The 245,109-nt window shown below is 44.8% G+C and overlaps 4 protein-coding genes across 19 annotated transcripts; 2 read left to right on the top strand and 2 right to left on the bottom strand.

Annotated features, from left to right (window-relative positions):
- Positions 1–3,919: 3,919 nt before the first annotated feature.
- On the bottom strand, positions 3,920–121,563 carry WWP2 (WW domain containing E3 ubiquitin protein ligase 2). Of its 7 annotated transcripts, none has more exons than XM_040982436.1 (25): positions 114,118–114,135; positions 112,233–112,389; positions 108,954–109,038; positions 101,847–101,994; positions 101,411–101,532; positions 69,092–69,229; positions 63,308–63,404; positions 45,318–45,445; positions 39,383–39,587; positions 26,564–26,653; positions 22,106–22,280; positions 16,248–16,302; positions 13,314–13,395; positions 12,641–12,769; positions 12,254–12,329; positions 11,946–12,017; positions 11,705–11,793; positions 9,821–9,980; positions 8,405–8,538; positions 7,994–8,134; positions 7,312–7,432; positions 6,988–7,092; positions 6,099–6,195; positions 5,844–5,916; positions 3,920–5,412 (listed from the first exon to the last, which is right to left on the bottom strand). In XM_040982436.1, exons 3-25 carry the CDS (start codon positions 109,021–109,023, stop codon positions 5,313–5,315), a joined length of 2,607 nt encoding a protein of 868 aa, XP_040838370.1. In that variant the 5' UTR covers positions 109,024–109,038; positions 112,233–112,389; positions 114,118–114,135; the 3' UTR covers positions 3,920–5,312. The 7 variants fall into 7 exon arrangements, with proteins under 7 accessions (XP_040838370.1, XP_040838369.1, XP_040838368.1 ...); XM_040982435.1 differs by lacking the exon at positions 114,118–114,135 and adding an exon at positions 113,433–113,905 and having other exon boundaries at positions 112,217–112,389; XM_040982434.1 differs by lacking the exons at positions 112,233–112,389; positions 114,118–114,135 and adding an exon at positions 121,476–121,563.
- Positions 121,564–125,493: 3,930 nt separating this feature from the next.
- On the top strand, positions 125,494–132,393 carry NOB1 (NIN1 (RPN12) binding protein 1 homolog). 3 transcript variants are annotated; one of them, XM_040982440.1, is made up of 9 exons: positions 125,494–125,562; positions 125,710–125,842; positions 126,701–126,831; positions 127,868–127,939; positions 128,096–128,224; positions 128,316–128,519; positions 129,018–129,115; positions 131,478–131,622; positions 131,803–132,393. In XM_040982440.1, the coding sequence occupies exons 1-9, from the start codon at positions 125,500–125,502 to the stop codon at positions 132,070–132,072; spliced, it is 1,245 nt and encodes a 414-aa protein (XP_040838374.1). In that variant the 5' UTR covers positions 125,494–125,499; the 3' UTR covers positions 132,073–132,393. The 3 variants fall into 3 exon arrangements, with proteins under 3 accessions (XP_040838374.1, XP_040838375.1, XP_040838376.1); XM_040982441.1 differs by having other exon boundaries at positions 128,331–128,519; XM_040982442.1 differs by lacking the exons at positions 131,478–131,622; positions 131,803–132,393 and adding an exon at positions 129,207–130,359.
- Positions 132,394–140,829: 8,436 nt separating this feature from the next.
- Positions 140,830–149,493, top strand: NQO1 (NAD(P)H quinone dehydrogenase 1). Its single transcript, XM_040982443.1, has 6 exons — positions 140,830–140,962; positions 144,761–144,925; positions 145,028–145,158; positions 146,757–146,870; positions 147,438–147,539; positions 148,424–149,493. The coding sequence occupies exons 1-6, from the start codon at positions 140,956–140,958 to the stop codon at positions 148,727–148,729; spliced, it is 825 nt and encodes a 274-aa protein (XP_040838377.1). The 5' UTR covers positions 140,830–140,955; the 3' UTR covers positions 148,730–149,493.
- A 4,070-nt stretch (positions 149,494–153,563) lies between these two features.
- On the bottom strand, positions 153,564–236,141 carry NFAT5 (nuclear factor of activated T cells 5). Of its 8 annotated transcripts, none has more exons than XM_040982447.1 (15): positions 235,695–236,141; positions 233,980–234,033; positions 204,959–205,084; positions 192,395–192,953; positions 185,763–185,955; positions 184,178–184,368; positions 182,919–183,091; positions 178,894–179,028; positions 178,719–178,771; positions 173,061–173,193; positions 169,562–169,642; positions 165,755–165,903; positions 162,353–164,855; positions 161,495–161,738; positions 153,564–161,030 (listed from the first exon to the last, which is right to left on the bottom strand). In XM_040982447.1, exons 1-14 carry the CDS (start codon positions 235,765–235,767, stop codon positions 161,503–161,505), a joined length of 4,659 nt encoding a protein of 1,552 aa, XP_040838381.1. In that variant the 5' UTR covers positions 235,768–236,141; the 3' UTR covers positions 153,564–161,030; positions 161,495–161,502. The 8 variants fall into 8 exon arrangements, with proteins under 8 accessions (XP_040838381.1, XP_040838378.1, XP_040838379.1 ...); XM_040982444.1 differs by having other exon boundaries at positions 169,562–169,645; XM_040982445.1 differs by having other exon boundaries at positions 153,564–156,513; positions 169,562–169,645; positions 235,695–236,064.
- Between the last annotated feature and the right edge of the window lie 8,968 nt (positions 236,142–245,109).

Consider the following 245,109-nt stretch of genomic DNA (forward strand, 5'->3'; position numbering starts at 1 on the left):
TGTCACTGCCTGCTGCTCTGCTCCACTTGCTTTCCAATGGCCACCCTGGTTGGCCATCAGACCCCCAGCCACGCTCTCTGTTGCAACCCCTTTATGAAACTCTCTTCATCTTAGGTATGGCAAAAGACAGGGACTGGCCTGCTCTTTCCCTATGCACTGTTTCCAACCCAGTGGTGAAGTCAAACTCCCCACTCTTCCCCCAAGGGCGCACAATCAGCCCATTTACTGTCCGCATCCATGTCAGTGCCTAACCCAGCACCAGGTCCCCTCCTCAGTGACTGCTCCCTGTCTCCCACCAGCTCCCAGTGATCCTCACTCAACAAGGCCCGCGGGCCTGACTCAAGGACCTGCCTTAATCTGCTGCACCTGCCCAGTCACACCAGCCTCTGCCCACAAGGAGACCATGTCGGCCCACTGACTGCTCAGAACACTGCACCTGATATGCCAGTCCTGAATACCTCTGGCTTCTTACTGGACTAGCCCTTTCCTGCCTTCCAAGTCTTTACGTTAAATTCCCTCTTTAAAGATGCTTTCCCTAAACCCTGTATTCCACGAACCCTGTATTCCCCTTCTCCCCAACCTGACTCCCCTACCTTCCTCTTTATCATAAAAGCTGTTCCAGAGGTCTCCTGCAACTACCCCTTCTGGAGGGCAGGACAGGCTGTCTTGCATCCCTCTGTGGGTGCCTGGACGCTCCAGCAGTGTTGAACACTGAATGTACTGTGTGTTTCTGTCCAAGTAGTCCTATGAGAAAGTTGAACTTAAGTGGGTACAGCAAGAGATGAGTAAGAACTACAAATAAAAACAATAATACAGTATAACAAGAGTTACGTGTATGTGACACCTGCAGCACACAATCTTCTTTCCTCTCATTATTAGAAAAACTCTTATCTTTTCACCCAAAGGAAGCATTTTACTGCTTCTCTACCTTAGGCATATCTGCACTCCCACCATCACTGCTCCTGTTCTTTGGGGTCCTTGTTAAGTAAAAGAAGGGCTACTTGAACATATGTACCACAGGGCTGCTGCAGTCTGATGGGGAGGCAGCAGACACAGTGTGGACACACCGGACCAAGGGATGACTGACAGTAGCACAGAGCAGGACAGCGTGCTACTCAGAACAGCGTGCAACTTTGCGTGTATGACCTGCTTATTTCTGGGATTTTCCATGGATTCTTTTCAGATTGACCATGGGCAACTCAAATAGGGGAAAGTGAAAACACAGATAAGTGAGACCACTATACTCCCCATTTTAACCAATTACAGCAAGGTGGTGAACAACCATGGCTTCTAAGATCAAACAGGTCAGGGGAAACATGAATTTCCTCTAAAAACGAAACAATGCCCTTATACCCACAGCCCACCAGGGCACAGTGCAATGCTGTAAAGGCCATTCCTCAGCTAAATCGCTGCTGTCACATCACCTCCCCAGCTACTCCCAATGTAATTACCCGGGAAATGGATCCAGAGTTGTCCTTGAGAGACTGGACAAGACTCTTGCCAACTGGCTTTTGGCAGGAGGCCCAGACATGCACTAATGACGCTCCAGGGCAGAGGGCCATAGTCCCAGGTGGGACCAGATCATGACAAGTCACATCAGGCGAGGACTGCAATGACTCCCACCTCCCAGGATTCTCTCCCCCAACAAAGGAAGACGGTGCAGCTTCCTGCCTGCATTCCTGTGAGCCAGAGTATTTTGTCTAACATAACCCCTAAGCAAGGCCTCTTTCATTTGTTTAAGAACCACACTCACACTCAACAGCCAAGAGACAGACAAGACGCTGATCTGAGAGCACGTCCCATGACCAGTGACGGCACATTACTTCTATGCTGTTGTGTAACATGCTTCCACAGCATTTACAGGCCCAGAACAGCACACACTTGTTATTTCACACCTTCTGGGGGCCAGCAGGCACCACTAACCTGGGTCCTTGGGTCAGAGCTGCTCCTGGCTGAGGTCCAGGATGGGCTGCCATCATCTCAAAGCTCACTAAGGAAGGGATCTCAGCCCAAGCTCCAGTACCTTGGGCAGGAGCTAACCTTGGGCCGCTGGCCTAAGGACCTCAGCTCCCTGCTGGCTGCTCACACAAACTGGGCCCCTCCGATAGGGCACTGGTTTCATTTCCCAGCACACACAGCTGAGAAGGTGACAGGAGCTGGCCAGAAGTCAGACACAGAAAAGCATGAACTGTCTAGAAGGATAATAGGAGCCCCAATATTGAGAAGGGCAGAGCTCCCCAGCCTGGTGAAGCCCTTCCTTACATAAAGTGTTACTGGCCTGTGCATGCAAAAGGCTGTCCTACAGCTTCCCAAACAATTCCCTATCCTTGGCTAATTTTATCTGTGTGTAGGGGTTGGTGGGGAAGGGGGTGGTTCTCTCTGCCAACTTAGTTTTACTTGAAACACTTCAGAATAGGGAAAAAAAAAATTCAGACTATAATAAAAACAAGGAGAGGTCATTAGAAACCTAGAGGGAAGAGCCATGTAAGAAATGATTACATTATGTTGTTCCCTAAAGTCAGTTTATGTCATTGTAGTACAAGTGTTTGTGTCACTTGCAGCTTTTGACACAATCCTCTAGACAATGTGCAGAAGATTTCACTGTGGTTATACGTAAGATGCAAATGCTCAAAAACTTTGATCATGGAAAAGTGAATGGGCAAAAGCCCAGGCTTATAAGACAGCAAGGACCAGGAGAGCAGGGTATCTCCCTGGCTGTTCCTGCTTAGAGTAAAAGGTGCTATGCAGGGGTGAGGCTAGCCAAACAAATCCAGCTGCAAAGGGAGATCTGGAAGGAGCTGTTGGGGTTTTTAAGTGTTTCTGGAAGGATCTGAAGGAAGCTGGACACAAGAGTTGCCCCAGGAGGCAATCTGAGCCCCAGAGTGGGGGGTCTTCACTGAAGAACCTTCCTGCCCCTAAATATGGACCCCTCATCATTTTCAAATAAAGGTGCATAATCAACAGTCCAACTCCTCATACTGGGTCCTGCTGAGAAGTGGGGCCCCCTGAACACCAAGATCAAAGCTTGGCAGCCAGCAGCAAGCCACCAAACACAGCCACAACAGCCCTGGGAAGGAGCTGAGGACATCACAAAGCCACAAGAGATAGGATAGCACATAGGGCCAGCAACAGAAACCGTGTTGACGAACGTGAGCCGGTATCCCTGAGGCCTCAATCCAAGATGTGTGACATACATGATATCCTGTCCTAGCATAAAGAAGACTCCATGTCTAGGACATACACAGAACAGGTTGGCAGGACCATGACCAGCAAGGAACAGTGGCAACTCTGGGACACAAGGGCGGAGGACAGTTTCCACTTGAATGCTTGTGTCTTATTTGAATTTATCATGAGATAACATGTCACGGCACAAGCTCCGGTGCTGGGGAGTGAAGCCTGCTTGGTGGGAGTGGAGGTCACTCCCTGAGCAGACGCACAGCCAGTCCACAGTGTGGGCTGTGAGAAAGCAGTGTCCAAGTCAGATGTGTCAAATCCATCAGCAGGGTGACCTGTGCCATCTCAGAACCCTTAACTGCCTAAAAACGGTGGGAGACAAATGCTTGCAAGACCATGAGCTCCAGAGGGGGAGGATGGAGGGCCCCTGCTACCTCGGCATTTGTTAGGTGGGTGACTCTTCAGAATTCTCTCCTGAGCTGCTCTCTGAAGCCCACTTGACCCAAAACCCCCAGTGGGGGTTGAAGCAGAGGGATATTGAGAAGGGGAAGCAAGGCAGCTGACCAAAGGCTGAAGCCAATGACCCCTGGACAAGGCCTTATCTGGCCATCCCTAGCTTGGGGCTGCCTCAGTTGATGACACACACACTTCTCCAAGCCAGCAGGATTGGAAGGTCTGTAGGGCCCAGGGGCCTCTTGCTTCTTTCAAGAGTGATTCTGCAGACATCCAGGCCAACACCACCCACAGCTGCTGACTGTTTATTGCACAAGACACTGGCAATACCAAGGCAGGGCAGGAGTAACAAAACAATCTGTCCACCAAGCCGGGGCTATCACGGGGCATTCCGCACAGACACTTCAATTACACACACACATGTACGCACACACATGAACACACAGGAATACCCGTGAGCCTGACATTTCCCAATTGCCCAGGTAGCTCACACTCCTGCCTGTACCAAGAGTGCCTGCATGGTGACATGCGTGGGGAAGTACAGCAAGTGACCGAGGGGACAGAAGGGTTTGAGCTGCAGTAAGCTGTGCCCCCCACATCAGCACGCACATACACAGTGGCAGCCTCAGCCTGGGGAGAGCTGAGGAGATGACACTGCCCTTGCATCACCCCAAAGCTGGCCTGAGAGCCTGAGATGGGGCTCAGCACTGAAGTGCTGGGGATCTGCAGCAGGCAGTCTGCCATGGTTGCTACTCCAGCACCCCAGAGGACCTGTGCACCTTGAAGACATCAGCCAAGAGCAGAATCCCCCTTGTTATTGGAGGCTGGTTGGAGCTCAAGAAATTAAGTAGGCCTTGCAGCAGCTTAGGGCCCTTCTGCTGTTTCCCATGGGGCAGCACAGACACCCCCTCAGCAGCCAGAGTGGGCTTTGCTCTGAACAACACTGACAGCCAGCCTGGACCAGTACCTGACAATGGAGCTCTCTTCCAGGTTAGGAAGGCCAAGGCCAGGAGTGGTGCTCACAATGCCCACCCCACACTGTGGGGGCCCTAGGAAGAGGCTCTGACAAGTGGCACTGGGACCTACACGGCCCCACAGGCCAGGGCCCAGCTCCTTGATCCAGAGTGACAGCAGCATACCGAAAACAAAACATAAAGTCACCCCACACGAATGCTTCAAGTTTATATAAAAGGACAGAAGAAGACGTAGGGAGTCTGCTGCACCCTCCCTCAGACACCCTGCTAGGTGAAGACGCAAGGGGCTGGCTGGGGCTGGGTCTGAGCCCTGGCTGGAGTCCAGCAGCCTCGGCCTCCCACCCAGGGAGGGCCAACTCACACCGTGCTCAACCTCCAGCTCACTCAGCTGGCCCAGGGCAGACACCGACCCTCGGACACTCAAACACCACACCCGGGGTTGGTCTGAGGGGTAGGGAGGGTGTTCTAGAGAGAGGCAGCCCTCCAGACTTTGCAATGGGTGAGGTGGCCAAACGTGATGGGGTTTTATTCCAGACTGCCAGAGGGCCTCCTGGGGTCAGACATTTTGGCCACCAGAAAGCTGGCAGGGTGACTCCATGTGGGGCCACCACCCATACAGGCCTCCCGAGGGGCTGTGTGGCCAGCAGCCTCTTAGGCAGGGAGGACTCGGAACTACACGAGAGCTGGGGGTGTGGGAAGGGGCAGGCTGGATTACTCCTGTCCGAAGCCCTCGGTCTCCTCAACGGCGTATAGTAGCTTCTCCTTCAGCTGTTCATAGCTCTTGTAAGGGGGCAGATCCAGCCGGTTGAAACTGTTGAGAGAGGAGACAGTGGCAATTGCACCCTGCCGCAGCCTGGCCAGAGGGAATGGAAGAGTTCAAGCCACCAGCAAGGATCCTGCAACAGATGCCAGGACCCAGGGATCTGCTGGGTCAGGTCTTAACAAGTGGGGTCCTGAACCACAGTGAATGCAGCCTGGGGAAGGGACATGACAGCCAGGAATGCAGTGGGAGGTGGGACAGTGGTGGCAGCAGCTTTTAGTCAACTAGGCCATAAGTGACTCAAAATGTAACACCTGGCAGGTGAGGAGCCTGAGGCAAGAGGTGGCCCAGGCACATCATGGTGCCACCCTCAAACCTGCACCCCCAGGGCCCTGAAGCTGGTACATCCACTCCCCAGGCTTTACTAGCAGCTCATCCGGCCTGTGAAGCTCGGCTCTTCCTACCCAAACTGGCACACTTACCAGGTATGGCTTCTGGGCAGCCAGGTTTCCTTGCCAACCTTGTCAATGCAGAACTTCTGGGGTCCATTGCTCCCTGTGGTTGAGGAGAAAAGGCACCTGTCAGCAGAGATGTCTGGCTCCCCACGCACAGTGGGACAGGGACTCCACAGCTGGAGGTTCCAGCTCTTCCTCCTCCCCCTCTACTGACTTGCTTCAAGAAGACAGCAGGAGCTACCCTCATGCCAGTTGGGATGCAACAGGCAAAGGACCACGCACCAATGAGTTCGGCGAATCCCCCAACAGGCAAGCGGCAGGTTCCGGTCACAAACTGCAGCAGGCGGATCCTCTTCTCATTGTCCATCTCCTTCACCACCTGGAGCTCCGCACAGTCAAGGCACAGTCAGCGACACAGTCGGCTCAGGACCTCAGTCCCATGAGGAACCCCTACGTCAGCTGGGCCCGACGAGGCAGGGTGTGACAGCCACCAGCCTAGGAAAGCCCTGGCCGTTTCCTCCAAGTGGCTGTGTTGGCAGACGGGATACTTTTTTGTTTTAGAACACCTTGGCCCAGGTATTTACTCTCTCCCATCTAGGTTCTGCCTTTTTTAAAAAAAAAAATGCTAAGGATGAGAGTGACTGTTTCATGGGTACAGACTCTTTGTGGAGGGACAAAACACTTTGGTGTGGTAAATCACAAAATCATGAATGTGCTAGCAGCCACTGGACTGTGTGTCTTAAAAGACTTACAATACAGAACTGCATAAACATCACCCCCACAAAAAAATGTACATGCATGTACACATCTGTGATTTTTTTTTTTTTTGCTGTGTTTGACAATAACAACAATGAAACCTACACACACAAGGGGAGCCAACACGTTCACCCCAGGATCATGAGCTCAGTTCTCCGCTACTGTGAACCCGCCTCCCCATCTCATACAGCTGGAGGAAGCCACAGTGCCAGTGGCCACACTGCTGCCAGCCTGCAGGCTCAACCGTAGCCCTCCCCCACTAACATGCTAGCTGCCCAGAGCCCACCCATGGCTGGGAAAGACAAGGAGAAGGCTGAAGGGGAAGAATCCTTGGGTCTGAGGTTCAGTCAGGTCCTTTTCCTTTGAGTGAACCCTACACTTTCCTGCCAAGATGCCTGTCCCAGGCAGGACCCACCTGCCAGAACCACTGGATCTGTTTGCTGCTCTTGGTGTAGTGCCGGTAGATGGTGTTCTTCTGCCAGTCGCTCAGGTCTATCTCCTGCATGCCGCACAGCATCAGCTGCAGGAGGCAAAGCATCAGCATCTGCGCTTACCCAAGGATTACTCAAGCCCTTGCTTTCTCAAAACAAGCGTCAGGGTAGGGACTGAGGAGCCAGTTCAAAACCACCTGCCTGCTGCTCCCATTCCACACAGGTGTGTGGCTTCACCAGGAGTGTCTGGGTGCATATGGTGGGCACATCAGAGAACAGGGCACAGGGCAGTGACCACCAGCACTCACCTCCAACTCTTTCTCATCAAAGTAGCGCAGCCACTCGAGTGGGGCCACCTCATTGAAGCCGTCCAGGAAGGCTTTGGTCTGCTCTTCCACGCCACGGGTGAAACGCCAGTCAGTCAGCAGCCTGGAGGCAAAGACCCGAGATTTCTGTTCAGGTGGGCCATGACAGTGGCAAATCCAGTGTGCTCAAATCCTGGCACCCCAGCCCCCAAGGGCAGCCTGAGCACCTCCCAGAGAGACGCAGACAACCGAGTGCTTGAACCCTTAGCACCTCCCCTCTGCTTCTGCCACCCCGTTGCTGCCTGAGCCTGAGATGTGGGGCAGTGGAACATCCAAAGACACTCATGAGGACTGCAGTACATACTTAGGAAGGTACCACAGAGTCCACCTTACAGGGGATGCCCACTGGTGGGCACAGAAATCTTGTGGCTTGAAAAAGACTAGCACCTCCTTGCAGCTCCCTTCCTCCTTCAAGCAAAAAGAGGGCAGCCTGTGGCACCCACTCCAACTCCAGACACCACACTGGACCTCAGCCACCCTTAACGCAGATATAAATGGGGGTTCTTCCCTTTCACGTGTAGCGTGGCTGATATAACAGTGGGAAAAACTGTTTGCCACTGGGCCTCACTGCCCTTGCTGCAGCCCCCTCTGGGGACCAGAGCTGACCACCCTACACAGGACTCACATGATATATTCCTCCTTGTTCTCCTCAGTAACACGGATGCTCTCGCCGCCGGCTTTTAGCTCATGTGTTGTCACCTTGCCCAGTATCTCCATGTCCTGGATAAAGTATAGCTCCAGGCCACACTCTTCCAGGTTGTTCTCTCTAGGGGCAGAGGGAAGGGAGAGAGACAGGCAGACAGAAAGAAAAGGTGTGTCTCAGGAAGGTCTTTCCCTTGACCCTGCTCTGTCACTAGTACCATGGGACACCAAGCACTCACGATCAGCCCCAGAACTGCCCTCCTGGGGACCCACAGGCTGCTCATCTCCACAAGCACTGGTAAGGTCAGAAGAGCCTGGGTGGTTGTGGCAGATGGCAGTGAGGCCGTGGGCACGTCCTGCATCCTCTCAGGGCAGGGACAGGAAGGGGACTCACTTGATCCACACAATGGAGTTGTAGAACTCGGGGTCGATGGACTCCAGGTCTTTCAGGGTGGGTCTCTTGTTGAGCATCCGCTTGTAGAAAGGCAGGGTGAAGCCTGTGTCGATGAACTTGCCATGGTATAGAGCCTGGCAGGGAGGAAGCAAAGGGGTTTAGCCCATTCCAGCCAGTGCCCAAGGCAGGCTCTCAAATGCTCCACATCAAAGCCCCCTCCCGGCTTTCACCCCTTCTGCAGACCACAGGGTTGAGCGGGCAGGCCATTGGCAAACCTTCCTCTGGCCCCGAGCTGCCCAGCCTACCTGCCTGGCTACCCATCTAACAGGAGTTTGCCTCTGAGCACAGAGAAGATTTGTTCAGAAGAGCTCCAGGGGGCAGCCCTGACTCATGGGCACTCAGAGTCGGGTGGCAGAGGTAGCCAAAAATAATGCAGACACTGTGGACGGCGAGAGCTGGCAGCCAGCGGTGAGTAATAGTCTAGGGTTTTGCCAGTCTGTCCAGCCAGCTGCCGGGCCAGGCCGTCTTTATAGCCGGGAAATTCGTGCCCACTTCCGCAGCCCAGCACCTTGGCCAACAACTTGCAGACGAAGGGAAGGGCTCTAGCTAGTCACAGACGCCGGGGGCCCTCAAGTCCTTCTGAGGGCAGAGTGGGACGAGACACTCAGGAAGGGAGGAGATAAAGCAGAGAAATACAAAGACACCTCAAATGACCCACAAGGCAGCTGGCACTGATATTCCCCAACAACCCACAAGGCGGCAGGCTTGAGGCTTCTGCGGGCTCTCCTGCTTCCCTTCTGGGTTTCCATATAACATGGGGACAGACATAAGCCCACTCCATGTTCACACGGTGCCCGTTTCTACAAACAGAGTCGGGGTCCCGCCCACACTTCCGCCCACCCTCTCAGGGATCCTTCTGCTTCTTGCACCAGCTGGTCTGCTAAGTTGTGTTCCTAGCTGGTGCTCACTGCAAATCCCCGACCAGAAGGCATGAGCATCTTGGCTGGACTTTCCCCAGTGCTGCTCCCACGGCTCATGAGGGGGGCAGCAAGCGTGGTGCTGAATGTCTCTCCTCAGCCCCAGGGCTTGCAGCAGAGTGAACCTTCACATTCACCGAAATTCAGTTCCTCCGTGAGTCACCATAGGAAGCCCTCCACTATCCGTGGGGGTGTCTCCAGCACTCCCCCAGCTGTCTGTACCTTTATAAGGGGAGGCTTCTGACGCAGGTGTCTGTGCCCTGAGAAGAGGTAGCAGCACACAGGGCGGCTGTGTGTGCCTCACTTTTACCTGGGGCACAGAGCCCGACCTCCTTGGGGGCTGACCTTTTTGGATTCCCAGTGCCCCCTGAGAAGCTTCAACAGGATCAGAAAGGAGAAGCAGAGGAGGAAGCTCTTGGGGCCAGGGCACCCTGCTTACCATAGCAATGAACCTGCCGATGAAGCGGAAGTAGGTGAGGTGGTCAGGGTTGATGGAGGAGGCGGGGTTGATCTGTAGGCAGTAGTTGTTCTTCCCGGCATATTCAAACAGACAGTACATTGGGTTGAGCACCTCGTGTGACAGGAGGAAAAACCACTCTCTGAGAGGGAAGAAAGGAAACAAGAATAACACATCCTTCCTTCATACCTGTACAGGAGCTGCGACTGCTGTCATCTCTCGGGCAGGGTGGAGACACGTGACCATTGCCAGGCTAACAAACATGAACAACCAGACAAAAGGTGCATGGCATGGACCCAGGTGAGCCGGGACGATGTGCATTTGAGGATGACAACTCAGGAAAACCTGCCAGTGGGCTTGGTGGCTTCTAGGCAGTGCATTCCATCCCAATACTGAGAGCTTTCAATGGCCAGGGGCTCCTTACACCCTGGGCTGCCAGGCACGGATGTGTGGGCTATGCGCTGCACAAGGGTGCTGGGCTGAAGTCTCACAGACTGCCACATTCGTTACAACAACCTTTCTGCAAAAGTACCACATGCACAGCACCACCCTGTTGCTCTCCCTCCCAGGCAGGCAGCAGGACATGACTGCACAGGAACAAGCCCTGACCCACACAGACCCTAAAAACCCTGCTGCCCCCAGACTGTAGACCCCAGCAGCCGCACCATGGATATCTCATCGCCCTTGCACGCTGTCCCCCGTTCACCCCACATCTCCCCCCTTCCCATAGGCTGCAGGTATTCATGTGATCAGACACCCAACACCCACACCTTAGCAACTAATTTGCATCCTAGGTACAGAATTTCAAGTCCTTTGTGGCTTGGCCTAAGCCAGCAGATGTCTCAAGGGGGCCAGTCCCTGGCTGCTGGGCTGATGTGGCTGGGAAGACGAGGAGTTCTTCGGCGCAGAGGGTGCCCCAGTATCCTGTCCGTGGTTCTACCCTGTGGTAGAACAGCATGACGTAACCTACCATAGGGTAAAACCACTGGCAGGACACAGAGAGAGACACACACAGGCAGGAGCCACACCAGAAGCTCACCAAGCAGAGCCTGGAAAGAGGTCACCATAGGAAAGAGAGCCATCCGTCTACGGGGCGGGGACCCCACGCCCAGGGCAACGCCAGCAGCAAGCAGGGGGCCAGGCCAAGGAACCCAACACCAAGCGAGAATACACCCCCACACCGCCAGAGGCCAGCGAGCTGAGGTCACTGCCACCAAGACGCTCCTTCTGTCTGCCTCGCTGTCCGAGGTGGCCTGCTCCCAGCAAGCCTGTTCACTCTGCAGTGCGCAGGCTGAGGACAAGCCACACTTGGGGCCTTGAGTGGGGTCGCATTGGTCGTTTTTATTGATACTGTTTCTACCTGCAGGACATGCCACTGAGGAACAGCCAAGGTCCTGAGAGTGTGACACAGCTCTCACACCAGGTCTGCTGCAAGGTAATGGATACCACCTGTCCCAGCTGCCCCAAGAGGAAGACAAGCTCACAGGGCAGCAGATAGTTACGCAGCCCTGATATTCGGCCACTGCCCACTGACCCTGCCAGGCTGGCAGGTGGAGGACAGAAGTAAGGATGTGTTGGCTCCTAAAAAGAGCTGCTGCCCTAAGCCATCCCCTGGGAGGCCCCAGCCTGCCCAGGACCCAATGACCAAAGTGCTAAAGCCTGTCCTACTGGGGACGCCAGGACTCTGAAGCACCCAGTGCCCATGTGGACTGCCCTCAGGGAAGGACCAGGAACTCAGTCATCCCCACACCCACTCTGGATGATGCACGAGAAACTCTGGGAATGAATCCAAGTCAGGGGGAGGCCAGGGATCCTGGAGCCTGGGGGTGGGAGCAATGGCACAGCCTCTGGGGACACCGAGCTCACCTGGCGATGCCTCCATAGTCCAGCCCCTCCTCGCCACGCATGATGATGTAGAGCCGGCGGCGCAGGTCGTAAGGTTTCATGTTCATGATCTGGGGAGAAAGAGCATTGTGGCCAGCCTGTCACTTGCCCTTCCATAGTAACAGGGGGTTGGAGGGACCTAAGACCCCCCTCCCCACTCCCCCAGCAGACTCAGTCACCAAGGCTCACAGTTATAACCTGGGTACAGTGGACACTGTCTAACCTGTTGGAAAGAATCCTCAAAAAGAGTCTGCCTGGAAACGTTGATCTTCACATGGCTGGGTAGGGCATTTGACTAGGAAGAAAAGAGAACACTGCAAACAGGCCTTCCAGGGGGACCACGATGTGTCTGGTGTGTGTATCCCAGGCTGCAGTGAGAGCGCGGGGGCCCAGAGAGGAAGCTGGGCCCTGGGGTCAGGCAGCTGGGGCTGAGAGACGTGTGTTGGTCCCAGCCAGGCCACATGCATGCCTGTGTCCACACCGGGCTGGGAATGCCCCAGCTGCCCTGGGAGTCCCAGGAGCAGAACTCACATGGCAGAGGAAACGGAACTGGTGATACTTCCACCGAAAACTGCGGTCGTAGGCACCGGGGGAGCCTTGCTTCGTCCTGGGAAAGGAAAGATGTTCCAGAAGCCAGGTGAGCTCTCAAGAACAGGGTGACCTGTCTTCATCCGCCCTAAGGAAAGCTGACACTATGTTGACTTGAAGGCAGGAGGAGCAGGGCATACGAGAGAAGTGACTGTCACTAACAATGACCGGGCAGGAGGCTTTTTCAGAAACATGTGACTTCAATAGCTGACAGAATCCTTCCTGCACATGGCCACTAGAGGGCAGGAGGCAGCAGGGTGTCCAAGGGTCCCCCTCCCAATCGGCCTCCCAGGACAAACCAGCGCAGCCAGAGCCTCCTGATATCCTTACCCGGATTCAAACCCAGGGCGAGGATCCTTGAAGGTGGTGGTGCGGGTGTTGTGGTCCACGAAGTACCGCACGCCCTCGCTGGTGTACTTCATCTCCCACCCTGGGGGCAATGCTGGCTCCTGGATCATGCTGGAAACAGGTGGGAAAGGGTGACAGACTGACCCCTCCTCTGGGGCCCAACACACAGGAGGCTGGGGTTCTCCACGTGTTGCTTTGTCTCTGCTTTCACCCAGTGCTGCGCAGCCTTTGGTGGAAGGGGAAGGAAAAGCCTGAGGATATGCACCTGGCAACACCCGAGTCACAGGGAGCCAACTGACGGGCATGAAGAGGTCATTCGATATCACAAGGCTAAAAATCCAGCCCAGGGTGGACGACAGTGACCTGAGCAGCCATGGTGATCCTCATGAGTGCCCAAGCCCTGTATCTCGGGGGTGTCGGAAAGGCATTCCCTCATGTTCTCGGCAGCACACAGATCAACACCTGCCAGCAGGAAGGTATCCTTAATGGATGACTTGTGAGTGCATGTTAGACTGACACTATTTGGTGAGAATATCAGGGCACATGTATAGCCAAAGGTCCCCACCCCTACAGGACAAATGTAGACAAGGCCACTTGGCCAGTGGTGGAAATGCACACAGGCCTGGCCTGGCCCCCCTTACTTCCAGGTCCTTACCCCTGGGTCCGAGGGTCCTCCCACTGGGTCGTGCGTGTGTTATGGTTCACGTAATACACCCGACCATTGTCCTGTCTCTTCTCTGCCATGCGGAAGAAAGAAAAAAAGAGAGAACAGTCAGATTCAAGTAACTTAAACCAATGTCATTCCCTCAGCTCCCACTTCCTGGGTGCTGCATCTGTATTCCTGCCCCGGTCACCAGCCAGCTAGAGAAATGGACCTGGCCACAGGACAGCCCTTCCCTGTTGGAGTTGGGGAAGGGACACACAGTGCAGGGTGGGCGATTATGTGCTTGCTGCGTTGCTTTTCTTGTCAGCGGGAGGGGGGTGATACGGCAATACAGAACAGGGCAGCGGCTGAATGTAGCCATAACTGCATCCAGCTGTGGTAGCAGGGACACCCTCAGACCTAGGCCCTGCCTCACTCCAAGGCTAGCACAAGGGGGTAACGTATCCCCACCAGGCAATTTGAAGGAAAAATGAGGGGTCAAGGCCCCAAACCCAAAGGCCATCACTTTTCCCACAGAGCCCTGAGCTTCAAAGCTGTTTCTGTCCTGCAAAAAAGTGATGCAGACAGCTCTTCCCTCCTGTACAATCAAATGCAAGCCAGGAAATCAGACTCCCAGCTCCAGAAGCTAAGGAACCCTAAAACTGAAAGGGGCGGGAGGGGGATACCAGCTGTGCTGATTGAAGATTTAGGCCAAGAAGCTCACAGCATCAAGCCACAGTCGGTCCCTCATTGCTGCCTTATCTGTTGTCTCTCACTGGATGAGAATTTTCCAAAGACAAACATTATTTGTCAATTAGACCCTAATAAAACTGGAAAAATAAGTAAGTGAAATAAAAACAATGAAAGCAAAGGCAAAGAAGAGCAGGGAGTGACTAGAGCGCAGATGAAGACAGACCTGCAGAGGGAAGCTCCCCAAGAGGGTCCGTACCGCCCGGGAGCCACTGCTCTGAGCAGCACACCCCAGGCTGCTGTCTGTGTAGGCTGCTCTCTGTAGCCTGGGCTGTATTTCCGGCACTGAGCCTACCAGGAGGCTTCTCATAGCCCACTGAGCTGCTTCCAGGAGCTGACAGGATGCCAGGAGAGCACTGAGCTCAACCTCTCTCCCAGAAGTAGGTAGAGAGGGCTGCAGAGGAGGAGTCACGCATGGGACTCAACCTGAGGCAGCCCAGCTTCCACAGTAGCACTCGGGACAGCCGTGGGTGCCCCCAGAGCCGTGGAGCGGGACCCAGGATCTGAGTGCGGGAGGAACGCACTCATTGTCAGTGCTGTTCATTTGGCTCCACTGCCCTTCCAGCTCATTCTTACCATCCCTGGGGAGGCGGCCTCTGCCACAGTCCTGGGAAAGCAACACAGAGGAAGGCTCCCTGGCGTTGCCAAGAAAGTTCTGTTTCTCAACTGTTGTGCACTATTACAGGCTTGTGTGTCTTTTCTGACTGCTTGCAAACAGCAGACTCAGACCATAGCTCTCCCATTCCTACTTCAAATATCTTCCCCCTGAGCACCTGGAAACTGTTTTCCAGGCTCTACCACAGCTTTTACTTGGTGGCCATCGTTCAGCAGAACTGGACTGGAATAAACTCACTTAACCAGGCTACAATGCCTGCTTCTATAAAACCAGAAACAAACTCCAGGCCTCCCAGGTCTAGATCACTGGTTGCCAAGTGGGACCGTGGATTCTTGTTTACCCTGATGTACCCACCTCCAGCACAGGTAAAGGATCTCAAGGTACCTGCTCTCAGATTTGACTGTTCTCTGAGGTACCTGTGGACTCCCATGGGTCCGGGGAGCCAGGAAGGCCAAAAACCCATATGCATGTGGAAGCCTCACTTTTAGGTATCTTGCACCAGAACACCCAGAAGGTTCCTGAGTGCAGGAGTGGCAGTTTGCCACCTGATGCTTTGCAGGTCTGTGGGAGCCCAACAGCCTCTCCCCTTCCTACCAGGGAGCAGGGGGTTCTTTCCGAGACTGCCTGCTTACCAAGGCAGGTGCCCGCCAAGCCGCAGGCAGCTTCCCAGCACACACCTCTCCTCCTCTGCTGCTGAGAGGTTCGCCCACCAGGTCAACACCATCGGTGAACACTGCCAAGCCAACAACATTTACTGTCTTCTGCTAGCCCAATCAACCCATTAAACCCAGCATGTGCCATGTCCTGCGAAAACTGCCCTCAGTGGTCCCCAGGGACTCTTGCAGGATTGAACGATAGCAAAGACATCTTGCCCTGCTTGGACAGCTGTAGGATGTGCTGCCTCTCACCATCCCTGGTGACCCCTGAGTGCAGGACAGCCGTAAAGACCAAGTCACGGGTATCCTTTCCTTAACACGTGCGGGCAGATGGCCCCAGGACTGGGGATAAACAAGAGGCAACCAGCAACAGCAAAGGGGGCCTGGCCTGCCATCTCTGCTCCCAGTGATGCCCTTCGAGGGCACTGTCACCCATGCTTTGCTCACTCCTCTGCCTCCCCACAGCCTCTTCACTGCTGGGCCGCAAGTACAAAGGTAGCTGCCACCACACAAAATGAGCTGCCATCTTCCAACAGCTCAGCTGCCAACAAAGGTGACTAGGTCGGCTTCTGACAACTGCACAGTTCCAGACCAACAAACCCATTCTGGAATCATAGTCAAAATTGCTAATGACAGACTGGACCCTGAGTAGACACACTGGGACTCAAGGCCCAAACATGCAGTCCCACAGCAGCTCAGGGATGCCCACCCTCCTTCAGCTGTGGCAGGGGAACACCACCGTGGCCTTGGAGGAGCTTGATTTTGTTCCTAACCTCCAGTGGTCCATCTTGGGCTATTGTCCCGGCTAGGCATCCCAGAGAGTGGGCTGCAGAGAGCCAAACAGGAAAATGAGGGGTGCGGGGGGGGAAAGGAAGCCGTGTGGGCAAAGAGGACAGAGCAGCGACCACTGCGTTCAGTACTTACCCCAGCCGGGAGGGAGGGGGCCCAGGGGATCATGGTCAATCGAAGTGCCTGAAGACTAGACACAAGAAACAGCAGAACACACAGGTTAAAAAAAGCCACTGCTTACAAATAAAAACACGAAGGACGCGTTGTAAAGAGCGCAGAGGGACCATAGGTGGCATCTGCTCCTCTCCAAAGTCTTGTTTAAAAAAAATTAAAAAGGTAGAAAAACCAAAAAGGAACTCTGTGCACAAAGGGCCAAAACGTGTCTGGAGAAGAGTGTGGCAAGGGGGAGGAAGAGGGCTGCGCAGGAAGGCAGGCCAGGGCAGCTGAGGCAGGACCAGCCCGGCACAGGAGCGGGTTCGAGGACACGGCCGCCCGGCCAGCAGCTGAGGGCCTCTGCTCAGCTCCACTCGTGGCGGCCAAGGAGACTGAAATCACCACCACCTCCAACTTTCTCCAAGAACCACACACGGGAGGGGGAAATATCACAGGCCTTTCCAATGAAATCATTCCCACAAGCCCTGCCCACGCCCAGAGCTTCCTGGCGGGGGCCTCCTCCTCCCTCCCTCCCTCCTGCGCAGCACCCACCCAGACTGAGGGCACATTCATACCCCAAGCCCCTCACCTCCCCCAGGCCTGCTTTCCTTCCCCAACACAAAGCACCTTTATTCTGCCCCCCCGACACCCGCCCGCAGCCTAAACCTGAAGCCGTTCAGTGTTCTGTGTTTGCCTGTCTGGGGAGGTGGGGCTGGGGGCCGGGTGGCAAGGAGCAAAAAGGAGTAGGGGGGAAAGGCTCCAAGACTCCAGGGTCAGTGTTTACATTAGATTCTCCCCACAGCTTAGCTGTGCCGCAGGTCCCTGGGGATAGGCTGCAGTGGGCCAGCAGCTCTCATATCCTGCAGAGAAGGGGTGCTGTCAGAAACTGCTCCCGATTCAGTCAAACAAGCATTGTTCCCACTCCTTCATTCCTTCAGAGTGGGTTTTTTTTTCCTCCCTCCCCAAAGCATTTTTATTTCACTTACTAAAATTTAATCATTATATTAGGGGATCAGGTTCTACATGCAGACTTGGAGCTGCCAGGCCGGCCCCGGCTGGGGGTGCCGAAGCCACACACAGGCAGGAGCATGAATGGAGCTCAGTCTGGGCTTGAGCAAACATTGGTGGAGCCCAACTGCAAAGGAACCCCCTTGCGCGGCCTCCCACCACCCCCAGCTGAAAGGACAGAGAAACTTTCTTTCCAAGGTGGCAACACAAGCTCCTCTTCCACTCCAGGTCTAACAAAGACAGTTAAGTCTTGAACTCCAGGTTCCTTCGAGGGACAGAGTCCCCTTTCAGCTCAGTGCCTCCTGCCCACACAGAACGAAGCGGCACCAAGCTGGGCAGAAGTGGGCCACGATTTAGGGTATGCTACCACTCATCTCAAGGATGTGCTTAACATCTCCACTCCCACGCAGGCTTGTCTGATCATTCCTGGCAAAGGTCCCCAGTCCCCCAGCAGTCAGTCTGCCTGTCTGTGTGTGTGTGCGTAGAAAGGTTCCTCCAATTTTGATAATCTACATCAACAGTAGCTACAAAAACATTGGCCTCAGAAACAAATGAAGGGACATGGAAACATGTATTTCAGATAATGAAGCCAAAGAGAATGCAGTTGGTAAGGGCTGAGCTATGGCAATGACCTTGCAAAAGAGAACTGTGGGCAAGATTTTTTTCTTAAAGATCTAGTTAATTTATCTGTTTGAAAGGCAGAGCAATAGACAAACAGAGAGCAAAGGAAACAGAAAGAAACAACAGATTTTTCATCTGGTGGTTTATTCGCCAAATGGCTACAGACAGGCTGAAGCCAAGGGCCTGGAACCCCATCAGGATTTGTGGTAGACAAGTCACTGGGTTATCATCTATGGCGTTCCTAGACCCATCAGCAGGGAGCTGGATGGGAAGCGAAGCAGCCAGGACTGAACAGGTGCTCTGATATGGGACATGGGTGCTACAAATACAAGTTTAACCTGCAGTATAACAATGCCAGCTCTGGCAAGACTACTTTACGAAATTGAGAAAAACATTTCGTTCAGAATAATCTGCTGCTTCAGATACTTGTTACTGTTTACTGTTTTTCTTTTCCTTCTGGAACAGATAACCTGTAAAGCACCCAGGGGCCGCGACGGGCGTCAGTGGGTTTAAAAAGCCATCTCTGTTAAACTCCACAAATGGACTGAGAGGGCTTCCTTGTTGGCCTCCACAACCAGCTCTGAACTAGGATCAAAAAATAATATTGATAAGTCCTTTTTTTAAAAAAAATTATTGACTTTTTTTTAACATCTCCTACTACACACAAAGTTGGTTATCTTTTTTTTTAAAAAAAATAGTTGTTTTATTTATCTCAAAAGCTGAGCTACACAAGAGACAAGAAGAAATAGATCTTCTGTTCTCCCCAGTTGGCCATAATAGCCAGGGCTGGATCAGACCAACCTGAAGCCAGGAGCCCAGAGCTCCATCCAGGTCTCTTGTGTATTTGGTAAGAACCCAAGGACTTCAGCCATCTTCTGCTGGTTTCCCACGCACATTAGAGGGAATTAGATCAGAACTGAAGCAGCCTCGATTCGAACTGACATGGTAGACACTAGTTTATCCCACTGTGCCACAACACCAGTCCTGGCTCTCTTTCATGAAAGCAAATTTTAAAAGTTTTCCTTGGAATTCTCCAATTCTCATTCTATCAGAACTCTGCCCACCCCCACCCCTTGCCCTCCACAAACTGTAAGAGAAGAAAAAAAGGAGGCATAAAGGAAAAGGAAAGAAATCAAAGACTGATGATCAGAAAGATATGTGAAGCACACAAATAGAAACAATGGATGCTGACGCTTGCAATGATCTACTTCCTATAAAGGTCAAAGTGAAGCATTTGGCTATTTTTATCCTTATGTTGAAAAATAAGACCAACCAAAAACTATATTTCACAGCTAGGAAACCAATCGCTCCAAACCCTGCGTCTCCAATAAGCACACCAACTTCTCTCTTGTTCACTCTTGCCCTAAATGAAACACCCTAGGGCCTGCACAGAGCTCAATCACAAAGGCTCCAGATGGCAGAGGGGGAGAGACCCCCGGAAAAGCAGGTAACAAGGAGACAAGGTGCATCCTCGATCACCAGGAGCAGAAAGGAGTGCAGCTCAGTCACTTCCCTGGTAAAGGTCACTGGGCAGGGAGACCCAGGGTGGGTGGGTAGGGGCGCAGGCCAGAAGCCAGCACATGCTCACATGAGTTCAAATCCCTTGGGGACTAAGCACAATATTACAGCAGTATTTTAAGGCACAACCTCAGAAATAAAGAATGTCTGGCAATTACAGACGAGGGCACCAAAGGTTCTGGGAAGGGCATAGAGGCTGCAGTGTGGAAGGCAGGCACCATTTGGCCCAGGACGCACCCAAGCATTCAACAAAACCCAGGTACTTGAGGATTCAGACCCAGGGGCCCTCAGCAGAACAGCAAGTGAGTGTCTGACCCAGGGTCAGGCAGTGTGGCGCTCAGCAGGTTTCAGTAACTCAGGCCCTGGCTACCTCCCTGGTTAGGGGAGGAACAAAGCAGAGGAGGCATCACAGGATGTGCATGTTGTGAGATAGGCCCTGTGTTGGCAGTGCAGCGCCCTCAGAGTACCGCAGGAGGAACACAAAACTGGGCAAAGGCAAAATGTAAGGGTGAAACTAGGAGCTCAAAGGCTGCACTGTGATCCCAAGTAACTGAGGTACGTGAGGGAGCTGGGAGACGAACACACATCAGGGACAAACGGAACAACTTAGAGAAATTGGAAAAGGTGTGTGGTGGCCACCAGCAGGGTGGGGTGCAGGAGGCTGCCATCTGGGATTCCCTCACTTTCCTTCCCGCACTGGATTTCATGTTCTCTGCAGCGCAGAGAAGAACAAGGCCTCAGTTGAGTCCAGCAGGAGGAGGAGGGAACTGCTAGTAGGCTATGGGCTCTTAAGTCTTCCGAATCAAACTCTGGGCCAAAGCCAAACCCCAGAATAGCTCCATGAAAGCAACCCTTCTTGCCTGTAACCAGGACATGGCACCACAGCAAACAGAGGGAAACCAAACCCAAAGGGGGAGAAAATCAACAGAGCGCCATTGAAGAAAAAGAGTCGTCCTGTAGCTCAATGCGAGTCTTGTTTGGCAGAGGTAAGGTATCCGTCACCTCCATGCAGAAAACCCTGAGGGAACTCCCAAGGAAAACGCTGTCAGGGCTCAGTTTCCACCCGTAAGCCTAGAACAAGGGTGCGAACGGGAGAGAGGTCAGTAAGCGGGGAGTGCTTCAAAAAGACAAAGCACAGGTGGGAGGCAGAAATCTGTCAACCTTCCCTTTTGTCACAACAAGCACCTTGGGTGACCTACAGAATCTACTTGTTGTATAGCAGAAAAAACAAAAACATACCTCAAGTAGATTAAAACAATTTTTTGTTTTTACTATTTACCTGAAAGGGTGCAGCAACAAAGAGGAGACAAAGAGGACAGATCTTATATATGTCGGTCCACTTACCAAATGCCCACAATGGTAAGGGCTGAGCCAGGTAGACCAGGAGATGGTTTCTCATGTGGGTGGCAGGGACCAAGGCCATCATCTGCCACCTCTCAGAGGCATTAGCAGGGAGCTGGGCCAGACGCAGAGCAAGTAGGACTTGAACTGGCACTTGATATGGGACATGGGAACACCCCTGAACTTATCCTTTTATTTTTTAAAGGTAGAGAAGTTGGATAATCAGGGAGACAACCTTATGGGAAATCCTAAAGTGTATCCTTGTCTCTAAGCCCAAGAACAGACAGATCAAAGAAGCAAGACGCCTCCGACGCCATGCCAGGCACATGGGAGAGGGCTGTGGGCTCTGAGGCCTGCCGTGAGAACACATGCAATGCTACATCAGGCAAGGTCATATGACAAACACCGCATTTCCTGCTCATCTTTTCTGAGGAATTTGGAGTTCTCCTTCATCCCTCACTATATGCTGAGCAGTCGGTCCCCAGAGACAGAAGAAGAGCTAGCTAAGCAAGACACTACAGTGACCACAGCTGACAACAGATGCTGCTATGCACAAGGGAAGAGCCCACAGTGAGAATGAACAGTATTCAATCAGAGTTCAAGGTTTTCTGAGCTTGTGCAGGCTGCTAACATCTGTCAACTCCTGATCTAGATACAGCTTTAGAGGTCTTTCAACTTTGAAAACATGTCAGATTAAAAAAATGGAGCTAAAGAAAAACAGTAGCAGCAGTGGCAAGAGAAGGATGTGGGCAACTGTACTCAAATGGAAACGTGAGATAGAGGAGAAACATCAACGCAACCTTCAGGCTTCAAGTCAGGAAAGATGGACGCAAGTGGACAGGGGCCAGCTGTGGCATTGCAACCTGTGATGCTGGCACCCAACATGTCCCAGCTGCTCTGTTTCCAATCCAGCTCCCTGGTAATGACTTGAGAAAAGCAGTTAAAGATGGCCCATGTGCGCAAGTGGGAGTCCCAGATGAAGCTCGTGGCTTTGAAACTGTGACCCTCTGAGCAGTGAGCTAGCCGACCGGGATGGGGCGGGTAGTGGTGGTGGTGGTGGTGGTGATGGTGATGGTGTGTGTGTGTGTCACCTTCTCTCTGTAACTTTTCAAACAAATAAATAAATCCCTTAATAATGATAATAAAGTAATAATAAAAAACAAAGCACCAGTGTTGGAAGACAGAAGGTGTGATCAGTCACGGACTCACTGATTTCGCACACAGAGAGGCTGCACATGGAGTCACTGGGCTCGGGACCTTGGAGGAATCTCACTGGGATGAGTGAAATCTCGGGTCAGGGCACTGATGCCTGTTCTGCATGTGGCCTCCTTCCCGGCAGGCCCTGCCCTCACCTGGTAGAGAAATCTTTGGCTGAAGTGCTGCATGGCCCCTTGGAGCTGACTCCGCTGCGACTGCCACTGCTCATAGCTGCGCACATACTCAGCGGTGGGTCGCTGCCACGTGGTGGTCCGTGTGTTGTGATCCACATAGTAAAACCTGCCTCGGGGATCTGTGCGTTTTTCCCAGCTGGAAACACAAAGCTCAGAATTAGTACAGCAACCACTCCTGCCCCTGCCCCAATTCTAGAAAAATTTCAGGATAGCTAGCAGTGAGGGACCAGGAGAGGTGAAAGAGTAGTGTTTGGCCAGAGGCTCGGCTGTGCCAGGAGGCGCAGCCCCATAGGCTTCGATCATAGAAGCTTCTGGGGTTTCCATGAATACGGCAGATGTGTGGTTGTCTCTGTAATAACCAAGTCTTCCTTGATATCAGCTCCTGATTTTCATTTGTGGGATTCAGCTGGTTCAAGGGAGGCTGATTCTGGTCCCAATCCTGGGTAGCGAAGCCTCACTAACCCAGGAACAGCTTTGGGACCTACACTGGGTCAATTAGAATGAGTCTCAGAACTTCAGCAAGGAGTTCTGGGAAATGCACACCCTGAGGAAGACACAGTCCTGGAGGCAGCGGCCACCACCTTGGACCCAGTAGACAGCAGAGCAGAAGAGTAAAAGCAAAACCAGGGCCTGGCGCAATAGCGTAGCGGTTAAAGTCCTCGCCTTGCACACACCAGGATCCCATATAGGCGCCAGTTCTAATCCCAGCGGCCCTGCTTCCCATCCAGCTCCCTGCTTGTGGCCTGGGAAAGCAGTGGGAGACCGGGAAGAGCTCCTGGCTCCTGGCTTCAGATTGGCTCAGCTCCAGCCATTGCGGCCACTTGGGGAGTGAACCATCGGACGAAAGATCTTCCTCTCTGTATATCCACCTTTACAATTAAAAAAAAAAAAAAAAAAAGGAAAACCAGTCCCTTGGGAAGTAGTACTGTTAAGTCACTAGATCCAGCTTTACTTGGAATCAGGATTCGTATCTAGAACTTTCACTTACATGAGCCAATAATTCCCTTCACTATTTAACTTGGGTAACAATTTTTGCTCCTTGCAACTTGAACTATCCAGATATGAAGGGCCAAGAAAAACACACTGTATGGCCTTAAGAATAGGACTTGGTTCAGACAATGGAAGGACTCTCCAAAATGCCAACTTTCCAAAGCTGGTCCTAAAACATTCATGGGCAAGGCAACAGAACATTCATGGGCAACAGAAGAAAAGAATCCACATCTCTGACTGGTCGACACCACAGAGAAGACATGGTCAGAAGAACATAGAGCCTTCTAGGGTGACGGAAATTTTCTAATCTTGATACGTATTGTCAAAACTCGGCAGACAAGGGCTATAGTTGTGGTATAGCACATTCAGCTGCCACTTCCAACACCAGTGTCCCACACCGAAGTGCCAGGCCAAGTCCCAGCTGACCTGCTTCTGATCCAGCTCCGTGCTAACATGCCTAGGAAAGTGGTGGAAGATGGCCCAAGTACTTGGGTCCTGTCATCCATGTGGGAAAGCAGGACAGAGTTTCAGCACACTGGCCTTGCCCTGGCCTGGCCTCAGCTATTCCGGCAGTTTGAACAGAGAGCTAGCAGGTGAAAGATCTCCTCTCCTACCCCCTGATTTTCTCTTTGCTCCTCTTCCCTCCCTCCACTTCAAATAAATAAAATAAATCTTAAAAAAACAAAAAACAGCAAATTACACCTGAGATGTGTGCACCTCTGTGTGCATAAACTACATTTCAACATTTGAAAATTCAATTTGCCAAGGCCAGCATTATGGGTCAACAGGCTAATCCGACACATGCAAAAGCTGGCAGCCTATGTGGGTGCCAGTTCTAGTCCCAGCTGCTTCACTTGCCGTTCAGCTCCCTGCCTGGGAAGCAGCAGAGGATGGCTCAGGTCCTTGGGATCCTGGACCCATGGTGGGAAACACAGATGAAGCTCCTGGCTTCAAATCAATTAAGCTGCGGCCACTGTGGCGATTTGGGGAATGAACCAACAGATGGAAGTTCTCTCCCCAACCTTTCTTCTCTTTGTAAAATCTGCGTATCAGATAAAATAAATAAATCTCTCTAAAAAAAAAAAAAAGAACTTGATTTACCAGTTTACAGAAAAGAAAACGGTTAGAGGACCACGTGATATCACACCACAAGGTCACAATCAGCAGCAACCAGAATACGAGAAACTCTACAAGACAAAGTCCAGGTATTTCAACAAACAAATGGCTCCCCCCAAAAAATATATAAGAAAATAAATGTAAGAGAAATTTAATAGATATACACAGGTACTTCAAAAAGGTCATGGAATTAAAATACAAATTTTGATATAAAATAATCTTGAAATCTATGTATAGCTTTTTCATAAAAAAATTTCCCATGAACTTTTCAGAGTCCCTACATATCAACTAAAAGTAATATGTTAAGCTTGAGTTTAAATCTAACTGAAGCAAATCATGCGTAAAACTATATTTGTTTAAGACAAGTGAGGACCCTGGCTGAGTGCAGTATGACTCAGGAAATGTTACACTGGGTGGGACAACAGTATTGCTACTTTTAAGTTTTTGATGTATTTGAATGACAGAGAGAGACAGAGAAGAGTAAGGGAAAGAACCATTTCCCATCCACTGAATATTCCTATCGCATCCTACCTAGATGCTCACCAGGTCAAGTACCTCCCAGACCAGGCAGGCTCAGGGTCAGGGGCAGCCACGCATCGAGAGGCCAACACCATGTTCAAATGCGCACATCACACATTCACTAAGCACAAGGAAATAGGCGGCATTTACTGGCAAGGCCTAGCTTTAATTTGTGACACATTTTGAGGAATTTGAATGTCAACTGGGTGGTTTCATGATATGTAAGAAATACTGTGAATGACACTGTAGTTTTATTTTCAAAAAGATTTTTCTTTTTCAGAAACACATACTAAAATGCTGATAAAAATAAGATTGTTAAAATTCACTGCAAAACAATTGAGATCAGGGTTGGAGTAAGGAGGGAGAGTTAAAGAACAGGAACCGGTGAATAATTTTTTTTTTGTAACGGGCCATGAAATAAAGGTATTTTCGGTCTGTTGCAATTATTAGCTTTGCTACTGAAGCACAAAAGCAGTTGCAGACTATAAACAAGGGAGGGTGGCTCTGACCCAGTGAGATTTTATTTGGAAACACAGGTGGAGGGTCAGATTTTGTCCACAGGCCTGTACAGTGACCCTTGATTCAGACAGAACAAAACTAGTCAGGACACAGTCATTTCTGAAGCTAAGTGTGGAGTATGTAGGGCTTTCCTCAACTATCCTGTATACTTAGTGCACATTCAAAATTTTCCATAAAGATACGAAAATTTCTGTAATAAAATGTCTAACTTTCTAAAATTTTATTAAACCGCAGTTGGTGTGTAACTCTGAGAACTTTGTTTTGATTTCAAGAGAAAACAGAAAACAGAGAGTGCACTGATGGTGACAGACTGTGAGTCTCCTTCCCAGAAGGGTGAGGAGAGAGAGGAAAAGGCTGGCATTCTACTGGAAAACTCAAGCTCACAGCAGCCCATCTGTGGAAACTTGCCGGGCCAGGAGGTGAGATGGGGTTTGCCTGGCACATGCCTGACAGCTAAACCAAGCCAAGCCTGGGGCCTCCCCACTCCCTGCCTCTGATACACTTTCCCTCTGCAAACTTAGGAGGGGGAAGGGCTCGCATTTTATCCAAGAGCCCACTGTGGAAGCCTTTCTTGGGGCAGGATTCTTTGCCATGCCTGGAATACATTCCCATTCGAAACCTCTCACTATTAGACACCGTGGCAATATCCTTCTGTCTCTGGCAGACTGGAACTTAAACCCTTCTCCGTGGACTTAGATGGTCTCCCCTCCCTGGGAAGTCTCTGCCAGCCTCCTGTCTTGGAGTCCTCAGCTGAGTTCTCACTAAGCACATCTGACTGAGCTGCACTCTGCCTAGGGGAGCAACCTGGGCACAGGATACTGTGAAATCCATCAACACTCTTCCTATCCCGGCCTTCTCATACCCTTGTATTCCCCAGAAATCCTCTAAAAACACTAGTATTTCTCCAGACAGGAGTGTGGCATTAAGGGAATGGATGGGACAAGCAACCAAGTGAGCCAGGATAAGTATGACTGCTCTCTGCCACTCCTGAAGGAAGGAGTCGGTCACTCAGCCCCATCAGGGGATGCCTGCACACATGACTCAGGGTATCTGGTCTCCTCCCTCCACAATCAACAACTATGCTACTATTAGCAACCCTAAACAAAGCCCATGGTCATTGGTCATGGCAAATACAATGCATGTAGGGAGAGGGGAGAAAGAAAAGGGAAGACGATGGGGAGAAATGGGGGATGGGGTGGAACCAGAAAGGATGAATGGGAAAATGAAGACCGGCACAGCAGCCTCTGAGCCAGGGTTGCTCAGTTCATGCCTTACCCTGGAGGAAGAGGCCGCTCCCACGTGGTCGTCTTGGTATTGTGGTCAACATAATAGACACGCCCATTGGGCAGCTCTCGTTGCTCCCATCTGAAAAGCAAAGTCAAAGGAAGCGTGAGATGCACAGTTGAAAGGTGTCAGCTCCTATGAGGGAGCAAGTGCTTCCCGGTGAGGGCAGCTGATGTGCAAGAAACAGCAAAGATGACCTGCAAGAGCCGCCCCGTGGCCGGGAAACCCAGTGGCTCCACACAATCAATGCACAAGGGTAACATACCACAGAGTACTCCGCACTCCCATACATGACTGATTCAAACATGTGGTATACAGATTTTTCTATCTCATCACTTCTCAACTGTTTCAGAAGCAAAGATCCAGTCAGGAATGGGACAGAAGCTAAGGCCCTTTTCCTCCCCAAATTCACTTATGACAAAATTGTATGCAATTTCTGAGTTGCAAGAACTCTTCCGAAACTTTATCTCTGGGCCCTCCCACATTTGTAGCCTGTGCAACCTGTTAAGCATCACAATGTATGTGACTGTGATTATTCTGGCATCACATACATTCGTGATTACATTCACTTGTTTGGTTTTTTTTTTAAGATTTATTTATTTTTATTGGAAAGGTAGATATACAGAGAGGAGGAAAGAGAGGAAGATCTGTCGTCCGATGGTTCACTCCGCAAGTGGCTGCAACAGCTGGAGCTGAGCTGATCAGAAGCCAGGAGCCTCTTCTGGGTCTCCCACATGGGTGCAGGGTCCCAAGGGTTTGGCCATCCTCGACTGCTTTCCCAGGCCGGAAGTGGAACTGCTGGGATTAGAACTGGCGCCTATATGGGATCCCGGAAGGTTCAAGGCGAGGACTTTAACCATTACACTATCACATCAGTCCCTACATTCACTTCTAAAAATAAGATTAATGTTTACAGGTGGTCCTTAATGAGAGGATTGGGTGAATCAAGAAACACAGTAACTGCCTGTGAGGCTGTGCATAGGTGCCCGCAGGGTCAGGGGGGTCTGGGTGACTCACCTGTGCTGATGGAGGGAAGGTGACTCAGACAGAACCCAGGAGCCAAGGCTTCCCCACCCCTACACCCATCATTCACACAGCATCGGTGACAGCTCTGCTATCCAGAACACAGTAATCTAGCCATCCGGGATGCACAATGGGATTTCTGAGACATACCACTTCAGAAAAGACAGAAATGCTCTTATTTCTACTTTGGGCACGGTCAGCAAGGCAGCCTTCTCCAGGCAGCCAGTAGAGTGGGTCCTGCCATAACACTTGTTGGGAAGACATACACTGGTCCCAACAGGATTGACACAACATGAACATAAGGAGAGGTTCGTGTCTGCATATCCAGGACTTATTGTGAGAAACACAAGGTGAACCCAGCAAACCTCCCCCAGCTAAGCCTGGACATAGACCTGTACAGGTATGAGCTGGCACAGTGTGCCATGTATTTCATTCATCCTGGGCACGCCTGGTACAACAGCTCCTGGTAGATTTCAGATAGCCCCTTGTCCCCTGCCACCTCACAGCACTGCTCAGGTGCTGCAGCCCTTCCACGTCTGTGCCCACAGCAAACCCCAGCTCTTCTCAAGGAAAAATTTCATTATTTGCTGTAGTGTCATGATTTTCTTTCTTTTTTAAAGATTTATTTGTTTTTATTGCAAACTCGAATACACACAGAGGAGGAGAGACAGAGAGGAAGATCTTCCATCCATTGATTCACTTTCCAAGCGGCCACAATGGGTGGAGCTGAGTTGAGCTAAAGACAGGAGCCAGGAGTCTCTTCCGGGTCTCCCACATGGGTGCAGGATCCCAAAGCATTGGGCTGACCTCGACTGCTTTCCCAGGCCACAAACAGGGAACTGGATGGGAAGTGGGGCCGCCAGGAATAGAACCAGCACCCATATGGGATCCCTGCACGTGCAAGGTGAGGACTTTAGCTGCTAGGCCACAGCGCTGGGCCCTGCTCCTATTATAAAGATAAAATACCTGTTGTTGTTGCAACTAGAGATTATAAAAAGAAAACACTAAACACATTTTTTCTCATTCCAAAAATTCTTTGTTGTAACCTTCATTTTGTCATCCGTCTCCACTTTGGATCTTTCATCTGAGATGAGGGAAACACTTTGGCTTTATGTCACTTCAGCCAATAGTCTCATTTGAAGACTTTGAGGACAGGATATTTCCAACTGTGTGGGCGAAACACTGGTTGCCAGCTCAGCAGTATTCCCACACAGAGCCTGAGACAAAAGTAGAGCCGGGTCCTCAATCCTTACATTCCAGTTCCATGGCTCCTCCGAGTGCAGAAGCCCAGACACGCTGTGTCCCTCCATCTTTGATCACAGCTGACCCTGGCAACTAAAGTCTCTCTTTTGGGGCTGGGGAGGGGGCACGCTGTTATTGTGCGGCTCACCTCAACGTCCTTCTCTCAACTGGCTTAGTTAAACAAAGAGTTGTGGAGGATCAAGATCTTTCTTCCATTATCTTTTTTTTACATCACTTTTTCCTTTAAAAGCCAAATTCCTGCTCAGACTACATGCGCACACGTGTCCTCCCTGAGCCTCGGCCTGGCCTCCCTCCCCACAGTTCACACAAACCTCTCCCCTTCATTCACGCTGCACAGCTGGCCAATTCCGCTGTCACTTCTCCCCAGTAACTGCTGAGCCACAAGGATTGAGCCTCTGACTGTCTTGGTTTGGTCTCCCCATGCCAAGAAGCTCATGCTGGCCTTGCTGCTCATCAGCACGTCCCTGTCAGGGATTAGGTTCAGACCCTCACGAGCAGCTTCTTCACACTAAGATTAGAAGGCATGACAATCAAACCACTCATGGGTCTCAGCCCCACATCTTGGTCATGTGGGTCGTACCGGCTCCTACTGAAGAACTTCCTTTGATGCTCTTAGACACAGTGACCAAAGCATCAAGTTTGCATTGGCTCCCTACCCAACGGATTGCTCTTGGGCCTTCAATGACTAACATTCAGCAGTGCCAGGGACTACATGGGGTCTTAGTTTTCTAAGGTGCTTAAAAAAAGCCATCTCCAATTTTAGTCCAACCTAGGCACTTTGCTTGTTCTTATTATTACCACTGCTCCAAAGGTTAAAAAAAATGTATTGATTGACTGACTTGAAGAGCAGAGTAAGGAGAAAAAGACACAGCGAAGAGAGGCTGGAGTCCAAAGCCAGGAATTCCATCTGGGTCTCCTACATAGGTGGTAGGACCATCACCCACTACCTTCCCAGGCTCATTAATAGGAAGCTGGAACAGAGGCAAAGCAGCCAAGACGGATACAGGATGCTGATGTCACAAGCAGCTCCTTCACGCACTGTACCTACCACACTAGCTCCTCTAGTGGGCTTGGGTGCCTTTGTGTAGCTGTCTTCCTTCCTCGCCATGTGCTGCCCTTCCTGGCTACTGCAGACATTTGAAGAGCGAAACAACCAGTAGATGTAGAACCAGCCCTCCTCTCCCTCTCTCTGTCACTCTTTTATACAAATAAAAAAAAATAACATTTCTGAATGCTCAAAAACTCAATTTTGTATTATTTATTACTCTGTTCACTATTGAATAACATAGGCAATGGGCACTGGTAAAAACTCTCATTTGAAATTCACTCTCTCCAACAGAAAATGAAATTATAGAATCTAAAGAAGTTTGCTGCTTGCTTAGACAAAATCTAAATTTCACAAGAACACACTGGAGGTAGTCAAGTATCCTTAAAGTTTCCCATGCAAAAGTTCAATCCCCCATAGACAAAAACTACATGAAAATCATCTATGCTGAACTTTTATGTTCCTACAATAAAAGCCTCTGAGTCAAACCTCCCAGCTGAGCTCTGGTCCCTTCCGGGGTGAACCTTAAGATTTACCTCTTCGGGGAGGTTTTCAGACTGGTTTATGAGCCAGGAATTGGAGTGCAATGGCACATATCTCCTGCTCACTGTTTGTATTGCTTCAGTAGGTTCTTTGTAAACTTGGAAGGAAATGTGTTAAATTCAGAACCGTAGCTGAAATACTGAATCAGGCTTTAAATCTAAGAACACCAAACTCCTTTCAGTAACCACCAGCAACCCGCGTTTTATGCCCTCTTGGCACCGTAGCAGCTACTGAGGCCCCCACTGTAGGCTGGTGTTCTTCTCCGTCCTTCTTTAGCCTTTCCATTTTCTCTGGCCAGGAAAAGTCCCCAGAGCTCTTCACAGAGGCTGGAAATGCTAAAACACATGTTTTCACAGGGAGGCAAGATCACGCCTGCAGATTGCATCTTTAAACAAGCAATCCAACCAACACTGGTTTAAAACATTTTTGCAAATAAAAGGTTGGCAATGCAGGAAAGTGGCCACTCTCAGAAATGGTCAGTGGGGCACCATGTCTCCGAAGTACAATCTGGTAACTTGGTCAAACCCTTACTACAGGAGCACCCTTCACTCAGTGCTTCTACTTCTCTGTTACAACAGTTACAGAAAAACTGGGAACAATCTAAATGCACCTAATTGGAGGATTAATAAACTTAAGCATGGTATTTCTTTTTTAAAAAAGATTTATTTATTTTTATTACAAAGTCAGATATACAGAGAGGAGGAGAGACAGAGAGGAAGATCTTCCGCCCAATGATTCACTCCCCAAGTGAGCGCAACGGCCGATGCTATGCTGATCCAAAGCCAGGAGCCAGGAACTTCTTCCAGGTCTCCCACACAGGTGCAGGGCCCCAAGGCCTTGGGCCGTCCTCAACTGCTTTCCCAGGCCACAAGCAGGGAGCTGGATGGGAAGTGGAGCTGCCGGGATTAGAACCAGCGCCCATATGGGATCCCGGCACTTTCAAGGCGAGGACTTTAGCCAGTAGGCCACACCGCCGGGCCCGGAGCACGTACTATAAGATGACTAAATTTTGATAGAAATGTGTGTGTATCCTTTTTGGGAAGCCAGGCAAGCTGCCTCAGGTTGCCACACATGCAAGATGAGGATAAAGTGGCTCTTCACCGAGAGTTGTGGAAACTACATTAAGGAATCCACGTATGAAAGCCAGGAGCTTTGTAAATGCTTTGTAAATGACCACTGTGAACAGTCAGAACACACACAGCTGTGACTAACAGTCAGGAAGATACACACACTGAGCACACCAAACGCTACTGGGTCAACCTGGGTGGGCGCTGTCACTACTCACTGCACTTCCTCGGTCCTCTTATTTGTCTCTTAATAGTCCATCAGTGGGCTTTTATATGAAGATATAAAGAGAGTATCTCAAATATTAACTGCTGATGATGTGAAATCACAATGCATTCATTAAATAGAATCTCCCGGGCCCGGCGCGGTGGCGCAAGTGGTTAAAGGTCCTCGCCTTGCACGCCCGGGATCCCATATGGGCGCCGGTTCTAATCCCAGCAGCCCCGCTTCCCTTCCAGCTCCCTGCCTGTGGCCTGGGAAAGCAGTCGAGGACGACCCAAAGCTTTGGGACCCTGCACCCACGTGGGAGACCCGGAAGAGGCTCCTGGCTTCGGATCGGCATAGTATCGGCCCGTTGCGCTCACTTGGGGAGTGAATCATCGGACGGAAGACCTTCCTCTCTGTCTCTCCTCTCTGTATATCCGCCTTTCCAATGAAAAAATAATAAAAATAAATCTTTAAAAAAAAAAAAAAAAAAAATAGAATCTCCCACATCATGTCCCTGGAAGCCAAGTACCAAGCTAGACGCTGTGGATACAAAAGTGGACATAATAATCTCTGCTCTTGAGTTCTCAATAAAGTATATAAAGATGAAAATGATTACACACACCTGGAGACAGTGAGACCATCTCATGCCCATCCTCTGACAGCTCAAAAATCTCTGGGAAGAAGGTACACGGTCTGAGACAAGGAGGTGGAAGCTAGACACGCATCCTGCTCAGCATGACCTAAGCTCCCAGTAATCCTTGTAAAGCCAAGAACTAAACCCCACTCAGCAAACTAGGGGGAGGGAAGGCTCCTGTTGCCTGGTATAACCAGGCACTGCTCAAGGTGGTCCACAGCGCACACTGCCTGCAACAGCCCTGGGCCTGGAACAGTGTAGAGGCTTAGAAGCATTTAGAAAACGTGTTACCTCTGACATTGCCACAACACCCAGATAACTGTGACCTGTGGACTGATCTCTGAACAGAGCACAGAACAAAAGTAAGGAATCAAATTGCATGAAAAGTACAAAAGTAAAACAGCCATAATTGAGGGTTGGTTCTTCACAAACCATTTGAGAAGCACAGTTTGAAAACCCCTTGGCCTAGGTACTTTGGCTAGTGCTGAGAGTGACTTCAGAATGAAATCTGGTGGCAGCAGCTGGTTTGTAACTTAGCAGAGATGCTCCCCGTGCCAAGCTCCCTCTGCAAGGTCTCCAGAGACAGAACAACACCGCACTCCTGCATAGCTGCCATCCTTGATAGTGTCTCGGGGACCATCTGGACAAAGTTCTTCTGGGGTGCCACAACTGGTATAAAAAAGAGGGGAGATAGTAAACCCAACACACGCAGAAAACAGTCTCCTCTGCAATGAATCCTTCTCTGAGGCAGGAAATGACAAGGAGCCAGTCACTGTGGGTGCAGGCACCGCTGCAGAGCAGCCAGGCTGAGCTAAGCCGCCCGTCCAAATACAACGCCCTCCCTTATGTAAGAAACCGCAGTGGCGTGCGCCGCCAGGGCGAAATAATGCGCCTCTGTGTAAGAGAGAGAGAGCAGGCTGCAGAGGCCTGGGTGCACTTGCAGTTGATGGAAGCCACACATGCACACAGTCTGGTAATGAGTATGTGGTCCCCCAAGCAGGCTTGGTGCTGATAAAAAACAGACACCAGGCCAGCTGACCAAAGCAGACTCTTCCAGTAGCCCACTGCCTGGGCTACTATCTCAGGGGCCTCCAGAATCTTCCCCGGTTATAAAGCAGACATGTAACCTGAAAACTACATACCTTCCAGAGGTTTCCTTCATGCTAATTAAATTGAAAGTTACAGAAAGTAAGAAAGTTTAGAGGCAAGGAGGACACAAGATGAGAAGTGCTGCATTGGTATCTTTTATTTAGTCCTTAAAACACGCAGATGTGTCTGAGCATTCTCACCCGGGACAAACATGAGGAAGGCAGCACAACCACCCGAGAAGCATGCCTGTGGGGTCCCCAAGCAAGTTTGTTGCCATGGCTCCCCACAGGGGACAGTGCAGTTGAGCAGATGAAGCTGGGAAGTCAGCTGGAGGCCTGGCAAAGCAACCCAGACCAGCTCACCACCATCCACCAGTGCAAGGTCCCTCCTGGACACAGGTGAGCATTCGGACTCACAAGAAACACATATCTGAGCTTTGGTTTTATTTTTAAATTTAGTTTTCCTTGTTTTGACTCTCTCTTCCCTCAACCCCCGTAAACCCAATTTGAAAGACAGAGAGAGATCTTCCATCCACTAGCCATTCCCCAAATATCCACTACAGTCAAAGCTGGGCCAGGTTAAGCAAGGAGCCAGGAATTCCACTTGAACCACTACCTGGCTGCCTCCCAGGGTGCACAGAAGCAGGAAGCTGGAATGAGAATTACAGCCAGGACTGAACCCAGGAACTCAGACATGGGAGGCACCCAACCCCAGGCAGTGTTTTAGTGCTGTTGCAAGAGACACACAAATGAACCTGAAGCCAATCGACTCAATGAAAGAGCACAGAAATCTACTTTCTTATCTTTGAGAACAAAATGCAACATTCTCATAATAGCTCCTTTTTTACAGACACACCAAAGAAGCACAAAACATTTATCCATACAGATGGAAAAATGCTGCCATTACAATTCATTCACTTATTCATTACAAACATGCCTTAGGGGCCTGATTTGTGCCAGAAACCCTGCCAACTTGGCATGTATGGCCTAATAGGGCAGACACATGAAACAAGCATTTAACAGTGTAAGAGTTACTGAGGGGGCCCGGCGGCGTGGCCTAGCAGCTAAAGTCCTCGCCTTGAACACCATGGGATCCCATATGAGCGCCGGTTCTAATCCTGGAAGCTCCACTTCCCATCCAGCTCCCTGCTTGTGGCCTGGGAAAGCAGTTGAGGACAGCCCAAAGCCTTGGAACCCTGCACCCGAGTGGGAGACCTGGAAGAAGTTCCAGGCTCCTGGCTTCGGACCAGCATAGCATCGGCTCGTTGCGCTCACTTGGGGAGTGAATCATTGGACAGAAGATCTTCCTCTCTGTCTCTCCTCCTCTCTGTATATCTGACTTTCCAATAAATAAATAAATCTTTAAAAGAAAAAAAAAAGAGTTACTGAGGCTCACACAGATTTAACCTTGTCTACCCAGTGATCAAGCAAGGCTTCTTAAAGGAGTTACTGATTAAGCTGAGTCTTAAAGACATATAGGAATTAATTTACAAAACACTGAGGAGAGGTTCGGAAAGAGTTAACTAGCTTAAGCAAGGATCTGAAGTTCAGAGAGAGGATTGAGTACTTGTCAAACTAATGTTTCAGGGTTTCTCATTTTTTAATTGATTTTTAAAAAGATTTATTTATTTTTGTTGGAAAGCCACATATAGAGAGAGAAAGCAATACAGAGGGAAAGACCTTCCACGCGCGGATCCACTCTCTAAGTAGCTACAACTACTTGGAGCTGGAGCTGAGCCAAACCAGCTGGATCCGAAACCAGGATGCAGGAGCCAGGAACTTCTTCCAAGTCTCCCACATGAGCACAAGGTCCCAAGGCTTTGGGCCGTTCTCAACTGCTTCCCCAAGTCACAAGCAGGGAGCTGCAAGGGAAGTAGAGCAGCCAGGATATAAACCAGCACCCATACGAGATCCCAGTGGATGCAAGGTGAAAACTTTAGCCACTAGGTTATTGCACTGGGTCCTTGTTTTTTGTGGGTTCTTTGTTATTGTTGTTTGTTTTGTTTTGTTTTTAAGATTTATTTATTTGAAAGGCAGAGTAACACAGAGAGAAGGACAGAGAGAGCTCTTTCACTTATTGACTCATTCCCAAAAAACGCTTGCAACAATCAGGGCTGCACCAGGTCGAAGCCTGAAGCCATGAGCTTCCTCCAGGTCTCCTGTACAGGTGCAGGGGCCCAAGCATTTGAATAGTCCTCCTCTGCTTTCCCAGGCACATAAGTAGGGAGCTGGACAAAAAGTGGAGTAGTCAGGACTCAAACCAGTGTGAATATAGGATGCGAGCACCACAGGCCATCATTGCAACCACTGTGCCATAGCACCAGCACTAAACTGTCATTATTAAGGCTAGAGCTGAGAGAGTAGAGCAGACAGTGGCTTCTACAGTGGACCTGAGTGGAGCCTAGGGTCATACCATGCAGGGCTTTTATTAAGGATTTGCAAAATCATCCCTAAGGACAAAACGAAGCCACAGCAGTGTTCTAAGTGGTGAAAAGTCATGCTTGGAATTTTACTTTAAAAGGTTAAAACAGACTGGGAAAGAGCAAGTACAATCACTGAGGGATAATGATAATTTGGTTTGATACATGCAAAAGCAGACAGCCAAGTGGGAAGATCTGAGAGTTACTTAAAAGAAGCACTTTCTCATTTAACTGTGATCAACAATGACGAGAAGCAACACGAAGAGTGGAGACGCAGGGTCTGGAGGACCAGAGACCAGACTTGCCAGGTAGCAGGCTTCAGAAGAAGTAAAAGATGAATGGCAGGATGGTCACCCAGGGGGCAGGTGGCACCTCATCAGGAGGGAGTTCAGACTTCAGCATGGAAGCAGCTAGGGGGGGCATGAAGAATTCTGCTTTATTCAAGGTGGGTTAAGAGACCCAGGCAGAGCAGTCCTCTCAGACAGTGGATCACAAGAGGACTGGTTTCAAGATACAGAAGAGGAGGTTGGCATCAAGTCCCGAAGGAAACATGGAAACAAACAAGCTGACTAACAACATGTGACTGAGGACTTGATAGGTCTTAAATAGTAGTGAAGATTGTGTGTAATGACAGATGCATCATGTGGTAGATGAACACTAGCAGATCATTGCTGTGGATGTTGCACTGATACATTCCCCAAGAGATAAAGGCATTTTGTAAAATCAGAAAGATGATTCTTTTGCTTTTGCTTTTTTTAAGATTTTTTTTTTAATTGGAAAGGCAGTTACACAGAAAGAAGGAGAGACACAGAGAAATATCTTGTCCACTGGCTCACTCTCCAAGTGGCTGCAATGGCAGGAGCTAAGCCGATCCAAAGCCAGGAGCCATGATCCTTTTCTAGGTCTCCCACACATATGCAGGGTCCCAAGGCTTTGGGCCGTCCTCGATTGCTTTCCCAGGCAACAGGCAGGGAGCTGGATGGGAAGCGAGGTTGCTGGAACACAAGCCAGTGCCCATGTGGGATCCTGGCACATGCAAATGAGGATTTAGCCACAAAGCTACCATGCCAGACTCTTTTGTTTTAAGATTTGTTTTAAGAGGGAAAGTGAAGAAAGAAAGAGATAAAGAGATCTTCCATCAAGTGATTCACTCCCCAAATGGCAGCAAAGGCCAGGGCTGGGTAAGGCTGAAATCAGGAGTTCATCTATGTTTCTGACGTGGGTAGCAGGGACGCAAGTACTGGGGTCACCTTTGTCTGTCTTCCCAGTTACTTGAGTAGACAGCTGGATTGGAAGCAGAGCAGCTAGAACTTGAACAAGTTCCCTGATACAAGATGCCAGGATCTCAGGAGGTGGCTTAACCTGATATTCCACAATGCTGGCCCCAGTAAGTATTTCTACAATGGTACATAAATCTCCCTGCTACAATACAGCCCCTGTTAGCTTCCAAAACAGAGTGACAGTTTAATTCTCTCATTGGTCCCCTGACTTCTGAAAGAAGACACCAGGAATAATTTAATAATTTGCTTGTCTGATTCTGCTAAGTGTATAAGCAGGGCTGGGAGGGAACGGCAGGTCTCTGAGATGGAAGTGGGTCACTGCATAAGGTCCTTTCGGCTTTTCTCACAGAAGAGCCAATCGGAAGCTGCTGTCCTCATGACCACGGCCAGTGACAACCTCCAGCCAGGAAGCAGATGACCTTCAGGCCCAAGTGGGCCCACAATACATTAAGGCCTCCTGCTAACCTTTGAGGTAGGTGCTGGAAGGCCATGTGTGCTGGGAAACTGGGTCTATAACACTCTTCCCTGGAAAATCGCCCATGTTCACAAAGGGGGAACCTCGCCAGACCTGTACGTGCGCCTCATCACATTTGAAGAGCTCCAATGAGAAGGCGCCACTTGAGCTCTACCTGGCTGAGGGTTTCAGTCTGTGGCAGGATGCAGGAGGGAATCGGCTTCCCTGGGCACCTCGCTCCACCAGGCTTAGCATAAAGAGGGTTTTCAGAGCCTGGAGTTTTCCAACTGCCTGGAAACGGGAAGTGCTCAATCCCAGAGAACAGTAACCCTCACACACGCCCTACATAAAGACATGTTGAACCATTAGCCCTAATTGCCTGTGACTGACATGGGAGCGAAGCTGGCCTTCCAGGCATTTGCTCAGCGGAAAGAAAACAAACAGCTCACAAGGGAACAGGGCCGCCATTTTTTCTCCTTTCTGCCAAAAGGATTTTGCCCTGTTTCCCCCAAATTACAGCATGCAGATCTGAAGCTATAAATCAAATGAAGCTCTTTCAAGTATTCCTTACCACCCACAAAAGAGAAAAGGCCTATGTGGACAGAATATGTTGGACAGAAGAAACTGGTGGATCATCTTGTTACAGAATCAGGAGCTTCCCATGAAGCCTGAGCAGAGCTGCCTCTTGATGCCACCATCCTCTTCAGGTCGGAGGGACCAAGAATCATCTGCAGCAGGTCTCACATGTTCAACTTTGGGAGACAAGGGGGATGAGGTGTGCCAAGGGCTGGGGACATAATGTGTGTGTGGTGAAGCCACCTCTGCCTCCAGATGCATCCCAGCATCAAGCAAGAGTCCTCACCCTTTCTTTCCCTTCACCAACTATGAGGACTCAGAGGACATGCAGCATCCCCAAGCCAACAGCCGCAGGGCCGCTGGCAGGCCAACAGAGCAATGCAGACACTGGCTTCCTCCATACAAACTAACAACCCGGCAAGCACACGGGCCTGGCTCTGAGAGTGATCAGAAGCCACTGAGAGGCTTTGGTGTCTCAATTTAGAGTCATTCATTTCTTTACGGTTCCTTCACAGCTATTTCAGAAACATCACTCACCAGGCACAGAGCCTGCTACTCAACAAGAGCTCCCCGTAGGTCGTCTGAGTTGAGTCCCTTTAATTTCCCAGTGAGGTACAGACGATGTTATCTTTACCTTACTTAGATGGACAGCCACGGGGCCAAGAACCCAGAGAGTGGAGGGGGACGCAAAACCAGTCTACCAGATATCCAGGACCTAGCTCTTCATCTCCACTTACCATTTTCTTCTGGCCCCAGGTTTTTAACAACAGATTTCATTCTGAACTAAAACACGACAAGGAAACACCTTGTGAAATCAGCCCAGCTTAGCAATAACATAAGTACCTACCAACACACTCAGAATATATGGCCATACCCTTCATGGACCAAGGGGAAATTCAAGAGTGAAAAGCTATTTCTTAGGCAGAACTCAGGAGGGTAAAAGGAGCTCCTTGTTCTGTAAAAGGCCACACTCTGAGTCAAGCAGTTCAATCCCAGGAATGGCACAAGGTGGCATTGATGCTGCCCAGACAATTCAGATTCTTTTCAAAATCTCTGTAGAACAAGCAGTTCTTCCACACCTTCCTTACTTCTTGCACAGCATCCTCCCCAGAGACTCCTAGCAACAAGCAGCAAGCTGCACCTCACTCCAGCCTTGGGGTGGGAACCTCCATGTGGGGAGCAATGCTCCCTTGTGGGACAGAGACCACTCACCCGGCAGGCAGAGCATCGGGGGCTGGGGTGGCCGCCGGCAGCTGTGTGCCTGAGGTGCTGGGCTCCTCTCCTTCAGCCGGTGTGGCTGGAGCAGGGAGGGATGTGGTGTTGGGGCTCGGGGTCACACTCAGGGCTGCAGCAGGCGGGGACGTCACACCAACAACAGGTTCTTCGGGATCAGTGGCTGCAGCGGGCTCGTCATTCACTGAAAACATACAGATCATACTTTAGAGATCATGTAAGAATGAGCTTCTTGTTTAAGACTTAATGGTCTTTCATTGAACATATTAACACAGTATCTGAAACGTTGCCTATGGGTCTCCAGCAACAGCACAAAGTGTTACGAAACAGAATTTTAAAATGATAGCAAGAGGCAGGCGTTGTGGCATAGGGGTCCTGCTGCTGCCTATGACGTTGGTACCACATGTGGGCACCAGTTCATATCCCAGCTGTTTCACTTCTAATCCAGCTCCCTGCTAATGACCTGGGAAAGCAGTAAAGGCATCCTCAAGTACCTGAAGCACAGAAGTTCCTGACTCCTAGCTTCAGCCTGGCCCAGCTCTGTTTCAGCCATGTGGAGAATAAACCAGTGGAAGGAACATCTGTCTCTCTGTATCATGGTCTCTCTCTAACTTTGCATTTCAAATAAAATTAATACATCTTAACAAAGAAAGAAAAACTAGAGGCCCAAAAGAAACTGCTATATATAGGGGTTGCAGAGCGCCTATATCTGAAGCAAACATACGAAATATTATCTCTTTATTATAATTTTGTTGTGTCTGTCTTTTTGAAATTTTCAAAAGATTTATCTATTATTTATTTGGAAGATAGAAAGAGGAAGAGATCTTTCACCCACTGGTTCACTCCTCAAACAGTCAGATTAGTATGTGCTGGAGTAGGCTGAAGGCAGGAGCCTGACACTCCATCCAGGTTTCCCAAAGGAGAGGCAGGAAGCATCTTCCACACGCTACATTTACACTTAGTGCAGGAAACACGTCATGGGGAGGCAGAGCTTAGACCGTGGGGTGTCAGTAACAAACGCAGTAGAGCCCAAGCCAGTAGCCCAGGGTCCGTTCTCATCTTTCACCTGCTATTTGTTGGTGGCACACAAAGCGCACCTCTGTCCAAGAGCCCTACACACACCAAGAAAATGCCCACTCCTATGCTCAAAGAAGGGAGCAAGGATGAACACAGATGACAAAGAAGGGGCTCCAAAGCTCAGCTCGTTTCCAGGGTGACATCACACAAAACAGAGGCACAACAAAGCAGTTCTCGGGCAACCTTTCGTCCTTTCTTTACTTCTTTGAAGATCACTCAGGTTTGCAAGGTCCCTGGCATTTCAATGTCCTCTCACTCAAAAAGGGATAAGCCACACACAGAATAGTTTCTACACAGGTGATTGGCACGTGCACTTTTACACTGGAATTTCACAGGAAACTGTTGTCATCATCTTGCGCCTCAGCTTCCTTATGCTTTGTGTATGCTCTTTGTGTAGCTTCCCTAGATGTGAAAAAACCTGCACGTGAAGGGTAAATGGGGTAAACAAGTAAAATGGCCGCTGCATAGCCCCCTGGCTTCTTAAATTGTGGATATTTCACAAGGCACCCTCTGTGCTGTGGGTTCAACACTTAAAGTTCATGAATCACATCCTCATTCAGGATCAAGACACACTCTTGTCACAGTTAGCCAAAACAAAGAGTAGGCATTGGAAATTTTATTTCTGTACCCTGGACATGTAGCCAGCTCACGATGTGTTCCAAGACAGTTAGGTGTGCGTGATAGGGCACAGGTGGGAAAGAACACGAGTGCCGAATTCACTGATGCGTTCTCCTCTGAGGAGCCACTCAGCACACAGGACCCACAGAAAAGCCCTCCGGGTCTCTGCCCCAGGAGACTAGAGCACCTGCGGGCCCAATGTAGTCGCTGGGTCAGCTCTTCACAGCGCAACCAAAGCACAGCAGAAGCTTGTATAAGGAAATTCAGTTATATTACACAGAGAAAGAGAAAAACTTTCAAATGAACAAAGCCATAGCATGATTGCTAACTGGTTAATGAGAGGTTAAATCCTTCCAAGATGATATATAGATAACAGAATTCCAACTTGTAATCCAAAAATTCAAAATCTGAATTTTGAAAATTTAAAAACTATTAGAAAGGAGGAAGGAATAGAGCATTATGATCTCAAAATTATGTATATGAAATTTTTAAAAGCAGCAAGGCAAAGCTAGTCTCTCTAGGCATTAAAAACAAACTAACTAAACAAAAAACTCACAGGTCCCAACGCAGTAGCTTCGTGGCTAAATCCTCACCTTGCATGCGCCAGATCCCACATGGGCACTGGCTTGTATTCCAGCAACCTCACTTCCCATCCAGCTCCCTGCCTGTGGCCTGGGAAAGCAATCGAGGACGGCCCAAAGCCTTGGGACCCTGCACCCGCATGGGAGACCCAGAAAAACATTTTTAGACACTTGATAGATCCTCCTGGATGACAATCTAGTGACATGTGTTAGATCTCATGTGGAAAACAAATAAACAAACAAACAAATAAAACCCACCTAATTTCCTTTCACTCAAGAATTCCACAGAAGAAGAAACAGAGTCAGTTTATGTTTTTGCAAGCATGTTTTTTGTGGGACTTCCACGGTAGGAGAAGACACAAGGATTAAGAAGTCATTAAGTGAAGCAGGAGTCACTTACAAAGGGCCTATTCAAACACTGCACGGGACCTCCAACTGAAATGACTCAGTCATAAAACTGTGTGCCAGGCACTGTGCCAATCTTTCCACATGTTTTACATAACATATATTCTATTTGTCATGTCTTACATCAACTTATGGGGCATGTGCAAAAATTTTAAAAAGTCTGTGAAAGAGGGAATTAAAAGCTAATTTAATTTGAGGCCAAAAACTGATTTTTTTTCTTAGCAAACATTTTCCACAAACTTTTGGAAGACACCCCTGTATACTCTTGCCCTGATTCTGTAAACCAACAAAGTCGGGCACTGGGCAGGGGATGGTGGCAGCCAACCTAACCACCGGCCCTGGTGCATGGCAATCACATTTACAGGAGGGAGAGAGGTGATGGCAGGGCATGGAGCAACACTGTCAATAAAAACTGAGAAGGCAAATCAATCCACACAATTCCCAGGGAATTGCTATGCCATCTGTCTATTTCTCCATTGTATCACTTTTAAAATTTAGGAATACTAGATTTATAGAGACAGGCTGCCACTCACTCTCATTTTAGAAAAATGGGTATCTTATGATTGGACAAAACGGAGAAACTTTCTGGTTGTTGGCTCTGGTTTTCCCTAAGTGTCTTTTTCATACTTGACCCTAGCACTCAGCCAAAGGCCTGCTCTGTAAGCCGTGGCTGTGTAGCCTCCCAGGGTTCAGCTTACTACCTCTTCCTGGATCCCAGCCTGCCTTCACAGCTGATGGCCAGGAACAAGCTGGGCATTTGTGTAGACCACCCTAAACAGCTCCAAAGTAGCTGGGGTTAGAGACACAGGCTGGTGCCCTGCGTACCCAGAGATGAGGACAAAGAGCCAGGACACCTAAATACAGTGGAATGTGGCCAGCCCAGTGGTATAGTATGTTAACCCTCCATCTGTAAACACTGGCATTCCCATATGGGTGCTGATTCGTGTCCCAGTTGTTTCACTTCAAATCCAGCTCCCTGGCTTGTTGTCTGGGAAGGCAGCAGAGGGACTCTTTTTTTTTTTTTTTAAAGATTTATTTATTTATTGGAAAGTCAGATATACAGAGAGGAGGAGAGACAGAGAGGAAGATCTTCCGTCCAATGATTTACTCCCCAAGTGAGCACAACGGTTGATGCTATGCTGGTCCGAAGCCAGGAGCCAGGAACTTCTTCAGGGTCTCCCACACGGGTGCAGGGTCCCAAAGCTTTGGGCCATCCTCGACTGCCTTCCCAGGCCACAAGCAGGAAGCTGGATGGGAAGTGGGGCCGCTTGGATTAGACCCGGCACCCATATAGGATCCCGGGACATTCAAGGCGAGGACTTTAGCTGCTAGGCCACGCCGCCAGGCCCAGCAGAGGGACTCTTTCACCCATGTGGGAGACCCAGAAAGAAGCTCCTGGCTCCTGATTTCAGATCAGCTCGAATACAGCTCCTGCAGCCACCTGGGAAGTGAACTAGTGGATGGAAGACCCCTCTCTGTGTGTCTCTCCCTTCACTCCGTAAAAACTGTCTTTCCAATAAAAATGAATCTTTTTAAAAAATCAGTAGAGGAAAAAGAGAGATGATTTAAATATGCTAGAAGACTGACTCAAAGACCATCACCAAAGTCTATTTACCAAAGGTTTTAGAAGAAAGGCAGGGTGCTGGCATTGTGATATAGCATCCCACATGGATACTGGTTGGAGTTCTCATTGCTCCACTTCCAATCCAACTCTCTTGTATGAGCTGGGAAAGCAGCAGAAGATGCCCCAAGCGGGTAGGGTCCTGCACTCATGTTGGAGACCTGGCAGAGGCTCCTGGCTTCATTGTGGCCATTTCAGCAGTAAATCAGCAGATGGATAATATGTCACTCTCTTCCTTCCTTTGCTCTCTGTAAGTCTGACTTTCAAATAAATAAATACTTAATGTAAAAAGGCAGGGACAGCTGAAGGGAACCACTATGCCAATAAGGTAGCACCCTAGAAGAACAAAGCAGTCAGTAGCTTGGCTACTGCACGTGAGAATGGAAGACCCCAGACACTGCTGTCAGAGAACTGAGGGTTATTACAAAATGACTCAGACAGATCTCCTCTGCTCTGCAAGTCTGTCACATCCAGAAGAGTGACGAGGCCATGGAAAAGCTCATGAGGAAACTGTGCTCTGCAGCCTGTGTCATTCTCAACACTGCTTTGTGACTATGAGGCTCTGTGGACTTGCATCAGTGTTACCGACGCTCTGGGACACTACAGCCCCTACCTGCAGTCTATCCCAAAGAAAGGCCATGTTCCTTCCTGACTGTTCCAAGATTGCACAAATCAACAAATGCCCTGCAGTCCCTCAAGCTAAACAACCTTAAAATTGTTTAGAAAAATGAATGCCTTATGAAACACAGAAAGAGATAGAAAGCTCTCAATTGTTGGTTTACTACCCAAATGCCCAAGGGACTGAAACTTGGATCTGGGAACTCAAAGCAGGTCTCCCTTGTGGGCAGCAGGACCAATCCCTTGAAACACTGTGCCATTTCATCAAGTCTATACTGGCAGGAAGGTGAGCGTGAAAGCTGGAGCCAGGTAGAAAGCCCAGGCCCTCCCATACGTAACACAGGCAACTTAACCAGTGTGCCAACTGCCAGGCTAGCCACCACCTCCTCCTTCCTAACTCTCTCAATGAGACAGAAAGTGAGACAGAGCAGGATTTGTTTGGAAATAGGCCTTCCCTTCTCACCCACATGGGAACAGCCACGTGCAGAGGAGTTCAACGTGAGCACACACAGAATGGCCTCCAGGCCAACAGACTCCCCAAAACGGCACAGCCTGCTCCCTGTGATAATCATTATTCAGGGCGGCTGCCATCAGCCCCAATCCAGCTCTAATCAACAGGACTAAATGCTCTCCTTCCCTAGTCTGGTATTTCCTTCAATTTAAGAAATAAAAAATGTCATACACAAATGTGACATAAATGAAATCCAGTGCTAATAAGAAATTAGCAGAACAAAAATGCTATTAATTCTGGAAAAGATAATATCTTAGCAAAGCACAGTTACATGGGGAATGACCTAGGCAATGCAGAACAAGGCAGAGATAAAAGATGTTGGCTCAAAGCAAAGGCTAATGGATTCCAATCCATTTCAGGACAGGAGTCCTCTCCTGCTCACCCCTCACCCAGACACAGCGGGAAGGGCAAGGTTCCAAATCCACATGAGGACAGGTGGAGCCCACCATTTCCAGGCAGGCTGCTTTCTGCGATATCACTCACCTGTGCCGTTGGTTAGGCCACTGTGGCTTGGATTCTTGCTAGGCTGGCGGTGTCGGTTCCTGGTACCAGGGCTTTGATCGCCGGGTGCTGTGGTTGTCCTGGCTGAGCCACTTGAATGTCTGTGTGCCCTGGGGGTTCAAAGCACAAAGCAGACAGACAGATGTCAGTTACCGTGAAAAAGGAAGGAACAGAGTCTACCTCAGTCATCGGGCACTCTCTCTTGCTACTTGTTGAAGCTGAGACCTTTAACAGCCCCTCCAGTTTTTGACTCAGCAGAAGCTGGCTCCAGGCTTAGAGACCCAGGGACATTTCCTTCTTGGTAAAAGCCCAGAAGGCAACTTTGGGTAAACTTTTCCACTTGAGGTAAACAAATCCAGAGTGAATTTCCCCCACATCTGAAATAACTGGCAGAGTATCCTGTGGCCATCACATTATTTTTACTGGGACCAAATATTAGAAATAAACATGAACCGATGCACAGGCTACCGATGAAATATTTCTATTAAGAAAGGGAGGCTAAACTTATCCTAATGAATCCTCTATAGCTACAAAGAGGATTGTCCTAGAAACAGAAGTCAGGGGGCATTAAACAATGCTGGTCAACAGACACTGCTGTGCTTTACCTGAAAAGGATGACTCCAAGGCCACTCAAGTAAATGGGAAATCAGGTAAAATGGATTCTGATCACCAAGAGAGTGGTGGGATCCAGTCACAAAAAACCATATGACACCTTCAGAGAACAGAAGGTAAGGGGCAGTGAGTGCAGGTTCGTAAGTCGCTGTTGTAGCTTGTCTTCCCTCACTCAGTGCCAGAGACTCCAGTCCTTGGTTCAGCTGCTTCACCAATGGACGTTATTCTGCCACTTGGCACCACATGCTCTTTTGCCTCTGAGTCGGCTTACATGCCACTCAGTGAAGTACAGACCACACCCCTTCGGACCTAAGAATTCAAGTCCAGGGAACAATGTGACATGCAGCAGTAAGACTGCCACGCACAGCACAAGTAAGAACAGGAACAGACACATGTTTGGCCCAAGAGTTGAGATGTCAGAATCTCACATGAGAGTACCTGTGTCACCTGCCTCCAGGTCCCAACTCCAGCTTCCTGCTGAGGCCGATCCTGGGAGGCAACAGTAATGGCTCAAACAGTTAGAGGGGCTTGTCACCTGTTCCTTCTTGCTGTTGCAAGCATTTGGGGAGAGAACGAGGAAAGGGGAATACTCTCTGTCCTTCAAAAACTTTTTTTTTCATTTGAAAGGCAGTGTTATAGATAGAGAGTGTGATCTTCCATTTACTGGTTCATGTGCCCTAACAGCCACAACAGCCGGGGCTGGGCCAAGCTAAAGCCAGGAGCCTGGAACTCCATCTGTGTCTTCCACATACGCGGCATGGGCCCAGGCACTTGGGCCATCTTCTGTTGTCTTCCCAGGTGCATTAGCAGTGAGGTGGAGATCCATAAGGGATGCTGATATCCAGATAGCAGATTAACCTGCTGTGTGATGATATAACATTCACTGAGCTATAACATTGTGTTCCAGCTACTATATATATATATCATCTCATTTAACATGGCAACCCCAAGGTTCCTTGCTGCCATTACCCTCTTTTTACACACAAAACAGACACCAACAAGTCCTACAGAAAGAAAGTAACAGAATAAGGATTTCAATGCTGGCACTTGAACTTTAAGAGCCCAGGCACTCAGGCTAAAGGATGGGGATATAAGGCTGGACTTCAGCTGAGTTCTCTTAGACTGTTTTCTGAGCAGCCATTTGGCCAATGCTAAGTGGGAAATAAGCCCTATAACAGTTTTCCCCACTGGAGGGAGTCACACATACACCCTCGCCCTCACAAAAATCCCAGCTGGGAAAAGGCCCAATAGACTTCTGGGTAAGGAAGAAAAGAAAAGGACAAAAAAAAAAATATCAAAAACTATCCTCAAGATTGGCTGACTGATTTGGAAGGAAGAGTTACAAAGAAAGAGAGAAAGAGAACTCTTGTATCAGCGGACTTACTCCCCAAGGGTTGTAATGGCTGAGCTGAGGCAGCCTAAAGCCAGAAGCCTCAAATTCCATCCAGGTATACCTTGTGGATGGCGGGGATCCAAGTGCTATGGATCATCTCCTGCTGTTTGTCCAGGTGCACCGCAGGGGGCTGGATAGGAAGCGGAGCAACCAGGACCCACTAGCATCCATAAGGAACACCATGGTCACAGGCAGGCTGTGACCACAATGACCCACTGTGCCACAATGCCAGCTGTAACACACCATTTTTCTTTTTTCTTTTTAGATGTATTTTTGTTTCTATTGGAAAGACATATCTACAGAGAGAAGGACAAAGAACGAGATAGAGAGAAAGGAGGTATCTTCCTTCCATTGGTTTACCTCCCTAATGGCAGCAACAGCTGGGGATAAGATGATTCAAAGCCAGGAGCCAAGAGCCAGGAGCTTCCTCCAGATCTCCCACATGGCTGCAGGTGGCCAAAGACTTGAGCCACACTCTGCTGTTTTGCCAGGCAATAATCAGGGAGCTGAATCAGAAGTGGAGCAACCAGGACTAGAACCAGAACCCATATAGGATGCTGGGGCTGCAAGGGGGAGGACTAGCCTGCTGAGCTACCATGTTACCTCTGTCCCTTTTTTCCAACACACAAATTAAAAAAAAATTTTTTTTTTTAAATACTTCTTAAGACAGCACCTCCCCCTCAAAAAAAGAGAGGAGAAATCTGTAAATTTTCAGAGTCCTTCATACCTGTAGACTCCATGGCAATTAAAAATAGGAAGAGAATACAACCATCCCTCACTAACTAACTACTTCCAGCTAATGCACGAAATAGATTTTCCTGCCAGGGTAGACATAAGTCAAAATATTACCAGTGATTATCTTTGGACATTGGGAATATGGATGCTTTAGTTTTGTCTTTTGTACTCATCAAGATTTTTGTAGTTTCCTTCATGGAGTTTATATACTTTCTGCTTAAAAAAAAAAAAGTTAATTTGAGGGGAGAGAGACAGACTCTCAAATGCCACAACAGCTGGGACTGGGCCAAACTAAAGTTATGGCCGGAAAGGAACTCAATCCAGGCATCCTAGAGGAGTAGGGGAGATTCTATCTGAAGCATCCTTGATGCCTTTCAAGGTCTGCAACTGCGGGGAGCTGGAGTCAGCGCCCAGGGCCAGAGCAGACAGCAGGTAGTGCAAGGCAGACAGCTCAATCGTTTTCTTAACTGCTAGCTAAGCCAAACTCCCACCTGTACATTTCTAAGTGGAAAGGAAAAAAAAGAAAAAAACATTTCTTAAAGATTATTTTCAAGTTTTTCTTAGGTGAGGGCTGGTGGATAGACCTTGGACACTTCAGTTGTTTCTATGTCCAGGCTGCATGTGTGGCAGTTAAAAACGTTGAGAAGGTACAACTGAACTCTGGAAATAAAGACTCAATTTGAAGTCTCTTTTTTCCATGTTATTTTTCCCTAAGCTAATTTCATAAATCAAAAGCTGTCAACCACACCTAGGTCAAAGTCCCTACTTGGTGGGAAGAAGCTGTAGTGTTAAGCACTTTACCACACTGCCTCACCAAAAGCACAAGGGGCACAAACTAGTTGCACAAGCCAAGGCGGTTTGCAGGGACTGGTGGACGTGTGCTTGCAAGAGATTAGACTGGTTCATAGGTGGTTTATTTCAGCCAGGGATCCCTTCACACGCACAACAGAACCCCTCCGTTTGGGGACTCACAGCCCCCAGAGAGGACTGCACTCTGCGTTACAAGTGCAGCATCAGTGCTGTTGGCGACATTTTGAGCAGCCCTGTGCAGAGGCCTCGCTGCCCCAGGAGCTCCTGGTACCTCTGCAGAGCAGCCAGCTGGGCTGACAGCTGGGTGGGTCCCCTTAATCCCCTGGCTCCTCCCTCCCGCCCTTCCCTGAAAGGGCATGTGGTCAGAATAGAGAGGGAACACTTTCAGCCATGTTTAACCACTAATGACAGCAGCTCAGCCTGAATGACAGGCTGGAGCAGGGCCGGGATTAGCCAGTAAACCAGGGGCAGCTGGGACCACTTTGCATGAATTGCCGCCTGGCTGCCTGTGGTCAATGATGCCTGCCACCCACCTCCCCCTCACACCCACCCACACACATCCCTATGCTCTACTCAAATTCTACCCATCACCCTAAATCTGAAGCTTCCAGTTCTTCGCTCTTGTATTATCCTTAAAGTCAGTCACTTAGAAGAGAAGGCCTCAAAAGTCAAAGAAAATCTCATCAGTTTCCTCTCTTGGAGAACTCACTCAGCCTTAAGACATGGGGCTGTGATTAATGTTGGCCCACATGCTGAAACCACATGCCACGGGCCAAAATAGCGCCAGGACAAATGAGGCGCGGTGGGTAGGGATGAGCTGGCCTCCGCCACAGATGGCCTGGCTTGGGCTCTGCCAGTGACTTCAACCTTGGCCTAATCCCTCACCATTCAGGGGCGGGGGGTTACGCAGCCTGGGGGTGGTCAGAAGCTATCTGCCTAGCCTTGCCACTCAGGCCAAATGCCACACATGGCTTCACGTCACCTTGCTGGACAAACTCAGCTCCCCTTAGAGTATGTCCTTCCCAGAATGCTGGTGTGGTCTCAAGATCTACGGCCTCCTGAGCAAGACCAGTGGTGGCCAGAATCCAGGATTCTCTCTCAGCACCCTGTTCTGATGCAGCTACTGAGCCCAGAGGCTCTCAGCTGTGCCTGAGCCCTAATCTTTGACCTCCACAGCCCTGGCCTCTGTCCTCAGTTGTCCCCTGCCTTGGGAATATCCAGCTGCACCCTTCAATAGAAGCAGGCTGTTGTTTTCTCATTGCTAGGCCCTGAGCTAGAGCTGAAACCCAACAGAAAGTCTGCCGTAATGCAAATGCAGTGACTAGTCATTCTGCTCAGACAGGAATGTACATCACAGCAGATTGCTGATATGGGACTGGACTAGTGGGTGGGCCTAGCAGATTCTTTGCCATTTTTCTCCTCCGTGGACCTATGATAAACAGTACATGTAGAACCATTACACAAAACAAAACCTTGTTTCTTTTGATAAAGAAAAGGAAGTCTTTTTTTTTTTTTTACAACATTTCAAATTACACTTTATACAACTGAACTATACACTTAATGATAAGGGCCAGCACTGTGACACAATTGGTTAAGCTGCTGCTTACAATCCCAACATCCCATACTGGAGTTCCAGCTGCCGATCCAACTCTGCTAACACGCTTGGGAAAGCAGCAGAAGACAGCCCAAATCCTTGGGCCCCTCCCACCCACAGGGGAAAAGACTGATGGAGTTTCTGGCTGCTGGCTTCAGTCTGGCCCAGATGACTGCTGTGCTCATCTAGGAAGGGAACCAGTGGATGAGAAGACACTCTCCTTCGCTTTGTCTCTCCCTCTCTGTCACTCCACTTTCAAATAAATATTTTTTTTTTTACATAAACTATGTTTTCAGCCTTTTAAAAGACAAAGTTACAGAGGAGGAAGGAAGAGACCAACAGTCTTCCATATAGTGGAATACTACTCATCAAACAAAACTGCTGACATATGCAACAACACAAATAACCCACAAATGCCTTATGCTAAGCCAAAGAGACTCAACAGGCTACACAGTACATCACTGCACTCTCGTGGCATTCAGGTAGGGGGAAAACTATAAGGGAAGAAAAGAGGTCAGTGTTTGCTGGAGGCTGGGGAAGAAGAAAGGATTAACAACAAAGGGATACAAAGCATTTGTTTGGGATGATGAAAATTTCTTCTCATTTACTTTCATTTGTTAGGAAGACAGAGAGGAGTTGGGGGAGAACTCCTATGTGCTGGTTTATTCCTGAAATTCCCACAGTCCAGGCCATAACAGGAGCTCAGAACACCAAACCAGTCTCCCCTGGGGATGACAGGGACTCAGAACTTGAGCTACCCTCTGCTGTCCCCCAGGGTACGCATTAGCAGGAAGTTGGAATCAAAAGTGGAGCCAAGACTTAATCCCAGGCATGCTGATTGGAACGCAGGCATACCAAATGGCTTCTTAACCACTGTGCCAAACACCTTCCCTCCAGTAATAAAACTTTCCATATCTTGATGGGGAGAGTCATTACCCTGACTGGATGCTTCTGTTGAAATATGTATGACACAGAGTGAATTTTCCTGTTTGTAATTTATAACTCAAAAAAAAAAAACACTCAATGACGTAAAGGGGCAATTTTTATGTTTCAGTTGCTACAAATGCACTTCACCAAATTTAAAAAATAGTGAGCAAAAATAAAGTTTCAGGAGGCAGGTAATTTATGGTGTCAGAGAATGCTAGGAAACAAACAAAAGAGAACTTTGATGAGCTTCTGATTAAGGCTAAATCAGGATCCTGCAGACGTTCTTGTTTTAACAAATGCAGTTTTCCTGAAAGCCTAGGAACACATTGTACCCAAATGCCAAAACGTCATGGCTGCTGAATGTCAGGCACTGCGCACACCATTCTGCCTTAGTGAGAGAGGCCCTGGCTATGAATGGGAGGGTCCTACCTCTGACTCCCAGGTAAGCAGACTCAGCTACAGACAACAAATGACAGTTGGTTTTTCTTTATTCAAACAAAAAGAACACAGAAATCACACCTGCACAAAAAAACTTAAAAGCTGTCTCACTTCGATGCTGGGGAAGAGCCACTTGCCTGGGATTACGAGAACCAAGTCGGCTCCCGTCTGCAACGCTGTCCCTCCTCTGAGTACTCACTGTCTTTTAATAGCAGCATGGAAAAAAGAAACTGAGTGGGTTCGGCCAGCTTCCAGCAGGACAGAACCAGCAAGGAGCAGGCACCTAAATTAGAAGCATGGAAAAATAAAAATGGGGACCAGTGATGGGAAAAGAAATGATCTCCAAAGTTCTACCACTCGGACAGGCAAAGCTACACCCCTACATCCTTCCCAAGTCTTGCTTTCACTCAAACATCGGTTTGAGTGGGGGAAAAAAAAGAGGAGAGAGAGAAAAGAAAAGTGAATGAAAAAGAAACACAGGGAAGGGAATAAAAAGGAGGCGTAAGTGGGGAAAGGCACAATTCGAGTTAAAACGGACCCATTCTAGTCAGATTCTAGTCACTCCCAGGGTAATTTACGAGTGCACTCCACACCCGACCTCGAGGCTGCCAGCCTCACAAATGACAGGGAAGATAAAAATAAAACTGCTGCCAAGTTCATTCCAAATTACAGGAAGATGATGATTTACTTTTGTTCACCCTGCAGTACCGAGCAAGCCTCTCAGCAGTGAAAGTTTATTGAATGAGATAATCCATCCAGAGAGTGTGTGCAATAAATTGCAATCCATCTAATCAAATTCGGTTATATGTTCATCTTAGCTGAAACGCTCATGCTCTTCAATTTCAACCAGAGGGGAAGCGTTCACCTGCCTATTCCCTGGAACAGGGATGTACCCTGTGACCTGAGATCGTCTAAACCCAAGTTCCAAGCCCACCAACCTCCACTGACTCCCAGCAGAACTCTCCATGGGAGCACCCACTTGCTCAGGCGCATCCCACAGGTGTTTCCACCTTCCTTCCCTGCATGCTCACACCTTGCCAGTCCCTGGCCCAGCCACGGCCTCACTACGCCACTACACCAGAGCCCAGCTCTCCCTCATGAGGTCTGCCTTCACACGTGCCTGAGTGTACACCATCTTTCACCTTTCAGTGAATCCTGCTGGTCTGTTCTCCTGTCTACACCCCACTAGTTGTATTTTTACGTGTGGGAAGACAAGGACTTGGTATCTCGCGCAGCCTGGTCAGGATTCTCGATCCTTACAACACTCTGACATGACAAATCACACAGCAGAAACAAAAGCAGGGAGGTAAGTTCTGAACAGAACACGTTCAATGAACGCTCCTGAAGATATCCCTCTGCATGACAGAACAATTCGACCTTTTGCTGGACAACTTGCCCAGTGCACTCCTCCCTCACTCTTCACCCAAAGGACTCCTGAACCAGTTATGGCCCTATGACTCCCTTGTCTCCCACACTTCTGCTTTACGTGTTTGTCATGTATCTATTTGTTTTCAAATCTTTACTTTACTTGAAAGGTGAAGTTACAGAGAAAGCAGGCATGTCAGAGAAAGATCTTTCATTTGCTGGCTCACTCTCCAAATAGCCAGAACTGGGCCAGTGCAGAGCCAAGAGCTTCCTCCAGGTCTCCCATGTGGTTCCAGGGGCCCAGGGGATATTTGACATCCTCTTCTGCTTTCCCAGGCCATAAGCACGGAACTGGATCAGAAGTGGAGCAGCTGGACACAAACTAGCACCTGTAGGAAACTGTCATTGCCACAATCTAGTCATTTACCATCTTCGTCACTCCATCAAAAAATACCAAGGAATGCAACCCACAGTCTACCAAGAATACGGGTAGAACTCCTACCGAACAGGCTAGCCTTAAAAAGCAAGTACACCAGCCCAGTCCATCACAGTCTAGAAATCATGCCATCTGGCTCTTGACTGCACCCGCACACTAAAGGTGCAAGATCACCTCCAAGTTTAAATCTTACTTGGTGTGTTTTTCTTTGTTTGTTCTAGCTGTAGTCACACTCTAACAGATAAGACTAGGCAAGTAACTAATAAACAGAACTGAGAGGACACTTTTTGTGAATAGAATTTTAAAATTAATCCTCACCCAAATATCTAAAGCATGTAAATATGAGAGTTTCCCTCTTGGCTGTGTTAGGTGACATGGCATGGCTGACCTTAGAAAGGAACATCACTGTGGGCTTCCCTGAATTACACCCCGAATAGAGCACTTACTCCCGCTGGTAGCAAGAGAGAAAATGAGAAAGCAAAGCACAAGGTTGGTTTTGAGTCCCCCTTCCTGGCTTGAATATGAAGTACTTACTAAGGAAGTACTGGGTTGGAGAGCTTAAGAGAGGCACCACTAATAGCAAGGAGATGGGTCCTAAGTCCAACAGTGGTAAGTAACTCAATTCAGGTCAAGACCTGAGTGAGCCTCGAAGCAGTTCTTCTCTAGTGCTTTCCAAAGAAGGAGGCAGCTCAGCTGATACCTTGAATTTGGCTTTGGGAGACCCCAAAGGAAGAACCAAGCCACCCTGTGGATTTCTGACCCATAGAACTGTGAGCCATTAGGCACAGTTATCTGCAGCCCTAAGTTTGTGGAGATCTGTTACACAGCTATGGAAAACAAACACATGCTCTCGATCCACCTCTGTGTCAAGGTGCACAGAAGATAGTAACTGGGGCCTGGCGCTGTGTCCTAGCGGCTAAAGTCCTCCCCTTGAACGCACAGGGATCCCATATGGGCACCAGTTCTAATCCCGGCAGCTCCACTTCCCATCAAGCTCCCTGCTTGTGGCCTGGGAAAGCAGTCGAGGTCGGCCCAAGGCCTTGGGACCCTGCACTTGTGCGGGAGACCTACAGGAGGTTCCTGGCTCCTGGCTTTAGATCTGTGCAGCACCGGCCATTGTGGTCACTTGCGGAGTGAATCACTGGATGGAAGATCTTCCCATCTGTCTCTCCTCCTCACTGTATATCTGATTTTGTAACAAAAATAAATAAATCTTTAAAAGAAGAAGAAAACAGTAACTGGCAGACACATGGTCAGGCAACGGCCTCAGCCCAGTTCTTGTGATTGCTGTCCCTGTCTCACTCCAGATTCAGTTACAACATTACTCTGCAGGTCCAGTGCCCATCTGAGAGGGACAGCACTGTGGTGGTTCCAGGGTCCTTTAGGCAACCCTCACTTCAGAGACTGCAACAACCACTTGGGACGTGGAATAGCAATAATCTATGTAAGTGAGATATTACTGTTCTCAGAGGGCAAGTAACATTTTTTAATGGGGAAATTTCCAGTGGTTTTTTTTTTTTCCTCAAACAAGACTTACTTATATGTCAATTCACTCTGATTCCATGGTTAACCTTACAAGTTGCAAAGATTTGTGAAGAAAGCATTCACTATGGAGATATCAATCATGAAGAGAAAACAAGAGGGAATGACAGATTGAGCAGGCACTGGGAGCCTGCCACACACTGGCGGTTTGGCAAAGCCTTGAGAAGCACAAGGCAGTTCTGATTTAAAAAAAAAAGTCTCCCCTATGCCCCTGAAACCAGCCCATCTCAGGAGTTGAGGCGCCAAGAACCACTCCACAGCTCTGGCAAGCGAGTAGCACGAACATAAGACTCTTTCAGCTTAACAAATATTGACTGAGAAGCTGTGACGTGCGGCCCAGCACGGCACTGCACTAGGTCCTGCTGGGGACACAAAGACACACACTGCCCTTGTCACGGTGTTGGGCCGAGAGCTTCAGCAACACTCTCCCTGTTGCTCCAAATGCCTCTGGGACTTTCAATTCAACATTCTTTCCTAAATGTACCACCCCTTTCAAATAAAACTTGTAATCAATTTTAAGGATAAAATATTTGTGGTGAAAATTTAAGAACAAAACCAATCTGTTCCTAACCTCCTGTCTTCCTCCACAAAACAGCAAAACAGTAAGCATTTATACAATCGCATACTGTGGATTTTTACTACTTCCATTACCAAAAATGTATCATTTTGTCATTTAAAAAGTTGCACCTCAAAGGTCATTTGTAAACACACAAAGGTGCATAGACCACCTATAGACCCCAGGGAAAAGCAAACAGAAAATCCTCATCCAGGCAGCCCTGCAAGATACAGAATTTCACTCTCCACTGTCAAATAATCAGAGAACCAAAGGTACCTCCAACTCAGCCAGATGTCTCCGAAAGGCAGGCTAAACACAGGCTTCCAATGTAAAGGCAGTCCAAGACGAGCAACAGCAGCCACTGAAATCTTTTAAAAAGGCAGGAAAGTCAGAAATTAAAGCAAGAGGATGATAACTCCAGGAATATCTGGAATTATAAGAAGTATAAATGGACTGTAAGAAGTTTAAAGACAGAAGTTACCATATAATTTTTTAATTCAGTGAAATACTGTTATAAGAAATGTCACCTCAAATATAAGGAGATAAACAGTTCAAGCCAAATGGATTGGGGTCAGGGGAAGGAGAGATAGAAAACTTTTTTTAAGATCTTTGCTTAAAGGACCCCTTCTCCCTTCACAGCATTATTTAGCATTGCAGCCTGCTCTTAAAGAATGAATTTACACTTAATTTTACATGAATCAGACTTATTTTTCAAATAGAGAGATCAATTAAGTCTATGCAAGAGGAACACCCCAGGAATTGCTCTGATTATAAAACCAAGACACAGAGTGTTTCTGAGGAGATGAGTTCACAATGTTAATAAACTTGCACAAAATAGGGAGGGCTTCAGTGACTGTAACTTGAACTGAATGACAAAGGCAAATGCCAGATTAAAGTGAGCTGTTAAGCAAATGAACCAAAAAACAGAACACATCATCATAAAGACAGATGCTAAACCCATCCCACATCACACTTCCCCAGACCCGAACACACTCAGAAGCAGCCACCCAGCTGCAACATAAACCTAAAGGAAAAAACCCTAACCCTGTCACACCAAATCACAGCCACTAATGCCACGGCTTAAACACTTCTCTTCCCCCGGCACCCACCTCTGTCCACAACATTTGCAAGAATGAATGTTCTATATGTCACTAGGGAGAAACAAATGGTGAGAACACTTAACAATACTGAACCCTGGCAAGGATACGGAACAATAGGAATTCTCACTCGCTACTGGTAAGAATGCAAAACAGTATGGCCATTTCGGAACACAATTTGGCAGAGTCTTACAAAACTAAGCACAGGCTTACCACGCAATCCTGTAATCACTTTTATTTCTATTTATCCAAATGTCCACACAAGAACCTACACACAGATGTTACAGGAGATTTATTTATAGTTTGTGAATTTTGGAAGCAACCACAACATCCTTTAGGACGTGAGCGGATCAACTGTAGAAAGTTACTTAGCACTAAAAAGGAACATGCTATCAAGCCACCAAAGAGCATGAGAGCAGCATAAATGCATACTACTAGATGAAATAAGTTAACCCCAAAAAGGCTAAACACTGAACAACCCCAACCACAGGATGTCCAGAAAAGGCAAATCTGTGGAGTCAGTAAGGTAAGTGGTTGCTTGGGCAGAGGGGGTAAGAGATGACTAGGAAGAGCACAGAGCACTGCCGAGGCAGTGAAAACCCTCCAGAAGCTGTAAGGTTCCAGAAGCTGATGTGGATCCACATCAGTAGGCACTTGTCCAAAACTAAGGATACAGAATACCAGCACAGACTATGTGACTCTGAGTGATAATGAGGCACCAACCAAGGCAGCTTCCTCAGTTACTACGAGAGCAGCACATGGTGTAAAGACAGTGATGGAGAAGCTGTGTGAACATCCAGGGAGGCTGTAGCAGAAACCTCTGCTCTTCTTTTCACTTCTGTTACAAACTGAAAATTGCCCTTTTTAGGAAAGAGGATGAGAAGGGAGTAAGGAAGAGAATAACAAAGGGAGGACGAAGGTAGGGAGAGAGAGACAGAACAAGCAAGCACATGAAGGCTGGATCTGGCCAGTTTGCCCTAATACTTGGGTATCCACACCGATAAATGAGCTCTCCTCGAAGACATCAAGTGCTCTCATCCTCCCTTCTCTTTGCAATGATGGAGTCTCCGGCCCTTATTTCATTGGTTTTACAAATTCCTCCAAAATACAGCTCATTCATTTGAAGTAACTCCCCAACCCCAGGTAGATGTAATTTCCCATAACATTCTTCCACGTACACAGCACTATGACGGGATCCACCATGCTAGACTATACTTGTCCGCTATGTGCCCGTCTCCTACTAGATACCGTCTCTGACATTAGAGACCATGGCTTTTCATCTTCTCATCGCCTAGACCAAGCTCGGAGCCTTCCACTCAACGTGCATGGACTGAGCACTGCCTCCAGGTATGTGTATCCCTCCCAGTCCTAGTCAGCTTTCCAGTACATGCCAGGGGAGATGCCTGGGTCATAAACATATCTGAACAAACAAATGCACCAAGACATGCACATCACGTGTCATTTTAGTTAATGCATAATTAATACATGAACATGTGATCAACTTTTCCCTGTCTGGTTTTGAGAATGCCTCGGGGCCTTCATCTGTGGTCTCCATCCTATGACAGTCAGTACGAGAGCCCTAGAAGTCCCACGGGCTCGAGGGACTTACCACTGAAAGAGTCCATGAATGACCCTTAATTCATTCTCTTCCCCAGCAATGACAATGAGGTTAGAGCCAGGTTTTAAGGAAAAGCTATTGGATGGGAAGCCTGAGTGGCAAGAGGAAAGGTGCTAAACCCAGCCTCATGCTCACAGGGTGACACCTCCTAACCAGGTAGTCTCCATGGAAGGAGGGGCGGCAAGGCCAGCACTGACAGAGGATGGCCCAGTGCCCCAGGGCTCAGCGCCTGTCCGTCCCTCATCCCTGACAGCCTTGCCTCCCAGTTCTCCCCTGGCCTCCCAGCGCTTCCTCAAGTGTTCCCAGCAGGCTCACACCCGGCTCAGTTTATTTTTCTTTCCTTTCTGGGCCAGGCTGTCTGCAAGCAGAGCTGATGAGCTATTTAGAGCTCACCAGAGACCTTGGGGCTTTATGAGTCTCAGAGAATATAGCTCTTTTAAATCTTCAGAGGTCATTAATGCCAAAGGCAAGAAAGCCAATGAATCTGATATGTTTTCATCAAAGCAACACAAAAAAGAAGGGCAAGAAGAAGACAGAAACTACCACAAGAGATTCTGAAACTCGGATATGTAAAAGAATCACTGGAGGGACTGGACGAGGCTAGCGTTAAAATGCGGATTTGGACCAACACTGGCCCATCCTGTAGCTGACAGGGGCACATCCCTGCCTCTCCCCATACACACTCTCTCCTGTGCACTCACAAGAGCTCCTACACATAACAACTTCAACACACACACAGAGCAAGGAAGAAAATGGTTTCAGTTGCTGTACTCAAACTCTGAAACAAGATTCTTTAAGGTTTCTGAACCTACTAGCAAAAAGTTAACAAATGAAAAGCATATTAAATGCATTTTTCCATTTGTGTGTACCAGTCTGGTAAATGTGCAGGGATACCAGACTGAGGGGCCAGCAGGCAAAGTCACGGGGAGCCCCAAGGCTGTGCTCTAGGAGCAATGTGGTTTTACCATTTATGCTTATAGCTGAGGTGAGGGAAAAAAAAATCACAGGTTGAGTTAAGAATCAGCAAAACACAAAGGGACTTGAGCACCTGGCTTCCCATTCCTCACAACCACTTCCGGGCACAGCAACTCCAAAGAAAACTGCACCAGAACCAGCGGGACCCAATCCACTGGGTTTTTTTCTCGCCCAACACAAACCCTACTGGGCCTGCTTAACTCTTGGAACCAGGCAGCCCCCAGGACACAATCCAAAGCCAGGAGCCAGGTATTTGTTCCGGGTCTCCCACGTGGGTGCAAGGTCCCAAGGCTTTGGGCCATGCTCGACTGCTTTCCCAGGCCACAAGCAGGGAGCTGGATGGGAAATGGAGCTGCGGGGATTAGAACCAGCACCCATATGGGATCCCAGCACATTCAAGTGAGGACTTCAGCCACTAGGCCACCACACCAGGCCCATCCTCTGTCTTTCAAATAAATGCATAAGTAAATTTAATTGAACAAATAAGAACAATCAAATGAACACTCAGAACCTACCACCAAGGCCAACAAACAACATGACCAGAACTTCAGGAGCCTTTTGTGCACTCTTTCCTCATTACACTTGTCTCTTTCCCTCCAAAGGAACACACTCTGGGGCTGCATTGTAGCATAGCAGATAGAGCCGCCACCTGCAATGCCAGCATCCCATACAGACACTGGTTAGAGTACTGCCTACTCCACTTCTGATCCAGCTCCTTGCTAATGTTCTGGGAAAAGCACTAGACGATGACACAATCGCTTGTGCCCCTACTTCCTGGCGAGAAACAGTGGCTATATGGAATGAGTCTTAAGACAAAACTCTTACCCAGCCCCTGTTCTTACGCTTCGCAAAGCAGGAGACAGAGGGAAGAGATAAGGCTGCTTTGTCACTGCCATCTTCACCTTCCCAGGCAGGCATGTCAGGGAAGGTGTTTGGCCAGGGTGAACAATATCCAAATTCAAGAAAAAACTACGCTCCAGATGCCAAAAGCTAAATATTTAGTCTGGGAGGCGAGAGTCTATGATTCTACTCTGAAAAGCTATGACGCCCTTGAATCCTGAGGGTTCAATTCACCACCTGCAGTGCCAAATGTATAACACTGTCCTTCCCAGATCTGGAATAGGACAGGGCTGCAACAGAACACTACTATAGCACCCCACTGAGCAATCCCAGGACACAGAGTGCTCGGGCTGGTGTCCCACTTCAGTTAATTCCTGAAATGACCTGTGAGGCCAGTCATAGTGCCATTTTATACATGGAAAAACTAAGGCTCTGACCCATTCAGCAACCTGTCCAAGACCACACAGCAAGTAAAGCACAGGTCAGGAGTCCATGTACAGCTTCCGATGTCAGAGCTGCACACTCCTCTCCAAGAGACTGGCCTGCCTCCACCCACGGTACCAGGTCAGGGGCACAGTGATGGCCAGGCATGCTTCAACAAAGGAGCAGGGGGCTGTTAAGGATGCATGAGACTGCTACAGGGAATACTTTCATGGATGCTTCCTGCTGAATGGCAACAGGTTCCACGTGGATGCAGAACTCACAGCAAGATGGCAGAAGGCTGACAAGACTCAGGTACATGTGGACAAAGGCCGCAGTGGCCAGGCTGATGGAGGACACCCATGTGGGTTATGACACCTGGAAAGCACTTTGCGTAGAAGCACTTGAATGTCTACCACATGGATGGGCAGAAGGCATCAATGTCTTCTTAAAGTCTGGCCTCTGCTTTATGAGCCAACGATCCATAACACAAATGACAATCAAGAGGATTTCAGCTTTGATCAACTACAGCAATGCCCAGGATGACACACAGGTGAACAAGTGAGGTCCCCCGGACCACTGACCCTAGAAAGAGCATCAGAGGAAGACAGTGACCCTCAGGCACAGAGCCGTCCCTGCCCTCACTTCCCCACATTGAGAATACCTCTTCACTGCTTCCATCCCAAAACACTGGAAAAGGGAAGGTCGGAGAGAGCAGCAGTTTGTTCTGTCACCATCAATAACACAGCCAAACCTGCTAGCTTTGGCTAGACTCTGCCCTCCAGCCCCACACTCAGTAGCATCAGCATGGTTGACACCAACTTTCCAGGTCAGCTGAAGACCAAGAGGGAGGTTACCAGTGGTGAAGCTAGGGAGGTGTTGTGCTGCAAAAGCGTAATGTTGAAGTGCTCCCACCACCCAAGCTCCTCACCCCCAAACACATTCTGTTTCCCCTTATTCTGGATGCCCATTCCATCTTTGCTGATATAAAATCTGTCACTTTTATTGCCAGCCATGTCCTACGAGACCTTACTAATTATCCCTCCTTATACCACACAGTGTCACAGAAAACATGACTGGTGAGCAGGGGGTGACGTGACACTTCTGCAAAGACTCAGAGGAACAACAGGGAAAATGGCACCCGTGCAAACAATGACGCTATGGACAAAAGAGCCAAACGTCCACCCTTTCTTGCTCCTGAGGCGCTCCAGTCACCACGATCACTTCAACCCGCAAAACCACCAATCCCAAGGAGTTGTCAGCTATCCTCAGAGGGCCTTTTCAAGATGCTATGGGTATGAGCCAAAATCCCTGTCCCCTTCCAAAGCCATGATTCCCCCACAGCCTGGGTAACGTTTGGAAGATTTTTACCAGCTATTCATCTAGTGCATCTTTTTTGTTTTTTTTTTAAGATTACTTTATTTTGAAATGTAAAGCAACAGAGACCACAGAGGGAGTGACAGACAGATGGAAAGAAAAGATCTTCCATTCCCTGGTTCACTGCCTTAATGGTCACAAGGCCAGGGCTGGGCAGGCTGAAATCAGGAACCCGGAACTCCACCTGAACCTCTCAAATGGATGGCAGGATGCCAAGCACTTGGGCAATTTTCTGCCACCTTCTCAGGCGCCATTAGCAAGAAGCTGGACAGGAAGCAGAGCAATTGAGACTCAAAATCACCACTCCAGTGTGGAATGCTGGCACAAGTAGCAATTTAATAACAATAGCTCTATAGCTGGTAAAGACCTACACACCACACTCACGGTTCCAAACTTTAAAATCATGAGGATTTTGTACACTGCAATGAAAAACAAAATAAATCCCCTCTGGGGCTGGTGTAGTCTAATTCTCCACCTGCAGTGTCAGCATCCCAGACGGGCAGTTCTCTGCTTATTTCCTGGGAAGGCATTAAAGGAGGGCTCAAGTCCTTGAGTCCCTGTCCCATTTGGGAGACCTTGAGGAAGCTCCTTCCTCCTGGCCCTGGAGAGGCTCAGCTCTGGCCATTAGGAGGATGAACTAGCTCTCTCTCCCTTGGTCCTTTCTGCAAAATTGCATTCCAAATAAAAATAAATAAATCTATATTAGAAAAAATAAATTCCCTCACCCCAACATTTCTGATATAACTATAAAACTTCTTTTCCTGCTCAGGAGTTTGGTTGTCATGGAAATGTGTTTACACCATTAACACAGGTGTAAGAAAGGAATGTAAGTAAATACAACAGCATCATCTGTGATGTGTATACATGTGTCATATAAGTCAGATTCTAGGTGAAGGTCTTAACCAACACTCCACACATGTCACACACCAAGAACCACCGCTTTGAGCACTTCTGTGTAAGAGTGACTGTGACTGCACTGCAACCCCTCCTGATAAAACAGCAGTCAGGCTCCTTGTTCAATAGTTCCTCTTCTCTAAATAATAACCTACTCAGCAGCCCTGGTCCCTGTCAAGAAATTACTAACTGAATTCTGAATTCCATTCTCCCCGCTGGAACTCCTTAACATAAAGAGTCACTTATAAGGTCTCTGGAACATAAACTGTCCTTTAGCACAACTCAACACAATTTCAAAAGTTCTAAGCACCTTCCCACCTCCTTTTCATTAAAAGCATCTTACCGGGACCTGCCGCCAAAGCAGTTTGTGCTGGGGGGCTGGTGCCGGTTCTCCGGTGCTGCAGTGGTCCCACTGGATTCCCTGGAAGGCAGCTGCGATCCTAGAAAGGGGATCAATCACAAGAGAGGTCAGAGATGCTGAGAAGTTCACTGCTGCGTGAGACTTGGCTAGCAGGGAAAGAACCCACTCGGTCAGAGTGCTTTCCAGTAGGGTAGCCAGCTGCAGCCACTGCACAAAAAGGAAGAGGAAGGAGTCACACAAGAATTGATAATAGGGGAGCTCCAACCTCGCTTTCATTCAAGAATACCCAAGGAACTCTGAACTGCGCTGTCTTTACGCACCTGGCGAAGGTCAGCTGTGGAACTGTGAGAAGGAGAATGAACAATAACTACACAGGCTGGGGGAAAGGAATGAAGGGTGTTTCTCTATCATACCAAAGAAATTTCTTTAAAAGTTATTTTTTAATTTACTTAGCTTATGTGAAAGAGAAACAGAAGACAGATGGAAAGCTCTTTTATTTATGGGTTCAGTCCCCACATGTTTCCGACAGTCACACTAGGTCAGGCAGAAGCCTAGAGTCAGGAAATCATTCTGGGTCTCCCACAGGCATGGTAGGGACCCAAGCAGCTGAGCCATGCTCTGTTGTTTCCCAGCGTGTACATGAACAGGAAGCTGCTTGATCCTGGGAGAGGTGGGGGTGAGAGGTAGGGTCCCAGGCCAGCATGTGAACCAAGAGCTAGGGTTCCTAGTGGGTGGGCAGAGTTTCAAGTCAGCAGACTACATCACTGGTACATGTGAGATCTGGGTCCAGGAGTGGGCCTGGTGGGAAACTTGGGAAATTCCCCTAGAGGACCATAGCTCCTACTGGTGAGCCTGTGCTCCAGCTCTTGCTGGTAGGTGCTTGGACAGGCTAGGCAAGGCAGCTCCACTCAATGGCAAATGTATGGGTTGATTCTGGTGTTGGGGCAAATTTGGCAGGGCTGAGCCAAACCTTAGCACACTGGCATGTGTGAGAGCCAGGATAGGATGTGGGCCATGCCAAGTTAGGTTAGGCTATCACACCTACCAGTTTGCATAACAGCCAGGAATAGGAATATACTGGGCAGGGCTAGGTTACAGCACATACCAGTGCACCATCCCCAACAGCAAAGACCAAGTCAAGGGATGGGCTAGGCCAGGCTGAGTCAGAGCAACCACTGGCATACGCAAGATCCATGGCTTGGAAAGCCAGCCTGGTCATGGAGCTAAGAGGACACCCCAGTTGGGTAGTAGTTCCCACTGGTGAGTGTGAGAGCCAGAATGGAGGTGGATCTGGGCATGGCTGCAGTATCCCTTGGCATGGGTGTGCACTCAGGGCCTAGGGAGTACCCTGGGATCGACTCCAGCACTAGCTGGTGCTCATGAGAGCCGGGGTAGGGCTAGGTCTCAGCAACTATTGAACCGCACAAGAGCTGGGTCTGGGGTGGATCAGATGTGGCTGAGCTGTAGCAATAAATGTAAGAGCTGGAATGGGTGTGAGCTAGTTGGGGAAGGTCACTTTTCCTGCCAGGACAGGAGGTGGGCCAAGTCAGGCTGGGTCAAGCACCCACTGGTGTGTGTCAGATCTGTAACTGTGAGGTGATCTGATAGAGGAGCTTGTGGAACTCCTCTATCAAGATGCAGTCCCTTCAGGTAAGCACAAGAATCAAGGCTGGGAGCAACCCAGATCATGACAGGTTACAGTACCCACCAGCATATGTGTGAGTCAGGTCTGGGGGCAGGCCAGGTTAGGCCAATTCATAACACCCACTGAAAGATCTGAGAACCAGGATAGGGTACAGAACAGGCTGGACTGCAACACTAGGCAGTTCCCATTAAGGCCGTGAATTGGAGCCGGATGGGCTGAGCTAAGCTTAAGCACCCACCAGCAAAAGCTGGAACCGGGGGCAGGCCAGGCTACAGCACTTGCTGGCGAATGCTAAGGTAAGTTAAACCATGCCAAAGCCAGACTGAGCTGCAGCACCCACCACGTTAAGACCCAGGGTGAGGGTAGGGGGCTACACGGGTGCTCCCCTGATGGGCCGCTGCTCTATCTGATGAGTAGGAGAATTGGGACAGAGGGCAGACCAGGCTAGGCAGGGCTACAATACTATTGGCCTGCATATGAGCTGGTTTAAGGGGACAATCAGGCTGAGCTAAGCGACTGTATCCACTGGTGCATGTAGGAGCCAGAATAAGTGCAGGCTGCTCAGGCCTTGGCACAGCATCAGCTGGCAAGTGTGGGGAATGAGGGCAAATCCTACAGGACTACCTGGTAAGTATAAGATTCAAGGCTGGGAGTGGGTCTACTAGGGAAACTATGAGCATCTTTCTGATGGGCTGCACCTCCTACTGGTGAGCATGAGAAGAACCAGGGCTTGGGGAGGACATAACTGGACAGGCGCTAGCACCTGCCAGCGTAAGTGTGTGCTGGATATTGGGGTTGGTTGGGCTGAGCTAGGCTGCAGCATCCACTGGTGTGAACAAAAGAAGAATGGAATATGGCACAGACTGGAACAGACTGTTGCACATACCAACATGTGCAGGAACCAGGGCTGGTGGCAGGCCTGCTGGGGATTACTAGGGGTCACTCTGACTGGCTGTAGTTCCCGCTGGTGTATGTGAATCCAGAGTGTGTGGTAGCCAGGGTTGGATTGGGCCACAGCATCCAGTGGTTTGTGTAAGAGATGGGGCTAAACAGGCCCAGCACAGTAGCCTAGTGGCTAAAGTTCTCACCTTACACATGCCAGAATCTCATATGGGCACCAGTTCTAATCCCAGCCACCCCACTTCCCATCAAGCTCCCTGCTTGTGGCCTGAGAAGGCAGTCAAGGAAGGCCCAAAGCTTTGGGACCCTGCACCCATGTGGAAGACCAAGACGCTGCCCCTAGCTTTGGATCAGCTCAGCTCAGCTCAGCTCCAGACGTTGTGGTCACTTGAGGAGTGATTCAACAAACAGAATATCTTTCTCTCATTTTTCTCTCCTCCTCTCTGAATATCTGACTTTCCAATAACAAAAAAGAAAGAAAGAAAGAAAGGAAGGAAGGAAGGAAGGAAGGAAGGAAGGAAGGAAGGAAGGAAGGAAGGAAGGAAGGAAGAAAGAAAGAAAGAAAGAAAGAAAGAAAGAAAGAAAGAAAGAAAGAAAGAAAGAAAGAAAGAAAGAAAGAAAGAAAGAAAGAAAGAAAGAAAGATAGATATATATATATAGATATATATATATATATATATATATAGAGAGAGAGAGAGAGAGAGAGAGAGAGAGAGAGAGAGAGATGGGGCTGGAAACAGTACTGACCCAGCAACTGCAACCACCAGTACAGAACAGATGTAGGCTGATGTGGGTGATAGACGGAGCCACACTCCACAATAGTAGCACACATAAGAGTCAAGCCTGGGGTCATCTCAGATGAGGTTTCTTTGGGGACTCTCCTCCCCTCACAATGGAACTGCTGGATTCAGAATTCCAAACACAGGAGGAATCACAGGATCTGTGGTCTGACCATGGAGTGCATGTGTCTCCTCGGTTGCTAAGATGGAGCAGTGGAAATGGACAGCCAGATGCACATGGGGACCATGGCAATTCACTGAGGGCTGCATTGGGCATCTAGTGCCACAGTAGAGGACGGAAGGCAGAACAAACAGGACAACTCTCCCAGCCAAATTTTGATAACATGTGTCTGGGCAAATACAGACTCTGAGATGGACTGTGTCAGCCAGTGGACATTGGAAGGATTTCCTCATCCCTGGAGCAACAAGATCAACAGCATTTCAGAACTATCAACCCCTCCTGGGCAGAGCCCTCAGCGCATGCTTTACATTGAGGACCTTGGGATGACATCAGGAAGCCATTCCCCATCCCTGGGTATTGAGGCGGTGGGATGGTGGGTGGGGCTCTTTCCCCTCTCCCCTCCTTTCCCTCAGATACTGAAAGAAAAAGAAAATAGGAAACAAGGGTCTCATCCACTTTCCTCTAATCCTGAACTCTTTCCACCCTAATCAGTGGTCCACATGGGTGTGCATCCTTCTCAATTATACGACATCATCAAAAATAGAATTTAAAAATAAAATAAAATTTTTTTTCTTAAAGCAAAAATTAATTCATGTGACATTTTCTACTAAAATCACTTCAAAAGACCTCTGCTTCTCAGGATGAGGTCCAAATCCTTACGACATCTCTCAGGCATGTGATGCCAAATTACAGCTTCTAAGGCCTCACCTCCAGCACCCGCCTCCTTGCTCCCCAGTACTGAGAACTGTGGACACCTCTGCTCCCACCACAGGTCCTTGCCCATCCTTTTCTCTAAACCCCCCCACCATGGTCTGTCTAAACTCTTTTATATTCCAGGTCTGTTTTCTCACAGAAACTTTCTCTGATCTCCCAATGTAGAAGAATCCTCCAAAGTACAGGAATCTCACCCCAGGCCTCTCACATTCAGGTCTCTGCTCCATAACCTTCACTCATAAAACAATGTCACCTAAATGCTCACTCATTTGATGGCTGACTTCCCTTCTCCAACCAAGTAGAGCATAAACTTCAAGGTCAGGGACCCTATAGATTTTGCCCACTGACATTTGGCCAGCACCTGGGCTAAGGTCTCGTAAATACCAGGTCATCAGTTATGCATATCTGTATGGATGAGTGAATGATGTGTATTTTTCTCCATTCCCTGAGTCCAGCAGAGGGATTCTTCTTACTCTTTCTTTTTAAGATTCATGTATTTATTTGAAAGGCAGATTTGCAGAGCGAGAAAGATCTTCCTATTGCTGGTTCACTCCAAAAATGGCTGCCATGGCTGGGACTGCACCATGCAGAAGGCAGAGGTCAAGAGCTTTCTCCAGGTCTCCAGAGTGGTTGGCATGGGTCCAAACACTCGGGCCATCTCCCACTGCCCACCCAGGTGCCACAACAGGGAACTAGACAGGAAGTGGAAAAGCTGGCACACAAGCCAGCATCCTACAGGATGTTAGCATCACGGGTTGCAGCTTAAACCACCACATTCCCATAGCAGCCAGGGATTCCTGTTAGCAGACAAGGCCCATCAACCACTGGGATTCTACGCAGTTGTCCTGGACTTGGCACTCACGTTCTACCCCATGCATTATAGAAGGCCTGTTTGGGGCCTGGAAAGTATCACTGCTACCTCACATCTACCAAAACATTTAATGAGAAAAATTATAGAGAAACCCAACCTAGTTCAGACCTCAGACTTCATGAAATCATTTCCTGCTGGACCTCAAGGTGATTAACTGCTGACTAGATCAAAAGAAATAAATTGACACATCCAGGTCAGAGTGGTCCCTCCAGTCACCCAGCTTCTGCCCATGTTTTGCTGAGGTACAACACTGGGAGACCATACCGTCCCCTCCCTGACCAATGTCACCTCCCAACAACATGTTCAACCACCCAAGAAATCTAACTGTCCTGGGAAGCAGAGGAGTGGGACAAAGGATAAAGATACTTTATTTTCCAAAGTCCAGGTGAGATGAAAAGATACCTTTCTCTGTTACCAGGGCAAACAATGGCACACTTATGAGGACATGACATTTATTTTGGTTTTTGATGAAAAAGCAGCCCTTCAAAACTCATGTTGTGATTCTGACCTGGGAGGCTGAGAAGAATTATGGCAAGATGTAGGCCAGGACTGGCTAAGCAGTCCCAAAACAAGATGTCTAGTCAAGAACCAGGCTTTTGGCTCCCCCAGCCTTGCCCTCCCCACCAGTCCAGCCCAGCCCAGCCCTGCCCACCTTACCCAGAGGATCAGCACTCACCATCCGTCAGGGCACTGCCATTAGGCACACTTCCCAGATCAACAGTTGGCCCGTCCAGGAAAATTGTCAGCTCTCCGCCTGACACAACGCTGCCTTTGTTCTCTGTTTGCAGATTCAACGTCAGTTGCGTGTTTTCCACTGTTGGGCACAAAAGGCAACATAACATGCATGGACTAAAGTGAATGTACCCCCAAATCCAACTCTGTCCTAAAGAAGCTCCCATTTTACCCCCTCTTGCTTCCCCTAGCAACACTTCATTCCAGTTGCAAATCTATCTCAAGGCATGAAGGACAAGCGGGGAAGGACTCCTTCTAATGGAACTACAGTGGTATTAGACTGTGGGAAGGGCTGTTCTTTTTTTCAACATCATGAGGTCAGCTATAGCGTTTCCACCTTTCTGGTTTATCTGTTAGCTTTTGCTTGCGGGTTCACAAGGCAGACTGGGACAAACTGGGAGAAGAAATGAGTTCCAGATAGCGCTGCCCCCGCCCACAGAACACGACAAAAAAGAAGAGAAGCAGCCCAGGAGACTGGGGAGCAGGGGAATGTCTTGGGAGCAATCTCTATGTGAGAAACGTGGGAAGCATTCCTTTCCAATTCAGGTGGGACATTTTCATGGTTGAAAACGTCATCATCATGAAATACAGGGAGGGAATTTTAAACAAGCTAAGTTCAACATGGGCAAGTCTTTCATTAGTCCTTCAGGGAGAGGCCAGAGGAGCCACAGCCCAGAGAGAGCCTGGACCCTAGGCAGACTCGGCCCTGTGGACACAAGAGGCGGCAAACCATGACAGAAAACCTAACTGACAGGAGACAGAAGCCCCAAGCCCCAGGCAAGTTGGCAAGACCTCTGCACTGATCCATTCCACATTTAATCCAATACCACAGCACTGCTTGATTCAGCCCAGCGAAGAGCTGCAGGGCCTGATTATGGGCACTCAATGACTACAGGAGAACCAGCAGTGACAAGGACATACACGAATACACAGCTCCTCCTCACCACCCAATGCCTCCCAAAGGCAGCTACAAAAGTGTCGAAATGGGCCCAGCGTGATGGCCTAGCAGCTAAAGTCCTCGCCTTGAAAGAGCCAGGATCCCATATGGATGCTGGTTCTAATCCCGGAAGCTCCACTTCCCATCCAGTTCCCTGCTTGTAGCCTGGGAAAGCAGTCGAGGACGGCCCAAAGCTTTGGGACCCTGCTCCCAGGTGGGAGATCTGGAGAAGTTCCTGGCTCTTAGTTTCCAATCTGCTCAGCTCCAGCCACTGAGGTCACTTGGGGAGTGAATCATCAGATGGAAGATCTTCCTCTCTGTCTCTCCTCCTCTCTGTATATCCGCCTTTGCAATGAAAATAAATAAATCTTTTTTAAAAAAAGTGTCGAAATGGAGAACTGGGACCTCCCTCTCTACCCGATCTGCCGCTTCATTTGGTTTCTTGGTTGTGGCTGTAATATCATAAGCCATCTTGCCTGTTTTCTAGAACATACCAAGGTGCATACAAGGGCTCTTCAGAAAAGTACATTATCTTTTACTCCATTTTCCCACAATTTTTTAATAAATTTTATTTTTTATTGACGATTACATGGTTGATCAAGGTGGAAAGGATTGAGGCTTAGGGAAAACTGGGTGAACTCAACTGCTTCCAGATTTGCTGTTTCTTCTTGTTCTTTCGTCCCCATGAAATGTTTGAAGTATTCCTGTATAAGTGAGCATCTCCATCGGCACAGTGACAAATCTGAGCACATTCTAGAGCTGGTCCACCCTATCCCAAAAGAGAACCAAATCTCTCTGGGCCACAGATGCACCCTTTGCAAGCTTTGTAGCAGCAGTTCACCCTGCATCAACACACGGCTCTGCTACCACAGGTGGGAGCCAGTCACCCCCCACGTCTCCAAGCTCTCCCAGGCAGCTCTGCCCTCCCTCCATCTCTCTTCCATCTAACAGATCTCTCCACCTCCCTTTGGATGTGCTATTTATGGCCAGTCTCACTAAGGAGCCTGGTAACCTCCAAATGTTTCTAAAAAATACCATTTGTATGAGCAGGCATTTGGTCTACTGGCTCAGACTGCCATGTTCCCATATCTGAAAGCCTGAGCTAGCATCTTGGCTTTGGCTCTCAACTCCAACTTCTTGCGAATGTGCACCCTGGGAGGCAGCAGCGATGGTCCAAGTACTTGGGTTCCTGCCACCCACATGGGAGAGCCAGAATGAGTTCTGGGCTCCTGGTTTCTGACTGGCCCACTAGTTTTGGCCATGGTGGGCCTCTGGGGAGTCAATCAGTGGATGTGATTTTGTCAGTCTATGTTTCTGTTTTTCTTTATACATCTGTCTGTCTGGCTCTCAAAATACAAAATAGTCTTTTTAATCAAAAAGAACATTTGTAACTTGAAGACTAGTTCCTTCGAAAGCCAAGGAGCATGGGAAAGAACTTACATACATACACTCCTATACCATTTGCGAGCCAAAGCAGGGAGCCACCTGGGCATCCCTCAGCCCCAGGCAGGCCTTCATGTGACTGCCTGGGGAAAGCTTCAATGTGGCCAGGACGCCCAGCTACCATGCTCCCAAGACTCCGAACCACCGAAACTATGAGATGATAAAAGGTGATGATCATTTTTTCAGGCTTTTGTGAAACAGTAAAGAGCTCTCTCTCCCAAATAAACTTTAAATAAGTAAATAATTTTTAAATAGCATAAGACTACCTACCACCAAGTCTTCCTGAAGGGTGGGGTGCAGTGTAAGTCAAACAACCTGATCGTAAAAGCCTTCTTGCTAAAAGTGCTGCACCCAAGTCCAACGCTGAATTTACCTCCCAATTCACATGAAGTGAGGGGCCAGAGAAGCAGATGAGATGTGAGGGAAATCACCTGCCAATGTGTGTCCATTCACATGACAACTTGAGTCCTGAAGAAGTCACTATCTCTAAACACTTGCAGTTTTAAAGAAGGAGGGAGGGGGAGACTTCTAAATTTAAAGACCCATATCCACCAAATGCCATGCATGAATTCTAATGAAACCTTGGCTTGGAAAAAAAAAAAATTCTTCAGAACACCGGAGAAATGTGGATATGGACTAGGTATTGGAAGATAACTGAAGTTACTGTTAGTGTTCTTGGGCTCAGTAACAATTCTATGGTTTTATAGGAGAATGTTCTTATTCTTGGCAGAAGCAAGAGTTACATTCTGATGGCCTCTATATTTATTTTCAAGTAGTTTTACAAGAGAAGAGGCTGGGTGCCTAGGAGTCAAGTGTCATGAGAGCGACGATTTACTCGCACATGGCTCCAGAAAGGGGAAAGAAGCAGTCAGCCACACGCAGACACATGGCGAGCGGAGCAAAGCCAGAGGGCAGCGTCTACATGCACGGGACGTACAGGAGGCTTTGAGTGTTCAGTGTGCTGCTCCTGCAACTCTTCCTTATGTCTGCAAATTTCCTAATAAAATATAGAGGAAAGTTTTTTTTTTCTTAATTGGCAAAGCTTTTAAAAAAAAAATTATACCTCTGAGAACAGAACACCCCATTATACTCTAATAATAATAATAAGCCTGAGCAGGGGACTGTACAATGCATAATAGGACTCAAGGAACCATTAGCTAATTGAGTGACAGAGTATACAGGGAGGCTGAAAGGCCCAAGTGTGGCTGGAAAACACATACTGGAATCTTGGCTATAAATAGCAGCCTTAGCCACCTCACCCCTGGGGCCCTCTGGTTTCACCACAGCCTCACTGAGGACTCCACAAAGGCCCTTTCTTCCTGCATGTCTCAGTACTGCTAAAAAACCAAGAAACGTGCAATAAATTGGGTGTGATAGAGCCATTTCCATAACTAGCATCAGACTGAACATGGGAGGCTCACCCCTTTGTCAACCTTGGCAGGGCCTGCAGAGTCTGGATTCAAGCTGCCGGGCGTGTGCACCGAGCAGCTACTATTCTAGTCACGGCAGTTTGACAGGAGCAAGACAGACAAAAACCTAAGTCCCCAGGGTGTTTATATTCCAGTTTCAGGAAACAGACCATGTGCAATTACCTCTAAAAGAAGCCAACTGCATCATCTGCTAGAGTGGCAAGTACATGGGAACAAGCAAACAAAGGCGGGAAGTGCAGCAAGTGCTCAGCTGGAGTGGCTTGGGTGGTGTCAACAGTGTCTGGGAAAGGTGACAATTTGGCAGAGAATCGGTACAGGAGGACAGGGCAGGCAGCACAGGCACCTGCAAGGAGAATATCCTAGACAGAGAGAAAAGCACATGCCAAGGATGAGGTGACAGCGTGCAAGCCTGTGTGAGGAATGGCAGGAAGCAGAGGAGGCAACCAGAGTGAACCCTGGAGCCCCTGCAGAGTGTTTAGCACAGACTGTGCCCAAAGGGGACCACACCTGCCTTCTGAGCAAGGAAGTTAACAGGACCCTCCCTGCAGCATCCTGATGCAGCTATAGGAAGAACGAAAGCTGGAACAGATTAAGACCAGCAAGAAGGCCAGCATGCTAACCCAGGCCAGCGCAGATGATGACTTGGGTCAAGACAACAGCAGTAAATTCCAGGAACACAGAGTCTAAGGAAATAGCTCTGGTCTCCTCCTTGGGCACAGGCTAGGTAGGAAAGACCCACTATTCCCTACCAAGTATGGCCCCCACACATCCCCAGTCTGCAAATGATAGGCAGGGGCTGCACAAAGTGCCAACTGAGAGCAAGGCTAGAGGAAGTCAGATCCAATTAGGACCAAAAGGAACATACATAATGAAAATATTCCGCTGATGAGAGACTGCAGTTCCACCAAGGAAGCCCCAGGCCTGAGCTCAGGCCAATGCAGCCATCAGCAAACATGCCTCTTCAGGTATCCCCTTCTGCTCTGCTTCAAGAAGCAATTGGCTAGGGCTGCTGCTTGTGGAGATCTATGTCCAGCAGGGTGGATAATAAAGGTGTGGGAGAAAAGAATCAGAGAAGTCTCAAGGATAGGGCCAGGAAAACTTTAAAAAGCCAGCTTACCAGGAAGGACAGAGACAGGCAAACATCCGGTGACCCCAAAAGGAGCAAACAAACCCAGTTCAGATCAACACTACCCAGGAGTTTACAGGAAACACAGAAGGCCACAGGCACCCAGTGAATCACACTCGAGGGACACAAACAGCAAAATCCTCAGTGTGAGAACACCTGCCCAGCCTCTTCAACAAGAAACTACAGGGAGTCAAAAGAGGGAGGGGAACTTCTGGGTTAAAAAAGTTCATACTGATCTTGTTTGGATCCCAATTCAAACTAACTGATGGTAGAGGGAAAAAGAAAACATTTTTTCTGGGGCGGGGCGTGCAGGGGAAGCTGGCACGATGCATTGGGGCTCGCGCCACGCCATAGTAGGTAAAACCTCAGCCTGAGGTGCTGGCATTCATAAGTGACTGAGAATACAAGTCCACTGACAAAAATGACAAGAATTCAACATTACATATGCAAGGGCACTTCAAAAAGCTCACAGAAAATAAATCACTAAGCTAATTTTGCAAAGAAAAAAATTTTTAATTTATTCAGTTTTTTCATAATATACATTTTCCATAATACTTTTTTTTTTTTTTTGAGAGTTGGAGACAGAAGAAAGAGCTCCAATCCATTGTTTTTTCCCCAAGCGTTCACAATGGGCAGGACTGAGGCTGGGAGATGGGAACTCAGTCCAGGTGACTGCCACAGATGGCAAGAACCCAAGATCACTGCTGCCTCCCAGGTCCACATGAGCAGGAAGTTAGTCAGGAATTGAAACCAAGGATAAACCAGGTACTCCAACATGGGATGTAGGTCTCTTAACTGCTAAACTAAGTAACCCTGTCTGCAGGAAACTGTAAAGACCCCTGCAAGCACAGATTTCAAAACTTCCGTAACAAAACAAATTCCCCTTTAAATAATGAATTTTATGAGCTTGTATAGTTTGAAATTCAAAAAGACAGAAAACACAGCCTCACTTAAAAGCCTCCTGTTTGCAAGTGGCTTCAGGTTAACAATTTCCAACTGAGAAGACCTGGGACAGACAACCCGGGATGAATAACATTTTTCTAAGTGTGATTTTTTTTTTCTTTCTTGGACTTTTTAATATACCATTTGCATATGGTGCTAATAAATATAGACAAATAGGGCATAGAAGTTGCCTATGTTATTCTAACAAAAGAAAACACCACATACGTCGTGACTATCAAACAACACTACTATAATGCAATCCAGCTAAGAACTCCAACACTCCTGCCTGGACAGTTATGTGAAGAACCTTCTGATTTAGGACCTGTTACTATCACTGTCTCTCTTCACTCTCACACCACAAAATGCATGTCTACATACACATTTGCAGCTTTTCAAAGGAAAAAAAAAAGTGTTCTGTTTCATCTTAATTCAGAACACAAATTTCAGAACAAACCTGGAAATCAAAGGTAAAGGGAAGAGACTCAAAAGCAGGACACATTCTGGGAGCGAGCGGAAGGTGTGACTGACTCGGCCCTAACAGGAACTTATTCAGAGGAACAAGTAGCCTCCTTCCTGGCTCCCTCCACCATCAATCCCCCAGGTCCATCAAAAGGAAGCGAAAATAAGCAAGGCATTCATTAACAGGTCAGTGTTCATTCTACACATAACTGTAAAACACTGCAGCCCAGAGGAACAGAACCAGAGGAAATTCCAGAACAGCAGAGGGTGTAAATGGTCTCCTTTGGCCTGGAGTCCACCCAGCTCTAAAAGAGAGTATCCTTTCACATCCCCTTTGAGGTCAAAGGAGCCAGAGGATTCCAGGATTTACTGCTGTGACGTCACACAGCTTCCAACCTTAGCCAGAGCCTTACAAGAGACAGCTTCTTCTCCCAGGTAGGACTCGGGTTGAAAATACTGGAATTCTTGTGGAAGGACCAAGGTGGGCTCAGCTTCAGCACAAGCCCTCCCACCTCCCCTCAGCCCCCAATTCTCCCTTCTTAGGGGGTCTTGTCAGAACACAGCATGCAAGCAAAAGTCACCCTTGGCCCTGAGGCCTCTGCTGCTGCTGCTGCTGCTGCTGCTGCTGCTGCTGCCGCTGGCAGCCCACTCTCCACCACCTAAGCTACAGTCCTGATCTGCTGGGGCTGCACAAACAGTCCCAGAGAAATCTGCTCCATTCTACAAAGTCAACTGATGAACTTTCATATCTCTTTTGTGTTCAATTAGCGAAAACATTTCCAGGGCACCCGCTGTCTGGCTGCTCAAGGCTGGTTGACAATGGAGAAGGGAAATGGATGCAGGTCCTGCTTTGGGAACCTCTGACTCAGTGGGAGAAGCAAAAGGAAGGAATCAAATAATCTATGAGAAAAGGACTCTGCTCAAGAGATAGATGATCCGGGCCCGGCGCGGTGGCGCAAGTGGTTAAGGTCCTCGCCTTGCACGCCCGGCATCCCATATGGGCGCCGGTTCTAATCCCGGCGGCCCCCGCTTCCCTTCCAGCTCCCTGCCTGTGGCCCGGGAAAGCAGTCGAGGACGGCCCAAAGCTTTGGGACCCTGCACCCGCGTGGGAGACCTGGAAGAGTCTCCTGGCTTCGGATCGGCATAGCATCGGCCGTTGCGCTCACTTGGGGAGTGAATCATCGGACGGAAGATCTTCCTCTCTGTCTCTCCTCTCTGTATATCCGCCTTTCCAATGAAAAAACAATAAAAATAAATCTTTAAAAAAAAAAAAAAGAGATAGATGATCCATGAGCAACTGCATATTTGCCTGATAAGGTTGTCAAGAAGTTTACCAGGCACCTGACAGCCACACTGTGCTCTGAAGTTTCAAGCAGACAGCCAGGTGAAATGGAGCAGGAAGACCAGTCCAGGCAGAGGAAGAGCCACGTGCAAAGGTCCAGTGGCATGATGAGCTACATGAACTCAAGAGCACAAATGGAGGTGAAAGGGACTGGATGGCAAATGACCAAATGCTGAAATGTTGGCTGCACATCGTGGTGCCTTGTGGTTCAGTGGGTTAAAGAGGTCATTCCATCCTGAGGGCAAAAGCCAAGTTCGTAAAGGTTTGAATCAAAGTGTGACAAGATCGGCCTGTTTTCTCTAAAATCATTCCATCTTCGTTGTGGAAAATAAAGGAAATAAAGGAAAGCCCAAAGCTTTGGGGCCCTGCACCCGCATGGGAGACTGGGAAGAGTTCCTGGCTCCTGGCTTTGGATCGGCGCGGCACCAGTCATTGCCAGTGAATCATCAGACGAAAGATCTTCCTCTCTGTCTCTCGTCCTCTCTGTATATCCGCCTTTCCAATAAAAATAAATAAATCTTAAAAAAAAAAATAACGGTGTGCAGTACATACTATCATTAAGATCATGTAAAAATGAAGAAATACAAGAACCATGGAAAAAATGATTTTAAAAATGATACCTTTTGATTACAGAGTAAGGCTATGCAATAAATCATAATCTTACTCCTTAAAAATGACTTATTTTTGTCCATTTGCATCGATCACACAGTGAATACACTTTTTTTCTAATTTCCATACTACTGAGACGTATATTTGAAAGTGTTGACAAGTAAATATCATGATGTCTAAGATTTTGTCTCAAATGTTTCCTCCAAAAGATGGAAACATTTGAAAGATGAAAGATACTTGCCCCTACCTGGTCATAAGAGGGACAGGTCATTACACCGATTTTCCCTACTTTTATTCCTGCTTGAATTTTTCTAAAATAAAAGGCTTAAAAAATGTGTTAATAATTAAAGATACAACTTGGGACTCTGACATTGCATGTCAGAGTGTCCGTGTTTGAGTTTCACCTCCAGCTGCAACTCTGTCTCCCTGTTCATGCACACCCAGACGGACACTGGGTGCACAATGATAATGGCTCAAGTGGCTCAGACCCTGCCACTCAGCTGGGAAGTCAGGATTAGGTTGGGATTTTGCCTGGGAGTAAACCAGCACATGGACAATTGCTCTCTATCCATCTGTCTCAGCCTATCAAATACACACACACACACACACACACACACACACACACACACACACACACACTTTTTTTTAAGTCGGGGAAAGCATCTGGTATAGTAGTAAGATGCCAATGTGGGACACTCAGGCCCCATACTGGAGTATCTACCTAAGTCTGAGCCCTGGCTCCATTCAACTGCAACTTCCTGTGGATATGTGCCCGGTGAGGTTGCAGGTGACAACTCAAGTAGTTAGATCCCTGCCACTCACTTAGGAAACCTGGTTTAAGTTCCTAGTTCCTGGTTATGGCCTATCCTAGTCCCAGCTGTTGGAGACATTTGGGACCAAAACAAGGAGATGGGATCTCTCTTTATGTCTGCCTGTTTATCTTTCAAATAAAATACACAAAAGCTTTCATGCCAGTATAAAATTGTCTTTAATAAACTAGAACGGAAATATCACATATAGTATATAATATAAATATATAGCATAACGTATATGCTATATATTTTGTGCCACATAATACTATCACGGCAAACAATACTAACTTAAAAACTTCACGTTTTTATTACTAAAAAAATAAAATACAAAGAGATAATATATGACACCCACTCCACACACACGTGTTCTAAATCCCTTCCCCATGGTGTCACCCACTTTTGATACTGTCATATGATGTCACCACAGCTGCAAATATGAACAGATACACAAACTATAGAGGCAACGTCAGGGATGTTGTGGCCCCCCCCAACATTAACACCTTTGATTTTTCACTTCCACAAATCCTTCCCCATTTCTTTGCCGTTATAATATTTAATGCTATGAGAAATTATACACATGGGATAAGCAATATTGGACCAGAGCTGGTGTCAGAGCACAGAAAGCAAGGCCACTTCCAGTGACATCATCATCCCATATGAGCACTAATTCTTGTCCTTGCTGCTCCATTTCCCATTCAGCTTCTTGTTAATGGCCTGGGAAAAGCAACAGAGAATGGTTCAAGGCCTGGGCCCACGAATCCACGTGGGAGATCCGGAAACAGTGCCTGGCTCCTGGCTTTGGCTTGAACCAGTTCTGGCAGTTGGGGCAACAGGGCAGTAAACCAGCGATAGAAGGTATATCTCTATATTTATAATTCTGACTTTCAAATAAACAAATGATTTTTTTAACATAGTCATAACAGGCCTTTGTAACTAGAGATGAAGAAACAGTGTTTCTTATTAGTCTCTGTCTAGACATTATATGAAGAAAAAGTAAAAATAAAGAAAAATAAGACACACAGACGCAACCTTTCTACAAAGGAAGGTTTGGGGTATGGGAGGGGAATGCCTAAAATGATTTTGGTTTTGACCACAGCATCCCTGTTCCATGTCATAAAAATGTAAATAAATATTGATTAACTCAGGGAGACCCCACATTCTGAGAACTGTGGACCTCACCATCCTCTAGGTAATAAAACAGCACCCACAAACCCTGAGGGGCACAAAGGTGAAACACCCACTCTAGTCCTGAAGGTGGCGCTAACTGTGCCACTTGGGTGACTGGCTTTTTTTTTCCTTCTTTTTTCTAAGATTTTTAAATTTTTATCGGAAAGTCAGATTTACAGAAGGAAGGAGAGACAAAGATCTTCTGTCCACTGTTCACTCACCAAATGTCTGCAATGGCTAGAGTTGAGCCAATCTGAATCCAGGAGCCAGGAGCTGCCTCCAGGCTTCCCGTGTGGTCAAAGGGTTCTAAGGCTTTGGGCCATCCTCCAGTACTTTCCTAGGCCACACATGCGATTCCAGCACATACAAGGCGACAACTCTAGTCACTAGGCTACCACACTGAGCCCTGCAGTGTTGTTCTTGGAGAAGGGATCCTGTAAGCGAGTGTCTGTCAGAAGGGAAGTGGTCCTGGTACACAACACGAGAGTCACAGTTGGGGCTGGCATAATCACTCAATTGGCTAATCCCACACGTGCAAGCGCCAACATCCCATATAGGTGCTAGTTCGTGCCCCAGCTGCTCTATTTCCCATCCAGCTCCTTGCTGTGCCCTTGGAAAGCAGTAGAGGATGGCCCAAAACCTTGGGACCCTGCACCTGATTGGGAAACCTAGAAAAAGCTCCTGGCTCCTGGCTCCTGGCTCCTGGCTCCTGGCTCCTGGCTTTGGATCAGCTCAGCTGCGGTCATTGCAGCCACTTAGGAAGTGAACCAGCATATGGAGAATGTTTCTCTCTCCTTCCCTCTGTAAATCTGACTTTCCAATAAAAATGAAACTTTTGTTACCTTTAAAAATTAAGGAAAAAAAAAACCAATATTACAAGAACCCACAGAACAAAGAGCAGAGCACTCGGAGCAGACAAATGCGGTCTGATCTTGGAATTGTTCCAGCCGCCACAGCCCCGACTGCCCCTGGAGAACGTGGGGAGCCTGGGCTGGACAGTCAGGCAGGAGCCACTCGCAAATGAGTGGGGCAGGGCTGAAGCCCGCACATCAGATGCACTGTCTCAGCTTTCTTCTTGGCAAGGACAAAGAAATGGCCTGTATCTAGGCAACAGGCTCACTTTCTGTCGCCAATTTGAGGCTACCATTTCATGCCTCCAACAGTTGTGGGTTTGGGGCCCGAATGCCATGTGGCTGATGAGAAACACAGGGAGCCTCCAAGACATGGCCCAGTGCCTCCAGGAGCAGGCTCCAAAACAAGAAAAGAAAAAAGAGGTTTCTAGAACTGTACAATCGGTAGCATGGTTTAGTAGTCTGCCAGGTCTTCCACAAGTGGGTCTGCGTAAACACCCACACACAGTCCACTGCACGGACTACCTGGGACTGTGGAGCTGAGTGGCTGCTTTCAGCCTCATGGACTGTAAGTGTTTCAGACACACACAAGCACGGGGTCCCAAGGCTTTGGGCCATCCTCCTCGGCCTTCCCAGGCCAAAAGCATGGAGCCAAGTGGGAAGTGGAACAGCCAGGACACGAATCAGTGCCCAAATGGGATCCCATTGCTTGCAAGGGGAGGATCAGCCAATTGAGCCATTCATACCAGCTCCTATAAAAATTAACTTTTAAAAAAGAGGAACTGCCCTAGGCCAGTGAAATCACCCTTCATTCAAATACATGTTCCCAGCAGGCAGATCCATTTCCAAAGCCACACCCCCCCAGAACATTCTGGAGGCAGACTTACCTGGAAAAAGGTTGGGGACAGAGAGCTTTTCTTTCCCCGCTCCCTCATGCCTGACCCATGAGGCTCACAAGCACAACAAGGCACAGGCTTGTTTGAACACTGTGGCAGGACCTGCATGTTTACTCATGGCAACTGCTGGTTCAAAGGGGCTCTTCTTTCAAGCAGCTCTGGGCTAACAGCAAAGCCAGGAAACGGGCCGCCTGTAACTGGGAGAAGCTGGGGCTGAGGGGCCGGGCAGGGGTTGACTTTGGCTTGCTGGGGAATTCCTTGAGGTTCTGGCTTGAGCACATCTGCCCAAGGCCCAGGCCCAGGGAGAGCTGTACACAGGGCGCTTTCAGAGGCGGCTCCAGACAGCCTCAGGTCCCAAAGACTGGCACCCGGTGCCAACCAAATGAGCAGTCATCACTGGCATCACTGCGTCCCAAACAAAGGCACACACCTGGGGGCCTGGCTGGCTACACCCCGTGGCCTGCCCAGAAGGGACAGCGGTCCTGCTGTCTGCCTCAGAGGTAAGCCACACAGAAATCACAAGAAAAGCCATCCATCCCCCTCAGCCGCCGAGAAGGCACAGGCCTCCGCATGGGCTTCTGTGCTGTGGTCAGGGTGCTGCCCAGAACGAGCAAGACTCAAAGTGTCTTTCCCTGAGGAGCTAACCAGCTGTGAGCGCTAACAGATGAAGACAAGGCAGTGAAAGGACAGGAGCAAGGGAATACTGGGGAAGGGCGACCACAGTTATGACAGTTGTGTTGAGACCATGACACACACACATGGTGTGAGGCGCATGATTTTATTTATGCCAGATGGCTAGAAAAGACAAACCCAGAGAGACAGCAAGCAGAGCGGGGGCTGCCGGGGGCTGAGTGAGGACGAGAAGTGACTGACAGTACAAGAGCTCACGGCGACGATGGCACAGCTGGTACTGCTTCAGAAAGTCACTCGTTTGTACACCTTTCTAAAAGCAGCATGGTGGAGGAAGGCCTCACTGCAGTGCCACCTCAACAGGAGGCAAGCCACGTTCCTGACCCGCTCCCGCAGCTGCTTCCCGTCTTCATCCCAGGAAGATGAAGGCAGGGCCGAGGCTCCGGAGCCAGACGGCGTGTTGACGCTGATGCAGTCACCGGTGACCGTGAGGGGCTGGGACAGAAAGGGGCGTCCAGGACACTAAGCACGTCAGCTTGTGCGACACAGAGCTGCCCCTGCTGGAGATGGGACAGGGAAGCAGGGATCCCGGATCCCACAGGCCAACGACAGGGTTCTCACCACACATAAACAGGATCTTTCTTGGGTGGCCAGGGGAGAGGCCCAGGCTGCAAGGCAGAGCTATACCAACCAAATTCCAAGCCATGAGGCTGCATAACAGGAGGAAGATTCACATCTCGGCTCAGGACAAGACCAGCTAAGAGACTGGGGGATGGGAGGGAGGGAGGGAGAGAGGGAAAAGGGAGGAAAACCAGCAGAGAAAAGAAGAGCAGCCAGGAAGGCGGAAAACGAAGAGTTCTTGCCTCAAAACCTAGACTAAGTGTGCCAAGGATAAAGCGCAGATGAGCCGAATGCAGTCTGCGAGAGCTGAGCAGCAAAACAGACCTGCAGGCTGAGCGACGTGGAGATCACCTCAGTTCCAGCACCTGAGCACAGCAAGAGCAAAAACTCACTTGGAGGTTTCTCAAGAAAAAAAGGAAAGGGCCTAGCACGGTAGCCTAGCGGCTAAAGTCCTTGCCTTGAACATGCGAAGATCCCATATGAGCATCGGTTTTAATCCCGGCAGCCCCGCTTCCCATCCAGCTCTCTACTTGTGGCCTAGGAAAGCAGTCAAGGACGGCCCAAAGCCTTGGGACCCTGCACCCACATGGGAAACGTGGAAGAAGAAGCTCCTAGCTCCTGGCTTCAGATTGGCACAGCTCTGGCTGTTACAGTCACCTGGGGAGTGAATCATCAGATGGAAGATCTTCCTCTCTATATATATCTGACTTTGCAAAAAAAAAAAAAAAAAATAGATCTTTTTTAAAAAAAGAAGAAGGGAAAAGGGACCAGTGTGATGGTTAAACTAGCTAATCCTCCACGCTCCCGTTCCTGTCCCAGCTGCTCTACTTTGATCCAGCTCCTTTCTTCTGGCCTGGGAAAGCAGTCAAGGATGGCCCAAAGCCTTGGGACCCTGTCTCGCATGGGAGACCTGGAAGAAGCTCCTAGCTCCTGGTTTTGGATCAACTCAGCCCTGGCCGTTGTGGCCATGTGGGGAGTGAACCCACAGATGCAAGATCTTTCGGTGTTTTTCCTTCTCTATAAATCTGCCTTTCCAGTAAAAAAACAAATCTTTAAACAAAGAAAAGGAGGTGCTCTGGAGGGCCAGGGTAGATGTAGAATGAACTAGGCTAGGTTTCTGCCCTACTGAGCCATGTGTGAGCTGTGTCAGGGTATGGATGAGCCTTGGCTGGGCTAAAACATCCAACAGTAAGAACCAGAATGTGTTGAAGGCCAGTCAGGAAAGGCCACTGTTCCTGCTAGGATAGGAGGTGGACTGAGTAGGGCTGGCCCATGGACCCACCGGTATGCACAAGATCTGGCACTTAGAGTGGTTCTGATGGAGGAGCCTGGGCAACTCCTCTGGCAGGACACAGTTCTTGCAGGTGAGTGCAAAAACCATGATAGGGAGCAGCCCAGACCAGGTCAGGGAAAGGTACCCCCTGGCATACATTTGGCATAGGCAGGGGCAAACCAGGCTGAACCAGTTCACACCACGCACTGGCGAATCTGAGCACCAGAACAGTCTGGGTCAGGCCACGTTTGGTTGCAACAGATACCAGTACACATTATGGATGGGATTGGGTGCCTGCTGGGCTGGGCTAGATTATAACCCTCAACAGTGTCAGCTGGAATTGGGGATGGGCCAGGCTAGGCCAGGCTACACCACCCACTGGCAAATGCCGAGACAAGGAAGGCCATGCCAGACTGGACTGCAGTGCCCAGCCAGCACATGTAGGAGCCAGGGAGGGAGGGAGTAAAGCTGATAGGGGGAATGTGCAGGGCACCCGTGCTGGAACACCACTCCTACTGGCGAATGTGACTCAGGATGCTGGCAGACCAAACTAGATAGGACTACAACACCTGTGAGCCTCATGTGAGCAACATCAGGGGAACGCCAAGCTTTGACTGTCCCTACTGGTGCAAGCATAAATCAGAACAGGTGAGGGTTGGTTGGGAAATGCCACAGCATCACCTGGCAGATGCTGGCACTGGTGGCTAATTCTGTCAAGTTAAACTACAGAACCACCTGGAGAGTGCATGATCTGGCAGGAGGTCCAGTAGGGAAATAGTGGGCACCTCCCTCTTTCTTGGGTTATCACTCCCACTGGAGAGCATGAAAACCAGGACTGGAGCAGACCTGGCTGGACAGAAATGCACCCACCAGCATGTACATGGGTTGGATAGTGGACCTTGTTGGGTTCAATTAGGCTTCAATTCTCATTGACATGTATGAGAGCTGAATGGGATGTGGGACAGACAGGACCAGTCTGCTGTACACACTGGAGGCACAGGAACTGGAGGCAGGCCTGGTGGGGGGTTATTGTGGGTTGCTCTGACTAGGCTAAAACTCCCACTGGTTTGTGTGCACTGAGTGTGCAATGGGCAGTATCGAGCTGGACTGCAACACCCATTAATTTGCATAGAAGACAGAGCTGGAGACAACTGACCCAGCAATTGCAACTAACAATGTGCATGTAGGCCAATTTGGACGACTGACTATGCCAGACCTTGTATTGGCATGCTCACACAAGAATCGCCTGGGATCACCTCAGATGAAGTTTCTTTGGGAATCTCCCCCAACAAAACTCCATCCATGAAGCCCGGTGCGGTAGCCTAGCGGCTAAAGTCCTTGACTTGAACACACTGGGATCCCATATGAGCACTAGATCTAATTCCGGCAGCCCTGCTTCCCATCCAGCTCCCTGCTTGTGGCCTGGGAAAGCAATCAAGGATGGCCTAAAACCTTGGGACCCTATACCTGCGTGAGAGACCTGAAAGAAGTTCCTGGCTGCTGGCTTCAGATCGGCTCAGCACCGGGAGTTGTGGTCACCTGGGGAGTGAATCATCAGATGGAAGATCTTCCTGTCTTTCTTCCTCTATATAAATGCATCTGGCTTTGCAATAAAAATAAATACATCTCTTAAAAATTAAAAAAAAAAAAAAAAACCCTCCAGCCATGGAGGAAATTGCAAGTTCTATTGTCTGACCGTAAAATGCATGTGTCAGAGCTGTGCCTCCTAAGTGGCTTAGACTGAGTGGAGGCCAGCATATTCACATGCCAATTGAGGATTTGGCAGTATAATTGAGCCTGCAGAGGACACCTGCTACCACAACAGAGGACAGAGGACAGAACAAATCAATCAATTACCCCAGCAAAGAGCTGGCAGTGAATAGCTGGGCAAACAGAGATTCCAAAGTGGACTATGTCAGCTGGAGGATTCTGGAAAGATTTCATTGTGATTGAAGTAGCAAGACTGGCAGCAATACAGAACTGTTGAACTATCAAAACCACTTGAGCAGGCCCCTCAGAGCGTGCCCCACATTGGGGACCCTGGGATGGTTGGGAGGCTGAGTGTGGCTTCTCCCCTTATCTCTCCCTCCCCCGCAGATACAGTAAGGAAAAAAAGAGAATCTCAAAACAACGGTCTCATCCACTTTCCTCTAGTCCATGACTCTTTGCACTCTAATCAAATACGTAAAAAGTATCAAAAATAAAATTTCTACAATAAAAAATGAAGGGCAGGCAATACCCTGAGGAGATAAATTGAGTCAGAGGGTTCAGTGTGAACTAAGGTACTGCATAGATAGGTTTAGAAAGAGGTATTAATAAGCCTGTGTGTAGGGTGACTGGGATCTTCCAAAAGCTGGTGGAAAACTGGAATTCAGCAATGAGCTTATTTTGATGCAAAACAATTTTGAAATCTCTGTATGGCTTTTCCATGAACTTTTTTTGAGGATCCTTGGTTATGATATGTGTGTGATAGGGTGTGTGTGTGTGTGTGTGTGTGTGTGTGTGTGTGTGTGTGAGCATGCACGCGTGCTCATTTAAACACAAATACATATAAAGTCAGTTCAGGAAAAAAAATGGAGGTCGAAGAACCAAGAATATTTCAAACACAAAGGACAGTGAGAAGAAGTACATGGAAGCTAGTATTGAAGGGGCTCCAAAAACACCAAGAAAACCTCAAACCCAGTAGGAAACACATAACCAAAGTAAACTCCAGACTGATTCAAGGGCTAAATGTTAAAAAGTGAACAATGAAAACCATGCAACATGCCGGTTTAAAGCAGTCACACAGCCTAGCATTGTCCCGCGTGGGGAGCTTTTGTTAACACAGAGGTTACAGGGATCCTACACTGAGGGCTTGGGATTCTGTAGAGATGGAGGAGGCCTTCACACCACAGTCTGGAAGCCAAGGAACTGCCTGACAGTCCCAAAACAATGGACATGCCTTTCTTCTTTGATTTTAAATTCCACCTTCATCATTTAGAAAATCCTATCTAAGTTGGATTATACTGGACAAAAATATCTGCTGGGGACATGCTAAAGGGACGTAGGAGTAACCTTGAGGAGGTACCACCTGGCGACGCTAGGGATGATTTCAGCACCAAAATAACCATAGGGATAAATTATAACTCACACAAAAGCCTAGGAATCCACCAGCTAAGAATGCTAATCCAAACCTGCATGCAAGCGTAAGAGAGGACAGAGCGCTCTTCCTGGTGATACTATGCTTATTAACAAATACAGAAGGAATAACAAAAATGAAAGAGGAAATTTGCAACCACAATAATAAAATCATTACAGAACAAAACAAGTAGGTGACTGTGTGATAAACAACATATTTTACCCTGTCTCAAAGTATCTCCTATAGTTACTTTTTAATTATAAGGGGAAGTAATAATTGTGCAGTTGAGAAACCTGGCCGTGGGAACCTTAACCAAATGATCAAAGTTGACATTGTGAATACAGACACAAGCTTCCCGATCCCATACACTGAGGACACAGCAGCGCTTGAGTGGTATTCCTGCCAGGAATGCACACCCTGAATCCAATCATGAAGAAAAGCAGACAAGGCCAAAACAAGAGTCTACAGGACGACTGGCCTTGCTCTTCCACAATAACATCAGAAAGGGCAAACGACATGAGAAACAGTTCCAGGTTTGACACAAGACAAGGAATTGCTAGGAGTGATCGTGAGACCCTGGACCAAAAGGGAAAATCTATTTGAAGGGCATTATGGTGTGTCCCTGACACACCCATGAGAGACCTAGACTGAGACCCTGGCTCCTGGCTTCAGCCCAGTCTGGCCCTGCAGCTCTGGGCCTTTTGGGGAGTCAATCAACAGATAGGATACTGCAATCTGAATCAATGTCTCTCTCCTTCTCACTCTTCCCTCATTCTGCCAGTTCGTATCCCAGCTGCTCCACTTCCCTTCCAGCTCCCTATATGTGGCCTGGGAAAGCAGTAAAGGACGACCCAAAGCGTTGGAACCCTGCATCCACGTGGGAGACCCAGAAAAAGCTCTTGTCTCCTGGCTTCAGATCAGCTCAACTCTAGCTGTTGCAGCTACTTGGGGAGTGAACAAGCAAATGGGAGACCTTTCTCACTGTCTCTCCTTCACTTTGTAAATATGACTTTTCAATAAAAATAAATCTTAAAAAAAAATTTTTTTTAATAAAAAGGCTGGAGTTTTGCCATTACAGTTTTAGGCACTATTAGGACACCCACTCCGCATATTGGAGTACCTGTTCTAGTCCCGCCTGATCTATTTTCCTCTTTAAAAAATTTTTTTCTGTTTTGTTTTCATTTGGAAGGCAGATTTACAGAGAGAAGGAGATACAGAAAGATCTGTCTGCCGGTTCACTCCCCAAGTGGCCACAACAGCTGAAGCTGGGCCTATCCAAAGCCAGGAGCCAAGAGCTTTCTCCAGGTCTCCCATATGGGTGCAGAGTCCTAAGGCTCTGGGCCATCCTCGACTGCTTTCCCGGGCCACAGCAGGGAGCTGGGTAGGAAGTAGAGGATAGCCAGGACATGAACCTGCACCCAAACAAGATCTTGACACATGCAAGATGAGAATTTAGCCACTGAGCCATCGCACTGGGCCCCGACCCACTCTACTTTAAATACAGCTTTGTTAATGCATCTAGAAAAAGCAGATGATGCTTCAGGTACTCAGGTACTCTGGCCCATCACCAGCTGTTTTGGCAATTTGGGGAGTGACCCAGTGGACAGACCTTTCTATGTTTTTCCCTCTCTCTCTGTCACTCTGCCCTTTAAACAAAGAAAATTTTTAAACTTTTTAAATAAATAATGTTACTTACGTAAGTTATACCACCATCATTCTAGAAGAAATGTTTTTCTCAGGGGGAAAAATAGCCCATTGCCCTTCTATATTTCACATTTTCCAACAGACAGTGTATAATGTGCCCACTGCCCAGCCCAGTCACAAGTAACGTGCTTCAGCTGGTGCCAGCAATGGCAGCAGTAGCTGAAAGACAACAAAACCACAGGAAAAGAAAGAAAATACCCTCTGCACTGACTGAGCTACGAGAGAGCACAGCAGTACGGCACAAAACACGTGCAAGATGGCAAACTGGTGCAATGCTAGTGCTGTGTTACAGCTGCACACACCCTGTAAACCAAGGCTTCCAGGTGAGCATGTGACCAACAGAAACGCACACACGTTCTTGAAACCAGATGTACAAGACTGTGTAGAAGCGCTGATACTGTGAAGCAGTGAGTAAACCCACCAGCTGTGATGCCAGCATCCCAGACGGGCATCAGTTCCTGTCCCGGCTGCTCCACTTCTAATCCAGCTCCCTGCTGATAGCCAGGGAAAACAGTGGAGAAGGGAACAAATCCTTGGTCCCGGCCATTTAAGGAGGAGAACCAGATGAAGCTGCTTGCTTCAGTCTAGCCCAGCCATGGCTCCTGCAGCCATCTGGGAAAGGAAACGACAGAAGATTCCTCTCTTCTCTTCTGTAACTCTTTACTCTCAAATAAACAAATCTTAAAATTCAAACAAACATTGTACAGAGCAGCTTTGCTCATGATACCCAATCCAAACATCCACCAAATGGAAAAAGGACACATAAATCGGGGTGCATTCATATAACAGAATATTAATTACAAACTATTTACACATGCAGAAACATGGATGAATCCAACAGATATAAAACAATAAATCAGGCACAAAAAGAGCTGAGTGGTAACTCCATGGGTGTGAATGTGTGTACATATTCATCAGGTGTAATATAACACGCAAAATCACTCACTTTCAAAAGAACAAAATCTGAATCCCCAGGGGGCCAGTATCAAAGACAAAAATCCACTAGCCAATGAAAGACCCCCCCCCACCTTTCCAGTGAAGCTTTTTCTTTCAAGTAGAAGAAAACAATTTTTTTTCTAAATCAAAGCAATAATTTTTCATTATCAAGCAAAAAAGGACAATAATAAATGCATCATGCTTTTAACTTAAAAAGCTAGGACTAAATAAACAAACAGACCTGATACTACAAATACTCAGAAAAGTTAACTAACTTAAAAACAAAAATCCACATTTGCAAATATAGTAGAATATACAAGTAAATACAAGTTGTTCTATGAAAGGAAAAGGAAAAGCCAAAACTTCTAAAAATTGAAAACAAAAAATCACACATGATAAACACCCAAAATGGTGAGGAAAAAGTTATGAATAGTTTAAGAAATAATGTTATTTAAAGTTTCTATGCTACTAAATTTCAAATTCTCATAAAATTACTGGGGAAAAAAGGAATTGACAAAATTGACTCAAGAAGAATCAGGAGAGTTGAACAAACCAACAACTATGGGGGGAAAAGCTGAAGAAGTCATCAAAGAATGATTTTAAATGAAAGTGCCAGACCAAGTTGGTTTCATGCTTGAATTCCTTCCGGCATTCAGGGAACACATAATTCCCATGTTATAGAGTCTGTCCCAAAGCTGGAAAGTGCTTTGAGTTATGTGCAAAATTAGCTGAGCCCTGAATCCAGAGCTGACAAAAATAGAGCACAACTACATAAACCCTTACCAACGAGTACCGAGGAAAAACTCCCAAGAAAGTACGCAAAAAGACTGTGAAGATTTTCAAAGAACACCCTATCTGAAGCAACCAGAAAAATAATGTTTGTTACTACTATGAAATCAATATAATGATTAAAAATAATAACAACATGCCAGGCCTGGCGCAATAGCCTAGTGGCCATGTGTTGCCTTGCCTGCACCAGGAACCCACATGGGCACCGGTTTGTGTCCCAGCAGCCCCACCTCCCATCCAGCTCCCTACTTGTGGTCATGAAAAACAGTAGAGGATGGTCCAAAGCCTTGGGATGCTGCACGAACATGAGAGACTAGGAAGAAATTCCTGGCTCCTGGCTTCAGATTGGCTCAGCTGCAGCTTTTGCAGCCAAGTCACTTGGGGAGTAAATCAGTGGTTGGAAACTCTTTGTCTCTCCTTCTCTCTGTGAATCTGCCTTTCCAATGAAAATAAATAAATCTTTCCCAAAAAGTAATTATGCTAATTATTTTTGAAAGATATTTGACAAAACAAAAATCACTACTATTTGGCAAGTGCTGTGGCACAGAGGGTGAAGTACTGGTTTGATGCCAGTAGACTATAACGGATTGACTGCTGGGGTCTCAGTTGCTCCACTTCCCATCCAGCTGCCTACTAAAGCACCTGTGCATGCAGTGGAGGATGCTCGGAGTACTTGGGTCCCTGCCACCCACATGGGAGACGTGGATGGAGCCTCTAGCTCCTGCCTTTGGTATGGCCCTCCCCTCACTGTTGTGGAGAGTGAATCAGCACACTGAAGATCACACAGAAGTTCTCTCTCTCTCATCTTAGTCCCTCCCTCCAACACTGCCTTTCAAAAAAAGAAAAAGAAAAAAAAAACCTTTTTTGTAAAAATTCAATGCCCTCTTTGACTTACAAAAACAGCAATAATTAATGCAACAAAAAGGATGGATTACTTCTACTCAAACCACAATTGGATATGAGCTAGAAGGGGCATTGCTCTACCACCACTAAAATATCAAATTTTACATGAAACTAAGAAGCAATAAAGAAGTGCAATTATCTCATAGGATGGGCAAAATTATTAGTCTTAGAATCCACATAAATGTCTAAAAAGAAAACGCAAACTATTGAAAACCTATAATAAAGAATTCAGTAAGCTGACAGATTATAAAAAAGGCAGAGACTGGGCCCACCGCAGTAGCTTAGTGGCTCAAGTCGTTGCCTTGCACGCACCAGAATCTCATAAGGGCGCCAGGATCTAATCTTGGCGGCCCTGCTTCCCATCCAGCTCCCTGTCTGAGGCCTGGGAAAGCAGTCGAGGATGGCTCAAGGCCTTGGGACCCTGCACCCGCATGGGAAACCTGGAAAAAGCTCCTAGCTCCTGGCTTCAGATCAGCTCACTTCCAGCCATTGCGGCCACTTCAGAGTGAATCAATGGATGGAAGATTTTCTTCTCTGACTCTCCTCCTCTTTGAATATCTGGCTTTCCAATAAAAATAAATAAATCTTAAAAAAAAAAAAATAAAAGCAAAGACTGACATAGCGCAGTAGCTTAAGACATTCCATATCCAAATACCAGCTTGAGTCCTGCTGCTCACTTCCAACCCAACTCCCTGCTGATGCTCCTGGGAAAGCAACAGGAGATGGCCCCAGTGCCTGGGTCCCTGCCAGCCACAGGGGAGACCTGGATGAAGCTCAGGTTCCTGGCTTCGGCCTGGCCTAGCTCTAGCCAATCCAACCACTTGGGGAACTTTAAAAGTGGAGAGAAGATGTCCTCCTCTCAATTTGTCTCTGTCACTCTATCTTTCAAATAAATAAAAACCAATTAACAGAGAGAAAAATGTAGAAAACAGGAACCATCATGTGACACAGAATGAGAAGACATAATAAGATCTCATGAAAACAACATCAAAGCTTTTACAAATTAAAACTGAGTCTACCTAAAGAGAGCTTTAAAATTGTCTGAATAAATGGAGAGACTTTCTACATCCTGGGGTGGGGAAGCACACAACATGGGGACTCTGCATGAAATTACCTCCACATAGGACATGATTCCAGGAAAATCTCAAGGGATTCTTTTCCAAAGAAAAGCAAGAGAGGAGAACCTGACAAAACAGCATGATGACGCCATGGATAAAGACAAGAGGTAAGTAGATTATTAAAAAAAAAAATCACTAAGCCTGAGCTGCCAGATTTTAAAATAGAATGTTCCCAGCGGCACAGCTAACACACAGGGACTTGGACAGGCTCAGCAATGGAAAGTCCCTAAGCAGCCCCAAGCACTCACTGGCTTTTGGTGTGTGTTGAAGGTAGCAACTCAAACCACCAGGGAAACAGATGAATTTTTTTCCCAATGAGTTGTGTTCCAGCAACTGGCCAGTTATAGGTAAGAAATAAATTATATCCCTACACATACCAGCATCAGAATAATCTGACGTGGATGAAGAATTAAAAGCAAAAAGATAAAATAACAAAGATCTGGGGGGAAAACAGAGATGGCTACCTGCTCTCAGAATGGGGAATGCTGGGCCCGGCGCGGTGGCGCAAGTGGTTAAGGTCCTCGCCTTCCACGCCCGGGATCCCAAATGGATGCCGATTCTAATCCCGGTGGCCCCACTTCCCTTCCAGCTCCCTGCTTGTGGCCCGGGAAAGCAGTTGAGGACAGCCTAAGGCTTTGGGACCCTGCACCCACGTGGGAGACCCAGAAGAGGTTCCTAGCTTCGGATCGGCATAGCATCGGCCGTTGCGCTCACTTGGGGAGTGAATCATTGGACGGAAGATCTTGCTCTCTGTCTCTCCTCTCTGTATATCCGCCTTTCCAATAAAAATTAAAAAAAAAAAAAAAAAAAAAAGCTGAAAAGGTAATGCTCTCCAGCTGTAGGCAATGACCTAGGATGCATTGTACCTAGGCAAATGCTACACTGCTGGGAGAAAAGCAGCTAACAGCCAGCGGGGACCCGGGCCTGGTTAATGCCAAACTGTTTTAACCATACCACTGTGCCAACAGTCACCTATTTTTTTTTAAAGATGCCAGCACACCACCAAATCGGGTCTCTGGATTCACACACGAGTGTGCAAGGGCCCTGAGTAGACCTGCAGGGCCCCAGGCTGGCACAGCACACCACCAGAAGACCAGGCGTGGGGATCTGCGAGCCTGAGGGACTGTGGATTTCTCAGGGAATGGTCTGGAGATGTGTGGGAGGGAGGACTGCTGAGGAGGAAGGAGACAAGTGAGGAGTGATTTCTGGAGGACTTCCACCAACCAGGTTACAGCTCTTTCAGATAAATGAGAGGACTGAGACTGGGTGGTTTGGAAGAGGAAAACCGGAGGACCTTTTGGGGACAAACCAATATTCTCACTCACGTGGGGAACCTGAGCTGGGATTGATGTTATCACCACCGCCTACCAATGCACACAACAGCCACAGCTGGGGGCCTGCCTGGCAGGGCTCACCACAGTACCCACAAAGTGTTGGGGCAGGAGGCAGACCCTGTTAGGCTGGGCCATGGCACTACCCAGCTCAAGAAACAACTCTTTTCTGGGAGCAGATCCTATGAGGGAATTGTGGGCTCACCCCTATGGGACTGCCATACCAGCTGAGTTGCTCAGGACCAGAAGTAGCAATGGGCTGAGTTAGGCATGACCATGGAACAAACCAACACTCATGGGTACATGGGCTGGGAAAGGACTGGGCTGGTCCAGGTTGTAGCACCCACAGGCACATCCAAGAATTGGGTATGGAGCGGGCCAGGCTGCAACATCCACCAGCACGCACAAAGGCCCAGAGAGAGGAGCAGACTACGCTGGGTAAAGGCCTAGAACCCACTAGCGCACATGAGATCTGGATGTGAGAGTGGGCCACGTGGGGGAATTTGGGGAACTCCTCTGGTGAGCTGTCGCTCCCACTGGTGAACATGTGAGTCAGGGCTGGGTGTTGGTCAGGCCTGGCAGGGCTGCTTCACTTGCTGGCAGGCATGTGGGTTGGGTCTGTAGAGCTGAGCCCAACCACAGCACACTGACATGCGTGACAGCCAGGATGGGGGGGTGGGTCGTGCCAAGTTAAGCTAGGCTATCACATCTACCAGTTTGCATGAAAGTCAGGGATGGGAGCAGGCTGAGTAGGTCTAGGTTTTGCAGCCCAGCCGTGAGAAGTGGGACTGGGGGGTGGGCCAGGCCAGGCCAGGCCAGGCCAGGTCAGGCTGCAACATCTGATGGCAAATGCCAAGCTGGGTGATAGGTTATGCCAGGCAGAGCTAGAGCAACCACTGGTACGTGTAAGATCTGTGGCTGGAAGCGAGCCTGATCGGGAAGGTAAAGAGATCCCACTGACGCAGTTCCCACCGGTGAGTGTGAAGGCCAAAATAGGGGCAGCAAACCGGGCTGGACATGGCTGAAGCATCCTTCGGCATGGGTGTGGACTGGGTCTGGGGTGTGCCAGACTGGGATAGGCTCCAGCACCCACTGGTGCTTACAACAGCCAGAGTCAGTGTAGGACAGGCTGGGCTAGGTCTCAGCGCCCACTGAACCATCCAAGAGCTGGTTTAGGGGTGGGCCAGGCAGGGCTGAGCTGGAGCACCTAAAAGTAACAGCCAGAATGGTGTAGGCTAGTTGGGGAAGGCCACTGTTCCTGCCAGGACAGGAGACAGACCAAGTCAGACTGAGCAAAGAATCCACCGGTGTGTGTGAGATCTGCAACCGTGAGGTGATCTGATAGAGGAGCTTGGAGAACTCTGTCAGCATGCAGTCCCTGCAGGTGAGCACAAGAACCAAGGCTGGGCACAACCCAGACCAGGCCAGGTTACAGTACCCGCCAGTATTATGTGTGGGTCAGGTCTGTAGGGTGGGCCAGACTGAGCCAGTTCATAGTACGCACTGGCAAATCTGAGAACTACGACAGGGTGCGGGACAGGCCAGGTTGGGCCACAATACCAGCCAATTCACCTTACGGCAGGGCCTGGGGACCGGCTGGTCTGCGCTAGGCTGTACACCCACTAGCATAAGCTGAAACTGGAGGCAGGCCAGGCCAAGCAGCATCTGCTAGTGAATGCCAAGATGAGGCAAGCCATGCCAGTCTGTACTGTAGCTAACACCAATGCACATTAAGACCTGGGTTGGGGGCAAGCCCAGCAGGAAAGTTGTGGGGGATCCCCTGCTGGGCCACTACTCTAGTTGGTGAGCATGAGAGCTGGGATTGGTTTGCTAATAAGATGGGGCTGGGGACAGAACTGACCAGGTGACTGCAACCACCAGTGTGTGTGTATAGGCTGATGTGTGTGACAGGCTGAGTTGGACCCCACACTGACTGGCATGTACAGGAGCCAGGTTGGGGTCCCCTCAGGACAGGTCTCTTTGACAAATCCACCAACCACATGCATTTCCAGGGTTGTCCTTCTCCTCCTCCCTCCTTCCTTCCTTCCCTACTTCTGTCTGCCTTTCAAACAAAATAAATAAATCTTTTTTAGAAAATGGCTCCAACATACAAAAAGCTCTTTTAAAAAAATCAGAACGTTAATAGGGCACCAAACACACTTTCAAAACATTAACTATCCTTCAACAAATCACAACATTTTAAAAGTGGGTGGAAAGCAGCTTCAAGAACACTAGAGACAATGAGAACAGACTCAAAACAGGTTCAAGCAGGCCTATGAAACAGCCTACTAAGTCCTGGCCTTGCATCCGCCAGGATTCCATATGGGGACTGGTTCGTGTCCTGTCTGCTCCACTTCCCATCCAGCTCCCTGCTTGTAGTCTGGCAAAACAGCTGAGGATGGCCCAAAGCCTTGGGACCCTGCATCTATGTGGGAGACAGTGAAGAAGCTACTGTCTCCTAGTTTTGAATCAGCTCAGCTCCAGTCACTGAGGCCATTTAGGGAGTGAACCACAAGACAGAAGATCTTTCTCTCCATCTCCTTCTCTTTATAAAACTGTCTTTCCAATACAAATCATTCTTTTTTTTTATTTATTGGAAAGTCAGATATACAGAGAGGAGGAGAGACAGAGAGGAAGATCTTCCTTCCGATGATTCACTCCCTAAGTGAGCACAATGGCCGATGCTATGCTGAATCCAGGAGCCAGGATCCAGGAAATTCTTCCAGGTCTCCCACATGGATGCAGGGTCCCAAAGCTTTGGGCCATCCTCAACTGCTTTCCCAGGCTACAAGCAGGGAGCTGGATGGGAAGTGAAGCTGCTGGAATTAGAACCAGCGCCCATATGGGATCCCAGCACTTTCAAGGTGAGGACTTTAGCCACTAGGCCACGCCACTGGGCCCTATAAATTTTTTTTTAAATCTTTAAAACGAAAGGTTGGGGGCTAGTGCGGTAGTCTAGCAGCTAAAGTTCTCGTCCAAAGCCTTGGGACCCTGCACCCACATGGGAGACCCAAAGAGGCTCTGAGTTCCTGGATTCGGATCGGTGCAGCTCTGGCCATTGTGGCTGCTTGGGGAACGAATCAACAGATGCAAGATCTTCTTCTCTCTCTCCCTCTCTGTATATCTGACTTCGCAATAAAAATAAATCTTAAAAAAAAAAAAAAAAGGTTCACACAAACCAACAGCACAATGACAACCAGCTGAACTTGTCTATGAACTGGGACCCGGACACCACAAAGAACTCACATCAACACTGGTAGGTATGATATGGCTGCAATTTTGCAAGAAAAAATGTCCTTTACAAAATACATGCCCAGGAATCTAAGATAGGCATCTGGGTCTCTCAAATTTATTTTAAAATACTTCCACCAGAAAGAAATATAAGTAGATAAAGCAAAATCTGGCATTATGATAACAATGATCAAAAAGATTGTGGATTTTTTTGGTTTACTTGATTCACTGTTTGTTTGCTTTTACAACTGATTTTCAACATGTGCCAAAACACAACAGAATCAGCAATCAGCCACTGCTGTTAGGGAGCTAGGAAGGTACAATGCTCTGAAGGACAATCTGGCAACATTTATTCAAAACCTTCAAAAGTGTCTCAACCTGGTGAATCCCTGGTGCTGAAATTTTTCCCAAATGAATTTTCAGCAATGAGCACAAAGATTTAAACCCTGCAAGCTTATCATGCTATTTCTTATTAACGATGAAATTCTAAATTGCATCCAAATGTTCAGCTTTAATTTTTCAAATTTGGACTACTGTAATTTTTAAATAATTAGATTATTATTATAATCATGATTATTTGTATGTGCTCACTAGCTAAAGAAAACAGGAAGGTGGTTCATAAAAATGATCCATAGGATTACCACACGATCCGGCGAGTCCACCTGTGGTATACATGGGAAAGGACTGGAAACAGCCCGGCACAGCAGCCTAGTGGCTAAAATCCTCATCTTGCAAGCGCCAGGATCCCACATGGGCGCTGGTTTGTATCCTGGCAGCTCCATTCCCATCTAGCCCCCTGCGTGTGGACTGGGAAAGCAGTCAAGGATGGCTCAAGGCCTTGGGACCCTGCAACCGTGTGGGAGACCCAGAAAAAGCTCCTGGCTCCCGGCTTCAGATTAGTGCAGCTATGGTCGTTGCGGCCACTTAGGGAGTAAACCAGCACCTGGAAAACCTTTCTGTTTCCTTCTTCCTGTAAATCTGACTTTCTAATAATAATAAATAAATCTGGGCCCGGTGCGGTGGCGCAAGTGGTTGAGGTCCTCGCCTTGCCCACCCAGAATCCCATATGGACGCCGGTTCTATCCCAGCAGCCCTGCTTCCCTTCCAGCTCCCTGCCTGTGGCCCGGGAAAGCGGTCGAGGACGGCCCAAGGCTTTGGGACCCTGCACCAGCGTGGGAGACCCGGAAGAGGCTCCTGGCTTCAGATCAGCATAGCATCGGCCATTGCGCTCACCTGGGGAGTGAATCATCGGACAGAGGATCTTCTTCTCTGTCTCTCCTCTCTGTATATCCACCTTTCCAATAAAAAAAATAATAAAAATAAATCTTTAAAAAATAAATAAATATTTAAAAAAAGAAAAAACAACAATAATAAGATGCAAGGGAAGGCAATGCTGTAGTGGATCAAGATAAGCCTCCACCTTTAGTGCTGGCATCACATGTGGGCACGCTTAAGAGTCCCAGCTGCTCTGTCTGCAATCCAGCTCCCCACTAATGGGCCTGGGAAAGCAGCAAAATATAGCTAAAGTCCTTGGGCTCCTGCACCCATACAGGAGACCTAGAAGGTGCTCCTGACTCCCAGCTTTGGATCAGCTCAGGTCATGTGGACATTTGGGGAGTGAGTCAGCAGATGGAAGAAAGAGGGAGGGAGGCAGGAGACAGGGAGGGAGAGAGAGAAAGAGGGAGGGAGATGGAGATGGAGATGGAGAGGGAGAGAGAGAGAAGAAAAGAAAAGAAAAGGAAAGGAAAGGAAAGGAAAGGAAAGGAAAGGAAAGGAAAGGAAAGAAAAGGAAAGGAAAGGAAAGGAAAGGAAAGGAAAGGAAAGGAAAGGAAAGGAAAGGAAAGGAAAGGAAAGAAAAGAAAAGAAAAGAAAAGGAAAGAAAAAGGGGGGAGGGAGGGAGGAAGAAGGAAGATGGGAAATTTTATCCTGTATGTATTTTACCACACTAAAAACACACACACAATGGCTGGCAGAGCAAGCTAATCCTATGCCTGCAGCACCGCCATTTCATGTGGGTGCTGGTTCATGTCCCGACTGCTGCACTTCCCTCCAGCTCCCTGCTTGTGGCCTGAGGAAGCAGTGGAGGATGGCTAAGTCCTTGGGCCCCTGTCTCCATGTGGGAGACCTAGAAGAGGCTTCTGGCTCCCAGTTTGGATGAACTCAGCTCTGGCCGTTGCAGCCACTGCGGTACTGAATCAGTGCATAAAAGAGACCCCTCTGGTTCTACTTTTCCATCTATAAATCTGCCTTTCTAATAAATACAAATGTTTACAAAAATTGCACATAAAGAAGGGGTTTTAATTTTTTTCTGAGATTTATAAATCTTTACTAGAAAGTTAGATTCACAGAGAGAAGGAGATGGAGAAAAAGATCTTATCTACTGATTCACTCCCCAAGTGGCCACAATGACTGGAGCTGCACTGATCCGGAGCCAGGAGCTCTTCCGGGTCTCCCACACGGGTGCAGGGTCCCAAGGCTTTGGGCCGTCCTCCCATCCAGCAGGGAGCTGGATGGGAAGTGCAGCAACCAGGATATGAAGCAGCGCTCACACAAGATCTTGGCGCGTGCAAGAGGAGGATTAGTCAATTAAGCCATCATACAAGGCACTACTGTTTTATTCATCTGTCTTGAGGGGCAGACAGAATCAGAACAAGCTCCTATCTGCTGGTTTAGTCACCAAATGTCCACCACAGCCAGAGCTAGGTCAAGGCCAAACCTGAGAACAAGGAACTTAGTTCCAGTTCCAACGTGTGTAGCAGGAACCCAATTACCGAAGCCATCATTGCTGTCCTCTAGGGTATACATTAGCAAGAAGCCAAAGTCAGGAGTAACAGGTATCAAACTCACACACTCCATTGTGGGACATAAACATTCTTTTTTTTTTTTTTTGGACACAGACATTCTAACCAACATGTTTTGCTGTTAATAATAACATCACTGTTGTTGTCATTGTAAAAGCAGATTTATGGAGATAAGAGGAGACAGAGACAGAGATCTTCCGTCCACTGGTTCACTTCCCAAGTTGCTACAATAGTCAGAGCTGAGCCAATATGAAGCCAGGAGCTTCTTCTGGGCCTCCCAAACCTGATGCAGGGTCCCCCAAGGCTTTGAGAAATGAACTGGTGTCCACACGGGGTCCTGGCACATGCAAAGTGAGGACTTGACTGACTAGACTACTGTACCCAGCCCTCTAACAACTTAACCACCAGGCCAAACACCCTACCTGATGGCTATATTTTAAAAATAAAAAGGCATGTTGCCAAGCAACGTGTTCATAGGTAACCTTAATTTTGTTTCACTCACATCTCAAATATTAATATGCACCTGCACAAAGTGAATAAAAAAGAAGCTCAAGAAGAAAGAAGTCCATGTCGAACTATTAATAGTTGTTTTACCAGCAATTTTTATTTCCTTGGGTTTGTGTGCTTTTTCAGCAACTTCCAATTTTTCCACAATGACTTATATGTTGACAGCAGGGCACATGAAGACAGAAAAGGCTGCCTACGCTGGCCACTGCAGCCAAACAGGAGAATGTCTACAGATATATTTCCACATAATGTTATAGCAACAGGCAGAATCTTCCTGAAAAATCAAATTATACAGCCAGGCTAGGGCTTGGGAAAAATCAAGACCAACTTAGAAGACAAAGCATCACAGAGCTCCATGCAAAGTCCAGACAGACGGGTGCTTGTCCCTGGCTGTAAACAGCCCCTCTTGCTGCCGAGGGCCCCCACCCCTGCAGGACCAACAGAAAGGACAAGCTCAGAGGGGTGCACACACTTTCCAGGGGCCGCTCAGGAAAAACAACAACAAAAAAAGAATCACAAATCAATGCAACGCTGTCCCAGAACTCAACACCCCGGCCCCACATGTCCCCCTAACTAAACCCCGTCTCAGAAAATATTTTCTCGACAGCAGACATCAAGAGAAGAAGGGGCCTTTCTTTCTGTGGCCTCAGTTCGCCACATATGGTGCTGCTCTGAATAGAGGCTTTATGGGGAAAACGCAAACCCCAGCCTGGTCACGCCACTGACCACAAACAGCAACAAACAGACCTTCATGAAGACTGGTATGTCCATGCAGCACAGGGGCACCCAGACAGTTCAGATGGAGCTTCCAGAACATTCCAACACCCCATAAATGTTTACTGAGTGCCTCCTCAGCACAGGGCACTATTTGTAACACCACCCTCCTACACAGACACATATACACACACACACGGGCGCCCGTACACACAGCTCCTTTGTTTCAGCCCAGAGCTTAGACCAGAGAAGCAATGATTTAAGTGGAGGCAATGACGGCTGAATGCACACATCATACATGCCATGGATCAGGACAGACAGCAGAGGCACAGAGAACATTTCTACCCCTGAGGAAGAACCAGAAGGGAGAGCACTGCACCCGACCCATGCCATGGGCCTTGGACTCTGCCATGCGGGCAGAGTGGCACTCAGATCCCTAAACCTCTGGGACAGCACCCAGGGGCAGTGCCTTGCAGCCCCTGGGCTGGAGGAAACCGCGTTGCCGACTGTTCCACCAATCCCCCCTCCCCACCTCCTCAGCCCAGAGGTCACCAGCCTCCCCATTCTACGTACTCTTGCCCCCATTGTTCTTCAGGACGCTGGAGAGGTTGACAGAGGCGGTGCCTAGCAGCTCATTTCTCAAAGTGTGGCAGCTCCAGACCTTCAGGTCTAAATGACTCTGGGCCGTGACATTCCTGGAAAACAAAGACTTGGTTCATCACAGGCAAGCAGGTCAGTCCCTTGGAAGACAACAGTTACACTATGATGCTGACATCTTGGGGGAATAGGGGGCCCAACAGGAGGATGCATACACAGACACTGCTACCACAGGCTGACCCTGCAGCCCCCTAGCTAATAATGCACATCTGTGAGCTAATGAGGAGCAAACACCTCAGGAGAGGTACCCTGGGGAGCCGCAGCAGCGCAGGTGCAGGCCTCACCAGAACTGGGTCTCCCGTCAGCCCCTACCCAGAGCCTTCTCTCTGTGTCCCTTCTGACTTTCTCTTACAGGATGATGATCTCATTCCAGAGCAGCTCTGAACTCCCAATGCGCTTCCCGGTCTTCTTGGTCTCACCGGGGAGTCCGTCCACCGCTACTTCCACGTAGGAGTTAATTCGAGGCTGCCGATGATGCACCTTTGGCTTGGCGGACACCACTGGCCAGCGGAGACAGAAAAGGTCACAGGTCAATCTCGGGGCACCTGGCGCCCCCGCATGGCAGACACTTGGGTTCTCTTAGGTCGCTGCTTTGAAAAGATCTATTTTGTTTCATTCTGTTTCTTAAAAAACTCAAAGAAAAGGGGGGGAAAACAGACATAAGGAAAAAACCCTAACTTGAAATCACCAGAGTATCATTATGGTTGTCAACCGATGGTTGGTAAACTCTATTCCAGACTCTCATTACCCCAATTCTCTAAAAATGTCTTTCCCCCTAAACTCTTCTAAATGGCTCCAAAAAAAAAAAAGCCCATGATATGGAGATCCTAGCTTCTCCTTCGATGTTGAAAAGCTGGCTTGAAATGCTTTGCTCTGGGAAAATTACCACAAAAATATCTATTTACATGCTCTTCTGAGCACTCCTTCAAAGGACTTGGATGATTTAAAGTTCTTAAAACTGCTCAGTTCTCTTCCAAGGGGTGAGCCCATGTAGACTCAAACAGGGCCCAGGACAGTCGTTTCAACAAACACACACCACACACACACACTCGGGATGGAAATCTGCTTTCTCAGTCTTTGCAAACCACACAACCTTAAAAAAAAAAGCATACAGCAGATTTGATGAGCTTGTTACAGATCCTACACTCTGTACACATTATCTAACCAAACTCTCACAATAAATACACGAAATAAGGAATACTTCATCGCCCAGGAGGACACAGGCTTACGAGCACCCCACAAGGGAGAGGGGCATCCCGCCGGCATTGCGTGTGGTAGGACCTGGCTTCCTTGCACAGCCGCTGTTCTCCGATGAGTGCAGCTCAGTGTTCCTCCCTCAGACCTTCCAGACAGCTGCACTGCCTCTCCTGGGGCATCACTTCTGAGGCTCACCTGCACCAGCAAGCAACTCTAGCAGGGAACAGGGCAAAGCCCGTCCTACCCAGCAGGTGGGCAGGAGTCCCGTGCATGGCAGGGACCCCAGGCCACCATGACGAAGCATCCTGGACACATGCCATGCCGTGCCCCAAAGCACAGGATGTGACTGGAGCAGAGTAGCCCAGCTTGGGCTCCCCTCTGCACGGAGCCGACCTTTTCCACAGGGCAGTAAGGGCAGGGACAGTTCAGGAATCCACAACTGGGCAGGTTATTTTTTGCCAAACCCTCCCCCCTACCAATCCCAAAGAAATAATAGGGAGGAAGTAAAGAAATAAGAAATCAGTCATAGCTAGGATTCAGAAGTAGCCAGAGGGGGCACTAACAATAAAGGCTTATGGGGCTGGGGACGGCCCAAAACAAAAAATACAAAGTACTCTAGCATAGACCAAGGTTTACTGAGGCCACCTAGTGGCCGCAGGCAGTTCTGCAGGCCTTTGCTGGGGATAGGGAAGACTAGCACTAGGAGGCCTATAGTTTTACACTAAATAATCTTCTTTTAAAAATCAACAAATTTAAATTCGTTATTTCAGAACTGAGCCAACTAATACACATGGAGGTGAAATAATATATCCAAAAATCAGCCTCAAGCAGGCATTTTCTAAGGTGGTTAAACATGTCATTTGGGATGACCACAGTCCAGGTCACAGTGCCTGGTCTGAATCCTGGTGCCTTGGCTTTCAATACATCTTGCAGCTAGTGTACACATCAGGCAGCAGGTGAAAGCTCACAGACTTGAATTCCTCAGCTATGTGAGAGACCTGGACAAGGTTCTAAGAGTCTAGCTTCGGCCAGGCTATCGCAGCACTTTAAGGAATGAACCAACACAAGGAAGACTGTCTCAAACAAAGATGAATAAACAAAAATTTAAATTTATTTTTTAAAACCCCATGAAGTGCCTGCAAGAACATGTCCTACTTATTGAAAAAGGTGGAGTAGTGGACATAGGCGCTGTGGTAAAAGAATATGGCAGCTCATTTGGTGCTGTAACAGAAGCACAGAACTAACTGGACAACCATGCCAAAGAAACGATGACAGCAGAAAATCTCAGTGAATGGAGCCAAAGGACACTGGGAGGGTGACATCATCCTTGGATCGGTGACATCAGCAGCATTTCAGAATTATCCAAACCACTTGGACAGAACCCTCGGAATATGTCCACATTGAGACCCTGGGTTGATATGAGGTGGCGGTTCCTCATCCCTGGGCACTGGGATGTGTGGAAAGTCAAGAGTGGTTTCTCCCTTTGTGTCTCCCCTTCCCCCAGGAACAAGAAGAAATAGCAAATTTGCAATCAATGAGTACACCCAGTTTTCCTTAAACCTCAATCCTTCCCACCCTGATCAACCAAGTAATCATTAAAAAAATAAAATTTATTTTAAAAAGGGCCTGGTGGCATGGCCTAGTGGCTGAAGTTCTCGCCTTTAACACCATGGGATCCCATATAGGTCCCAGTTCTAATCCTGGAAGCTCCACTTCCCATCCAGCTCCTTGCTTGTGGCCTGGGAAAGCAGCTGAGGACGGCCCAAAGCCTTCACTTCCTGCACCCTTGTGGGAGACCTGGAGGAGGTTCCTGGCTCCTGGCTCTGGATCGGCACAGCACCAGCCATTGTGGTCACTTGGGGAGTGAATCATTGGACAGAAGATCTTTCTCTCTTTCTCTCCTCCTCTCTGTATATCTGACTTTGTAATAGAAATAAATAAACCTTTAAAAAAATTATTTTTAAAAAAGTGGAGCTGATCAGAAGCAGAGCTAAACGAGAACCAAGTCTCCAGGCCATCGGCCAGCACTGCCACCTCTGCCACTCGTCTCCTTTTCAGCCCACAGCTTTTCTCTCCAGGCATTCCTTTCTACTTTTTAAACTTCGTGACATTATTTCAGACTCAGAAAATTTCCAACAAGAATACAAGTGATTCTTACAAACTTCACTCAGAATCATGCAGCATTAACTTGATTTATTTGCTTTACTGTCTCATTCTCTCTGGTTCTCCCTCATATACAAGCACAGCTGTTCCTAAACCCTGAGAGCCGGCTGTAGACACCTGTGGCCCTCTACTCCTGAAGACTTCAGTATAACAAACACTTTTCAATATTTACTTATTTATTTCTTGGAAAGTCCACATTACAAAGAGAAAAGGAGAGATAGATAGAGATCTTCTATCTGCTGGCTCGCCCCCATAAAAGGCCACAATGGCTGTGGCTGGGACAGAGCCGGACAGAAGCCACAGGCCAGCAGCTCCGTCCTGTTGTCCCTCACAGGTTTCGGGGCCCAAAGAGCCCAACAGGGAGCTGGATCAGAAACGGAGCAGCCGGAAATTTAGCCGGCACCCATTCAGAGGGCTGGCCTTTCAGGCAGCATTTAAGCATGCCGCACTACAACGCTGGCCCTGACAAAGACATTTGCTAACATAACTGATGGTACAACGATCAACATAAGAATGTTAGCATCTTTACACTGTAATTTATTCTACAGGCCTTACTCAAACCTTGCCAATTGTCCTATCAATATTCATGACAGAAAAAAAAAAAATCAGGTCTGGGACCTGATTAAGATTCCCATACTCCAGGTAGCCTAGTGACTGAAGTCCTTGCTTTACATGCACCAGGATCTTATATGGACGCCAGTTCATGTCCCGGCGGCTCCACCTTCCTTCCAGCTCCCTGCTCATGCTCTGGGAAAGCAGTGCAAGATGGCCCAAAGCCTTGGGACCCTTGACCCGTGTGGGAGACCCAGAAGAAGCTTCTGGCTCCTGGCTTCAGATCGGCTCAACTCTGGCTACTGCTGCTACTTCCAGCCACTTGGGGAGTGAACCAGAAGATGGAGGATTTTTCTCTCTGTCCCTCTTTACAGAAATCTCTGCCAATATTACTTTCCAAATAAATTAATCTTTAAAAAAATTTCCATATTCCAAAATTGGGAGAATGCAATATCTATAGGCACTCTTCACCAAATGCTCACTGCAGGCTTTGGCTTTTAGGGTCACTAAGATGACATAAAAGTTGCATCTTACACAATCATGCCTTTGAACACTCTTAGGATAGGCACACACAGAGCCTGGCACATGGTATTTCAACAGGTTCCGGACAGCCACTGTTGCCTTTGCTATGCTCTGCTTCCCATCGTTCCATCTTTGAATGTTTCTTATATTCCACATCAAGTGTAGCAGTGGACGTATGCTCATGGGTACTGATATAATCATAGTCAACCCCAGGATTACACTGTGGCCAGGCACGGAAGGAACCATATGGTCACACCCCCAATTTGCACTGCAGGCGCTGTCTACGAACACATGGAAGGGAAAAACACCCACTGTGCAAACTGTTCTTTCTCCTCCCCCCACTGCCTTCCTAGAGAGCATCATCAAATCCCTGGAAGTTAAATGTGTATATAATGAGATGCAGTTACATCATCAAGTTAGCTCTCCCACATTAGTAAGAAAGTTTACCTTGCAGAAAGGTAGTAGAGCAATCCTTAGAAACTGGTGTGTGTCCCTGTACGCCACGGCCACATCAGGGGCCACAGCATGTCCCCAGTCCTATGGGAAGACTTTGCTGTGACCTGGAATTGTTAGGCGAGGAAGCAAATTGCCGTATTCTCAACTCAAAAGGGCCAGAACAGATACAATATCCAAGGAAATACAATTATGATGTTTAAACAAACCCACCACACCCCCAAATAAGCAATTACTTAGTAAGAAACAGACAGTAAAAAAAGAACAGGCCGGGCCCAGCACCATGGCTTAGCAGCTAAAGTCCTCGCCTCGCATGCTCAGGGATCCCATGTGGGTGCCAGTTTGTATCCCAACTGCTCCACTTTCTGTCCAGCTTCCTCCTGCTTGTGGCCTCAGAAAGCAGTTGAGGACGGCCCAAAGCCTTGGGACCCTGCACCCGCATGGGAGACCCAGAAGAAGCTCCTGGTTCCTGGCTTCAGATGGCACAGTTCCGGCCATTACAGACACTTGGGGAGTGAACCAGCAGATGGAAGATCTTTCTCCCTGTCTCTTGTCCTCTCTATCAATCTAACTTTCCAATAAAAAATGTTAAAAAAAAAAAAAAAAAAAACAAGTGGAGGGCCCGGTGGTGTGGCCTAGCAGCTAAAGTCCTTGCCTTGAACACGCCAGGATCCCATATGGGTACCAGTTCTAATTCCGGCAGCTCCACTTCCCATCCAGCTCCCTGATTGTGGTCTGGGAAAGCAGTCAAGGACGGCCCAAAGCTTTGGGACCCTGCACCCGTGTGGGAGACCTGGAAGAGCTCCTGGCTCCTGGCTTCGGATCAGCATAGCACCGGCCACTGCGCTCACTTGGGGAGTGAATCATTGGATGGAAGATCTTCCTATCCCTCCTCCTCTCTGTATATCTGACTTTGTAATGAAAATAAAAATAAATCTTAAAAAAAAATAAATAAAAAGCCACAAGTTGAAAACAGCCACACCAGGGAAACAGCACTTTTAACAGAATGATGAAAGTCTGGTAACACCTTGTACAGGTCAAGACGAGGGACACAGGCACTCAGCGACACTGCTCAGAGCCAGTCCTCCCAAGAAGGCCATCTGGCCTGCAGAACTGCAGGAACACACCCCCTTCGATGCATCCTGGAAAGGACAGGCAAGAGGTTGCCACTCCTGTTTTCTTCTGAGCAAGGTCAGGAAGTGCCAGAGAACAGTAAAGGACTGTAACCCATATGAGTGTGTCAAAATTTGTGCTGAGAAACACAGCCAGAACACAAGTGCATGGTCAGGACACAAACGCAGAAGCAGGTGGCAGAGGTGCAGCTCTGACACGGCAGCCGGCTCCCACCACAGCACCAGCTCAGCGCCGGGCCACCTCCAGGCTATCGGAGCGGCAGTTGGCCACATGGTCAGCTCCCCGAGAGCCCGGGGGGTGTCAGGCATGGTTTCCATAGCTGGGCTATCAGCCATGAGCAAAGGAGACACCAGTTCACTTTCTCATGAAACTTACATTCTATTGGCAAGTTTAAGAAAATAAATAAAAATACATAGCATGTGTGTAGCAGCAAAGGCTGAGAAGAAAAATATAAAATAAGGAGGGAGGTGGACAGACAGGAGGAGCCCAGGGAAGAGGGTAGCTTTGGATCTAAGGTTACCGAATAAAGCCCCAGTAGAGGAGGAAACAAGATGAAATCAGCTCCCTCAGTGGGTACAGTATGTGCAGCGGCCCAGCAGCATGAGCCTGTGTGCGCAGTGTGTGCGGTGAAGAGCATGGAGGTCTATGTGGTTTGGACAGGAAAAAGCAGGGCAGTAACAGAGGAGGAACGGAGTCGTGGCATACGGGCCATGGGATTCAGTCCCAGTGAGACGCAGAGCCGTGGGGGTATGACCAGAGGAGCACAAGATCCAGCTTTGTGTTTAATAAGATGGCTGGCTGCTGCATGAGCAGCCGACCAGAGCAGGGCCAAGGGCGGAGGCAGAGACAGGCGGGGAGGTGTGGCCCTCAGGCAGGGTGGAGATCAAGGTCATTTGAACCAGGCCGGGGTGGAAAGGGTGCTGAGAAAAGCAGCTGAGTGCTTGGTACATTCTGAAAAACAAGCCAGCCGCACGGGCTCACCAGTTAGACACAAAACCGAGGTCAGTGCTGCGCATGGTGAGGCGGTTCAGATGTTCCTTCCACGTGCCAGAGAAGATGATGAAGGGGCTACTAGGTATCTGGGGGTCAGAGGAAAGACCCGTTCTAGAGAGGGAAATCTGGGAGCGACCTTGCATTGGCAGCATTAAAAGCCACAAGGCTTCACGGGGACCACGTGGGAAAACGGACAGGAAGAGCAGAGATCCCTGGAGTAGGAAGGAACTGCCAACAGTACGGAATTGCAGCCAGTTTTTCCCACTCCCCTTCTCCAAGAACCCCAGCTACACTGGACAATCCTCTGAGAAGGACAGCTGCATTCACACACTATTTCACAAAATTCAACTCTCTGGTCCAGAGGCAGGATCATCCCACCTCTTCCTCACAGACTGAGCTGGAAGACAGAAGGAAACCCCTTTGCATCAGGCTAATGCTGCCTTACCTTTCAGAGTAAGCTGAGACTTCTCAAAGGGCAGGGCCACTCCTGGTCTGCTGGAACTGGCAGATGCCATGTCATCACCATGAAACTGCAAGACAGACAGAGCCGTGCATTTAGAGGGTCCCTGACAAGAAGGCTGGAGAACCCAAGCACTCAGTCCTTTTTTTTTTTTTTCCAAGATTTATGTATTCTTATGGGAAAGGCAAATTTACAGAGAAGGAGATACAAGTATTTTCCATCCACTGGTTCACTCCCCAAGTGGCCACACCGGCCGGAGCCAAGCCTATCTGACCAGGACAGAAGCCTCTCCTGGATCTCCCATGCAAGCACAGGGTTCCAAGGCTCGGAGTCATTCTCTTCTGCTTTCCTAGACTGTAAGTAAGGAGCTGGACAGGAAGCAGAGCAGCCAAGACACAAACCAGTGCCATTATGGGATGCCAGCACTTGAAGGTATAGGACTAGCCAGCTGAGCCACGGCACTGGCTCTAAGCACTTGGTTTTCATATTAAAACTTAAAGGGGACAGAGGCAAGAATACTGACACCTGCCCAACAGTGGCCCCTGCCCTGCCCGTCTGGCACTGACTACTGAATCTGGTTGGGCCTGGGAGTGTACAGAAAGGACAGGGGAACTAAGTGACAGCCATGTCTGGAGGAAGAAGTCTAAAAAGATCTCTCCAAAAGGAAAGTCACAGCTTTAACAACAAAATGACAACGAATCCAGGTATGCTTGTCTGGCCAAAGTCTGGCCAAAGTCTGGAACCGGCTTCTCCAAAGATATGCCAAGGTTGTGGCTGACAAATCCTTGAGAAGAGGCCTCATAACTCCGCTGGCCAGGAGTCCCCGGGGCCGGCTCTGGCTGGACACACAAATCCACCTCACCCTCTCAATGGGCCTTTCACTCATCCAGGACTTTGGAGCATTGGTGTTTGTCATTTGACAAATACTGGTTCACCGTATTAGGTGGATATTCCAATGGTTTAAAGTATTTTGTTGTACAATACCAAAAGAGCACATTTGTGAATATCCCTACTGTTCCCATCAGGAGAGTGAGCACGGCAAAGCTGTTGAGCTGTTGGTGGTACATACGGGTGTTCCAAAACTCTAGTTTTCACTTAAGGAATCATGGCTTGTCACTGGCAACGAACACAGCCAGTTGCTTTCCTTGAAATGTCAGGCTCACTTCATTCATTTTGAAAAACAAAACAAAAAAAAATGTCTGTCAAATGCCCAAGCCTAGTAATTTCAGTTTGTCTGATAGCTTTTTTTTTTTAAAGTAAAAATGGTACTTCATGAAAAAAAAACAGCTCAGCTCCTGATTCAAACACTACACAGCTTTCATTTTTTTAATGCATGAAGTGTGTGAGGTGTAGCTCTAATTTTAACGTAGAGAATATTGGAAAGATATGCTCAAGTCAAGACTTAATAAAAACTGACATATTTTACTGCTTCATCAAGGCTATCCTTTAAAAAGAAAAAAAAAAAACACTTTTTTTGGAAGGATCTACAGAGACAGGGAGGGAGAGACAGAAAAAGATCTTCCACTCGAAGATTTACTCTCCAAATGTCTCCAACAGCTAGGGACGGGTCAGGCCAAAGTCAGAAGCTTCTTCCAGGTCTTCCATGGGGGTGGGAAGAGAGGTCTAAACACCTTGGCCATATTTTGCTGCTTTTCCCAGGCCATCAGCAGGCAGCTGGATTGGAAGTAGAACAGACAGGTCTCAAACCGGCACCCTTAAGGGATGCCAGCATCGCAGGCAGTGGCTTTATCCGTTGCCTCAATGCTGGCCCACATCAAGGCCATTTCCAGTGAGACCGGCTGCTGCCTCTCTGATCATTCAGTGTACTGTGGCCAAGCACATGATGGCAGCAGCACAGCTGGATCCCTGCCGGGCACGGGACAGCTTTACTCACATGCTTCTGCACCAAGGGTGCAAAACAAAATCACAGTGAAAAGGCAAAGAAAGACTCTGTTATTATGAAAACATTACTGGCCTTGCAAGCCCCAAAGAGTCTTGGAGGCCTCCAGAGTCTGAGAAACACACTCAGGAAGCGCTGCGTAAAATACTCTAAAAGCCCTGCTCAATTTCACGGCACCAACAGCTTCTTCCGTGCCATCTGCATGTGGCCTCTCCTCCTAACTCTACTTTTCACAACTGTTCAGCCTTAAGACATGACTATTGGGCCTGGCGCTGTAGCCGAGCAGCTAAAATCCTCACCTTGAACACGCCAGAATCCCATATGGGCACAGGTTCTAATCCTGATGGCCCCAATTCCCATCCGGCTCCCTGCTTGTGGCCTGGGAAAGCAGTTGAGGACAGTCCACAGCCTTGGGACCCTGCACCTGTGTGGTAGACCCAGAGGAAACTCCTGGCTCCTGGCTCTGGATTGGCTCAGCTCCAGCTTTTGAGGACACTTGGGGAGTGAAACAGCAGGCAGAAGAACTTTCTTTCCTTCTCTATAAACCTGACTTTCCAAGAAAAATAAATACATCTTTTTAAAAAAAAAAAAGAAAAGATGCTTTAGTTCTTTTAGTCAGCAAAGCAGTAAAAAGATCAGCTTTCTTTGCTACCCCTCCAGTTGGAAAGACATCAGCATTCTGACAACAAGCAGCAAGTACGGGCGAGAAGTCTCATCGGCTTGGCAGGCAGCACAGGTCTGCTGCCACCCGGCCACTGTCCCCTAGGATTCTGCTCCAGGGGGAACACTCCAACACAGGCAGAAGGAGCCATGTGCAAGCAAAGCAACACTCCCAACAGCAAAGGTCTGTGAGACCCAAAGGCCCACAAATGCGGCAATGATGACATCCTGGGACGCCATCCACCTCATGACCGACCCAAAACTACTGTACACACTGCTGCAGACGCAGTGCGAGAGCACCGAGGGCAGGGAGCCGCGCTAAGCCTGGAACAGAAGTTTGTGCTGAGGCAGCAAAGGAGAGGGCAGAACAGTTGGAGCAAGCAGGCAGAGCTATCGCAGCAACATCTCATCTTTAAAAAAGAATTCTGAGGCAAATACGACAAAATGTTCAAACTCATTAAGTCCAGATGGCGGTTCTTATGACTGTTTGTTATCTTAGTATCTGAACCATTTTATGCGTTTGATCTTTTTCAACTGAATAACAATCTTAAAGGGAAAAAGAGATCATATCTTGAGGAATGAAGGAAAGACTAATGATTATAAATTAAGCTTTAGGGTTTTTAGTGTAACAGGTTAAAGTTCTAAAAGCTGGAGATTCATTATTTATAGACTTTAAAAATAAAAGAACCTTTTAAAAATCTCACATCTCCTGGAAGCTTTCCTTCCCAAGGCCACTCAAGAAAGGCAGTTATTCAATGTGCTTGTTCGTGGCTTCTTAGCCTCTTGCTAAGACCGAGTGGTGCATGCCTGTTCTCTGGGGCGTCGGCTGGTTTTAACCTTTGGTCTTAACTCCCCCGTGGCCTATTAAATGGGAGAAAGAGCAAACCTTGTGATCTATACTTCATGGTCCCACAACAAAATCATCTGGATAAACCCTAAAGAAGAAACAGAGCCAACTGGGGAGCAGGAGACTCAGGGTAAACAAGGCCGCCACGGCTTCCGCCTCCTCAGATGTCTTTCTCAATCACAGCCTGTCATTTGTCAACTGTAATCCATGTTGTTGCATGAGGCCTGGTCTTCAGTCCCACACTGAAAAGGCTGGTAGCACCCCGATGTTATCAGGAAGGTATCTGAGATTGTAAAGGCTTTCCAGTCTCCAATAAAGAAAAACAACCATGAGCATGGAAGGGAAGGTGGATCCCAACTGTGAAAGTACAACGACCTGGTGGCCTCTGTCTCAAGCTCTCACCTTACACACAGTTCCCAAGGCACGCAGCACTGGAGCTAACCCCAGCAGGCTCTCTAGGCGGCATGGAACTTGAGTGCGGCCTTTACACCTGTCTCAGCTACACAGAAAGGACTGCACGCTCACTCAGGTGTTTTTTTGCCTAACGTGGGTAGGAAGTATCTGCAACCAAGTAATAAAAAAAAAAAGCAGAGATAGTATAAGTCTCACACAGGCTGCGGAAGAGGGAGAATGTTTAAAATACAAGGAAAGGCTACAGACATGTAGTGAACCACATAAGTCAAGTTAGCAACAGATTTGTTGAAAGAGGAAGGGAGAAGTCAAAACTTGTGCCCTAAGCCTGCTAGATCTACTCAAATCTCAGAAACATAAATATCACACAGTCTTCCGGACATATCTGACATGTAAGCATGATACCCGTTTCTAAACTAGGGCCTCTGTGAGGGACTGTATACAGTCGCCGCTCTGTATCAGAACCATCAGCCCCCAGAAGGCTGCACCGAACGTGCGGCCTCCAGGCACAGCTGACGGTGCGGAACATGGCCAAACTCTAGAACACGCCCAGTCCCGCCTGCAAAGCACAGGAATCGCAATAGCATCGGACAGAGGACAAAGCAGTGCTTCCACGTTCGGGGCTGTCATGCGCACCTAGACTCACAGAACCAACAAGACGGCATCAGTGACAACAGCAACGGTATTTCCAGCTTTGCAAAGTCTCAAGGAGAGTAATTTCCAAAACGGGCTTTCTGAGAAAGCCACTGAAAGATGTACTTCATGAGGAGGAAAGAAATCAAGCTGGAGGATCCTGGTATTCACACGGAAGGGACAAGAGGAATTCCCGGATTCGCGACACAGACATCCCAGGCTTTGCTGTGCAGCAGACCTGGATGGCAGCCAGTCAGACGCGGGCGGTACAGGACGTGTCATTTCTAAGAAATTAAACGGAAGAAACAGGTGACAAGACTCACGCCACTGCATTGAACGAAGCACAGCAGCTTTATTAGAATGCTGGAGGGAAAAACTAACTACTGAAAAAACAAAAGTTGTTTGACAAAGGAAAGCTAATCCTGGAATATCATGAGGCTCAACTGGGAATGTGATTTGTGATCATAAGCTCAAACACAGAATTGTTTAACTTCTCTGAGCTCACCTCACATTTTTTAAAGATTGCTTTGCTTGACAATACCCTCGGAACATTCTTCTCCATATTAGGGTTTCTAAGATGATATCGGGGTGGGGGGGACATCTTCATCCCTGGTACTGATATAGGTTGGCAGCTGGGAACAGCACCCCCATACAGGAGAAAAGGGAAGAACAAGAAAAATTGGAAGCATTTGTCCTACCTCCTCTCCCTGACACCTCGACCCTCCGCACCCTAGTCAGCAGTCTTTATGGGTTACATCAACTATGTGAACATTTAAAATAAAATAAAATGGGGCCCGGCGCGGTGGCACAAGTGGTTAAAGGTCCTCGCCTTGCACGCCCGGGATCCCATATGGGCGACGTTCTAATCCCGGCAGCCCCGCTTCCCTTCCAGCTCCCTGCCTGTGGCCCGGGAAAGCAGTCGAGGACGGCCCAAAGCTTTGGGAACCTGCACCCGCGTGGGAGACCCGGAAGAGGCTCCTGGCTTCGGATCGGCATAGCATCGGCCGTTGCGCTCACTTGGGGAGTGAATCATCGGACAGAAGATCTTCCTCTCTGTCTCTCCTCTCTGTATATCCGCCTTTCCAATGAAAAAATAATAAAATAAATCTTTAAAATAAAATAAAATGGAAAAAATATTTGGGCCCAGTAAAGTAGCCTAGTGGCTAAAGTCCTCGCCTTGCATGCACTGGGATCCTATATGGGTGCTGGTTCATTTCCCAGCAACTCTACTTCCCATCCAGCTCCCTGCTTGTGTCCTGGGAAAGCAATCGAGGATGGCCTAAAGCCTTGGGACCCTGCACCCACGTGGGAGACCTGGAAGAGCTCCTGGCTCCTGGCTTTGGATCGACACAGCACCAGCCACTGTGGTCTCCTGGCAAGTGAATCATCAAACGGAGGATATTTCTCTGTCTCTCTTCCTGTCTGTATATATCTGACTTTGTAATAAAAATAAATAAATTTTTTAAAAAAAGATGCTGCCGCTACCACTGTGGAACAAAAATCAAGAACAGGGCCTAACGCCATAGCATAATGGTTAAAGTCCTCACCTTGAACACCAGGGATCCCATACGGTCGCCAGTTCTAATCCCAGCAGCTCCACTTCCCATCCAGCTCCCTGTTTGTGGCCTGGGAAAGCAGTTAAGAATGGCCCAAAGCCTTGGGACCCTGCGCCCGTGTGCGAGCCCCAAAGAGCTCCTGGGTCCGGACTGGCTCAACTCCAGCACTTGCGGCCGTTTGGCAAGTGAACCATCGGACAGAAGATCTTCCTCCCCGTCTCTCCTCCTCTCTGTGTATCTGCCTTTCCAATAAAACTAAATTTAAAAAAAAATCAAGAACAAAAAAGGGAAAAGCAAAAACTGCTATCATCTCAAAATGTTATGTTTTTTTTTTTCCTATGTACACACGTTACTTGATGAATATACAAAATTCGCCTTCATAGAAGGACAAGCAGGCAACTGGCAGAGCAATCAGCTGCTGCCTGGAATTTCTCCGTCTCCTCCCACGAGGCTTATGTCTGAGCACCCCTCCACCCCTGCTCCCAGCTACGCACCCTGAAAAATGGCAGATGATGGTGCAAGTTTTGCGGTCACTGTCAGCAACATGTGAGACCCAGACTGAGTCCTGGGCTCCCAGCTTCTGCCTGGCCCCAACCTGGCTGCTGTGGACACTCGGGAATGAATCAACGCAAGGAGGGTTTCCACTTGGCTCTGATTCACTGTACTTTCCGAATAAATACATGAATAAGTATTGACAACAGACTAAGTGACTGATCCCTGGCGGGAAGATCCTAGGCTTTGGCATTAGCAGGCACCTCAGTCTCCATCATTCTTAACCCAGCTCTGAACCAAGAAACCCCACTGAGCACTGAACCTAACAGGAAAAGACCTGGGTAGAAAAGTGAGCCAGGGAAGAACAAAAAGGACCCCCAGCACCAAGATTTTATCTCTAACTCAGCAGCGGGAGACGCAGGCAGAGCCTTGCGTCCACGGACACGCTTTTCTTCTTTCCAACGCTGGAGCTTCTCTCTTGGCCTCTTTCCTCTGTCCAGCATTAAGTAGCTCTCCACCTCCAAAGGCCCATACTGAAAAACGATCACACAGAATCAACCCTGACCAAATGACATCCGTATAAAAGTCAAGCACTTTAAAAAAAAAGGGGGGGGGAGGGAGAGAGAGAGAAGTAGAATCCTGGAAGCACGGTGGAATCATAGGTTAATAAAACAGCAGATCTCATGACTAAACAAGAAGCAAAAGCCATGGAAAAGTTCAGAGGACTGGGCAAGGGCCCGGTGCAGTAGCCTAGGGAGTAAAGTCCTCGCCTTGCCTGTGCTGGGATCCCACACGGACACTGGTTCATATCCTGGCTACTCCGCTTCCCTTCCAACTCCATTTGTGGCCTAAAAAAGCAGTCAAGTACAGCCCAAAGCCTTGGGATCTTGCACCCGCATGGGAGATCAAAAGGAAGCTCCTGGCTCCTGGCTTCGGATCAGCTCATCTCTGGCCATTGTGGCCACTTGAGGAGAGAACCAGTGGACAGGAGATCTTTCTGTCTCTCCTTCTCTTTGTATCTACTTTTCCAATAAAAAAATAAATCTTAAAAAAAAAATAAAAAGACAGGCTGGAATCAAAAGCAAACAGCACCTTCCCTTTGGTTCCCTCCTCTCAGAAGTTCCAGAGTCCACAATGGCTGTGACTCAAGATCGCCCAGCAGCAGCTCCCACTGGGGTTGACCTCAGTGGGGTTTTGTGTTCCTAGCTCCAAACTCCCATCTAAGGATGGAAGCCTCAGACGTGAGTTTGAAAACCAGAACTCGGCTCCCCCCTTCCTCACGATGTTACCTTGCGTAGGTGGCTCTGCCCATCTGAGGGAGGGTGCTTATTTCAAATCTGTAACACCGTGCAACACTCAGCAAGGACATGCTAGACACGTTTGATTAGACATTTAAAATCCATTATCGGTTGGACCAGTCTCTTTCCCATCCTTCCTGGAGGTCTCTGAGTTGATTGCCAAGCCAGAATGCCAGACCAATTCCAGAAACTGGCACTACAAAGAGGCAGAGTTGGAAGAACAGCCTCCTTCAGAAAAACCAGCCCATTAGCCTGCGGTTTGCAAAAGCGTTTGTAAGTGAAAAGGAGAGAAAACCAGCTCCTCCGAGACAGACCACACTGCTGTACTGTAGTTAAAACAGCTACTTTAGAACACTACGAGATTTCAAGAGTTAATGTCCAGCAAGAATCACTCGTCTTCATTACCTGTCCATGCTACTCCCCACGTGACCTCAGCCATCTCCTCACTGTAAATATAACAGCTCCAACGCGCTTCTTTCCAGACCAAACCTGTTTCTGCACCTGCCCACGGTACCCTCACTTGGAGGTCTGTGATAAATTCTACAATGTGGATGTAAATAAAACTGCGTTCCCTCTCTGCTCTTAGTCTTTCCCAGCCTAGTTGACAACAACTCCTCTCTTAGGGGTCCTCAGACTGGAGACCCTGGAGTCACTCTGCCGTTCATCCTCCCGTCCGACGCAGCTCACACACGAACCCTACCAGTTGTACCTGAAACAACACCAAGGATGCATCCCTCAACTGGCTGTGTCCCTCATCTCTCAGTTCCACACCAGCTCCCCTCCACTCCTCCTCCACATAGCAGCCAGAGCCTAGTAAAAGGAAAGAGAAAGCCAGTACCATGGCTTAACAGGCTAATACTTCAGCCGCGGAGGATGGTCCAAGTTCTGGGGACCCTGCACCTACATGGGAGACCCAGAGGAGGCTCCTGGCTTCAGATTGGCTCAGCTCTGGCTGTGGGGACATTTGAAGAGTGAACCAGCATATGGAAGCTCTTTCCCTCTCCGCCTCTCCTTCTCTTAATAAACCTACCATTGAAATAAAAAGAAAACAAATCTCAAAAAAAAAAAAAAAAAGGAAAGGAAAAAAGCAGGTGTATTATGTCCACACTACTGCTCAGAACCCTCAAACAGCTCACCTCCTGTTGGAAGCCAACATCTCTACAACGGCCTACTAAGCCCTCCAACACCCACAGCTCTCCCCACGCCCAGCACCACCCTGATACCATCCTCCCTACTCTGGCAACCAGGCCAGCCTCCTTGTTGCTTCCCTAGTGCTCTAGTGCCCCTTCTCCAGGGCTTTTATGCTCACTCCTGCCTGTCTGCACTACCGCTCCCTCATTCAGCCACAGGGCTCCTTCTCCCCAGCTTCCTGAGACCTGCATTCAGCCACGACCTCCTTAGGGAGGCTTTTCTAAAGACCTTAGATTTAAAACTGCCTCCCAGGGAAGTGTGTTGGTGTAAGAGTCAGGTCGCCAACAACCAATACAGGAGTGCCTGGTGGGCGTCCTGGTTCCCCAGCTTCTGAACTATCTTCTTGGTACTGCCCTAGCAGGTGATGGATGGGCTCAATTAGTCACCATGGAGACCTGAATTGAGCTCCAGGTTCCCAGATTTGGCTTGGCCCAACCCTGGCTGTTGCCGGCATTTGGGAAATGAACAACCAGATGGGAGAGCTCTGTCTTTCAAGTAGATTTTTTTTTAAAGATTTATCCACTGATTCATGTCCCAGCTGCTCCACTTCCCTTCCAGCTCCCTGTTTGTGGCCTGGGAAGATGGCCCAAAGCCTACACCAGCATGGGAGACCCAGAGGAAGCTCCTGACTCCTGGCTCCTGGCTCCTGGCTCCTAGCTTCGCAATGGCTCAGCTCCAGCCATTGCAGCCTCTTGGGGAGTGAACCAGCAGATGGAGGCTCTTTATCTAAGTGGTTAAATCTTAAGGGGGAAAAAATGTTAACTGTAGGGGCCAGCACAATGGCTCCACAGGCTAATCATCTGCCTGCAGGCAGCAGCATCCTATTTAGGTACCAGCTCATGTCCCGACCATTCTGTTTCAGATCAAAGTGTCTGCTTATGGCCTGGGAAATCAGTAGAAGACAGCCCAAAGTCTTGGGAAATTGCACCCACGTGGGAGGACCAGAGAGACACCTGACTCCTGGGCTTTGGATCAACTCAGCTCCAGCAACTGTGGTCATTTGGGGAGTGAAGAAGTGGATGCAAGATGGTTCTCTCTCCCTTTTTCTATAAATCTGCCTTTCCAATGAGAAACAAGCAAATCTTAAAAAAAAAAAAATGTAATTGCAACTCTACCCAACACACCACATTCTTCTCCACTGCCTCACTGGTTGATTCTGTATTGCAGCTTTTCCCTGCAGGATTCCAGGCCCACAAAGGTGAGGGGCTGGGACCTCCCTGTGTGCTTCTATGTTCCTGCTACATACACTAGCTCTGTCCGAAAGAAATAAAATGGGAGCCCTGTGTTAATTTTCTAGAAAGCACATTTTAAAAAGTAAAACTAGCAATATGAGATCAATTATATTTAGCCCATTATTTCAAAAACAGCATTATCAATAACTTACACTTACTATGCTAAAAAAAACACCCACAAGACACTGGATTTTTTCCTATGCTGTCTCCCAGTCTTGCATGGCCTTAATGCTTCCCGCCCCTCTCCAGGGCTCACCAGTACCACGCAGCTACCGGCAGTGCCACAGCATGACCTGGCGTCACAAGGGTCCTCGTAACACTGGTGGGCCAAGCACAGCAGTGCTCTGGTTTGAATGTTTTCCCAAAATCTAATGTTGTAAGATGCTTAACCAGCAAAGCAAGTGTTGGAGGGAGCAGGGGGAGGGGCCTTCACTATCACAAAAACGGGTTTTCAGGGAAAGGAGTTCAGCCGCTCTTTTCTCACTCCATGTGACGCCCTGCACGGTGCTACAACACAGCAAGAAGGCCCTCACCAACTGCAGCCCCTCCACCACAGACCTCCCGTCTGACAGACCAGGATTCACACACAGTTCTCTCATGCAGAAGCGACCCAGACTGTGCTGTGTTAGTGCAGCACAACACAGACTAGGGCAGACGCTGACCAGGTGCCCACCACATGCCAGGCACTGGGTCAGCAGTCAAGGAAAGCCAGTAAAATCTGAACCCTAGAGTCCAGCAAGATAGCCTAGCGGCTAAAATCCTCGCCTTCAATGCACCAGGATCCAAATGGGTGCCAGTTCTAATCCCAGGGCCCCCGCTTCTCATCCAGCTCCCTGCTTGTGGCCTAGGAAAACAGTAGAGAACGGCTCAAGGCCTTGAGACCCTGCAACCGCGTGGGAGACCCGGAAGAGGCTCCTGGCTTCGGATCGGCATAGTATCGGCCGTTGCACTCACTTGGGGAGTGAATCATCGGACAGAAGATCTTCCTCTCTGTCTCTCCTCTCTGTATATCCACCTTTCCAATAAAAATAAAATAAATCTTTTAAAAATAAATAAATAATCTTTTTTAAAAAATCTGAGCCCTGTCCCTGAGGGATCTGCAGTCTAGCAGGAAGTAAGAGATCAGTGTCCAGAAAGAATAAAAAGTCTTAAAACAACTCCCTCAAGTTGATCTGTCCCTTGTCAAATAGGCCAAACACCATCCTCCCCTAACTCACCTCAGCTACGACAAAAAATTAGCCTCTAAATGTTCCTATGCACTCCAGACACAGTAACACATTAATGGGTACATAGCCATTTTGCTTTCTTACTGGTCACCCACAATGACTCAGGGCTCCCAAGTTTGCATTTGTGAGCCTGGCTTCTGCACATTTCAGCAAACGTTTGTAGAAGGAAGAAGATGAACGGCTCCCACACCGGTATTTCATCTCAACATCACGCAGCAGGTCGGGAGAAGGAACACACACACGACTCAGACCTCTAGGTGACCCCACCTAGTTACAGCTTGTCCAGATAAGCAGTCACATGGTCAGGGAAGTTGAATAATTTAAACCAGAGAGAAAGTTGTCCGCAGACAGGCCAAGGCGGTTCTGTCCAGCGTCTGGGCTAGGTCAGGGTCAAGAGGGTAAGCTGAAACCTCCCTACAGCCAGAGCAACGAGCCCCCTGCTTTCTTTTTCAAGCCCTGAGCGCGACTTGATGAGGCAAATATATATAAATTTATATTTATATTCTCAAAGAAAAGATGATCTGGAATGGTTAGATTCCCAAGCCAAGAAGCAGAAACCCTACACCTGCAGGACTAAGTGGGTGTGCCGAGGGCAAGAGTCTGTGATCCACCCCCCAGAAGTTTACAGACTGGCAAGGACCGAAATCAAAGTCTCCAAGCACGAGCCTGCCCCAAGATGCCGCAGGGAAGACGGCCTGAGGTCGGGCAGCAGCTCCCCGACTTGCAACCCTTCCCCTCTCAGAGACTCCCCCTTGCAGAGCCTCACAGACGCCTCCCCGGTCCGCCCACTCGGCTCCCGGAGGATCGCGGCTCCCCGGCCGCTCAGCCCGCGGCCGCCCCGGCGCGCCCACCCCGCTCGGGCGGGAGCCGGGACACCCCTCCTCGGAGGCCGGAACCGCCGCGCCAGGCCCCTCCCACAGGAAGCCGCCGCCCCCCGGCGCCCGGGCCGCGCCGCTGCCCCCCGCAGCAGGCCGGGTCCCCCCCGCGCGCCGCCCGCCGCCCCCGGCCCGCTCGGCGCCGCCCGCCGCGCCCGCCGCGCCCCCCGCGCCGGCGCTCGCTACCTGCCCGGGCCCGAGAAGCGGCGCTCAACTCCTCTCCCACTTCCGCCTTCCACCGCCCGCACTCGGGCCGGGTCACGTGGCCGCGCGCGGTCACCTGACCCGGAAGAGGCTGGCCGGGCGCTCAGGTGCTAGCCACCTAGGCCTGGGCGGCGAGGTTCTTCCCCGGTCCTCTGTGTCCGCGTGTTTAATCGGGAGCGTTGGCCGCCCGCCGGATGCTTCCCCGAGCGGTCGTATAAATTGAGCGCTCCCCGAGTGTCAGACGCTGCCTTCAATCTGCTCGGCAACCGGGAGAGGTGCGTGCTATGATACAGACCCATTTTACAGGTGCAAAGAACACCTATTTCGATGGAGTCAACAAATTACGAATATTTGAGCTCCATAACTTAAAATAAAATCTCAGATCTGCGTCTGCTCCATCATACGGCATGGGACGTGCTTCTACTTCTAAAAGAAAATAAATAAATAAGCTTTGATCGTCAAAAATCAAATTCCATTGGGCCGCTTGAATTTGTGTTGACTTGACTGCAAGACACAAACAATAACATCTCAGTAAATGACAAAAACAAGCTTCTTCTAAATATGGCGAGAAAAAAAGAAAAGTTTCAATTTATCCTTGGGTGAAAATCTAACCTCAAACATAGGGACTGATGCACAGGCGAGGTTGCACTTGGTTGCCACAGACAGAGGATTAGTGTGAAATATCACCACACCAGGCCCCATAAAGTTAAAATCCAGCCTGGGACCCAGGTCCAGCACCGTGGCTCAGTGGCCAAATGCACCCCTTGCATGTGCCAGGATCCCATATGAGCACCGGTTCTAGTCCTGGCAGCTCCACTTCCTATCCAGCTCCCTGCTTGTGGCCTGGGAAAGCAGTTGAGGATGGCCCAAAGCCTTGGGACCCTGCACCTGCATGGGAGACCTGGAAGAAGACCCTGGTTTCTGGCTTAGGATCAGCTCAGCTCCAACTGCTGTGTCCATTCAGGGAGTGAACCAGCAGATAGAAGAACTTTCTGCTTCTCCTTCTCTCTGTAAAACTGCCCTTCCAATTAAAATAAATAAATATTTACAAACCAACCTGGCACAGTCGGTCCAGTGAGTGAAAGATCTGCCTCTCCCTCTGTCACTGTGCTTGTCAAGAAAATAAACCAAAGGAGGGGGGCACTTATGAAAACTGAGTACTCAAAACCCTCCCTGGGGGCCCGGCGTGGTGGCGCAGTGGTTAAAGGTCCTCGCCTTGCACGCCCGGGATCCCATATGGGCACCGGTTCTAATCCCGGCAGCCCCGCTTCCCTTCCAGCTCCCTGCCTGTGGCCTGGGAAAGCAGTCGAGGACGGCCCAAAGCTTTGGGAACCTGCACCCGTGTGGGAGACCCGGAAGAGGCTCCTGGCTTCGGATCGGCATAGCATCGGCCGTTGCGCTCACTTGGGGAGTGAATCATTGGACGGAAGATCTTCCTCTCTGTCTCTCCTCCTCTCTGTATATCTGGTTTTCCAATAAATAAATAAATCTTTAAAAAAAAAAAAAACCCCTCCCTGGATTTCCACACCTCAAAACCTTTGCCCTGGTGAGCTTTCACGATCAACTCTGACACTGAAGGCACTCCCCAGCAGTACACATCCCCCACTCTGCTCAGAGCTTTTGTAACAGTCAACAACCTGTGACAGAATAAAATAGCCGAATGTGTGTTTGCAGGCTATATGGGGACCCTGCTAAGGCTTTGGAGGTGGTGGAGCTTTGGGACTGTTATAGGCATAAAAAGGAGTGAAAAATGCCCTCCGGGTACAAAATGTCAAGAACCTTTTTCTATTAATAATTATCCTTGGTGTTTCCTGGCATGTAAATCCCAGGAATCCTAATCTTTTCTTTCTTCTGGCTATTCCCCTAGATCAGTGGTCACAATCGTACAGCCCTCAGGTCAGCAGCACCAGCACGATGCACCACCCAGCCCTTCCAGTCAGACAAGGGCCCAAGGCCCGGTGACCTGGTTACAACAGTCCTGCAGACAATTCCAATGCCAGCATCATTCCAGCCTCAGCATCAGTGAGATCTAATCAGAGGAATGAGTCCTTGCTCGAATACTTTTGTTGGTAATGCCTTCCATAAAAAAGGGGTCGGGGGAGGAAGAACTTTAACAATTGTAGAGAAAGCTTGAGGCACACAGGAGAACCTTAACCTTCTTCCTAAATGAAAATGCCCGAAGTTTTCAGATGGAGGTTCCCAGAAAAGGTAGGTTAGGGAATAAGGCTGCAATTGGACATAAGCCTTTGGGACATTGTTCCTTTGTCAAAGTTATTTGAGAGGTATACCTAAAGGGAGAAAGAGAGAATTTCATCTGCTGGTTTGCTCCCCACTTCTGCTTGAGTCAGGGAGAAGCCAGGAGTCTGGAATTCAATCCTGATCTTCCATGTGATGCCCTTCTCTGCTCTGCTGCCTCACAGGGTGGACATGCGCAGGCAGCGAGAACTGTGGGTCAGACCAAGACTTCAGTGCAGAAACGTGGTGTGAGATGTGGCCATCCCAACCACTGCCCAAAGCCCCAGCCCTGGGAAGTGTTCTTCTAATGCAGTCACCGAGGCCTTGAGGGTAGGCAGTATTCCCCAAGGAGAGAACTGAAACAGCTCTGACCACTGTAGCCATTTGGGAAGTCCATCAGCTGATGGAATCTCTTCCCCCCCGCCCTGCCCCATTTGTACCACTGCCTTATCAATAAATCATCTTAAAGAAGAAGCTAAGCCCCTGGCCCCAGTGCCTCTGATGTAGACTTTATCAGGCCCTACTTTCTCTCCTTCAGTTTGTAGTTCCTCCTTCTGCACGTAATGATGGCAAGTCAATTCCTTGTTAAAGAGTAGCTCACTCATTAAAGAGAGTGACACAAAGATCAGGCCAGCTCTGCTAGACCCCACATCATCAAGGCTGAAAATTCAGGTATTACCTCCATGGTTGGTACCCCATCACTGCTCTAACCGGGTAATGAGCAGTACACCTGCAGACCCTGGAGAAGTTCACCTCTCCTTGTCATCCTCCTCTCACAGACCTAGACCAGGTCACACACACCATGGACCAGTCAGAGACCTGCACATGGGATGGCCACACACTGCCTGAGCCCTGCTTTCATCCATACATTCACCACTTTGGACCCCTCAGGGAGTTCAGCAACAGCTGCCCTTCACTTTGCTCTGCCCTTTATGAAATAAATGCCTGCTTCCTTCTCCCAGCAGGTGTCAGGGACTGGCACAGGTGCCCATGGTGCAGGCAGAAGCAGGTGGTTTGTGTTCTACACAAAGTACAGCACAGGGGCTGGCATATGTAAAATTTGTACATGTCCTCATGCAAAAAAAAAAAATCAATACAGATGATCAGATTTGTCACAACTGTATCTGATAACTTTTTATTTATAAACAAGACCTTTAACTGCTAGACCCAACTGACAAGGCCAGTCAGGAACGAGAGCAAGGCAAGAAGCCACCTGACGACTCCTCAGGTCTCTCACGTGGGTGGCATCTGCCCCAAGTAAGCAGGCCATTTCTACTGCCTTCCCAGGCACATTATCAGGGAGCTGGGTCAGAAGTGGAGCACTGTGGAACCGGGCATTGCAGGGCGGCACCCAGACATCACACTTAAAAGCCAGGAAGGGACAGTGTTGCGGCACAGGGGATTAAGGTCCCTGTTTTGGAGTCATCCCATACTCATCTCTTCTGCCTCTGATCCAGCTCCCTGCGAAAATGAGGACCCTCCTGTTTGGGCTCCTGTCACCAATATGGGGAGACCCAGATGCAGTTCCTGCGCTATTTGAGGAATAAACCAGGAAATGGAAGATCTGTCTCTTCGCCTCTCACCTGAATTTTTTTTTTTAAATCCCTCACCTTCACCCATTTCTCGGTGTCTTCCCACGGGCAGCCCCGAACCGGGAGAGCCGCGCGCAGCCGCCAGGTGGCGCCCCTCCATCTCCGCCCACGCCCGGGCCGGGACGCAGGATTCGGGCGTCAGCTCCGCGCGCACGCGTGCTGGCGGCTCGCCCTCCAAGATGGCGCCGGTGGAGCACGTTGTGGCGGACGCTGGGGCTTTCCTGCGGGACGCGGCTCTGCAGGTACTGAGACCTCGGGGCCGGGTGTGCGGCAGGAGGAATGGAACCCGGGCCTGGAGGGAGGGACCCGGGCTTCTGCGATCGGTGCGGCGGTCTCCCCGAGGCAGCGCCCGTGATAAAATCGGGTGCAACGCGCCCATCTCCACGCAGGACATCGGGAAGAACATCTACACCATCCGCGACGTGGTCAACGAGATTCGCGACAAGGCCACGCGCAGGCGGCTGGCGGTCCTGCCCTACGAGCTGCGGTTCAAGGAGCCCTACCCGGAGTACGTGCGCCTGGGTGAGTGCCGCGGGCCGCACGCTGGAGTGACAGAGAGCTGTCCCCGTCAAACACCCAGGCCTGTGCCAGGCCAAAGCCGGGAAGGACTTGTTCCCCACGTCCCCTGTGGCTGGATGGCATCCTTCCCCGGGCACATTGGCATGCAGCTGGGTCACAAGCATCCGGTACTGGCACCAGACAGTTTGTTCTGGAGGCGGGCATCCCAACTTGTTAACTCTTTTTGTTTTTTAAAGATCTACTTTTTTTATTGGAAAGTCAGATATACATAGAGGAGGAGAGACAGAGAGGAACATTTCATCCGATAATTCACTCCCCAAGTGACCGCAACGGCCGGTGCTGCACCAATCAGGAGCCAGGGCCTCATCCAGGTCTCCCACACGGGTGCAGGGTCCCGAGCTGTCCTCGACTGCTTTCCCAGGCCACAAGCAGGGAGCTGGAAGGGAAGTGGAGCTGCCGGGATAGGAACCAGCATCCATATGGGATCACAGTGCATGCAAGGCGAGGACTTTAGCCACTAGGCTATTGCAACAGGTCCCTGAACTTACCTTTTAATCCTATCTTTTCACACGTTTTTGAAGTTTATGATCCCAACATTCCAATAAAGAACTTGCATCATGGGCAGCTATTACACCAGCTCTGTGTCGAGTCTGTGAGCTCTGTTCCTGGGGAGGGGAGGACAGTACAGCAAACGTCGCTTATTTCTCAGCTTGGAAACAGAAAAGGGCCAAGGGATGGGTGGGAGGGTTGAAGTTTCTTCAGCTTTCGTGACCGTTCCATATTTTCCCAATACTTCCATCAAGGCTACTTGGGGCATTGGGCTTTGGCGTGTAACTGCCACTGTCCTTGTCTGTTCCACAGTGACCGAGTTCTCCAAGAAAACCGGAGACTACCCCAGCCTCTCTGCCACTGACATCCAGGTGCTGGCGCTCACCTACCAGCTGGAAGCAGAGTTCGTTGGGGTGTCACACCTGAAACAAGAACCTGAAAAGGTACCTTGGGAGGCTGGCTCTGTCAGCACTGCAAATGCGGGGAGAGTCGTGTAGCATTCCCATCAACCAGTGGTCCCCACAGTTAGCATCTCAGCCATCTGGGCCAGTCTGCTGACCCCCGGCCAGTCCTAAAGGCATTCTGAAAAAAAAAAATCATGAATTATTTTCTCAATTGCTGTTTTGGGGTGTGGGTGTAAAACATACATTTCTCCAACACAGTGTAGGAGATAATTTCTCCTACGTCATCTAGTAGCCAGTCAGTGTTTGCCTTCCCAACATATTTTATAAATGTGAATTATTTTGGATCTGGAGCCAGACAAGGTTTATTTGTTATAGGTAGCAAATGTGTCTGAGGGTCTGGATTTGCAGTTTTGGAGGAAACGTTTAAATTTGGAAAATGCAGAAAGAATAAAACTGGGGTTTTTTATATCTACTTGAAAGGCAGAGTGAAAGGAAAAAATAATGTGCAACTGCCAGTCTGGGTCAGGCCAAAGCCAGGAATCCCATGTGAGTCTCCCACGAGGGTGTCAGGGGCCCACACGCTTGAGCCGTGATCTGCCGCCTCCGGGGAGCATTGTTAGAAATGGAATAGTAGGACGCACTACACCACAACTCTAGCCCCAGTTCTTGGTCTCTGCTGCCTGAAGTCTTCAGGACCTCATGGGCTCCCACTGCTGAGCTGGTCGGGACTGCCCTCCCTTTTTCTTACCACATTTCCAGTCCTCCAGATCGGAGCCCAGACCTTGTCCGAATGAATAGTCATGGGCAGGAGGTGGTGAAGGAAATCGCTTTAACAAACTTACGTGTTGATCCTCGGGGACCCGAGATTCTTCTGGGTGTCACAGATAATGATGCTCCTCCAGGCATCTCTACAACGGCACAGAGTGGTTGTACTGCATATCTTTGATTTCAATAGCCAAGGGAAAAATACTTTTTTTTTTATTCCTAATTACTCTTTCATACTGAATTTCCAGTGTGGGTTTCCTTATTCAGATCTGGTCTTTAAAATGTGTGTGTGTGTTTTGTTTTTTTAAAGGCTAAAGTAAGCTCATCCATTCAGCACCCCGAAACTCCTCTTCACATTTTGGGTTTCCATCTGCCTTCCAAGGTAAGTGTACTTGTCCTAGGTGCCATTCCTGCTGCCGACTGCTCACGGCAGACCCAGCAGTCATTCACCCAGCTCTGTCCAATCAGACTAGCTCGTTGCGTGAGTTCATCTGTCACTCCTCATTTCGGATTTTAAGCTGATTTTTTTTCACCTCAGTCCAAGCACCCACAAGACACAGTGGACCAAGGACAGCAAGCCCAGGAACCCGAGGACCCGGCATTCAGCTCCTTCATGTTCTGGAGAAACCCACTGCCCAATATTGACCAGGAGCTCCAGGAGCTGATGGTAAGGCCCTGGGCATCTACTGTGGGCAGTGCTGCGGTCTCTCCCTGCTGCTGCTATGGGCTCGGAGTTGTGGCTTCTCTTGGCATTTCAGATGGGCCAAGGTGAGGATGATCCCAGGGAGGAGCAAGAAGAGAAAGAAGAGGAAAATGGATTTGAAGAAAGCAAAGAGGACAGTGATGACGATGGTGGCTGGATCACCCCCAGCAACATCAAGCAGGTCCAGCAGGAGCTGGAGCAGTGCGACGTCCCCAAGGATGTGCGAGTTGGCTGTGTGACCACAGACTTTGCCATGCAGGTGGGGGGCTGGGCTGGGTCCTGCAAGTCCCCTGCTACAGCCCTGTGGAAGCTGAAGGGGTGGGGGTCTTCTCCTGTGCTCCTCAGGCAGTTGTGGTTTTGTTTGGAGGCGAGACAGTCATGGCACACTGGCAGAACTCGTTTGGGTTAATGTCTAATACTCCTCGCTTGCTACTTTCATGGGGGCTTGGGGGTGTCATCTTCCAAGCTTGGTTAGGCACCTGGAAAAGCTGAGAGGGTCTCCAGCTAGCAAGGAGTGTGTTTGCCCAGCTATAGCAGGTGTCTGCATGTGGAGACTGCTGCTGGGGAGTACACACCCCAGCATGGGTCATCAGAAGGAAATCTGGGTCCTCATGTCCATACTTTGAGAGATATCCCAGCCTGACTCATCCTTGGCCAGGGGTCAGGAGACAAACCAGGGTATGCATAGCCCCTCAGCTGCAATAGCAGATTCACATTAAAAGACAGTGTGGCTCAGTTCTTTAACTGTTGGTTGTAGAACGTTCTGCTGCAAATGGGGCTGCATGTGCTGGCGGTGAACGGCATGCTGATCCGTGAGGCCCGGAGCTACATATTGCGCTGCCATGGCTGCTTCAAGTAAGTCACCAAAATCCGGGTCTGGGTCCCCTCTGTTGAACGCTCCTGTCCCTTCTTCAGAGTTCTTGAACAAGGAACCTGCTATCCACAGGTTTCATCCATCCCGTCATTTCCATGTGGCCTCAGCTCTCCTCATTCTTTATCATTTGTTAAGAAGAGCTCCCTACTCGCCTCCAACAGCTGAGACTACACCAGGCCCCAGCCAGGAACCCTGGACAGGTTTTGCTTGCTGGCAGCAGACAGCCAATTGCTCAGGGCATCTCCTGTCCCCCTTAGCAGGAAGCTAGACAGAGCCTGTCACCAGAACTTGAGCCCAGGCACGCTACTGGGGACATCAACATCTTAACCACAATGCCCAGCATCTGCCCCACTGAAATGCATACAGTTGGAATGTGTCTGTGACTTGCTTTAAAATACACTCATGGAAGGAGGGAGCAGGGGTAAGAAGAGACAAGATTGGCCATAAGTTGACAGTTGTTGAAGCTGGTAATGAGAACATGACATTAGCCATACTCTTCTGTATAAGTCCTGAAAAGGAAAACAAAAACAAAAAGCAGTGAACCCTGAGTCCAGAGTCCATGGGTTCAGATCCAGTTCTGGTTGTGGCAAGAGTGAGTCAACTTGGTCTGTGCTTTGGATGCCTCAGTGGGCCTGGGAGGTGGACCCCTCAAGGGCTTAGTGCGTCGTCTAGCAGGTGGACAGTGCCATTGGGCTGACTCAGTTCTCTGCATTTATTCTGACTCTTGAATTGGCACTCCTTGTGGTGGATCCAGAGAGCCCCTGTAGTAGTGGAGAAGTGGCTTTGCTGTTGACATGTGTGGCTCCAGGGCAGCTTCCAGCACACTACAGGCTCAGTCTGGCCTCGTTGGCCATTGTGTAGGTCAGCTGGGAGGCTTCTGGCTGTCTTGTTCGGCGTCCAGAGCTTTTTGCACTGTTGGGAGGAGATGCTCGGGAGAGGGCGGTCATGCTCCCAGAGTCTCAGCATTAACCAGGGAATCAGTCACTCGTGCACCATCCTCTGGTTCTGCCAGGACTTCAGGAGCCTCTCCCAAAGCGGCCGCTGTGTTCTGAACGTACCCACGGCTGATGCTCACCCCATGCTTCAGGGTCCCGGGTTCCTGACCACTGAGCGCTTTGCTCCATCCAAGCATCTCCCCTTGCCTGCAAATTGTATGAAAATATTAGATTCCCCAAATTAACACTGTTTCTTTTTTTATATTTATTGGAAAGGCAGATTTACAGAGATAGAGAAAAAGAGAAAGAAAGATTTTGCATTCACTGCTTTGCTCCCCAAATGGCGACAGTGGCTGGAGCTGAGCCAATCCAAGTAGGAAGCTGGATGGGGAGTGGAGCAGCCAGGACATGAAACACTGCCCAAGTGGGATGCTGATGCTAGCAGGCGACAGATTGGCCTGGTCTTGCCATCATGTGAACTATTCCCTGTTCTTGTGAGACCAGCCCTCCTGGTGGGATTATTAGCTCTTAGCCCCTGTGTGTAGGCAAGGAGTTCATGATGGGGTGGCTAGCAGATAAGGAATTGGGCTTCTCCAGCCATGTGACACAGCTCTCCCTCTGCCTGCTGGTAGCTTTAGGGGACAGGAGGCAACCAGGCCTCAGAGGCTGCCCTCAAGAGCCACACATAGGTCCACAGAGCCAGGATTGGGCTTTGTTTTTAAAATGTTTATTTGAAAGGCAAAGAGAAAAATTTCATGTCCAGGCTCGCTCCCCAGATTCCCACAGTGGTGAGGCTCTGAAGCCAGAAGCCTGGAACCCCACCCATGTCTCTTTCCTGGCTGCAGAGGCCCAAGTCCTTAGGTATAGTAGCAGGAAGCTGGATCAGAAGCAGAGTAGCCAGGACTGGAACCAGGCAGCCCGACATGGCATGGGGGCGTCCCGAGCAGCAGCTGGGGCTGCTTCAACACAGAGCTCACCTTTGGCAGGCTTACAGTGTTCACTGGGTCATGCATTAGAAGTTCTTGCTCTCCCTCGAGCTCACGCCTAGGCTCACACTGGGGACAAAATGGTTAGAGCTGAGGTGAAGATCTGGAAAATTCATTGCTATTCTGGAGCCACATTGCCTGGGTTTATGTGTCACCTTGGACCTGATACAGTTTCCCATCTGTACAGTGGAGGCAGTGCCCACCTCCTAGAATTGTCTGAGCATGAGTTTGGAAAGATGCCTGACACTGTCCAGCGTGGTTGTGCAACATCCACCCTTCCACTGCAGAAGGTGGCCTTTCCAGGCAGGAGGAAAGCCTTGGTGTCCATGCAGGGGGATGGGGGAGGCACACAGCCTGTCCCCCGTGTGTTCTGCAGATGGGCTTTGCATGCATGGCCCCGCATCTCCCTTTGTGCCTCCCAGGACGACATCTGACATGAGCCGAGTGTTCTGTGCCCACTGTGGGAACAAGACCCTAAAGAAGGTGTCAGTGACTGTCAGTGACGATGGCACCCTGCACATGCACTTTTCCCGCAACCCCAAGGTGCTGAATCCACGAGGATTGCGGGTGAGTGGCTGCCTCCATCCTAACTAATAAACCGTTAAACCCCAGGTTTTTCAGCCCTGTGCTGAATCCCCTGCGCAGTCGTATGTCCCCAGGCAGTCAGGTCTGGCCGTGGCTGCCTGCCCCCGATCAGTGAGGTGAGCCTGCTACTGGTGGCATCTGACCCTGATGTTCTGTTTTCAGTATTCACTCCCCATGCCCAAGGGGGGCAAGTATGCCACCAACCCTCACCTGACTGAAGACCAGCGCTTCCCACAGCTGCGACTCTCCCGCAAGGCCCGGCAGAAAACCAATGTGTTTGCCCCTGATTATGTGGCCGGCCTGTCCCCCTTCGCTGAGAACGACATCTCCAGCCGCTCAGCTGCTCTGCAGCTCCGGGACAGTGCCCTGGGAGGAGGGCGGAGACGCTTAAATCCCAACGCTTCCAGGAAGAAGTTTGTGAAGAAGAGGTGAAATGCAGGCTGTCCTGGTGTCCTGCTGTCTGCTCTCCCTGGCACTGGGCTGGATCGGGCCTGGCTGGGCAGCTGCCACAGCGTGGCATGCCAGAGGGTGTCCCAGAGCCTGGCCTCAGGGCACAGCGGCCCAAGATCACCCACCCTGGAAGGTGGTGATGGCCAGAGGCAGTATTTTTCAAACTTTAGGTGAGGGCTTCTGTGCATCTCGTTAAATAGACTGTATTTTTGCTTCTTTGTAATTTGAAGACTGCTACACAAGGATCAAATGTTTATATTTATCTTTTTGTCAGAAAATATTAAAAATAAAACTAAGAACCACCATCTGTCAACATCTTTTTTACAAAAAGTTAAACTCATTCAGGAAAGTTCACTACCACAAATACCTGTGCAGCTTTTTCCTGGGGTCAGGCCTGGTTAGCCGGCCGCATCTGCTTTTCTCTTGCATGCCTGAGCACACTTGTAACCAAGTCTAATGTCTGCTTACGCTGCTGCCAACACCAGGTAGGTTGGACACGCATATGCATGGTCGCCCCTCCCATGCCCTCAGGTGCTAGCTGGTGGGAGGATGGATGCCTACCTAGAGCCCAAGGTGCTTGGCAGGTAACCCAGAGGTCATGGCCTCTCCACTTTCCCATTCTGTCATCCAGCAGGCAAGCGGGCAGGGTGATAAGGAAACACCCTGCTTTCTGGAGCTACTCTTTTACTATGGTTTTTTCTTTTTCTTAAGATTTATTTATTTATATTGGAAGTAGATTTACAGAGAGGAGGAGAGACAGAGAGGAAGATCACTGTGTGATGATTCACTCCCCAAGTGACCACAACGTCTGGAGCTGAGCCGATCTGAAGCCATGAGTCTGGAGCCTCTTCTGGGTCTCCCATGTGGGCGCAGGGTCCCAAAGCTTTGGGCCATCCTCAACTGCTTTCCCAGGCCACAAGCAGGGAGCTGGATGGGAAGCAGGACTGCTTCCATCAACCAGGCATCAACCAGTGCCCTTATGGGATCCTGGTGAGTTCAAGGCAAGGACTTTGACCACTATGCTATCACGCCGGGTCCTTTACTATGTTTATCTCAAGGAAAGATGGAGACGCTGCACAAAGCATGTAGGTAAATGAATCAAAAGACAGTGCACATTTCCCCTTTTTTTTTTCAAAGTCCCCGTCTTAAATTCAGATGCCAAAAATGTCTGGTTACAAGGAAAAATGTAAACCCTTGGAAGAGCAAGGCCTTGGTGCTTCAGAGTCCCAGCTGCTCCACTTCCACTGCAGCTCCCTGTGAATCACCTAGCAGAGGCAGCAGAGCATGCCCCAGGTCGCTGGGCCCCTGCCCCCACAGGGAGATCTGGAGCACAATCCTGACTCCTGACTTTTGCCTATCTCAGCTCTGACACTTCTGGCCAGTTGGGGAGTGAGCCAGTGGATGGGAAATCTCTCTCTGTAATTGTCTTTAAATATTCTAAAAAGAAGGAGGAAAGACTCCCATGTCCCATATCAGAATACCTGGATTCAGGTCCTGGAGGCCACAAGTGATGACTCCAGGATCTGGGTTCCTACCACCCATGCTAAGGATCTGAACTGAGTTCCTGGCTCCCAGATTGGCGTTGGCCAGCCCTGGCTATTGCAGACACTTGGAGAATGAACCAATAGATGGATGGAAGATATTTGTTTCTCTGCCTTTCAAACAACAACAAAAGGCTGTGTTCCTTTTTCACACATGGACCTGCTACTGTAACCACCTCAACCTGAAGAATGCCAACACAGGGCTGCTTGACCCCAGGTCACAGAGGGTGGCAGGGCTCTGCCTGGATCCCTGGCAGCTGTGCTGTGTGGAAGCATCCCACACTGGAACACAGTTCATCCCAGCTGCTCTCCTGATCCAGCTCCCTGCGACTGTACCTGGAAAAGCTCCCACTCATGTGGGAGACATGGAGGGAGTCCCAGGTTCCTGCACAGGCCTGGCACATCTGGTGAGTGAGTCACTGGATGAAAGATCTCTGTCCCTCTTTATGTCTGTCTGCCTTTCAAATTAGTAAATTTGAATGAATTGATGATAGAATTGAAAAAGTGATTCAGACCAGTCTATCAAGAGGCAAAAAATGCCTTGCTTGAACTGTGCCTTCAGTTTACTGTTGAATGTGGCCTGTGAGTGCTCCATTGCATTAGATGCCCGCAGGAAAACAACAGCTGGTGGGATGGAGAGGATAGGCATCAACCATAGCACCCCTTTCACAGTCTGTTATTTGAAAGGCAGAGAGACAGATCTTTCATGTGCTGGTTCAACCTGTGTTATGACTACAACAACCAGCGCTGGACAGGATCAAAACCCAGGAGTCGGGAACTATAGGCTGACCTCGCACACATGGGAAATCTGCTGAGTGTTCAGGAAGCTGGAGTCAGAAGTGGAGGTAGGACTCAAAGCCAGGCCCTCTGAGAGGGGAGTGCCGGTGTCTCAAACGGCATTTGATATATCAAACACAACCCCCACCACTCCTATACTTTAGCTTTTATGATCTGCCAAAATTGGATTTGTTGTAACAGGAAAATTTCTTCACAACAAGTGAATGGAATTTCAGTGGGTAGGCATCTGGCACAGTAGATTGAGCTGAACACAATCCGTGTCAGAGTGCTGAGCTGAGTCCCAGCTACTCAGTTTCCCATCAGCCTCCCTCTAACGTGCCTAGGAAGGCAGCAGATGATAGATCAAATACTTGAATACCTGTTATCCATCTGGGAGACCTGGATGGAATTCCAAGCTCCTGACTAGATCAACCCCAACTACTGCAGGTATTTGGGCCCTGAACCAGTAGAGGGCAGATTTCTCCGTCACTTCAGCTTTCTAATAGATAAGTAAACATATGAAAAATACCAACAGCAAATGACTGTCATTTCAAGAGATTTCTGTTTAAATTTCTATTCTATGCCTCACTCAGGTAGCCTGTGACAAAACAAATCCCAGTCAAACATGGATTATTCAAGATGATGATGTATACATTGGTGTGTACAAAGCCAAGGTTTATGAAAAGAATCTTTGGGCACAGCGTGATGGCTCAGTGGCCAAATTCTTACCTTATACATGCCGGGATCCTATATGGGCACTGGTTCATGCCTCACTCGCTCCACTTCCCATCCAACTCCCTGCTTGTGGCCTTGGAAATCAATCACGGACGGCCCAAAGCCTTGGGACCCTACACTCGCATGGGAGACCCAGAAGAGCTCCAGCTGTTGCACTCACTTGGGGAGTGAATAAGTGGACAGAAAATCTTTCTTCTCTGTAATTCTGCCTTTCCAATAAAAATACATAAATCTTAACTAAATCTTTTTTAAAAAAAGAAAGAAAAGAGTCTTTTATCCCCAACCTGGGTCACATTTCCTCCAGGGACACCTGACTGGTAGCCACAGGAACCAATAAGGACAACAGACACACAGTTCCCCAGACATGGCCAAGAATGGCTCGGAACTCCCCTGTCAAGTCCACTGGCAGCACAGAGAAAAGCCAAGGGGCTTTGGGGACTCTCCTGTGCAGAAAAGCACCCAACCCCCAACACACATATGGACGCCACAAGTGGCCCAGGACTAACGAGGCTGTTTGTCTTCCTTCATTAGGACAGGGGTGACCCAAGAGAATTCGGACCATTTTAAAATTTTTCAGATAACAAAGGTAATCAACAAAGCCTACTCTGCTCTCCAGGTCCTGGCCAGGGCCTTGGGGCCCAAGGAAAGGCCCCAGGGACACTGTGACACATTATGCTCCAGGGACAGAGGCAGGCTTCAGACAGAACCACAGGGATTGTTCTACCAGCCAACTAGCACTGGAAGAGACCTAAATGACAAAGCAGACCAAACCCACACTTGTATGGAGGAGGCAACAGGGCTCAGAGACAAGCGCACCGGCAGCCAACCCTGGCAAGATTCCAGAACCCTGACCCCCAGCACTGGCAGAAAATGGGGTGTGGGGGCTGCCCATGGAACCCAGTGGTCTGGGGTCAATTTGTGGACAGCACCAGTGACCAATTGTGTCAGCATCAAACAAGGCACAATACATTTGGTGCCAGGGCTTCTTTGTCTGTAAAGCAGGGATTGTTTGTTCCCTACCTCACAATATATGTACAAATCAGCATTAAATAGATGACAGACCTAAATACAGAGCTGAAACCATAAAATGCTTAAGCAGGGACTGGCATAGTACTGTAGTTTGGTTAAACCACAACCTGTGATGCAAACATCGTATTTGGGCACTGGTTCATGTCCCAGCTGCTCTGTTTCTGATCCAGCTTCCTGCTGATGTGACTGTGAAGGTGGCACAGGATGGCTCAGATGCTTTGGCCACTGTGTCCATGTGGGACACCAGCCATTTCAGCCATCTGAGGAATGAACCAGTAGATACAAGACCTCTCTCTCTTTATACTTTCAAAATAAAATAAATCTTAAAATGTTTTTTTAAAAATAGAGGGATTTTAAAAAGGTCATGGAAAGCTTGTATTATCTTTTTTTTAATATTCTTTTTTTTTTTTTTGGAAAGTCAGATTTATAGAGAGAAGGAGAGACAGAAAGAAAGACCTTCCAGCCTGTAAAACTGTGTCTCATGATGCAATGTAATAAAAAAAAAAAAAAAAAAAGAAAGACCTTCCATCTACTGGTTCACTCCTCAAGTGGCCGCAAGAGTTGTAGCTGAGGTAATCCAAACCCAGGAGCCAGAAGCTTCTTCCGGGTCTCCCACGTGGGTGCAGGGTCCCAAGGCTTTGAACAATCCTGCACTGCTCTGCTAGTGTACAAGCAGGAAGCTGGAAGGGAAATGGAGCAACCAGGACACAAACCAGCACCCATATGGGATCCCAGTGCATGCAAGGTGAGGATTTCAGCCACTAGTCTACCAGGCTGGGCCCAGGTATTATCTTTTTAAACATTTTAAATTTATTACTTGGACAGAAAACACGTTCCTGTGTCTGTTGGTTCACTCTCCAAATAACTACAACATCGGGGGTGAGGCTGGGGACAAAGCCTAGAGCCTGGGACACAATCCAGGTCTCCCTTGTTGCTGGCAGCGACCCAACTTACCAGAGCCATCACTGCTGCCTCCCAGGATGAGCAATGGCAGGAAGCTGGCATCAGGAGCCTCTGCTGGGAATTGAACCCAGGTTCTCCAATGCAGGATCCAGCTGTTGGAACTGCTAGACTAAAATACCCACTCCACACATTCCAGGAACTTACTGACATCATTCCCTTGTATATATAAATTTTCATGATACTGGCCTGGGAAATGATTTCTTACATATTAACACCAAAAGCACAATAAATAGGAAAAGAAGGGCCTGGCGCAGTAGCCTAGCGGTTAAAGTCCTCACCTTTCACTTGATGGGATCTCACATGAGCGCCAGCTCCCTGCTTGTGGTCTGGGAAAGCAGTCGAGGACAGCCCAAAGCCTTGGGACCCTCACCTGTGTGGGGGCCCAGAGGAGGCTCCTGGCTTCAGACTGGAGCAGCTCATGGCCATTGCAGCCACTTGGGGAGTGAATCAATGGACGGAAGATGTTCCTCTCTGTCTCTCCTCCTCTCTGTAAATCGGTCCTTCCAATAAAAATAAATAAACCTAAAAAAAGAACCCCACAAAAGTCTCTTGTGCAGCTGGCTGCTTCTGGTGTTTTGGTTTTTGGTGGCACACTTAAAAGAGCTTATACTTAAAAGAGCTAATACTGAAAAGACCTAACAATTTAACCAATAAATTGAATCATTAATGGAGTGGCTATTTAAAGTGGCAATTGGGTCACTTGGAATGCTCACATGAGAGTGCCTAGTTGGAATCTTGGCTCCTCTGTTTCCCATCCAGCTTCTTGCCAATGTGCCCCGTGGGAAGCAGCAGGTGGATGGTGCAGGTACCAGGTACATGGTTCCCTGCCATGCATGTGGGAGATATGGATTGAGTTGGGGCTTTTGGCCTTTCTCTGGCTCAGTCTTGGCTGTTGTGGGCATGTAGGGGAATAAATCAGTGGATGGAAGATTTCTATGTCTGTCTCTCTTTTTTTTAAGATTTTATTTATTTTTCTTGGAAAGGCAGATATACAGAGAGGAGGAGAGATAGAGAGGAAGATCTTCCATCCGATGATTCACACCCAAGTGAGCGCAACAGCTGGAGCTGAACCAATCCAAAACCAGGAGACAGGAACTTCTTCTGGGTCTCCCACACGGGTGCAGGGTCCCAAGGCTTTGGACCGTTCTTAACTGCTTTCCCAGGCCACAAGCAGGGAACTGGATGGGAAGTAGAGCTGCCGAGATTAGAACTGGCGCCCATATGGGATCCCAGGGTGTTCAAGGTGAGGACTTTAACCGCTACACTATTGCTCCAGGCCCCTATTATGTTTCAAATAAACCAAGTTAATGATTAAAAATTAAACAGATGAAGTCCAGATTTTTTCTCTACATATGAGCAAACCAAGACTGAATGAGCATTCACTTTGTAATTTCTTCCTTAGATTTAATAAAGGCTTATGTATCGCTTCTCGTCCTTTTGGCTAAGATCAAGTGTAGATTTAATATGTAACTTTTTATGTAAACTTTTCTATAAATCTTGAACTATTTGAAACTAAAAGTTTATTTAAACATTTTTCATTTTTTGTAAAAATTTTCAATAACAGACAATTTCAAATTCACACAAAGTTTAGAATTGCAGAGGACACCCAGGTCCCCTGCAGGCAGTTTCAGTCCTCAACAGCACTTTGCTGACCTCGTTTCATCTCACATTGCCCCAATTTTTGTCTTGAAGATTTACTTACTTGTAAAGTGGGGAAAGAATAAAGGGGGGAAAGAGAGAGAATCTTCTAACTGGTTCTCTCTCTTAATGCTCTTAACAGTTAGGACTGTGCCAGATCAGAACCATAAACTCCTTTCAGGTCTGGTAGACACTCAAGTCTTTGAACATCTGCTGCTCCTGAGGTACATTAGCAGGGAGCTGGATCAGAAGCAGAATCGTTGGGATCCAAAACAGCAGGCTCATGGGGGATACTGGCAAGGCAAGCAGCAATTTGCTTAACTTAACACACTAACCTACCAGGCCTGCCCTGACCTCTGTGCCCATAACCTCTGCCACTGGCCAAATTCATTGCAACCACTCATCTCGACTCTGGGTGTCAATTACCCTACCTTCCCTGGCACTCAATGATCTGACCTTCAACTAAACAAGCAAGAAACAAAAAGTCATCAGATGAAGAACTGTCTCTAACATTCTCCCACCAAGTCCTCCAAGCCTCCGTGGCCAGCTGCATCCTGGCCAAATCTTTCCTCCAGCAAGAAGAAGGTCCCTCCTGTTGTCTGAGCCCAGCCCTTCCTCTGCCATCCCTTTGCCTCCGTGTCTTCACTCCTCCAGCCATGCTGCCACCTGCGTATAGGCGTTTCACATGTCCCAGCCCCAAGGCTAAGCACAAATCCCCATAAACCCTCCTCTGGCACCTGCCCTTCCAGCTGCTGCTTTTCTTTACACTTAAACCTTGTCTAAGATCTGTCTGCTTTCGTCTGTGTCACCACCTGCAGCCTCCTTAAAACTATAGCTGCTCCCTGCCTCTGTCTGGCATTTAAAAAAAATGTTGGTTTAATTTCAAAGAGATAGCCAGGAGCCTGGAACTCTATCCAGCTCTCCCACGAGAGTGGAGGGGCCGGATATGTAAGCCACCATTTACTAACTCCCAGAGTGTTCAATAGCCAGAGACTGGAATTGGATGCACAGCTGGCACTGCCAGCACCGTGAGTTCCACGCCAGGCTCCAGCTTCAACTTTCTGCCAATGCAGCTGTAAGACACAGCTTGTGGCAGCTTAGGTATTAGGGTTCTTTGCCCCCAAGTAAAAGACCTGGGCTGAGTTTCCAGCTTGTGGCTCCAGCCCTGGAGCATCCAGCCCCAGGCATTGTGGGCATAAAGGGTGGGGAGCCAGCATGTGGGAACCCCTTTATCTCCTTTTCTGCAGTTCTTTTCCCTTCCTCCATTTGGAATTCTTCTATTGGCTGTCACTTTAAAGATCCACTTCCTTTTCTAGCTCCCGTAAGTAATAAGGCTCCCCTATGTCCTGAGTCCTGAAGGATTTCACTGGAACTGTCACTGCAGAGATCCAAAACTTTGGGGGCTGCTCTGTGTCACACCCCTACGTGGGACTTCTGTACAAAGCAAATCTGCTTTCATTGGTCGTGGTCTTGGCTGTTCCTTCAAGCTTCCCCATGACCACTGGCTCCCAGCCCAGTCTTGCCTTAGAGTGTCTGGGAAGTGAAACTAATTAGGTGGCCTGGAGGGGTAGGTACGACCCTCAAGGCATGCCACTGGGAAGAGTGTGCCATGGGCCCTTCAAGTACACAATGCAAACCATACATGGGGAAATATAAGCTCATTTCAACAAAGAATGAAAACAAAATAAAACAAATAAACAATATTCCTGCTTCTCTCCAACAGCCTCCCTAATCTACAGTCACGGTGACTCAGCAGAATCTGGGCTCCGAGTCAGGAGTCAACATCCTCGCCTTGTGGGGCAGAGGAAGTTCGCTGGGACAGGTCCAGCGGGCGTGATCCTAGACCCTCAGACACTATCCAGAACCTTGCTTGTGTCCCCGGGGGTTTCAGAATCAGAGGCTTCCACCCCTTGCCTCCCCACCCCTGCTGGACACTCTAACTTTCCTGTTCAAGGGTCCCCTCAACTCTGTCCTCCCCTTCCCTAATCCCAGCCGACAGACCTTGGCACCGCCCTCGCTGGCTCCTGGGTATAAACACGTAGGTGCTGGGCCAGTTGTGCTGAGCAGCTTCCGGTGGCGGTCAGCGCGCCTGCTCCGCCAGTTACCTTGCTGAGGCCAGGGTCGCCCTGGCAACCAGCTGCCCAGTCAGTCAGCTCCATCTCTGCAGGGTGCCGTGGGAGCCATGGCGGGTGAGTACCGTGGTCTGGAGTTTACCTCCTCAGCTGAAAACCCAAGTGGAGAGATTAGGGTCCCTAAGAAGCCTTGACCAGAGTTGGGGGAGGGGTAGTTTTAATTCTGTCTTAGGGTGACAAGATCCTTGCTCTCCTGACCTTCAGGAACTCAGGAGAGGGTTTCAGAGAGACTTGGAACTTGGGAGGCCAAAATCTGCCTTCCAGACAGACGGCGAGCTGATCCCCACAGGACAAATCTGGTGCACTGGGCACACCTTGCTCAGCCTCGGACTATTGAAAGTATTTCGGAGGGAGTGGCTGACAGGGGAAATAGGTGGGCACACTTCACAGTGTGGGTTCCTGGCTGCCACCCTGCTGGAGGCAAGCGGGAGGTGGGGAGCCAGGTGGCACTTGGCAACATGATCCTTGGAGAGGCTCCACCATCCCCACTCTGTCTGATGCCCAAATGGCCAGCTTCTAAGGTGTTCTGAAGCTTCTGCAACACCTGCACTTCCCCGGGGAGAGGAGGCGGGAGGGCTGTTACAGAGAGACACCCTGAGAGGGACAGCACTGAGACTGGGAAAGCACCCCCTTGCCTGGAGCAAAGCTCCACAGATTTTTCAATTTCCTGCTTGGGAATCCTAGGTCAGCCTTGGAAAACACAAAGTAGCACACACAGAACCTCCTTTTGCTAAGATTGCACTTGTCAGAATCTGAGCCAAGGACTTGCTTGGAGCACAGGGGTTGCAGGCAGAGCTGCAGGGAGGGACTCTCAGAACTCACTGGACAGGCCTGGTTGCTGCTCCTCTCCCTTCCCCGTTCCCCATTCTCCCCATCCCGATACAATCCAAGCCTCAGCTTGTAGATGGTACTACATTTTACACGTACCAGCTTTTCCTATACCTACATCCCTTCAATAAATAATTGATAAAGCAGACACAGTATAAAATGAACAACAGATACAATAATTCTCACAACACACTGTTTGAAAAGTTATCTAAAGGATTTAAGTTTGTTTGTTACTGGAATTTTCTGTGTGATACTTTCAAACTGAGGTAGACCAAGAAATGTGAGAGGAGGGACCCCCTGCAGCTGCCTTGGTGGGGCACCAGCAGCCACCCCGCCAACATTAGGGTAAGAACCATGCCACACTGTTCTTTGGAGAGAATCTCTTCTATCTGCTGCTTGGCTCTGCAGATGCCCATGATAGCAGGGCCTGTGCAAAGCCAGAGACTGAGCACTTCATCCAGTCTCTTGCAGGACTGGCAGCAGCCCAAGTACCTGGGTCATCCTCTGCTGCCTCACAGACACATCAACAGAAAGCTGGACTTGACAGAACAACCAAACACCCTGGAACGGGATATGTGTGTCCCAAGCAGTGGCTTAACCTACACCACCACAAGGCTCCACACCCATCTTGTTATTCCATGAGCTTTTGGAGGGGGGCTAGTGCGGTAGCCTAGCAGCTAAAGTCTTTGCCATGCACTCGCTAGGATCCCATAAGGGTGCTGGTTCTAATCCCAGCTGCCCCGCTTCCCATCCACCTCTCTGCTCATGGGCTGGAAAAGCAACTGTGAACAGCCCCAAAGCCTTGGGACCCTGCACTTATGTGGGAGACCTGAAAGAAGCTTTGGGCTCCTGGCTTCACGAAGATCAGCTCAGCCAGTGGCAGCCATTGCAGTCACTTGGGGAGTTAATCAACAGAAGATGATCTTTCTGTCTCTCCTCTCTGTATATCTACCTTTTCAATAAAATAATAAATCTTATTTTAAAGAGTTATTTTATTTCTTATTAAAGATTTATGTTATCTTTTATTCCAATAAAATAATACATCTTTTAAAAATACTTATTTTTTTATTGGAAAGGCAAATATATAGAGAGGAGGAGATACAGAAAGAAACATCTTCCATCAGTTAATTCACTCCCCAAGTGGCCGCAGCGGCTTGAAGCCAGGAGCCAGGAGCTTCCTCTGGGTCTCCCACGTGGGTGCAGGGTCCCAAGGCCTTGGGCCATCCTCTCTACTGCATTCCCAGGTCCATGAGCTTTGAGAAGCTCTTTGTGTTTGTGTAAATTAAATACAAAAAGGGGGTGGTCATGAGGGAAGAGGGATGATCAGGTTCTTGTAGAATGAGCTTTTGCTCTACTAGCCAAACAAATCCTGAGGTTACCCGGATGTGGGGCACTTGTTTGTGCATATTGGCACATAGGGATTCAATTCCTAGGTCTGGTTCCCCAATACAACGTCCTGGCAAAGCAGATAGACTGGAAGGCAGCAGGTGAAGGCTACCCATACGGAATACCGGGATTGAGGTCCCGCCCACTGGGTTCCAAGCTGGCCTGAACCCTAGCAGACATCTAGGGAGTGAACCAGCAGAAAGCAACTCTGTCTCTCTGTCTTTCAACAAAGCACAACAACCCCCAAAACCAACAGATTTGAAGTCCTGACCACAATCCCACTGATGGCTAGAGGGCCACCCTGCCGCTTAGGCCTGGTCTCCTTGGTACCTGGTCCCGCTGTCTCCATCTCACTCTTGTCACCTCATCCCGAAATAGTTACCCATGCTTCTCTGGGGGCACATTCTGAGAAGATCTGTGCTGTCCTAGGCAAGGCTGCTGTTTAGGAGGCAGGAAGTGAGGACATTAACCCTCCAGGTCCAGAAAAGTAATTTGTGTCCATGAAGAATGACGGGAAAATGAAGGCTGCAGTTAGGACTTTAGGTCACGAGTCTTCCCAGGTCCTCCTTACCTCCAGCAAACGAACACCACGCCATTGTGTCCACTGCACAGCAGTGTGTTGTTTGCTGCCATTTGTCTCTTGAGTTGTGCTGGGCTTTCCTGGGCTACACTTCATGGCAGATGTCCTATTCCTGCCTGTGTCTCACATTCCCCCCACCCTTCCCCGCCCCAGTCAAGGTCATAAGCATACTTACAGGGCTGTGGTGAGCTCCTTAAGAGCAAGCTGTGGCCTGGAACCTGTGTCTGCTTGTTGTTAGGAGGTACTTATGATGCTGGTAGAAAAAAAAAGTCAACAGCAAAGGTCAAACACAACGGAACACACCTGAGACTTCACAGGCTCCATTCCTCCCTGCCGCATTTCTTCACACAGTCAAGAAAACAGGGAGTATGTTTATGGAAGCAACCGCAGGCAAGGGTCCCTTTCCTTTCCCCCAGGCCAGCCCATGCAAAACAAGTAAATCACTTCTGGGGTACTTCCATCATCAACAAGCACCAACTCCCCTGACCCTGAGACAGACTGAGACGCAGGACCCAGCCTGTGAAAGCCCACACACTTGGCTTCTGGGCCCTGGAGTTCATCCTGAACTTCACCCAGGAGGAGCCTCCTGGGCAAGTCATAAAAGCAGGGAGGGGCCCAGGAAGCTCCCACGTGCTCAGGTGATCACAGTGATCTTGGCTTTCTGGAGCTTTTTAAGCAGGATGGAAAAGTCACAGGTGATCCTTCTCTGAGCACATCCTGCGGTGTTAACCAAGGGAAATAATATGACTCAAGTCATCTCTGCTAATGCACTTGGAAAAGCAGTGGAGGACAGCCCAAGTTCTTGGGCCCCTGCACCCATGTGGGAGACCCAGTCAGAGGTCTAGGCTTCTGGGCTCACCTGAGCGCTGACACCATGCTCTACAACTTCTGGATTTGGGAACATGTTGGTTTTCAGCATTTTGGATTGGGCATCATCAGGTGGTACTAAAGATTCCAAAGTCCTTTTCTCCATTCAAAAATATCTCTAATCTGAAAGGCTTCTGGTTCCAAGCATTTTGGCTGGGTAAAAGTCTCGGTGCATGTGCCTTGTGTGTCCACAGTCAGGAAAGCCCTGATCATCTTGGCCCACTCGGAGAGGACATCCTTCAACTATGCCATGAAGGAGGCAGCCGTGGAGGTCTTGAAGCGGAAGGGATGGGAGGTGGCTGAGTCGGACCTTTACGCCATGAACTTCAATCCTATCATTTCCAGGAAGGACATTACAGGTGCGACCGTCTCTTGCGTGACTTCTGTATGGCTCTCCTTGCCTGTGGGTTCATGGCCCACTCTTGTTCCTCTGTGCTCCAGCCTCTGTCTCCCCTCTGCAGGAAAGCTGAAGGACCCTGAGAACTTTCAGTACACTACCGAGTCTGTTCTGGCCTATAAGGAAGGACGGCTGAGCCCGGACATAGTGGCTGAGCAGAAGAAGGTGGAAGCTGCAGACCTGGTGATATTTCAGGTATGGATGTCAGGGATGACTGAGTTTTTGTTGTCCTCCGCCTGTCACCTGATTAGCTGTGGGATCCTAGAAAAGTCACTGCCCCATCCCACCCCATCATGTTCTCCACAAGTAAGGACAATTCCATTAGAGGTGTAGGGAGCCCCAGACTTATAGGCACTGTAGACATGGCTGTGTGACTCTTTGCAGGTCTCAGTGTACCTGCCAAATTGCCAAGAAGCCTTGAGCTCTTTTTCCCCAGGAGTTCCTGCTGTACACTTGGTGTCTGCACATCTCTCCTGCAGAGTTCGTGGAGTGATGTGGGGGACACGGACTTCCCTGTGGATGGGGCTCTGGCCTGTGGTATAGCCATTGCAGCAGCAGCTTTGTCCTCGTATCAGAATCGCCACATCTTAAGATGGGAAAGGACCTTAATGTTCTTCCCATGTGGCTTCTGTCTGAGGTCTACACTGTCTTCCGTGTCAGTGCACGTGTGTGGGTTGTACACTGGAAACCCATACCACACATTCAGGGCAGTGGAGGCACTGAGGACTGCGTGTTCTAACAGCTTCTTGGCAGGTGAGTTAGAGGCTTGTTCTTGCAAAATCATTGTAATATACTGATCTTTGCACATGGCGATGAAATATCCTGAGGAAGGAGTGTGTCCACAAGGAGCCACGTGGGTTAGTGCCTTGCTGCATTTTCTCACTTTCCCAAGAATGACTGAAGGAGAGTAAATGATGAATATGCTGCCCCCCCCCAAAGTCTACCAGCTGTACTTTCAGCTCTGACTGTGGAATAATCACAGGGGATTAAGTCTCACTGATTGTACAGGCGGCACACTTGCCCTGCCTGTGCAAATAGGGCCTCTCACAGCTGGAGAGCCACAGTCAGGGGAGTGTGAGAAGCTGGCAGGATCCTCTGACATAGAGATAAGGTAAGTGAGACCCCAAAAAGCTAGGAGGACGGTGTGGCAAAGACCAGCAGCCATCAAGGCAGTGGCAGACTTGGGGTGAGAAGGAGCATCGTACTCCAGTCTGTGTCTCTTCTCTATCCAGCTGTTGTGGAGAGAGCTGTTAGGTCCCGCAGAGGCTTTCTTTGTCTTGGTCCCAACTGTCGTGTCTAAAAATCAGCAGGAGGACCGACGTGAGCTTTCTCCTGCTTTCACGAGGACAAGCGATCAAACAAGACTTCCTTCTGGGAGATAAAGCCTAGTCCCACAAAGCCGTCTCCCATGCGGGTGCAGTGTCTCAAGGCTTTGAGCCATCCTTTCCTGCTTTCCCAGGCCACACAAGCAGGGAACTGGATGGGAAGTAGAACTGCCAAGATTAGAATTGGCACCTATATGGGATCCTGGCAGTGCGTTCAAAGTGAGGACTTTAACCGCTAGGCCATTGCACAGGGCCCCAGCCTATATTTGTATTTGGACACAGGAGTGCCACACTGGCTGGACAATCCTTTCCTCTCCAGCAAGTCAGTTCCTCCTACAGGGCTGTCAAAGGGCCAGAAAAAAAGATCACCCCCATTGTGACATCCAGGGCAGCAGGCCAGGACACTGCTTGTCTTTCTGTGGAGTGCTCCCCCGCCTCCTGACTCCTCTGCTGTCTTCTGTCCCACAGTTCCCATTGCAATGGTTTGGCATCCCTGCCATTCTGAAAGGCTGGTTTGAGCGTGTGCTCATTGGGGAGTTTGCCTACTCATATGCTGCCATGTATGACAAGGGACCCTTCCAGGTAGGTGGACGTTTCTAGATTCTGTACTAAGATGGGTCTGTGGGTCCACTGAGAGAGGGATGTGAGCTAGTTTTTATAGACAACAGGACTGGAATTTGTTCTGAAATATTCCAAGGAGCACTAGCATGGAGCTGGATTGGAACCAGAGGAGTGCGAACTCAATCTGTAATTCAGGCAGGGGATGCCACTGGCGGCTTAATGTGCTGCACCACAATGCCAGCCCCCTTCTTACACAGGCCTCATCCAACCCCATGTCCAGCGGCAGGGAAGATAGAAACCAATGATACACAGCGAACTCCAGCTTGGCAGCTGGCACTCAACACTGCTGTTGATGACTGTGACTGGCTATGGGTAGCGATGAGGCCTAGGCCTGTCCATAGTTCCTGTCTGTGGACCAACTGGTCAGCTGCTTGTGCCAAGTCTTCCTCTGTAGCCTGGGGGAGCTCAGGTCAAGTAAGAGGAACAGCAAACACAGAAGACTCCCATGTTCCCCTCCCTGGGGCTGCTCCATTGGCGCCCTGTCACCCAGGAGATGCAAGGGTCACCAAGCTGGTGTTCTCTTTGCAGAACAAGAAGACCCTGCTCTCCATCACCACAGGTGGCAGTGGCTCCATGTACTCTCCCCAGGGTGTCCACGGCGACATGAATATCCTTCTCTGGCCAATTCAGGTATGTCACTTCCCAGTGCATTTTCAGAGGAGTTCATGAATTGAGCATTTTGTGGGATTCCTAATTTTCAGGTGACAGATAAACAGCAAACTGAGGGCGCTGATGAAAGCCATCGTGATGTAGAGCAACAGGGAGCTGTCTTCTTCCAACCTGTCTGTCTTCCCAGGCCCCTGTGGTTACAGAATGCACACAGGGGTGAACGTGTGCGAATGCCTTTCTCCCCCAGTTACTAACACAGGTGACTCTGTAGCCTCAGGCCCTGCTTCCCTCCAGATGGTGGCCTGGTATCTTCCTCCAGCCTCCTGTCTTCTCCAGGTGGCCAAGATGGTTACACAGATACTCTCAGAATTCGAGACAATGACAGAAATGATGATGCGTTCAGGCATTTGCAGATGCACAAAACCCGAGTGTGAGGTGGGCTTTTTGGTAGGCCCCGAGCCTTCAGGATGATCCCCTGGAAAGCAGGAAGGGGCTGGAGAAAGGAGCAGAGGAGGCCAGAGAGAAGCATCATTTATGAAGACTGTGGCTGGAGAGTGGAGAGGCAGCGAAATGCACATCTGTGAGCCTTGGCACGCATCCTTCCCTCCCTGATGGAATACAACTTCTGGCGCCTTTGGCAGAGAATCCAAGTTGGCACAGTTTCAAGGCGTTCTTCAGTTTCAGAAGAGCCCTGCTGAATAGTCTAAAATAGGCAACAGCCAGGTAGAGGGCAGAAGGTGACACAGAAGGCGAGAGAATACAGCTGTGACCCGACCCCCCCTGGGAGCCCAGGCCTCCCTCCTGGAGTCTTGTTGGGAAATCCAGCTCTGTAACTTCTGTTCTTAGCAGTCCCAATGACATAGGGTTGGTTCCGCAACTTACCTCTGCACTTTGTTTCTCCCCAGAGTGGCATGTTGCATTTCTGTGGATTTCAAGTCTTAGAACCTCAACTGACATACGGCATTGGGCACACTCCAGAGGATGCCCGAATTCAGATCCTAGAAGGATGGAAGAAACGCTTGGAGAGCATTTGGGATGAGACACCACTCTATTTTCCTCCAAGCAGCCTTTTTGACCTAAATTTCCAGGCAGGGTTCTTAATGAAAAAAGAAGTGCAGGATGAGCAGAAAAACAAGACGGTTGGCCTTTCTGTGGGCCATCACTTGGGCAAGCCCATCCCGACTGACAACCAGATCAAAGCGAGAAAGTAAGATTCACAAGACTTGATTTCTCCTTAACATATAAAATCAAGGGCTACTCTTTCAGGCTTTAGCAATTGAAGATTTGGAGTTTTTCTATTCCATATTAATGAGTAGGAGAGATACTCTATATATTTTGCAGTTTCATTACTAAATGAAATCATTACAATTATTATCATGACATATACACAAAATCTGATTAGGCTCAAGAGGCTATTTATATTAGGTATACAAGGATACTAGAAAATATTCTTCAAGGTTATCTATACAGTTGGCTTTAAAAAAAATTTATCAAAATTTATTTGAGAGGTGGTATAGGAAATGTACCTGCTGATTCAATTTCTACATGCCTCACCAGCCAGGACTGGGCCAGGCTGACACCTGAAGCTGGGAACTCAACCCAGGTCTCTCAAGGTGGTGGAGATCCAAGAAGCTGAGTAATTACCACTTGCTACCTCCTGGCATATGTACTGGTAGGAAGCTATAGTCAAGTCAGGGGCTAGGCAACTGAACCAGGTACTCCAACACAAAATGCTTTGGAGTCCTCCTTTTTAGGGCTAAGTTTTTAGGTCTAACTTTGACTAGGCAGCATCGAATTCTCCAAATGATCTGTTTTAATTACCTCTCTGGGGTTTATGGCAGAAGGGAATTGGTCAAAGAAATGAATCCGTCAGACCTAAGGGACTTGTTTAGTTGTTAGTATATCTAATGTTTTGTTTCTGATATATATTTGTTTCAATTACTACAGTGAATCTTACTAATAAACCTAATATATTTTATTTTTCCTTTTCCTTTTTTTCTTTTTTCTTTTTTTTTTTTTTTGTATATGCACACACAAATACCCTGAAACTAACATTTGGCAAAAGTCTCTTCACCTTATCTTGATTTTAAAATATTTAGTTTATGGATTTGAAGGCACACACACACACTGAGAGAAATTGTCCATCTTGTATTATATCACTCACCAAATGTCTGCAACAGTCAGCGGCAGGCCAAGCTGAAGCCAAGAGTTGGGAACTCAACCTGGGCCTCCCATGTGGGTTACAGGAACACAAAGAACTAGCCCTGTCTTCTGTGCCTTCTAGATCAGAGGCATGGAGTAGCTGGGACTTTAATCAGGCACTCCAAAACAGTGCAGCCATCACAAGTGACAACTGAAACTGCTTCACCACAACAGCCACACTGTCTTCCAATGTTTGCAGAAAGAAGCCAACACATATACACCCTCTATGTGCTACATGAAATAAGCTCAGGATAAAAAATGGTACCTTCAATAGGTAAAATGGTCTTCCCCCATCAGTAACCTTATTTCTGGTCTATATTTCTGAAAGGTTATTTTCTGCATTGTTGCTGAACTGAGGACTTAAGGTTGTGCTTTGGTCCCAGAATTTTGGGATGAAATTGTAAACCCAGGGCCCTGCATGGTAGCCTAGTGGCTAAAGTCTTTGCTTTGCACACACTGGGATCTCATATGACTGTCGGTTCTAATCCCAGAGGCCTTACTTCCCATCCAGCTCTTTGCTTGTGACCTGGGAAATCAGTTGAGGACAGCCCAAAGTCTTGGGACCCTGCACTTGTGTGGGAGACCTGGAAGAGGATCCTGGCTCCTGACCAGCTCAGCTCCACCTCTTGCGACCACTTGGGGAGTAAATCATTGGACGAAGATCTTCCTGTCTTACCTCCTTTCTATATTTATATCTCTAAAAAACGTTTTTTTAAAAAAAGAAATTGTAAACCCAGAGTTTTATTAACTTTGGTGAACAATTATGGCATTTATATTCTTGTTAGTGCCGCTTTTCCTACTCTTGGGCTAATAATCCAAATAGAACATGACAAGACTGCCCTCTTGTGGATCATTGCAAGAAAACAAGAGAAATTTTGAGCAGGGCTGGCTCACACTTTCTTCCTCTGGGCATTACCCACCGCAGGAGATGGCTGGGTGTTTCAATCTGAAAGTGCCCTGGTTGCCTTTGCCATCATGGCAACTTTGCAAACATTTCTGAAAGCTTCAAATGAAATAAGTAAAATCAGCAGCATTCAGGCAAAAAACAGAATCTACTGGGAGATGGCTTCAGAGAAGCCAGTTATAGATTAGGGCTTCATGCCTTGAGAACTTGCTCAACACAGCTGCTTTGTACTGAATTCAGATGCTCCCAGGAATTTAACAAAGGACCAGGAAAGTGGAGGGCATTTGGTGCAATGGTTAGGATGCCACATCCCATACTGAAGTGCCTTGGTTTGAGTCCTGCTGCACTCAGAACTCCAGCTTCCTAATATTGTAGACCAAGGGAGGCAGCAGTGATGGCTCAAGTAACTAAGTGTCTGCCACTCAAAGTAGAAACCAAGATTGAGTCCTTGGCTCCTGGGTTTTTGGCCTGGGCATTTGTGGAGTGACCTAGATGACAGGAGACCACTCTTTGTCTTTCACATGAACAAAGAGCTCCAGGAAACAGATTAGTGTAGAAATTAAGAAAAATACAAACCAGGGCCCGGCACCATAGCCTAGCACCTGAAGTCATCACCTTGCATGCACCAGGATCCCGTATGTGTGCTGGCTCTAATCCTGGCAGCCCTGCTTCCCTTGCAGCTTGCTGCTTGTGACCTGAGAAAGCAGTTGAGGATGGTTCAAACTTTCGGGACACTGCACCCACGTGGGAGACCCAGAAGAGGCTCCGGACTCCTGGTTTTGGATTGTCCTAGCTCCAGCTTTTGCAGTCACATGGGCAGTGAATCAGCGGATGGAAGATTTTCCTCTCTGTCTCTCCTCCTCTCTATCTGCCTTTCCAATAAAAATAAATCTTTTTTAAAAAAGTGCCTGACATCAAGGCATTTACATTGTTAGGGGAAATGGTGGTAAATGTGATATGGATAATGTAGCAAGCTGAGCTGGAGGTCACAAACCACAAGGTCCTACTTGTACCTGTCAGAATACCCTTTCGCAGGATGCCTTATTTTTGTTCAGGACCTGGGGAAGGGTCATCATACAAATTCATTGGTGAAGCACCATGGGAAGTTTTATGGTAGTGTCGCACATCTCCCATGTGATCACATCACTTCACCAAAGGAGATACTGAGACGCAAGGACTAGATGGTGATGAGGTTGTCCCCATGTCTCTCTTCCCTTCCCTCACTCACTTCTCTCACTGCTTCACTCTTATGTTGCTGTGTTTGCTTTCCAACTTCCTAAATAAACTTTATAATTTTCTGTACTGTATATGTGCCTGTACTTGAAAAAAAAATGTCTAAGACTTACTTTTATTTGAAAAGCAGATTTAAAGAGAAAGGAGAGACAGATCTTCCATCCATTGGCACACTCCCCAAATGGGCACACAGGCCAGAGCTAGGCCTGTCTGAAGCCAGGAGTCAGAAGTCAGGTTGTGCCCAGCCTTGGTTCTTATGCTCACCTGCAGGGACTGCATCCTGACAGAGAAGTTCTCCAAGCTCCTCTATCGGGTCACCTCCCAGTTGCACATCTCATACACATCAGTGGGAACCTTGCCCAATCAGCCCACATCCATTCCAGCTCTTAATGTTGGGTGCTACAACCCAGCCATGCCTGGTCAACCCCCAGATCCAGGACTTGTGTGGTTCAGTGGGTGCCGAGACCTAGCCCAGCCCATCCTATACCCACTCTGGCTCTCACGTGGTCCAGCGAGTGCTGGAGCCTATCCCAGTCTGGCACACCCCAAACCTAGTTCACACCCATGTCAAAATATACTGCAGTCATGTTCCAGCCCAGTTTGCCACCCCCACTCCAGTTCTCATGCTCATTAGTGGGAACCACAATCTAGCTGGGGCATCCTCTTACCTCTCCAACCAGGCTTGCTCCCTGCCACAGATCTTACATATGCTGGTGGTTGCTCTGAACCAGCCTGACATAGCCCACCCCCTGCCTTAGCCTTAACTATCATATGCTACAGCCTGGCCTGACCCAGTCCAACTCTAGTTTCAACTCTCTCCTTGGTGGATGTTGCAGTCTAGCCCTGCCCAATTTACCCCCATCCCTGGCTTTCACGCAAACTGCTAGTGTAACAGCCTACGCTAGCATAGTCTGCACTGTATCCTGGCTCCTGCACACGCTAAGTGTGCCAAAGTTTGGCCTGTCCCTGCCCGCCCTCTAACTCCCCCTCACCCCACACCAGCCCACAGACTTGCTGAAGTCTTTCCTGGCCTGACCAACACTTAGGTCTGACTCATGCTCACTAGTGCAAACTACAATCCACGAGGGATGTTCCCAAAGTTCCCCCACCAGGCTCACTCCCAACTCAGATCTCATACGTGCCAGTGTATGCTAGGCCCTTACCCAACATAGTCTAGCCCGTGTCTAGGCCTTTGTGTGTACTGGTGGATGTTGTGGTTTGGCCTGCCTAACACCCTATTCTTGGGTGTATCTAAGGGTGCTGCAGCCTGCACTATTCCAACCCAGTACCCATGAACGTTGTTGTGTTCCATGGTCATGCCTACTCAGCCAGTTACTCCCTCACCTCTTGAGCAAACCAGCTGGTATGGCAGTCCCCTGGGACCCTGCACCAGTGTGGGAGACTCAGAAGAGGCTCTGGGCTCCTGGCTTTGAGACTGGCTGAGCTCCGGCCTTTGTGGCCATCTGGAGAGTGAGCCAGCAGATGGAAGATCTTCCTCTCTGTCTCTCCTCTCTATATATCTGACTTTCCAATAAAAATAAAATAAAATCTTAAAAAACTAAATTACTAAAAAAGTTTTATTTTTTATATTTCTTAACTCTTCCCTAAAGATTTTATAATTTCAGCCTATGTTTCTTGAAAATGACAAGCATACAGATACATTCTTTCACAGGGTTTCAGAAAAAAGACAATTATCCACTGCGAAATGAAAACTTTCAATGTTTTATTTTGACTGCAGCTGTTTACAGAAATATAGTTGCGAGTATACAAATGTTCCAATAGAAGCAAAATATCTTTTTAATATTTAACAAGTTATCACAGATAGCTAAAAACATAGATGCAAATGAAATTCCCCCAAAGAACAAACTGAAAATATCTGGTATCAGTGCTCCAAAATCCGAACTATGAAAGCCATATACACACAAACGTAACCCTTACATCATCGCAGGACAATGGAAGAAGGCAGTTCAGTGGCTGATCAATGTGCTCAAGCAAATAAAATTAAACAAAAATTTTAAATGGCAGAATGGTAGATAAACCACTTGAAAACAGCTTAACGAAGTATCTGTAGTATACTTACTAGAAGACGAAGCAAAAGAAGTGAAGCAACTGTCAAAGCAGCAACTACCTGGAGCTTCTAGAAAGCACGCAAACAAGGGGACACACACATTTATTAGATCAACATAAGTGAGCTCAAGTTCACTGGAATCAGCTTATAACAACCAAGGTCATAGTCACTTCAGGCAGGATAGTTCTTTAATGGATAAAGAAACCTGATTCCAAAGTCATTCTCAAACATCTCACATCGTGTGTATGTGTATGTTATCCTGAGGTTTATTAGCTAAAATAGTAATAAGCAATGCTGTAAGATATTTAAATGACTTCTGGAGAGAGAGAGACAGAGAGGGGATGGATATGAGGGCATATGCCAACACGTGAGTGCACAGACAGGGCTGATCTGATTACAACATGGAATTTTAAAAGGAGGTATTGTAAGTTGGAGTTGAACAGAATTGTGGTAGAATGCTTTTAGAATAGGAATATATTAGTTATACAGTGAAGTGAGGGAAAGGAATTCAGAAGGCGGAGGAATGTCATCAGAGTATTTGCCAACAGCTTGCCTGTGTATTTGCCAGCACCAAAGTTTGTGGAGTCTGTAGAGCAAGCCACATACATTTTCACTGCCAGCATGAAGAGACAGAAGAGGTGATTTTAATAAAGTGACTAGACATTTGTTTTTCTACTGAAAGTTGACTTTTTTTTCCTGAAAGTTAACTATTGATGTATAAATTATGGGAGGAAGATAAGAATAGTTATGGAGGAACCAATTTACACAAGGAAGTAAAAACAAATGTGTGAGTCCACTTATTTTATGGCTATGTAGTTACTGTGAAAAATTCCCCAATCATACATTACCTTACTTGATATTTATTTAGTAACTAACTCGGGTCTGAAGCATAAGCTCCAAGGACAGTTACATCCCTACTGCCACAGTTCTTATTTATGCAAGCTACTTTTACAGAAGTTCTGCCTATTGGAAAAAAGAATAAGGTGCAATGTCAACCTGGCTAGCCATCTTGTTGCCTCTCAGATGCACAAGCAAATACAAGGAAGGATAGTTTTGTTCAGAGGCTTGAATCAGCCAGAGAAAATCTGTGGTTGGCTGGTGATATTAAAGGGCAATGCCAAGAAAGCTTAAATTACACTGTTTACAACATACCTATTTTAGAGATAACAGGGAACTTTAGCACCCATCAATTACATTAGCTAATTAAGTATTAAAATAATTAAAAGCAACATAGAACATTGTACATACATTATTTAAATCAGTTATCTAATGTGAATTTTTTCATTAAATGTCAAAGTAATTTAACTGAGTTAGCAATAACTAGATTAACTACACGTGTACTGAAACTACTGACAATAAACTACTATTGTCAATAAGTGATTATGGATAACCAGGTTAAGCTGAAATGATATAGTCCCACTGTGTGACTTTACACTATTGCATCAATATCACCTGGACAGCTTATTAAAACATGGACGGCTGGGCTTCACCCGAGTTCCTGCTTCAGTCTGTCTGGGACAGGGCCCAAGACTTTTTTTCTTCCTGGTTCCCAGACAACACTAATGATGGCTGGTGGACTGAGAACCGTATTTTCAAAACACTGGTTCACACAAACCTACACACTAAAAATTACATAATGTATTCTTATATAGATGATGCAAAATAGATAAGAAGAAGGCTGGTTTTAATTAACTCTTGAACATACAGATCAGTACACCATTTCAATCTCCCTAAGATGATTTGTCAAAATGTAATTATTTCCCCTTAGTCAATCATTACTGCATTTCAATGGGTTAAAATGGACTAGTCACTTTAGAAAATATACATAACACTCATGCCAAATCAGCTATCTAAAGTAAAAAGAGACATTATTCCAAATAGCTAATTAAAATGTATTCATTAAAAAGGAATTATCACTCTATAGCATTCTCGGTTTCTTTGGAATGATTAAAGTGCATAATATCAAGAGGATATTAATAATGTTTATATAGGTTTGTAGTCTTCAGTCTAACAATCACAGAAATATCTGCACAAGTAAAACTGCTCTCTCCCCGAGAAACTACAATCCTGACCTTGCTTCTAGCAAGCTGTGGAAGAAGCAAAACAAACAGAAAACAAAAGGCTACTCAATTCTCATGGTACCTGGTCAAACATAACTATCATCTCAAGTTTGGAGGGTCTCAGAACTTCATTTCCTATAACACTATTTAAGTTAACTGGCAAGCACACTGCACTGCTATGAACTACTTCATCCCTTCTGATTAGAAAATCTGATGCTACTAGGACTCACCCAAACTATGTTTTAATTAGTGATTTCTTTTCATCCAATCAATTTTAATTTAGACTAAAAAGGTCATTTCAATACCTTCTCTATGAAATTTAACCATACGCATTTGTGTCCAAGGAATCTCACAGACAATAAAATATTCCTTAGTATCTAGATTAGACCTACTATTAGTTCACTGAGATGAAGATACACTTACAGAAAGCTAAATGATTTGATTCTGGCATCTTTTACTTACCCTTTTCCAAAGGAAATTCTAGCAGTGCTTCTTTTATTCTTAAGTCAAAGGAATTTCTGAAGTATTCTATGGCGACCAAGAAATGGAAAAAAAGAAGGGCTAAATGGAAAAGGTGATGGTTGAGATCTGCTAAAATGTTTGTATGTTTTGGTTATAGTAAAAATAAAATTACCAAAAAGGGGGTACTATCATGGCAAAAAGGCACTTTCCCATAAGCAATCTATCAAACATTAATGTAAAAAATTTCCTGAAAAACAAACGGAGTAAAAACAGGATCTGTATAAGTGAGACTAGAATGGCATACAGTTAAATAGGGATTCAAGAAATCATCAGAGCACTATGGCAATTCACAAACATCATAGATATGATGCTGATGTTCACTCCATTAGGAAGATAATCTCTACACAAACAGGCACAAGATCCTGCTCGTCCACTCTCTAGTGTCTATGGGCTTGCTTGCGTTATGTCAATTAAAAAGTCAACTAAGGGAGAGTCATCAGAACAGAAATTTTTATTGGAAAAAAAAAAAAAACCAAAAAAAAAAAACCCCTCTCAGATTACTCCTAGAAAATATTTATAACCACACTGAATTTGAAACTTTAATTATCAAGTCATTTTATTCTCATCCTATCTGATGATGCATTTAACATTCTACTTTTTCAAAATGCATTCTTAAAATAATGGTTTAAAAGATCAAAAGGGATTTTACTGAGAGGGACACAGATATAGCTTCTTCCCATTATCTTCAACATGTTTTCTCTAGGTAGATTTTCAGGTTCTGATGAGCAGAGAATACTACAATGATTCTAAACTACAATTCTAAACTACACCACCCTCCTCTCTGCCTCAAAGTAAAAATAAAATAAAATAAAATGCATGGAGATAGGAGGATAGAAGAATGCATGGAAAAAAGGAAGGAATAAAGGGAGGGAGGAAGGTAAGGAAAACCCCTTAATAATATTGTTTCTGTAACAAAGCCCTTTAAAAACCTGTGCTAGGGAGAATGTGTAAAACAGATTCTTATTAGTTGAATAACATAAGACTCTGACCACAAAGTAAAGCACAGAAGCACAATACGACCTCTAATTATTTTCTTCCTACGTAGGTATGGTTGAATAATGGAATGACAAAAGGAGTAACATACAAACATACACACACACAAGCTCCAAGGATTTATGTAAGTTGCTGAGAGCAAAAACTGAATGTAATATAAGGATAAATAAAATGTGGTTCACAATTTATTTAGGTCTTTCTGCCATGAGTAAATTTAATGTTGTTGGCTGCAAGGCCTTGGCTGAAGCAGGCTTTCCCATAGGCAGCTATAACTTGTAACAGTAACTGGGAAGTTGCATCAGCACAAGTATCAACCACTGAGCTGACTCTTCAATAAGACAAATACTCTTTGTAACCAAATCATATACTCAGACTGTTGTACTTAACATTGACCTTCAGGGATAAGGATCACTTAACAATGTAAAAAAAAATTATTTGAATAAAAATATGGTATAGCCTAGCACAGCCCTTGTATAAATAACCACAAAATTTATGAAAATAAAAAGTGGGTTTTCTGCCTTCATCCAATTGAATCACTATAGTTCAGGTATGATCTGTTCTATACTTAAGATATTATAAAACAGAAAATTGGTCCCAGTGACTTGGCATTGTCAATCTTCATTTTATAAAGATAAATCTCTTGTTAAACTACAGAACACAAGACAGCACACAAGCCAGTCTTCTCGCCATCACTTTCATCCATAGTGTGATAGCAACACATTCTAGTTAGAACTTGGTGAACAAACTTCTTGGCTCTCGTATGTCATCTCAGAGGAAAAAAATCAGAAATAAACATATAATTTTAATTTTTACCATTAAAAATATCTGCTGGGCTTGCTTTCTCTGGTATTACAGAAACCCCCCTAGAGTTAGCATTTTACATTTTAAAACTGAAGTCCTGGATTGTGTGGCTGATCTTTTTCATAACCTGAACTATAATGGGTAAGTTTCCTCCAACAGGGGTCAGGGGAGAAAAGATATACTGAGGAAAATACTTTTGGGTCAGAGAATTTATAAAGTAGCTCTGAATATTACAAGATGAGGAAATGTTATTAAAATTACAAACTTTTTAGTGTCCTTATAAATAAAAGGCATAGAATACAGAAAGCCAATTAATAATAACAATAACAATAATAACATATTAAATATATAGTGAGCAAAGACTGAATGGCTCATTCTTATGAAACACCACTTGACACAACTGTCTTGATAGGTTTCCTTATGCCCTGGTTTTGCTGAGTGCAAGGCACAGCAAACACAGCAAGCTGCCTTTAGCCCACTAATGACATCAAAGAACTGCCTGATGGAATGGCCACAGATGAACAGGTCATTTTTTTCAAAAGTTACTTAAATACTCAAAAGACATAACAAACCCCACCCCCCCTCACTGTTATCAGACGTTGTGGTAGAACATCAGACAAACTCACAAATTTACCACAAAAATGTGTGGCAAAAAAAGAATAGTTTATATATATGTATATATATAAATTTCTATATTTATGCCAATGTACTCACTCAGTACAAATAGCAAAATAGTATACCATTTCCTAAATACAAAATATAGCTTTCCAAAAAAATGAAACACACATTAGATATAAACCATCCAAAACTTGAACGATTGAAAACTGTATTCAAAATTAAATGACCCAGAGTAGGTCTCTTTCTGATAAGTTCCCTTCATATCGGCAAGAAGCCTGTACTACTGAAAACGTAATTCAATGCCTCTCAATCAGAGAGAGAAAGAAAGAAAGGGTTTGGGTGAAGGGAAGAATATATAAGAAGAGAAAAAACAAAACAAAACAAAAATTAGAAGACAAGCACTTTCAAAGAACAAAGGAAGACCACATAAAAGGAGAAAAATCTGGCTATATATAAACAAAACCAACACCACATAATTCAACACAGTTCAACTAAGTGTAAAGAGGAGGAATAACAAACTAAACAGAAAAGTAGCCTTCATTCACAATTAACAGGCTATTTTTAATACACTAAAAAAGAAAGACACACACAAGGATACTAAAACATTACATCAACACATAGAAGCCACACATACACGTTGGCCTTACACTGCACTGACAGCTTTCCACATGCCAAAAGGAAAAGAGAACATAAGCACAGGTCCAAACACAGGTGGTTGTGACAAGCAGGCATCCCACCAGTGGAAAGAACACCCAAAACTGTGTAAGTAACGCTACAACTGCAAGTTCTGGAGTGTGTTAGTTTGCTCTTCACAGATGTAACAAGAGTGAAATTTTCATTTGAATCCAATGATATGACCCTGTAAAGCCTAAGGTTTGTGGGAACCATCAGGTGTGGGACCACTTCAAACTGTAAAGCACTGAGGTGACAGAGGAATTGCACTCACTGCAGCTTAGGGAGAAGAGATGCTTCACCAAGTTTTAGTTTGCCTTTTCTTTTTAAAATGGAAACTAATATTATTTTTCATCACAGGGAAAATTTTGAAGACTTTAGAACAGCACCGTTCATGGGAAAATTATGCATTGTTTCTCAGGAATCAACTGCCAATAATTCCTAGTAAGTACTTCTTGTCCTGTGCTGCAGGACTGCAAGGTCACCCTCAATCTAAGTGGCCTTTTCCCTTAAGTTGCTACAGGGTCACAAAGCCAGCAGTATATTAGTTCTTGCCTAAAGTAAGTGAAAACAAGGTGGGAAATAATTTAGATGCATATAAAAAGGGAATATCAGACTTAGGGTGGGGAAAAAAACAAACTCAAATTACTCTGTCAGTTTAAACTACTGTAGAAGGATGCAGCAACATAATTTACCATATATTATCCCCTTCATTTCTATAGAGTAAGATAATTATTTCTTTATGCACAGTTATGGCTACACCCCATAGTAATAATAACACAGAGACCTAACAACTCTCTGAAATATACAATCAGTAGCATGCCAGCTGTTTCCAGTTTTGTCAGTGTCATTGGCCTTTGTGTGACAGAGTCCTCTTATCGGTGTCCAGTTTTCAGTACAGCTCACTCCTCTGAATGTTACCCCTTCAGTTTATTCCTGAAAAAGATTTCCTTCAATTTGGCCACTAGCTGTGCTTTCTACACTGAAAAACATCACAGCCTTAGCTACTACTGAAGCTTACTTTTTCAAAAGTCATTACTTGATTAAAATAATGCAGGAAAGAAAATAACCAGGAACAGAAGTAAACATGACAAATACTATTTCCTAATAGCAATAATAACTGAGTGGTTAGTCCAGCCTTGAACTTAAACTGTACTTTTAAAGAAACTGCGCCAAGGAAAATAATAATTTAGTCAGCTGGCAACTCAAATAGATTCTCAGTCATCACTGTGATTAGGAATACAAAATACAAGATGTTAACGTTGGTGGCTAGTCACTGCAACAGGCAGCACAGGTGTGCTCTTTTGCAGCCAGAGTAAGATCTATCCATTTACTCAAATATAGTTCTGCTTATTTTGTTTTTAAAATAAGTTCAATGATCCTCGTGGAACCACAAGCTCTCATGACATCTTGGAATCAGGATTTTCTTCATGAAATTTCTAAAAAAAAGAAAAAGTTTACTATAACTTACTAGGGAGGGAAAGCATTTATAAAATGCCTGTCACCTTAAATGCATCCAAAGTATATTACAGTACTATAAATGCTCTAATTTTTACTCTTTATCATAAGCAGACTTTTCTGACTCAAAATTACTTTTTTAAGAAGGGGGAAAGAAGGCATAATCATCTCTTATATACACTTCAAATAAAACATTTTGCACATCCATCAGATTTTTGTCATTCCAAGGTTTGTTATTTATAGAGTCAGCAGGAATGTCTAACAGTAAGAATAAAACTATAATAACATCATTCAGAGTAAATTATTCCAAGTAACTTAAGCATTGACTTGAGAGCAAGTAATTATTTTAAAGCAACAGTTTAAGCAGTGTTATTTCTTAACTCCAATCTGTTCATGAAAAAAATTTTTGATGCTTTTCAAGAAAAAGCCACAATGTAATACTTACATATCCAGTTAAAATGAGCCAGTCAAGTTGTTCCCTTGGTTTTGCAATGAAACAAGCAAATCAATCTTTTCCATGTTCTGGTTGGTGTTTAGAGAGGATGCCAGGGGAGAATTCTCTGGCATTTGCTGAGAAAGAATTGTTGTCACAGGTGACTGGCTCTCATTTTGTGGTTGGCCTGGTTGACTTATGGCCATCAACTGATCTGGCAATGTAGCTGGTCCAGAGGTTAAAAGCTGACTACAGTCTGCAGAGACATTGAAAACAGAAGCTACCTGATTAGTTAAAATTCATGAGAAGATCATTTATTAATTGCTGGGGGAAACTCATTAATGTGTTTCCGCAGTTTATTACTGAAAGTGAGGTACCTAATGGTCCAAGGGAAAAGTTTATAAAATATAGACACTGAAATTCATTTTAGGTTTCCCTCTGAGTGGTATAATTATACAATTTGCTTTTTTATTATCAAATCCTATATAATTTTCTTATTGCGAAAACATTAAAAGTGGCTGTCTACCTCCTTAAGAGCTACTTAATTTTAAATTAGTTGAAATATTATCCATATTGTTGCTACATTTTTCTTCAAATTTACTGCTTCAACTGGCAAACAAATGGATCTATATATATTAGTGCATCTAACCCTTCCAATGTTTGTCAAGTGTGCAAAATTATCAACATTTCAAATGTGGAAACCCAGTCCCATAAATGTCAAATAACGTGTCCAATATCTCATACTATGTAAGCAGCAATAGTCTAACTAGAATCTGTGTTCTTAATACTACCTTATTTTGTTTCCTTTTAATAACAATAGCAACCTGACCATTTCAATTAAGTCACAAGAAATTAGAAAGAGTTTCTTACTATTTTGAATGCCAAATAAGAACATTCCCGAAGTCTGCTGAGATGAGCCAGGAGAATTTTGTAGTTGGTTCATTGTGCCTCCTGTGGTGTTGTGAAATAAAGGAGCCTGTGGCTGAGGTGAAGAAGTGGCTCCTTGGATTCCCGGCAAGTTGTTCTGAGAGGAATACAGAGGAGATTGCTGCATGTCCTGTTGGTTTATACTGGTTTGCAATGCAGACATGGATGCTGGAGACAGAAAGAGTGTTACTTGTTGTTCTTGGGAATTTGGTGATCCTTGTACCAACTGAATCTGAGGAGAGCTGTGGAACAAGGAAGTCTGTGGGGATTCAGACTGGCTGGGTCCTGGGTTTTGAAGAGAAGAAACTGGGGGCTGATTTTGGAATTGCATTGGCTGCTGTTCTTGACTCATTGGAGCCATGTTGCTTTGTTGGTGAAAAATTGCCTGGTTCTGTTGTTCCTGGCTGGCCAGCGGATTTTGATTAGGGCTGAATATCATGTTCGGTGGTGGCTGCTTTTGAGATGCCATTGCAGCCATAGTATTTTGATTGCTAAACAACATGCTTTGCTGCTGTTGCTGCTGCTGCTGCTGCTGTTGTGCTTGCTGCTGCTGCTGTTGCTGCTGCTCCTGGGATGGAGAGTTACTCTGCATAGCCACCATTGAATGCTGTGACTGGAAAATTGCTCCTTGTTGGTTTTGAGGCATTGCATTAGGTGGAAGAGAGCCCAAGGATACTTGTGGCTGAAATAAACCTTGTTGGGAAGATTGCGTCTGTTCCTGTGAAAGCATAGGATTCTGGATGTGTGTTATTGCAGTCTGCTGTTGGAAAGCAGCTTGTTGTTCAGTGTTTGATGCTGACTGAAGAGGAGAAATGGAGTTCTGTGCTGCAAAAAATGAAATCTGTTCTTCTTGGGCTACTGTGTTAGCTTGAAGATTATTCATAGGACTTTGGGAAAGAAATATGTTCGGTGACTGCTGGTCCTGAGGAACTGAAGAGCTCTGTAACACAGTGATGGTGCTTTGAGAGTGAAACATTGAAGACTGCATTTGTTCAGACGAATTTGTAGAAGTCTGACTATGGACAATGGGGTTTGGACTGTGAAAAATAGAGCCTTGAGTTTCCTGGGAAAGGTTCTGAGCATCGGCAATAGGATTCTGAGTATGAAAAAGTTGAGCCTGTGAATGAGAAGACTGCTGTAAAAAATTCCCAGATTGAAGTGACATCATCTCACTACTCTGCTGGAATAAACCATTATTTTGTTGCTGGGTACCACTATTCTGAACACTCATCATACTTTTTGTAGATGAAAAAAGGTTAACTTGAGACGGACTGTCTCCATTATGTTGCATTTGGACCATGGTTTGAAAGACACTGCTCTGAATCTGTTTTCCTTGTGCTCCAGTTTCTTCTCCATCTCCCGAACTTGATGTCTGAAACATAGAGGTGCCAGCGGTAGCAACTTGCTGTGTTGTGGTTGTAGAAGTTTCATTTCCAGAAACTGCAGGAGGAGAAGAAAACAATTCACACTGCATCTGCATGTCCTCACTGGAAGACAATGCACTCATCATATGAGAAGGCTGTTGGTAAACAGGTGATTGCTGAAGGTTTCCATTTGCTGAGGCAGTTGAAGGAAATAGCTCTGACTGGATCTGGGCAGCTGCCTGGCAGATACTCTGTTGCATCTCCATCACCATTGCAGCGGAGGATTCCATCACTTGCTGTTGCTGTTGCTGCTGTTGTTGGCTTGATAATGCGTTTTCAGACTGTGGATGAACACTTTCAGCTCGTCCAGGTATTAAATTATCTGGCCTGGTATGGACTGTTGGCTCCGTTGAGGAGAATATTGCAGGGCTTACGCTATTTTGAATTTGACTGACTTGTTGAAAAATGTCTGCACTAAGCTGTTCTTGAACATTCTCATTACCATCTGGAGCGGAAAATAAAACTGAAGATAATTGTTGTTGTGCCTCTAAAACTTGTTGGACCAAGTCAACACTTCCACTGTTGGCACTAGCACTACTGCCTGCAAAATTTCCTGCTTGTAACTGCTGAATAGTATTCTGTAGCTGACTCACACTATTTGGTGACGGAAAAATATTTGGTGAAATCTGCTGCTGTAAAGTCTGTGCTTGTTCTTGTAGTGGTGGCTGTTGTTGTGGTGGTGCCTCAGTCAGTTGTGACAAATTAACCACTGTACCATCCGACTGTAACACTTCTCTAGATTGAGTTTCTCTTGTCTGAAACTGTGTAGCCTGCTGCAGTAAGGCTTCACTGTTGGGCAGCTGACTAGAGGCAGAAACTGTTGGAAAAGTACCGGCCTGTGAGATGTCCTGTGTTTGGATAGTTGTCAGGGTTTCTGGGTTGTATGCCTTAGCCTGGATCTGCTGCTGCTTTTCATTTTCAGACGACAAATGGGAAGATGATGGAGATGAAAAGGACCCATTCCCTGCTATATTAGAGATATTTTCTAAAGTTTGCTGAGTTGATCCAACTGTCTTAGTAGTCTAAAAAATAAAAATTCCCAAGTAATATTTAATATACGAAACTCATCAGGAGATATATACATTCAAGATTGCTTTATCTATTTGAAAGGCAGAGTGAGAAAAAGAGAAAGAATGACAGTGCATTCACCAGCTCATTCTGCAAATACCTGCAATATCTAAGGCTGGGCTAGGCCAAACCAGGAGCCTAGAACTCCATCTGGGTTTCCCACATGGAAGGCAAGAACCCAAGTGTTTGGGCCATCATCTGTTGGCTTCCAGCAACGTTAGCAGGAAGCTGGACTGCAGTAGAGAAGCTGGGACTTGAACCAGCACTATAATTTGGGATATGGATGTCTCAAGCAATGGCTTAACTACTGTGTCACAAATGCTTCCCCAGGACATATTTTTAAAAGTCTGATACACAAAGTCAATTAAGGAGGTCATGAAATAATTAGCTATTCATATAATAGTAATTCAATATTTAGCTCAGACAAAATCATGGTAAAAAGAATACATTTTCATGATATCCATAAGGTTCTTGAATAGATTTTAAAGTAACTTATAAGTAAGTTATATTCAGTAAAAGCATTATAATATACATATTAAATAGAAGCATTACTGAGAGAAAAACAAGAGAAAATGAGAGGGAGAATTATGAGGAGAGACTTAGAAAGACAAACAAAGTGATAACATTTTCATTTATATTATTTAGGCTGTAAAGTCTAGCTAACATACTAATTCCTTTTTTCTTTAAGTCAAAATGTATACTGACAGTCCCTCTGCTAATGTATAAAGCATTTACTGAGAAGTGAAATTCATTAAGTACATCCAAAGCAAAACAAATGTGAAATAGGAAAAACACAATACAGCAATTTTTATATATAAGGTAAAGTTCTGTGGTACCAGTCAATATAACTCACCTTAAAAATAGGAGAAGATCTTTTTTCTGCTGTTATTTCCATTGGAGTAACATCTTCACTTTTAATCATAGTGCTTGATATCAGTGGAGTGATCAGAGCATTAGGAAGAATATTTACCTTATCCAAGTTACATCCAGTAGTTTTCATTGCTACACATAAAAAATACAGAAAACTTTAAAATCACAAACATAATCAACTGTTTAATAATATATTAACCCTAAATTATGATCTGAATGTATTTTGGATGCTATGATGAGACACGAAATGGAATATCAAGGTGTACTGGTCTTTTTTTGTAGTGTACCGACTGGCCCTGAGGATTGCTGTAGACTTAAGTGATTCCATTATCAAGCTGCATCTTCAAAGATCCGTTCAAATGCCTTGTATTATACTACCATAACATGATCACAGTCTTTTGGGGAGCATTGCAAATGTCTGTGAAAAGTGAAATTAAAGCATAAGCTTATTCTTAGTTCAAAAATGTTTGAAATCCATATACACAGTGTCTTCAGATTTCAAAGTGTTTTTTTTTTTGCATAAAATACTTATTTAAGCTATATCTATGGATCTTTTGAAACCCTCTATTATAAGCTACAGCTTGGAAATCACCAAGGAGTTAGAGCTACTCAATTATAACGATTACACTTTTCTCTCTAAGATATACTTATTTTTATTGGAAAGGAAGATGTACAGAGGAGAAGAGGCAGAGAAGAACATCTTCCGTCTGATGATCCACTCCCCAAGTGACTGCAAATATTACTGAGTAATATTTCATGGGATAGAAATACCATATTTAATCATTTACCGATTAAAGGACATCTTGCTCCCGTTACTGTATGAATAAGGTAGATTATCCATTTTACCAACCAAATTCATAAGTCTCAAAACAATCTAAACACAAAACCCTATCTTGGGCTTAAATCACTACCTCCAACATCATCACCCCCTTCAAGTCCTGAGCCCAAGACTTCTGATCTGATCTAGCTCCCTGCTAAAGCACTGGAAAAGCACAGAAAACAGCCCAAGTGCTTCAGCCAATGCCACTCACATTGGAGAACCCGATGAAGCTCCAAGCCCAAGATTTTAGTTTAGCCCAGCCTGAGCCTCTGTGGAAATGAACCAGTGGAGTAACATTTCTTTCAATCTTTTTCATTCCCCATGCTATAGTTCTTTCAAACAAATAAGTAGTTTTTAAAAAACGTTTTCAGGGCCCGGACTGATAGCCTAATGGCTAAAGTCCTCGCCTTGCATGTGCTGGGATTCCAAATTGGCATCACTTTGTGTCCGAGCTGCTGCACTTACCTTCTAGCTCCTTGCCTGTGGCCTGGGAAGACAGTAGAGGACAGCCCAAAGCCTCCGGACCCTGCACCGCGTGGGAGACCTGGAAGAAGCTCCTGGCTTCAGCTTGCCTCAGTGTCGGCCATGGCAGCTACTTTGGGAGTGAATCAGTGGATGGAAGATCTTTGTTTCTCTTCTTTCTATAAATCTACCTCTCAAATAAAATATTAATTTTTTTTTCATTTTATTGGAAAGGCAGATAAAATTTACAGAAGAGACAGAAGATCTTTCATCCAATGATTCAAACCATAATGGCCAAAATAACTGGAGCAGAGTCTATCTGAGGCCAGGAGCCAGGAGCTTCTTGTGGATGTCCCACATGAGTACTGGGTCCCAAGGCTTTGGACTGTCTTCAAATGCTTTCCCAAGGCATCTGGGCAGGCAGCTGGATGGAAAGTGGAGCAGCCAAGACACAAACTGGTGCCCATATGGGATCCAGGCATTTACCAAATAAATCTTTGAAAAGAACATGTATCTAGAAACTGATAAAGGACAGATTATAAATATCTTGACCTTCATTGATAATTAATCATGGCATTCTTCATGTAACTACCACAGCCATAATGATTTCTGTATTTATACACTAAAGCTCACAGGGTATTTTTTTAATCCTAGCTAAGTGATGCTGGCAAATTATTTAGCCTCTCTGGAGCTTTGGCTTTCTCATCTGTGAAATGAGAATCATTTAAGTTACTTACCTTAGAGAGTTTAGAGGATTAAATAGGAGAATGCTTTTAAAGAGTTTAGCATATGGCCTAGCACTTACATGTTAAATAAATGTAACCTATGGCTATCAGTTGCTTTGTGAATTTTCCTTCAAAATACCTTCAGGTAATTTATATTCTGGAAAGTGTTCATCGTCAGAGAAATCATAATGAATGGCAAGCTGTCCCAAACACATTATATTTGTGAATGCTGAATTTTAGTATTGGCAACATAAAAGAAATTTCTCTGTCCTCGATTTCATTTTATTAACCTTGAAAGCATAAATAGGTATATAAAGCATTTTAATTTATAGGAATTTAAAGATAAAAAGAAAGAATATAGGAATATGCCAGTATATAATTGGCAACTTCATATAGCAAGTCACAAAGGCAGCATAGTTATACCCTATAGTTGTATCAGAAATAAGCTAAGGGACAGTGGGTGATGGTTAAGATGTTTATATCCAATACGGGAAGGTTCAAGATTGATACCCACTTGTAGCTCCACTTGTAGCTTTCTACTAACGCAGATCCTGGGAGCCTGCAGTGATGGCTCACAGAAGTGGGTTCCAGCCACCCATGAAGGAGACCTGGGTTAAATTCCCACCCAACATAGGCATTTTGGCAGTAAACCAGCAGATGGGAGTATTATCTTTCTCTCAGGGAAAGAGGAAGGAAGAGGGAAGAGTAAACAAAAGTGGGGGGTGGAACAAAGAGGAGAAAAAAAAATTTACAAAAAAACCTAGAACCAAAGCAAAAGCAGAATTTGGGGTGGGCATTTGGCACTGCAGTTAAGATGTTCTAGTCCAAGTCCCAAATTTGTGGTAATACACACCTGGAGGTAGCAGGAAATATTTCAAGTACTTGGGTTCATGCCAGCAACATGGAAGACCTGGACTGAATTTCAGGCTACTGGCTTTGGCCTGGAGCTCTTATAGGCATCTGAGAAGTAAGCTAGTGGATGGAAAATGTCTCTGTCTCTTTCATGGCCTTTCAAACATATAAATTAAAAAAAAATTCTGTGAAGGGAACAATCTTCATACTGGGTGGTACTGTCGTCAAGATACAATTTATATTAATTGCCTCTTGATTGGTAAGAGTAAGGATGTCAAAGAATAATTAAAGAATCTAATGCAGCTTTTTAAAATGTCCATAGTTCATATTTAAATATGTTCAGTCTCAGTGTAAAATATCAACCATTTGGGGGAAGAAAGCTTTATAGACTGTATTCTACATCTTTTTACTTTATACATGCTTTAAAAGATTTTCAACATGTTTGTGTATGTTTCAAAAGATGTATTTATTTTTTATTTAAAAGGCAGAAGTCAGAGAGAAAGGAAGATAGGGTAAAATCTTCCATGTGTTGGTTCACTCTCAAATGGCTGTATCAGCCTGACCAGCAGCTGCTTCTGGGTCCCATGGACTTGGGCTAGCCTCTGCTGCTTGCCCAGACATATTAGTAGGGAGCTGGATTAAAAGTGGAGTTACATGGACTTCACCTGGCAGCCATATGGGATGTTGGTGTCATACACAGAAGATTGGCTTGCTATGTCACCATGTCACCTAGACGCCCCGCCAATTTGTGTTTCAAAAATTAAGTGTATATGAATGGAGGAAAAGACCAAATTGGAATCAAGTTTCTATTTTACAATACGGAAAACACCCTATTAAGTGTTTCATGTACATGAGAAAAAAAAATACTAAGGTTTGCTACAGAAAACATATAGGATTAACTAATTGTTTTTGAGTAGAATTAACTTCATACCTTTCATGGCCTCTTCAAAAGAGCAAGGTCTTGCTGGACTAGATATTTCTTTCTTCACATTTACATTCAAAGCACCAGCTGCTGCTATGGAAAAAAAAACAGTTAATGAAGCTATTTAAATTTATTCATCCTATCAAAATATGTATCTTACAAATCATTTAATCAGAATATTTTGTCATAAGGCATGATTAAATTATTTATGTAGCAAAATCTCTACGTGGAGGTGAGTTTTTGTCAACAGTTGATATCCTGTACAAGTCACCAATCTACAGGTGGGCAGACTTAAAGAGTAATTAAAAAAAAAAACATTTCAGTGATACTATGAGGAGACAAATACCAAATTAGCAACATTTAAAACTTATCAAATACACTGCAGCAAAAGTACTCGCTCATGGATAGATTTAACCTAGCAGTGAAGATGCCAGTTCTTTTCCCCTGATACTTCAAGAATTCTAACATGAGAATGGGAAGTGTCTAGCTTTTTGATCATATACCAAGTTATCACCCCCGAATTTCACGTACACTATCCTCAACCACATAACCACGTGGTGGCAAGAGATTGAAAGCACTGGGCAGGAGGCCATTGAAGCTGTCCAAGGACAGGATGCAGCTGGAAGTAGGATGAAAAGAGTGGCAATCTGGGAGCATCTTTCCTTATGCTGCTGTATTCCATACTGAAACTCAGCATTCTGAAATGTTAAATTAAAATTTGGCTGGGCCATTGCGATAGCTTAGTGCCTAAATTTCTTGCTTTGCATGCATGGGTACCAGTTCCTATCCCAGCTGCTCCACTTCCTATCCAGCTCCCTGCTTGTGGCCTGGGAAGGTGGTCAAGGATGGCCCAAAAGCCTTGGGCTCAGACTTGGAACTAGTGCTCATATGGGATGTAGGTGGTGAAGACTGAGGCCTAGCCTTCTATTTTTAAAGATTTATTTTTATTACAAACTCAGATATACAGAGAGGAGGAGAGACAGAGAAAGCCTTTCTGTCTGCTGATTCACTCCCCATGTGGCCACCACGGCCGGAGCTATGCCGATTTGAAACCAGGAGTCAGTACCTTCTTCCAAGACTCACACAAGAGTGCAGGGTCCCAAGGTTTTGGGTTGTCCTCAACTGCTTTCCCAGGCCACAAGCAGGGAGGTGGATGGGAAATGGGGCCGATGGGATTAGAACCAGCGCCCATATAATTTCTGGGAGCATTCAAGGTGATGATTTTTGCCACCGGGTTACAGCGCCATATCCGAGGCCTAGCCTTATAAGCCATGGCAGCATTAAGTCAGAGTATTATTTCTAAATATCACTCTTTAGTCTAAACTTTCAGGTTATAATCTTTAATTTAAAACATATACATATATATTTATTTATTATTTTATTGAAAGGCAGAATGAGAGAGGGCATGCATGGGACAAAGAGGATACCAATCAGCATCTGTTGGTTTATTCCACAAATGGTGGGGTTTGAGTCAGACCAAAGCTAGAATCCCACATTTCTATCTGTCTCTACCATGTAGGTAGCCTGGGCCCATCCTGCCTTGCTTTCCTAGGCCCATTTGCAGGAAGCTGGAAGGGAAGTTAAACAGCTGGATTATGATCTAGCACCCATGCTCACATGGGATGTCACTAACATGAGCAATGGCTTAATCCACCGCACCACAAGGCTGAAATCAATTATGATCTGTTATTTGCGACAAGTGCTGAAAGGAATTTCATTAGTTCTTTATTGTGTAATATTTGTATCAAACTGGTAGAAAACAATCAATGAGGAAAACTTCAGACATGATTGAGAAGAAAACATGACACAGATAAATCAAGAGAAAGTAATTACTAAGACTACATGTAACTCTGTCCTAGTGGTTTTCCTCACCTATTAAAGATATATTTATTTATTTTTTAAAGATTTATTTTATTATTTTTATTGGAAAGGCGGATATACAGAGAGGAGAGACAGAGAGGAAGATCTTCCGTCCAATGATTCACTCCCCAAGTGAGCGCCACGGTCGATGCTATGCCAGTCCAAAGCCAGGATCCAGGAACTTCTTCCGGGTATCCCACACGGGTGCAGGGTCCCAAAGCTCTGGGCCGTCCTCAACTGCTTTCCCAGGCCACAAGCAGGGAGCTGGATGGGAAGCGGGGCTGCCGGGATAGAACCGCACCCATATGGGATCCCGGGCGTGCAAGGTGAGGACCTTAACCACTGCGTCACCGCGCCGGGCCCAAGATATATTTATTTTTAAAAAATAACTCTCACCTTCAACAAAATTTATTCATTATAGTTTGAAAGGCAGATCCATAGAGGGAAGGAGTGTTAGAGAAGGCTTTCCATCTATTGGTTCACTCCCCAAAGGGTTGCTAAGATGGGGAGTTTGGAGCCAGGAGTATCTGCTGGATCTCCTCTATGAGTGAAGGGGCCCAAGGACTTGAGCCATGCTCTGCTTCTGTTCCACTCCACATTAAAGAGGTGTACCAGAAGTGGAGCAACCAGTTCTGGTAAATTGGCATCCAAATAAGATGCCAATACTGCAAGCAGGCGATCAGTGTGATACACTCTGTGCTGGCTCCAAAGATTCATTTATTTATTTGAGAGGCAGAGTGACAGGCAGAGGAAGAGTCATACAGAAAGCTTGTATGTGATGGCAGACTCCCCAAATGGCCATAGATGGAAGACAAAAGCCTAGAACTCAATCCAGGCCTCCCACATGGGTGGGAAGGGCCTCATGTGGTTGCTTTCACAGGGACATTAACAGGGAGCTGGACAGGAAGCAAAGCAGCCACAAGCTGACCAAGTGTTCTGATACGGGATGTTGGCACTACAGGTAGCAGTTGAACTTGTAGTACACCGGTGCATGCGAGGCGAGGATTTAGTCATTGAGCCATTATGCTGAGTTAATTCTTTGATTGTCAGAGTGTAAGACAAAAATCATTTTCTTAGGAATACAAGCAGCATTTGGTGGCTGTTTTTTTAAGAAATAATGACGGGCCCAGCGCGGTGGCACAAGTGGTTAAGTCCTCGCCTTGCACGCCCGGGATCCCATATGGGCGCCGGTTCTAATCCCGGCAGCCCCGCTTCCCTTCCAGCTCCCTGCCTGTGGCCTGGGAAAGCAGTTGAGGACGGCCCAAAGCTTTGGGACCCTGCACCCGCGTGGGAGACCCGGAAGAGGCTCCTGGCTTCGGATCGGCATAGTATCGGCCCGTTGCGGCTCACTTGGGGAGTGAATCATCGGATGGAAGATCTTCCTCTCTGTCTCTCCTCTCTGTATATCCGCCTTTCCAATAAAAAATAATAAAAATAAATCTTTAAAAAAAAAGAAATAATGACAGGTCCGGCACAATGGTTCGATTAGGTAAATCTTATCTGTAAATCAGTCTTTCCAGTACAAATAAATAAATAAAATTCATCTAAATGAGTAACTTTATCTCTTTGGTTGCTTGGTCTTTATATCCTTCCCAAACACTACAAATTCATTACTAATTTTAGTACACAATCTTTTACTTTGACATACCTGGGTCTGGAGTGTAAGTGAACGGTTGAACATCATGAGATCTTCCAGCATTGGTCACTACATATATTCCCACAGATACAGGTAAAGTTATATGTTGATCATGATATGGTGGAACTTTCACAATAAGATGATTCTAATTAAAAAAATAAATACATAAAAGCATGAGTCAGAAAAGAAGCAACACCTAAAACAATTATTAATTAAATTTACCTCCTGTTAGCTGTAAGTTTTCAAATCTGATTAGAAGAAGAAAGCACCTTAAAGATCAAGTTTATTGGTATCAAGGTATTAAGTCTGCTTTTCAAATGATGTCCAAATGCTTTACAACTGCTTACAGGGTTTGGTCACTTCATTTCATTCCTTCTCCACTCCTGGTTCTCCACACTCCAGGCAGCTGATTTCAGTCTATTCTTTTGACAAACTAAACTGAATTTCACCTCATATTGTTACACTTTTTTAAATGGATAAGATCAGAGCTCATTTTCAGGTATTATACAAATGTTACTTTCTCTCAATGAAGCCTTCCATATCATCCTCCCCATCCTCATCACATAATCTAGTTTATTTTAAACTTTAAAAATTGGTATTTCAAAACTCAACTAATACCACCTGCTGGCATGGATGTGGGGAAAAAGGTACCCTTCTTCACTGCTGGTGAGTGTGCCAGCTAGTACAATCACTATGGAAATCAGTATGCAGAGTGCTCGGACAATTGCAAATAAAACTGCCATATGACCCAGCTATCCTGTTCCTAGGATTAAAAATGTATATGAGAGAAGGGGACCTGTAATCCTATATTTACAGCAGTACAATCTACAATAGTGAAGACATGGAAACAATCCAGATGCCTAGCCAAAGAGGAGTGGCTAAAGAAACTGTGGTACATCTATTCAATGAAATATTATTCAGTCATTAAAAAAAGGATGAAATTATACCATTTGTAACTAGATGGTCCCAACTAAAGACAGTTACACTCAGTGAAATAAGTCGATCCCCAAAAGACAAATACCATATGTTCTCTTTAATATAAGGAAACCATCATGCAAATTTTAATGTATAGTGATGGACTAATGGAGACTATCATATCCAGATGTGAAGACATAATGCAACATGCATCCCTACTTCCAAACAAAAGATGGACTCCCAATGAAAAGTGTTGGGCATATCTAGACAATGGGATGATGGAGTGTTTGACATGATCTGTACCAGCAATACACATTTTTTTTTCTTTGAAAGACACAGTTATGCAGAGAAGGAGAGTCACAGAGAAATGTTATACTTGCTGGTTCACTCTTTAAATGGTCACAATGCCCAGGATTGAGCCAATCCAAAGCCAGGAACCAGGAGCTTCTTATATGTCTCCCACATGGCTACAGGGGCCCTAAGATTTGGACCATCCTCTGCTGCCTTCGGAGGCACTTTAACAAGGAGCTGAAAAGCAGCTGGGACAGGAACTAATGTTCATATTGGATATTGGTGCTGCTGATGGAGGCTCAGTCTACTACACCACATCACCAGCCCACCCCCCCCCCTTTTAAAGATCTCTTTATTTAAAAGAGTTAGAGCAAGACAGAGAAACAGAGAGAGAGAGAGAGAAAGAGAGAGAATGAGAACGAATATCTTGTATCCACTGGTTCATTTCCCAGATGACCACAAAGGACAGAACTGAGACAGGCCAAAGCCAGGAGCCAAGAGCTTCCTTCAGGTCTCCCATGTGGTTAGCAGGTTCCCAAGCATGTTGGCCACCTTCTGCTGTTCTCACCAGGCCAATTAGCAGAGAGCTGGATGGGAGGTGGGGCAGCCAAACATAAATAAGAGCCCAGATGGAATACCTTAACTTGCTGTGGTACAGCAACAACCCCAACATTGTTTATGCTATAACGGTACTTATAACCACTTGAAATTGCAGATTACTCGCTTTTTAATTGTTGGTCGATCTCCAACCACAAGAATGTAAACTCCATGAAGAGAGAGACTATTCTTTTTTCCATTCTATCTTCTGTGTTAAGCATCAAACCCAGTGGGGTCAGTGTTATGGCAAGGCAGTTAAGACTGCTGCCTTCAAGCCAACAACCTATAGGCCTAGGCCAGCCCTGGCTGATGAGGTCATTAGGAAATTGTATCACAGTGGAAGACCTCTCTCTTTGCCTGTCTCCCACTTACTCTCTGTAATTCTGCTTTTCAAACAAATCTTTAGAAAAAGCAATTACTTGGCAGGGTCCAGTATTGTGGCATAGCAAGCAAAAATGGCTCCTGTGACACTAACACAGCATCCTACATAGGCTCTAGGTTGTGATCCTGGTTGTTCCATTATGGATCCAGCTAATGATGTGGAAAAAGCAGTGGAAGATAGCCAAGCACTTTCCCTTCTTTGCACTGACTCTGGAGACCAGGAAGAAGCTTCGGGTTCCTGGCTTGGCCTGTGCTGATACTGGCTGTTGCAGTAATCTTGGGAATGAGTCAGCTGACAGAAGAACTTTGTGTCTCTCCCTCTCTCTGTAACACTGACTTTCAAGATAGATAAATAGGCGTCTGCAGTCATGCTCCTATTAATTGGCTCCTAGTTTCTTCCCTCCTGGAATTCCTAAAATTCCTGGCCTGAGGCTACTTCTTACCCTATATAAGATTCTTAATTGGAACTGTTTAAACAGGGAAAAAAAAAAGGTAAATAAAAAAATTTTCAAAAGTAATTACTTGGCAAACTGTGTAACTGAAATTATTATTCAGAGTAAAATGTTGCTCTTCATAGTTAGAAGAATAGTATCTACAAATCAATCTAGTTTGATATCAATGCCTTATATTTCCTCAGTCTGAAGAATTTGTGCAGCCAACTTAATTGAAAATCAAGTAATTGCAAATGTGGAAAATGAGCTTTTCAATATTACTCCCACAATCTAGAATTACTCAAACTAGAATTACTAAGAATACAACACACGGGGCCTGGTGCAATGGCGCAAGTGGTTAAGGTCCTCGCCTTGCACGCCTGGAATTCCATATGGGCACCGGTTCTAATCCCGGCAGCCCTGCTTCCCAACCAGCTCCCTGCCTGTGGCCCGGGAAAGCAGTCGAGGACGGCCCAAAGCTTTGGGACCCTGCACCCGTGTGGGAGACCCAGAAGAGGCTCCTGGCTTTGGATCGGCATAGCATCGGCCGTTGCGCTCACTTGGGGAGTGAATTATCGGACGGAAGATGTTCCTCTCTGTCTCCTCTCTGTATATCTGCCTTTCCAATAAAAATGAAATAGATCTTAAAAAAAAAAAAAAAAAAAAAAGAATACAACACACGTAAAATATACCAAGGGTTAGGAGACATGTGGAGGATGTGTTCTACAGGGCAAAAAGAGAAGAGTATTTAAATTTTAACTTCTTAGGAAAATCTGAATTCAAAATAACTTTTTTTCCCCCTTAGTAATTTTTTCTCAGCATATGCAAGAAAATTCTGCTAGATAATTTTTTTACACGCCAATGAAATAATTTATCATTTCACATTAATTTTACAGTTGGGGATTTAAATAATTGGATGTGACCAGGGCACACCACAAAATCACTATTAGAATCAATCTACAAGTATAAAATCTATAAACCCTCAAATATTTAGCCTAGTGATTCCTAAAAATCTTGCTGAGAAACTTTTGGCATGTGTTTCAAGAATTTTTTCTCCATTTTAATATTACATCTTCCCCCAAACTATCCTTTATTCCACCTGTTATTTTGTATACACACATATACATAAACATAACATACATACTCACGTAAATGTTTATATAATATAATGAAAATTACTCATAATTTATTTAAAGTTGCTAACAGGCAGTAGACTTGACAATTTACCATCCATATTAGGTATACATGAACCATAAAACATATATTATGGTCATGATTAGAAGAATCATTACTAAAACACTATTTTCTAAGATCTCAGCTCTGATTTCAATCTAAGAAAACACATGCCAGAAAGCCCCGAAGGAAAAGAATAAAACGTCTTTTTTAAATTGAGAATTAAAAATTGAGCAAAGCCAAACATTACTGATAAATTACAATTTAATTTGCATGTAAACTTGCTTAAAATACTCCAGGACCTAGCTACCAAATAAAGACATAATTTTTTCCTATTTCACCACATCTTTGATTACTACTATTGCACCCCTGTTAAAAAATCACTTATTTCTATTGGAAAGGCAGATTTACAGAGAAGAGGAGAGAGAGAAAGATCTGTCTGCTGATTCAGTACCCAAATGGCCACAATGGTCGGAGCTGAGCTGATCTGAAGTCAGGAGTTGGGAGCCTCTTCTGGGTCTCCCACGCAGATGCAAGGACCCAAGGTTTTTGGTTATCCTCTGCTGCTTTCCCAGGCATAAGCAGGGAGCTGGATGGGAAGCGGAGCAGCCAGGACATAAACTGCATTTAAACAGCTTAGGATCATGGAACTTGGAGATGGAACATTAGCCAACTAAAGAGTGTTTTAAAATGAAACTACCTTATGTCTCAGAGGAAGGGAAGGAAGGAAGGAGGGGGGGAGGAAGATAACGAGAGATGACAGAATGGAAGGGAATGGAAAAATGACTTACTAAGGTAAAATTTGATACGAAATAGCAAGTTAAGATTGTACTTTGTTGGAACTATTTTATCAATACTTTGCATAATTTGTAAGGCCATTCTCAAATTCTAAAATGAGTCTTTATCTATAAATCTGCATTAGTGAAGTAACACTTTAAGAAAAGCCATTAAAGGGCATGGTGGCATGGCCTAGCAGCTGAAGTCCTCGCCTTCAACGTGCCAGGATCCCATACGGGCACCGGTTCTAATCCCAGCAACTCCACTTCCCATCCAGCTCCCTGTTTGTGGCCTGGGAAAGCAGGCCTATGAAACTGTATCATAGAATGATAATAATCAAAAGCACAATTAACTAAAAAAAAATTAAATTTGACAGTCTAACCATATTTATAAATAATCAACTTTAATCGCATGATTTATAACAATTGAGGGTTTTTGCTTACTGTTTCCAAAGCTCTACAGAAAGTGTGGGTGTTTGTAGAGGGGCAGGGTAAAGAAGAAGAAAACTGCTCAACAGTTTCACATACAAGACAGTTACATTAACTAATTATTCAAAAAACAAAAACCATGTTCATGGAATATAAAAGTATAACTTGGATAAATTTAACTTTAGTCAGGATTAAAATGATAGATCTATAGGATACCGGATGAAATTGGGGTGTGAATGGAAATAACACAGGGCCATATTTTTTTTTCAAAGCAAATAAAACTAGTAAGTTTTTTATAGTAGGTAACAAGTATTTACTAAGCATTTGCTATCAAGTGAATCACAGAAGGTTAACAACATGTTGTGTCTAACTTCCACATCTCCAGAGGAACCAACCGTTGGTTCCCTGGAGACAGCTCCCAGATCAGCCCATGGAAGATCTTTCTCTGTCACTCTCTCTCTAACTCTGCCTTTCAAATGAAAATAAATATATTTAAAAACAACAAGATTCACTCATGTTTATTTCAAACAGAAAACTTGTCTATCATCAGTAAAGAAACTTTCATGTACATCAATCTCACATAAAGAGGAAATCTTATCTATTGACTCAGGAAAACCTTAGAACAAAACTGAATTGCTAAGAGAATAAACATAATTATAAAAAGGCTTAAATTATACCTGATGAAACAATTCCATGTCAATTTCAGCTTCTGACTTCCAAGAGTTTTCATCTGATTGAAATAAAAACAGTGATTTACTACCATACTCCTGGTCAACTTTTTTACTCTGAAGGCATTACTGCTGTATCTTTACAACATAAAACAATCTTTAGAACAAAAATACATCTACTTACCAGACACATTTTCTTGGAAAATAACTTTAGTTCCTTTCAGAAAATTCTTGCCAATTAAGAACACTTCTTCTTCTCCTTTCACTGAACAACTATGTAAGCTTTTCTTTAAGATTTCTGGCACTCCTGCTGGCTGAGCTGTGTGGGATAAAAAAGCATTCCATAAAAAGAACCACTGACAATTCTTACCTCAAATCAACTTATAATTCTGTGCCCAGTTGTATGAGTTACCTTTTTGAATTCTTAATTTAGTTTCCTCTACTTTATAATTTTTACTATATAGAGCAGAGAAAAAAAATTAGCAGTCAATGAATTTTAAATTTTTCTTTTTTTTTTTTTAGAGCTTTAATTAATTTTTTCTTGGGAAGTCAAATTTACAGAGAGAAGGCGAGTCAGGGATAAAGATCTTCCGTTCACTGGTTCACTCCCCAAGAGGATCCAACAACCGGAGCAGAGTCGCGATCCAGAAGCTTCTTCTGGGTCACCCATACAGGTGCAGGGTCCCAAGGCTTTAGGCCATCCTGGACTGCTTCCCCAGGCCACAACAAGCAGGGAGCTGGATGGGAAGTGGAGCAGCCAGGACACGAACTGACATCCATATGGGACCCTGGCACATGTAAGGCAAGGAAAGATTCAGCCAACAGGATACTCTGCTGGGTCTAGTCTATTAAATTTTAATTTGTAAGATCTTCTAGGGATGAACAAATGATCAGCATGAGGTTTCCATTTACTGCTCAACTTTAATGAAGAGAATATACCTGACAAATCAATCAGGCATCTTAGGAAAAAACTGAGGGTAGAAAATTGATATTTTTAATTTGATCTGATTGTATAAACACAATTACCAAGATGAACAAACACACCTAGGCTGTCTGAAGACTTCTAAAGATGTTAAGAATAGAAAAGGGAGTGATGTTTCCATTTGCAAAATACTAAAAGGAAAGGAAGCAGGAGTGTGGGAGTCAAGCACGATCATTTTCTTGGCAATTATATATGAAAATTATGACATCTGATCTCTAGTTATAAGTAAATAATGTTATAAAAAAATCAGAAGAAACCAAAAATAAGCCAAACAGACAAAAAAACAACAAAATACAGACAAAGGATCCAGTGGTCATGGATAAACCACAGGAAATCTTTTTAAGGCCACAAAGCACAGCATGAATAATGGCATCAGGCCTTCTTTTCATTGAGTATTCCTCCATGGAAGATCAAATATCTGTTCCTCAGCTCCCATTCACCTCTAACACTTTGTGGCTCCTCTTCCTTTTCTACCTCCCCTTCATCTTCCTGCTTCCTTCCCTCACCCATTCTAATTGCAAACCTTTATCAACCTATTTCCTTTTCTCCTCTTACTCTATCTCTACTGCTCAATTCTCTCAAAACACTGTATTCATGGAGATAAACACAGATAAGAAATTCATAATAAATTTCATTATTGAATATCTTTTGGGCTCTTTGTTCTACTGGACATTCTTTTTTCCTTGAAAAAAAAATTTTTTGTATTGGAAAGACAGAGTTACAGAGTGAGATGAGACACAGAAGTCATTCCTCAGCTGGAGCTGGTATAGTCTGAAGCCAGGAGCCTATATCCTTATCTGGCTCTCCCAACAGGGGAATGCAAATGGAACAGCACGGATATGAATCAGTGCCCATATGGGATGCTTGGTGGCACAGACCTAGGTTTAACCTGGTTTTCCACTGCGCCGGCTCTACTGGGTAATCTTTTTTTTTTAAAGATTTATTTTTATTATTATTTTTTTATTGGAAAGGCAGATATACAGAGAGGAGACAGAGAGGAAGATCTTCTGTCTGATGATTCACTCCCCAAGTGAGCGCAATGGCCGATGCTATGCCGATCCGAGGTAAGGAGCCTCTTCTGGATCTCCCACACGGGTGCAGGGTCCCAAAGCTTTGGGCCGTCCTCGACTGCTTTCCCGGGCCACAGGCAGGGAGCTGGAAGGGAAGCGGGGCTGCCAGGATTAGAACCAGCGCCCATATGGGATCCCGGGTGTGCAAGGTGAGGACCTTAACCACTGCGCCACCGCACCGGGCCCATCTACTGAGTATTCTTTACATGGCCACTCTCTGCCACACTCATTCCACAAGCTCGCCAGAATTGTAAGATAAAACTCAAAGTATTTTGGTGAGCATGCAAGTATTCTTATAAATGGAACCTCCAACCATAAAACCTACCAATTTTTTTTGTTACATCTTTTGCTCCTATTATATCACTCTAACAAATCATTTCCATGGGTCTTCCGAAAGTTCACAGAAAATGTGTATTATGAAAAAGAAATATATAGATTTTAAAAATTAATATAAAAATTAGTTGAGAAGTATAGAGGCAGATAAAGAACTCCGACCCACTGGTTCCCTTAACTGTCAGCAACAGGAGCCAGAAGCAGAAAACTTAGCCTCATTTCCCAACCTGACAGGGATCCAGCTCCTTGCAAGAAACTGCAGTTAAATGTCTAAGTTGAATACTGACCTTATATACTCCACTATGGGTCACGGGTGCTTTAATAAGTGTCCTAACCTCTAAGCCAAGTGCCTGCCTTTGGATTTAAATTTTGGGGGGCAGGGGTGAGACCTAGTGTTGTGGTGCAGTATGCAAATCCACCTTCTGCAATGCTAGCCTACCATGAAAGTATTGAATCCTAACTGCTCTACTTCCAATCCCTGCTCATGCAGCTATGGAAACAGCAGAAAATGTCCCAAACCAAACTGTAGCCCCCTTAAGTGCAACAAAAATGACAGTTCAACTGAACAATTTGGCTGTCTGCCAAAATATTATTACTCACATGAATATGAACATATTTAGATGTAATATAACCATTTCCCAGTCCTTGTCAACACAAGGTGATCTAACTGTTTGTACCTCCTATCTCTGGTCTTCACAGAGTGGCTTAGTTCATATAAAATAAGAACTACATCTGTTCCATTAAAATCAGATCTTCATCCCACTAACATCAATGTTGTAAATTACAGCAAATTCAGAAATGGAGTATTCTTTTTGGATAAGTTTTATAACTGAATTATTCTGTGCCCATCTGAATGTGATAAATGGACACAGAACCTACAATCTTTACATGGGCCTATATATAAGTAGATACTACACAGAAAATTAAAAATGCTAGCATAAATATTGTTATTACAATAAAAAATAGAAAAACCCAATTGAGCTCTCTTGAGGTCAAAGGTACTTGTAAGTGTACCTTGTTATTATAATCAGGTGCTTGCAAAGCTGCAGAATAGGTATAATAATTTCTGATATGAATCAAAATGAAGAGGAAATATTTTTTTCAAAGGACGAATACTTTGACAACATTATACAATAAATAAATAACAACTGCTCTATAACTGTCCAAGAGATAGCAAAATAACCATAGAAACTCAACAGAAACTAAATTAAATTGAACAATTCTCTATTGCTCTTTGAATTCATACATAAATTATTAAAAAGCACAGCTCAAGCAAATCACCCATAAAAAATTTCTTTGGTAATATATAAACAAAAAAAATTCCACTATTTATTCCTTTCAATAAGCATTAGAGAAAAACTAGTCATTATGAGATTCATCTAACTACTTGATGAAACTGAAAGATCTATATACCATTTTCTATTAAGTTATTAAAAGAAGTACCTTTCACTTTCAAACACTACAATATAACAAGTTTATAATGGGAATTTTGCTATCACAAATTTCTGCTTTTTCTTACCCTTATGTTTTAACAAGCAGCAATTCATCAAACAGTAAAAATGCCTGGATAATCCTTTGGTTTTGTATTTACTTCTGTCAATTTATATTCAAATCATTGCATGATAACAAGCTACAAAATGCTCTATTTTTAATTTTATTAGAGTTATTCAGCTCAGTCTGGAAAATTTGACTATAACTCTATTCCCAATTTTTTATGATCAGCAGCTAGAGCATATTAAATATTTAAAATTTAAAGATATCTAAAAGATGAAAAAAAAATCAATAAAGTCCATATATGTACTATCTTCATATATTCTTACTTACTACACAAAATTGGAGAAGAGGGTGTTTGTAGTGTCAAAGTAGAGCCATCTTTCCTCATGATATTAACGCGAAAAACCAATCTGGCACGAGTGCTTTTTTTCTTGGAACCAGCAATTCCTATTCGGGCTTCAACATCAGCATTCCTCAATTTTAATATTCCTACACAGTCCACCCTAGGAGAGAAAGAAAATTAACCTATTGTTAAAATAGAATCAGTACAAAATTCTTAGAGTTTTTAAAAATGTAATTATCTATTGATTCTTTGAGTACCCAGATTCCAAATTAAAAAATACAAAAGGGTAAACATATTCAGTTTCTAATCCGGACAAGTTTTGATTTATAACAGAAATCATTTATGAGACTGTTTTTCTTTAAAAACAATAAATTTAGCTTCTTTATGTGTGTAGTTAGTTCAGATATTTAAATATCAGGGATGGGTTTTACTATAAAAAATGAGTATTCCTATGAAGACAGAATATCACTGAAAAATATGTGATGAAATAAAAAAAAGTGAGATATTTAGTGATATGAGAAAATGTTCATGATATGGTAGGTGAAAATCAAGTCACAAATTAATTGGAACAGTAACACATCAATTTTGTTTTAAAATGGCTAGGAATATAAACATTAAAGCTGCAGCTATTTGTCAAAGTCAGAATTTAAAGGACATGCTTCCACCCTTTACTATGTTTTCAGCTTTTTCATAACGAACAATTACTATTGTAAAAATGAGTGACTCACTCCTCCATACTATGTATATTTACTTTTATATTTTTCAAAAGTATGTATACAAAAAAATATCTTGCTGCTGATGAAAAATACAGTATTCAATGTAATTTTTTGAAAGGTAGGTTAGGGTAAGATAAACAAAAGACCGATTTTAGACTAACCATATGATTTTCACATCAAGATGGGACAGTCACCTCAAAATTCCTCTCAAATAGTTTCTACAGCAAACACTGAGATGTAGTTTGGGAAAGCAAATCAAATTACCGAATTTTTCAGCATTATTAGTCAGTCTCTGTAACTATTCAGGAAGCCAGTGCTCCATGTGGCTTTCATTTCTGTGTTCCATACTAAAAATCTGCACCAAAAGCTATGAGATTTCATTTAATGCACTATACTTCTATCGTAATCTACTTAAAATGTATAATATTTAAAGTAAACAAAATATTCAAAGTCATTTATATACCTGAGACTGAAAAAATTCTTCTGCCTAACAGTATAATGTATAATGAGAAACTTCTTGAAGTACTTACGCCAGGGTCATATTGTTGCTAGGATCAAGGCCAACTTCTATAACAGTAGTGCCTTCAATGTCCACTTCTTTGCAGGGAGTTGTATTTCGTCCAGTTACCCTGCAGGCCTGATAAAATCCATGTGGCTTCACTCGACCAGAGTCATTGCCCACAAACACCTGCAACACTACTGGTTCATTATGGCCTTCCAGCTGTAACCAGACAATGTACGGCAGAAAAACTTCATTAGCATTTCATATAAGCTAACTGTAAAATCAGATATTTAAAACAAACTCCATTATTGCTAACTGATTACACTCTATAATTAAGAAAGGCTTTGGCCTGGCTAACTCCAATCTTGTGGAATTACACAGACTGCATTTTAAATGAATCTAAAATGTGACTAGCTAAAACTCCTCCTGTTAAATATCACCTATTCACAATTCTTTGCTCTTATCTTCAAAGAGAAATATTCCTTCTAATAAGATCTAAAAGGTCTGAAATTTAAGCCTCTTACAATTTCAGTCTGGAAAGACTAAGACTTGATTGATATATTATTTCTCAAACTAAGAATTAAATCAATTCTTTTCTGAATTGAAGAGTCCTGATCACCATAGCCATTCCTAAAACTATATTTTCTACGTCCTTAATAATTTCTATGATGAGTATTTTTTTTAAAGATTTATTTTTATTATTTTTTTATTGGAAAGGTGGATGTACAGAGAGGAGAGACAGAGAGGAAGATCTTCCGTCCGATGATTCACTCCCCAAGTGAGCGCAACGGCCGATGCTATGCTGGTCCGAAGCCAGGATCCAGGAACTTCTTCCGGGTCTCCCACACAGGTGCAGGGTCCCAAAGCTTTGGGCCGTCCTCAACTGCTTTCCCGGGCCACAGGAAGGGAGCTGGAAGGGAAGCAGGGCTGCCGAGATAGAACCGGCGCCCATATGGGATCCCGGGCGTGCAAGGTGAGGACCTTAACCACTGCGCCACCGCGCCGGGCCCAATATGAGTATTTTTTAATTCATCTTAAAATTTTTTTTTTTCCAGAATTGTTGAACTATCAAAACTGCTTGAGCAGGACCCTCAGAGTGTGCCTCACACCTGGGATGGGTAGGAGGCTAGGTGGGGCTTTTCCCTTTTTTTCTCCCCTGACCCCAGACACAGTGAAAAAAAGTGATGATTAGTGTGGAAACAATGGTCTTACCCACTTTCCTGTGGCCCTTGACCCTTTTTACTCTAATCAACTACAAAAATATAAAATAAAATAAAATATAGCCTGGGGAGTGAATTAACAGACAGAAGATCTTTCTCCCTGTCTCTCCTCATCTCTGTATATCTGACTTTGCAATTAAAAACAAATACATCTTTTTATTTTTTTAATCCCAATATCAAATATAAGGGGAGATAATTCATAGTCTGCATATAGTTCATTTTTCAGAGCATTATGTAACAGCATTTGACTTTTGCAAAACAACTTTCTAATTTTTCTGTTATATATTACAAGCTAACAACTTCACCCCTTAGACAATTTTTGATGTGTCTAAAAATAAAGGGATTACTAATACTGGATAAAATCCTTAATATTACTGAGTATAAAATAATTACCTTTACTGTCGGAAAACCCTGCTGTGTTCTGTCTTTCACGGAGCCACGACTGCCCTCTGTCAGGTACCGAGCGCGGTGCTGCGTCTCCGGCTGTACTACTATCTTCAGCTCCTTTCCCTCACTCTTAACAGGATACTGTCCACACAACATAGGGCTCTTCTTCACTCCACTTCCTTTTTGGTTTTCCAAGGTTCTGAGAAACCAAAGCACAATGTGAAGAAAAGTATTGAAACACATTTCCTATAAAAGTCATCCAAAAAAAATAAACAGTACCAGCAAACGTTATTAAAAATAAACTTCTTAGTAAATACATTCCATACGCAAAGTATCTTTAACACTTTCCTAACAAAAGGTAACCCCATGATGTCAAAAATGAAGTTGGACAGGAAAGAGAACATGTATGAATCGTAGGATGCTAGGAGGAAGATCGAGAGTGCAACAGGAAAGAACGGCTAATGTTACTAAAAACTTTCACACAGATTTTGATCAAAGTTAAAAAATTATGGAATCATTTATAAAAATACACCACATATTTATCTGATGTCCTATTATTGTTTAATCAGACTCACAATGCAAATGAAACAAAGTGAAAGTCGTTTTAAAAAAAAACATTCGAACAGGACTTTAAAAAAAGATGCAAGTTCTTTCAGATATCTTTTTCACTAAGTCAAATGGAAAACTGAAACAAACAAAAAAAAACCCAATGAGTCATTTTTTAATTGGGAATTTAGTTTTACTCTAAACAATCATTTCCAGAAGTGTGATTTTTCAGAATTTTTTAAAATCAAGTAAATAATATTTTATAATCTGGACCTTACAACAGATATAACATAACAAACAGCAAATTAACTAAGCTAATTGATATTTGAAAGGCAGAAGATAGAGTTGACTCCTACCTACTAGTTCACTGGTCAAATGTTAAAGCTAAGAGAGGCCAAAACCAGTCTAGAAGTCCAGGTCACCCACATGGATGATGGGGACTCAAATGCCTGGGCTGTTATCTGGCATCTCACAGGATGTGCATTAACAAAAAGACAGAATTGGAATACAAATCAGGTACTGTGATGTGGGATGTGGGAGACCTAAGCAGCATTTTAACCATCATGCTGAATGCTGGATCCATATCTTGGTTTTCTGTTTGTTTGTTTTATTTATTTTGTTTTAATGATTCCATTTATTTGCCAAACAGTGTTACAAAGAGACAAAGAGAAAGATTTTCAATTCACTGGTTCACTCCCAAAATGGCCATGTCAGCCAGGGCTGGGTCGGACTGGGTCAGGCTGAAGCCAGAAGACAGGACCTTCATCTGGGTCCCCACGTGGGTGCAAAGGCCCCTGTACACACCAGCACAGAGCTGGATCTAATGTGGAGCAGCACTCATGTGGAATATTAGCAATGCAGGCAGCAGCTTAACCTGACAGACTACAGTACTGGATCCTATCTTATTTTTTTTTCATTGTGTTTCTAAGATTTGTTTGTAATATATTTGCTATGTTCAAAGATTGTATGTTCAAAGATAAACAATATCTCAAGTTGTAGTTAGGTCTTAAGATCAGCACATTTATCAGTCATTTGAAGCAGAGCAATTAAATGATGAAAATAAGTAGAAGTCAATATTGTGGTTATTTTTTTAGTAACATGAAGTAGATTTAAAATTATATACATGTATATCTTAAAATAATTAGGCCTGTAATGCTTTCTGTGTCTCAGTCATGTTCTGAGTCACAAAAAAATTCCAAGAACCAAAATACACCTGTGGACACAATCTCCTTTGAAAGTAACCAGGTCCCAGGAGGAATAGTAAAAATACAAAATTGAAGACTTTGCAGTTAGAAACCTAGCTCTAATGTTGACCGCTCTAAATATAATCAAATTGTTATCAAGAACAAAGGAAAGAGAAGGCAATACTCTCCCTCCATAAAAATGAGGTCTGAGTTGAACTCTCTAGAATGGAAGAAAAGAAAGGATGGAACTGGCACAGCAGTGCAGACTGACTGGATAAGACCAGAGTTCTCAGGGCAAGGACTACACTTAATCACCTTCATATTTCTAAAGTTTTAGATAGCGCCTAACACATAAAAGGAATCGAAGACATACTTGCTGAGCAAAACAAAGAGTACAAAAGCAAAGGACAAAGGAAGGAAAATAGAACAACAACAACAAAAAAGAGTAAAAGTGCCATTCACAAAGTTAGGATGAGAAAGAGAAGATCCTAAGTGGAGAAAGTCCAGTGTTTATCTAAGTTTGAAATAACAAAATTGAAGTTTACCCATGTAATGTAAAAGGCCCTGCAAGAACACATCCTATGAACAGAAGTTATCAAGTTGAAGTTGGAATAATGGGCAATAAAGCCAGTTTTATCTTTCTTTTCATCACTCTGGGTAGAAATTCAAAAATTTTCTTGAGTACATAATTCCTTATCCATGAAATTCAATAGTCACATTGTTTTACACTCATCTTGATGTCAAACATACTCATTTAGTAAAATGAGACTAAGGACTAAAATAAGTTTTATTAAGCAACTAGTTTATGGGTTATTTTCCTTCCTGTATTTTCAACTAGTTATAATTCATAGTCGTTAATTTTATAATGAAGGGGGAATGTTTTTGAAATGAAATTTAAAAGAACATATCAGTTAACTCGGCAAAATAGGGTTTTATATTCAGTTACGCTAGTTAAGCTGATAGTTTCTCAAGGTAAATAACTGAAAATGATTTTTACTATTCCAGTAGAGCAAAACATTATATATATTCTAAAGAAAAAGAGGATGTGTGTACTTAAAACATCTTTATTATTTAAGTTTAAATTTAACAATGGTATACATATTTAGAACTACAGGCATTAAAACATGAAAATTTCAATCCATTATTCAAATTACAAATTTTTAAGTTATAATGAGTTAATAAAAAACTATGAAGTAACAGTTAGTTGTATGGGATTTTACGTTTAAATGACAAGTATAAAGGAAAATACACTGTCATGGTGTACTTGATTCAATTCCTTAAATGGTGTCCTAATTTCCTTGTGTTGCACAATCCTAGTTGTCTCCATCATAAAAATAATTTTTCATTATAAAATGCCTAAGATAGATTTCACATCCACATAATATCACGTGCTCCAGGAATATCTATCTAGAAGGGATATGGGGTACTGATTTTCGGAACATTCAGTCAAAAAATTAAACATTGATATAGTTACAGATATTTAAAAACTGAGCAGCAATTTCTTTAGTTTTTAAAAACAGATTGTATATTCCTAAAAACCTTAACATGTAATTGTATTAAAATGCTATTTCCATCCACAGGCTATCAAGGGGTTTTTTTTGGTGGTATTCTGAAAAATCAATAAACTGCTATATAAAACATATCTGAAAGTGCATTGTTCCAAATACCTAATATTATAGGAATTGCAAATTTGTAGCACATCAGATGTAAGGCTAGCTTCATATACCTGACACTCAATATTTCATTTTTTAAACATCTTCTGCATTGGTAAAGAGTATAAGATTTTTAGATTAAGATGCTTTTGAAAACTGTTTCCAAACTCCTTCTTTTCCATATTTTTATAAATAGTCTCATCTATTTCTTAATATAAATTGTTATAAATTCAATTTTAAAATTATTCCATGATTTCCACATATTGGTGTCAAACATTTTTCCATTACCTAAGAAGCTGGACATTTCTTCTGCTGTTTGATGAAGTTTCTGCTCAATGAATTATTTCATGAAAGATTCTGTCTTGACCAATATCATTATACTTTCCCTGGGTAACCTCAAGTCATTTTTAAAAGATATCTATCATATAAAAGCAGAAGCAGAAAAGATGTAGGTCAAGACATCTCTTTAATAGCAACTGCAAAACACTGTGTTGACTACCCCTCAACCAAAATTTGCTTTGCTGTTGATTTGGATCTTCAACATCTTATTTTGGTACAAAAACAAGTATCCCCCTCCCTCTTTATAAAACACACTCTCTGCTGAAGCCCAAATAAACACATGCACACATTTAATGACATTCATGAACCTTGTAACTACGTAGGTGATCTGTTAACAGATTATGCTTCACAGCCTTATTTAACATGTAATAGTCCTATAAATATTACATTCCACAATTTTTGACTCTGTTAACACAAGGCAGCATTATACAAAAAGATATATCTTGTTTTCTTTCAGGTAATTTCCTAATCTTGATTTTTTAAACCTGAAAAGCACTTAAATGTGCATTTAAAACATTTAAATGTATCATCTCTGAGGAGTTTTCAATAAAGCACAAAATTACAAAATAAATATTGCTTAAGTAATAGATATTACTTTTAAAACATACTAAGGAATTTTGGGAGATAAGTTCAATATGTAAATAATATTCCATGAAATATTCAACCAAATTTTAAATTTATAAAAAATCAATGATATCAACTAGGAAACCGGTTTGCAGCTTTTTAACCTCTTGACAACCTGTTATAACAGAGAACCTAGTGTCACTTAAAAAATTACACCGTTTCCCAAAAGGGTTAATTCTCAAAAGTCAGTGAGTAAAATTTTACCAAACACTGTTATTGACTATTTCAAAACACGATTTTAAAATGCTAGCAGTTAAATATTACAAATAAAGTACTAAAAAATTAAAAACTCAAAAATAAATTAGCCTACTCTGTACCACAGCCATGAATATTATGGGATACAACTATTAAAACATACTTAAATGAGGTGTGTGAATTGACACAGATGGAAGAAAACTGATGTATATATCATGTTCCTGTTCTATCACCTTCTAAAAACAGTAATGCTAAATTAAGGGGGGAAAAAGACAACCATAGGGGGCCTGGCACAATAGCGTAGTGGTTAAGGTCCTTGCCTTGTACGCACCAGGATCCCATAAGGGTACCAGTTTGTACCCTGGTGGCCCTGCTTTCCATCCAGCTCCCTGCTTTTGACCTGGGAGAGCAGTTGAGGACGGCCCAAAGCCTTGGGACTGTGTGGGAGACCCGGAAGAAGCTCTTGGCTCCTGGCTTTGGATTGGCTCAGCTCCAGCTGTTGTACTCACTTGGGGAGTGAACCATCAGACAGAATATCTTCCTCTCTGTATATCTGACTTTCCAAATAAAAATATATCATACACAAAATGATTGGGCCTGCCATGACAGCCTAGTGGCTAAACCCTCGAGCCAGAATCCCAGATGGATGATGGTTTGTGTCCCAGTTTTCCACTTCCCATCCAGCTCCCTGCTTGTGGCCTGGGAAATCAGTAAAGGATGGCCCAAGGACTTTGGGACCCTGCATCTGCATAGGAGGCCTGGAGAAAGTTCCTGGCTCCTTGGTCAGTTCAGTTCCAGTCATTGCGGCCATGTGCGAAAAAAAACAGTGGATGGATCTTTCTTTATCTCCTTCTCTCTGTATATCTTTCTTTCCAATAACAAAAAAATCCATCTTTTTAAAAAAGGCAAAGATTTTAAAAGGAAAAAAAAATCCACACAATAATAGCACAACGTAACAAAGGAAAAACGTTTAAAACATGTGAGCTTAAATGGTAAAACTGAAATAAATTTTTTTTTCAGGGTTGGCATCATGGCACAGGGGATAAAATCCCCATCTGTGACACAGGCATCTCATATCAGCAATAGTGTCCTAGCTGCCCTGCTTCCAAATCCAGCTTCTTAGGAAATGCAGAAAACGGATCCTGTGCTTGGACCTCTGCTACCTGTGCGAGATACCTAAACAAAGCTTCTGACTCCTAGATTTGGCCTGGCACAGCCTTGGCTGTTGTGGTTTCTGGGAGTGCGTGAACCAAGAGATGGAAAATCTGTCTGTCACTACCAGTCTCCCTAACTTTCTCAAATAAATACATAATTGTAAAGCAAAAACAAAAATGAAAACAAAATTTCTTGTTTCCACTGATAAAAAAAAAAACATTGAAATAAAAATCTTCTATAAAACCATAATTGCAGAGCCCGGGGTGCTAGCCTAGCAGCTAAGGTCCTAGTCTTGAAGTTCTAATCTTGGCAGCCCCACTTCCCATTCAGCTCCCTGCTTGTGGCCTGGGAAACCAGTTAAGGATGGCCCAAAGCCTTGGGAACCCGTTTCCGCATGAGATCAGAAAGAGGCTCCTGGCTCCTGGCTCAGCTCCGGCCGTTGTGGCCGCTTGGGAAGTGAATCATTGGACAGATCATCTTCTTCTCTGTCTCTTCTCCCCTCTATATATCTTACTTTCCAATAAAAAATTTTTAAATATTAGTAAAGAAATATATGATAGTGAGTTCTATGAGGATACAATGTGAAAGAACATAATTTAGCTCCTAGGGAACATTTTGAGTTGTTTTATGCAAGTCATTAGTAGTTACATCTATCAGTAAAAATACTTTAAACTTCTTTTAAAATTTAAATCCACTTGAAATTTAAAAGCTACATCAAAAGATTATTTTTCATTTGTATTACCTAATTGTAAACCTATTGCTATAATCTGCTGTAATGCTTAGTAAAACTTGGTAATACTAGGTGAAAGTTTTCATGAATGTCAATGACAAAATAAATACTTTTATATGCAAGGTTAAGCTGAGCAATTAAGAAAAGCTGGGATGATTTATGTTTTTTGTCTTGCATAAGTGTGATAAAACTTTAAAAAATGTGAATACCAACCCATTTCCAGCTTTTGAGTTGCCTTTGTTGTCCGTGGTAAGCTGAGAAAGCACATAGTGAGGTGCTTTGGCACTGTCGGCATCAAATATATCCATATTGGATTCTTCACAATCTCGTCGTTTGATCCCAGGCCTCTGCTTTGGATTTCGTTTTCGTGATTTACGAGGTACCTCAGTGTTATCATTGTAGGAACTGGTGCTCATGTTACTGAAGTTGGAGGGGGAATCCTCCATCCACATACTGCAGCTCTGCTCAGACTCCAGTCCACATCCCTCATCCTGGCAGGACATCCGACTGTTATCCAGCAAGTCTTCAGGGGGTGGTGAGATGTACAAGACTGTGTGTCTCTTCGGTGTGGATGGATGCTGCTGGACTGTGTTACCGGTGAACTGCTTTTCACTTACCCCTCTGTTACTTACCCCCACGGCTGAGGAGCAGCCCTCCACTTGCATAGCCTTGCTGTCGGTGACTGAGGTAGAATAAATGGTAGGGCTGGAAGAGGTGGTAAAGGAGCTGCAAGCACCGCCCATGGAGGAAGAGGAGGGAGCTGAAGAAGCATCTGCGGTGTACAATTCAAGAGTAAATACACTATACATGTTCTCACCTATGCTGGCTAGCAGTCCCATTGAGTATGTGATTTGTGAACTGATTGTTTTTTTTCCCCAAAATGAATAGTTGGAATTTGGTGAGGTTTTAGAATACAAATGCTTCAAGCAAGACAAAGCCTAAGAAATGCAATTTTTTAAAATGCCCAAATAGCATTATTTTACTTGTTATAATGCATATTTTAAAATCTCAATTTAATGTTTTAAGTTGTAAAGCAAGAATAAAGCTTTAATTGCCTCAGCTGGATGTTCTGTTGAATTTTAATCATTTAAAGTAACAAAGAAAACCCCAGTATGAAATAGATGGTTGTGGTCCACATTCAATGCCAATTAAATAATTCATTATAGAATTTGAAAAGTGGGACTGTGCTTAGCCACAAAATATTAAAATAAGTTTCTAACCTATGAAGCAGAGAACTACAGGTCATTTTTAATGCAGACACTCCCTGCTTCAGAGGCAAATCCTGGAATAAAAATATGAGAAAATAAATGAGAAAAGAGCTGCCGATTATTCCAGATATCAATAATAAAATGAGAAATAAATAGAAAAAGAATATATATAAAGCTGAATTGAAGACAAAAATGGAACTGGTATCCTCACTATGATTGATTGTGAAATCTAGGACAACAGAGGCAAAAAAGGTTGGATTTGGAACATTCTGGGGTTGTTGAAAATAAGCTAACTACCCAGAGCTTCCATGAGCTCTGAGATGAATCGATCTACTCTTTTATGAAAGAATGCAAAGCAAAGTAGGGCCTGAATACTGGATGGATTTCTCTTATGAAGTACTCAAACACATGCTCAGCAACTAGCTACCACTGGCCATTTCCTCTCTTTAAAGGTCTACTAAACGGACTTTCTAATAGACTAACTATACATTTTATTGGCTGAAATGTAAGAAAAAAAAGATTAAGCCTGAAAAGCCTTGACAATATCAGAATTAGTTCCTATAAAAGGATTTTTTAAATTATGCCTAGCAAAAAACATTTTGGAAAATCTCTTTTGCAAGTACGGCAAGTTGCTAGGACAGCTCATTGAAAATACTACTTCTTTTACATTTTTTAGCATAACCTATAGGCACACCAAAACTGCAAAGCCTAGAAGCTGTCATCCCAAAAATTTTGGAAACACCATATATTTTGTACAAGGCATGAAGAGGTTTATAGACACAAAAAATGAAAATAATGTGACAGACAACTAAACTGTATGTTTAAATCTAAGATTAAAATATCTACAGTCAAGTATGCTACTGTGAAAAAAAATTATGTAATACAACTTAAAACCATGATGTACAGTTACTGGACATGTAACATTTATAAAAAATAAGATAGTAAATCAATAATGTATTCAAAACAAGGATGTTAATGTCTGAATAACAAAAGGTTGAGGGCCAAACATCAATTTTTAAATTAAAAACATGTATCAAAATACTTAAATTATTTTTAAAGAACTACATCCACCCAGAATTTTTCATTACTGGCAAGGCTGAAAGGCACAATAATTAATTTAGCCATCAAGAATGTGACCTAAATAATTCCACAAGAAAAGATTTTTCCCAACTACCATAATTCAAGAAAATAAAGTGATTAGATGATACCAGTTCCATTTTCCAATTTATATCCTTGTCAAATGCAGTAGCTGAAATTAGAAAATTCAGTCACTTTAAACTGCATTCCAATTTAAAGAAAAATTGATCAATTTTGTGTCATGCATTAATGCAATGTTTTCTTAGTAAATAAATATTTTAAAAGATTTGTAAAAACTACAAAATCTAGATGCTAATGTCAGTGACAGTTTAGGAGCTGATTTGTAGCCACTTTGGGTTTTATATATTTTAGTTTCTTGTTTTTTTTTGAAAAAACAAGACAGAATTCATTTTAGAAAAAAAACAGGAAAAGTCTTATGAAAAAATTTCCTCCATCTGTTCCAACTATTGGTGAAAATAAAACTGAAGTTCTGTGTGTGTATGAACCTATTTTTCCCCATTTTCAGAGATACACAAGCATGCAGCATGTAACACTTCCAGTGAAACGCACAAAGCAGGCAGCACGAAAGCATTGACCTTGCATTTCTATAAAGCTGCTTTCTCCCACATACGAGAATGTAGAATATGAACACTTCATAGATCCCTGTCTACTACAGATGCAAAGTACAGGTAAAAAGCAGTCACTAGCCCAACAGCAAGTTATATGGGTTGTGATATTACATCTGTTTTTCATTTGTTTCTTTGTTCATAGTTCCTGGCTCACAACACTCTCTTGTAATTTCCTAAGTAACATGAGAAGCTAATTCATACTAAGGACCTTTTGGATATTTATAACATCATTCGCAGGCTATACAAAATGAATAACTTAAAAATTAGCCTGCTACAGATTTATTGAATTTCAAGTCCCACCTGCAGTTACATTGGGAGGGCCAGATTAACACCTTCATTGAGAGCAGTAAGAATATTCTTTTGTTAAAATTTTGGCCTTTGGTTTGAGTGATAAAGGTGAAAGACAGTGTTTTGTTATTTCTAACAAGCTTTTTTCAACCATACCCAGTTCTATATTAATAAAGTTCCTAGGTAACCATAGGATAGAAGGTTAGTTGCCAGGGGAAAACAATAGTTTCTCAAAGGGTTGGAACTCTTACCTCACACTTGATCTGCAGGGAGAGGGACTGAAGGTTGAGCGGACCATCACAGACCAATGATTTAATCAACCGTGCCAATGCAATGACACCACCATAAAAATTTAACAGGACCGAGAGGTTAAGGGGCTTCCAGGAAGGTGAAAAAGAAGGTAACATTGTACTATAAGGCTAGCTCCCCCCAACCACCATGATGAGGATGGAAGCTCCCACATAATGACCTTTCCAGCCCTCATCCTGTGTATCTCTTCACTGGCTTTTTCATTTGTATCCTTTAAAATACACCTCAGGGCCTGGGGGGCTGACTTCTATGTGCAGTGCCAGGATCACATCACATCACGAATGTTCCATTTCCCTTCTGGCTCCCTGCTTATGGCCTGGGAAAGCAGCTGAGGACAGCCCTTCTCTTTGTAGATCTGACTTTTTGATTTATTTACTTTTATTGGGAAGTCAGATCTCCAGAGAGAAGCAGAGACAGGAGAAAAAGACTCTCTAAGTGCTGGTTCACTCTCCAAGAGGGGGCAATGGCCAGAGTTGAGTCGATCTGAAGACACGAGTCAGGAGCTTCTCCCGGGTACCCCACGTGGGTGCAGAGTCCCAAGGCTTTGGGCCGTCCTCGACTGCTTTCCCAGGCCACAAGCAGGGAGCCTAGAAGGAAAGTGGAGAAGCCAGGATAGAGACTAGCACCCATATAAAATCCTGGTGCACGCAAGATGAGGACGTTAGACACTAGGCTATCACAGTGGGCCCAAAAATAAATAAATCCTAAAAAATAAATCAAATATACTTCACAAAAAATTGCTGAACATCACTAAGTATTTCCCTGAGTCCTGCAAGCTGCTTTAGAAAATGAACTTCGGAAAGGACAGCTAGAACTCTTAATTTGGAGCCAGCAGGTCAGAAGTATAGGTAAAACAACCTGGAGCCTGCAGCCGACATTAGAAATAGAAGACAAGTCTTGTGGGATGGAGCCCACATTTAATAGTATCTGGCACTATGTTCAGGCAGAGTAAATTAAGAGATGTAGAACTGATTGCTGGGTGTATAGTAAAAGCTCACAATACATCTGCTACAAATGTGTTGTGAATATATATTGAAATAAATTCACTGGTATTTAAAAATTTAATATGCAAGATAGCACTGCTCTTTGAGGTAAAAATTTTTATCCTGCACATTTTATTAAAAATAATCATGACTACAAAACCCAAATGATACACAATCACTGCGGAGTCTCTCCTCTAGGAGAGGTATGCCAAACTATGAAATCATATCCTACTCAGATGAGGACATCCTACACATTTTTCTTGCACATCTGACACATATTTACTGCATTTTTAGTACAGTGTTCCAGACATAGTTATCAGGTTAAATAAGTGTATTAGGATAATTACATGCAACTGAAAATATTAACTGTCAGAAGATAGCAGCAAGCATCCTTTAACTATAAAATATTTTTTAAAGCATTCCTTCATTTGGTCCCAAATTTCAAAGAGTTTGCCCATTTTAAGACTTTTTTTTTTAAATATAAAATTTTTATCATAGCATTATTGGATACTGATGTTCCTCCGGCGATAATAGAGCCTACGGAGTTTCTTTAAAAGCACATGGATTTTAAAACGTCCTTGCACCAAAAAGAACTTAATTTTAATTCCACTTTCCATAAATTCATGGAAGTCCCCTAGCACAGTCTTTCACATAAATGCATTAAGTTCTAGTTAGCAAGAGCTCACCAAAATGCATTAGTAAGGCCAGGAAGAGTGAGGCAAGGGAAGATAAAATGTGCAGGTCCTGTGAAAACGTGCATGGTATTCTCATCTTAGTTCCTATAACCACCTACCATAAAGACTTAGGTGTAGTGAAATGTTTTCATTAAACTGATGCGAAGCCAAGTGTGATATATATTATACTAAAGTTAGATGTAAATGCGAAATACTTCTCAAACTGCTAAAATGTGTATTACTATGACATCACTATCCGATTTTAGTAAAAAAAATCTACAATCTAGAAATAACTATTCAGTATCACTAAAGTTCTTTGAGATACCTAGAATCCAAAATGAGTTTTTATGTATTATATAAATTTTAAAGTCCTTAGTGTTACTCAAACCAGAAACATAAAATCAATGATTTCAAAAACATTTGAGATGATTTTTTTTAAGATTTATTTATTTTTATTGGAAAGGCAGATATACAGAGAGGAGGAGAGACAGAGAGGAAGATCTTTCATCCCATGGTTTACTCCCCAAGTGGCCGCAACGGCTGTGGGTGAGACAATCTGAAGCCAGGCTCTTCTTAGTCTCCCATATGGGTGCAGAATCCCAAAGGTTTGGGCAGTCCTCAACTACTTTCCCAGGTCCCAAGCAGGAAGCTAGATGGGAAGCAAGGCTGCTGGGATTAGAACTGGCGCCCATATGGGATACTGGCGCATCCAAGGCGGGGACTTTAACCACTACACTATTGCGCCGGCCCAACATTTGAGATTCTTAGATTCACTGAATCTGTTTTGCATTTATATCTAACTTTAGTATAATACATATCATACTTGGCTTCACATCAATTTTTCCTAGAAAAGCACTGAATAATATTCTGGGGAGTATGTAAATGTACCTTAAAATATTTACAAAGATCTTTTAGTTATTACACCACTAAATAAAACATTAACAACCAACTTAGCTGACATTCCACAGTATTAATGTGCTAACACAATAGTGCCAAATGCATTAATTCTTTTTTATCTCTAAGGTCCTTGAAACAAAATATGCTAAGTACCTTCCTTTTTTTTTGGTCCTGAGCATTTATTTTTATCTGAAAGGAATTTAGAGACTATGTTTAAATTGTTTCATATTAAAAATTCAAAATAAAAATGTTTATAAACCACTTTTATTTCCTAATTGAACAGACTTGTAAAACTCCTGCCTCATAACTTTGTGATTTCATTTGTTTCTTAAGCTTTTACCAACATGTCATAAACTTGAAGTTTTTCTTAAAATTTTCTAGGATTATTCTTTTTTTAAGGAGCATGTGTACAAGTTATTGACTTTTTTCCTTTGGAAAAGAATTACCTTTGAACCTAATTTAATTTACATAAAAGAATCTTATTTTTCCACAGCTTTTCCTATGATCATGGAGTACTTTTAAAAAAACAAACAAACAAAAAACAAAAAAAATAACAACCCATTCTACAATTTATTATCGGAAACTTACAACCTCCAAGGAATAATTTTAAAATCTAGGGAGTGAAGAGAAGCATTGCATCTATGGTATCCTATATGTTTAATATCTAATATTTTTACTATTAGCAGTAGCCAACTACCAGGACAACAGCCAATAATGATGGCAAACTTGAATAACTAAGATTCAGTATGAATATGCACAGCTGAGTTAAAAAATGGGCAGATAATGCAGATGAAATGCAAGTGCATTTTAAACAGTATCACATATAAAACTCTACATTGGTTTTACATAAAACTCTTTGCTTAAGTTACATTTTAATTTTAATATTATTATTTCTAGATTTGTTGATTAGAAATATTTTAACAACCACAATATTTTAATGCTTAAAATACCATAAAAACGAGATGACACTTTATATGGGAACAATCAATTTTAATAGAAAGCTTTTAAAGTCAAAATATATGACATAACTGATACTTAACCAATACAAAAACCTGATCCTTCATATTTAAATATGCACATGTTTTAAAATTTTTTAACATTTGTGCAAAATCATTAAAATTACTAAAACTCAGTGAAGTAAAAGCTATAAAATTTGTAAGTGTGCTAAGTAAACCAATAATGGAACGGAGAAAGAGTACACTACTGACTCAAAAAATAACCATTAAAAAACAACACAGGATATTTGGAAATAATTTCTAATCTAAACAACATGGTTAAACCTTAGTTATTCTTTTTGAGGCTTATATTTTTCATACTAGTAACAATGACTTCAAATCTAAACATCTTGTTTCATGAAGTCATCAGAAACAAGAATTTCAGATCAAAGAAGAAAGAAATTCAGAGGAAAAAAAAAAGTGTAAGGTCAATATTCATATTGCCAAAAGACTGAATTATCCAGAACCCACAAAGTGGCTGCAAACCTGCTCTGTCAACATCTTACATGCCAACCTTCATTTTCTACTTTTCTTCATCTTCTTCTTATAATATAATGTAAAGTTTAAAACTTTACAGAAAGGTTTAGTTTCAATCAGTATCAATCCACTATTTAAAACAAAAGAAAAAAAAAGAAGAAGAAAGAAAGGAAAAAAAAAAGACTTAAGAAGTCTGAAAACGAGACCGACCTATACCCTGGGTGAGATTGGATGGGTTAAGTGTCTCTGGCACTATTTGTCTTCACTATTGACAGACACTGTCACACAACCCACCACACGATGCCTGTCTCTGAATGGCGAAGCTAGAATGCAAGTTAAGTGTATTAATAGAAAAAACAACTAGCATCCCAGCATATAAAAATAAGCAATCGAGATTACTTTAAAGAAAAAAAAACCCAAACAAAAATTGTAGGGCTGATCATTTAATTTACATGTTTATAAACAGTTTCCCATTTGTATTTTGCCCACCCAACATAAGTTCACATGCTACAATAAGCAGTGTTTTGAAACAAACGTTAAAAAACTTAAAGTATTAACATTCAGATAAATGGATATGGGGAAATTACTTATGCAAAATCTGTGAACTCATATTCACCAAATTTATTCTCCTTTTACAAACATGATCTAATCCATAAACCAGAATACTCTCAGGATTGTGTCCTTGCCCAAAGTGGAAAATGCATTCTCAATAGTGAACTAAGGCTGAAAGAAATTGTCATCTTTTAACAACAATTTTCTTTTCTCATTTCTTGTGCCATTAATGAGTCTTGCATTCTTCCCCACGTTATTCTTACCTTCTCCCTTCAACAAGTTATGAATTTATATTTTAAATAAAAGTTGCTACCTATAAAATGTCTAACCCTACAGGCTCTATTTTGAAAGCAATTAGAATTACTGACCAAGGGAAAGCGTTTGTTGCTGACTTACTGTTGATCATCTACTGCCATTCAGACTGCAATATATGGAATAATTATCCTCAAGTTTTTATGCTGAATTTCCTTAAATCATTTTAGAATACTTAATAAAGAAAGCCTTTTGAAAAAGACTTCTTAAGCTGACACTCAAGAGTAATTAATGCTTTATTTTTTTTTTAGCTAAGCATAGCATAAAACATGTACTAGGTATACATCAAAAAGACTCTTCGCCTGGACTTGCTCAAACTCCAAATGCCTGCAAATGGCCTGGCACTGGCCAGGGTGAGGTCCAAAATTGGGAACTCAATCCAGGTGTCCCATGTGGACAATAGGAATCCAATTACCTGAGTAAGTACCACTGCCTCCCAGGGTATGCCTTTCTAGTAAGGCATTAGCAGAGGGTGGACTAAGTACTCAGGCCTCCATACACACAAAGGAAACTTGGATGAAACAAGGCTCCTGTCTTTGGCCTGGCCTGCCCTCAGCCATTGCAGCCCTTTGGGCAATGAACCAATGGATGAAAGCTTTCTCCTTTTAATTATGGGAAGAATGAATTTTATTGCAATGAGCTGCATAAACACTGTCACGAACACACATTTGCATAATGGATAAATAATGACTATCATCTGATTCATACCTGTAAGTAAATTAATCAAACATCTGATATTTAATATAGTCCATATCTTCATTATTTTGTAAGACTATCATTTATTGAGCATTTTGACATACCCTTTTAATTATCTTCTTGCTCACATTTTTTAAACTATGAAATTAAACCTAATATCTACATAATCACTACATTCAGCTAACATTATAAAACATGCAATTAAAAAAAATCACAAAAACAGGTAAATTCTTTTTGACATAAGTTATATCAATATTCTGTAAACATATCATTAATCTTATTGATAATAAGCCACATTTGTACATTTTTTCAGTGAAATTGTACAGAACATATAAAAATAGAAATGACATCTACTGTATTTAAGTAATTGGCCTACAGGGCTGGGCGGTGTGGCCAAGCGGCTGAAGTCCTCGCCTTGAACACCCTGGGATCCCATATGGGCGCTGGTTCTAATCCTGGCAGCTTTTCTTCCCTTCCAGCTCCCTGCTTGTGGCCTGGGAAAGCAGTCGAGGACAGCCCAAAGCTTTGGGAGTCTGCACCTGTGTGGGAGACCCAGAATAAGTTCCTGGATCCTGGCTTCAGATCGGCATAGCGTCAACTGTTGCGCTCACTTGGGGAGTGAATCATTGGACGGAAGATATTCCTCTCTGTCTCTCCTCCTCTCTGTATATCTGACTTTCCAATAAATAAATAAATCATATACACACACACACAAAGGAGAAGAGACAGAGAAGATGATCTTCCGTCCAATGAGTCACTCCCCAAGTGACCACCAATGGCCGATGCTGTGCCAATCTGAAGTCAGGAGCCAGGAACTTCCTCCGGGTCTCCCATGTAGGTACAGGGTCCCAAGGCTATGGGCCGTCCTCGACTGCATTCTCAGGCCACAAGCAGGGAGCTGGATGGGAAGTGGAGCTGCCGGGATTAGAACTGCCACCTAAATGTGATCTCAGTGCATGCAAGGTGAGGACTTTAGCCACTAGGTTACTGCACTGGGCCCTGAGCCTTACTTTTAATTACCTTTGTACTGGAACACAAACTGATTTCTTAAAAATGATGAGAAAAAAAAAATTCATATTGATGGACTCTCAAGTATAACTCCCAGATACCTACTCATGCACAGAGAGAAATCATAAGTAAGTAAGTTTGCCTTCAACTAATATGATGAGAATTTCTTAGGAACCTGTATACAGTAATAAATAAAATCTTTGGGGAGAAAACGGCTCAACCCTTTCATACTGTTCACCCAGTATTCTGGATTATGGATCAGCAGCACCAAATTGATTTCTTTAGTAATACATGATGAGGGGTAAAATCCACTTTGGTGAATCTGAGAAACATATCTTTAATAATTAAATGACAAAGAATGTTCCATGAACACCCATATGCCCAGCCCCTAACTTTTAAAGTTTAAACTGACTTAAAACTTGTGAAACACAAACCTTTATGGAAGAACTAGAAGTCTGTTCCCACCGGGCCCTCATACCTGACAGCAGCCAATCCGGCTCCTTCACAATTCTGAAGAATTAACTATATCAAGAGTCATCATTTTTATGCATTTCATATTTAAACAGCAAATGCTATATAAAAATTCATACAAATTTAAAGAAATGTGCTTTTTGCTAGAAATGTGGTCTTTCAGTCAGGAAAACATTGAATAACTTGACAGTATGTGCCAAATTTCTTGTTGACTATTATACTGCTATGCATATTAATATTCCAAATAAAAGGTGAACCAAATAATTATACTCCCAACTTTCCCTAATCAGTATTATGTAATTTAAATTCCCTTATATGTAAGAGGATACAATAAAGGACATGACGTTAGAGTCTTAGAAATGAAGTATGTTGGTTCTAAAAGTAATTTATTTATCTAAGGAAATAACAGAAGACAAATTGTTTGGTTTGATCAATGACTGTGGTGAATGTAAGAAACCTGTCAAAGTTATCTCCTTATTATTTTTACTTTTACAATGTCAATAATTTTAAGACATTAAATTATTTTAAATTCTTCCTGTGATCAAGTCTCTTATTTTCATGATTGTTCAATTCATGGCTTCCAGTCTAATTTATTTGGAGGGGATTTTCTTAACTACATTTGTAGAACCAGCGGAGTAGTAATAAATATTTCATCAGTGACTCAAATTCAGTAACTTTTGGTATTTATATGTAAAAATTTCTAAAAGTGTTTGGTATGATTTGAAAAAGAAAAAGTTGTTTTTTTTTTTCAAACCCAGCCAACATTTCTCTTTTTTTTTCTTTCTTTTTTAAAAGGAACTGGATTTACTGTCAACAGACATTAAAAAGCACAGAAGAAACAGACTTTTAGTTTTAAACAGATTCAGTATCTTTAGAAAACAATCTCCAGAGATATAAAAGAAATCAGTTAGTCAATTTCTATATGTGGATTTAAAGTGAAGCATTTCATAAAAAATATTTCTTTTTCATTTTATCATGACACAAATTACTTAAAATTACAGAATATTTACAGCCAATTTAGAATTCAGTAGATATTAAAACGAACCAAGGAAACTACCAATTTTATTACAAAAAAAATTTTCACTAATTCACAATTAAATCCACAGAAACTGTTAGAAAATGTCTGGCAACACATGAACAGTGAGCAGGGCCAACAAATTTCTTTGTCACATTTAGAGTTTTCCTAACCTCAACTTGAAAGGCTTCATACTGCACAAATAGCTTGGGAAAGACTGGTATGCAGGTTAATTGATACACAGTTTAAGGCATGAGAGAAAAAATAACTGAAATTACACTATATAGTACCAAAACTGAAAACAATGCTCTGATGGACTTTAACATTTTGATAAATAAGTGCTTTATTATGCAAGAATCTTCTCATTGAAAGAACAGATAAAACTTTAGAATCGGTATTCTTTCTTTCCTTTCTCTAAAGCAAATATATTTAGCATTCTATTAATCCAACCTTAAAAAAAAAACTATAATTGGGCAAACTAGTATGAGATGCACTTATACTATTTGTCTATTATTTATAAATTTTCTTAGCTTGTCAAAAATATTTCCATTCAAAACTAAAATTAAGTAAGTTTACATAGTTTATGATTTCACAGCTCAATAGAATTAAATTAGGTAAACTTCAGACATTGTTTTTCTATACTTTTGTCCTCAATTAAAAATGTCTTCACATAAACACATAAAAATGTCTATAGAGTATATTAAAACCTTCCAATATTTTCAATGAATTAAAGGTACACATGAAGTCACATATTTTTTAAATGTAGAAAAAAGGTTACAGTAACATATTACAAGCAGAAGAGCCTTGAACGCTTGAGTTCTTTTTCAGACCACACAAAATAAAACATATTCCTTTAATCTTTAAAAATAATTATTAAACAGGAACTCAAATACAATTTTCTATACATAGCTTGGTATTTAACCTTTTTCTGTGCACTGAACAAGAGTTTTAAAATGACTTCCATATTTGAAGAAAAGATCCATTTTAGGACAGGGTACTTATGCCAATGTGCAATTTTAGTAAATAACAATTACATTAAGAAAATTCCACTGAAAATTTTAAAAGTTAAAAGCATGTATTTCAAAATTTCCTGTAACAAACTCTCAAATCACACTTTTTGCCAGCACTGTTCATGTTGGCCAGATTATACTCTAGTTTTCTTCAGTAAGTAAAATGAAATGCATACCAGCAGCAACTACAGCTGGAGGAGGCGAGCCTGCCTCACCACCGCTGGTCTGACTCATGGATGCTACAGATGTTTCTCTAGACGGAGGCAACTGTAACTCCTTTGGGAGTAGATCATAGACAGATTCTGTGGAAAAAATGTTTTAGAAAGCGTCAGTCAACAACCTAATTATGTATTATTTACAAAATTAACGTCATGTCATCTTACATATAGTAAATACTTTTTTATTGTATAATATTACTGAGCAGGAGAATGAATTTTCCATTACTCTGCCTTCTGTTTTCTTGTTGACTTTATTCCTTATGTTTGAGATAGTCTCAAAAAAAAAGCTACTAAACCTCAACACTGAATAAAAATTAACAGAAAACAAATTAAATAACCCAACATAGTCAAATATCTTCTTTTATAAAGCATGGGAGCAACTTAACACCTTTTATACATGAGACGGCAATACATATTCCTAACGTTCAAGGAGCGACACAAAGTTCATGGAAAAAAAAAATTAAAAGATAAAAATATAGGAGAGAGTATTTGGCCTAGTGGTTAAGACAACCAAATCCCATCTCAAACGGAATACCTAGGTTTGATTCTTGACTACCTTTCCACCAAAATGGAGCCCAAGAGGCCACAGTGATGGCTCAAGTGATTGGGTTTCTACCAACTATGTTAAGGACCGAACTGATTCCTGGTTCCCAGGTCTGATCTAAGCCCTGACCGCTGTGGGAAGTTGAACAAACGGATGGGGCTCTCTCTATTACCAAATATAACACTGCACAGTTTTCTTCATAGTACATCCCCACAGAAATAAATAGATGAATAGATAATTTTTTAAAAAGCATTTACTTATTTGAAAGGTAGAGTTTCAAAAGACAGTCAGATTTTCAACTGTTTGTTTAATTCCCAAATGGCTGCAACAGCTGGAGCTGGGTCAGACCCAAGCCAGGAGCTTCATCTGGGCTTTCCATAACGATTCGCAGCCCCTAGGACTTAGGCTATCCTCTTCTACTTTCTGGATCTGAAGCTAGGACTGGGCATGCCAGCATTGTAGGTGATGGCTTAATCCACTGTGTCACAACACTGTCCCCTCTCTGAGCTTTTAATATAACTCACATATCAGCTTCTTGGGGGACAGCACAATGGCTCAACTGGCCACTCTCCATGCACGGTATCCCATATGGGCGCTGGTTTATGGCCCATCTGGTTTGTGTCCTATCTAGCTCCCTGCTTGTGGCCTGGAAAAGCAATGGAAGGAAGATGGCCCAAATCCTTGGGACCCTGCACCCATGTGAGAGACAAGCAAGATGCTCCTGGCTTCGGATCAACTCAGGTCCGCCATGTGGCCACTTGGGGAATGAATCAGTAGATAGAAGATTTTCCCCTCTGTCTCTCCTTTCTGTAAATCTGCTTTTACAATAAAATAAATAAATAATAAAAAATTTTAAAAACAACTAAACTGGCTTTTTCGAACGTCTTTAGCCTAGTCCTGCTTCTTTTTACCTAATCCTTTAGCCCTTATTATACTTTGTTATTTCCCTTCTATAAAAGCTAAAAACAAAATGTCATGGCATTGATCAAAATGCTAGTAGCATACTGCTTAAGTATATTGTAGAAAGATGTCAATTTAAGAAAGTCTAGGCAATTTTCTGTTAACATAATTCTGTTAACATAAATTAATATAAGCACATGAAAAAGGAAATGAGGAAGAAAGGGATGTATGCTCAGAAGATAAAACATCTTACATTGGTACAACAGACAGACCTTAGGGCAACTGGAAGGAGAAAAAGGCACAAAAAAATCATCTCCAGACACTAGCAGAAAATGGACACATTCCAACATTGGGCAGGGAAGAGGACAACTTAAAAAAATGAGATGTTTTGTCAGCTTGGTCATTCTGTAAACTCCAATTGATCTGTTTATGTCACTGATTATTTCTGAGTGAATTTAACCTCCTAGTTGTCACTGGCGGGTGGAGGACAATTTCAATACAGTGCATCAAGCACAAGCGGATGGATATCCTATCCTGACAGCACACAACAGCAACAGAAAAAGGGAAAATGGGTACATTAACAATGAGAATTATTTTATTCCTTCTCAGTTGTGCTCTCTGCCATTCTATTGGTTGATCACTCAAATCACAGACCTCATTCTATCGCTCACTCCAGTTAAAGACATAAAGAATATAAACTATTTTACTTTCCTCTAGAACAGTCTAGGAAGATAAAACAATTGCAGAGAGCAACGTCTTTTCTTCTCTCTCGGTAAAATAACAACAGCAATGACACAAATACAACTGAGCATTCTGAAAGGCCAGACACTGTGAGAAGCTTACAGTATACACATTCTCATTTAATCGCGAAACAATTTTATAAGTTTTTCCTAAAAACATGAGGCTCATATTTTACAATAAAAACAATACGTATGCAGTAAAACAAAAGAGGGAAGCAATAAATATGAAGTTGAAGACAATGGCTTCCTTCAGTAGGAGACAAGGGGATAGGACAAAGGAGGGGCAGAAATCAGTTGGCTAACAGTGGGTTCTTGGGTATTTTTTTTTTTTTAGCTAAAATACACAACAAAAATCAAATAAACACACAAATAACTAGCACTATGTATGAACAGTGCATAGCCTCACAAAATTTACATAAAGTTTAAACAGTTTTTCTATTTGAAAAAAAACAAACTATTTTATTTCTTTTTGGAATTTTCATCTCTGCTTCACCCTCACTGGTTTTAATGGTTTTGAGATCAAAGACTAAAATTATCAGAGTCCATCTACTGTATGACTTTTCTCAAGACTCTTTTTATTTATTTTCAGGTATTAAAGTTGTACACAACTAATGCTACTGAGGCATGTCCAGAGATTAAAGATAAGGAAAAATTCAGTCATAAGCAAAGAGGTTTCTGTTTGATTTTCAAAGAAGCAGCTAAAAGGGGAATATTTGTGGTAACAAGAATGCTACTTTGCTTTGGGAATTTAAAATGTGACAAAATTGCCATTACTCAAATAATGAATGAATACTTCCAGCTAGCACACACAACATTTACGTTTCCATGTTGTTCTAAATATGCAATTTTACCTTTAAAAAAATTTGAAATATGAAGAAGTCACAGACACATGAAAAATTTCTAAAATTTTCCAAAATTGGTTTTGGAAATAATTGTCCTTTGCTTCTTCACCTCCATTAAGTATTCTCAATAAGTTGGTGAACCCCCAAAAGGCTGCAGTTTCCCATTAGACACTAAAATAAAGTGCGTGGCACAGCCAACGCACCAACGCAGTTCTGCAATAAAGAGAAACAGCATTTATTTTGTTAAAACAAAACAAACAACAAACAAAAAACAACACCCGAGGTTTTGAGAGTCATCATACTTGGCATCTCCACTGGAAAAATGCACTGGCTGCAAGTCCATCGGGTATTTGGTTTCTAAAAGATTACGCAGTCCAAGAATAACTGGTAGGCAATGCTGTTTTAACAAATTTTTCTCAGTTTCTAAATTTTAGTCCAGTGTCACAGATCTATTTACTCATTTGTACAGTCTCTTTCATATTATATTGTATTACTGGCTTCCTAAAATAATCTAGTATTCTAGTGTAATTTTAATTAATATACAGTAGTTTATGAACTGTAGCACTTTGCAGCAAAATGAAACTGACTTAAGTTTTACAAGCATTTTAATGCAGCATGTTTCTACTAAGCAAAATTTCTCACTTAAAAACTCCATAAACATTTTCTAAATAACTCAGCATGAAATAACAATATACTACTCAACTATTGTGATCATTTGCACTTTCTGAATTTCCTTGTGGTATTCTCTCATGACATTGTCCTAGAAGGAACAAAACCCTGAAGTAACAGAGGATTCATATTAAGTGAAATGCTCACATCATATTTATAATTTTCAAAGTCTTTACAAGATTATGCTGCTTTTTCGTGGCAATTAGCCGGGAGCTGGATCAGAAGTGAAGCAGCCCCCTCAAAAAAACAGCACAAAAGAGTTAACAGTTGGTGACTTGACCCATTACACTGACCCTCAATAAAACCTTTTTCTTTTTTATTTTTAATATTGTTTACATAGTTGAGAGGGATACACACCCATGTGGGCCTCTGATTATGGAGGAGAGGGTAGGGTGAGTAGAGTAAATGTTTCTTTCAAATTTTTTCTTTTTCTCTTGTATCTGGGACGGAGGAAGGGTGCTCCTTGCTTTCACCCAGGGATCGGACAATCATCTGGTGATACCCTAAGAGACTCTATAATAACTCTGCTTTTCAAATATATAAAACAAATCTTCAAAAAAAAAATCCCTCAGGTCAGTTGTGTGATATAGTGGGTAAAACCGCCATCTACAAACCCAGCATCCCATATGGGCCCTGGTTGAAGTCCCACCTTCCATATGTACCATTTCTTCTTCAACACCCCTCAGATAGTACACATCATTATTATGCCTACTTCCTATTTTTTCTAATAAGGCTGGAAATTCTTCAAGGGAAGAAACTGTCATGACCTTCTTGACTATGTTTCAGCACCACCTAATTTGCAACAAATGCACAATGTTTGCTGATCAAAATACTAAGGCAATTTCTAAGATATGAAATAAGCTTTAGAAAAATTTCTCTGTGTTTGTATTTTTTTCAGAAATATTGCTAATAAATAAAAGAGCTAATAAATGAATATACCACTGGAAAAGAAAAAACACTGCATCTTCTATAGAATGAATTATGGTTCAGCAAATACTCTTACTCATTCACTCACAAATACTTATCAATTGCCTAATGAGCACCAGACATTGTACTAGGATCTGCAGATATATCAACAATAAGACAGACAGAAGATCCCTGTACCTTTAGGGATTTTCCATTTTAATGGACTTAAATTATTGTGACAGCTTGTTTATCTACTATGGTTTAAATGGTCTTATCTCACCCCAACCCCCCCCCGATATTCATATTTTATAACCTAAAACTCAATTTGACAGTATGAAGAATGGTGCAGGCCCTTTAGGAAGTAACTGAATCAAGGTTTCCAACCCCAGGGATGGGATTAGCGCCCTGACAAATCAGGCTGAGGGGAGCTGTTACCTTGCCCTTTCTTAGAACACAATCAGCAGCAGACAACAAGCCCCCACCAGACAGACACCAGCTCTGCTGGCACCTTGACCTTGGACTTCTCAGCTCTACAGCTGTGGGCAGTACATTTATATTATGATATTAATTAATATCATAAATTACCTAGTCTATTGTGTTACTCCAGCCAAGTGGACTAAAATACCTGCTAAAGACAGAATGAGAATAGTTTCTTACAGCTTTCTATCCTAACTAGACATACATTTAAGTGTAATGTCAGTAAAACAACCTCCTTGTGGGACATAAGTTATAAATCCAATACTTTTTAGAAACCTGACCCACATCTACAACAATTAATATGATTATATAGTAACTATATACATAACTGTATTTATAACATAATGCTTTTAAACTGATCAAGGATATATTACCATGTAGGGAAAATAAAAAAATATTAGTCAATCATGACAAGCAATGAATACAAGACCAAGTTCATTACACCTCTGTGTCTTAATTTAAGATAGTGGTTATCAACAAGGAACATTAAGAACTGTGTGTAAAAATATGTACTTCCCGCCTAAATGAATGTATCTGGAATTCCATCAGAGACCTAGTACTAAATAAGAATGTATGAAAAATATCACAAAACATGCATTTTAATACATTAATAGCTAAAACCATGTTTTACTTCTTATAAAGGTTAAAAACTACTAATTTAAAGTGTGAAATTCAGCCTGGAAACAAAGACTCAGTTTATTACCTCTTCAAAAAAAAATTTTTTTTATGTTTTTTTGAAAGACAGACACAGAAAGAAAAAAAATGCATCTCTTCAAATATCTGCAATAGCCAGGTCTGGGCCAGGCCAATGTCAGGAGTCCAGAACTCTTGGGTTTCCAAGTTCCCAGCAGGAATCCAAATATTTGGGACATCATCAGCTGCCCATCAGCTGAATCAAAAGCAAAGGCAGGAGTTGATTCCAGGCACTTCCACAAGAGATACAGGCATCCCAAGCAGTTATCTTAACTTCTGAATCAAAAACTCATAGCTCAATTGTTTACTTCTAAGGCAAGAAAATTAATACTACCCAATGTCTCTTAAATAAGATTTTTACTCATAAAGGCGCAACAGACATCACCTCTAGCTCTTAGCTCTGAGCACCACTCCCTCTAATCTCCCCAGTGAGATTTTTCCCTCCATTTCGGTAATTCTCCCACATACATTCAATGGTCACTACTCAAATGGATATTCTAAGAAGACCCTCAAAGTGAACCCTAAAGTTCACTATGAGGCATTTCTCTTCTCTCAAGTACACTGCCATGAGACTTAAAGACATCAACACTTTCTCATACTCCCAGCTCTTACTAACCCACTAGCCTCTACTTTGATTCTCTAGGCAATAGACCAAAGACACTCAGAGTGTTCACTTCATTTGTTTTCTCTCTCAGGAGCCATTTTCACCGCCCAATGTTACATATAAAAGGAACCATTGTTTCACATATTTTAAAAGATTTATTATTTTTATTTAAATGGCAAAGTTACAGAAAGAGAAGCAGATACACACAATATACACAGAGACAGAGAGAGGAAGGGAGGGAGAGAATATTTTCCATTAGCCGGTTCACTACAAACAGCTGCATTGTTCAGAGCCAAAGACTTGGACCTTCTGCTGCTTTCACAGGCCATTAGCACAGCCAGATCAGAAGCGGAGCTACTGGGACTCAATCAACAACCATTGGCTGGTGTTACAGGCAGAAGTTTAGCGTGAAGCACCATGGCACCAGCCCTTGTTTCTCTCTCTCTCTCTCTCTCTCTCTCTCTCTCTCACACACACACACATTTGCAGGAGGGTAACTCTAATCTCTTTATTAATCGTCCCTGATGAAAAACAGAATTCATCCTATTAGTAAATCATAGCAATATGTGTGCTGTTGACAGGATTACGAATTAATATCATATTACATCCTACTTGACAAGCTTTTATACAATTGAAAAAAACTTGGATTTTTGCCTTCAGAGCTAGAAACCCAGATTCAGTTTGGGGCTCCTGGTTTCTTCTGGCATTACACCAGCACCAGCTATTGGAGGCACAACGAGTGAACCAGAGAATAGAAAACGTGTCTCTCTCTCTCTCTCTCTCTCTGTGTTTCCCTGCCTTTAAAGTAAAAATTTAAATATTCTTTCTCACATTTTTATTTACTGTTATTGGAAAGGCAGATTTACAGAAAGGCGAGACAGAGTTAAAGATCTTCCATCCAGTGGCCCACTCCCCAAGTGGCCGCAACAGGCAGAGCTGAACAGATCTGAAGCCACAGCCAGGAACTTCTTTCAGATCTCCCATGTGGGTACATAGAGGGTCTCAAGGCTTTGGTTCATCTTCTACTGGTTTCCCAGGTCACAAGCCGGGGACACACACTGGAGCCTATATGGGATCCCGGCAGATACAAGGCAAGGATTTGGCCATCAGGGTATCATATCAGATCTGAAAATAAATATTTTCTAAAAAATACTAAAACTCAGACTTACTGTCTTCAAAGAACTGAAAATTAAGTTAGAAATCTGTTTGTGGGCCTGGCACTAAGCATCAATGGCTCAATGCTCATCTGGCAAGTGCCAAGATCCCATATGAATGCCAGTTTGTGTCCAGCTGCTCCACTCTCTATCCAGCTCCCTGCTTGTGTCCAGAGAAAGCAGGAAAGGAAGGCCTAAAACCTTGGGACCCTGCACCCATGTGGGAGACCCAGAACAATCTCCTGGTTCCTGGGTTCGGATCGGCTCAACTCCGGCTGCTGCGCCATTTGGGAAGTGAACCAGCAAATGGGAAATGGTTGCTTCATCTTGTCACCTTTCTGTATATCTGTCTCTCCAATTTAAATTTTTAAATCTTAAAAAAAAAAAGAAAGAAAGAAAAGAAATCTGCTTGTGTCGAGAGCATTGTGGCACAGTGAACTGAAGAAGCTGCCTTTGAAGCTGGCATCCCATATGAGCACTGGTTTGAGTTGTGGTGCTCCAGTTCCCATCCTGCTCCCAGAAAATATACCTTGAAAGTAGCAAAAGATGAATATGCTTGGGTCCCTACACTCACGTGGGAGACTCAGATAGAAACCCTGGCTCTTAGTTTCACTCTGGCACAGCTCTAGCCATTGCGACCATTTGAGGAGTGAACCAACAGATGGAAGTCTGTGTCTCTTTTAACTCCTTCAAATAAATAAATACATTTTAAAAAGAATATCTACTTTGAAACTTAATGTAAATGCATAAAAATTTCAAAAAGTGTTATATCAAAATAAAGATCTTCTAATTACATTTTCCGTTAACTTTCTAAAATATCCTTGTATTTCTTTGTAAATGCCATTATTTTTACCTAAAATACTCCTACAGCCTCCATTTAATTGTTACTTCTTTCCAGCAAATATTTCCCTATCCAGAAAAGTTATCACAACTTGTTTAATAAGTGCCATTTATCTGCCTGTAATTCCTACTAGTCTATACATATCAAGAGGACAGTATATGTGTCAATCTTGTTTTCAAAGTCTCCTCATACTTTTTGTCTCCTGACATAAAGTAGCACCCACTGATGAATGTATGAATGAACAAGGAATAGGCTGTGGGAATGTCACTGACACACCACACCAGGAAAAAAGGCAGAAGGATCAAAATGGAAAATCAGGAAAGCAACCAGGACAAAAAGACTCACAGGAAAGCCTGGAAAATAGAGTATCAAAAACAATCTTCAGAGAAGAATGCCAAAAATGAAAACGTCTCATTTAGCTCAAGAAGAATTTGAGAGAATATTCACCTGATGTGGAAAAGGCTATTACTTCTTGATATTTCTGCCAAAAAAAGTATCAAGGGAGTGATGGAATAGAAGCCCTCATGCAGAATTCAAATGTAAATACAGAAGGCAATGCAGAGTAAATAGAAATATAGACTACAAGTACACAAACTCCTTCTACAGACAAGGAAAAGGTTACTCAAGAAAGAAACAAATAGTCTACTTTAATCAGTGAAAGAAAAACTGCATGTTTGGCAGTATAAAGAAAATTGCCTGTAACAAGGAAAGCTTGAGGATTCATAAGAGGACACAGAAAAGATATTTAATTAGGAAAATATCACTGGGGAGGGCATACAGCCCTTCAGTTAAGTGGCCACTTGGCATGCCTGTATCCCACATTGGGTTCAAGTCCCAAGTCTACTCCCAATTACAGCTTCTTGCTAATGTACATTCCAGGAGGCTGCAGCTAACACTCCAAGTGGTTGAGCTGTTGCCACCCACATGAGAATCTATGATTTAGTTTCTGGTTCCGGTTACCAAGTCCCAGCCAGCTGTTCTGGTCAGCTGAGGAATGAACAGAAGAAGCAGGGGAAAAGAAAACATGATCAGATTCAAAAATGACAAAATTGAAGGTAAAATTCCCAAGGAATGTCTGCATACTAACCAAGAGTTTAGGTTCAACTGTAAAGTGAAGCTGAGATTAAGTATAGCAATAAATATAATAAAACAGCTTTTCTATAGTATTGTAATGGATTATACTACTATAAAAACTTAGCATTCTAGTTTTTTTTTTTAACATATTGGGGTCTTTTTTGAAATTATATTAAATATGTAGGTATTTCTACTAAACTCTAGTTTTTTTAAAACTATTTTTTTCTAAATTAGAAAGATTAAAATATAGTTACTTATTTGAAAGGCACAATGATAGAGGGAAGGAGAGACAGGATTTACTTTCCATCTACTGATTCACTCAAATGCCAGCAACAACCAAGGCTGGGTCAGGCTGAAAATTAGAAGCCAGCAACTCTCACCAGGGTCTCCAACACAGAAACAGGAATCCAGGCATGTGGGCCATTATTTTCCGTCTTCCAAGAACAAAACGATCAAAACCACAGAGTAGCTGGACTCAAAACAAGCACCACTCTACTGGATGTGGGTCTCCTAACACCTGCCCCTCACCCCCAAAATAAATAAAAAGCTGAGGTACCTCAGTGGAAAGAATGCAGCTCTACTTGCCAGTAGTTATGTTCCAACAGCAGATGCTTCTGAGACCTTTAACAAGTCCTTCTACACCTAATAATGCTTAAAGGACCATCATATCATTTGAAATAACTAAGGGATTAAGATTTGGAGTATAAAAGTTTTAATACTATAGGTTGTCAACGGTATTAAATGAAAGCACACAGATTCTCATTTGGCTTGACCAAATAAAAATTATGTATTACAATGATTAGCAGCCATTTCAAATAGTGCTTTAATATTTTGTGAATGAACAGGGATAAAGGATGAAGAGACAAGTCATAAGCTCCCTTCACAATGTCCACAATACTATTCAAAGCAGGTGACTGCTCAAATAGTTCAGCAGTTTTTCCTCACCCATTGCTTTTCTAAGGTTTTTGTTATTTGCAGCCAACCACTTTCCTAAAAATGTTACATGAAAAATTCTAGAAATATACAATTCATAAATATTAAGCTGCATGCCACTGTAGGTAGGTAGATGAAATATGCCACGTAGTTTGTGGAATAGGAGTCCACACTCCATAGATCATCTGCTTGTTATTCACTTAAAAGTGACCGAACATAGGGTTATCAGATCTACTGCCATAATATCCTACTGCTTGTATTCAAGTAACCCTTACTTTACTTAATAATTGCTCTTTAATGGCTCTTTTTACTTAATAAGAGCAACAGTATTATCATAGACAATTTTATTATAGCATATTGTTATTACTCTCATTTTAATCAATTATTTTTTTAATCTCTTATGCCTCATGAATTAAACTCTATCAAGTACACAGGTATAGAGAAAAAAAACTTAATATACACAGGATCCAGAACTCTCTGCAATTTCGGGCATCCGTTGGGTTGTCTTAAAACATATTGCCCATATCTCCATGGGTAGGGGAAACTACTGTCCACCAATACCCCGTAAGTATACAAGATAGGGAACGTGTCATAATTAAAGTACAAAAGTAGTCAGTATTGGGCTTCTATTAGAATCCTTTCACTTATTCTATTGTGCAACCATGGGCAAGTAACTTATCACAGGAAGCCTTTGTTGTCTCATTTTTAACGCAGTGGTAATATTTATGTACCCTGTGGAGCTCACAGTTCTAGCAACAATGTGTACAATACACGTAAGTTATTAATATAGTAATTACATTTACTAACATAAGGATATGCCAAGAGGATATACTACAGATTTATTTCATGACATTTTTAATTTTATTCCAAAGAAAATCAGGTCAATATCGCTTTTCCACTTTAAGATGATTCCAATTACACTTCAAAATGCATAGCCTTCCTTTCTAAAGTTTTGTAACTCCTCCTACAATACATTTCAACTGTCTAACTATTCCACTTGGCAGACACGGTGCTTTTAAAATACTTTGATTTAACCATCAATATTGAATAATTACTTTTTACATAACATTTCTGGCTTCTCTTAGCAAATCACAAGATCTAAAACACCAAGTATATACTCTCACAAGTCAAACTGGGTCTGCCCTCTTCCGTGTACTCTTCAGTTATGTAAAGTACCATTCAGCTAATGTTGATGCTTTCCATTTTACTGTGCCCTACAGTGGCTGAAAGATTAAATGATCTGAATGGAATGAGAGGAAGCAAAGACCAAAACAAGTCTTTTATCAAAGTACTTTTACAAAAGACTAGGAACATCAACTTTTTAAAAATTTATTTTATTTTTATTGGAAAGGCAGATAAACAGAGAGGAGAAGAGACAGAGAGGAAGATCTTCCATCCATTGATTCACTCCCCAGGTGGCCACAACAGCTGGAGCTGAGCCAATCTGAAGCCAGGAGCCTCTTCCAGGTCTCCCACACAGGTGCAGGGTCCCAAAGCTTTGGGCTGTCCTCGACTGCTTTCCCAGGCCACAGGCAGGGCGTTGGATGGGAAGCAGGGCTGCCGGGATTAGAACTGGTGCCCATATAGGATCCCGGGCATGCAAGGAGAGGACCTTAACCACTGCGCCATTGTGCCGGGCCCGGAACATCTCAACTTCATTGAGCACATATTTTTTTCAGAGATACAGTTAATAAGAAGAAAAGTTCTACAGGGCCCAGCACAATGGCTCAGTGGCTAAATCCTTGCCTTGCAGGCACCAGCATCCCATATAGACACTGGTACGTATCCCAGTTGCTCCACTTCTCATCCAGCTCCCTGCTTCTGACCTGGGAAAGCATAGTTTGGGACCCTGCATATGTGTGGGAGACCCAGAAGAAGCTCCTCCTGGCTTCAGATCGACTCAACTCCAGTCACTGCGACAACTTGGCGGGTGGGAGTGGCCCAGCAGATGCAAGATTTTTGTCTCTGTCTCTCCTCTCTATAAAATCTGGCTTTTCAATAAAAAAAGAAGGAAAGAAAAAAAATGTTCTACAATAGTGAAAGGTTGCAAAGCGCCTGAACTTCCAGATGGTAAACTAAGCACCATGTATCAAAAGCCTAAAGGAAAAGAAATGCACTTTCACAGAACTAAGAAATGAGATTTATTCTTTTCCTTATTTTTAAGTAGAATCTTCCAAAGCATTTAAAATTTTTGTTTTATTTGGAAGGAAGAGAGACAAGGGAGAAATTTCTTATCTAATGGTTCATTTCCCAAATGCCTGCACAGAAGCCAGGAGCCAGGAACTCAATCTTAGTCTCCCACATTGATACAATTGAACCACAACATGCTGCCACGCAGGGGCTGCCTAAGAAGGAAGCTGGAATTGAGAACTGAACTGAGGCATTCCAAAATGGGAGGTGGATGTCCCAAGTAGCATCTCAATTGCCAATTTCTTAGGAAAATAAACACACACAAACCTCGCTTCTTATACTCAAATGCACTGAAAGCTGATAAACAAATACATGTACCCAGATGTGAGCAGCAGCACTATTCAGAGTCAAATGTCTTTTAATGCCTGAGTGGGCAAGCAAATTATATCCACAGCATGGACTAGTACTGACCCAAACAAAATATTGATACTTGCAACATGGTAGCTAACCTCGAAAATATTATTCTAATGAAGTCACATACTGTATGATTTCACTTGCATGAAATTTAACAGGTAAACACAGTAACAGGTAAATCTAGAGACAAAATACAGATGGCTGATTTCAGGAGCCAGAGGGATGAGATACACAGGAGTGAATATTTCATGACACAGGGCATTGTGATTTTGTTGAATGAAGATGCCTTTGAACTAGATACAGAGACACAGCAGTTGAGCAATACTGAATTATTCGCTTTAAATGGTGGATTTATGTGAATTCAATCTCAGTAACAATTATTTTCTAAACAGTCAACTCCTTATTTGACTGCCAGGTGGAAATACATCATAATTCAACAGGACTGTTTATCCCACCAGGAAAAAATATATATTTTAGCACCTAACCGAAGTATACTTCTTTAAACATCCATTATTTCAGCAAATCTCACCCAAATAATCAGAGAAAAATTTACATTGATAAGGGGCAAGGACAGTGGGATATGGTTCTACTACCAAATTGCTTCCCAGCTTCACTGGAATAAACGCAGTAATTAAATTGGACAAACTGGATTAATTGAAATAGTACAAGAGTCCACTGACCAAGGCTCTCAGAAAAAAACTGACCCAGATTCTTAACAAACAGTTAAATGCTACTAATACTAATCATAAAGTACCACTGTTAACATAATTAATATTAAATATTGTTGGAAACTTGTGATTGGTAGGTTACTCAACAATCAAAGCTGCTCCATGTAATTCTCAGAATAAATCTTTCAAATCCCAAGTTTTTTTTTTATTTAGAATATATGCAAAGGTAATGATCACAAAAGCAGGTCCTAACACAGAAAAAAAAGTCCTATTTTCACTTCTGCAATATTTAATATTAAAAAATAACCTTCAGTAGACTTAGTGACCCACCATAAGCACAAACACTGAAATTTAAAATCTGTGAGAAAAAATCCCCAGCTGTAGGCAGCTGCCGAGGTTATTATTTCTGAAAGTACAATCTTGAATGTGTATTCTAAAGCAAATAAAGTCAAAAAATAAAAATAAAAAAGAAAAAAGAAAAAGAAAACAAAACAGGTTGGATAATTTTAGACAAGCTTTGCAACATGTTCCTCGTTCTGTGAGCGCACTATGGGGGACTTTGTCAGCCAGTAGGCCTTGGAAAGATTTTTCTCAACTCTGGAGCAAAGAAGCCAATAAAGTCTCAAGGCTATTGAAACCACTCCAAGTAACACCCTCGGAACATTCTTCCCTACATCGGGGTCTCTAAGGCATCATCAAAGGACCATCTCTCATCCCCAAGTCTGATGTATTTTGACAGCAAGGAGCAGCACTCTCCCAATCTTCCCCTTCAGGCACAGGAGAAAAAACATTTCCCACTCATTTTCTTCCATACCTGTCTTTTCCCACCCTGATCAGAGTCCAAGGGCATACATCCCTCAACTATGTAAACAATACTAAAAATAGAACTAAAAATAAATAAAGTATACAATTCAATACGTTTGAGTGCAGTCAGTTATACAGCCAACGCCACTGTAAATTTCAGAAAAGTTTTACCACCTATACCATTAACTCTCATTTTTCTTCCCACTTCCTTCCACTTGGGACCACTACTTAACCTTCTGCCTTGATACATTTGCTTATTTTTCGTATTTCACATGAAACAGATTTTATAAAAATGTGTTTCTTTTTGATTAATGTTTCCAAGATCCACCCACTAGTGCTAGGAATTATTTCATTCTTCTTTGCAGCTTAGCTCCAGCCATTGTGACCATTTGGGGAGTACCACCAGCACATGGAAAAGCTCTCTCTCTCTCATTTATCTGTCTTTCCTTCTCTCTGTAAATTCATCTTTCAAATAAAAATAAATCTTTTTTGAAAAAAATTTAAATCTCCATCAGTAGTAACTTTAATGCAATTATTATTCCAACTGAAGAATGATATATTGTTGGCTATCAGTATATCACAACTCTCTGACCTTTTTTTTTCCCCCACTGGAAAGTCAGATTTACAGAGAAGGAAGAGACAGAAAGATCTTCCATCAGATGGTTTACTCCCAAAATGACCAAACAGCCAAACTAAGCTGATCAACAGCCAGGAGCTGGGAACTTGCCTCCAGGTCTCCCACAGGGGTACGGGGTCCAAAGGTCTTGGGTCATCTTCCACTGCTTTCTTAGGTCACAAGCAGGGAGCTGGATGAGAAGTGGAGCAGCTGGGGCACGAACCAGCGCCCAAATGGGGTCTCTGGTTGCAAGTCTATTGCACTGGGGCCACTCTCTGATGATCAGTATCTTCCCTTCTTTTCTGGATACAACTCATTAACTCAATAAATATGAAGAATCTTTCACATATAAGCAATTGGGCCAGGTTGAATGAGAACTGCAAGATATGACACATATAATCACTGTCCTCAAGAAGCTTACCACCCAGTATAACTTTTTAGAACAAACTGCACTTCATTAGATGCTCTTCATGGTTTACTGTAGCTTTAAATCTATGGCTAATCCTAAGATTTTACAGACAATTACGCTGTGAGTTGAACTTTCTTCCCTGAATAAATGCTTACACTAGTCACTTCTTATTCTAGGATATATTCCAAGATCCCTAGAGAGTGTTCAAAAGCAGATAGCACCAGACACTGTAAAAGGCCTTCAAAAAATTCTGAAAAGACTTAAATGGTATAATTTTCCATGAACTTTCTAAAGCCCTCTTATTTTTTATTCCTAAAAAAAAAAAGAGCAAAATTTCACTTATAAATTAGGCAGAAGAGATTAACAATAAAAAGAACAATTTTAACGATAAACTATCTCTTGATACAGTCACAATAAATATTATACATTTCAGATCACAGTTGATTTGGGTCACTGAAACATTGGAAAGCAAACACAGATAAGGCAGCACTACTGTAACCTGGTATCTTTTGTTTCTTTTTTATTATTATTAAAAAGTCAGATATAGAGAGAGGAAGAAACACAGAGAGAAAGGTTTTCCATCCATAGATTCACTCCCCAAGCAGCTACGAGGATTGCAGCTGAGACAATCTGAAGTCAGGAGCCTGTATCCCAAGCAGGTGCAGGGTCCCAAGACTTTGGGCCATCTATGATTACTTTCCCAGGCCACAAGCAGGGAGCTGGATGGGAAGTGGATTAGAACTGGCGCCCATATGGGATCCAAGGAGAGACAGAGGTAGGTGATCTTCCATCTGCTGGTTTACTTGCCAAATGTTTGCCAACAGCCAGGGCTGGGCCAAGAAGTCAGGATCCAGGAATTCCATTCAGATCTCCCATGTGCTTGGCAGGAACCCAAGTCATTAGCAGGAAGTAGGATTAGGAGTTTTAAGGATTTATGTATGAACACCAATACAGAATGCAACTATCCCAATCAGAGCCTTAGCATGATATGCCACAACACTAGGCCTCAGAAATAAATCATTTTAATGTTTTTATTTTCATCTACTTCAAAGGCCAAGTGTCAGAGAGAAAGAGATCAAGACCTTCCATCTCTGCTCACACACGCCCCAATGCCTCCCATGCAGAAAGTAGGCATAAACCAGGAACCTCGACCTCCAAGCAGGTCTCACACATGAACAGCAGGAACTCAAGCACTTGAGTCATCATCTGATACCTGCCCAGGCAATTAGTAGGAAGCCAATCAGAAGAACAGTAGCTGAGACTTAAATCAACTCTCTGATAAAGAACGTATGTGGCTCAACAGGCTTCACCTTCAAGCGCCAGCATTCCATGTGACTGACAATTCATGTCTGGCTGCTTCAACACTGATCCTGCTCCCTGCTTGGCCTAGCATAGCAAGGAAGGAGTCCCAAGTCCTTGGGACTCTGCACATATATGGGAGACCCAGAAGACACTTCTGGATACTGGCTCTGACCATTGTGGTCATTTGGGGAATGAATCAGCAGAATGAAGATGTTTCTCAATCCGTCTCTCCTTCTCTCTGTAAAACTGCCTTTCAAATAAAAATAAATATTAAGAAAAAAAGAATGCACGCATCACAGGCAGCATCTTAATCCACTGTGCACAATTCACATTCCAAAAATAATCTTCCCATTCTCTAAAAATTACTATTTAAAAAACTCTTAAATGGACAGACATCCTATGTTCATGTAAAGGAAGACTTAATGCATAATTAACATGAGAATACTTGTTCAATTAACCTACAGATTTTTTTCTTAATTTTATCTATTTTTGTTAGAAAGTCAGATTTACAGGAGACACAGAAAGGAAGATTTCCCATCCATTGGTTCACTCCCCAGTTGGTCGCAATGGCAGAGCTGAGCCAATCCGAAGCCAGCAGCCAGCTTCTTTCAGATCACTCACATAGATGCAGGGGCCCAAGGCTTTGAGCCATCTTCATCTGTTTCCCCAGGGTAAAAGCAGGAAGCTGGAAAGGAAGTGGAACAGCTGGGACATAAACTGGTGCCCATACGGATCCTGGCACTTGCAAGGTGAGGTTTAGCCACTGAGCCATTGCTCAAGTAGCTGGGTTTTAGTTGAGTTCTTGTCACCCTATGTGAAAGACCTCAAATAAGTATTCAGTATTCTTAGTTCCAGCCCAGTCCAAACTCAACTGTTGAAAGTACTTGAGGAATAATAAACAATAAATCAGCGGTTGTAACCTACTCTGTCTCTTTCTGTTTCCCACCTACTTGGAAAATCCGAGTGGAATAGCAGGCTCCTGGCAGTGGCCTAACCAGCGCTGATTATTGGGGGCATTTGCAGAGTACACATCAGATGGAAAAGAGATTTCTCTCTCTCGCTCGCTACCATTTAAAAGATTAAAAAAAAAAATTTTTTTATATTGGCACAGGATAAACAGTAACAAATCAATGCAACAGATTCACAAAGAAGTTCAGAAGTAAACTCTAGAATATAAGCCTTCATCTATGTCCAACTGATTTTTTTGACAAAAAATGACAAGATCATTTTTGCAACAAGATTTGAAACAACTGAATACTCATATGCAAAAAAAATGAAGCTATCAGATTCCTACCTTATAACATGTACAAAAATGAACTCAAGGGGGCAGTGTCATGGCATGTAAGTTAAGTCTGATATGCCAGCAGCCGATATGAGCACCACTTCAATCTCATCTGCTCCGTTTCCTATCCAGCTCCCTGCTAATGTGCTTGGGAAAGCAGTAAAGATGGCCCAAGTCCTTGGAACCCTTCACCCACATGGTAGACCCCCGCAAAAGCTCCAGGCTCCTGGCTTCCAAAAAGCCCCAGGCTCCTTCCATTGCAGCCAGTTGTGGAGTGAACCAGTGGATGGAAAATACCTTTGTTTCTCTCTGTCTCTCTTCTGTAAGTCTGCCTTTCAAATAAAAATAAATCAATCTTTAAAAAATTAACCCAAAACAGATCAAAGACATAAATGTCTAACTCTTTAAAAGTTGAACTTAAAAACAATTTATGGGAAATAATGCCTCCAAAGAAAACATTAGCTTACGAAATTATTTGATTTAACAAATGGATAATTTGATTTAAGTGATAAGGTTGAAGATGAAGCTCATAGTAGCAGAGCATCCACACCAATCTGATAGGAAATAAAATTAAACCTTATTCAAGCTCTACTTGAAGGCAATAAAAGCAAAAGTCAACAATTCAGACAAATCCTCAGCTGGTTCTGCTTATACAAGCCCAACTGATAGGTGACACAAAAACAGAACTGAGTCCCAAAAGACCACACATCTTATGATTCCATCTAGATGATATATCTAGGCCAGGCAAATCCATAGATAGAACATTAAGCAATGATTGCTTAGCACCTGCAAGGAGAGGAAGCTGGAGATACTTAATGCGTAAGGAGTTTCTTTTGAGTATGATAAAAATGTTCTAGAATTAGACAGTGGTGATAGTTGCACAGCATTGTGAATGCTCTAAAAACCACACAGCACTGTAACTTTTAAAGTGATTAACATCATGCTAAATGAATTTTATCTCAATTTTTTTCTTAAAAAGATAATCCAGAACCAGATTTTAAGAGTTTGAGTTTTATCCTAAAGTCTATGTGTATATTTAAAGAATTTTAAGCAAGTGATAGGATTAGATCTCAGTTTTAAGCGAGATAAATCCTGCACAATCTACAATGTTGCATACCTAAGCCTTAATTTATATAACTAGTAATATCTGATTTAGGTGTTCAGATAGTCATGCTAATAGAATCCTGTTTCCTTGATACATTCTTAATAAGTATATATGCCAAGTTATTTTTCTTCTGGGTAAATATTTCTGTTTTATTTATATAGTAAGCACATACAAAAGGGGACTTTAAAGTCCATGGAAAATTCACATTTGTAAAGAAAGATGTATTGGGGCTGGCACTGTAGCACAGCAAGGTAAGCCTTCCCGAGGCACCAGCATCCCACATGGATGCTATTTCGAGTCCTGACTGTTCTATTTCAAAGCTGACTCTCAGCTAATGGCCTGGGAAAGCAGCAAACAACAGCCCAAGACCTTGGACCCCTGTACCTGGGTGGGAGACATGGAAGAAGCTCCAGCCCCTGAGCTGGGCTAGTCTGAAGCCAGGAAGCAGGAGTTTCCTCCAGCTCTCTCATGTGAATTCTGGGATCCAAGCACTTGGGCTCTCCTCCCACTGCTTTCCCATTCCATTAGCAGGTTCCATTTTCCCATAAATGTTATATTTTTAAGTCAACTTCTAAAAATGCATATATCTTTATTTATTTTAAAATAGAGAAATGAAAAAATGAAAAAGACAGTGAAAGACACAGAGATCTTCCATTTACTGGTTCACTCCTCGAATGCTTATAACCACCAAGTCAGGTCAACTGAAGCCTGGAACCCAACACTCAATGGCAAAATAAAATAACACAGAAAAAAAAAAGTAATAAAAAAATTAAATGGCAGGAATCCAAGCACCTGAGCTATTACTTGCTGCCTCCCAGGGTGGCATTATCAGGAAACCACAATCAGAAGCACAGAAGGGATTCAAACTCAGGTACCACTCTAACACAGGACGCTAGAGTCCCCAAGCAGCATCTTCAACTACATAGACACTCCATCCACAAATTTTTTTGAGGCTGCTTTATATATAGAGTACATACTCTGTATTCAGCACTATTCCAAGTGCTTCAGAAACATTAACTCCTCTAATCCTTAGAATAGGCCTTTCAAGTCTGTTGTTCCACTTCATAGAACAACAGAAATGCTAACACTTGTATGAAATCCACAGCTAATTAACAATGCATATTACTGAAACTGGGGCCTGATCACAAGCCTGATAACAAATATATAAATTTATTATCATTTTTCATTTCTTCTAGGCATCTGCTGTCAATTTAGTTTGCACAAGATTTTTTCTAAACAGAATTTATCCTATCTTTTCTAGTGAAGTCTGGTTAAACATTCAAAGATGCCCTGGCATAACAAGCTAAGCATCTGCCTGGAGTGCCAGCATTTCTTAAGGGCACTGGTTCAAGTCCCAGCTGATCCACTTCTGATCCAGCTCAATGTTGGTAGCATGGGAAAGCAGTGAGAAGGGTTCAAGTACTAGGGCTCTGCACCCCCATGGGATACCCAGAGGAAGCTCCTGGCTCCTGGTTTCAGATGGATCCAGCTCTGTACATTGTGGCTAACTGGGGAGTAAACCAGTGGATGGAAGATCTCTCTGTAAATCTGCCTTTCCAATAAAAAAACAAACCTTTCAATTTAAACATTCAAGGGGAGTTCCTTTAGTTTTTATTTACTGTACTTTCCCCAGTAAAAATATTAGCTGTGTGTACTGTAACAGAGTAGTTTAGTAAATGACTTCCAACTACTTCATTATCAGCTTTTTTAAATAATGCGTTTTAAAGGAATCATAGTAATTCCACCCAAATCTCCAATTACACATAAGTCTGCATCCTGTTCTCAATCTTACAGGTAAAAAATAAACTAAAAAACAAAGCTGTCAGTGGCCAGTCTTGTGCTGTGATGTTTGCATCCCTTATTAAGTACCAGTTCAAGTTTTGGCTGCTCTGCTTCTAATCCAGCTACCTGTTAATATGCCTGGGAAAGCAGTGGATGATAGTCCCAAGTGCTTGGGTCCCTGCTATCTAGATGGGAGACCAGGATGGAATTCCAGGCTTCTGGCTTCGATATGGTCCAGCCCTAGACATTGTAACCACTCGGGGACTGAACCAAAGAGTGTAAGATCCATCTCTCAGCCTGGCATTATGGCTCAATTGGCTAGTACTTTCCCTTCAAGCACTTGGATCCCAAATGGCTGCCAGTTCATGTTAGGCAACTCTACTTCCCATCCAGCTCACCGTCTATGCTCTGGGAAAGCAGTCGAGGACTGCCCAAAGCCTTGGGACCTTGCACCCGCTTGAAAGGCTGAGAGGAGGCTCTTGACTCCTGGCTTCGGATTAGATCAGTTTTGGCTGTTGCAGAAACTTGAGCAGTAAACAAGTGAATGGATAATCTTTCTCTCTGTCTCTCCTCATGTAGATCTGCCTTTTAATAACAATAAATAAATGAATATTACCCAAAGTTTAAAAAATTTATTCAAAAACTTAAGTACACTGTTACAATATTTCTACAGTTCTTAAAACTATTATTTAATTACAAATATTTACCACTAATCCCATCTCACAGTAATGTTTTTCCAAGTAAAATATTTGTTCCAGAATGAAGAGTCAGTTCCAACAAGTAAGCTCCCACTTAAAAACTAGAAAAAGAAACTAACAAATTCTTAACAGATTATCTAAGACTTCTAATTACTACTTTATTGTGAAAGTTAGCTACTTGTTAGCTTAAGCCTACCTTGGCTTATGGTCATGGCCCTAAGATACAATTAAACACAATGTGGTTTACTGACTTAGCCAGATGATTATAATGAAAACTTTAATTCAAGCAAATAATTAGAGTTGTGTAATCAAGCTCCCATCAACAAACATCTAAGTGATCCATTATATAGCTAATAAAAAGTAATTTACTACCTAATCATCAAACTGGCAATGTAACATTTAGCATCCAGTAGACGATCCTGAAAAAATTTGGCTTTTATCCAAAATTAGTATTTGCAACACACACTTAAGTGCAAGATAGTCGTCACTTGAACTGAAAGTTCATATCCTGCTTTTACCTTTATGATTAACTACAGAAACTATCAAAGTAACAAGCACATAACCCTCACATACTGCATAACTCTAAGATGTAAAGTATTTTTAAAATAAACTTTACTCTTCTAACTTTCAAGAATGGGGCAAACCAAATGCTCTGACATACAATGCACAGAAGCGTTTCCCTATTACAAGTAAAAGTCAACCATAGTAGACTTTATTTCCCAATTTAGATTGAACTACTAACCCGTCCAAAACTGCTACCACTGCTTATTTACACAGTGTATTTTCTAACAATACGATCTTTGTGTGAATTCATCTTGAATAATAAAATTATTGCTTAGTAACTTTTGCTTGTATAGAAACACCAAAAATCAATCCCCAAAGAAACTACATGTGACAGTATTATAGAATAATTTATGAATGCTCAAAAGCAGGAAGAAATTATTACATTTATTCCCATTTTTTAAAAATCTTGATTTCTCTTAGGTTATGGTGGTTAAACACAAAAAGCTAGCAAAAGCACTATCTATATACATTCATTAATACAAAATTCAAAAAGAGGCAAAATTAATCTATGGTAAGTAATTGCCTGCGGCTGGCGTAGGCAGCATTAATTACAAAGAAGCTAGAGATAGCACTTAACTTAGTGATTTAAATTTTCTACATCTTGACTGTGGTGGGTACACAAATAAATACACTTGTTGAAGACTTCAGAGTATTTAAAATGGGGGTGATTTTATACCTCTCTAAGAAAGGTGGGTTTTTTGGTATTAATTAACTTATTTGAAAGGCAGTGGAACAGAGACAGAGATGTCGTTACTCCCTCTGCTGCTACACACAGCACCTGGGGTAGCGCTGGCCCAGGCCACAGCCAGGAACTGGGAACTTAACCTGGATCTCTCAGGCTGAGAAGTTGGAAGACAAATACTTGTTCCAGCTCTTGTTGCCTCCCAACATGCACACAGCAGTAACCTCAATGAGAAAAAGAGACACAGGATACAAGCAGGCCCAAGCAGCAGCTTAATTCACTGCCCTGCAATGCCCACCCAACAAAGTTTAAGAAAAAAGAAGAAAAATGCGCTCCCAGATTAGTTCAGTTGTCCTCCAAACTCTTCACAGTCAGCACTGATTGACTATACTTGAAAAAAAGGGGGGTTACTTCTATAATTTCCCACAGCGAATTCTCAAGATCAAATTAGAATCCGAACCTATATTTTCTAATTCCCAAAACAGAACTTTTAGGAAATATAGGAGACCTACTGTCTTGAGATAAATAACTAACTCCTGGGCCCAGTGGCGTGGCCTAGCGGCTAAAATCCTCGCCTTAAACACGCCGGGATTCCTTACGGGTGCTGGTTCTAATCCCAGCAGCTCCACTTTCCATCCAGCTCCCTGCTTGTGGCCTGGGAAAGCAGCTGAGGACGGCCCAAAGCCTTGGGACCCTGAACCCGCGTGGGAGACTTGGAAGAGGTTCCTGGTTCCTGGCTTCTGATCAGTGCAGTACTGACTGTTGCCGTCACTTGGGGAGTGAATCATCCGACGGAAGACCTTCCTCTCTGTCTCTCCTCCTCTCTGTATATCTGACTTTGTCATAAAAATAAATAAATCTTAAAAAAAAAAAAAAACAACTAACTCCTGAGGCTCCTGTTTATTTTGCCTCTAAAATATGTCATCAGGGCCCAGCACAGTTCCAAGTGGCTAAAGGTCTTGCCTTGTATACACGAAGATCCCATATGGGTGCCGGTTCATGTCCCAGCTGCTCCACTTCCCATCCAGCTCCCTGCTTGTGGCCTGGGAAAGCAGTCGGCCTGCACCTGCGTGGGAAACCCAGAAGAACCTTCTGGCTTCAACTCAGCTCAGCTCCAGCCATTGTGGCCACTTAGGGAGTGGGAGTGAATTAGCAGATCAAAGATCTTTCTCTGTCTTTCTCTGACTTTCCAAGAAAAATAAATAAATCTCAAACAAACATGTCATCAGAAACAGAGGGCAATTATTGGGTCCCTGCACATAAGTGGGAAATCCAGAAGTTTTAGTCTCCTGGCATCAGCCTGGCAAGCTCCAAGTCACTTGGGAACTGGTGGATAGAAGATCCCTCCTCCTTTCTCCTCTCTTAATTCTGGTTTTCAAATAAACAAATACAGCTGTAAAAAAAATTTAATTGTCATTGCAAACGTAAACATAATCAGCAACTTAGTCACCATGAAAAACTTTTCTGTTTTAAAACTAGTAGTGGGGTGAGGAGGGGGTGCTGGTACCATGGTATAGCAGGTAAAGCCATCATTTGGGAAGCCAGAATTGTATATGGATGCTGGTTCAAGTCCCAGCTGCATCTCTTCGAATCTACTCCCTGCTAATTCACCTGGGAAAAGTAGAAAGAAGATGGTCAAAACCGCTTGGAGCCATTCAGCCACATGGGATACATAAGAATGTCTTCGCTGTGGCCCAGTCTTACCTGCGGAAGCCATTGGGGGGTGGGGTGAGGTGGGAGGGTGAAGTAACAGACAAATCTGTTTCTCCAGCGCTCAGTAACTCTGCCTTGCAAATGAATGAAATAAATCTTTAAAAAAAACAAAATGAAGGCCTGACACGGTAGCCTAGCAGCTAAAGTCCTCACCTTGAACACACCAGGATCCCATATGAGCGCCTCCTGGCAGCTCCACTTCCCACCCAGCTTCCTGCTTGTGGCCTGGGAAAGTAGTAGAGGATGGTCGAAAGCCTTGGAACCCTGCACCCGTGTGGGAGACCTACAAGTTCCTGGCTCCTGGCTTCAGATCAGCAGAGCATAGGCAGTCGAGGTCACTTGGGAAGTGAATCCTCTCTGTATATCTGAGTTTGCAATAAAAATAAAATAAATCTTCAAAAATAAAAAAAAAAAAAGAAGCACAACTAAGACCCATAGTCAGAGTTGGAACAGCACATTAAGCCATTGGTGGTGACATCAGCATCCCAAATCAGAGCACCAGCTTGAATCCTGGCTTCTCAGCTTCTGATCCAGCTCCCTGATAATGCACCCGAGCCTTCAGTTGCTGTCACCAGCGTGGCCGACCCAGATGGGAGTTTCAGGCTCCAAGCCTCTGCCTAGCCAAGTCCCGACTGTTACAGCCATTTGAACCAGCGGGTGAAAGATTTCTTTTTCTCTCTGTTTCTCTCTGTCACACTGCCTTTTAAATAAATAAAATAAATCTTAAATGAAAAAAACCTGAATACCAACTATACCATTTTCTGAACGGATAAGTGTTATACATTCATAGCTGAGAAACAATGATTCTTTTTATCAAATATTAAAAGTAAAATAGAAAATATCTATTTTCCATTAGCTAAGAATAAAGGAACTGAAATATCATGCAAAACATTTCTAGTTCATATCAAAAATTTAATCTTTATCATACCTAATTTTAATTTTAGTTAAAAGCTTATCCCAATATCTGCAATTAATCTATAAAAAGTCTACCTTTTCATTCAAGTACATGTTTGAAATTAGCATCTTACCTCTTATTATTGTCTTTTTTTTAATTGTTATTAACATTGTATTATGTGATACAGTTTTATAGGCACTGGGGAATTCCCCCCACCCCTCCCATACCCCTCCCCCCTTATTATTGTCTTTAAACTTATTTTTATTAGCATAATAGCAAACAGAAGACACATGGAATATTTTATGTGATTAAAAAAATTAAGCAAAAAGTAGAAAAGACAATCACAGTGAAGAAAAATTTCTACTGGAGAATATCTTTTGCCTAGCTGAACAGAACTGTCCCTCATCACTAAACAATTAAAACCAACTGATTTTTCAAGTAATTTTGATCCTTTATTTTAAAAAAATTATTTCTTAATCTTAACAAAAACTGCAATGAGGGGCTGGCACAGTTGCTCACCATGCTAGTTCTCCACCCTATTACAATGGCATCCTGCACGGACACCACCAATTTTTTGCCTAACTATTCCACTTCCCATCCAGCTCCCTGCTTGTGGCCTGGGAAAGCAGTCGAGGATGGCCCAAAGCCTTGGGACCCTGTGCCCACCTGGGAGACCAGGGTGAAGCTTGTGGCTCCTGGCTCTGGATTGGCTCAGCTACAGCTGTTCCGGCCACTTGGGGAGTGAACCAATGGATGAAAATTCTTTCTTTCTATAAAATTTTACTTTCCAATAATAATAAAAAGTAGCCTCTCTGTATATCTGACTTTCCAATAAAAACAAATAATTTTTTTTTTAAAAAATTGCTTAAATGTGGGAAACACGGACTCTTTAAGAAAATTAACGAAGTAGATAATGCCAGTTACTTACATTTCTTATTCTAGACTGAATAATATTTGATTGCACATAACACAAAGGATCAACTCGGCATACTAAAGAACACAGACTGAGTGAGAATCCTGGCTCTACAACAAAATACCTGCCTACGTGACTGGGGGTAATTACTGAATGTTAGGTTTCATTTCATCTCTAATACTATCAACAACAATCATAAAAAGAGAATTCGGTGAGTTACACTTGTAAAGTTCTTGGCACATGATAAGCACTCTACAAGTAGAAGGGTACTTCAAAATGTTCACATGAAATAGACTTAACATTATCTTTCTTTTGGTGCAAAAATTTTGAATTTCATGAATGCTTATTTAAAATTGTTAATGTAGCTAATATTTATCAAATGTTTACCATGTGTTAGATTAAATGTTTCAAACAAATTTGTCTAAAATAATTCTTGTAACAACCGATGATAAAGGCACAATTACTTCCCCCAAATAAAAGAAAATCAAAGTACATAAATATTAAATGATTAGGTCAAGGCCACATACAAGTAATGTTGAAACAAGGATATGAACCCAAATCTCATTCAACAGCCTGTAATTTTAACCCAAATTACATGAACCACCACAACAGCAGTAGCACTCTGCTCTACCGTATCTTGAAAAGAGGACAGGGAAGGCACAAGAGATTCTGCTGAAATAAACTAGAAAACTTATTTCTTGGGGTAAAACAAGGATATTTTAAAAATTAATACTAGAAGTCACTATGTCTAATATTATTTTAAAATAATTTGGTTTGCAGAAGGGATAAGGATAAAATAAACAGGATTTGATTGGTAATTATTAAAGCTTGGTGATAGATACGGGGGGCTCATTATTTCATTCTCTCTGCTCTTAAGTTCTTAAAAATCTGTTAAAAAAGTTAAAACCAGAAATGAGACAGCACAGATCAAATTAAATAAGGCAACAAATGTTTTAAACATCTTGCACCAAAATTTTAAAGTATGTACTTAATAGTTACATTTTACATAAAAATCTATAAAATGATGTTCTGTTTTTAAATGGTTGAGCATCCTCTCAACGAAAAATAAAAACTACAAAGCGCATAGGCAAACACATGCAAATCTATTAAGTGACTGTATATCCAGGAACTCATTAAAAATATTTGCTTGAATAATTAACATTTTTTTACCTTTTTTTTTTCTCCTGCCTGATAATCTCTACCAAGATTATGTCACTCTGGTTTATTGCCCAGGAAATTAACCGGTTTGTACAGGCAAATATCACTCCATAATGCAGCCCCAGTTTGATCAGTATGAATAAAACCAGAAACCCAGTTAGGAAACATTCTAAAAAACCTCTCACTTCAAACTGCATTTTAAAAAACACCAACAAAGGGCCAGTGCTGTGGCATACCATGTTAAGCTGCTACCTACAGCACCCACATCCCATAAGGTCCCCTTCTGCTTCACTTCAGACCCAGCTCCCTGCTAACGCACCTGGGAAAGCAGCTGAGGAAGGCCCAAGTGCCTGGCTCCCTGCACCCATGGCAGGTGGGCTCCTGGCTTTGGCCCCAGTTGTTGTAGCCACTTAAGGAGTGAATCAGTACCTACAGTAGGTCTTCAATACACATAAAATCACTAGACTTAAAAGACATCTACATTTCTACAGGAAGAAAAGTGTTGAAAAGTAAAATCATTTGTCCCAGGTCACAGGGCCAAAGAAATGCTAAACTGTTATTTAAACTTAAACTCAATTACAAAACCCACTTTCCCTCTATTACTAAACTCAACTCAAACTTATTTATGGCCTTCTCAAACTGGGCTGTAAAAAACGCTTCAGATACTGGTTGCATACCCGTATATATTTCATAGTGGCAGTTTGGCTTTGGGTAAAGAACTAAAAACAGTGAAAGGATTTGTTTTGCTGGTCTGTGGCTTATTTTGCCCAAAGCTTTTAATTTCAGCTTTACTTTCTCATCTTTATAATGGGGAATTTGATAGCTTGGCTGTCCAATTCTAGTATTACCACCTCCAAAGATGATCTATATGAAATCTACAAAACAAAATATTGTATGTCTTAAAACGCTCAAAACAGCAGAAAATAATGTTTTCTAAAGTACCCATCAGCTATTTAAAATTACTGTCCCTAGTTACTTGGTTTTTCTTATCCTTAAGTGTAATGCAATAATAACTACATCCACGCTTTTGTAAATAAATAAATGTGTCATTTTGAAATGTTCGGTATATAAGAGTTCCAAATTTGTACTTTTCAATCTCAGTATCCATTTGGTATCACTATTTACATCATATTCATCAACTTAATGTTCAGGCCTTCTCATATTCAATTTGTGTATAGAATTAAGATCTAGAATTCTAAAGTAAAACACCCAACACATAATTTGTAATTATTTTTGCAGGTTTGATTTTTTTTGAAGCTTCTCAAAGCAGATACAACAGCCAACAAGCAGATCAAACACAGCAACAAATCCACTGAAACACTCAGCTGCTCTAAAAGAAGGATCAGGCCCTTTAGGAGAAAACTACATTGTGTGAGTTTGCAAAGTTTTACACTTTCCCATTTCAGAAATTCCAGAGAAAGCCTTTGCATACTAACACAATATGCTTTAGAATGGCACTTTGCTGACCTTCCAATAGTCCAGCTCTATGAAAATTCTGTGATGGGTGTAACTTCAGAGAATCTGAAAAACACAAAAAGCATTAAGCACTTTTTATGTTGAATGAGGGAAAAAAAAGCCAAGGAAAGCATACATCTCTTACATAATTGTCATGTATAGTTCAAAGCTAAAGCCCATCTTAATGAATACATCTCCTTGCAAAAGAAAAGTTGAACTGCCTCCACATTGGTCTCTCAGCTAAACTTAGATTTTCATAAAGCACTTGTTTCATGGAAAATTATCTGATGATTACTGCCCGAATGGTGTTAATGTCTTGACTATTTTTAGCACCCAATTGTACCACATTAGCCCTGCTCTAAGAATCATGTCTTGATAGTGTCTCTTCCTTCTGACACTCAAAACTACAATATTTCTAAGTTATTCCAGGTAATGTCGTCCAAAAAAACATACTGCAGGACAGTGGCTGCCAACTGAAGTCACTGGAGCAAGAGACAATGGCTACAGTTACTAAGTAGGACTCTGTGTACAAACTCCACAGTCAGTCTAGAAAGTCCAGTACCTTCCAGTCAAACACCTCACTCTGATTCACTTCAACAACTTACATACGCTCACGTGAACCTGAAGATCCCTTATTCAGAGAAAGGGGTGGAATCAGCGATGGATGGATGCATCAACCCCAAGCCAGGAGAACACTCAGTTTCTTAGGAAGGGGGTTTACCCTGACACGTTCTTTTCTCAATACGGGTGACAGGGACAGGTAACAACCCAGCTACGACCTGTGCCACGTCCCAGTGGCTTAAAAAGCGATGTGTGCAGCGGAAAGTATTTTGGTTTGATGCCCCCTTGCACAGGGAACCTGTTCTGACACATTCTTGTGGTGTCCAGTATAGGAATTTAACCCCAGTAGAGATCAACTCAAGTGTTAATATTCAGAGTGCTGGGAATCCCCTGCAGGCCTTGACCAGAAGAGTTTGCAAATGGGCAATCTCTGCCCCGGGCCCCCTGCCCGCAACCAGCCCTCGGACGGCAAAGGGAAAATTCTCAGAGGGCAGCGTCTAGTGCCTGAGCGGGTACCCCAGGGAGACGAGGGGGAGTAAAACTAAACCAAAAGAGAACACCTCTACACCTTGATCAAAGGGAGAGAAGTCAGTCAGTCATCAGAATGCCAGGGAGGTGGAGAGCGGAAAAAAAAAAGAAAAAAAAAAGAAAATTCGGGCCCTTTCCAGCAACAAGATGACGGGGGAGGGGGCGGGGAGAGAACGCCTGGCCGAGGGGGGGCCGTCCCAAGAACCCCGGGAGGGAATGAACTAGGCCGGAGGGAGACGAAAGGGGCGGGGGGGGGTGAGAACGACGGCGCACAAACAAGCCGGAGGGGGAGAAAATGGTGACCCTGCACCCAGAACCCGCCTCAGGCCGGGCCGCCCGCTCGGGGGGCAACTTTGCCCGGAACCAGGGTCCCGGTGAGAGGAGCCGCGGCTCCGGGGTCGCGGTGGCCCCCGGGCGGTCCCCGAGCCTTCTCCAACAGAGCCCCCAGCCACCGGCACCGCAGAGACCCGGGGGAGCCGACGGAAACCGGGCCCCGCGGGGGAGGGGCTGCCGCGGCTCCGCTCGCCCCCAGCACCCGCACCCCGACTCCCTCCGGGGCTCCCCGCCACCCCGCGCGCCCCTGGGCTCCCCGCCCCCACGCCCTGCCCCCGCACCTCCCCCCCCCCAGCCTGACTCACCTCGCGAGTACAGGGACTTGGGCGATTCCAGGTCTAGGTCCGCGCTGAGCAAAGAGATGAAGTCCGAGGGCATCGCAGCTCGACCCAGCCCGGCCCGAGGGCAGCGGGAGGGCGGAGGGGGGGGAGCGGCGGTGGCGGCGGCACCTCCTCTCCGGGACCGCGGGCACCGAACCGGGGGCGGCTGGCGAGGGCGGCTGCTGCTGCTGCTGCTGCTGCTTGCTGCCGCCTCCTCCTGGAGGGCAGTGACTTCCACCCCGGCCGAGGACCGAAGAAACGGCTGCGGGTTCGAGAACAAACTCCAAGGGGGGGGTACTGATTCCCGGCGAGGTAGGAGACACGTTCGGGGCGGGGAAGGGGTGGGGGGGAAGAGCCAACGGGTGCGTTTCGTGCTTCTCCTCAGGGAAAACTGACGGTCGCCGCCACCGCCGCGGCCGCTGACAGGAATCTGGGCCCCGCCCCCCGGCGGGCACTGCGCAGGCGCGGAGGGGAGGCAGCCACCAACTGGGAAGAGCCGGGCAGCCGCCCGAGGGCGGGGAGGCGCGCCACGGAACAGCATCAACAAGGGCCTCGCTTCCTGCCGCCGCGGCCCCGGCTGCTGTTCCCGAGCCGGGAGCGGGCCCCACAGCCAGGGAGGGAAGAGAGGGGAGGGGAGGTGTCCGCGCGCTGGGGCCCCGAGGAGGGAAAAGGTATTTGCGGCGACCTGGGAGGCGGAGAGCCTGAGGCGGCCGGCCCCGCGCCCAGCTGTGCGCAGGAGGAGAGCGACCCGGGAGACCCCGAGCTCTGGGTTTGGGCACAGGAAGGAAGGACCCCACTGGCTGGTGGCTGACCGGGCAGTGGGGGCGGGTCACTCAGGGGAATGGTGTTTTATCGCTCGGACGCACCAGCCCTGGAAATGTCTACATTGTACTGGCCCCCTCGTTTTTTAATTAGGAAATAACAAACCATATTCTAAACCACCCTCCTCCCCCACCCCCCAAGAGAGTACGTCTGATTTAAGTTCCTTCTCTGCTTCATCCCTTTCATCCTACTCCGGCCTTTGGTGGCTGAAATGTTTTTTTGTTTGTTTTTTTGTGTGTTTTTTTAAAAAAGAGAAAGATCTCGCTGATTGTTCTGGAATGTCCGGGTTTATTGATACTGGGAGGTAGAAGACAATTTAGCAGTGGAATTCTGTGGATCCCACCTGGCTGTTGCAGAGGAAAAGGGGGAAGAAAAAGAAAGCCTAAGTGCTACTCTTTAGATTCCAGGCAATCGAGGGGTTTCTTTTTTTTTTTTCTTTCCCTTGGCTCTTCGGTCCTTCCAGCCAGAAGTTTCCATTGCAAGCACAAAATCCTCACCTACACACCGCAGACTGTTTCCTGACTCTAATAGACGTCTGGGAAGTTTTTAATCAAGTTATTAAAATATCAATTGGTGTGTGGGGTGTGCACCTTGGGAAGTAATTTTCATCCTATGTGGGATATTGATGCCACTTGAGCTAGGTTTTGAGACTATTTGAGTTGATTTAGTTCTCATTTTCTGGTTTTTAGCAAAACCTCCCCAAGATAAATACAAGTCATAAGAATGTAATCTGTTTTTCTTGTTTTACATACATAGAGATTGTAGAGGCTTTACACCACGATTCTGGACATTTTGACTGGAGTTAGAGTGCTGGGATGGGGAAAAAGTGTTACAGCCAAGGAGGCCCCAACAGGTGGCTGGGGTAGAATTTAAACTTGTGTCACCACAGCTTACCTATCTTTCTATCCGATTCAAGTTGTCCAATTATCTCCGTTGAATTCTGTGTAGTACTCAACTCTGAAGGTTTTCCTCCTAATGCAGGTGAGAAAGCTCTTCAGAGCCACCCCGAAGATGGCCAGACAGAACAGGAAACTGTCCCTACAGTGTCTATGGCCACAGGTGTTGTTCAAACAAGTTGCAAGGGAGGTCTCTTTTCTGAATGCTAAGACCCCCCCACCACCTGGTGGAGAGAGGAAGTTGCGGGCCTCGTTGCTCAAGAGGCCAAGGTTTATTGAAATCCCAGTTTTATTCAATTGGGGTAAGCGCCTGCGGGAGGCGCCCCCCCCTTCCCTTAGTCATTAAGTAATGTGAGAAGAGGAAATTGCAGTGTACCAGGCTGAACCCCAGTACTGGGAAAGCTGGGTGAATCACTACGCATACCCTCTTCCCCCAGGCCTACGTAATCACTCAGCAAACTTAAGGTATAGGAAATCCCCAACACTGTTCTGACCCTAACTAAAAAGTCAAAAGTTGACTAGGCCTCCCTGTAGCATTTAACTCAACCTCCATTCTCCCCCCAGGCTTATGTACCTTCCCCCACCCCACCCCCGCCAAACTGGTACTTTCTTCGTTACATTAGTCAGATTTTGATTGTTTAGATGAGAACAAAATGAAGAGCGGTCCCCCAAGTATGATCTGTGCTCTGTTTGTGAATTCCCTGGGCTTAGGCCCCACCTGGTCGGGTCTCACGCTGAGCACTGATTAACTAACTGGTCCCCTCCCCTACCCCCTGCCACCTTGTCCTTTCAAAATTACCTTCTTTGAAAAAAATGCTTAGATAGATAGGCTTGGCCATGCTTTGCAAACAGCAGAGGTCTAGATTTTCATTTTATCCTCCAAATTTCATTGACTAAAAACACAAATTTGCTAGTAAATAGTGTTTGAGCACAAAAATACCAGGTTGCCTCATGATAGTAAGTCATACAAAAATGACTATGTTCATTCTGTCTTTAATAAGTTATCTGCTACCCATTCCACTGTTTCCTTTTTATTTTATTCTTAATCTAGTCTTCTATATGTCTTTTAAAAAGAAATCATCACACCATGCACATGCACTTCTCATAAACCTTCTGAGTTGAATAAAAAGTAAACATCTAAAAATTTGGAAATTTCCATTCCTTGGAAATTACAATAGGATCACAAAACAAAAGGTACGGCAAATTTAGTTGTTTTTAGAATTCCCCTATATTACCAGCATATATCACATTCCCTAGTCGCTTGATTAAAATTTCACAAGAACCCAGATTCAACTACCAGATTCTGTATATTATGCAATGCAGTGCTGGTGTGTTTTTTTTACATTGGTGGTGTGTTCTTTAACCCCTCCTGGACCTGTTTAGGCACTTTGTGAATTGTGTACCTGGATCTGTTCTCAATAAAAGAGTTTCAAATATCAACCACTGAAAAGGAATTAAGTAAACTCACACAGAACACTGGAATGTGTTGTCACAAAACCTACAGAATCTTTGTCATTACAATACTATTAAGACTGTTAAAATAATTTTAGTCACACATATATTGTAAGGGAACTGCTAAACAAACACAGAACCTGAAAGGAAATTTTCCAGAGAATTTGGGTAATAAGCCACACACACAAAAACCCGTTAAACTGTAAATTACTTTTGCCCTACCTTGAGATCATTCTATCATTATAATAAAATTGTTGATGGTGGTGGGAACTACCAATGCCCTCATTTGTGCTAAAATTATAATCAAATTCTTGCTTGATTATGTATCAGATCCATCATGTGACTATGTTCTAGCAAATATTGCTGAAGGCAAAAATTTTATGTTATTTTCCATCAGGTTTAGAATACAGTCTTTCCTTATATCTTCCAAATCTCACATTTAATTCACATGGCTGAAATACTATTGGAGTTTATGTGTTTATCAGAGGCTTTTCATCCCAAGTCTTGACAGAGATCTCTGCCAAGGCCTAGAGTAATGTGGCCAGCATGACAGCTTCACTGACCTAGTCCTTCACCTCCAAGTGTCAGCATCCCTTCTGGGCTACAGTTCATGTCCTGGATCCTCCACTTCCCATCCAGCTCCCTGCTTGGGAAAGTGCTAGGACCCTGCACCCTGATGGGAGACAGAGATGAAGCTCCTGGCTTCTGGCTTCAGATTGGCTCAGCTCTGACCGTTGTGGCCACTTGGGGAACAAATCAGCAGACGGAAGATCTTCCTCTCTGTCTTTCTTCCTCTGTATATACCTGATTTTCCAATAAAAATAAATAATAAATCTTAACCAAAAACAACCTTAAAATCTTAAAAAAAAAAAAAAAAGAAGAAGAAGAAAAAGATAATGGGGGTCTGATACAGCAGCCTAGCTGTTACAGTCCTTGCCTTGCATGTGCCAGGATCCCATATGGGATTTGTGTCCCAGCAGTCCTGCTTCCCATCCAGCTCCCTGCTTCTGGCCTAGGAAAGCAGTGGAGCCTTGGGACCCTGCACCTGTGTGGGAGACATGGAAGAAGCTCCTGGATTCAAATCAGCTCTGCTCTAGTCATTGTGGCCACTTGGGGAGTGAATCATCGGATGAAAGATCTTCCTCTCTGTCTCCCCTCTCTGTATATCTGACTTTGCAAGAAAAATAAATAAATCTTTTTAAAAAAAAATCTAGCATTCCTAAACTTTCTAAAACAAAGATCCATTACCCATTAAAGAAGAAAAATATCCCTCCCTATGAAACAAATCCATTATTCTATCAGTCCATAAATGGGTGCCAACAATTATATCAAATAGAAGAGACCTAAAGATCAAACTAAGATGAATCAGCTGAGTGGACTCCGCCTGACACAGGATATGCACTGTAAACAAGCACATGAGTTGTGATAGGTACTTTGTTAGAGATCTGTATGAGCATCTAGCAATACATTTTCTTTTTGCTTTCTTAGGTGATAGGAGGAGAGGAAGGAATGCACTCCACATAGCACACTCTGTCTCCTCCGTCACTGCCCCTCATGGTTCTCCTACACGGGTTCCCTGAGGCTAGATAGACGGTTGCTGGGCAAAGTTCTGACATATGAATGTTTATACTGTGATGCAAATGATTACAATGTGTTGATGCAAATGTTTCAAGAAATACCTAGGCTTCATTGGACTATGTCAGTGGATAGTCAAAGAATCTGAGTGTCTTTGTTTCAGCTTGGCTAAGGATTATGACCGAATACTTAGGTTAAGAATGCAATGGTAAAATAGTTGACTTGGTCATCCACAACTAAGCCCCAGAACTGAAGAACTAAGTTGAAGTTATTGTATAAACTAATTGACTTCAGAAATAACACATTCCATCTCGGAGGCATTTGTTTTAGCTGAATAAGAAAATGTGGATTGTCTTCCTCTCCGACTCTCTCTTCTGTATATCTGACTTTGCAATAAAAATAAATAAACCTTAAAACAAAATGTGGACTGCCCCAGACATGGAAAAAGACATACAAAAGACTACCTACAGATGTTAGAATCTAATTATAGAGTTTAGAATATTTGTTTATTTATTTATCCTGTTTCTCTACCTGCAAAAATCCTACTTTACCTTCAAGATCCAGATATCACTTGCTCATGAATTCATCCAGAGCCCTTGCAAGCAATATTAATTATTCTCTCCCCTGGATTCCCATAGTGTTTTGTTCAAATGCAGCCATAACAATCATCACAGTAAGTTGTAGTTTATGAGTATCTCTGTGATAAATTGTGAATATTTGATTGTAATTGTCTGAAAAGATAAAAATTATTACAAATATAATCCTTGCTTTAAATATCATATAATTTATTGTGAGAACATAGCCCTGGATTCAGATCAAATACCAAGCAGCTGCAACAGCCGGAGCCAATCCAAAGCTAGGAGCCTGGAGTCTCTTCCAGGTCTCTCACGCAGGTGTAGGGTCCCAAGGCTTTGGGCTGTGCTCAGCTGCTTTCCCAGACCACAAGCAGGGAGCTGAATGGGAAGCGGGGTCGCCAGGATTAGAACCAGCGCCCATATGGGATCCCAGTGAGTGCAAGGTGAGGACTTTAGCCGCTAGGCTACCGCACTAGACCCCTGCTCTACTTCTGATTCAGCTCCCTGGCTATGGCCTGGGAAAGAAGCAGAGGATAACCCCAGAGCATTGGGCCCCTGCATCCTTGTGGGAACCTGAAAGAGGCTCCTGATTCCTGGCTTCAGATTGGCTCAACTCTGGCCATTGTGGCTATTTCAGGAGTGAATCAGCAAATGGAAGATCTTCCTATCTGTCTCTCTCTCTCTTCCTCTCTCTTTTTCTATCTGTCTTTATCCTTTATCTCTCTGTAAATCTGCCTCTCAGATAAAAATAATTTCAAAAAAAAAAAAAAAAAGCAGAGACAAAAAACCTTAAAGATTCTGCCCAGGATATTTATTGTTCTTTATCCTGGATTAGCCAAGAATCAATAAGGCCCTAAATACTAGAGCAGAAAAAGAAAGCAGAAAGAAGGAATTGTGTACATTAGGAAATGTGGAAATAGAATTGAAAGAACTCAAAAATTGGTCACATATTCAGAATGAGAGTTCTAAAAGTCTGGGAATGGAGAGGGCGGGACAGCTCTGAAATCCCGCTGATAGGCTCTTTATCAGAGGAAAAAAGCTATCTTAGATTTACTCTTCACCAACTGAAAATGCAAGTAAATATAACTTGATAAAACTCAGAGAATCAGTAAACCAGTGGCCACTGTGGGGGCATAGCAAGCTAATCCGCTGCCTATGGCATCTACTTTCCATGTGGGTACCAATTCATGTCCCAGCCTCTGATATAGCTCCCTGCTTATGGCCTGGCAAGGCAGCAGAGGATGACCCAATTCCTTGGGCCCCTGCATCCATGTGGAAGACCCAGAAGACACTCCTGGCTCCCAGCTTAGACTGGCCCAACTCTGGCCATTGTGGTCATTTGGGGAGAGAACAAGTAGATGGAAGATCTATCTCTATAATTCTGACTTTCAAGTGAAATAAATAAATCTTTTTTTTTTTTAAGGTAAAGTAGTAAGAAACAAGTCTACATGAGTATATTGTCCTAAATTTTACTCCAGACATGTGTGAGTATTAACACTTAAGACCTAAAATGTTTGTTTTTGCAGTAATGACATGTAGGTAATGTTCATAACCACAGTAAATGTGCAAGAAGTTCAGCAGTCCTAGAGGCAATAATTTTGGAAAAGACATGGGCTCCTGCAAAACAGAACAAAACAGCCATAATGTCTTTAGAGAGAAACTACTTGTAGATGCTTCCATTGAGATGAGGAACTTGAGGTTTACTCTGCAAGGTCTGGACCGAGGATCATGGCGTGTAGAAAGCAGATCGAAAATAGCCTGATAGCACTTCGGGCAGCCCCGAGAGCATGAACTGAACTTCAAAAAACAAGCAGACATTTGCCATTTGTAATTGTTAAGTACAGATCTTTCTAGAATGGATGAGGAGTATGAAAAACATTCACTTAAAAAGTCTAGAGAGTTAACTCTGAAAGCAAAGGAGAAGCTGCAACGTATGAGGTAGTCAACCTGAAACCCCAAGACAGACTGGACTTCGACACTGGGGACCACTGCTGGATACAGTGCCAACAGTATTCTAAGGGGGTTTTCGTTTGGTTTGTTGTTACTTCTGTTTTTTGAGATTTATTTATTTATTTGAGAGTCAGAGTTACAGGGAGCGAAGGAAAGAGAGCTCTTCCATCTGCTTCACTCCCCAAATGGCTGCCCTCTCTGGGTTTGGGTCAGGAGTCAGGAGTTTTGCCTAGCCTCATGTCGGTGCAGGAGCCCAGCACTCAGTCCATCCTCCAGCACCTTCCCAGGAGCTGCAGCAGGGAGCTGGATTAGAAGTGCAGCAGCACATGGCATGCCAGCACTACAGGCAGCAGTTTCACCTCAGTCCTCTTCTCATTTCTTCTAGATTAAGTAAGTTCTCTGTTGTCTTCACATAATTTAATGGTCAAAAACTTCCAAAGGAACATTGTAATCATTCATGTGAGCCAAGAAAATAGCTACTATTTCTCATGTACTTTGTATATCCCACCTTAGGGTAAGTTATTAGAGCGGGCAGGTATTTGCTACAGTGGCTAATATGTCATTAAGGATACTCACACCCCATATTGGAGAATATCTAGTTGAATTCCAGCCCCCTGTTAATGCTACTTTGTAAGATTCAGATCCTGGTTCAAATTTGGATCCTTGGGCCCAACACAGTAGCCTAGTGGCTAAAGTCCTCACTTTGCACATGGTGTGATCCCATAAGGATGCTGGTTCTAATTCCGGCAGCCTCGCTTCCCATCCAGCTCCTGGCTTTGGCCTGGGAAAGCAGTTGAGTTCGACTGAAAGCCTGGGAACTCTGGATCATGTGGGAGACCCAGAAGAAACTCCTGGCTCTTGGCTTCAGATTGGCACAGCTCTGGCCATTGTGGCCACTTGGGGAGTGAATCATCAGATGAAAGATCTTCCTCTCTGTCTCTCCTCCTTTCTGTATATCTGCCATTGAAATAAAAATAAATAAAATCTTTATGGGCTTGGCACACTAGATTAGTGGTTAAGGTCCTTGCCTTGAGCTCACCAGGATCCCATATGGGCACCGGTTCTAATCCCAGCAGCTCCACTTCCCATCCAGCTCCCTGCTTGTGGCCTGACAAAGCAGCCGAGGACAGCCCAAAGCCTAGGGACTCTGCACCCGTGTGGGAGACTTGGAAAGAAGTTCCTGGCTCCTGGCTTCAGATCTGCGCAGCACTGGTTGTTGCGCTCACTTGGGGAGTGAATCATCAGACGGAAGATCTTCCTCTCTGTCTCTCCTCCTCTCTGTATATCTGGCTTTCCAATAAAAATAAATAAATCTTAAAAAAATAAAAATAAATAAAATCTTTAAAAACAAAACAAACAACAACAAAAAACTTGGGTCCTTGCTGCTTATATCAAAAAGTGAATTAAATTATGGCTTCCGGCTTTTGCCTGGCCCAGCCACTGCTAATGTGGATATTTGGGGACTGTGAACCAGTGGATGGAATGTCTCTCTCTGTCCCTCTCAAATAATTAAAAATAAATAATAAAAACTTTTTTTTAAAGAGGGCGGGGGATCAGAGTCTCTCAAATAAAGTAAGAAGTAGGGGCCAGAGTCATGGTATAGTGGGCTAGGCTTGCCCTTTTGATGGTTCAGATCCTTAGGACCTGTACACATGTGGGAGATCTGGAACAAGCCTGGGGCTTTGCGTCGGCTGTTGGGGCCATTTGGGGAGTGAATCAGCAGATGGAAGATCTTTCTCTCTGTGTGTACTCTGTAAATCTGCCTTTCAACTAAAAAAAAAAAAAAAATAAGCAGGAAATTAACTGACCTGGAACCGTAGGCTCTTCCTGGATTTCGCCACAGACTAGGCAGGACTTGACTTCTCCTGAGAAGTGAGTATGACGCTCCTTCTAGGAGGACTTCTGCTTCCCATCTGGATTGAATTCTGGGTGGGGTAGGGCTGGAGCCTGCTGGCACCACCGCGCCACAGACAGAAAAGAGCCCATCTCTCTCCGCTTGCTCACTCTCTCTTTCTGCAGTGAACTAATCACCAGGAAACAAAGCCAAGACTCAGAGAAGAAAGCCAGAATCTGAAAGAAAAAAAATAAATTCACTGGCGTCTCTGGAGGAAGCCACACCTGACTTCAGTT

Source organism: Ochotona curzoniae, unplaced genomic scaffold (assembly GCF_017591425.1).
Source record: "Ochotona curzoniae isolate NIBS_2020 unplaced genomic scaffold, NIBS_Ocur_1.0 contig_3622, whole genome shotgun sequence".
NCBI lineage: Eukaryota > Metazoa > Chordata > Mammalia > Lagomorpha > Ochotonidae > Ochotona > Ochotona curzoniae.

Excerpts from the sequence above, each read along its gene's own strand:
- WWP2 (XM_040982434.1), bottom strand. The coding sequence starts at position 109,023 with ATGGCATCTGCCAGTTCCAGCAGACCAGGAGTGGCCCTGCCCTTTGAG. Across the intron at positions 11,794-11,945 it reads TTGAGGATTCTTTCCAACAG|ATCATGAACATGAAACCTTA; the intron begins GTTAGACAGTGT and ends CTTTCTCCCCAG. Across the intron at positions 8,135-8,404 it reads AACTCCATTGTGTGGATCAA|AGAGAACAACCTGGAAGAGT; the intron begins GTGAGTCCCCTT and ends CTCTGCCCCTAG.
- NOB1 (XM_040982440.1), top strand. The coding sequence starts at position 125,500 with ATGGCGCCGGTGGAGCACGTTGTGGCGGACGCTGGGGCTTTCCTGCGG. Across the intron at positions 128,520-129,017 it reads CCACAGACTTTGCCATGCAG|AACGTTCTGCTGCAAATGGG; the intron begins GTGGGGGGCTGG and ends TGTTGGTTGTAG. Across the intron at positions 131,623-131,802 it reads TGAATCCACGAGGATTGCGG|TATTCACTCCCCATGCCCAA; the intron begins GTGAGTGGCTGC and ends TTCTGTTTTCAG.
- NQO1 (XM_040982443.1), top strand. Across the intron at positions 146,871-147,437 it reads ATGACAAGGGACCCTTCCAG|AACAAGAAGACCCTGCTCTC; the intron begins GTAGGTGGACGT and ends TTCTCTTTGCAG. Across the intron at positions 147,540-148,423 it reads TCCTTCTCTGGCCAATTCAG|AGTGGCATGTTGCATTTCTG; the intron begins GTATGTCACTTC and ends GTTTCTCCCCAG.
- NFAT5 (XM_040982444.1), bottom strand. The coding sequence starts at position 235,767 with ATGCCCTCGGACTTCATCTCTTTGCTCAGCGCGGACCTAGACCTGGAA. Across the intron at positions 234,034-235,694 it reads CAAGTCCCTGTACTCGCGAG|ATTCTCTGAAGTTACACCCA; the intron begins GTGAGTCAGGCT and ends TGTGTTTTTCAG. Across the intron at positions 192,954-204,958 it reads TCCAGCTGTAGTTGCTGCTG|ATGCTTCTTCAGCTCCCTCC; the intron begins GTATGCATTTCA and ends TGTACACCGCAG.